This window comes from Globicephala melas, chromosome 4, assembly GCF_963455315.2.
Source record: "Globicephala melas chromosome 4, mGloMel1.2, whole genome shotgun sequence".
NCBI classification, from domain to species: Eukaryota; Metazoa; Chordata; class Mammalia; order Artiodactyla; family Delphinidae; genus Globicephala; species Globicephala melas.
The window spans coordinates 57,413,748-57,702,105 of NC_083317.1; the positions used below are offsets into that span (position 1 = coordinate 57,413,748).

At 38.3% G+C, this 288,358-nt stretch overlaps 1 protein-coding gene across 4 annotated transcripts; it reads left to right on the plus strand.

The window, feature by feature from the left end:
- The first annotated feature begins 63,489 nt into the window (after positions 1-63,489).
- Positions 63,490-208,929, plus strand: LOC115842124 (nectin-3). 4 transcript variants are annotated; one of them, XM_030836743.2, is made up of 9 exons: positions 63,490-63,664; positions 113,139-113,480; positions 122,467-122,763; positions 125,894-126,011; positions 130,067-130,218; positions 149,337-149,475; positions 151,631-151,715; positions 199,547-199,609; positions 200,399-208,929. In XM_030836743.2, exons 1-9 carry the CDS (start codon positions 63,505-63,507, stop codon positions 200,576-200,578), a joined length of 1,536 nt encoding a protein of 511 aa, XP_030692603.2. In that variant the 5' UTR covers positions 63,490-63,504; the 3' UTR covers positions 200,579-208,929. The 4 variants fall into 4 exon arrangements, with proteins under 4 accessions (XP_030692603.2, XP_069901551.1, XP_030692602.1 ...); XM_070045450.1 differs by lacking the exons at positions 151,631-151,715; positions 199,547-199,609; positions 200,399-208,929 and adding an exon at positions 143,102-143,180 and having other exon boundaries at positions 149,337-149,368; XM_030836742.2 differs by lacking the exons at positions 149,337-149,475; positions 151,631-151,715; positions 199,547-199,609; positions 200,399-208,929 and adding an exon at positions 137,246-138,340.
- The last annotated feature ends 79,429 nt before the right edge of the window (positions 208,930-288,358 follow it).

The window sequence follows — 288,358 nt, forward strand, 5'->3', positions numbered from 1 at the left end:
TTTTGTTTTTTTCAGATATACACCCACGAGTGAATTGCATGGATAGATTTAGAGGGTATTATGCTAAGTGAAATAAGACAGAGAAAGACGAATACTATATGATATCACTTATATGTGGAACCTAAAAAATACAACAAACTCGTGAATATAACAAAAAAGAAAGAGACTCACAGATATAGAGAACAAACTAGTGATTACCAATGGGGAGAAGGAAGGGGGTAGGGGCAATATAGCGGTTGGTGATTAAGAGGTACAAACTATTATTTATAAAATAAGCTACAAGGATATATTGTATAACACAGAGAATATAGCCAATATCTTAATAATAACTATAAATGGAGTATAACTTTTAAAAATTGTGACTCACTATATTGTGTGCCTGCAAGTTATATAATATTGTACATCAACTATACTTCAATAAAATAGAAAACTTTTAAGTATTCTGCAAATAGATATTGTATGGTTGCACAACCTGTGAAGATACTAAAACTCACTGAATTGCACACTTTTAAAGGATGAATTTTATGATATGGAAGTTATATATCAATTAAAGTTTTACCAAAAAAAAAAGAACAGCCAGTACCCGAGATAGCCAGAACCAATATGATAAAGGAGTCAAGGAAAGAAGCTGGCAGCTTGAGTGATGGGGGAACTATTGAACCATGGAAATGGTGGGGAATGACAGGAGGGAAGACTTAAAATGTAGGATGATGGTACTTAAAGGATTAGAAGATTACGCTGTATGTGGTATAGAGTCCATAAAAGAGTTCAGGTGACTTGATTTCATAACCATAATCACAAGGATAAATAATAAAATTTAATAAAACACTACAGCATGTTGGAAAGTAATATAAAGGAAATAACTTACATGTTCTCTGGCTTTAAAATTCTCCAATAACAACAAAGTTAAATTTGCAACCACAGTGAAAATTGAAAAAAAAAGGTTTTCTTTTCTTTTCAATGTAATAAAGCATAGAGAGATCAGTTGGTTCGTTGTTTGTAATGAACAATGTTTCATTGTTTCATGTTTTGGAACAAACTACCAAAAAAAAAGTCACACAAAACACATGGAACTCAAACTAGGCCTTCAAGGGTGAGTAGAATTTAGATAAACTGCGGAGAGGAATTATCAGAGGACAGGATATTAGAAGGTCAAGTCCATTTGTCAAGCCACAACAGATTTGGATACAGTTACGCACAAAGTCAATTTCTGGGAATCCATTATTAACTTTGTTTTTCACCATCTCTGGATATGTCCATGGGAATTGTCTCTTAAGTGCTAAACCTCCATCCTACCCCATTCAAAACTACAAGGTCACCAGAGTTATATTACTAAAACATCATTACCATAGCTTTGATGGTTCTTTCTTATCTCCATTATAATGCTCACATACCTGATAAGAAATCATAGCTCCTTAAAGATGGTCATCATTTCAACGCCCACTTTGCACTTTCTTTCCACTTTCTTCTCCCAACTCCTGTCAGCAAATCTTGCTCCTATCCCTACCCCAACCAACCCTCCTTCCAGGAACACTCAACTAGTCATCAGTCTCCAAATCTGATTTTCTTTCACATGCCTCAGTCACTGCCATTGTGCTCACTTTTACCCGTCTAAAATAATCTGCTCATCGATGTGTTACTTATTCTTTAATGCCAAGTTCAGTTACTAACCATCCATCTTTAAACCTTCCTAAGCCTCTCTCTTTCTCTGTACACACGCCCAGATGGTAAAGGGCCTCTATTGGTTGCTTCCACAACACTTCCTACAAACTGCTTTGCTGTTTCTTCTTCATCTCCCTTCACTTCATCTCCAACACTTACTACTAGAGTGTCCCAAGGTTCAGTCCTTTGACCTCTTCTTTATCTCACTCCCTTAGTAACATAAATAGCGTGTTTAAAGATGATGAAAATATGATTTGTCACCTCAATTTCCTCCAGGCGTTTACTCAAATGACGCACTATTTTAAAACTGCGAGTCTCATCCCCAACCTCAACACTCAATATTCACTTTTCCTATTTTATTTTTTTCTCCATTAACACTCGTTGCCTTCTAACATACTATATATTTTACATATTTAGGGTTCATTATCTATCTTGCCCATTAGAAAGTAATCTCATTTGTTAATAATACCTCAGTAAAGCTAGAAAAAAAAAGTAATCTCCACAAGGGTAGGGGTTTTTGTTTTGTGGACTACTGTATCCTTATCATTAAAACATTGCCTGGCACACCGAAGACACTCAATTAATTTTACGGTATAAATCATATTTGTTATATAAATCAATTTCCTTATGTGGGTTGAACTCATTCTCTTGGGATACAATGGGAAAGTATACGGCATTTTCATCAACTTTTCACTTTACTGAATCCTCATATTCCTAACTTCCATGTTTTCCCAGAAGAACAGTGTTACTTATCTCAACTGACAACTTTTATTTACATTTTCAATATGAGTAGCTTGCAAATAAAGATTTAATTTTATCTCTTCATTTTTCTCGTTATATAGTTGATTTATTACACAATGCAAGGAAGTATTTTATAAGGCCATTAAATTTAGTATTTATGTAAATGGTATTTATACACTGCCACCAGGTTGACCACAGAAAATTACACAGAACTGAGAAAACCAAAGGCACTGCAACCAGATATCTGATAGAGTTAATGTTGAATTAGACTCAGACCGATAAATAACTAAACTAAACAGGATAATTGGCTGATGGAACCAAAATATCCTCTTTACTACTACTGAAAGCTTGAGTAGAGGTACGGGACAACACAAGCTTCCTAATTGCGAATAGAATAACCCCACGCGGTTACTGGCAGCACTGAATAAACGGCCACACTTCCCATTCGGGAGCCTTCCGGGTGAAAGAGAGACTCTACCTGGCAGGTCAAGGAAGCGCTGGTCTCGATTTGCTCACATTTAGAGATGAACACTCCCAAGACGAGGGGAAGAAGCAGCCCAGACACGCCCTGTTCCTCCCCTCCGTCAAATCCACCAATAAGATGAAATCCTTCTCCTTGCTGAGGGCAGAGCTAGTGGAGGGGCGGGTAGAGAATAACGGAAGCATTAAGAGAAATGCCTTCCTCCTGGAAACTAGAGGAGCAGGAAATAAGGATTCCTCCCAACAGGGGTTCTCAGGCTTGCCTCTGGTAACATGAATGCTGCCTTTACAGAGAGTATTTGGAAGAAGAGAGGACCCTCTGGGCTGATCTTTGAGATCAAAGCATGCAGGTCCTATGGAAGCCTCTAGTTTTCACTCCAGGCAACATTTCGGTGTGAAAGGAGAAAAGGTGCACTCCTTTTTCTAAGGTCGGATCTTAACAAACGGCACCACGAAACAGAGGAAAGCTTCAAGTGAGCTTTATTAGGGAGCGCTCCCGGGCGAGGTTCACTGATCCGAGAGAAAGGGGCCAGAGAAGTCGCACCCGGGCGATGGTCGGGCAAGATTTTATAGGGGAAGAAGGGAAAGGGGTGTGGTGAATCTGGGAGGGCTCAGGGTATTCCTTATTTGGTGGTCTTTTCGGGTATCCTGGGGGACCGTTAGTCCCGCCCCTCGAAAGGCGGGAAGGCTGGGCTGGGTTCAAAGTCCCCAGGTCAGTTTCTGGAACTGGGTGGTCCGGAGAGTTTCGGTCTGATGCAACCTGTGAATCTGATTGTGTTCCCCTGCCTCGGGCCAGTTGGCCTTATACTTTTTTCGCCCTTCCTTTAGAGTAACAGACACCTTTGGACATTTTAAACACCAAGGTAAAACGGGTTGAACCTTCTCATTGGAAGTAAATTAAATCCCAGTATTCAAAAAGTAATTGTTAATTTTTGTATTTATCCTGGAAACATGCGGAATTGAAAGGCTTGTAACAGAAACAGCCCCCTGACTCCAACCTATCCTGCTACCAAAGATAGTCACATTCAACGTTGTGGCTCTTTTTTTCTGGCACTTAACTTCATATTGAAAAATATATCTAATCTGTTATGTCTTATCAATTTAAACATTAGTTTTTAACTTCCTCATAATTTAAGACATTAGCAGTTTTACTGTGCTTTCTCTTTTCCCAGCCCACAAAATTAAAAATACCAGACTGTTTATTCAGTATTTAGTACCTACATTAATGTTTTCTGCCAGATCACATCATATTACATTTTTTTAAAGAGTATGAACATTTTTTAAAATTAATTAATTATTTATTTATCTTTGGCTGCGCTGGGTCTTCCTTGCTGCACACGGGCTTTCTCTAGTTGCAGTGAGCGGGGGCTACTCTTCGTTGCGGTGTGCAGGCTTCTCATTGCAGTGGCTTCTCTTGTTGTAGAGCATGGGCTCTAGGTGCAGAGGCTTCAGTAGTTGTGGCTTGCAGGCTCTAGAGCACAGGCTCAGTAGTTGTGGCACACGGGCTTAGTTGCTCCGTGGCATGTGGGATCTTCCTGGACCAGGGCTGAGACCCATGTCCCCTGCATTGGCAGGTGGATTCTTAACCACTGTGCCACCAGGGAATTCCCTACATTTTTTCCTTGACTGAATTTTATTTTCCCCTATAGTTAATAATTTCTTAGCTTTTTTTCCAATTTGGAGTTGCTAATTTTTCACACAACTTCCAGAAGTCTCTTGTTTCACTTTTCCACACAGTCAACCCTCTTTTTAAAACATATCTATCAGTTCTTTGCTTTTCTGGAAGTCACTGTGACCCCTCTTACCTTGTTCCTTTTCTTTGTTTTGCTCTTTCATGTTGGAGCAATTCCCCAACTGGCAGGTGATCCTTGATGACATATTCAGATTTGAAAGTCATGTACTATAAGACTTATTGGAAACTCCATGTGTGCGAAATTCTTGTTGAGAGTAAGCACTTCACTGTGGGGGTTGGGTGGCCAACTAGCCTTTTTGCTAGGTCATACAAAAATGTCACTCTCACTGGTTATTTTCTCTGTGTCTCTTCAATTTCCTCAGAGAAGGAGCCTCCCAATTCTTGCTTCAGGAAGGAGGTGACTGCTGATTTTCTGGGATTTGAGCAGGGAAGGCAGGGAGGGCTGTGTTCTCATTCATTATATATGCTTTGAATTAGCCAGTTTACCCACATTCATCTTTGTGCCTGACAACCACAAGTCTAGAGTCCCTATGGCTAACTTTCTTCTGAACCCAAACCTTTTATTTCCTCTGGAGGTGACAGAAAGGTGGGCACTTGCTCACGGGGGAGGGGTGGGACCTAGATTACTGTCCAATCCTAATTTATATCTTAAACCCATGCATTTGTTTTCACTCCCCATTGTACCCCTTGTCATTCAGGCTGCTATAACAAAACACCATGGACTGGGTGGCCTATAAACAGCAGAAACTCACAGCTCTGGAGGCTGGGTGCCACCATGGTTGGGTTCTTGTGAAGATTTTTCATTGTACCCTCACATGGTAGAAGAGTCAAGGAAGCAGCCTAGGGTCTTTTTTATTAGGACACTAATGCCATTCATGAGGGCTTCACTCTCATGACCTTTCACCTCCCAAAGGCCCCACCTCCTGATACCATCACCTTGGGGGTTAGGATTTTAACAGATGAATTTGGTGAGGACAAATATACAGCACCCCTTCTTCTGATTAACTGGTACCTTTAATGTCTGAGCCTTTCTATGGCTTGACAGATGAATAAGTTTGTATTTTGTTATCTCCCTCTGCTTGCTTTTAAGAGTCGTCTTCCCCTGCCCTATTAAGTGTTCCATCCATCCACTTGTCATATTTCCCCCAATTTTTATCTTTCTTGTTCACTGCTATCTTCTCTCCCATTCTCATTGTCTTGTATAAATCAATACCTTTTTTTATTCCTTCCTGTAATTTTGCTGGAAATTTGGGAGGGAGCAAAGATGAATACTTTTGTTCAATCAGCCATGTTTACCTGACAGGTTTCAATGACTTTTAAAGTACCTACACTGTGCTAGGCAGATGGGGGCATACAAGCAGTAAAGGATTTGGTTTCTGCCCTGAAAATCTTAAGAATTAAATTGCACTTTGAGGTAATAGTTCAGAAATATCCACAAGGCAGTACAAATGAATGGTTTAGACAAGAAGTAATATGGCTGTTTAGATGAAAGCCATGATGATGTTGATGTTGAAGGATCAACAGGCTCTGGGTAGGAAGAAAGAAAACCGTGTTCCAGGCCTAGGGAAGTCAAAAACTAAGTGTCTGAAAGATTGCACCAAGTTGTGATGGAATAAAAACTCCAAATTCCAGTACATGCTTTATACTGATGGTTGAAGTCTATTTGATCTACTTGATCTATTGATTCATTAGCATGCATAACTCCTAAAATGCTTTAATTGACTTCCTGTAATACTGTAGTTTAAATTTTTCAGGCAGACATCTGAAATTATAATTTTTAGCTAGTCCCTGCCTAGTATTTATCTCTAAAATGTTTTGTTAAAACTTTCTCATCCAGGGGGCTTCCCTGGTGGCGCAGTGGTTGAGAGTCTGCCTGCTAATGCAGGGGACACGGGTTCGAGCCCTGGTCTGGGAAGATCCCACATGCCACGGAGCGACTGGGCCCGTGAGCCACAACTACTGAGCCTGCGCGTCTGGAGCCTGTGCTCCGCAACGGGAGAGGCCGTGATAGTGAGAGGCCCGCGCACCGCGATGAAGAGTGGCCCCCGCTTGCCATAACTAGAGAAAGCCCTCGCACAGAAACGAAGACGCAACACAGCAAAAATAAATAAATTAATAAACTCCTACCCCCAACATCTAAAAAAAAATAATAAATAAATAAATAAATAAGTAGTTGGGTAGGAAGATATCACTCTTCATTTAAAAAAAAAAAAAAACTTACTCATCCAGGCTTATAGTCTTAATTTTTTCCTTAATCTGACTAAAAAATATAATAGGTATATTTAATATAATAGGTATATTTCTGATAGCTTTCTCCCCATTCTCCCAAAGTGTCAATAAAAATCACATACACACATTGATTTCTTATGGGGTATGTATGTATAGATATGTTTCTCTAGACCAAGAAAGGGATACTTTCAGCTGTATTTGAGGAGATAAAAGAGCCAGAAGTTGCTGTTGTTTGATTTTACAAAACAAAAAATACAAGAACAAATCTTGTCATAGCTTCAAGTTTTAAAGTTTTAGGGCTTTACAGAAACTTTCAGAATTTCAATTTCAATCACAACTTTCTAATATTTTACAGCCCTGCCAAGTTAAACAGCAACAGTTGTGAGATTTATCTACAGAACAAATGGCTAAATGACCTTTAAGGCAACTTGCCTCGTATGTCAACTACGGAAAATAAATAAATAAATAAAAGAATAAAGAAAGAAAAAGAGCTGTAACTATTGAGATTAGTTGCTTTTCTTCTTTTTACCTGTAACTCAATATCTGGTATAATAGATGTAACATAAGAGCATAGAGGTGTTTTTAAGGAATTTTTCTCTAAAATGTGTCGTTTTAAAAATTTATTATTAAGACACTTGGAATTTTTAGGCATTTTGATCTAAACTATGTCAGTGTTTCTCAAAGTAATTGGGTTGAATTTTTCTACAAATGTGTGTATTGGCTTATGTTCAACTTGGCTGAACAAACTGTTACTGTGAGACTGCATTTAAAACAACTGGTGGGATTTGTGGAAAACACATTTCAATCACTAATAATTTGCTTTCATATTACACATCTCTTCAAGCAGCTCAAAGGAGTTTATAAGACATCTTTTAAATTATAAATATCTTGTAATATCTTACAAATACCAGACATTACTTTCATTACAAAGAATTTTATTCTTCCCATAAGGAATGATTATCAGTAAAATGTTACAGATAAGAAAAGTGGAATATTTGATGGAGGTTTTATTCACCAGTAAGACAGCTTTGTTCTAAAACAGGTAGCAACAATATTTACATTAGGTTCTGTGTTTATGATCCATGGTTATCACCATAATTAGGATAGGGTCTAGGTTAACAACCTTCTAGAGCATGAAAACAGGAAGGGTTCTGGTACTCCAGGGTGTTAATTGGGATACTTGCAAGCTTTAGCCACATAGGCCTGAAGTTAAATACTGGTCTACCATCTCTAAGCTATTTAACCTGAGGCAAATTGCTTCACTTCTCAGTTTGTTGATATAAGTAAAGGTGCCATATCATGGCAAATAACAAATGGAGACTATTATTAACTTGTACAAAAGAGGCAGCAGTTAATGGGTCAAGTCTTTCTGGTCCCTGGTCAAAAAAGCAGATATCTGCCTGTCTCAAAGGAGACACATTTAGATGAAGAGAGATTTTGACAGACCTCTTCAGGAGAAATCTGTTCTATTCCCTTCTGGTCTATATTTTAGACAGCAATTTGAAATTTTGCCTGACAACCTAAGTTTTTCTTTTCTTTTTTTTTTTTTTTATTCTGTACTTTAAAAATGGTTGCCTTCACTACTGCTAAAAGTGACAGGGCTAACAACAAATCATAGCAAACTATAACTTCTATTATTCTGGATAACAAGGTTTTCTGCATTTCTGAAGATATGAATCATGTTTAAAACATTAAGTATTTTAGACAGAAACACTTTTAAGTCATTTTATATATTTCCTGCCTTCTTAAATATAGTATATGAAATATAATTTTAAATCTTTTTAATGATCCATGATCTTAACTGTGAATAGCTATTGGACTGTGCTCTATTTAATCTCCCAGTAATCAATTCCTTTGATGAAAGGAAAGTTTTTTTGTTTTTTTTTTTTTTGCGGTACGCGGGCCTGTCACTGTTGTGGCCTCTCCCGTTGCAGAGCACAGGCTCCGGACGCGCAGGCTCAGCGGCCATGGCTCACGGGCCCAGCCGCTCCGCGGCATGTGGGATCTTCCCGGACCGGGGCACGAACCCATGTCCCCTGCATCGGCAGGCGGACTCTCAACCACTGCGCCACCAGGGAAGCCCGAAAGTTCCTTTTATTGATGAATTTATACGATAGTATGAGAGATAAACAAGAGAATAAAAGTTCTAGAGCAACTTTACAATAACTATGCTATAGATAACCACAAGGTACTGTAGGAGCTCAGAAGTGGAGCCGCACCTCATTTAAAGTAGGGGTGGGCACTTTGAGATAAGGGATAGGAGAAGTTTTCCAAAGACAGTTGAATTCCAAAGAATAAAGAGAAATTAGCCAGCTAGAGAAGAGGAAAGGGCACAAAGGAAACTGTGAACTCAAAGGAGATTAGTCTGGCACAATAATGGGGTGCAGGTGGCAGAACCGCAAGATATTTAATGATAGAGAAGTAAGCATAAACCGAATAATGAAGAATTATGAATGCCAGGATTCAGAGTTTAACATTGATCATGAAGGCTAGGGACTTCCCTGGTGGTCCAGTGGTAAAGAATCCACCTTCCAATACAGGGGACACGGGTTTGATACCTGGTCGGGGAACTAAGATCCCCCATGCCACGGGGCAACTAAGGCTGCACACCACAAGTACTGAGCTCGCAGGGCTCAACTAGAGAGCCTGCTTGCCACAAACCACACAACCCACGCGCTCTGGAGCCCCCGCACCACAACTAGATAGAGAAAACACGCATGCCACAACTAGAGAGAAGCCCGCGCGCCGCAGTGAAGAGCCCGCGCACCACAACGAAACGATCCCGCATGACTCAACCAAGATCCTGCGTGCCGCAACCAAGACCTGATGCAGCCAAAATAAATTAATTAATTATTTTAAAAAAACTGTATCACGAAGGCTATTAGAAGCCATTGGAGACTTTAAGAAGGAGACTTAGACTTATCAGACTCATATTTTGGAAGGACTATGCCAGCATAAGTGTGAAGAATACATAGCAGGAAAATGAGACCAGTGATAAAAAGATAAATTAGGAGCCAACTGCAAGATTCCTGGTGATGCAGGTTTTTATGACTCTGGAAGTGTGGTAGCGGCTGTGAGCATAAAAAAGAGGGGATAAACCCAGGAGTTAAGAATAGTACTGATTTCTTGGGCTTCCCTGGTGGTGCAGTGGTTAAGCATCCACCTGCCAATGCAGGAGACATGGGTTCGAGCCCTGGTCCAGGAAGATCACACATGCCGCAGAGCAAAAAAGCCCAGGCGCCACAACTACTGAGCCTGCACTCTAGAGCCTGTGAGCCACAACTACTGAGCCTGCGTGCCACAACTACTGAAGCCCATGCACCTAGAGCCCATGCTTCTCAACAAAGAGGAGCCACCGCACTGAGAAGTCTGCACACTGCAAGTAAGAGTAGCCCCCACTCACCACAACTAGAGAAAGCCCACGTGCAGCAATGATGACCCAATGCAGCCAAAAATTAATTAATTATTTATTTATTTAAATAAAAAGAAGTAATGAGACCTTACTAAACACTGTGGGCATTCTGAGGTCTCAGAAAGGCCATGCTTAGAAGTAGGGCTTTTCCAGTTCTAAAGTAAAGATTGCTCTAGATCCATCCTAATAAAACCTAAAATAAAAAATACTGTTTATCAAGCAAAGTTGCCAGTAAATTAATTCACCTCTCAAAGGGTCAACACTCTTTAAAGAAAGACAACATAATCCAGATTCTCCACATGTATCTTCCGCAACATCAAGTATACAATCAAAAATTATAATACATATGAGGCAGCAGGAAAATGTGACACATGACTCCCACTCCCCTAAGAAAAAGCAGTAGAAACAGAATAAGAGATTACAAAAATGTTAGAATGACCAAACAAGCATTTTAAAACAAGTATTATAAATATGTGTTCAAAGATTAAAAGGAAAATATGGACATAATGAGTGGAGAGATGGAAGATCTCAACTGATAAATGGAAACTCTAAAAAATACTGAAATTAATTTTGGACCACAAAATTACCATATTTCTAATAGGGCGAAAATTTGCCAGCTGGTCTTAACAGCAGATTGGACTCTGCAGAAAAAAAAACCCAGTAAGTTTGAACACAGTCACTAGAAACTGAAGCATACAGAGAGGAAAAAAAAAGTCTGTGACCTGTAGAAGATTATCAAGAAGTCTAGCACATAATCAGAATTCAGAAGAAGAAGAGATTGGGCAGAAAAATGTCCAAATGAATTATGACTAAAGTTTTTCCAAATTTAATTTAAAAAATCAACCCACAAAGCCAGGAAACTCAATAAGACATTGATATTCTAAATGCTGAAATGTTAGAGGCAATCAAGAAAAACAAGACCTATACAGAGGAATAGCAGTAAGAATGGTCATTGACATCTCCTTAGAACTAGTGCAAGCCAGAGACAATGGAGTGGAATCTGTAAAGCACTGAAAGAAAAAACTATCAATCTAGAATTTCATTTATGCTTTCCCAAAAAATTCTTCAGAAATGAAGGCAAAACAAATACATTTCAAATAAACAAAAGTTAAGGAACTTTTTTTTTATAAGCAAACCTGTACTGTAAGAAATCATAATGGAAGTTCCTTAAGCTGAAATGAAATGAGACAGAACAAAAACTCAAACTTATATCAAGGAATGAAAAGCACTAGAAATGGTAGATGTTTAGGCAAGTATATAACAGTTTTGTTCTTGTTTCTTAATATCTTCAAAAGATAATTTACCTTTTAAAAGAAAGAGTGATAATGAATGTGGAGAATCTCATAATGTAATATTTCTACGTGTTCATTATTAGATGGTACACAAGTGACACTCCATGTATTCCAGAAATATTTTCCTTGATGTGTTATGAAAACAATTCAATACATTAATCTTATTTTTCAGTAATTAGTAATTTTAGCTTGAACTGAAGATTATGCAGAAGGAACAAACTTATGACAAGGGACAGTCATCAGTATGAGCCACATCTGGTTCAAATACATGAAACTTCAAAGATAATTCATTCTTTGCTAATGTTAATGGCTCTACTGTTCCCTTTAAGGAAAAATTAAAAGTTGCATTCTAATAAATAAATAAATAAAACAGATAACTGCAATGGCACAATAATTTGGAAAGGATTAAGTGTAAGTATAATATCTAATATTCTTAAATTATACATCCTATGATATTATGTTAGTTCCAAGGAGACTGTTATAAGTTAAGGATGCATATAGTAAACCCTAAGGAAACCACACACACACAAAGAAAGAGTTATAAGTGAAAAGCCAAGAGAAGAGATACAATGGAATACTTATAAGTACTAAATTAATCCAGAAAAAGGAAAGGGGGAAAAATGAACAAAGAACAAACAAGACAAATAGAAAATGAAAAAGTGAGTGGTAGACAAGCACCAAAGTATCAATAATTATATTAAATATATTAGTACTGAGCATATAAATTAAAAGCAGAGATTGTCAAGCACAGTAAAAAAGTAAAATCAAAATATACTCTTTTTAAAGGAAATGTCAATGAAATAAGTAGGTACAGACATTAAAAGTAAAAGAATGGGAAAAATAATATTATGAAAACATATTAATGACTCTCCTTGAGTCATTAATAGAACAATCAGTTGGGGGGAAAAAAGTAACTACATGGAAGATTTGAACAATAGCAGCTACCAACTTAAACTAATTCGTTTAAGTTGGTTTAAACTAATTGTAGAACACTACATTCAACAATGGGAGAATATACATTCTTTACAAATAACTGTAAAGTATTCACCAAGATAGGGCATATAGACCTTATAGACCTTATAGACTGCCACAGTTTCAAGGATGCTGGCAGAAGACATAACAGTCCAGGGTCAGAGATAAAGGACTTTATTACTCATGGCAATAGCTAAAGCTAGAGTATCTCACAGGATATCACAAAAAGGGTCAGATGATAATTGTATACACGGTAGAGTGCATTTACAGGAGAGGAACCCTGAGTTTAGGGAACCCAAATCTTTTTATAATAGGCAGTAAGCCTGCCTGACCTTTCCCTAGGAGGGAGACATTACTTTTATTATATTTATTGTACTAGGCAATAAACAAGCCTGGCTTTTACTCTAGAGGGAGACACTATCTCTTATCCTTGAAAAGATATTCCAGAGAAAAGGCCATCAGTACTTCTGCTCACAAGACATACAGAAATGCAAGGGACCATACAGATGTCTTTTCTAACAGTGTATTGGCATAAATTTAGGCAAACAGATGAATGTAATAGAATAAAGCATCCATAAAGAGATACACACATTTGATCAACTGATTTTCCATACAGGTGCCAAAATAATTCAATAGGGACAGAAACGTCTTTTCAACAGATGATGGCAAAACAACTAGGTACATGGGAAAAAAGGACCTTTTGCCCTACTTCACACAATACACAATGATTAATTAGAGATGGATTTCTGATCTAAATGTAAAAGCTAAACTTCCAATGAAAATATATGAGAAATTCTTTGTTATTGATACTATGGAATAGGCAAAGATTTCTTAGGACACAGAAAGCACTAACCACATGCAAAAATAGAATGACTTCATAATTTTAAACTTCTGCTCATCAAAAGACACTATTTAAGAAAATGAATAGGCAGGACATAGATTGAGAGAAAATACTTGCAACAAGTATATGTGTTAAAGGACTTGTATGAACAGAAAACTAGTTTATACATAGATCAGGAGTTTTTTGAGTCAGTACACTAGAAGGACAACGGGCAAGACAGAAGAGAGTACTGCCTGAGTGTTTGAAGTCTTGAATCACCAGGTGTAGACTGGATAGGAAAAAAGTAAGAAAAAGAATTTGATATATTGGAAGACAATTAAGCAGTCATTTGACTAGAGATATTAATGCTTTCTGAAAGCAAATATAGACACAAGAAAAGAATGAGGATGGAGGAAAAGGAGGCAATAATCAGAAAGAGCATTACTTGGAATTTAAAATTTCAGACGTAGAGCAGACCTAGGAAATAGTGAAATAAAACGGATATTACTGATACCAAGGCACAAGTCAACACCTGACAACAGGATGCTGAAAATCAGTGAAGTAACAATGGCATGGGGTTATTGACGGGATGATGTCAAGCCCTGAGGAGGAAAGGAAGCCAGTGAGCCAGGTGCCAAAGCTTTCCATGATTATGGATTAATGAGAAAGTCAGCAGTTAAGAGTGACCAGAGGAGAGTGAGGGTAACTTGTTTATAATGGCATAATGGACACATATGCTATGCATGGTTAGACATTTTCATATTAAATTTTCACAGTACCCCTATAATATTATTACCTTATCCTCATTTCACAGATGATTAAACTGGAGTTCACAGATGTTAAGTAATTTGCTCCAGGTTATAGAGTTTGTGAATAACAGAACTTGATTCAAAACCATATCTGCTTGAATGAAAAGTTAGTATCCTTTCTACCATGTCATACTAACAGCAGATAACCTGGGCTATAAGTGAGAGGGTATGTGAAGGAACAATGGTGCTGGTCAGGGAGGGACTAGAGGGTCAAAAATGTGGACAATTTACTCTCAGCCTGAGTAGGACTAAAAGCGCCTACTACTGAGAGGGTTGAGAGAACTGGGAAGAGATCTTTTACCTTCAAAAAACAGCAAGGTAGCAGTTAATTTAATCTGGGTGATGAACTGTTCTACAAAGACCTTGGGTGTATAAGAGAGGTTTTTGTGATTCTTAGGGTCTACCATGGACCACTCAAGGACTTATTACTCCAAACCTAAATCGAAATTTTTTTAATAATTAGGTCTGTTATTTATAATTTTTTTTATTCTTTTTTCTTTTCTTCAAGCTCACAGTTCTTACTTCTTACAGTTGCCAATATCTTTGCATGTAGAAGCTCCTCTCTCCTCTCCTAACGTGTTTCTCCTAACCTAGGAAAGGATTATAAGCCAGATAGCCAAGCTTATTAAAATCATAGGCTATATAAAGCTTAGTAAAAATATGTGCTACATAAGAACAAATTGTTTCTGACAGAGGCCCTGAGAAAGCCTTCTATAAATGAGGAGCAAGAACTTTTGTTTAAGTGATCCATTTTTGTTTATTTTTAGTTTCAAGCTATGTTACGGGTGGGTGAGGTTGCTGGCTAACTAAATTCCAGTAGGTAAGGTCTTGCTATACAGAATCAGAATAATAAAATTATTAAATATAATTTGTTTAAATATTATTTAATTAACCTTTAGTAAATGTTAAATGAATTATACTAAAACTTTTTCAATTATAAGTCTTCTTTTTGGCCTATATATTTGTTCATCATTTGGAAGGTAAAGATATTTTTAATGAGCCAAGATCTAATTCAAACAAAATGAATTTGTTTTGGGCAACTGTTGACAGCATCTTTGGATCTTTGAGCTGAGCCTGGAGCTCACTGGATTGAAAATGGTGGTATCATAAAAACAAATATCGTATATTAATGCATATATGTGGAACCTAGAAAAATGGTACAGATGAACTGGTTTGCAGGGCAGAAATAGAGACACAAATGCAGAGAACAAATGTATGGACACCAAGGGGGGAAAGTGGCAGGGTGGTGGTGGTGTGATGAAGGAGATTGGGATTGACATGTATATACTAATATGTATAAAATGGATAACTAATAAGAACCTGCTGTATAAAAAAATAAATAAAATAAAATTCAAAAAAATACTTAATAAGTTTTCCTGAATATGCAAAACAAGCACTTTCACCTATTTCTGGAAAGCTTACAGCATTGCAGAAAGCAAAATCAGGAGACAATAAGCATACACTGGTGGTAAAAGAAAAAAAAAAGAAAGAAAATGGCGGTATCATAATTTATAATGTGAGAATAGACTCAGAATGAAGCATAAGAAGGATAGAAGAGATTTATTAAACTTTAGGTCCACATATCTTGTGGTAACTTCTGAGAAACCAGAAATTCTATTTGTCCATACGTATTATCTTTCTGCATAACACAGACTGTCATCAGACCATTTTAAGCTACACAGTAAAAGTCCACTGGCCTAAACTATTCATGTCTTTGGGAAAGCTTAAATGAGACATATTTCTGTAATGTTTGGGTTTTATATAATGAACATGTATTATTCCTGTGCTCAGAAAAAAACAAAGTATGATAAAAAAATTTTTAAAGTATGAAAAATTTATATAGAATTTGCTAGTTTTTCAAATTACACTGGAATAAAATTGAAGTTCTACTAAGCCAGAAGTGTTTAATAAACTAATTCTTGAAGCAAGTGGTCTTTATCACAAGAGCTAACTCTAAACTACTGTGTGGGCTCCAGCAAATCAATCTAAGTGCCTGCTATATTTTTCTACATATACCTTAAAAAGAGGATCCAGAAAAATTAAATCCCTCTCGACACGTGGGCGAGAAGTTGATCTGTGTACTTAGTTCCCGCTTCTCCATTCTGTGGCCACTGAATAAAGCTGTACTGTGAGGAGAAGGAGGAGGAGGAGGAGGAGGAGGGGGAGGAGGAGGAGGAGGAGGAGGAGAAGAAGATCCAAGGCTATTTTTAAAAGAAAAAATAAAATCGACATAAATAAAGACCATCCCTGCCCTGTCTGTGGAGGACATAAGAAAGGCAAGGTTTATAATCCCACCAACTTTTGTTTGGTAAAAGCTTGTATATGAAGGTAGGAGGACAGAGAGAATGGATGCCATGGGCTTTCTTTTTTTCCTCTCTTTTATCCTTCTGACTGTTCCCTGGCATACTGACAAATCATCAGATTCTTCCATCAAAGTTCTAATATAGACAGCATTTGCCTTTATTTTTAAGACCATCATCACCTACAAATGAAAGAACTGTTAACTTGCTTATGTTATCTTTTTTCCAGCTCCTCAAGAATATGGAGGAAATTGAGTTAAGACAGGCATTTTTTTCCCTACATTTCATAGAACAAGCCTATATAATTTATAAACAAACCAAACTGTCAGTTGCTTTTAACTCATTATTTAGGTAGAAAACAGTTGTTTGAGGTGGTTGCTGCTTTTAATTTTTTTAAATCGCATCTGTAACAAGTTCAAGGTAATTTTGAATTCCAGGTTTGATTCAGTAATCAGCTGAATGAATTTTCAGTTGAAATTCTAAAGAACTGTATGAATAAATGTTACTGTTTTTTTTCTCTTTTGAATATGTGTTATATTTAAATTTGAAATCTTGGGCACTTCATACATGAAGTTATAGAGATTATATGGTAATCAACATATTTAAGTTTGTATTTCCTAACTGTGCAGTTATGTTTACATGCAGAATATAAAGTAGAGGGCCTTCTAAGAAGGCGTTATAAGTAAATTTAACCTTGAAAAATGAATTGTCTCCTCAACTATGCTATATCCTCTCGTTAATGTTTACAGTATTCATAGAAGAATTGCTAGAGAATGTGCTGGAGAATCTAGGGAAATGTTTAAAAAAATAAGCTTAAAAAATATAAAATAAAATAAAAAAATAAAAATAAAAAAATAAGCTTAACATTTAACATTGCCTATGTTATATTGATCTTCTTAGTGGAAGTTTCATAAAGCCAAATTGCCTGTCCATGTTTTCCAGCATGTAGTATTTGAAAAAAATTGTCCCACTGGAAACAATAATAAATGAATTTTCCTATAATTACCCTGGCCACAACCACTTAGTCTAGCTGCACTAGCATGAATGTTGGTGCAAGGCCCAGGAGGTCGGTACAAAATCAAACCTCAATAACTACAGCAACAGGCAGGAGCAGGCATGGGAAAATTGGAATCCTAAAATTAGATTCTTTCTAATGGGCAGAACAAATGGGCAGAACAAATAACTGCTCACAAAGTTTGACTTAGAATCGTGGAATGTTACAGCTTATGGTAAATCTGAGGACCAAACAGATGAGTGCAGCGATTAATTATTAATTGCTCCCCCCACACTCTCTGTTTTCCTACTCACCATCTCGCCACTTGGGCCACTCTATGGAAGGGCCCTCACTGCTTTTTGATTACCAACAGTGGAGTAACCGAAACTCTCAAACGCTCATTTTGTTAAGATCAAAAGCCTTGAGCCAAGAGTAAGGCAAGAAAGATCAAAAAGGTATATCATAAGATATGTGCTTTCTCCACCCTTCTACAACCCATCTAAAAGGCCTGTTTGACCTTTATTGTTGCTATCGTTATCTCAGTGTACCACAGTCTTCATATCCCCCCAGTGGTGGTTTGTGCTGAGCGTGAGGCCTGGGGTGCTGCTGGAGGGCTTCTCTCAGTGTTCCCATTCCACCCTCAGATTTCATCAGTCCCTGCACACCTGCACCTCAGAGGGCATTTCTCTCCAAACACTGGCTCCCTGCCTCAGCAGGAGACTGCTGTTGCTTATTGGGGGTGGTTTTGATTCTTCTAGTCTAGCCCCCAAATTAGGCAGTCTGTGTACCTGGGCCTTGGGGATGGGGCCTTTTCAGCGCTCCTGCTTCTCTCCGCATGGCAACCAGACCTTCCCTTGTTTTTGAGGCTCCAAGAACAGCTCTCTCTGGTCTCCTGCCCTACCCTAATCTTTCTTGTGCGCATCCAGGGTAAGCCTATGGAGAAGAGTTTGGAAAAGACTGTGAATTCCCCTCATGAGCCGGGCTTCCAGTTATCCTAAACTGATATGCTAGCCCACACATGGCCTATAGGAATTTACTGGCGTTTTAGCTGAGTTCTTCTTAGCTGCTTCCCTGAAGGCCACCTCTTCCTCCTTTGCTCTGCTAAAAGTAAAAGAGTTTGTATGTCCCATCCCTCCTCAAAGGGGTTTATCACTCTTTGAGATTCAGTTGCCTTAGCTGCCTTGCAACTTGGTTCTCTGATAGGTTTAAGAAAAGATAGGCTCTTTTAGACTATCTGGATTATTCCTGTTGTTAGTATAGAGACAACATTTTTTTTTTTTTTTTTTTTTGGTACGCGGGCCTCTCACTGCTGTGGCCTCTCCCGTTGCAGAGCACAGGCTCCAGACGCGCAGGCTCAGCGGCCATGGCTCACGGGCCCAGCCACTCCGCAGCATGTGGGATCTTCCCGGACCAGGGCACGAACCCGTGTCCCCTGCATCGGCAGGCAGATTCTCAACCACTGCGCCACCAGGGAAGCCCAAGGCAACATTTTTTTGTGTGTGGCTTTCCCTGTTCTAAACAAAAGTAGAACCTGTAGTCTCTCATTAGTGTCCAAAAAACATCCTTTAAAATTCCTTAAACTTTTAAAAACTCAATAATCTCAGTGAAATGAAAGAAAATGAGAACCAACAGTGCTTTTGCCTACAGCAATTTCTCTGGCTTTCTCCACCAAGGGTTGGGAAAACAGATTGCCTTAGGCCCAATATCTGCCTGGTGAGCTCTGAAAGAATGGTATGGGATGTGTTCCCTAAAGCTTCTCACACATAGGGCTATAGAACTCAGGGTCCTGATCACTCAGTGTTACGGACTGAATGTTGATGTTGCCCTAAAATTTTTGAAGATGGGGGTTTTAGGTTGGTAATTAGGGTTAGATGAGGTCATGAGGGTAAGGCCTTCATGATGGAATTAGTGCCCTTACAGGAAGAGACACCAGAGAAGCTTGCTCCCCTATTTCAAGCACACAGAGAAGAGGTAATGTGAGCACACAGCAAGATGGCAACCACCTACAAGCCGAGAGAAGAGACTTCAGAATGAAGCCTACCTTGCCAGCACCTTGATCTTGGACTTCACAACACCCAGAACTGTGAAAAATACATGTCTGTATCAAAGCCACATAGTCTACAGTACTTTATTATAGCAGCCTGAGCACAGACACCTAGTATTGAACAGTGTAGAATTATCCGAGAGATATTTCTTAGACCAGTGAAAACTGTTATGGTTTGTCACTGGAGTGTGGCGATCTCTAATCCAGAGAGGTTTTAGTTATGGAGTGGCTTTTCTTATAGCCCCAGCATGGGCTTGTGTGGGTGAACCAAGCCATGTGAAGAGTTACAAAGGATGGACCTGTGTGATCTGAAGATCCAAAGTCACTCCTATAGGATGAACAAGAAAGAGGGCAGCAACATCTTCCAAAGGCTCTGAATAAAACACACGTTTTTCCAAATAGAGTACCCTAGTAGGGACTTCCCTTTTCTGTATCTTTCCTTTGCATACCCGAAGGTCTTCTTTTTAATTTAACTTATTCATCTAACAAATATTAGTGTTTACCGTGTGCCAGGCACTGCCCTGGAAGGTTGGAATATATCAGAACGCAGAACAAAGAGCCCTACATCTAGTATGCAGTTTTCATTCTAGCAATGGGAGACAGAATTAAACAATATATGAGATACATAAGTAGATGATATAAAATAAGGAAATTTATAGGTGCTACAGAAAAAAAGAAAAAGTAAAGGGAGTCAGAAGTGGTGTGGGTGATAAGTTACAGTTTTAAGTAGGGTAATCAGTATAGACTCCAGTGCAAAGGTGGCATAGGAGCAAATAATTCACTGAGGTAAGGGAGCTAGCCAGGCAGATAACTGGGGAAAGAATGTTCCCAGCAGAGGGAGCAGCCCACAGAACAGCCCTGGGTGAGAACATGCTCAGTGTGTTCCAAGAACAGTACAAAGACCAGCAAAGAGGAGAGTGGTGAGAGTGAATGTTAGAGAGGCAAGGGACGAGTTGGCAAGTTATAAAATTACAAGTAGCAGGGCTTATCTGTACATATTGTTTCTAAGCTCCATGCTGAATGCCCCTCCTATTGCTGAATGATCCCTCTCCTTTTGTATCTGGCTTCTTAAATAAAGAAGACTCTTATAATGTTCATGCTGGGCCTCACCAGACAGGGGTTGATTGGAGGGAGGCAATAGTTCAGTCTCAGATTAATAATACAGCAGTTAATAGAACAGTTGTTACCAGATCATTGAAACAGGTCTCAGTCTAGATGATCAATAAGTAAGATGATTTTAAAAATTCAGTATCATTAGTAATCACCAAGATATAATTTCCTACTATTAATATAGATTATTTCTATAAAATCTAGTTGGACATACTGTTATTTAGTATTATCAAAGATGGGGAAATAGAAACTCTCCAATCAGGTAATTGGAAGCATAAATAGGTTACAACTTTACTGAATGGCAATTTGGCAATACATTAGCAGCTCCCTTAACTGGCCTCTTTTTTTTTTTTTTTTGCTGTTCGCGGGCTTCTCACCGCTGTGGCCTCTCCCGTTGCGGAGCACAGGCCCCAGACGCGCAGGCTCAGCGGCCACCGCTCACGGGCCCAGCCGCTCCGCGGCACGCGGGATCCTCCCAGACCGGGGCACGAACCCGTGTCCCCTGCATCGGCAGGCAGACTCTCAACCACTGCACCACCAGGGAAGCCCTGGCCTCTTTTTAACCAGTTTTCTGAATTAACCAGAACCCACTGTTCTCTCTACAAAGCACACTGTCTAATACCATCTGCACACTGAATGCTTGAAGCTAAGGGGCTTCTCTCAAAACTACCTAAGTACTGCTGCTTTCTCAATGTTTAGTAACCAAAGGGGTTTATCAAGAGGATTATGTTTTCTCTAAACTTATCATTTCAGTTCTAGTCATTATCATAATTGTTATTTATTAAATATTATATAATCTGATGAAATGAAAATGATTTTTTTTTCAGTGGGAAACATGTGCTTTGAAATGACTCAATGAATATACATTTTTTAAAGAAAAAAATTGCTGTCAAATCAGATGTGGGTGAATCAAATGCAAAAGAAATTGTAAAAATTTTGAAAAGCTGCTTTTCAAGTGTTTTAAGTTCTCTCTCCATTTTAAGCAAAGTGAAACTAGAATCATAAATGATTTATTAATTATAGTTGTGATTTATGGAAAAAAAGGTGGTTCAGAGTTCCAATCAATAAAATGTGCTGTAAACAGAAAACAAAACAAACAGACAAAACTTTGGCCCAAAATTAAAATGCTGGCACATGGAAGAACATAAAGCAAATAAAATAAATAAGGTATGTATGTATCATTTTAATAGATTTCCTGCCTTCAACAACTTCTTTCAACTAGCCTATCACTCACAGGCAACAGGGCTTCAAATGTATAGGTCAAAACCTTAAAATCATATGGTCACATTAGCAGTCTAATAATGAGAAAACATCAGACAAATACAAACTGAGGGACATTCTAAAAAATAACTAACTTGTACAGTTCAAAAGTGTCAAGGTCATGGAAAACAATTTGAAAAAGATGAGACATAGTAACTAAATGCAACATAGTTATATGGATTGGAATCTGGAACAGAAAAAGAAAGATGTTAATCCTGAAGCTCAGTTTAATATTTACCAATGTTAATTGCTTAGTATTGGTAAATGTGCCATGGTTATGTAAGATGTACATTAGGGGAAGCTGGCTGAACAGTATATAGGAATTTTCTGTACTATCTTTGCAACTCCTGTGTAAATCTAAAATTATTCAAAGTAAAAATTTTTTAACTGTATGGGAAAAATCCACTTTACCCAGTTCCAGAAATTCTACTGCTGATGGCTTACTCTAAGGAAATAATTTAAGATGTATGCAAAGGTTTAGCCATAAGCTGTTAATTGAAAATAACTTAAATGTACAAAATAGGTGATTGATTAAATATAATTATGTATTACAATCAATAGCATATTTCCTAGCTATTAAAATACTACTTTAGAAGTATTTTTAATTATATGGAAAAAATATTTATTATATAATATTAAGTGAAAACAAAGGAGATTTGAAACTAGGCTGTAGAGTACGAACTCATTTGTATGTGTGATTATATATACACTCTCACAGAATGCACAAACACACACACACACACACACACACACACACACACACACACACACACAAGCATGCACAGAAAAAATCTTCGGAGGGCCAAAGATTTTAATAAGGGTTATTGCTAGATTTTGAGATCAATGTTGCTTTATTTTCCCCAAATTTAAAAATGTATTGCATTTTATGATTTAACTATGTCCAATGAACTTCAATTTTTTTTCTTTCTTCCTTTTTTTAAATGCCCAATGCAGAGGTAGAATTTTCTATTTTTTTCTTTCTCTTCTTCTTCCCTTTCTCTCTCTCTCCTTCCCTCCTTCCTCTCTTACCCTTCCTTCCTCTCTTACCCTTCCTTCCTTTCTCCCCTCCTTCCTTCTTAAGGTAAACTACTGATATTATCAGTATCTTTGAAACTGCCTGAGGGAACCACATTTGCATAAGATTAGTGGCTTCCTGGGATACAAGAGTACAGGAGCTCAAACCACTTTGCCCCAAGATTCAAGATTACTGAAATTTGTTAGAATAGATTAGGATAACCCCAACAGAAGCCCAGTGACAAGGAAAGGCAAAAAAAAAAAAAAAAGCCATGGAAATAAAGTCACCACAGAGGCAGGAAAAGATGGTACCAGATGACACCTCTGACAGAAGATAGGTTCTACATAGAGGAACCTATCCCAAATCAGTCTTGCCACAGGCAGGCTGTGTCTTCCTGAAGTAATTATGTGAATGGCTCTAAAACGCTAGAATATAAGGGCCCCAGGGTAATTTTACCATGAAACACCTTTGTCCTAGTGCAGCACTGAGGAAGGTGTTGGGGAGTAAGACGATCCTTCTTTGAAATCTTAAACAATCAGTGGACAATAAATAATCTGCACTGACTGATGCAGAAGCTGCTGGAGCATAAAGTCCATCCTAAACGTCATCTTCGCAGACACCAGCCGTTCTAAATGATTACTGGACTTCTGGTTGTCGCCAGCTTCAGCTGCAACATTATAAGGCAGCAGCACAGCGCTGGAGCAGGTAGTGGCTTTTTAACAAGCAACCAACATCTGTTGGCAGTTTTGAAGTCTGCCAGCTCAAGGGGTGGCATTGCCAGATTTAGCAAACTAAAATATGGGACTCTCAGTTAAATGTGAATTTCAGAGAAACAATAAATAGTATTTTAGTACAAGGTTTCCCAAATGTTGCTTGAGACCTACTTATAATAAAAAGATATATATATATATATATATATAATTGTTTATCTGAAACTTCATTTAATTGGAAATCCTGTATTTTATCTGACAACCCCACCAAAATGATGAGTCCAAATCCCCACTGTAACAAGGTAAGCATATATTACTTCTCATTTTTCTAACTTAAAATGTTACTAAATAAAATAATATAATGGGAAACATTTCTGTTAGATTTTGTTTGTAGTAGCTCTAATGCCTTAGCAGGCTGATATTATAAAGAAGAGAAAACAAGGGAGGAGGCAACTGACCTCAGGCACTCTTCTATTAAGGCATCCTATTACCCTTGAGCTAGAAGTCTCTACAGATTGGACTGAAGGAAGAATTTTCAGCCACAGGAATTATTTATTTATTTTTGGCTGTATTGGGTCTTCATTGCTACCCGTGCGCGCGCGGGCTTTCTCTAGTTGCAGTGAGCGGGGGCTACTCTTTGTTGCGGTGCACGAGCTTCTCATTGCAGTGGTTTCTCTTGTTGTGGAGCATGGGCTCTAGGCGCGTGGACTTCAGTAGTTGTGGCATGTGGGCTTCAGTAGTTGTGCACGCTTCGTTTCTCCACGACATGTGGGATCTTCCCCGACCAGGCTTGAACCCGTGTCCCCTGCATTGGCAGGCGGATTCTTAACCACTGCACCACCAGGGAAGCCTCTAGCCATAGGAATTATGTTAGGCATTGTTTGCAAGAAATATAAAAGCAATAAAGCTGGCAAGAAGACAGGAACAAGCAGGACTGGTCCTTGGAATATGAAAAGGAGTTTGGGAGGGAGATGAGTGTCAGGGAGAGAAATTGGATTTCTTGCTAACCTGCTATCTAAGTAGGTAAAGTCAAATATAACACTTGGAAACGTGGTTCACTGCTGGGAGAAGTTATTCACACCTCAACTGTAATTTGGGACACCCGGAACTGCATCTGCAAGAATCATTCGTCACTTCAGCAGTAAAGAATAATGATTATTAAGAAACAAAAGAAATAAGCCAAGCTTTTGAAGTCAGGAACTCAGGCAAGAAAAGTGACAGAAATCAGATAGGTTACTGATGTCAATCAAGGTAAGCAAATCTGGAATCTACAAAACTGTTATGATCAACACCCCTGCCATAAGGACATGGAAGAAGAGCCTAATTGCAAGGCCGGAAGTATTTGAGCTCTTAATATTACCTGCCAAAGGCGGAAGATGGTGGGCAAACTCAGGACTCCCTGGGGCTGCAGGGGACTGCAGGGACATTAGAATAGTTACCCTTGTGTTCCTACCGTCTAGGCCTTTCTTGCCATATAAATCATTCAAACTGTTTGGAAAGAACTGATATTACAACTAGAGTCCTAACATAAGATATAGGTTAAACAAAGTTATTAAGCTTTCTTCAGTAACAAAGGATACAGCCCTTTTGCACTAATCCTCCTTGCAACCATGATTCTATTTGCAATACGGTGAATAACTAAGTGCTTAATAAATGCTTTTTGATGGGAATGAGAATGTTTTGAATGGTAACAGAAGGGCCAGAAGGAGACTTGAAGGGAAAATTGACGGCCACCCATACAGAGACCAACTTGACAGAAAAAGTCAGCTGGGCAAATATTTGACTTACTGTACTTGTTTCTATCTATCTGTCTTTGTCCCAAAAAGTTTTAAGAGGGCTTAGCTGGGCAAATGTGTTCTTGCTTGGTAGCCTAGCAAAGGACACACATGATGGGAATGAGTTATCCCTTTCTAGTTATGCTGCGTTTTCTGCAGCAAGGGTGCAGTTCCTTCTGGGATGGGTAAATCCAATTAAACAATTACTAAGTCTCCACGTTACATTCCATCTATAAATATGTTCTTCATATTTGTTCCTTTGTTCCGTTATTTGCTAGGAAATATTAAAAGACTTTAAATCAACTGTTAAATTATAGAAATTAATTCGCTTAAGCATTTCTCAGGTCCTACTATGTACAAGGACCTTTGCTTTGTGTTAAAAAAATATTTTTTGGTGGAACCAAGCAGTCCATCTTCTAGGCAAATAATTAAGAAGTTCATGAACATTGTCAAAAGTGGCAAAAAATGGAAGCAACCCCAAACTTCATCAATAGTAAAATTGATAAATAAATTGTAGAATATTCATACAATGAAATATTATTCATCAATGAAATGAATAAATGCAACCTGTTCTCATCAACATGAGTGAATCTGAAAATCATTTGGCTGAAATCATGGACAAATTCATGCAGTATGACTCAATTGGTATAAAGTTTAAGATTTGGGGAAACTAAACAATATAATAATGTCAAAGGATAGATATCTAGGTGGCAAAATTATAAAGAAAATCAAGGGGAACAAAAATTTAGGATAGAGGCTACTTCTGTTTCAGAGGTAAAAGAGATACATTTGGCAAGGTGTCTCTGAAGGGCTGATACTGTCCTATTTCCTAAGGCTGGGTGGTGGGTACAGAGATATTTATTTTACTATTATTTAAACATTACATATAGGTTTTATACACTTCTTTGTATGTATGATATATTTCAAAGATTATTTTTAAAACAGAGGTTTAAAAAATAATTGAAGGGGAAGCCCCTAAGGGATATTTTTTTCTATTTGGATATCTCAGAAATACCAAGTCTATAAAACATATTTTAATTAACTACTATATGTAACATAGATAGCTAGTGGGCACATGCTGTATAGCGCAGGGAGCTCAGGTCTGTGCTCTGTGATGACCTAGATGGGTGGGATGGTGGGGGGGAGGGAGATCAAAGAGGGAGGGGATATATGTATACATATAGCTAATTCACATCACTGTATAGCAGAAACTAACACAACATTGTTAAAGCAATTATACTCCAATAAAAAATTTTTTTAATTAAAAAAAAGAGCTTTCTCTAGGTTTTTATGAGTATTCAGATATTGATGTACAATGGGCAATTTAGATGATCACTATTATGGAAGGGATGTGGAGCAATGAAGAATATCTCTAAGAATATATGTTCTCCATCTTTGGCTCTAAGATAGTCAAATCTTGTTAAATAAGAAACCGTACTTATGTTTAGGATAAATTTAAATAGAGACAATGAATTAACTGAGATGACATCATACTATACATGACTATGATATCTATTAGCTGAGAGTAATCAATTGAATGCCAAAATTAAGCCTCAAAACCAACTGGATGAGTCAACGATCCTATGATACAGATGGTGAGACTTTGATACAGAGCTAGCCAGTATTAAAAATATAATATTTGTGTTTTTTTTTTAATTTTTATTAGAGCACTTAATTCAGAGACCAGATTTTCTTTTGTAGTGAGAAAAAGAAAAAATAATTTTTAAATATATTTACCAAAGCAAAGGTAATGGAATTGGAATTGTTTTACCTGGAGAAAAAAACCCTAAAAATCAATTGATGGCTGGCCTCAGACCCATGAAGGGTTTATACAGGAGAACACTGAGCAGATGTTTCCTGTGTCTGGAGAAGAATAAACAAGAGACATTGTATTTAAGTTGAACAGGAGTAGATAGATACATACATACATACATACATACACAGACATATATACATGTCCGTTAATGTATGTTTGTTGTTTGTAAATACATAAATCTGGAAGGATACGTAACAATGGTTAACCGGAATTTACTTCTGAGGAATAGCATCAGGAGAGAGTCAGACTTGGGATACGAATCTTTAACTTTCTATACTTCTGTATTATATGATTTTTTTAAATTAACAAAGTATTACTTTTTACTTTTCTAATTTAAATTGTTAATAAAGAAAAAATTGGGATTGGGTTGGACAGCATGGTAGCTCTGATATTGAGTCTGTCATCCTTGTTACCCTATTATCCCTCCAACTGGAAATAAAGGACTCTTAACTATAAGCATTGTCTTAGTCAAGCATAATTTAGTTGTAGGAAATAGAAATTCACTTGAGCACGCTTAAGTAAAATGATTCCAGAGGACATGAGTATATCTGGGATGGTCAGGAAATGGAAAGCTGACAGGAACTCTCCAGCTCAAATGTTATCTTTTCCCTACTCCTCTGTGCTTATTTGCTTTACTCTTCTCTTTTTCTACATGTATAGAAATGGTGTCCTCCATCTCTGAATCTACATTATTTTCCAAGACTAGCTTCTACAACCAACTACCTAAAAATTCTAAATCATGTTTTCAAGTCCCAGATTGTCTCCTAAAAGTCAATCATCTGTACCAGAGTGTTAGATTTACATGTCCATTTTGCCAGTTCACAGGGATGGAGCGTGAGCTCTGAGAATGAGAAATGGGCAGGTTTTCTGAGATTGAATGTGGGACAGGAAGGGAAGAATAGCATCTTTTCTAAAGGGTCCTAAATCATTGTAATGGCCTGCTAAGGTTTAACTTTTGGGAATATGCTATCTACGCCATATAGTCCAAGGTTTCATACTATATATATTTATAATATCATACTTATATGTGATTTTTTTAGTAATATTATCTTTGAATTTTCATCAGACTACTTTATCCATGAAGCTTTATATCAAAATTATTCAGAAAAGATATACTTAAAAGGATATGGGCTGCTTTATAAATCAGAAGCATCTCTGCAAATTCCAAAGCCTGGGAGAAGCCTAATAAATATAAAATACTGTTCCAACAGGAAAGGTGCAAATAACAAAAGTCACCTTGGGACGATAGAGGAAGACGGCAGGTCATCAATTCCAAATAACTTTAATGGTGGTAGGTCCATGGAAATGATGTCAGTTTCCTCTAGACAAGACAGACCATCTCTGGTGTTTTGGTGAATGTCTGAGGTGGAGGAACAGGCTGAAAATAGAAGTCATAACATCAGTTATATTGGTGAAGATAATGTGTGCAAAATGAGCAAAAGAACATAAAATTGAAAAGTTCCTATATTAGGTATAGACAGACAATGGCAATCAGGTCAAATTAAGGAAAAAACTTTTTGAGGGGATAATTTTTACTGCTATGGCCCTGGAAGTGAATTTTCTACTCCTTTGTTTCTCATCTTTATTTCAATAGTACCTTCCTTCAAACTGGACATGTAACTGAACAAAAGATAGTTGAGATTGTGAGGAATTTATTTACAATGAGAATATATCCATTGAGAATCATATCTTAATAGCTTGGCATTGTACATTTGATCATGCAAATTTTTTTTCAGGCAAGAAAGATAAAAAGTACAGCCTAGATCAAGGACTCTTTCAAAGTAAGCTAGCTTCAATGTATTAATAAAGAGTTCCAGAAATTGGTTCAGTGTAAATAAAGTATTAGATAATGAATGAATATAATCTAAACTAGAAGATTTTTATTTAATATTATCTATTCTTAAGTCAATTCATTTGATTGGTATTAGGAGATGGAAGTAATGTACCAATAGTTTTCTAAATGTATGGATTCTTCGCTACAGCTAGAACTTTAAACGTTGCTTAGGTATGCGATCTTGAGGATGTGTGCTATTGGTAAGCTCCAAATAAGATTCATTAAGACACAGTAGAGAGCTCAGTGCATTTTAAAAATCATATCTGAACAATCTATTTTAAACATTTTTCCTTGCATGATAAAAACATCTTTCCAGTTAAAAAATAGACATAAATTCAAAGAAAATGATTTGTTGGGTAACCACTTCCCTTAATTTAAACTAGCAGTTCACTGTTCTCAGAGTATAATTCCCAGACCGTCAGCATAAGCTCCACCTAGAAACTTCTTGGAAATACAAAATGTTGAGCCCCACCCAGACCTACTGACTCAGAAACTCTGGAGGTAGGGCCCAGCAATTTTAAAAAGCCTTCCAGATGACTCACATGCACACTAAAGTTTGAGAATCATGGCTTTTTATTACCATTCTACTCTGATGACCTTTACTGAAAAAAGGGGAAAAAATCTAGGCCATTTATAGAAATGAATTCCCCATCAAAATGCCTGATTTATAGAAATGAATTTCCCATCAAAATGCCTGCAAATGTATTTTTGAGCCTTGATGGATTAATCATTCAGCCTGGGACATAAAGATTAACCAAAATAATTACAATTCAGCAGCCTTTAAGCATTACATTATTTTAGATAAAAGAAGGCAAGTTTCCATTTTTCAGGTAAAAAGTATTACAATAGTATTAAATAATTTTTCTTTTGCTATTGAAGATTCTAATTATGGCATTCTCTGTAATCATAGCACAGCAGAAATAATCTGGTAAGGACTGAGAATGTTTGTTTAATGAGGTTGTCTAATTCAGAACTTAAATTGAAATTTTTGGAGTAAGTTTTCCCCTGGCCTGAAGATTTTTATACTGGTATTTCATGTTCCAAAAGATCATTCTTTATTCATAGCTCATTTTTCTCACCTTCATATTTTTCCCAGGCATGAAACTTCTAAGTACTTCAAAGGATGTTGTAAATGCTAGTTAACATAGGAAAGTGATTACTATCTATTTTATGGCCTAATTACTCTGTTTCTTTTTCCTGCATCTCTCTCCATGCTTTGCAGATCACCCTTGTTGGTCTACAAGAGCCCTTAGAGGCTAGAAATATTGTCCAGAGATTAATGAAGCTAATTATAGGTTGGGAAGCTAATGTGAGTTACTGAAGATATTAACAAAAATTTTACAAGACTTTCAAAAAAATCTCTTTGGATAGATTTTTAGGCCTAATCAAGCTTTCCTGTAGACAAATGGCCCATTTTAAAATAGCCTTATTTAAATTACATTATTCTGAAGGAAGGTTTTAAATTCACTGTCATTTATACAGAAAATAAATTATCACTTTGATTAGAAAGGAGAAAGACATTGTAGACAAAAGCAGGAAAACAAATCCACACTTACATTTTTTTTTAAAAACTATGTAAGTTATGTAAAAAAAAAAAAATTAGTCCTGCTCATTCACAAATTTTTTTCCCTTTTGGATTTACAAATAGAATAAGAAATTTTCTTTTTTTAGATCTCTGTTTCTCTTGAGTATATATTATCAGTTATTTAACTTTGAAAGAAAATATATATAAAGTATAACTTGAGAAAAACCTTAGATATTATTGAATTAAAAGTTGATAACTAAAAATTGGGCTTCCCTGGTGGCGCAGTGGTTGAGAGTCTGCCTGCCAATGCAGGGGACACGGGTTCGTGCCCCTGTCCGGAGGATCCCACGTGCCGCGGAGCGGCTGGGCCCATGAGCCATAGCCGCTGAGCCTGCGCGTCAAAAAAAGTTGATAACTAAAAATTATCCTTTATATAAGTTTTATGATGAATATAATTTAGATATAACACATCTTAAGATATTCTTAAGCTACCCAGACTTGCAGCCAAACTTTCCCTAAAAGGTAGCCAAACATTTGAGGCCACTCATTCAGTACCCAACATACATTTCTTAATCACTGGTGGTAGTAGTATTATTGGATATAATAGCTTGGAGTTATAGCAGGATATAATGTTAGTACTATAATATTTAGTCAAAGATCCAGGAATACCAGAATTTTGTCCCAGTAGCACATCCACTTATTTAGTCGATACATATTTATTGAGCTCCTACTACTTGCCAGGTTCTAGGGATATAGTTATGAATAAAACACAGCACATTGCTACTTTCATGGAATTGATGTTCTATGTGGAGTGACAGACCATAAACAAATATATTGAATAAATATTTAATGTATCCGATGTCAAAAAGTGCTGAAATGAAAAAGTCAGTTAAGGGACAAGAAAGTAGGTGGGATATAAGTGGACAGGGAAAGCTATTCTTTTTTTAATAAGGGAGTCATATTAGGAAAGGCTTCTCTAAGAAGGTGACAGTTGCAGAGAGCAGAAATTAAGGAAGGGAAGAAGCTTTATGAACATATGAGTTAAGAGTGAGTGATGAGTTAGTGAGGGGGAGTTGAAGATGATGAAGTATTAGGTAGCAAGCCCAATATCACTAAGGGCTGTGTAATATAAGGTCCATCCTTTGGGTTTCATTCTGAGACGGAGAGAAAACATTGAAGTGTTCAGAGCAGAAGTGTGACATGGGTTTTTTAATAATCACTCTCGCTGCTGTATGAGTGGCAAAGCTGAAAGCAAGGGCATACATTGGAAACTATTATAATAGCCCAGGCAAGAGATGATAGAGACTTGGAGTAAGATGGTAGAGGTAGATGGAGTGAAAACTGGTCATATTTTGGCTATATTTAAAGGTAGAGCCAAGAGGGTTTACTTATGAACTGGTGTGGGATATGGAAAAAAAAAGAGAAGAATCAAGGATGATTCAGGGTTTGAGATTTGAGAAGCTCAGCAGAAAATATATGTATGGCTGGAGCAAGAGAAGTTTCTTTACTATTAGTGGAAATTTTGACTTCTTAGAAGACTTATCACATCAATTGAAGGAGAACCTAGTGGGAAAAGGAAATAATCTGACAAGAGAGAGCAATGTCCAGAAAAAATGAGGGCCATTCCCAGCAGAGCAGCCTGCGAGAGATGAGCAGGACATTTGTGGGAGACAGAGACACTTGTGGGCCATCCTCATGTGGCCTATAGACAACAGACCCCTCAGCATTGAGCATCCTCAGATTCAGGTCAGAGTTGGAGATAAGGAAAATGGATGACACCATATAATAATATGCAATGGAACTTAGGAATTATGATAAAACATCACCAGGGATCCTTCAGAAATAACTGTAGGAAACTTTGCAGGAGGCTGGAGGTTCTGCAATAGCAGATGTGAAGAAGAGCCATCAAACAAAGGTTAAATTTAGTTTAACATTTATTTCATTTGAATAGAGTATGGTTAATCTAGGATTTCTTATGTGTTTCTTTGCTTTTAGAGATTTTTATAAGCAAGAAATGAGAAATTGCTTTCATGCTGCCATTTTTCGCTAGTGGAATGTTTTGCAATTATTTTTCTATATTATATAGAAAACAAAAATTCTAAAGTGGCATAAAATGTCATTTAAAATGCCTAAAACCTTTCTTTCCATGTGATTTTATCAACAAAAGATATATACAACTATCAATACAATTTTCAACACTAAAAGAAACAAATCGGATTTATATGTGATGTTACTTATTTTGATATTTCTTATGTACGCTATTTCTGCTCTTCTAGAATCAGATGTATAAAGATAGTTTACCAACAGCTTCATTTGAGATAGGTATGTTCTAAGATGCATTACATCTTTATGTGGATGGGATACACGGTGCATGCTGCAACTGATATTTTAAATCACTACAAATATAGTGAAAGAGATATGAGGCTTTTCATATCATATCTAGGAATATAAACACCTCTTTTCTAAATATACAATAACAACTGTGAGTAAGAGCTGATCATTATTTATGTAATAGAAAAGATGCATTTGGCTTTTGTGATACACACAGCTATTTTTCTCAATTATTCTTGCCATTTCACTCACCATACCAAGAACTACCTCAGAGATAAGAAACAATGGCCATTTTCTTCCAGGAACAAAGTGAGAATTATTTTGTTTCATGATGCGATTTTTCTTTCACAGTTCTGAAAGCCTTGCTGGTGTTGAGGAGTTATTTCTTAAAATCTTCTTCACACCAAAGACAGAGTAAAAAAGAGAGAGAAACCATCAATATAGTGCTATTTTCATATTTTAATGGGGCACTGAAGAGAAATTAAGATCAAAATGTTTAGGAACAGTTTTAAGATCATAATTGATGGAGTCCCAAATAGAAGACTGAGTTTCTGGCTTAATTCACTTTGATGGAAAAAGTGAACCCTATGAGGTAGGTGGGGAGTACAGATCTATTACAAAGCTTTGCTTTTTAGAGCAACCTTATGATAATTAAGAACGATTAGGAACCAAAGTATATTAAAAACCACTGCTTATGTGTTTATCCTGGGTCATGGGCTGGTGATCTTGTCATTGTGAAAAGAAATATAAGGAACTATTTCTACAAAATCTCTAATTAACCCAGGGGACTTTCCACAGAATTTATAGCCTAACAAGGATTCTAAATGGATTTAAGACATAGGCAAATATAGCTGTTGCATTTTCATAAATAACTCTCAAGGGATACATTGACATGAAATAAGGATATCACTTCTCCTTTCTAAATATCAGCACCACTTCCAAGATGTGGGGAGAATTTCAGTGGGATACAAGAAGATTCCTTGAGTGCAACTTGGAACATAAACTCCATTATAGCAGGGAGTCTATTGGTCTTGTTCATCACTATATCTTTAGCAGCTGCCACAGTGTCTGGTCTATAATAGGAGCTCAATAAATATATTCAATACATGATTGAGCCTGTTCAGGAAACCATATATATTAGATGTATGATAACTATGAGTTGCTATGATGTATGTATTCCCTGACGCGTGGGAGTGAGCCAAAAGAAAAGATTATCTGCAAGTGTTGGAGTAACTCTCTTCAGGGCCAATTAAAGAACTTCCTATGGGCTTCCCTGGTGATGCAGTGGTTAAGAATCCGCCTGCCCATGCAGAGGACACAGGTTTGAGCCCTGGTCTGGGAAGATCCCACATGCCAGAGCAACTAAGCCCGTGAGCCACAACTACTGAGCTGGTGCTCTAGAGCCTGTGAGCCACAACTACTGAAGCCCACGAACCTAGAGCCTGTGCTCCACAACAACAGAAGCCACCGCAATGAGAAGCCTGTGCGCCGCAACGAAGAGTAGCCCCCACTCGCCACAACTAGAGAAAGCCTGCACACAGCAACAAAGACCCAGTGCAGCCAAAAATAAATAAATGAAGTTATTAAAAAAAAAAAAAACTTCCTATGATCTCATTTGAAAGGTTAAATTAATTATAGGAAAAGCTATCTACAGGTTAAATCTTTGAGCCTGTACCATGCACTGTTGGTGTCCCACCCATATCCCCTTGAGCTTTCACCAGTATAGTCCCCTCTACTCTCCAGCTACCAGCATCTTTATCTCTTTGCCAGAGGGCTCATCTGGCTGACCATATCAGGGCTAGCTTCTTGGGGGTATGGCCAATGCAGCCTTACAGGTTCCTGTACTCAGAAGGGGGCCTCATGCTTGGGGTTTAATTCTCTGCTGTTGCTATATTGAAATTCTTAGTAAGTTTAACTTTGTTCTATAAGTGAAGTCCAATGGGGCAGTAGAACATGCACAGGGGTTTGGAGGCTCCACTCATATGCACTCCCTCTTCTTGTTGCTTCCTGCCTCTCCCCTACCCTGACTCAGTGACTTCTGCCACCTTCTGCCTTTGGCCAAACGTCTGGACACAAGTTGGGTGAAAGTCAGGGTCAGGCATGTGCATACAGCACATTCCATGTGCCCAGTTGTAGGATGGATTGGGGGAGGGACCAGGCAACTGTGAGCCTCTGCATTTGCCCTGTGAGTAGCCCTGTGCCAGAGCGATATATTAAATAACTAGCAAGCACACACACAAACTCACTCATATACACACCTATGCATGCACACATGTACCATGTGGGGGTAGGGGGCCTTTTCTTGGCTTTTTGAGCAAGCAGCCCCACATTCTCATTTTGCTCTGGACCATGCAAGTCCAATAGTTGATTCAGTGGAGCTCTCTCTGCCCACAGACATGGCAGACCAGCAATGCCAGAGAATGAATTTCTATCCCACTCTTTTCACACCAGCCTTCACTAATGGCTGACTGCTGGAATTGGTGGGAGAATTATGTGTTCTACAGTGGCTCCAGAGGTCTCCAGCGGGATTCACCTCCTTTATTATATGGTAACTTGCTTAATAAAGTGCTGTTATTGGCCACCTTCCCTTCTCTATTGTCCTTCCTTACTTCCTCACTGGTGCTTCCTAAGATCATCTTCCAAATATACCACTTGGATTTAAATCCTTGATCATGTTTCTGGAGAAACCCAAAGTAAGAGATTCCCAAGCCAATATTTGAGACGTTTCTAATATCCTTGACTAATTGAAAAATAAATATCTCCAAAAGAGTGGGGTCCTTTCTCCCACAGATTTCTCTGTAATTCAGAGGCTTTGGGGTTTGTATTTTTATATACCTTTTACTACTCAGGATGCATAACCAAACTTAATCATTTCTCCTTTGTTTACTTTCTCCTTCTCTGGTTTGAATGCAAAGGGTTCAAGTTTCCTAAGGGTTCTTCCACATTCTATAATTCTATAAATCTCCTGTCTTCTTTCTGAAAGAAAAAGAAAAGTTGTTCTACACTTATTACCACAAGAGACAATAATTTTCTGTGGATTTCTGAATTCTGCTGTGGTGGTGTTTGATTTTGTTAAATATGACCCTCATATGACAAAAATTACACAATCTATTTCTGATCATTTGTTCTAGAAAACAAATATATTCAACTGAATCTGAAATTTCAACATTACTTTCCAGATTTGGGGGAGAAATTGGAAATGGTGGGAAGGTGTAGTAGGTATGGAATTTTTTTTAAGACCAAAATATATTTTATATTTAACTTATTTCTGTTTTAAGTCTTTAAAATTTTTATTTTCATACCATGAAACTTGGTTATTATTATTATTATGCATCTTCAGGCACTGCTGCTTTCTGCTGACATGAAAGCAAGAGAGTTTAGAGAAGGTGCTATCAGCATATTTGTCAAACTTCGCATTTTGGGAATGCCTTAGAGAAAAAAATATGACGCTGAAACTTAGTAGTTAATTTCCACCTGCACCCTCTTCCCTCCAATGACTCATGGATTCTTGGCTAAAACTAGCTGCAGTCATTGATTTTTTAAAAAGTTCCCCTCTTGCCATGTCTGGGACCTAACGGATGCAGAATGGATAAAACCAAACTAGGGCTGCTGAAGGAAATTCCAGATCATCTCCCAACATAAGTACCTTATGCATACCTCATCCTCTCTAGGAATAACACTGACTAACAAGCCCCTTGACTTTGAGCTATCTGCTCCACCTGTCTCCAGTGATTCTTCAGTTCTAACTATCCTCTATACCTAACCACTTCCTTTTCCCAATTCCTTGTCCTGGTGAAAAGTTCATTCATTCGTTCAAGTGTTCATTCTTTTAACAAAAATTAATTGGTAACATACAGTGAGATTCAATGATCTGTAACTCAAGTACAGCTGTGGTCTGCGGAATGCCAGCATCACTATCACCTACGAGTTTGTTAGAAATGCAAATTCCTCGTCCCTACCATAGACCAATTGAGTCAGAATTCCTGCATCTAGGATCCATGCCGTAACTACCTGTCCAGGTGATTCCTATGCACCCACAGTTTGAGAAGTATTGGTCTTTTTCTGGATTGGGACCCAATAATTGCAGTTCTAATAAGTTTTCAGGTGACATTGCTACCGCTAGTCCAGGGACCACATTTTCAGGAGCACTGATCTAGAAGTTCAAGTTATTATTCCTGCTACCTAACGAAAGCCTGAGTCTAAATCTCCTCAAATTATAGAGCTTTAACCTCTGCTTTGTCCAAACTAAATCCAATTTTACTGTGAATGTTTCAGCCCCAGCTTGCCAACTCATAGCTTTTTAAATTTGGTAGCAATTTGAGACAGCTGCCCCTGTACCCTGTTAATATTATTACTCTCATTATTTTTGTTTCACTTGCTTTATCTGAAAATCTCATGGTATGTTCAACTAGGCACAAACTTAAAATTAGACTCTCTGAGTTTAAACTATAGATTTACCATATTACCTGTCTAATTTTGAATGGTGACGTACCATTTCTGGAACCTATTTCTTTATCTGCACAATGGAGATGAAATGGATTGGAAGAGATTATGTAATTGAAAGAAGCTAGCAAAAGGTCTGGTATATACTAGGTGCTCAATAAATGTTATTTAAATTTTTATATCACAGTACTCTTCTCTAACACCATCTAACACCAGGTAATGACATGTGATATGTTAAAAATCATTCAACTTTTCAATCTTATTTATGTCTTCAGAGTGCATTTAGTTTCACTTAAAAATTGATTCAACTTTATTGTCTATATTTTATTCCTGGTGACCTCTAGGAAGTGTAAAAATGCTGATTTTCCTTTGATTTTTAAAATTACCTAGAGTTTTAAAAGTAAAGCAGACTATAATAGAATGTTATGTGTATAATAGAATGTGGTAGTTCTAATGTTCAGTTTCCTATATTTCCTTATCATTTGATGTCAGATAAAAGTCATAGCTAAATGTACCCTAAAATTTCTCATTAGAAAAAAATAGCTTCAGCATTGATGAAGTCTTTCATCCAAGCACCTGAAATCCCTTTATAGGCATTAGCTAATTAAGCTTTAAAACTCCTCCATCAGGAGAGTAAGAATTAGAACACATGGACTAGAACCACATAGGCTAGTTAAGAAATAGGGGCTCATACTAGATCTATGAGTAAACTGCAAAGATTACAGCACAGTCTGTTCACTTCCATCATTTTAATGACTGATGTGGAACTCCAACTTTAAAATGGTTTTTAAAATCCTATTTCCATAAAAGTAGTGCATGCATATGCTTACAAAAATCCAGTAGGATTGAAAGGGTTATAAGGAATATCAACAATTTCTTTCTCCGTTATCTCCCCAACCCTATTCCCTAGAGGCAACCTCTCTTTAACTACTAGTTTTTGTATTTATAAATAGTATGTTTATATTGCTATTCTTGATTTACCAATGTTAGATACTATTTATGCCCTTCTATGATAGATGAGGATTTACCTATCACAGCACAACCACCACCACCCCTCCTCCATTCCTCCCACTAGTTATGTCACTTTTAATTAAATAACCTAACCGTGTTGAGAGTATTTTGAGTATATATAAATGTTCACTGCAGAGTCAAGGAATTGTACTATCAGTCAAACAGTTGCACTACAGTTACATTTTCTGTCTTACTCACCTTTTAAGTTTTGTTCCTGGAATTCCTATTATTTTACTTTGTTCTTGCAGGTTCTTATAACCATTCTATTTTTTTTTTCTGAAGTCCCATCATATCAGGTGTTTATCAAATGAGTTTCCCCCCTCTCTCCCATCCTGACCACAGCAAGTTTCCATCTCAACTCTCTGCTTCCTTTGGGGCTGCTGCTCTCTAAACCTGCTGCATTGCTATCCTGGGATGATCCTTGACTACTCTCCTGGGTTGCAGCCCCTGGATTTCATACCTTCCTATTTCCTAGTTTATTCCCTATATTGCTGGAGGCAAATTTTCTGAGTCTTTGTTGACTGAAAATATTTTTCTGCTACTTTCTACCCCACACTTGATAGATTCTTTATCTAGGTATAGAATTCTAGGTAGAAAATCATTTTCCATCAGAATTTTGAAGGGATTTATTTGTTGTCTTATAAAGAAAATAAATGACTTGCTATGAGTAAATGCAAAGGTAATCGATTAAATATACCAAGGTCTAGGTTGGTATATATATAAGCATATTTTATATTTATATATATATATACACACACACACATATATATACACACACACACACATATATATATACACACACACGCACATATATATATATGAACAAAAGAAAAATATAGATTACATGGTAACAGCATTTGGGTTTAAGGCAGGACTGGTTACATAATTTGAGGAGCCCAGTGCAAAATGAAATTGTGAGGCCCTTTGTTAATAAATTAAAAATTTCAAAGCAACAAAAGTAGAGCATTAAACCAAGCATGAGGGCCTTCTAAATGCAGAGTCCTGTACAGTTGCATAGGTAGCACACCTGTGAACCTGGCCCCAGTTTAAGATCTGGCTTTATAGATCATTTTCTTAATCTCCAATCCCTCAGTTAACTTCGTGGAGCCTTATAGTGCCATTTATAAAACAGGAATAATAATATCTGTCCTTCCAACCATCCAGGGTTGTGGGGAAGTTATGCATAACATGGTAAAAACAATATGTGTGTAAGTACTATGTAAATCACAGCAGTGTAAAGAAGAGTAGGTATATGTGGAATATTTTCTTGTATCATTGATAAAAAGTGTTAGGTTGGTGTGTGCTTCACTGTGTCCTCATTTATGCATGGATAACTGATGTGCAGAAATTCACAGCTTCAAATATATATTTTAGAGCCAACCCAACACTAGAGTTTTGTACCAGAGAAGCTACAACTCATTGTTTATTATCACATCATTATCTGAAACTCTAAAATAATGGACTTTTAGTTGAAACTTTCTACTAATTTCACCTTACAGATAGCACTTTAGAGTCAGCACTTAAATCTGTCTTAAGTTGTGACCATGGGTGGTAACTGAGAGTGTGATTTATTATTATTCTGCCCTGTGATTTACCTGGTGTCCCTATTAAAACTATGGGCCTTTACCCAATTTCAAGCTGTATTCATTGGTAAGTGCGTACAGATGCTTGTTTGGGTGTTTAAATCCTAGATTAGTTACTAATCAGCATCCGTGGTTTTATCATAACCCAGCCACATCCATTCATTTACATATTGTCTGGGGCTGCCTTTACACTCCAACAGCCATTGAGTAGTTGCAACAGAGACCCTATGGCCTGCAAAGCCTAAAATATTTATTATATAGATCTGAAAAGTCTGTTGACCCCCCTTAGACCATCAGTCCTGACTTCTCAACGCATCACCACAACCCAATGAAACCGTCCTAGCACCCTCACATTGTTGCCCCTCTATCTGGAATCAGATCACCCTGCAGTACCGAGCACTCCACTAGTCAAACTATCCTGTCTCCCCAGCTCCTAATCCCTCCCCCATCTCCTGATACCTGCTGCCTCTCTGGTGGCTCTGACCTCAGCTTCTTGTTAAACCACAACTGACACTTAACCTCTGACATAACATCTGCTCCTGACAATCAGAAAGAAGAGACCTGCAGATCCCATTCAGGTGCAACACCCCACCTCAGCAGCTAATCTAGTAAGAATTTTCAAGTGTTTTCTGGATCAACTTTGGAAAATTTGGTGCATTTCTTCACAGTGTATATTTTTCACTCCTATCCCCTCTGGATATTAAACATCAACTTTATACCTAGCACTCTGCTGTCTAAGAGAGAAAGGGCTAGAAGATGGAGAGAAAGCTGATTTAGGGAAGAGGGAAGGGACAAAGGAGGGTGGATGAGAGAAAACAATCAAGAAAATGATCCAGTTTAGTGATAGGCTGTAAGACACAGGGTGATTGACTGACTGACTAAATATATTAATAGATAAATAAATGGGGGATTAACGAGAGTGATTGCAAAAGACTTTGCTGAGAAGATAAGATCTGAGCTAGCTAGGCCTTAAAGGATGGTGTGGATTTGGAGAGTGCATATAAGGAGAGAGTAGAAAAAATAAATAGGTAGGTGAAATGAGTTCTGTGTCTGAACACCCGCCACCAGGGGTCACAAATTGTGGAGCTGACTCCCTTCCCGTCTCACACCCTCTATCACCACTGACCCAGTCCCTGTAGCAATAAACTGCAAAAAGGTACTTCTAATGAGTAAACTAGAAAATGGTGACTCTCTGGCGGAACCAATTAGGTAAAGGCACTCTCCTCCAGCGAGGCAGGCAGGCCTGAAGGGCACAAACTTGGGCAGATAGGGATGACTTTGTCTCCGTTTGCACCCTCAGGACCAGACACTATCACGCACACAGTACTACTTGACCAATAATACATTGCAGACCAGAAAAGGGTGGATCCCTAGCTGCATCTTTTGTTTAGACATACTTTGTGGGAATCTTCCAGTGTGTTAAAACGACTTAAATTAATATCTGACAATATACTCTGTTTGTGAGACCATGGCTAAACAGTTATTCTCATACATTGCTGGTGAGACAGCAAAAATCACACAATCCCCACAGAGAGGAATTTGACTAATTCTAGTGCAGTTACTTATGCATTTACCCTGACACAGCAATTCCAATTCTAGGCATCTGTTGTAAAGATATACTGGCAAAAATACAAAATGACTTGTGTCTAAGGCTATACTTTAAGAATATACTTTAGAATAGCAGTAAACTGGAAAAAACAAAACTTCTATTAATAGTAGAGTGGCTGAATAAACAAGGGTTGGCAAACATATATAAGGCCAAATAGTAAATAGTTTAGGCTTTGTGGGCATATGGTCTCTATTGCAATACTCAACTCTGCCATCACAGTACAAAAGCAGCTACAGAAGATAAACGAATGAGTGTGTCTATGTTTCAATAAAACTTTATTTGTGGACACTGAAATTTGACTTTTGTATAACTTTTGTGCCACAAAATATTATTCTTCTTTTGATTTTGTTTTCAGCCACTTAAAAACATGAAACTCATTCTAGGCTTGAAGTCCATACAAAAACAGATGGCAGGGACTTCACTGGTGGCACAGTGGTTAAGAATCCGTGTGCCAATGCAGGGGACAGGGGTTCCATCCCTGGTCCGGGAAGATCCCACATGCCGCAGAGCAACTAAGCCCGTGCGCCACAACTACTGAGCATGCGCTCTAGAGCCCGCGAGCCACAGCTACTGAGCCCGTGTGCTACAACTACTGAAGCCCGTGCACCTAGAGCCCATGCTCTCGGCAACAAGAGAAGCCACTGCAATGAGAAGCCCGCAAACTGCAATGAAGAGTAGCCCCTGCTCGCCACAACTAGAGAAAGCCCACGCACAGCAACAAAGACCCAACGCAGCCAAAAAAAATCGGAGAAAAATAACAGATGGCAGGCTAGATTTGGCCCTCAGACTGTAGTTTGTCAATACCTGGAAAAACTATAGTATATAACAATGTTATCTAATATAGTTCGATAAAGAAATGAGGAAGATATCTATATACCGATATGAATCCAAACTGTGTTAAGTGAAAAAAACAAGGGGCAGACCAGTGTTTATAGTATGCTATTGTTTATGTAAGAAACTGAAAGAAATATGAGTACGTATGTATAATGTTTATGTTTTCAAAAAGAAATGATGGAAGGATAAACCAAACACTAAGCAGTTACAAGGGGAGGGACCGAACATGGTGATGTGAACAGAAATGGGAGCAAGACTCCTGTGAATATAACTTATATTGTTTCGACTTTGAAATATAGTTTCGACATAATTGACAAACAAAATGAAGTCACAAAGAAAAAAATTGATTTAGTTATCCACATTTTTAAATGGAGATATTTTACAAAGAATCTACATTTCCTTTCTCTTGAAATATTGAAAGATCTGTCTGGCATCACTGAGTCTGCCTTCCCACATGGCAGCCCTCCAGAGGAAGCCACGTTTTAGCAACTTCCTTTTCAGTAAGACATATATTCTGTGTAGGTATTTAAGTTTGCAACTTCTGCCCCAGGAGAAGCAAATGAATTAATACTTGATGCTTAGTATGGTGCTAATAGAAAACTATTCACTATTTTGAGCACAAGCATGAAATGATAGAAGTAGTATTTCAGGGAGATTATGTCGGTGTCATGTGTAATGATTAGGAGTGGGGAAGAGCCTGATTCCAGGCGACAAAGACAAGTTTCTGAAGGGACTGTCCACGAGGCCTGCCCCACTCTCAGACGTACTTAACGCTGCCCTGGGCATGGATCTCACGGGCCTGCGGCGTCAGATACGTCGCTACTATTCAGGTGAAGCTCGGCCTCAAATCCTGGACCCCGAGGGCCTGCTGAAGCCAGCCACTTGACCACCTCCTCCGCAGGAGCCCCGGGCGAGCTTGGGAAGGGGCCACTCTGATGGGACCGGGGAGCCCGCCATCCAGGCCATGCTTGTTAGGACTTGTGGGTGGCCACGTGGCTCCAGGCCAGGCAATGCGCTGTGGCCAAGTTGGGGCATTGGAGTGACCACCCTCAGGCGCCCAGGTGGTCAGGAGGGGGCCCTCACCCATGCCTCACCTTTCCCCATCCTGCACCCAGTGCTTTGCGGAGATGAGAGCTGGGGTGGGAGGCAGGGTCGGGGTGGGGGACTGAGCCTGTGGCTGTGAAGTTGCCAGGGCATCGCGGCACCCTTGCCTTCTGAGGCCACGCCCACTGCGCCGAAACCACAGCTCTAACACTGGAGGTGCCTGGGAGTCGGGCGTCCCTCCTCAGAGCCAGAAAACGGTCACTGTGCAGGGAGCAGCCTCAGAAAACCTCCACAAGGTGCTTCAAGCCTGATGGCCGCCCACAGCTCCTCTGCCAGGCTCGGGGTCAGATCTTGAACTCAGGCCACGGGGTGTGGATGGAATTTTATTTTAATGAAAAGACCAGTGGTGTGTCTCTAGCAGGTGGCGCGAGAGCAACACTAAGGTGAGATAAAAACCAGCTTTGCTTAAAAAAAAAAAAAAAAAAATTGCCCAAGCTCTCTAGGTATAGGTCCTGGACTTGAATCCATTTCTCCTATCCTGTACAGCATCCTTCCTCTCACAGCACGTTAACTTAGGCCAATTGATTCAGTTCTGCATCCAGCATCCTTGGCCTGTGTCAACAAAAAAGCAAATATGTTAAAATGGGATGATTTCTGTAGTCCCTTCCAGATCTAAGATTCTATTAGCCAGGGAACTTGAATCCATTTCTCCTATCCTGTACAGCATCCTTCCTCTCACAGCACGTTAACTTAGGCCAATTGATTCAGTTCTGCAGTCCAGCATCCTTGGCCTGTGTCAACAAAAAAGCAAATATGTTAAAATGGGATGATTTCTGTAGTCCCTTCCAGATCTAAGATTCTATTAGCCAGGGAACTGTGCTTCCATGTGTGGGAGTGGGTCTGGGGGAGAGGTAGTAGTATTTGGTTCCAATTCTCCCCACACCCCTTTCCTTTAACTGTAAAGCAAACAAGGAAGTAGAATACATTTGATCTGGCATGCCTATAGAAATTAGACTGTAGCTGGTCCCAAAAATGACTTCTAGGGTCACCTTGTATGTCACGGCAGACACTGGAAGGCTCTCACGATGTCTCATATTTTGCGAGTAGACTAGCCTACCACCTTTCACCTTACACCCAACTACTTCCTTAGGAGAAGGGTTTTTAGTTAACAAAATACATACACTGGCATAAATACCCAATCTTGAAGCTCTGCTTGTTTCCAGAGCATTCAAGCTGTTAGTAGCTGTTGGAGCCATCATTCCTACTTCATGTGAGTATAGTTTTAGATAACTCCCTTTGTACAAATTAAATAGCTTCTTTATGGGTGTCTTACTTCTCTCAATGGGGATAATTAGATCACATTTTCCTTTTAGCCTGGGAGAAAGATCCTGGAGAAGCTTTAGAAAAATTGGTAAGTCACTCTTTCTTTTGTATTTCCTCAACTCCATGGCTTATATTCCCCCTCATATAAGGAAGACTCCTTTTCAATATATTCTCCAATTTTGAGAAAGACAAACTGCCAGGAGCTGAACTGCTGTCCTGTGGCCAACAGGCAATTCCTGGCTTCTAACCTCTGGCTCTAACTTCTCTGTGTACCTCTTTGAATTGGGAAGATTAGTGACATAGTGGATCACTGTGGGCTGTCCTGCCTTATGAGAAGAACTTTGGGTACCTGTACTTTCCTCTTTATTCCCTGAGCCAGTGACTACATAGAGCAGGAATTTTTAAGATCAAAGACATGCCTCAAACATCAAGTATTATAATCTTTGTAGAGTGTAACAGGAAATCCAGTATCCCAGGGACAAAATAAAATGGGAGGTACAATCCTCGAATATCTAGAACTCATTTGTTAAACAGGATCCCAATAATGGTTAACATATCTGAGGTAGTTTATTTTAAACCTAGGAGAGTAACTCAGAGTATGGTTTATACAATTAGAAATCACATTTGCAAAAATATTACTAATTCTACTTACTCCACATGTTCAATATACATGTGCACACATGCATGCACTCTAAGAGAAAAAATATCAAAAAACTACTCCTTCAAATACACTTATTTTTTTATATTTCAAGGTAATAACCACAGCTATCAGGACAGGCTACTTGGGAACCTCAGAAGCATCAATCAGTTTCATAGTTAGCATCACCACCTTTCTCTGGGGACCACTTTGTATGAGGTAGAATGTGCCCCTGTTCTCACCAGGGCAGACAAAGGGAGCTGAATAGAGAGGATGAGAGCTAGCCAGCCTGTTCTCCATGGAAGAGCAGGGAGCGGAGAATTAGTCAGCACTCACTCTTCCACCTGCTTCCCAGATGCCTCTTAAGACTGTTTTTGCATTATGTGTCTTTTCCTTCTAAACTTGGACTGTTTGCATAGATCAGCAAAAAGATATCTCTAACCTTGCCACAAACACTGGATAATTAAGTTGGATTTTCAACAACTCCTTGACACCACTTTCTCTGGACCAGATTTTTAGGTTTGGGATCTGAAACTTCGCTTTTTAATTTTTTTTTTTTTTCCTAATCTTTTGGCCATGCAGCGCGGCATGTGGGATCTTAGTTCCCCCACCAGATATTGACATTGGAAGCACAGAGGCTTAACCACTGGACCACCAGGGAAGTCCCTGAAACTTTGCTTTTTAAATTGCTCTTTTCCTCTTCTCTTTTTCCCTTCTCTCTCTACCATTTTTCTACCTCCCAATTTATAGAAGAGGGAAATATGTGAATAAATATGGAATATATTCACTAAAAGCATTATCTATTCTTTGCTTTTATTCATTTGTTCATTTAACAAATATTATTTGAATGCATCTATATATTAGCTAAGTGCTGGGTATGTATGTAGTAGTCAACCAAATAGACAAGGTCATAATGAAGCTTATACTCTTATAACATTAAATCAGATAAATATTTGCTATGTAAAGAAATAACCAGGGGTAACTAATTTAGGATGGAGGGTCAGAGAAGGCTTCTCTGAGGGAGAAACACATATGAACATCATATGAACAGTAACATAATATGAAACATGAAAAATATTTGATGATTCTAGATATTCTGGACAAAATATTCTCCTAATTTTTATGATATTAAAAAATATCCCTGAGCATATCTACATATTTGCGAAATAAATGTCATGGAAAGTTGTGAATATTTATTTGTAAGTAGAGGTCTATTCATTTTTCTAGAATTTAAACCAGTTTTATCCAGCAAACTTGCATTTTTCTGGTATTATGAGAGAAGAGCCCAGATAAAAATAGTTCTTTATTTGATGTCAGTGGGGCTTACTAAATAGAGTAGTAAAGGTAAAAGCAGTGAACCAGATGTACTTAGATGTGTAAGGAAAGAATTTAAAATCTCAATATGAATGAGAGAGGAAATCTGCTTAATACTATAAACAGACTTAAACTCTTCTCTGATTACACCTTTGCAAGCAATTGCGATGGAAAGAACACACAAACATGAAGGAGGAGTTTTTCTAGACACTATCTTGGTTAAACTTTAGAACTTTGTTATAAATCCATGAAATACAGTCTGCCTCAAAGTAGGCCCACAATTGGACCCGCCTTCAATGAAATTACTGAATTAACAAGATAACGCATTTATAACTTGCTTTCTCATTTATAAAATGGTTAATTAACATACCACCTGATTCTCAAAACAGATCTTTGAAGAAAGTATTATTATCCCCATTTTAAAGAAGAAACAGAAGTTAGGTGATATGCATATAGTGAATTAGTGAGTGGGGAAAATGAGCTTCAAAACTTGATTTTTCTGACACCAAAGCCTGTGGCCTTGGTGCTGACTCACACGGCTAAGCCTTATTGTAAATCAGAGAGTCTCTGACTCTGTCCCGAGAGGAGTGACAGACAGATTTCATACAGTAAAATGGCAGTTGGACAATCATACTTTCTGCCATGTCACTTCATGGAGAGCAAGGTGTCACAACCTCATCTCATCCTAGCTTTCTTCAGAGACCCATTAAAGGACCTCGCATTCAAAAGCAAAGGGGCAGATATATCTTCACTGTTAACATGGTTCTGAGGCACTTGTGACTGGCGCCTGCAGAAGCAAACTCGGCTCAAATGAGATCCACACCTGAGACTCATAGATTCATTTCTGCCATGAGTGTCTTTTGGAAAGGAGGATGCAAAAGAAAGAGGACAGAGGTCTCTGAGCAGAGTGAGAACTTGCAAGCATGCTGAGAACTTTTCCTCCCAGAACAATATTTAGTGCAAAGTGTTCTTCACAAGCCTGATTTGCTCTTTAGAGACCTAAAATCCTAAAAAGAGGTAGGTGTGTCCCAATAATTTCAATATTTAAAGAAAACCAAGTTCCTGCCTTCAAGCAAGATGATAATAATTACAGTAATAGTAATATAATAATAGTGATGTGGAAAATAGGACACTTTTACTTATTTTGTCTCCACTCTGAAACAATTCAACTTTAGGCAACTTAAGCATCCTTGAATTATTTTTCATCCCAGAGTATTTACGTAGAATATAGCCAATTTCTAATTTTACAAAAAAATGATTTTCTAAAATCACAATAGCTATGCTTGACTGACGTTGTTGGTTGACCAACCCTACAATCATTTCTAAAAATGATGCTTACAGAAGGCTAAAAGGCCCATCCCAAGAGTAGATATTATACATGACGCAGTCCTAGCCAAAGAAACATGAGGAAGGTCTCTTGGAAGGGTTTTGGGAGGAGTTTCAGTATACTGTTGAAGAGATGTTGTTCACTTCCAATTCTCTCTTCTTCTTGCCTTTAATTTGGCTGTAATGCCTGGAGCTGTTGCAGCCTTTTTGTGACCACAAGCATTGAGGTTATGAGGATGAAAAGGCAGAAATCTATGTAGACCATGGAAGAAAGACTGAAAGAACCTAGGCCTTAGACGTTGTTAATTAGCTGAACTAACATCAGCAATTGGCTACTTCAGCCTTTCCATTATATGAGAAAGTAAATCCCTCTTTGTTTGAGCTACTGTACCTGAGATTATCTGTAATGTGCAGCTGAAAGTATTCAACTGATAACACTGTGTAGCTTTGAGCTAGTTGCTTAAAGGGTTTGAACCTAAGTTTCTTTGTGTATAAAACATAAGAAGGTTGAACACTTTTAGATCTAAGAATTCTCTGATTCAAAAAGTTCATTGGCCCTATTCAGAAACAAATTTTTATAAAAAGATACTGTACCCATTTCTCACTTTGTTTTCAATTTTATAAATAGCATTATCTTTGTAGTGCTATGGAGATATGAAACAGTACATATTTTAAACATATTTTGCTGTTGTTTAGTGTATAAATGGTTATATCATTTTAATGCAAAGTGTTTCGTGTTTTCATAATTCTTCACAAGTGTGGGTCCTAGTCGATGCAATGGGAATATTCCACTGGACTCATATGGAAGGCCAAAATGCATGATTTATACTTTCCCATACAGATACATAACTATTGGCCTATCACAGAAGAGTATCTATTTTAAGAGGACTAAGACTTAATTACAAAAGGCCTATCAATTAGGGTCTTACTCTGAGCCCAGCACAAGGAAAATACCTTTTCCAATGACAACTTCAAAGAAGTCTTTCTATTGTTGGTATTTAAAGATGACTGGGAGGTCACACTTGGTCTTTGAAAAGGAAAAATCTCCCTAGGCAAAAGAATGAAAGTAAGGGATTTTAAAAGCACTTTTGAAGTAGATTTGCAACAACACACTTGCAAGGAGTGAATGTTACCTTATTTTTAATAGGAGACTATATTATCATAACAAAAACTATTGTCTTCTCACACATAATTTTAAGAGTTTTAAATGATATGGGACTTCCCTGGTGGCTCAGTGGTTAAGAATCCGCCTGCCAATGCAGGGGACATGGGTTTGAGCCCTGGTCCGGGAAGATCCCACATGCTGCTGAGCAACTAAGCCCATGCGCCACAACTACTGAGGCTACGCTCTAGAGCCCGCGAGCCACAACTACTGAAGCCCGCATGTCTAGAGCCCATGCTCTGCAACAAGAGAAGCCACCGCAGTGAGAAGCCCGTGCACCACAATGAAGAGTAGCCCCCGCTCACCACAACTAGAGAAAGCCTGTGCACAGCAACAAGGACCCACCAAAGCCAAAATATTAATTAATTAATTTTTAAAAAAGAGTTTTAAATGATAGAAGGGTCTTAGCTCCATCTGAAGATTAAATTCCTGAGAAATTACATTTATTTTCAATCTTAAAAATTTGGATTTTAAAAAAACAATTCTAGTGAGCAGAATTTTTCAGAGTATAATATTTGGGCTGAAAAACTTAATGTGTTATTACTTTTGTGGGCTCAATTTTTTAACAGGTTAATATGTCAAAAATAGCTAATACACACAGTCTTTCTGCTCTTAACAGTTCAATAGTTACAAATCATCGTGATTCAGGATACAATTCTACTACTAATTTTGGCTTAAATGGTGGTAGAATAAAGATTCGGTTTAGTATACTACTCCTTTTTAAGTTCCTTTTAAAAAACCTCTCAAAACAGATGCATATTATACTGGATTTAACATGAGTAATAAATAAGTAAAAAAGAGTTTACACTAAGCTGACAACTTGTTTAGAGTTTTTTATAGATGGAGCTTAAAACAGTCAGAATCTCACAAAATTTCTGAGAACTGAAGAAAATCAAATAGAATTTGTGCTGCTTCTGTGTAAGCAAGTCCTTGTAAATTTGTTCTTGTCTCTGTTTGACAGATGATGGCAAATAGTAAAATGGTACTTATCCCTACTGGGGTGGCATTTCCAGGCAGCTTAATTACCCATTCTTTCTTTTTTTAAAAATATTTATTTATTTATTTATTTGCACTGGGTCTTAGTTGCAGCAGGCAGGCTCCTTAGTTGCAGCATGTGGGCTCCTTAGTTGCAGCATGCCTGTGGGATCTAGTTCCCTGGCCAGGGATGGAACCCAGGGCCCCTGCATTGGGAGCACAGAGTCTTATCCACTGCATCAGCAGGGAAATCTCCTAATTACCCATTCTTAGGGTATCCTCCAACTCACAGAGATCATCTCTTCCTATTGAAACAGGAGGGAAGGGGGCAGGGCACAACATTTAAAAGAATGACATAGCCTTTGAGGATCAGACATAAACTGGTTAGAACTGACTAGGCCCAAGATGGCAGAAGTTTCCAGTAGTCCTTGAGCCTCATTACATACTCAGTGTAATATATTAGCATCTAAATGACACACCCACCAGCGCTATGACAGTTCTGAGGCTGACCATAAAAGGACAAAAAGTAGGCAGTGGTCTAATTCCTGGAAATCCCTGCCCCTTCCCCAAAATAGCTGGAATAATCCTCCCACTCCTTAGCCTCTGAAATTACCCAGTCCATAAAAACTGTCTCTATAAGAATCTCTTTTACCTGGGCCCTTTCTATCTCTCTAACCCCTTATACCATTCTCCTATTCTGTATTAGTCAGTATATAGCCAGAAAAACAAAACCCAAGGATCATTATAGTGGTGAGATATTACCTGAAAATCAAGAAGCTGCTCTCTTCCCTGGTCTGGAGCCCACCAGTCTTCACTTCTCTTTGATACACTGGAGATATTAAACCTGTTTCTACTGTGGTTGGAACTAAACAGGCACTTGTCTTTCTGTAGATGCTGCTAAAACCTTTACTGACTACTAGGGCCCAGAGCCTACTACCACTTCTGTTGCTGCTACCAGAGGCTCCACCAGAAGCAGAAAAAATGGCTTCTTCATTTGCTACTCTAAATGTCCTACCAATGCTGCATGGTATCAGAAATGAACAGGAAATGTGCTGAAAAAGGAGTCTGCAAAATGTAGTTTTCTGGCTTCCAGCCCCTGTGATTTAGAGAACACAGAAGGTCAGGAATGGAGCCAAGAGCTACACACAAATAATTGGCACATGCGGGCTTTACACCGAACCCTTTCAAGACACACATACACATTCATATGGTTTTCATAAGGTTAATACCAATTTATTTTCTGGGTCTCAGCTTAAATAACAGTTCACCAATCAAGCTCTTTTTCACCACACATGTTGATTTGGGTCCCCTATTATATACTCTCAGGCACCTTGTACTTTTCCTCACATTAAGAAAATTGTCACCAAAAAATTGCATAATTTTTCATTTAATATCTATTAAACCAAACCAAAAAATCTCCTATTAAACCAAAAAATCCTTGGAAAAAAAGGACTTCTATGTCTTCTTTTTTGATACCTCTCCATTGCATGGAGTACAGATCATCTGAATAAATATTTACTGAATAACTGAAATATATCTTCTATCATAGCATTTGAAAGGGTAGTTCCTTCATTCATTGTCAATAATCGCTCTAGGATAAAATATTAAATAGTTCTGAAAGATTATTTTATCATTAGGCAAAGGGTCAGTTTCTCAGGGATTTCTCTCATGTTGTTATACATACAGAGTTTGGAAGAAATGACATTTTAGTTTCTCTAGGTGAGTTGAATAGACGTATGAATGCCTAGATCTTTTTCAATAATGTAGTATATATATCTTTTTAATGTAGTATATTTCACAGTAATTTAAGTACCATGGAGATAGTTATGGAATTAGATTAAAAAAAGACAAATTAAGGAATTAAATAGATGGAATTTCTATGAAATGTACAAAAGACAGAGTAAAAAATAAACAAAGAAAATTATAAAGCAGAAGAAGGGAGGGAAGAAAAAAAAAAAGAAAATTATAAAGATTCCCCCTCCAATCTTGAGGTTCTAGCCATCTAGTTATAGAATCACATATGAAAACAACATCAAAACATTTATTTACCCAAATATTCACATACATTTTATACCAAAATCATATTTTCAAACACCGAATGGGAACAGCTTAGAATTAAAAGTATTTGATCATGAAAGGGATAGAGCTGATTTTTCTTGACAAACTGGCTTGTAGCTTTCTAATTTAGTTCCACTCATTAGGTCAACACTTTTGTTTGGCGTTTTATTCCAATAACAGAAAGACTGTAGGGTACAAAAGGGTAGCAGAGTTATCAGCAGTCTGTTATCTTGAAAGCTGGATTCCTGTTTCTGAAACTGGATTTTAAGAATTCTAATACTCAAAGTGTTTGATCTTTTTCTAAGAGGTGAGTCGTATTTACACTCTTCCATCCTCAGCTGCTTACAGTATAACAATCCATAGGTTCCATTTGTGGGGGAGGGAGGAGATGAGGTTACTGTCAACAAACTTTTAAATTATTGCGGTGGAGAGGAAAGGGTCACAAAACAAGTTAAACTGGAAGGTGACTGATACAATTCATCTAGGAGAGCTTCAGTTTTTTTTTCAGGGAAATAAGCAACGTTATCCGATGACAATGCCTAGGCTAAGGAAAGGGATGGAGGCCTGAGGATAAAGGAAAAACATTGGAGCGATCACTGTAAAGGTTTCAATAAGGATGATTATAAGACTGTTGAACAGCTTTGAGAACTCAAGGGGAAGTTTGATACCATGAAATTTCAGGAATTGTATCTCGTGCCCTGTTGAGATTTTATCAAGCAACTCCTGATCTTTTGAAATGGAGCAGGACCCTCTGGGGCCCTCCTGACTACAAATCCTTTCCCTTTCCCCCATTTCTTGTTTGTAGGAAATAGGCTGCATTCAGCCTCCTTGACCTTCCCTGAGCTCCAAAGAGCAGATTCAAACAGTTGCTTATCAGGAAAGGGAGGGAATGCAGAAAGAAAGGAAGAGCAGTCAAGAAACAATAGTGCAGGAATGGGACAGAGTCCTGGTTCCTCCTCAAGGGATATACATAACATTTATCTTTGAGTTCTGCAGGAACTAAGGCCCCCACCAAGGTGGAGGACGGTAACTTCAGCCTGAGCACAAGATTCCTGGAACACCGCCCTGTTACCTCACCACCACCCAATCAGAAGGAAGTCTGCACACAGTGGAAGATAATGAAGACTGTGACCTCCTCCCCAAATGATTGTCCCTTCAAAAACTTTCACGGTCCAGCAGAATCTTCAGAGTTGGTTTTTGGACACAAGTCCACCTTCTCCCCAGGTTGCTAGGCTCCTCAATAAAGCAATCTTTCCTTTTCCAACCAACACTTGTCTCTTGAGTATTGGCTTTCGAGTGGTGAGCAGTACTTTGGTAACACGATGGCAAGAATGCTGAGTGTTGTTAGTGAGGGCTAGCGAAGCAAACAAAGGCTGGTGAGTGCATTATTGAGAAATTTACCATGGAGTCCAGTCTGGATAGGAAGGCAGAAAAGCCAGAATGAGAGTAATGGATTTGGAGATAAGTGTTAGAAAACAAAACTTGGAAGATGAAGAGTCAATTCAATAATGATGGTAAACTGGTAGGAAAACAGTAAGCTAGTTTAGAAAAAGCTCTTCAGTGAGAAATTCCCACTGAGACCAGAGGTCCACAGGAGGTTGGAAAGTATTGATGTTGTCAAGGTCCTCAAGTAGTAGAATGGAAAAAGTGTACACAGAAATTCAAAAGAAGACAGGTTGTTAAATGATGTCTATAGCACAATGATCTAGAAGTAGATACACCCAGCCCTGTTCCAGGTAGCACAGGTTGAAGAAGTAGAAAAAAAAAAGAGCTTTCTATAGAAGTGGATGCAAAGAATCTTAAACTTTAGAGAAAAAATTATGTTTTATTTAGTTCAAGAAGGTAGAAGTATTAAAAGTAAGGATATGGGGATGTTAGTTCATGATGGAACAGGGGTCCTAAAGAGTCTCATGAAGAAAACGAACAGACTGGTCAGGAATGGAGTGAGCCTAGGGTGGTGTTAGGGAAACTAGGTAAGGTGGTTAGAAGTAATGCTGAGTTTTATGTTAAGGTCTTTGAATGTTGGTCGAAAGAATTAAGGTAAGGTGATGGGGAATTGTATTAATAAAAGAAAACTCTTTTTCCTCTCTGCTCTACTCACACCAATTTCTGACATCAAGTGTGGTGGTGGAGAAGTGGGGGGTTCCCAGACAAAACAATTCTCCAACCTTCCAGAGTAACTCCTACAATTCAATTATGACACTAACTACCTGGTGTTAGCATAGGTCCTAAAGATTAAGGACCCAGCCCCACAAGACAGCCCCCATTTCAGATGCTCATCACAAGTTCCAGGTTGTCAACTGTACTTCTGACCAATCAGCTATAAATTGAGCATTTCCATGACCCTCTCCTGGGGTTCAATAATTTGCTAGAAGGGCTCTCAGAACTCAGAAGAAACACTTAATAGAATTTACTACTTTATTATTAAGGATACAACTCAGGAATAGCCAAATGGAAAAGCTGCATAGGGCAAGATCTGTGGGAAGGGGGACAGAACTTCCATGCTGTCTCTGAGTACATTACCCTCCCAGCACCTTCACATGGTCACCAACATGGAAGCTCTCAGAGTTTAGAGGGTTTATGTTTTTGTTTTTGTTTTTGTTTTCTTTCTGCGGTACGCGGGCCTCTCACTGTTGTGGTCTTTCCCGTTGCGGAGCACAGGCTCCGGACGCGCAGGCTCAGCAGCCATGGCTTACGGGCCTAGCCGCTCCACGGCATGTGGGATCTTCCCGGACCAGGGCACAAACCCGTGTCCCCTGCATCGGCAGGCGGACTCTCAACCACTGCGTCACCAGGGAAGCCTGAGTTTAGAGTTTTTAATAGAAGTTTCATTAAGTTTGTTACCGAGTCCAAGCTCGCTCTGCTTGCCGCACAACAGGCAAATAAATCAGGAGATAAGGTGTTGAGGCAAGGAATAGCGACTTTATTCAGAAAGGTAGTCGTCTGAGAAGATAGAGGACTAACGTCCTTGAGTACCATCTTATCGGGGCCTGGATGTCAGTTTCTTTTACAGAACAGAGATGGGGAGGAGGTGAGGAAGTAAAGTAAAAAGGCCATATGTCTTGCAAAACATCTCCTGGCTTGGCCAGCCTCAGGGAGGGGATGTGTTAATTTCTTCTTTCTTGCAGCCATTCACAGGTGGGCAGGGTCAGAATGTTTCCCTGTGAGCTAAAAGGGCACTTTCGTTTAACATTTAGGCACAGGGGCAGGGTTCCCCGAGGGAGGCCATTATGTACGCTTATAGCTATAGACAGCACCCATTTAGTGATTATAGTAACAAAAAGCAACTGAGAGCAAAGGTTAAAGTAAGAGAAACAGATCCAACATGGAGTCAGATTTTTTTCTTCCCTGTTACAAGTTGACATAATTGATTAAATCATTGGTCATTGATGACTAAGTCAGTCTCCAGCTTCTCTCCCCATCCTGGAGGTTGGGAGTGGGGTGGGACTGAAACTTCCAACCCTCTAATCACTGGGTTGGTTTCTCTGACAACCAGCCCAAATCCCCCAGTCACCTCATTAGCATAAGCACACTAATGGTTGAAAGGGGCTTATTATAAATAACAAAAAGCACTCCTCAAGAGGGAAGAGATATGGGAACATATGTATATGTATAACGGATTCACTTTGTTATAAAGCAGAAACTAACACACCATTGTAAAGCAATTATACCCCAATAAAGATGTTAAAAAAAAAAAAAAAAAGCACTCCTCTCACCCATGTCATTCAGGAAATTCCAAGCATTACAGGACCTCTGTGCCAGGAACTGGAGAGAAGAAGAACAAATGTGTATTTCTCATTATGTCACAATTAGTTTTCTACTATTGCTGTAACAAATTACCACAGACTCAATGGTTTACAACAACACAAATTCATTATCTTTCAGTTCTCTACATCAGGAGTAGAGCACAGGTCTGGCTAAAATCAAGGCATGAGCATTCCTTTCTGGAGGCTCTAGGGGAGAATCCATGTCTTTATCTTTTCCATCTTCCAAGCACTGCCAAATGCCTTGCCTTATTGTCCCTTTCCTCTATCTATAAAACCAGTAACTTTGTATCTCTCTGACCATTTTTGCCCACTATGCAGCAAAGCCAATCTACTAACACCAGGTTGTGGTGAAGGAAAGTACAGGCTTTACTGCAGGGCACCAAGTAAGAAGAATGGGCAACTCATACAACTCCACTCTTTTCCCTCCCTTCCATTCAATAATTATTTATTGATTAATGATAATATAAAAGAAATGGTACTGGATGTTTCAGCAACCTGAGACACATCCATAAGAATCAAAGGAATAATATAAAGTGGAAGTAAATTATAAAATTTGCCCAATAATTAAAAAAGTCAGTTATGTTATTTCAACCTTTGCCATTTGATCTTCGCCCACCCATTTTCTTCTCCATTTTCTGTCTTCTTTTAATATCCCTCTGCTTCTACCCATATTTTCATTACTTTTTTTGAGTGTTTCTCTTTCCATCCCTTTTCATCCTCTTACTCATGTGTCTTTTACCTCCTGTTTCCCTCGGTTTCCTATGTTACTATATTTTAGCACACATTCAAACCACCGGGGGAAGAAACTATTTTGTTCTAAAATACTAAAATTCCCCTGAATTCATTTTCTCCTTTCCATCCACTTTATCACTGCTCAAGTTCACACTTTCATTCTCTCTTCTCCCTACCACTTCCTTACTAAATTTCTGCTTCTACCTCTCCTAAATCCCCTGACAACCCATCCATCCTCACCTTTACACTGTTCTATGACTTTTCTAGCAAACCTAACCTTGTCATTCCCCTACTCGAAGTTCTTCAAGTGTTCACATGACATACCAGATAAAATCCAAACTTCTTTATAAGGTTTAAAAAAATTCCTTCCTACCTACCTAACTTCATTTTTACCTTTTCCCCTAACTTCCCTTTGCATGTTACCCTCTGGCAGCACAGAAATACTTGTGGTTTCATCATTCTCTGTCATGCCTCTGTAACCTTCCATCTGTCATTCTTATATCCCCTCAGCTGCTTTCATGCCTTCCATGTGGCAAACTCCTAGTTATTCTTTAAAACTGTTCAAATACTACTCAGCCATTAAGAAAGAATGAAATCTTGCCATTTGTGACAAACTGGAGGGACCTTGAGGGTATTACATTATGTGAAATAAATCAGATGGAGAAAGACAAATACCAAATGATTTCACTCATACATGGAATCTGAAAAAAAAAAAAGCATGGTGGTGGATGGTAATTAGATCTTTGGTGGTGATCAATTTATTGTGTATACAGATGTCAAATTATAATGTGGTACACCTGAAACTTATATAATGTTATACACCAATTTTACCTCAATTAAAAAAAAAACAAGGGGGGGCTTCCCTGGTGGCGCAGTGGTTAAGAATCTGCCTGCCAATGCAGGAGACATGGGTTCAAGCCCTCGTCCGGGAAAATCCCACATGCCGCAGAACAACTAAGCCCATGCGCCACAACTACTGAGCCTGAGCTCTAGAGCCTGTGAGCCACAACTACTGAAGCCTGCGTGCCTAGAGCTGGTGCTCTGCAGCAAGAGAAGCCACCACAGTGAGAAGCCCACACACCACAACGAAGAGTAGCTCCCGCTCTCCACAACTAGAGAAAGCCTGCGCACAGCAACAAAGACCCAGCACAGACAAAAAAATAAATGACTGTTCAAGTGTTACCTTTGCTGTTAGGGTTTCTCAGTCTCTTTTAGGCAGACCTGAGACTCATCTTCTGCTCTTTGCTATATTGTACATCCCTCCACTGTTTGCAAGAATACTATTATTGGTATTTGGGGTCAGGACTTGAGTTTTTCCATTCCCAACACCTTACGTAAACTTCAGCACATAAGAGCTCAATCATGTTTGCTCGATTGCCCTACCCTTTTATTTAACCTACCTGAATATCAGTGCCTAAAACTGTATTCTTTGGAACACTAGTGCCCCTACAAAGAGTTGTATATTATAAATAGAGTTAGCCTTTAGATAGCTATGTGATGTATGTTCTCATTGTAGGTTTAAGAGAGAAGTTCAATTCTTCTTTTCCCAAGTAATCCTCTTTTTTTTTTTTTTTTCCGGTACGCGGGCCTCTCACTGTTGTGGCCTCTCCTATTGCGGAGCACAGGCTCTGGACGGGCAGGCTCAGCGGCCATGGTTCACGGGCCCAGCCGCTCCGTGGCACGTGGGATCTTCCCGGACCAGGGCACGAACCCGTGTCCCCTGCATAGGCAGGCGGACTCTCAACCACTGCGCCACCAGGGAAGTCCCCAAGTAATCCTCTTATCTTTTAGTTTCATAATGATTCTCAAGGGCAATCAAGGTCTGTAAAATAAATCTAAACAACCTCATATTTCAAATTTCTATTTGTCTTTACCATGATCTAGATCAGGAACATCAACCAAAAAACACCCAAATCATACGCATATATGACTAACACACCAGCCTAATTACCTCCAAATTTACTTCTTTCAAACCCGCCTCTGCTTAACTTGGATTATTGTCAATGAAATAGAACAAATTTTGCTCATTTGCCTTATTGCTTTTATTTCTATTAATTGACAGATTGATGTGGGCTCTGTGATTTTAAACAGTTTGACTTACAGAAAAATAACTGTTATAAGGGAAAGTTTTGGGAAATAGTCACCGAAAAATACAGCATCAATCAAAGTTCAATCAGGAAAACAGAAACTATATTATGTCACCTAGGGAACTTAATAATAGGGCATTGTTACACAGGGCATGAAGGGGAGGCTCCATGCCAAAAAGGGGAACACTGAGGTGATTCAGAGATATGTAACGTAGGAAGCCGTTACCACCTTAAGGCTAGGGAAACAAAGGGAAAATTTTGGGTTATTAGAACTAAGAAACTCAGAGGACAGATCTCGCTGGCTAGGGCATGGGTCTTTGAGAAGTAGGCATAGCCTAGCTGGTGCTGGTGACTCTGATGTGTTGTGATGAGTCTGGTTCTTACAATGTAAAAGCGGGAGGCTGGAGCCAACTGCTGATGACAGGAAGAAGGGCTATTGCTACTGAGGTGATGCTGATGGCAGGAAGCAAACAGGATGGAACAAATGTCTTCTCCCCAACCCCTACCTACCACCCTCCCTCTAATGACTTCTGTTGATCGAACCTATCAATAACTGGCAAAGAAGACATATGTTTGCACAGCCCCAGCCCCAGTATTAAGAGTGAATATGGAGTGGAGAGATGATAGCTTAATAAGTAGCACTAAGAGCAATTAAATCAAGAGTGTTAAGCCATGGTCAGTTAGAGTAACCGTCTCGCAGCTTGAAAAATTCAACATGATCATATACTCAAGACCTTAAAAAATTAATATTCTTCTGTTAAGTCTGTCTTCCATTAGATATGCACTGGAGTATGCTATGTCACTACAGTTATCAGTTAATCATCCAATCTGGGAGCTATATGGCAGATACGGTTCTAGGTGGTTGGGTTTCAACAGTGGAAAAGTAAATAGGTCCCTGCCCATCTTTGGGGAACTGTCCTTCTAGTGAAGGGAAAACAGACAATATATAAAGATATAATGTGTCACATGGTGAGTGCGATGGAGATAATAAAGCAAGTTGTGTGTGTGGGAAATAGGGATTGGAGATGGGGACAGCTCTTTCATATGGGGTAGTCATAGATGATCTCAATGATAGAATGCAATTTGAGCAAAGACCCAAAGGAAATAAGACGGAGAAAGCAGTATGAATATATGGGGGAAGATCTTTTCAGTAGGAAATAGCTGTATTTGATTAAAGTGGGTGGACTTTTTTGTGGGTTTACAGTTTGTTTTTAACTATTTGCATAGTTCTGCTATAAAAGACTGTGATTCTAGCTGGGTAACATCAACTTACTGTCAAATATAGTGCCAATTCAAACATTCCACAAAGCATTGCTCATCTCTTCCACTGAGGGAAAAGCTATACTTCTTCACGTAGCAGGTTATAAAAAAAATTGCTGATGGTAAAAGGACTAGCTGAAGTACATACATAATAGTCCACCTCTACTAAAAAATACTTCTTTTAGAGTCAGCTATGAAATTCTAGTAGCCTCAAACCTTTAATTTGGATTATTTGAGTAAATGTAAAATGCCCAAAACTGTACATAATTATGTCTTTTTTGAGATGTCGACCTTCATTTTTTAGTTGAGCTAATGAAACTCAATAATTGGCCAACAGTCTTTAAGGCATAAAGTGGGACGGACACCATCAGTACTTTTAACCCAAAACAATGAAATCACTGTTGGCATTAGGATTATGTTGCTTTTTGTTCAGATAATTTTTTTTTCTTGGAAAATACGTGCATACTTTGGGTTCAATGGTGCCAGAAATATTAATGTTAGCTATGATTAAGTTTCCTTCAACCAATTTGTCACTCAAACAATAAAGGTGAACTTATCTGTAAGTCAGATGCCTGAAAATGGTATAACCCAGTTATACTCTCATGTTAAAGCCTTTTAAAAAAACAACAATAATTCTGGCCCTTGAAGAAAGTGAGTTGTACCACGTAATATAAAATCTTTTTCTGTAGCTAGTAATAATTTCCTACAGGAAAGCTTGAGGTGGGTATGTCTTCATTTGAGGAGAATGTAATTTGAGACTGGACACTTCCAAAGTAGAAGTTTGAGTTAACTCAGTCAACTTGTTTTTAACTTTTTAAAAGGAATCTTGAGAGGTCAGTGGTGTCTACTGGAAGGCAAGAACTTGCTTCTGGCGGCGAGACCACCACACATGGCTTGTAGTGTTTGCACTTAACTTCTGTACCTAGGTTCCTCTGGCTGTCAAGTAGGGATAATAGTAATTTCCTGCTTTGACTTCTCTGGCTGAAGATGATACATTAACACAAATTACTATTATTAAAACATAATGCATGCATGCACGTAAAACACCAGCGTGGTGTTCTTTTCATGCTCATATAACATGTATAAATACTGCTCTTCCATGCACTCTTCACTTTAGGTCAGAGGAGAATAGCATGCCACTAATCCAATTCTCAAAATATGGAGGAAATATATTCTTTAAAGCTCCATATCATCCTTTTGAGAAGCACTAAACCTGCTAATCCCTCATGGTCTCTGTAGCAATTGCATTATGGCCCCCATATTAAGCCTTTGGCACCTTTTCAAATGTTGGCTAAATTACTTTTTTCCTGGAGACTAGAACCATCAGGGAAAGGCTACGGTAATGAAATTTGCTAGGGACATTAAAATTTTGGTTGTTTAACATTTAACTGAGTATCAACAACGTGTTAAAGTGCTATCTAAACAGATAATTAGCTACTCGCTGCGCAGTGGGCTCTGTCTAAATTTAACTGTGAAATTAGGTTTAGGGAATGCGAAAATAGGAAAAGAAAGTTTCTCAAGGGAAACGGTGGTGTCAGCACAGCTGAGGAATGTCACAATAGCTACATTTCGTCAATTATGATCGTCATCAGGGCATCTCTAGGAGCAACGCAGGACAAGGTTTCTTCTTAAGTGCATCCTGAAACTAGGTGATGGAAAGGAGTGGTTGTAGGAGACAGGCTTACAGGGGACGACAGAGGCAACAGGCATAGACTGCGAGAGAGAAAAAAAAGGGGTGGAGGAAAAGAGGTATTTTAACCCAGCGCTGGAAGAGAGGTTGGGAGGCGGAAATTAAGAAAGAAAAAAGAGCGGCGGGCAGGGGGTAGAACTGTGTGTAGCCTTGGAGATGAGTAAAACATTGTAAGTCAGTGGATGGAGGTCGGGGAGACCCTAGTGACTGAAGGGGGAGGACAGCGTGATCTTGGCGGCAGACAAGCATTAGTTTAGCTGCGACAGGCGGCTAAATCCTTGTTTGACTTTCTTCCTATTGGAGCACATTTGTGGCTCTCTGGAGGCGACGGCAGGACCAACATAAAATTAATGGTGTCAGGACTGAGAACCTGTGTCCTCTGCCTCCAGCCCCCCTCAGGACAGTCGAAACTGTCCACCACCCCCGCAGAACCGCCGATGGCTGTGGCTCCAAGGTTAAGCCACCAGGGCTGTGCGTGGCGAGCAAATAAAGAGGTCAAGGCGAGCAGCTGCCGGGGTGAAGGAGGGTCGTGGTGGTTCACGGACGCTCCTCTCACGGGCACGTGTTTAGCACTTCCCGAGGTCGCTTTCCCGCGATCAGTTCATAGGAAAACAGGCAGTGAAAATAAAATTACACGTGCGAGCATGCAAATGAAACAAAACCAAAGGAGAACACCACGGCACTACAGGCACTCCGACCGGGGAAATCCAGGCCTCCTGTTGCCAGTCGCCGGGGGAGGATAGCGGACAGCCTGGCGGTCAAAGAAGCGAGAGAGAGAAAAGCAAACCTTCTGGGGCCCCTCTCCTTTCCCGGCTCCGTTGACCCTTTCACCAAACTGCCCACCAGAGAAAGGGGCAAGAAAAACGGCTGTGCAAACGTGCCTCGGCAGACTGGGGGGGAAGTGGGGCTGGGAAGAAAGGAGGGATTCGGAGAGCTCAGCTGTCCCGGGAAGCAGGAAGGAGGAGAAAGTCTCTCCTTTCAGCCCTCGGCGAGGAGGGAGATGACTAGTCCGGCACACTATGTCCAGCTTCCCAGACAGGAACCTTTCGCATGGGCAACGGAAAGACAGCCCCATCGTGCCTTCCCCTCCCCCGCCTCTCGTCCGGTCCCCGCCAGAGGGAGAGCGCCGCTCGGGGGAGCCTAGCTGCGAGCTGGACTGTCCCACCGCCCTCCGCCTCGGTCTGAGCAGGGGCCGCGGTGGACCAGCAAGGGGCGGAGTGGGCGAGACCATTGGAAACGCTGGGAAGGGGGACGAAGCAGGAACGCGAGGGGCGGGGCCTACTAACCTATTCCAGATTTTCCTGTCCTCTTTAAAGCCCTGCTTTCGGAGAAACCCCGTTATCAAAGAGGAGAAAAGAGATTTTGGGTTTTTTTGAAAGGGGAGGGGCGTGTGTAGGAGGGCGGGGTGGGAGGAGTCGGGCTTTCACTCCCGGATCAGACGTGAGCGCGAGTTGCGCGGGCGAGTCCCTGCGCTCTGAGGGTCGGCTTCCTCTCCCCCTCCCGTGCGGGCGGGGTGGTGCGTTCCGAGTTCCCAGGAGTTCGAGGCGGGCGGGTGCCGGTGGGGGGAGGGGAGTGGCGGTGGTGGTGCCGGCGGCGGCGGCGGGCGGCTCCCGCCTCAGCCTCTGCAGTGGCGTCGGCGACGGCGGAGTTGAAGCAGCCGCGAGTGCTCGGCAGAGTGTCAGCCGGCGGTGACGGCTCAAGAACTGGGAGTTAGGGACGCGCGCCCTTCCGCCGGACCTTCCGCCGCCGCCGCCCACAGCCAGAGGCGCCGGGGCCCGGGGAGCCGGGGGGCCGGAGAGCGAGCTGGCCGGGGGGAGGGTGGGGGATGGCGCGGACCCTGGGGCCGGCTCCGCTGTGTCCCGGAGGCGGCAAAGCACAACTTTCCTCCGCTTCTCCCCCCGGGGCCGGGCTCCTGCTGCCGCCCCCGACGCCACCGCCGCTGCTGCTGCTGCTCTTCCCGCTGCTGCTCTTCTCCCGGCTCTGTGGTAGGTGAACCTCGGCGGCCGGTGCGGGCTGAGGGAGGCGCGACCGAGGGTCCCGGGGCCGCGGCCGGGCCAGCGTGGGCCGCTCTCCCGGGCGGGAAGCGGTTGTGTTCGGCGGTTGGCTGCGCGAGCGGGTGCCGCGGACTTTGGCTGGAAACTTTTCGCCGCGCCTGGGGCGAGGCCGGGGAAGGGCCGGGGCCGGCGACTGCGGCGCCGGCCGCCCGCTCTCCTCGCTCGCGGCCGCGCCGCTCCCCACGCTGCGGGCTGGGGTTCGGCGACGGCGCTTTCCGCCCGGACGCCGAGTGCTTCGTGCGCGTGGCTCCTCCGTGTTTGCTCCGGGGACCGTTACTTCCTCGCCTATTCGCGGAGGAAGCCGAGAGCGCGGACTTATGTGCTGGGGCTAAGGTGACGAGATGCACGTTTGCCGCCTCCTTTTTTCCCGGGTGAAACTTGAGCTGTGAGCCAGGATACCTTTAGGGACCAGAGCTCGACGGAATGAAGCCTTCGGGTTCCCACACCTCATCGCCTTCCACCCTGGAGAAGCACCATGTTAGCCCACCCTGCAGCATCCCCTACAGTTTTCTTCGGTCCTCCGGCCACTTTCTGCCCTGGCAGCCTCTGGATCGCTTTGCATTGAGTCCGTCGCTGCCTTCCAGTTTGTGGGACGTCTGTCTCACTGTGTTTATTTTAGCAAACGCTATTTGTCCTCAGGACTTCGTTGTATGTGTAAAATACCTGATTGCATTGACCGTGCCCCAGCTGTTCCGATCAAAACAAGCCCCACGCCTCTTCCCTTTCTTCCCACGTTGTCTTATAGTTTTGTCATATTTGGGAGGTAGTCTCTTTGTAAGTTCACTTCCTAGGTATCAGAGACTAGAAGCCTACTTGTTAAGAATAGCTTTAAAAAACAGAAAAAGAAAGATCTCCGTTTCATGCAAGAGAGGTGGACTTAAGTGATCCTTAATGGAAGGCGGCGATGTGGGAAAGTAAGGCCACCGGTCTTTGGGGACTGGCTCTGTCTTTTGGTAATACCGGAACACTGCAGGACGTTATTCATTCGATGACTCTTACTTGGTGAGGAAAGTGCAGAAGGAAAACTTAGGCTTGCTCAAAGCGTGTTTTACCTGAGACATTTTTACTGGTACCTAAGTCTGCGTTGGATATCAGTGTTTAATGAAATCTTAAATGAAACCAGGAGTTTTACCAGTATTTACTACAAGGAGAGATGTGTGCGGATTTATTGGATGGTGTGATTTAGAAGAAAGAGAATCCTGTACCCCTGTACCGTGTAGGTGTGTCAGGCTAGCTGGTTATGAGGGAGGCAAAATTTTCAAAAGATTGAGTGCCTCTTATAGGCTGAGAATTTCCACTACCAAATCACCGTCACGTTTCAAGCACTGTAATGACACGTTCTGATTTACAGAGTATAGCATGATAGATGGCATGTTAACTAATCTACATTGTTTCTGTAGTCCCTCTCCCCAGATGTTTGGTTCCACTACATAAGTCTTAATGCTGTTACCGCTTTAGATTGATGCGAGATTCTAGATTGAATTTGTGTACCTTCTTTTCCATTCAGGAGGGTTGTGGATTACAGTTAGGTGGGAGGAAGGTGGGAGTGGATGTTAACAGTTTACTGTTCTGACTTAGATTGTGTTAAGGACTGAGAGAATATTTGTATCTCCAGTAAAGTTTTATCTAGCTAGGCAAAGCCCCGTAGAAGACTGAAGCAAGGTAATATGTACAGTTAATACAAGGAAATTGAACCCGGGTAATAATTTCATAGTGAATGTGCAAGTGAAATGTTGATTACTTTTTGAAGGAACACATTGGTTTTCACATGGAAGAAGAAAAGACTTAAAAAAAATCTCTTCAATAATATGCTGTTGGAGGGATTTGATATTTTAGAGTCCTAAAAATTCAAGTAGTGTAGGCAAATGGACTGTGATTTAGAGAGGTGTAAATTAAAGTTTTTAGAGTCAACTCAGCTTGTAGTTGTAGAGACAGACACTAGTTTTGTGTCACTGTGCACTGCTCATTTAAAGAGCTTCCTTTTTTTGGGCTTATAGTGTTATAACACCCTAATTTGTGAACCCTTAATGACAAGTTTTTAATATCAACCTGTATTTTAGAATTCAGTCTTTGAATATGGCACAGTTGTCCTGATTTATGGATACTTAGTAAGTATGGAAACGGAATTTTCTTGTAACCTGTTCGTTGGTCTGATATTCATAGTACTACTTAACAAGGTTTGGCACGTACTGATGTTTGAGTTGTTTATTTATTTATTTATTAAAATTTTATTGAGGTATAGTTGATTTACAATGTTGTGGGAGTTGTTAGTCTTAGAGTTGAGAAGATTTTTAGGCTTTAAAGAGATGACTATATGATTTGTTAATCAGAATGCTTTACTTTTTTTTTTTTTACCACATACAGATTTATTATTATTATTTTTTTGCTGCTGATATTTTTGATATTATGCTTACATTTAGCATGGCCTTAACTATGCTACACTTCTGCAATATCATCTATTAGCACAAGATAATTTTTATGTCATGTTAATTTTACTGCTGTAAAAACCCTCGCAGTCAAACTGGTAGACATGATATTCTGTAAGCTATAAAAAATTAATCAGATTTGCTGTTTTGAGGGTGTACATTATCTGTCTTATTTGAAGAACTGAAATTTTAAAATGAGAATTTTACAGGTTAACCAACTGTCAGGGTTGGTTGGTTTTTTGGGGTTTTTTTGTGTTTTTTTTTTTAAAGCCTAAGAAAGTCCTAGGTGTAAAGGTCAAGAGAACTAGATTTTTCAACACTATCTGACTTGATATAAACCTCATTTATTTAATTATGGAAGTCCATATTTCTTTATAATGGCAATAATCAGTTCATAGGTGATCAGATTTATCTTACTTTCCCTTCCAACATTTTTTCTTGAGGAGTAGAGAATATTAGGATACGGTATTGATGAAAGAGAAGGTAGACTATTTGACCTAAGTTCCAACTTTTTCCATTTTCAACAGGACTATATCTTAAATGGATATTTAGAAGGTGATGGAAAAAAGATCTAATATGATGATTGAACATTGAACAGCACTTTCAGAACTCCCTATGTTCATGGCGCTTGATAGGAACTTGAGGACAAAACATGAATGAGGCAGAGTCCTGGCTTCAGGGAGCTTACAGCAGTATGATAGACATAACGTAAACAGATGGATAGGACAGCTCAGTATTTATGATAGAGATCTGCATGAGGTGTACTGTGGGTTACCCAGAAGAAGGATACCTAACCCATTAGGTAGAGATGTTAGTGTAAACTGAGAAAAAAAATTGCTTAAAAAAATTCAGTTGAGTTAGATTTTCTTATTGAGATTAGACATTGTGGTAGGTGGAATAAGTTTGCTCTCTCTCTGCAGTTTATGATTTAGATGCTAAATAAACAGTTTTATTCTGAAAAATGACTGCCACTTACTAGCTGTGTGAATTGTTGGCAAGTTATTTAACCTCAGTAAACTTAAGGTTTCTCGTCTTTTCAAAAAAAGGTTAATATCAGTTTGCCTATAGAGTTCTTGTCCTCTTGCCTGTAGAGGATTAAATGAAAGAATAAAATAAAACACTTAGAATGCATGGAATGTACATTCAAATTTTAGCATTTATTTTATTGCACATTATAAACCAACCAACCTAATATTTGTCATTCTTAAATTCTACGCTGATGACTTGAATAATTGAGTTTTCAAGTTGATTGACTTGCCGTATTTGTACTTTATGTCTTTCAGTGTATAGCCTAGTCAGTGCTCTTTAAATATTTGTTAAATTTACCTCAGGTAAATAATCAGATGACCAACTTTCAGAATGTTAGGATATAGTGAAATTAACTCAATGGTGTAGTTGTATGGAACCTAGTTGAATCATCCCTTAATGATGTAGAATGCATTTTAGGACTGGGCAGTTCTATACGATCACCCAGAATGTTAGTGGTTATATTGAAAAATGTGGAGTTGAAGAGGGAGTCATGATTTCACTTCTACCCTATGAAGTTACTGGTAGTTTCAGGTTGGAGCCTGTAATACATATTGCCCATATGAATCTTTCTGTATTCAAAACAGATATAATTGGAAAGTGAACCAAATTTAAAAGGACGCAAAAAAGACCAAATTTTCCTTTTTGCATTTAGCTACAGAATCAGAAATAGGAATTGGAAAAAGCTGGGCAATTACATATTTGTGGGTGTGTGTGTATTTACCGTTTTACCTTGTTTAGTCACGCTTTTTTTATATATATATATATATATATATTACTGATTTCAGCAACTGATGCACATTTTGCATCTGTGTAGTTAAGGAATAGAACTTACGGCTTCTTGCCTATTATTTGAAAATTGTTGAAGAGAAGCTGGCTGTGATACCCTTGTTAAAAAATAGTATTTTGGCATTCTGTAATTTACCCCTTAAAAAATTAGTGAGTTAATAATATATTGCTATATATTCTGTAATCTATTAAAGTCCTCATAAAATTGACAGTACTGGCTGTATGGTTTGTGAAAGATGTGGCATTTGATTAATAATGGCTATTGTGTAAATGTCGGATAAAATCAAATAACCTTTAAGTAAGTAATGGAATTATTTTGTGTACCAGGAACTCAGATCTAAAAATCTAAGCACCATTAATGTCATACTTTTGATTACCTTTTATATTTTTATCTAAAATTGTCTTGCACCCATATGCTTTCCTAAACTTATGATTTTTCTGTAAGGCTCTGACATAGTTTAATTATTTACATAAATAAAGTTGTGTATTTAAAATTTAAAACTTTAGTGAGGGCTGCCCCCTATAAGTCTAGATACAGCCATATTGCAGGTACTATAGTTGTTTTGGAAAGGATATTGTATTGCATACTTATATTATGACTTTTACATGTTCTCTTTAATATAACATCCAAGGAGGTTATTTTTCTTGTAACCCTATTAATTGCCCAACATTCGTTCTGCTAATTAAGATCAGTAGGAAGGAAGTACCTTGTAGCGTTATGAGTAGATATTCATAAACTGGAATTTGAGGCATGTGTAAAAACATACCAGCTCATAACTGGTTTAAATGACTAAGAGTTGATAGTATGCTTTTCAGCGTTTCTGACGATTATTTTGTAGGTGTAAGGTAGTAAATTATACATGTGACTCTATAGATAGGAGAGGTTGTAATAGTTTCTTCTTTTTTTTTAACTTTACTTGTTTTCTTTTAACTTTAATAGTTAAAAAAAAAAAGAAAGGGACTTCCCTGGCTGTCCCCTGGTGGTTAAGACTCTGAGCTCCCAGTGCCGGGGGCATAGTTGCAATCCCTGGTGGGGGAGCCAAGATCCTGCGTGCCACAGGGTGCTGCCAGAAAAAGTACAAAAAAAATCAAACTTGCTCTTTTAGATAGGTTGGCTATTGTACCAGTAGAGGCTCTTTACTTTAAGCTCTCAGGTTTCTTCAGAAGAAGTAAAATTTTTAAAAGAGGGTTGTCTATAAATCACTATTCTCAGCTAGCCAAGGTCAGCAAATGTAGGGTACGTGGATAGGTTCAGATCCTAGTTTCTAGGAAATCTTTTTCAAAAGAACATTCCAGGCCCCGCTATGGACTTACTGGATCAACATTTTTTGCAAGTGGAGAGTGGGGAGTGGAGCCTGATGATTGGGGCATTTGTATTTTGAGTGACATCTTCAGATGATTGTTTCTTCCCTGGATGGGTGCTATTTTTACAGCATTTTTATATATGATTTGACCAGATATGGTCATTATTTTGTTCACTGTTGTACCCTCATGTGCTAGGCATGTAGTGGGCACTCAAATTTCTTTATTTCAAGTGCTTAGTAGAAAAATAAAATTTAGTCTAAACCAGCACTGTCCAATAGAAGTAATGTGAACTATATACATAATTTTAAGTTATGGTGCCACATTAAAAAAGTGATAAAAGAAACAGGTGAAACTAATCTTAATATACTTTATTTAACACAGTATAACCAAAATGTTATCATTTTAGCATGCAGTTGATATTAAAGAATTGAGGTATTTTACCTTTTTTATTTTTGTAGGAAGTCTGAAATCTGATGTGTTTTACACTTACAGATTGTTGTTTGGATAAGCTATATTTCATGTGCTCAGTAGTCAGGTATGGCTGGTGGCTACCATATTGGACAGTGCAGGTCTAAGTAGGTTATGCCCTTCTCTAGCTCTTACTCATAAGGCCTAAAATGTTATTACTCTTCCTACCTACTGCAATTCTGAAGCGCCCAGTTTAAAATTAATTTTCTCGGTAAAGCCTTGCCTTACCACTTCTTTCATACAGTGAGCTTTTCTTCTTTATAAAGTAGTTACTCTTTTTATTCATTATCTAGTAATTTAATTGTAAGTTGTTTTGTGGTGTGTGCTCTTTGCAGTAAAAACCTTGCCTCAGACTTCACTGTATGTCATCAGCATGCATCACAGAATAAACACAAGTTTTTTTGTAAACTATATAGGTTTTAACATGTCAGGGAGGAAGAAATTTTTCTCTACCCTTCTAGGTTCTTCTGGCTGGTCTAAGAGTTACATTGACATGAGACAGATTAACAGGAGAAAATCAAACAAAAGTTTAAGGGCATGTATACATGGAAGAGACCCAGGAAAACTGCCAGAAACCCTCACCTTAAATACCAACTTCCGCTGAAGACAAAAGAGGGTACTGGGGGTGGCGATTTGGGACTTCAAAGGGGAGAAAGGCAATTCATATGAAGATGGAAAAGCAAATGTTTGGTAAACAAATTTTTGCTGGGCCTTGCAGAGACTATGGGACACAGAGTGGACTCTGATCTCTAGGCCCTGCTGAGTTTCCCCACCACACTTAGCCTGTACTTTTTGCAGATATCTCTGGTGATAGCTCAATTCCAGGAATAGGCCCACTATCTAAATTTTTTTAAGCAGTTAGGGGGAAGGTCAAAGTTTCTTCCTGAGTCTTTTGGGCCTTGATTGTTTTCAGCTCAAAATAATCGTGTGCCAAAGAGACGTTGTGGGGTGGTAAGTTTTGCTCCCAAACATTTGCTTTTTTTTCCCTGTTAATAACTTTAAGGAATTGACCAAATTTGCTATACAACAAAATGGTATCAAGAGAATACTCGGTTTATGATTTCATCTTCCATGTTGAAATAAAATAATAATGCAGAATAATAGCTGTAATAAGTAACTACAAAAACTTTTCTGGATTTGACTTCATTTCCTATCTGATGCTAGCTATCTTTCAAATCCTTAGTCCCTCGAGCAAATTGTGTTCATTTTTTCATGCTTTTAAGTTTAGAGCAATGTTTGCCGAAGTGTTTAATAGAACACTAGTCTCAGAAGATATGTTTTTGGGAGAAAGAACTGTGGTTGAATACACTTGGGAATGGGAAAAACTAACCTTCATGGAAAGTCAGTATGTGCATTAGTTTATTAATGGTTTAAGAAATTCTTTAGTAAAATATTCTCTTTTGCAGTGTAATTAAACAACCTGTTATGCTGCAGAAGCTTTGTTGTACAGGACATGCTATAGGAAATACATCCTTAGAGAGCTTTGTATATTTGATATTATGTTGACGTTGCTTCTATCTGTACCTTCCAAGATAGGGGAGGAATGAATATATATATATATATATATATAAAATATACATATAACTCATTTATTTAATTAACTAGAAAAGGTTGATAGGCTTTAAAGACGTTACTTGGTGAGAAAATTCTTTGTTGGCTTTTCTTTTTTCCAGAAATTCCTTTTGCTTTCTTTATCTCTGTCTCTTTACTCGCCGTTGTGTTACCCATTTTGAATCTGAGGTATTTGCGAAATTGACCTAGGAGGAATACAATTCTTCCTCTTTGGTATGGCAAAATTAGCGGTGTATTATTTACCCCAGGATATATGTAGTTTAAGCAGCTTCTGTGGGATATACCTCACTTTATGTATAACACATCACACTCTGGGTCTGAGTTTTAGGAATAGAGTGGGTTTATTTAAGATAGCTATTCTCTTTTGTAATGGAAGTGTACCAGTGCTGTTATTGGGAAGGACATGAAAAAAATCAAGAGGCAGATATAAAAATAGGTGTACACAGCTAGGACTCCAACTTAGCATTTGAGAACATTATATATAATTAAGAGCGTGCTGGACTCTTCTAATTGCTTCATTTCAGAGGAAATACAAAAGTATTAATGAAATAAATGTTAGTACTGGGAAACTGTGGTAAGATGAATTTCATATAGTGACTCTTTCTATGAGTTATCCATGATGGACATGATTGTTATTACTAAAATATCTGAGGCCATGGGTTTCAAAACTTATTAATATGATATCTAATTTAGTCATAGCTACTGTGGGGTAGATTAAGATTTCATTTCACAAGTGTCCTTGTCATTATGAACTCCAAACTCCCTTCTAATTTGATTTAGATTAGAGATAATCATTCATGGTTATAAGTTCAATTTAATGTTAACTAAGTCAGACAATAGTCTATCTTTTATTTAAATCTGCTTAGTGATACCCTGGTTCCTTTATTTTAAATGCACAATTTTTAAAAAGGCTCTCTATTTATTTATTTTTTACTGAAGAGATTCAGATGGGAGAAGGTACATAGCTAACAGTTCTATCCTTCTCATTGAGGGCAGGGCTAAAACGTTATAGCATTTTTCACTAAACCATGAGTCTGCATATATTAATTGCTGTAGCAGCTACTGTAAATCCAAATCTCTGATTTCTGCTTGTTAAACTTAAAGGAGCTAAAACATTACCACCAACAAAAACTTTGAGGAGCATATGCAAATAGTGCAGATGTATTGAACATCAACTTTTATAGTAGCTTCCCTATTCCTATAAGCAATTCTGAGGTTATAAATATATGATTATTTTGATGACATAGTTTCATTTGCCTAGTCCACATTAAAACCAGAGTGAATTTTAACTTTGAAATAACAGTAAGAAACTCTTCTTAAATTGTTACCTTCTGTTTGTTGTACACTAGTACAGTGTCAAAGATTCGTTATTTTTCTTTTAAAGCTGGTATAGTCTTTTCAGTTGAATGACAAAAAGAAGGTATATCAGGACTAGAATTAGTAATACTAATGAAAACATCTTTCCTAGCAAGAAATAAGACTGTTTAGACTGTTGACACTCTTTTCTGTATTTAAGATAGATTTTTACATTTTTCAATGAAAAACATTGTCGACTTTTATTTAAAGATTTTTAAAAGAGGTAGCAATTATGGAGGCTATTTTGAAACCATGCATTGTTTATCAAACTTATTTTCCATATGTGTATAAAAGGATCTGGGCTTTCATATATTTTTGTTATGTTTATAACTGATAGTGAAAATGTTTAAATATATAAGTAGCTGGTGAAACTTTTATACAACATGTTAAAAAGTCTCTTGTAAAAGCTTTAACACTAACAGCATCTGTTAAAATATAAAAACAAATCTGAAGTTCCCTAAGAAAAATACATTATTTTTCTTTGAGGATACTACTGTTGCTTTGCTGCCCTCTACAGTCATCTAAAATAGTCACTCTTGACTTTTCTCCCATGAAATGATTAAAATACTTCCTTGACTTGTGTGCTTTAAATTTCAAGAGTGGGTTGAATAATATTTACTGTCAAAATATGACAACGTTTTAATTAATCACAACAGTTGATCTATACCTGTAATGCAAAAAATAAAAGGTTTACAGATTGAAGCAGGGGATGGATTGGGGACTATTGCACATCAATCAGGGAACAGATGATAGATAGAGCACCAACCAAGTGATAGGTAGTGTAGAGGATATCACAGTGGAATAAGATGTGATGGCTGCTCCCAAGCTTATAAATCCATTTGTAAGACTAACTGCGTGTTAGATATCTGTAATAGCATACCAAGTAGTATGATACAGCCTAAGAAGATCAGTAAGGCTTGGAAGAGTCAGGGAATGCTAATTAGAGGAATTGAAACTTTTGAGCTATATCTTAAAGAATGATTCGAGTTCAGACAGGTAAAACAGGGTTATTTCAAACAGGGGAGAGAATATTTATTAAAACATAAAGCACCTGTTACACAGAAAGGGCTATGCTAGGACCCTTGGGGTCTTTGCCCTTAAGAAATGTAACATTTAATTGTTAGCAGATGTGGAATTAGAAAATGGTGTGTGTGTGTGTGTGTGTGTGTGTGTGTGTGTGTGTGTGTGTGTGTGTGTGTGTGTGTGTGTGTGTGTGTGTGTGTGTGTGTGTGTGTGTTTTACACCCAGTTACTTAAGCTTTCTGCCTGTTTCAGTCCTTATACACTTAGCTAAATAATAGCTCCTTTATCGAGTTGCTGTGAAAATTAAATGAAATCCTTATTAAACTGCAGTAAAGTGCTTTACAAATACAGCTATCCATAACGCAAGGGAAAATGAATTGTCTCATGTTAGAAATATAAAGTGTTGTGAGATTGCAGAAGAAGGAGCAGTTTAACTGGGAATGGAGGAAGACTTAATAGAAGACCTAATTTTCTAGCTGAACCTTGAAGGAAGAGTTTTCCATTTCTGAGGGAAGTCAGTGGAAAAGAGAGCATTCCAGGCTGAAAAGATCACTGGACTGAGGACTCTGCGGAAGGAATTAATGTTTCCATGTGGTTCAAGTATGAGCTTTATGGAGGGAAGTCATAGATTTTAAATACTTTGCTGATACTGAGGAGATTAGACTTCGTGTGGGAGGCAGTGAGGAGCTTTTGAAGGCAGGTAACTATTGTCTGTCAGTGATTTGAGAATATTTTATAGCTCTGATAGCAAGGTAAAAGATACACGGGAGATATGAGAGACAAGTGAAAGGGAAAACCATTGCTGTTGTCCATAATGTCCATAGTGTTGTCCATCCAAACATGGTGTTTGGATATCATAGGTGAGGAGAGAAGAGTTGGATATGAACTTATGTTTCTCTCTTGAATGACTAGAAAAGTATAGTAGAAGGATTGATGAATCGATTTGGTAACTTTTTGGAGGCATTTTAATTGTGCCTCTGGGGCATATTTTAGAGCTGTAGTTGGAAATTTGTTCTGAGAGCGTAGTGGGGGAGGATGTGGAATTGGGAATTATCAGGATCCAGGTATTTGGATTAGATAAGTTGTTTAAAGGAGAGAGGAGGTGGGGGGGGGAGAAGAGAAGAGAGAAAGGAAGGAAGGGGAAGTAGGGAGCGGACTGGAAAAAATTTTAAATGTTGAGGTACTTTGGGGATTTCCCTGGTGGTCCAGTGGTTGAGACTCTGTGCTCCCAATGCAGGGGGCCCGGGTTCAATCCCTGGTCAGGGAACTAGATCCCACATGCCACAACTAAGAGCCCGCGTGCCGCAACTAAAAAAGATCCTGCATGCTGCAGCTAAGACCTGGCGCAGCCAAACAAAAAAAGGGTTGAGGTACTTTGATTAGATAAGAGGGAAGGAGGGAGGGGAGAAATAATCTGGGAACAAATTCTTACTTGATAAATAGACCAATACATTTAGTAGTTAAGGGAAGTGCATTGATGACTTAGTAATTTAGTACAAGTGGTTAGGAAAAGGGTCAAATTCCAAAAAATTAACTAATGAGGGGATAGTGAAGAAGTAGTAGGGTAGGGCCTGCTCTTGGGAAAGAGGAACATGAGCAAATAATTTGAGGGGGAAGAATAATGTATCAGTTATTGTGGGCTGAATGTGTTGTCCCAATATTCCTATGTTAGAGCCCTAACTACCAATCTGGTGGTGTTAGAAAGGGTTCTTTGGCAGGTGATTAGGTTTAGATGAGGTCATGAGGTTAGAGCCCCCATGATGGGATTGGTGCCCTTATAAGAAGAGAAAGACACCAGAGCTTCCTTCTTCCACCATTTTGAGGATACAGCAAGAAGGTAGCCATCTGCAAGCCAGGAAGAGAGTTCTCACCAGAACCCAAACCATGCTAACACGCTGATCTCGGATTTCCTATCCTCCAGAATTGTGAGAAATAAATGTGTGTTGTTTAAACCACCCAGTCTGTGGTATTTTGTTATAGCAGCCTGAGCTAAGACATCAGTGAAGGTTCTTAATTACGAACACTTCAAACTTAACTTTGATTAAAATAAAATTTATTGAAGGATATTGAGTGGTTCACGTATGGAAATGAAGAACCAAAGGAGGCTAGGCATCTAGAAACATATCCAGAACCATAGCCAAGATAATGTCTAGGGGCAGTCTGTCAAGGTCATTGCTTTCTGCCCCTTGAAACACTGGACAGTGTAGCTTTGCCTATTATACTGACATTGCTGCTCTTAGAAACTAGATACAGTTATTGCCATAGCCCAAGAGTATATATTTTCCATGGCTGTCCACTACAGAAAATTGAAGAAAAGCTTTTTAATTTTTATTATGAGACTTCTCTGTCTTTGGGAGGGGGATGGGAAAAGAACATTGATATGGCAAGGTCCAGGAACAGAAGGTAAGTGGAAACATTAAAAACACAGATGAGAGAGGCTAATCTTAGAAATGGTGAGGGGCTCTTCTTTCTACTAGGCAGAGAAAAAGAAAATGATAGGTGAAAATACAGAGAGATTTCCAGGTATAAGAGGGAAGTTCTGGAGAGGATTTCATCTTTATTGATTTACGTGATAAACTTTGAGAGTGCAGGGTGGTGTTGGGACTTAGTAGTAGAACCTGTGGGCAGAAATGGAATAAGTCATCAATTAAGAATGAATAAAATGAAGTTAGAAGTCAATTGTTATTACTAAGGAAGAGAGAAGGATTTGTGATTAGAAAGTAATGGGAAAGGGGCTTCTGGAGTGCTGGTAAAGATTTATTTCTTGACCAGGATGATGGTTTTGTGGATATGCTTACTTTGTAATAGTTCTTACAACTACATACTTACCATTTATACTTTTCTTTTTGTGTGTGTATGTATATATACTTTGTTGAGTCTTTTGGCTTTTCCATCTATACAGTCATGCAATCTATGCATAATTAAAGCCTTATTTCTCTCCAATCCTTATACTTTTTTTTCCTTTTCTGTTGCTTATTGCACTGGCTAGGACCTCCACTATTGATGTTGAATTAAAGTGGTGACCGCAGGCATCGTTGTCTCATTCCTTATCTCAGAGGTAAAAAAGTGTTCAACATTTCAAAATTAAGTATGATGTTTGCTGTAGTTTTTTTTTTAATAAAACTTTTTTTTATCAGTTTAGGAAAATTTCTATTCCTAGTTTGCTTAAGAATTTTTATCATGGAGTTTAATTTTATCAAGTGCTTTATCTTAATTTTGAGATGATCATATACTTTTTTAAATAATGTGAATTACATTAAAAAAATGTTAAGCCATCTTTGTGTTTCTGGAATAATACCAGTTTGGTTTTGATGAATGTATCCTTTATTATAGGATTCAACTGACTTTTTAAAAAAATTTTTCTTCACCATCTATGTTTATCAATTAAATTGGCCTGTAATTTTCTTTCCTTATGATGCTTTTGCCAAGTTTTTGTATCAAAGTCATGCTAGACTCATTAAAAAATATGAGAATTGCTGCATCTTTTTCTATCCTGTGTAAGAGTTTAAGATTGGTACTTTTTTTTTTTTTTTCGTAGAATTAGTTGGTAGAGCCATCCTAGCCTGAAATATTTTTTTTATGGGAAGGATTTTTAGTTACAGTTCATTAAATAATCATGGTACTGTCTAGATTTTCATTCTTCTTGTGTCAGTTCTGGCACATTGAGTTTTTGTAGGAATTTGTCAATTTCATGGTTTCAAATCTTTTGACATGAAGTTGTTCATAATGTTCTCTTACTACCTTTTTAGTGCCTGGAGGGTCTGTAGTAATGCCCCCCTTTCTCATTCCTCATGTTCGTATTTTGTTTTTTTGTTTTCTGGATCAGTCTTGCCAGGTGTTTATCAATTTTATTAGACTTTTCAAAGAACCCATCTATGACTCGTTCTTGATGCTCTTTACGTTTGTTTTCTGTTTCATTATTATCTGTTCTACATTTTCTGTTTTTGGAGGGTTTATTTCCTATTCTTCTATTTCTTGAAATGAATGGTTAGATTATTGATTTTTAGCATTTCTCTTTTTCTTATACATGCATTTGAGCCTATAAGTTTTCCAACTAAGGTCATATTCACAGGTTAACACCTCCTAATTGCTCTTTCTGCATCTGTATTTTTTTCACTGTAATATGTGAACTTCTGCTACATTAATTTTTCTAGATAATGTTTTTGGCTTCCTGTATTTTCACTCTTCAGTATTACCTATTTTTTCCCTCTTGCTTATTTACACTTTCCCTGACTTGACTTTAAGCTCCTGGAGGGCAAGGAATGTGCCTCCTCTTCGTCCTTTCTCAGCATAAAGCCTGGTCAACACAGGTAAGTGTTAAATAAGTGTTAGCAAGAAATACGGATGTGCAAACAAACTGAATTAAGAATTTGCCGGGCTTCCCTGGTGGCGCAGTTGTTGAGAGTCCGCTGGCTGATGCAGGGGACACGGGTTCGTGCCCCGGTCCGCGAGGATCCCACATGCTGCGGAGCGGCTGGGCCCGTGAGCCATGGCCGCTGGGCCTGCGCATCCAGAGCCTGTGCTGCGCAACGGGAGAGGCCACAGCGGTGAGAGCCCCGTGTACCGCAAAAAAAAAAGAATTTGCCTTTCTGACTTCATCTCTGTTATTTGTTACCAATACTTAGATTTTTCTTCTCCAAACTTCCCTTGCATTTTCTGTTTCTGTGAATCTGTTTACTTTTGTACTTCTTCCCATAGTGCCCATTCTCTGCTTGGAAAAACTCACCTTGCCTAAGATCCGGCTTAAATTCCACTATTTTCCCACAGATTACCAAACAAAATTAGGAATCACTAGTTTGGGCTTAGCTGAAGGAAAATTTCACTTTTTAGATGCAACTTTTCTCACCCTACATGCTTCTCTCATTCGTTCTCCCAATTTTCTGTTTTCACCCTTAACTATGGTGACTTTCATAAAGGTGATATAACCCGGTTTGCCTTGGAAAGTCTAGGCTTACAACTGTTTTTCTGGCATAATTATCAATAATACTCCTCCACTTCCTTTCACTCTAAAAAATGTTTTGGCTTAGATGACAAATTATATGATTGCTCTACCATACATCCATTGCCTTGCATGTCTTATTTTCTCTTCTAGATTCTCACATCTTGGAAGTCTCAGGCTATACTGTTTTCTACCTTATAATACATAGTACTTAATATTCAGTGAATGAAATGCAGTAAATATTTGAGCTCTTACTGTGTTTCATACATACTTGTATTTTTTCCATATTAGCTCACTTATTTTTTCAACCTAGCCTTGTAATATCTAATTCCTTGCCCCAGTGTTTTTCACTTAAAGTGAAACATCTTGCAAAATCTTCACTCTAAATCAGTTCAGCTGTACAAATTCTTATGCTTACTTCTCAGCTACTAGTGGGACTTGGGGAGAAAAAAAAAAATCATATAACCATGCAGATTCGTGCCCCTAAAGAATCAGGCTTTAGCTTCAACTGGACCTCAAACAGTTTTTCTAGCAATCCTCTTTTTGGTTTAGTCAGTGCATGCTCCCATGTTTGAATTTTTTCTTTTAAATTTTACTGAAACCTTGTTAATTAGGTGATAATAGTCCCATTTTATAGGTGATAAAACAGGCTCTCAAGTACCCAGGGTCACACTGGTAATAATTTAGAGGTCTGTGTGTTCTTAAATCTAGGTTAGTCTGGCTCCAAAGTTCTTGCTTTTTTATTCCATCCTGTTCTACCATTTGCAATTTTAATTCTTATTCTTAGGTCTGAAAAGTATTACACTACTTAGCCATAAGCTCCATGTACTTGTTTAGAGGTACCTCTTTTAAAATGGTAAGTTTGAGATTTTTTGATTATGTTGTGTAAATGTGTGTATAAATTTTTAGGTGTATCATTGTAGAAGGCTGTCATTTATGAGGATTGATAATACATCAGTGTCTTTAAAGCACCAGTTCTTTACAATGTCTGCTTTATCTGAGAATATTTACATGTTCACAGGCCTTCTGCTTTTTATGTATCATTTATAATTAGGTTAAAGTAAATTTAAGGATCAGAAGTAAATTCATCAGTATGGTTAAAAAACAGTTCCCTTGGTTGAAAATTGTTTACTGTTGATTATAAATTTTTACTGCTGTAATAACAGTAAGGCCTAAGATAATATAATTATTATAGTGTTTTGGGGAATACATTTTATAATGGTGATTGAAACTCATAATTTCATTAGTGTTTAAAAATTGCTAAAATTTCAGTTTGAAATGGGAATTGCAAGAGCAGATTCTTAGTAATTGTTATGAAAACCCATCTCCCATGCATTTTACCTCTAGTGGAAGTAGTGCTTACTTAAGAACTACAGCCCCCCTCTACTTTTTATTTTGAAAGTCACTGAGCTTTTGATTGTCTCCATTAATAGCCATTCTAGGTTTTCTTTCTGTGAAATGTTTAGGATTTATTCATAATGTGCTCAGCATGATGGAGTTGGAAAGATTACTTTTCAAAGCCAAGAGGCCTCTTGTCTGTGTTTTGCCACTAGCCATATGATAAGGGCAAATCACTTCACAGTCTCTGTAAAATGAGATTAGATCAGATGTCCTGTAAATTCTCTTCCTGATCTAAGATTTTGTGCTTCTGTTCTGAAAATATAAAGGAACTGTACTTAAAAGCATAAGGTGAATTCAACTAAAGGGAACCTTTATGTGGGTTGATTAAATCAAGGTATTTTCCTTATTTGAAATTAAAAGGTAGTGACTGAGAATAGATGATGGAAACAGCATTTTAGAAAGAGCATTTTATAAAGGCTGAAATTGCTACTTAAAGATTGGTAAAGATGTACAGTGGCATGAAATTTATCTTTAGTGTTAATGTATAGGAAATACTGTAGTAGAAGTTTGCTGTTTCTTGAACCTGTTACTTCCTGTGTTGGTTACATATAAATCATTTTTATAGAAATCTAAACCTTAAAAAAATTAACTCTTTGGGGCTGATTTTTTTTAGCTTTGTAGAAAACTCAGACCTGTAGTTAGAAGTTAACCTTTATTGAATTCCACTCTAAAACTGTGCCATCTAGAACTTTCTGCAACGAAGCAAATGTTGTATAGCTGTAGTCTTCAGTATTACAGTCACTAGCCACATGAGGCAGCTAAGCACTTGAAATATGGCTAGTGTAACCGAAATTTTAAATTTTATTTAATTTTAATTAATTTAAATAGCCACATGTGACTAGCTGCTGGGACAGAGTTGTTCTATGAAATGCTAAGCACTGTGCCATAGCATAATTAGAAGACTTCAGTTCTAGTTCTCTACTGTGTCATTTCTGATTACTGCCCTTTACCCACTTTGGACTTAGCCTTCCCTTCAGTCTTATTTTATTTATATTTTGGCCTCATACTGGATCTTTGCGTAGCCTGGAATCGTCTTCCTAGCCAATGAAAATCTTAGCCTCGAAGGCACAGCTTAAATGCCACCTCCTGCAAAGCTTTTCCTGATCCTCTGGACTATAGCAAAGGCATTCTTATTATTTACATGACCTGTGGTAAGTCTTTTAACCCTTTTGATTCTTAATCTGTCATATGAGGTACCTATGTACCTCACAGTGTGGTTTTTTTGTGTGTGGGAGGGGTGATGAGGTGTGGGGGTCAGATGAAATGGTGTATGTAAAAGCGCTTTGATAATTTTCAAGAATACACAACTGTAAGCTGATGATGTGGTGTGAAAACTGAGTCTCAGAAAGATTGACTTTCCCACCGTCTCCCATTTTCTGCCTCACTTTACTTAATACTTCAATCCCAGTAATTATTTAGCTACATTGGTTTTTGTAATCTCTAATCGTAATTTCCTTCTTGACTAGTTTCAAGTCTGTAGTCTACCACTGAAATCATTTCTTTGCCTGCACATCAACTGCTTGCTCATCTCTCTTCTAATTGTGCTAGCCTGGTGAAACTCTCAACCTAGCTGAAATCTTTACTCTCTGCCTTGTTAGTTTCTCCAGTCAGGCAGCTGAATGCTGATTGATGTCACTGTAATTCAAGATTAGTAAATACAAGTGGCTCTTGGTACTACTCTGAAATCATACATTTTCCTAGTTAGTGGTTCTCAAACTGTTTGGTCTTGGAACGTTTTTGTGCCCTTAAAAATTATTGAGGGGACTTCCCTGGTGGTCCAGTGGTTAAGAATCCATCTTGCAATGCAGGGGATGCTGGTTCGATCCCTGGTTGGGGAACTAAGATCCCACATGCCAGGGGCAACTAAGCCCACGCGCTGAAACTACAGAGCCCACGCTGTCTGGAGCCCGTGTGCCGCTACTAGAGAGAAGCCCATGTGCCGCAATGAAGAGCCCATGCGCTGCAACGAAAAATCCCACGTGCCTCAACTAAGACCTGATGCAGCCAAAAAATAAAATAAATCAATATTAAAAAAGATTGTTTTTTAATTATTGAGCACTACAGTGAGCTTTTCTTAATGTGGGTTTTATCTGTCAATATGTATTTGGTTAAAAATTAAAACTGAGAAATTTAAAAATGCTTTAATTCCTTCAAAAATAATAAACCTATTACATATTTTTATGAAAAATAGGTGTTTCCTATAAAAAATTTAGTGGTAAGAGTAGCATTGTGTCTTATTTTGTGAATGTCTTTAATGTCTACCTTAATTGACAACAACTGGATTTTCATACCTGCTTCTGCATTCAGCCTGCTGAGTATCATGTTTTATAGCCTCTGGAAAATCTACCATATACTCATGACAGAATGAGAATGAAAAAGACAAATAAGATCTTAGTATGACTGAAAATAGTTTTGACTTCATGAACAACCAGAAAAGGTCTTAGGTAATCTAAAGGGTCTCACTTTGGGTACTGTTACTTCAGTCTATCTACTCTTTCCCCACAATTGTTTTACACCTTATTTCTTTTTACGCTTCTAGGACCTCCTCTTATCTCATATGAAATCCTTTCTGTTTTAAAGAGAAAAGAGAAGTAGTCAGAAAAGAACTTTCACCACCATTATCTACCAACCTATCTGTCTGTACTGGTAGTCTCTGCCTGCTATAGCTGATGCACAATGAAGGGCCAACAGTATCTCTTCTAGTCCTGTCCCATACTGCCTCTTCTCAACAGTTGTCCCTTCTCTTGTCTCTTAAATTTTTTCAGTCATTTCAGTCAGCGTAAAAATATGCTATAACATCTCCCATTAAAAAAGTACTCTCCCTGACCCATCATCTTTCTTGAGCTGCTTGCTGTCTGATCTCTTTCTCTGCCCTTATGGTAAAGATTCTCACAAAAGTTACAGGTATAATAAATGTTTTCCAGTCCCTCTCCTATTCTCACTTTTTTATAAAAACAGCCTTACTGGGCATAAGTGGCATATAATAAGCTTCACATATTTAAGGTGTACAGTTTGTTAAGTTTTTTTTTTTTTTTTTTAACATCTTTATTGGAGTATAATTGCTTTACAATGGTGTGTTAGTTTCTGCTTTATAACAAAGTGAATCAGTCATACATAAACATATGTTCCCATTGTCTTCCCTGTTGCGTCTCCCTCCCTCCCACCCTCCCTACCCCACCCCTCCAGGCTGTCACAAAGCACCGAGCCAATATCCCTGTGCCATGCGGCTGCTTCCCACTAGCTATCTACCTTACTACGTTTGTTAGTGTGTATATGCCCATGACTCTCTCTCGCCCTGTCACAGCTCACCCTTCCCCCTCCCCATAACCTCAAGTCCGTTCTCTAGGAGGTCTGCGTCTTTATTCCTGCTTTACCCCTAGGTTCTTCATGACATTTTTTTTTCTTAAATTCCATATATATGTGTTAGCATACGGTATTTGTCTTTTTCTTTCTGACTTACTTCACTCTGTATGACAGACTCTAGGTCTATCCACCTCATTACAAATAGCTCAATTTCGTTTCTTTTTATGGCTGAGTAATATTCCATTGTATATATGTGCCACATCTTCTTTATCCATTCATCCGATGACGGGCACTTAGGTTGTTTCCATCTCCGGGCTATTGTAAATAGAGCTGCAATGAACATTTTGGTACATGACTCTTTTTGAATTTTGGTTTTCTCAGGGTATATGCCCAGTAGTGGGATTGCTGGGTCATATGGTAGTTCTATTTGTAGTTTTTTAAGGAACCTCCATACTGTTCTCCATAGTGGCTGAACCAATTCACATTCCCACCAGCAGTGCAAGAGTGTTCCCTTTTCTCCACACCCTCTCCAGCATTTATTGTTTCTAGATTTTTTGATGATGGCCATTCTGACTGGTGTGAGATGATATCTCATTGTAGTTTTGATTTGCATTTCTCTAATGATTAATGATGTTGAGCATTCTTTCATGTGTTTGTTGGCAGTCTGTATATCTTCTTTGGAGAAATGTCTATTTAGGTCTTCTGCCCATTTTTGGATTCGGTTGTTTGTTTTCTTGTTATTGAGCTGCATGAGCTGCTTGTAAATTTTGGAGATTAATCCTTTGTCGGTTGCTTCATTTGCAAATATTTTCTCCCATTCTGAGGGTTGTCTTTTGGTCTTGTTTATGGTTTCCTTTGCTGTGCAAAAGCTTTGAAGTTTCATTAGGTCCCATTTGTTTATTTTTGTTTTTATTTCCATTACTCTAGGAGGTGGGTCAGAAAGGATCTTGCTGTGATTTATGTCATAGAGTGTTCTGCCTATGTTTTCCTCTAAGAGTTTGATAGTTTCTGGCCTTACATTTAGGTCTTTAATCCATTTTGAGCTTATTTTTGTGTATGGTGTTAGGGAGTGATCTAATCTCATACTTTTACATGTACCTGTCCAGTTTTCCCAGCACCACTTATTGAAGAGGCTGTCCTTTCTCCATTGTACATTACTGCCACCTTTATCAAAGATAAGGTGTCCATATGTGCATGGGTTTATCTCTGGGCTTTCTATCCTGTTCCATTGATCTATCTTTCTGTTTTTGTGCCAGTACCATACCGTCTTGATAACTGTAGCTTTGTAGTATAGTCTGAAGTCAGGGAGCCTGATTCCTCCAGTTCCTTCTTTCGTTCTCAATATTGCTTTGGCTATTCGGGGTCTTTTGTGTTTCCATACAAATTGTGAAATTTTTTGTTCTAGTTCTGTGAAAAATGCCAGTGGTAGTTTGATAGGGATTGCATTGAATCTATAGATTGCTTTGGGTAGTAGAGTCATTTTCACAATGTTGATTCTTCCAATCCAAGAACATGGTATATCTCTCCATCTATTTGTATCATCTTTAATTTCTTTCATCAGTGTCTTATAATTTTCTGCATACAGGTCTTTTGTCTCCTTAGGTAGGTTTATTCCTAGATATTTCATTCTTTTTGTTGCAATGGTAAATGGGAGTGTTTTCTTGATTTCACTTTCAGATTTTTCATCATTAGTATATAGGAATGCCAGAGATTTCTGTGCATTAATTTTGTATCCTGTCACTTTACCAAATTCATTGATTAGCTCTAGTAGTTTTCTGGTAGCATCTTTAGGGTTCTCTCTGTATAGGATCATGTCATCTGCAAACAGTGACAGCTTTACTTCTTCTTTTCCGATTTGGATTCCTTTTATTTCCTTTTCTTCTCTGATTGCTGTGGCTAAAACTTCCAAAACTATGTTGAATAAGAGTGGTGAGAGTGGGCAACCTTGTCTTGTTCCTGATCTTAGTGGAAATGCTTTCAGTTTTTCACCATTGAGGATGATGTTTGCTGTGGGCTTGTCATATATGGCCTTTATTATGTTGAGGAAAGTTCCCTCTATGCCTACTTTCTGCAGGGTTTTTATCATAAATGGGTGTTGAATTTTGTCAAAAGCTTTGTCTGCATCTATCGAGATGATCATATGGTTTTTCTCCTTCAATTTGTTAATATGGTTTATCACATTGATAGATTTGCGTATATTGAAGAATCCTTGCATTCCTGGAATAAACCCCACTTGATCATGGTGTATGATCCTTTTAATGTGCTGTTGGATTCTGTTTGCTAGTATTTTGTTGAGGATTTTTGCATCTATGTTCATCAGTGATATTGGCCTGTAGTTTTCTTTCTTTGTGACATCCTTGTCTGGTTTTGGTATCAAGGTGATGGTGGCCTCGTAGAAGGAGTTTGGGAGTGGTCCTCCCTCTGCTATATTTTGGAAGAGTTTGAGAAGGATAGGTGTTAGCTCTTCTCTAAATGTTTGATAGAATTCGCCTGTGAAGCCATCTGGTCCTGGGCTTTTCTTTGTTGGAAGATTTTTAATCACAGTTTCAATTTCAGTGCGTGTGATTGGTCTGTTCATATTTTCTATTTCTTCCTGATTCAGTCTTGGCAGGTTGTGCATTTCTAAGAATTTGTCCATTTCTTCCAGATTGTCCATTTTATTGGCATAGAGTTGCTTGTAGTAATCTCTCATGATCTCTTTTATCTCTGCAGTGTCAGTTGTTACCTCTCCTTTTTCATTTCTAATTCTATTGATTTGAGTCTTCTCCCTTTTTTTCTTGATGAGTCTGGCTAGTGGTTTATCTATTTTGTTTATCTTCTCAAAGAACCAGCTTTTAGTTTTATTGATCTTTGCTATTGTTTCCTTCATTTCTTTTTCATTTATTTCTGATCTGATTTTTATGATTTCTTTCCTTCTGCTAGCTTTGGGGTTTTTTTGTTCTTCTTTCTCTAATTGCTTGAGGTGCAAGGTTAGGTTGTTTATTCGAGATGTTTCTTGCTTCTTAAGGTGGGCTTGTATTGCTATAAACTTCCCCCTTAGAACTGCTTTTGCTGCATCCCACAGGTTTTGGGTCGTTGTGTCTCCATTGTCATTTGTTTCTAGGTATTTTTTGATTTCCTCTTTGATTTCTTCAGTGATCTCTTCATTATTAAGTAGTGTATTGTTTAGCCTCCATGTGTTTGCATTTTTTACAGATCTTTTCCTGTAATTGATATCTAGTCTCATGGCATTGTGGTCAGAAAAGATACTTGATACAATTTCAATTTTCTGAAATTTACCAAGGCTTGATTTGTGACCCAAGATATGATCTATCCTGGAGAATGTTCCATGAGCACTTAAGAAAAATGTGTATTCTGTTGTTTTTGGATGGAGTGTCCTATAAATATCAATTAAGTCCATCTTGTTTAATGTATCATTTAAGGCTTGTGTTTCCTTATTTATTTTCATTTTGGATGATCTGTCCATGGGTGAAAGTGGGGTGTTTAAGTCCCCTACTATGAATGTGTTACTGTTGATTTCCCCTTTTATGGCTGTTAGTATTTGCCTTATGTATTGAGGTGCTCCTATGTTGGGTGCATAAATATTTACAATTGTTATATCTTCTTCTTGGATCGATCCCTTGATCATTATGTAGTGTCCTTCTTTGTCTCTTTTAATAGTCCTTATTTTAAAGTCTATTTTGTCTGATATGAGAATTGCTACTCCAGCTTTCTTTTGGCTTCCATTTGCATGGAATATCTTTTTCCATCCCCTCACTTTCAGTCTGTATGTGTCTCTAGGTCTGAAGTGGGTCTCTTGTAGACAGCATATATAAGGGTCTTGTTTTTGTATCCATTCAGCTAATCTGTGTCTTTTGGTGGGAGCATTTAGTCCATTTACATTTAAGGTAATTATCGATATGTATGTTCCTATTCCCATTTTCTAAATTGTTTTGGGTTTGTTATTATAGGTCTTTTCCTTCTCTTGTGTTTCTTGCCTAGAGAAGATCCTTTAGCATTTGTTGTAAAGCTGGTTTGGTGGTGCTGAACTCTCTCAGCTTTTGCTTGTCTGTAAAGGTTTTAATTTCTCCATCAAATCTGAATGAGATCCTTGCTGGGTAGAGTAGTCTTGGCTGCATGTTTTTCTCCTTCATCATTTTCAGTATGTCCTGCCACTCCCTTCTGGCTTGTAGGGTTTCTGCTGAGAGATCAGCTGTTAACCTTATGGGGATTCCCTTATGTGTTATTTGTTGTTTTTCCCTTGCTGCTTTTAATATGCTTTCTTTGTATTTAATTTTTGACAGTTTGATTAATATGTGTCTTGGCGTATTTCTCCTTGTATTTATCTTGTATGGGACTCTCTGTGCTTCCTGGACTTGATTAACTATTTCCTTTCCCATATTAGGGAAGTTTTCAACTATAATCTCTTCAAATATTTTCTCAGTCCCTTTCTTTTTCTCTTCTTCTTCTGGTACCCCTATAATTCGAATGTTGGTGTGTTTAATGTTGTCCCAGAGGTCTCTGAGTCTGTCCTCAGTTCTTTTCATTCTTTTTTCTTTATTCTGCTCTGCAGTAGTCATTTCCACTATTTTATCTTCCAGGTCACTTATCCGTTCTTCTGCCTCAGTAATTCTGCTATTGATCCCATCTAGAGTACTTTTAATTTCATTTATTGTGTTGTTCAACGTTGCTTGTTTCATTTTTAGTTCTTCTAGGTCCTTGTTAACTGATTCTTGCATTTTGTCCAATCTATTGTCCATTCTATCTCCAAGATTTCGGATCAACCTTACTATCATTATTCTGAATTCTCTTTCAGGTAGACTGCCTATTTCCTCTTCATTTGTTAGGTCTGGTGCATTTTTATCTTGCTCCTTTATCTGCTGTGTGTTTTTCTGTCTTCTCATTTTGCTTATCTTACTGTGTTTGGGGTCTCCTTTTTGCAGGCTGCAGGTTCGTAGTTCCTCCTGTTTTTGATGTCTGTCTCCAGTGGCTAAGTTTGGTTCAGTGGGTTGTGTAGGCTTCCTGGTGGAGGGGACTAGTGCCTGTGTTGTGGTGGATGAGGCTGGATCTTGTCTCTCTAGTGGGCAGGTTCACGTCTGGTGGTGTGTTTGGGGGTGTCTGTGGCCTTATTATGATTTTAGGCAGCCTCTCTGCTAATGGGTGGGGTTGTGTTCCTGTTTTGCTAGTTGTTTGGCATAGGTTTTCCAGCACTGTGGCTTGCTGGTCGTTGAGTGAAGCTGGGTGCTGGTGTTAAGATGGAGGTCTCTGGGAGATTTTCGCCGTTTGATATTATGTGGAGCTGGGAGGTCTCTTGTTGATCAGTGTCCTGAAGTTGGCTCTCCTACCTCAGAGGCAGAGCCCTGCCTCCTGGCTGGAGCACCAAAAGCTTTTCATCCACACGGCTCAGGATAAAAGGGAGAAAAAGTAGAGGGAATTAGTAGAAGTATGAGGAAGGAAGGAAGGAAGAAAGAAAGAAAGAAGCAAAGAAGGAAAGAAGGCAAGAAGGAAAGAAAGGGAGGGAGGGAGGGAGGAAGGAAGGAAGGAAGGAGGGAAAGAAGGAAAAAAGACAGAAAGAAAGAAGATACAGTAAAAATAAAATAAAGTATAATAAAGTTATTGAATTAAAAAATTCTTATTTAGAAAAAAAAAAGGGACGGAAAGAACCTTAGGACAAATGTTGGAAGCAAAGCTATACAGACAAAATCTTACACAGAAGCATACACATACACCCTCACTAAAAGAGGTAAATGGGGAAAAATCCTAAACCTTGCTGTCAGAGACCACCTCCTCAATTTGGGATGATTCGTTGTCTAAAGGAGGGAAGGAAGGACGGAAAGAAAGAAAGAAAGAAAGAACGAAGGTAAAGTATAATAACGTTATTAAAATTAATTATTAAGAAAAAAATTAAAAAAAAACATGGACGGATAGAACCCTAGGACAAATGGTGGAAGCAAGACTATACAGACAAGATCTCACACAGAAGCATACACATACACATTCACAAAAAGAGGAAAGGGGAAAAAATCATAGATCTTGCTCCTAAAGTCCACTTCCTTAATTTGGGATGATTGGTTGTCTATTCATGTATTCCACAGATGCAGGGTACATCAAGTTGATTGTGGAGCTTTAATCCGTTGCTTCTGAGGCTACTGGGAGAGATTTCCCTTTCTCTTCTTTGTTCTCACAGCTCCCAGGGCTCAGCTTTGGATTTGGCCCTGCCACTGCGTGTAGGTCGCTGGAGGGCGTCTGTTTTTTGCTCAGACAGGGCGGGGTTAAAAGAGCCGCTGATTGTGGGCTCTGGCGCACTCAGGCCGGCGGGGACGGAGGGGCACAGAGTGCGGGGCGGGCCTGCGGTGGCAAAGGCCGGCGTGACTTTGCACCAGCCTGAGGCGCGCTGTGCGCTCTCCCGGGGAAGTTGTCCCTGGATCCCGGGAACCTGGCAGTGGCGGGCTGCACAGGCTCCGCGGAAGAGGGGTGTGGAGAGTGACCTGTGCTCGCACACAGGCCCCTCGGTGGCGGCAGCAGCAGCCTTAACGTCTCCTGCCCGCCTCTGGGGTCCGCGCTTTTAGCCGCGGCTTGCGCCCGTCTCTGGATTCCGCGCTTTCAGCCGCGGCTCGCGCCCGTCTCTGGATTCCGCGCTTTCAGCCGCGGCTCGCGCCCGTCTCTGGATTCCGCGCTTTCAGCTGCGGCTCGCGCCCGTCTCTGGGGTCCGCGCTTTCAGCCGCGGCTCGCGCCCGTCTCTGGGGTCCGCGCTTTCAACCGCGGCTCGCGCCCGTCTCTGGGGTTCGCGCTTTTAGCCGCGGCTCGCGCCCGTCTCTGGAGTTCCTTTAAGCAGCGTTCTTAAACCCCTCTCCTCACGCCCCAGGAAACAAAGAGGGAAGGAAAAGTCTCCTGCCTCTTCGGCAGGTGCAGGCTTTTCCCCGGACTCCCTCCCGGCTAGCTGTGGTGCACTAACCCCTTCAGGCTATGTTCAAGCCGCCAACCCCAGTCCTCTCCCTGCGCTCCGGCCTCAGCTCGCAACCCCGCCCGCCCCGGCGGTTGAGCAGACAAGCCTCTCGGGCTGGTGAGTGCCGGTCGGCACCGATCCTCTGTGCGGGAATCTCCCCGCTTTGCCCTCCGCACCCCTGTTGCTGTGCACTCCTCCGCAGCTTCGAAGCTCCCCCCTCCGCCTCCCGCAGTCTCCGCCCGCGAAGGGGCTTCCTAGTGTGTGGAAACTTTTCCTCCTTCACAGCTCCCTCCCACTGGTGCAGGTGCCGTCCCTATTCTTTTGTCTCTGTTTTTTCTTTTGCCCTACCCAGGTACGTGGGGGGTTTCTTACCTTTTGGGAGGTCTGAGGTCTTCTGCCAGCCTTCAGTAGGTGTTCTGTAGCAGTTGTTCCACGTGTAGATGTATTTCTGGTGTGTCTCTGGGGAGGAGGGTGATCTCCGCGTCTTACTCTTCCGCCATCTTCCGCTTTCTCCCCTGTTAAGTTTTAACAAAGGTATATACACTGTTGAGTCATCACTGCAATGAAGATAGTGAATGTTATCCATCACTCCCAAAAGTTTCTTTGTGTCCCCTATAAACCATCCATTTCATCCCTTCCTAACCCTCTTCCCCCAAGTAAGCACGGATCTGCTTTCTGTCACTATAAAGTAGTTGGCAATTTCTAGAGTTTTATATAAATTGAAACATACTCTATGTATGTCTTTTTCTGTCTTCTTCCAACATAATTATTTTGAAATTCATCCAGATTGTTGCATATATCAGTTTATTTCCTTTTATTGCTGAGTAGTATTTGGTTGTATGAGTATTCCTTTTAAAATTTTTTAAAAGACTTTATTTTTTAATAGCAAAATTGAATAGGATGTACAGTTTCTGTATCCCCCTTGGTCCATGTGTGTCTCCCCTTCCTCCCTGCAACATCCCGTACCAGAGTGGTGTACTTGTTACAGTCAATGAACCTGCACTGACATAACCCAAAGGCTGTAGTTTATATTAGGGTTCACGCTTAGTAATGTACATTCTGTGGGTTTTGGTAATTGTATAATGACATGTATCTACCATGATAGTATGCCAGGATAGTTTCACTGCCCTAAAAATTCTGTGTTTCACCTGTTCATTTCTCTATCCCCTCTAACCCCAGGCAACCACTGATCTTTTTAGTGTCTTCATAGTTTTACCTTTTCCAGAATATCATACAGTTGGAATCATTTAATATGTATCCTTTGCAGATTGGCTTTTAAATTTAACAATATGCACTTAAGGTGTCTCCGTGTCTTTTTGTGGCTTGGTAGCTCATTTCATTTTAGCACTGAATAATACTTCATTGTCTGGATGTACCACAATTTAGTTATCCATTCTCCTACTAAAGGACAACTTGGTTGCTTGTGTGTTTTGGCAATTATGAATAAAGCTCTGTAAACACCCATGTGCAAGTTTCTGTGTGAGCGTAAGTTTTCTACTCATTTGGGTAAATACCAGGGAGCACAGTTTCTGGATTACATGGTAAGAGTATATTTCATTTTGTAAGAAACCACCAAACTGTCTTCCAAAGTGGCTGTACCATTTTTCATTCCAACCAGCAATGAATGGGAGTTCCTGTTGCTCCACAACTTTGTTAGCATTTGTTGTTGTCAGTGTTTGGATTTTGGCCATTCTCATAGGTGTGTAATGATATCTCATTATTGTAATTTGCAATTCCTTAATGATATGATGTTAAGCATCTTTTCATATACTTATTTGCCATCTGTATATCTTCCTTGGTAAGGTGTTTGTTAAGGTCTTTGGTCATTTTTGAATTGAGTTTTTTGTTTTCTTGCTGAGTTTTAAAAGTTCTTTGTGTATTTTGGTTAATAGTCCTTTATTACATATGTATTTTGCAAACATTTTCTCCTAGTCTGTGGCTTGTCTTCTCATTTTCTTGATTATGTCTTTTGCAGAGCAGAAGTTTTCAATGTTGATGATGGCCAGCTTATCGTTATTTCATTTATGGAACATGTCTTTGATGTTGTATCTAAAATGTCATCACCATACCCAAGGTCATCTAGATTTTTTCATATGTTATAGGCTAGGGGTTTTCTGTTTTGTGTTTTACATTGAGGTCTGCAATCCATTTTTAGTTAGTTTTTATGAAGGATGTAAATTCTGTGTCTTGATTTATATTTTTGCATGTGGATGTCCAGTTGTTCCAGCACTACTTGTTGAAAAGACTCTCTTTGCTCCATTACATTGCCTTTGTTTCTTTTAGAGATCAATTGACTATAGTAAAATTAATCTATTTCTGGGGTCTCTGTTCTATCAATCTGTTCTTTCACCAGTGTCACTGTCTTGATTACTATATCTTTATAGTCAGTCCTCAAGTCATATGTCACTGTCTTGATTACTATATCTTTATAGTCAGTCTTGAAGTCATATGGCATGTGTTCTGACCTTGTTCTTTTCTGTCAGTATTGTGTTGGCTATTCTGTATCTTCTGTTTTTCCGTATACGTTTAGAATCAGTTTGTCAATATCCACAAAGCAATTTGTTGGGAGCAAGGATCATGTTGAACCTATAGATCAAGATGGGAAGAACTGACATCTTGACAAAATTGATTCAGTATTTTGTGGAATATTCCATGGAATATTCCACGTTTATTTAGTTCTTTAGTTTTCCTTATATAGATCTGGTACATATTTTGTTAGATTTATACCAAAATATTTTATTTTTTGGGTGCTAATGTAAATGATACTGTGTTTTTAATTTCAAATTCTATTTGTTTATCATTAATATTATAGGAAAGCAGTTGTATCCTACAAGCTTGCTATAATTGCTTATTAGTTTGAGGAGTTATTTTGTTGATTCTTTCTGATTTTCTACATAGATGATCATGTGATTTGTGAACAATGTTTTATTTCTTCTTTTCTAATCAGTATATTATTTATTTCCTATTCTTATTGCACCAGTATGATGTTGAAAAGGTACAACAGTGGGAACATCCTTGACTTGTTCCCGATCTTATGGTGAAAGCTTCTAGTTTCTCACCATTAAGTATGGTGTTAGCTGCAGGTTTTTTAAATAAATGTTCTTTATCAAGTTGAAGAAGATTCCTTCCTACTTGAGTATTCCTTTTTATTGCTGAGTAGTATTTCATTGTACAGGTATACCACAATTTGTTTATTCATTCACCTGTTGATGGACATTTGGGTTGGTTCCAGTTTCTGGCTGCTAAGAATGAAGCTGCTATGAACATTTGTGTACAAGTCTTTGTATAGGCACAAGCTTTTTTTCCCCCTACTGAGTAAAGATAAAGGAGTGAAGTTGGTGGATGATATGGTACTTGTATGTTAAAGAAACTGCCAAATTATCTTCCAGTGAGGAGGTACCATTTTACAGTTCAACCAGCAATGTAGGAGAGTTCATTTTTCCACATTTTCTCCAACACTTGGTGGTGTCAATCTTTTTAAATTTTAGCTACTCTAATAGATATGTAGTGGTGTCTTATTGTGGCTTTAATTTGCATTTCCCAGATGATGTTGAACATCTTTTCACGTGCTATTTAGTGATGTGTCTGTTACAATCTTTTGCCCATTTTTATTGACCTGCTTTGTATTTATGGAGTTTTGATAATTCTTTATGTATTTTGAATTCAAGTGCTTTATCACCTATAAATCCTTTATCAGATTTGATTTGCAAAAGACATTTTCGCAGTAAGTGGCTTGTCTTAAGAAGTGTCTTTTGAAGAACAGAAAATTGTAAATTTTATGAAATCCACTGATTGTGCTTTTGATAACATATCTAAGAAAATATTTGCCAAGCTAAGGTCACAAAAATTTACATTTGTATTTCCATATTAATTTTAGCAGTAGCTTGTCAGTTTTTATAAAAAGGTTGATTGGATTTTGATTGGGATTGTGTTGAATCTATAGATCAATTTACAGAGAATTAATGTTTTAAATATACTGAGCACTCCCTCTTACAAGAGCAACGGAATCACCACTAACTGCTGAATAGTCATCGACAGGAAAACACTGGAACTCACCAAAAAATATACCCCACATCCAGAGACAAAGGAGAAGCTGCAATGAGATGGTAGGAAGGGTGCAATCACAATAAAATCAAATCCCAACTGCTGGGTGGATGACTTACAAACTAGAGAACACTTGTACCACAGATATCCAACCACTGGAGTGAAGGTTCTGAGCCCCACGTCAGGCTTCCCAACTAGTGGTCTGGCAACGGGAGGAGGAATTCCTAGAGAATCAGATTTTGAAGGCTAGCGTGATTTGATTGCACAACTTCGACAGGAGTGGGGGAAACAGAGACTCCACTCTTGGAGGGCACACACAAAGTAGTGTGTGCATCAGGACCCAGGGGAAGGAGCACTGGCCCCTTGGAAGACTGAACATGCTACTGTTGGCGGGTCTCTTGCAGAGGCAGGGGGTGGCCATGGCTCACCGTGGGGTCAGGGACACTGGCAGCAGAAGTTCTGGAAAGTACTCCTTGGTGTGAACCCTTCCAGAGTCCACCATTAGCCAAAGAGCTGGGTAGGCTCCAGTGCTGGGGTGCCTTCGTTAGGCACCCCAGCACTGGAGTGCCTACTTCAGGGAGTACTCCTTGGCATGAGCCGTCCCAGAGTCCACCATTAGCCCCACCAAAGAGCCCAGATAGGCTGTAGTGCTGGGGCGCCTCAGGCCAAACAACCAACAAGGAGGGAACCCAGCCCCACCCATCAGCAGACAAGTGGATTAAAGTTTTACTGAGCTCTGCCCACCAGAGCAACACCCAACTCTACCCACCACAAGTCCCTCCCATCAAGAAGCTTGCACAGGCCTCTTAGATACCCTCATCCACCAGAGGGCAGAAAGCAGAAGCAGGAAGAACTACAGTCCTGCATCCTGTGGAACAAAAACCACATTCACAGAAAGATAGACAAAATGAAAAGGTGGAGGACTATGTACCAGATGAAAGAACAAGATAAAACCTGAGAAAAACAACTAAACAAAGTGGAGGTAGGTAACCTTCCAGAAAAAGAATTCAGAATAATGATAGTGAAGATAATGATAGAGAAGATAAGATGATAATGAAGATAATGATAGTGAAAAGAATGGAGGAAAAGATGGAGAAGATGCAAGAAATGTTTAACAAAGACCTAGAAGAATTAAAAAACGAACACCTACAAAAATTAAAGAACAAACAAACAGGTGAACAGAACAATAACTGAAATGAAAACTACACTAGAAGGAATCAGTAGCAGAATAACTGAGGCAGAAGAACGGATAAGTGACTTGGAAGACAGAATGGTGAAATTCAGTGCCATGGAACAGAATAAAGCAAAAAAGAATGAAAAGAAATGAAGACAGCCTGAGAGACCTCTGGGACAAAATTAATTGCACCAACATTCACATTATGTACGGTTCCCAGAAGGAGAAGAGAGAGAGAGGACCTGAGAAAATATTTGAATACATTATAGTGGAAAGCTTCCCTAACATGGGAAAAGAAATAGCCACCCAGGTCCAGGAAGCACAGAGAGTCACAGGCAGGATAAACTCAAGGAGAAACACGCTGAGACACATAGTAATCAAATTGACAAAAATTAAAGACAAAGAAAAATTATTGAAAGCAACAAGGGAAAAATGACAAATATCATACAGGGTAACTCCCATAAGGTTAACAGCTGATTTCTCAGCAGAATCTCTACAAGCCAGAAGGGAGTGGCATGATATACTTACAGTGATGAAAGGGAAGAACGTACAACCAAGATTACTCTACCCGGCAAGGATCTCATTCAGATTTGATGGAGAAATCAAAAGCTTTACAGACAAGCAAAAGCTAAGAGAATTCAGCACCACCAAACCAGCTCTACAACAAATGCTAAAGGAACTTCTGTAACTGGGAAGCACAAGAGAAGAAAAGGACCTATAAAAACAAACCGAAAACAATTAAGAAAATGGTCATAGGAACATACATATCAATAATTACCTTAAACGTGAATGGATTAAATGCTCCAACCAAAAGATACAGGCTCGCTGAATGGATACAATAACAAGACCCATATATATGCTGTCTACAAGAGACCCACTTCAGACCTAGGAACACATACAGACTGAAAGTGAGGAGATGGAAAAAGATATTCCATGCAAATAGAAATCAAAAGAAAGCTGGAGTAGCTATACTCGTATCAGATAAAATAGACTTTAATGTTACAAGAGACAAGGAAGGACACTACATAATGATCAAGTGATCAATCCAAGAAGAAGATATAACAATTATAAATATATATGCACCCAACATAGGCGCACCTCAATACATAAGGCAACTGCTAGCAGCTATAAAAGAGGAAATCGACAGTAACACAATAATAGTGGGGGACTTTAACACTTCACTTACACCAACAGACAGATCATCCAAAATTTAAATAAAGAAACAGAAGCTTTAAATGACACAATAGGACAGATAGATTTAATTGATATTTATAGGACATTCCATCCAAAAACAGCATATTATACGTTCTTCTCAAGTGTGCACGGAACATTCTCCAGGATAGATCACATCTTGAATCACAAATCAAGCCTCAGTAAATTTAAGAAAATTGAAATCATATCAACCATCTTTTCTAACCACAATGCTATGAGATGAGAAATGTGCTTTGTGACCGCCTGGAGGGGTGGGATAGGGAGGGTGGGTGGGAGGGAGACACAAGAGGGAAGAGATATGGGAACATATGTATATGTATAATTGATTCACTTTGCTATAAAGCAGAAACTAACACACCATTGTAAAGCAATTATACTCCAATAAAGATGTAAAAAAAAAAAAAAGAGGTGCAAAAAAAAAGAGAAAGAAATGTATTATAGGGAAAAAACAAACGCATGGACGCTAAACAATACGTTACTAAATAACCAAGAGATCACTGAAGAAATCAAAGAGGAAATCAAAAAATACCTAGAGACAAATGACAATGAAAACACAACAATCCAAGACCTATGGGATGCAGCAGAAGCAGTTCTAAGAGGGAAGTTTATAGCTATACAAGCCTACCTCAAGAAACTAAGAAAAATCTCAAATAAACAATCTAGCCTTACACCTAAAGGAACTAGAGAAAGAAGAAAAAACCCCAAGGTTGGCAGAAGGAAAGAAATCATAACGATCAGAGCAGAAATAAATGAAATAGAAACAAAGAAAACAATAGCAAAGATAATAAAACTAAAAGCTGGTTCTTCGAGATGATGAACAAAATTGATAAACCATTAGCCAGACTCATCAAGAAAAAGAGGGAGAGGACTCAAATTAATAAAATTAGAAATGAAAAAGCAAAAGTTACTATAGATACCGCAGAAATACAAAGCAACCTAAGAGACTACTACAAGCAACTCTATGCCAATAAAATGGACAACCTGGAAGAAGTAGACAAATTCTTAGAAAGGTATAACCTTCCAAGACTGAACCAGGAAGAAACAGAAAGTATGAACAGACCAATCACAAGTAATGAAATTGAAACTGTGATTAAAAATCTTCCAACAAACAAAAGTCCAGGACCAGGTGGCTTCACAGGTGTATTCTATCAAACATTTGAGAAGAGCTAAATAAAACCCATCCTTCTCAAACTCTTCCAAAATATTGTACAGGAAGGAACACTCCCATACTCATTCTATGAGGCCACCATCACCCTGATACCAAAACCAGACAAAGATACTACAATAAAGAAAATTACATATCAGTATCACTGATGACTATAGATGCAAAAATCCTCAACAAAATACAGCAAACAGAATCCAACAACACATTAAAAGTATCATACACTATCATCAAGTGGGATTTATCCCAGAGATGCAAGGATTCTTCAATATACACAAATCAATCAATGTGATACACCATATTAACATAACAAATTGAAGAGTAAAAACCATATGATCATTTCAATAGATGCTGAAAAAGCTTTTGACAAAATTCAACACCCATTTATGATAAAAAGTCTCCAGAAACTGGGCATAGAGGGAACCTATGTCAAGATAATAAAGGACGTGTGACATACCCACAGCAAACATCATTCTCAATGGTGAAAAACTGAAAGCATTTCCTCTAAGATCAGTAACAAGACAAGGATATCCACTCTCGCCACTATTATTCAACATAGTTTTGGAAGTCCTAGCCACAGCAATCAGAGAAGAAAAAGAAATAAAAGGAATACAAAGAGGAAAAGAAGTAAAACTGTCAACTGTTTGCACATGACATGATACTATACATAGAGAATCCTAAAGATGCCACCAGAAAACAACTAGAGCTAATTAGTGAATTTGGAATGAAGTTGCAGGATACAAAATTAATGCACAGAAATGTCTTGCATTCCTAAACACTAACAACGAATGATCAGAAAGAGAAATTAAGGAAATAATCCCATTCACCATTGCAACTAAAAGAATAAAATACCTAGGAATAAACCTACCAATGGAGGTAAAAGACCTGTACTCAGAAAACTGTGACACTGATGAAAGAAATCAAAGATGACACAAACAGATGGAGACATATACCATGTTCTTGGAAGAATTAAAATTGTGAAAATGACTATACTACCCAAAGCAATCTACAGATACAATGCAATCCCTATGAAATTATCAGTGACATTTTTTTACAGAAATAGAACAAAAAATCTTAAAATTTGTATGGAGACACAGAAGACCCCGAATAGCCAAAGCAATCTTGTGGGGAAAAAAACGGAGCTGGAGGAATCAGACTCCCTGACTTCAGACTATACTACTAAGCTACAGTAATCAAGACAATATGGTACTGGCACAGAAACTGAAATACAGATCAATGGGACAAAATTGAAAGCCCAGAGTTAAACCCGCACACCTGTGGTCAACTAATCTATGACAAAGGAGGCAAGGATATACAATGGAGAAAAGACAGTCTCTTCAGTAAGTGGTGCTGGGAAAACTGGACAGCTACATGAAAAAGAAGGAAATTAGAACACTCCCTAACACCATACACAAAAATAAACTCAAAGTGGATTAAAACCTTAATGTAAGGCCAGATAATATAGAGCTCTTAGTGGAAAACATAGGAAAAACACTCTTTGACATAAATCACAGCAAGATCTTTTTTGATCCACCTCCTAGAGTAATGGAAATAACAAAAATAAACAAATGGGACCTAATGAAACTTAAAAGCTTTTGCATAGCAAAGGAAACTATAAACAAAATAAAAAGCCAACCCTCAGAATGGGAGAAAATATTTGGAAATGAATCAACGGACAAAGGATTAATCTCCAAAATATATAAACAGCTCATGCAGCTCAATATTAAAGGAAACAACCCAGTCAAGAAATGGGCAGAAGACCAAAATAGACCTCTCTCCAAAGAAGACATACAGATGGCCAAGAGGCACATGAAAAGCTGCTCAACATCACTAATTATTAGAGAAATGCAAATCAAAACTACAATGAGGTATCACCCCACAGCAGTTAGAATGGGCATCATCAGAAAATCTACAAACAACAAATGCTGTAGAGGGTGTGGAGAAAAGGGAACCCTCTTGCACTGTTGTTGGGAATGTAAATTGATACAGCCACTATGGAGAACAGTATGGAGGTTCCTTAGAAAACTAAAAATAGAATTACCATATGATCCAGCAATCCCACTACTGGGCATATACCCAGAGAAAACCATAATTCAAAAAGACACATGCACCCCAGTGTTCATTGCAGCACTATTTACAATAGACAGGTGGAGGCAACCTAAATGCCCGTCGACAGATGAATGGATAAAGAAGATGTGGTACATATACCATGGAATATTACTCAGCCATAAAAAGGAACAAAATTGGGTCATTTGTAGAGACGTGGATGGACCTAGAGACTGTTATACAGAGTAAAGTAAGTCCAAAAGAGAAAAACAAATATCATATATTAACGCATACATGTGGAATCTGGAAAAATGGTACAGATGAACCAGTTTGCGGGGCAGAAATAGAGAAACAGATATAGAGAACAAATGTATGGACACCAAGGGGGGAAATTGAGGGGGGGGGTGAATTGGAAGATTGGAATTGGCATGTGTACACTAATATGTTTGAAATGGATGACTAATAAGAGCCTGTTGTATAAAAAAATAAAATTAAAAAATATTGAATCTTCTAATCTATGAACAAGTATGCCTTTCCATTTATTTTATTTAGGTCTTTAACTTCTCTCAGCCAATTTTGCAGCTTTTAACTATACTAGTTTTTCATAGCTTTTGTCAGATCTCTCCTTAGCCTATCTTTTTTTTAATGCTAAACAACAGTGTTGAAAATTTCTTCCCAATTTTTCATTGCTAATTCATAGAAATATAATTGATATTTGTGTATTGATCTTAGGTCCTACATAAGACTACTACCATCCTTGCTAATCACCCTTGATATAGTAGCTTTTTTGTAGATTCCATCTGATAGTCTACACAGATGATTGTATTTTCTGCAAGTAAAGACAGTTTTATTCTTTCCTAATCTGGATGCCTTTTATTTTCCTTTCTTGGCTGCTTGTACTGGGTAGAATCTTCAATATGAGGTTGCATAGGACTCAGGGAGACTGCCTGGTTCTTTACGTTCTCTCTCCCTAGTTGTGGCTCTGGAATTCACTATGCGCGGTAAGCTGAGTCCAGTAATCTGGCTCATCTGTGTGTTTGCTGTCTCTCGGGGATCATTCTCTTTTGTTGCCTGCTGCTTATTGTCTTGATATGGTTGTTTCAAGCAGGTGGGTATATCCTGTTACTCTTCCTTGGCTAGAATCAGCGTGTCCATACTATCACACATCTAGTCCAATCAAGTTTTTATCCTCACCACTCACTAAAGACAGTTGCCAAATTCATTAGTTACTTATCAGTCCTCTTTTTTGGCTTATACAGCATTTGGAGTAATTGATCACTCTCTTTCTAGGTACTTGCTAACTTATTGTGCAGGATACTTCTTGGTCCTCTTCTTTCTTCCCTGGCCACCCTTTGCCGTCTTTCTTGAATTCTGTTTAACTTCCAAACCTTTAAATGTTTGAATGCTCCATGGGTTCTTAGTCTTTGTGTTGTTAATACTCTTTAGTGGTTTCATTCAACCTAATTACTTTATATACCTTTTTATAGGTTGATTATTCTAAATTTACATTCTCAGTCCATCACTCTCTCCAGAACAGCATACTTTTATGTATTCAGCCGCTTATAAATATATCCATTTGGTTGTGAAATAGGTATCACAAACTTAACAAGTTGAAAACTGCACTTCTGAACTCTACCCCTTAAAAATGCTCCACTTGCTAATTCTCATTTTGGTAAATGGCAACTCCACCATGCCACTTATTCAGGCCATAACTTTGGAGTAATTTTGGCTTCTCTGTTTATCTTTGACCCAATATTTGGTTCCATCACCAAAAATCCTATTTGGTGTGCTTTCAAAATACAGTATATCCAGAATCTGACCACTACTTAACACTGCCACTTTGATTAGGATGGTCCAGACCCCATCTTCTCTCTCCTCCTTTAACAAAATACATTCTTAACTGGAATCCTTGGTTTAGTCCTTTTAAAAGGTGAATTAGAATATGTCATGTTTCTGCTAAAAACTGTCTAGTTTTTCACTTTATCAGGATTAATAAAAGCCAAGTCCTACAAATGTATAGTCTGGTCCCCTGCTGCCACTGTGGCCTCATTTCCTGCCATTCTTCCTCTCACTTCACTATAGGGACACTGAAAGGTTCTTTTTTCCCACTTTTTCACTTTTTTCAAATCTCTGCTCCAGTGTTATTTTAAAAAGGCCTTCTTTTATCACTCTTTGATCAAAAAGTTACGGTTCTCTCGTAAAGTAATAACCGTCCCTTTTACCTTCCTTTATTTTCCTCCATAGTTCTTACTATCTGGTATCTTTTTATTTTCTTGTTAATTCTGTCTTTCCAATTAGAATGTAAACCCTGTAAGGACAGGGACATCTCTCTGTTCAGTACTATTCCCAGCCCCTAGAACAGTGTCTGGAAACAAAGTACATACTTAATACATACTGATAGATTAATGCCCTGGATTCTCTCAACCATTTTTGATATGTGATCCAAGCTTTTCCTTAGAGTATAGGATCTCCTATGATCCCAGAGTTAGAGATTCTTTCATACTCTAATAGTATTTGAGTTTTCAGCTTATAGTTTTCACATTTTATTAGTCACTTGGCTCTACTCTGTCTGCACTTATCTCTGTTTTGAGTGTTGTTTGGGGATATTGTTGAAAAGACTTTTGTTACATATTTGGAGTTGACGTGGCAAACATTTATCAGTTTAAAACAATTCAGACTAGTTACTGAATCAGTGTGCTGAAATTGTTGAGGATACCTAGATTCTCTGATTTTACTAGTCTCTTGAAAATGTATACGTATTTCAGTCGTTGCTTTAAAAAATTATTCTGAATTTTGAGGAGTCTGAAAGGATCCCTACTTTAGAGATGTTTGGAAGTATTGTTTGTAGTTGGACACAGCACAATCAATAAATGTTTCATTTGTATACTATTTGCATATACTTATTCTGTAGATCCTAACACTTGGAAGATCCTGGGACCTAAAATGTCCAAGATGCCTGTCATTTCTTGTAGGTTGAAAAGTAAAATGTAGTAAATGATAATATTAAAATATCAAAAAGGATAGTATTAGAGATAGATTTGTGATGACTTCTTTTAGTTCTTGGCTCATTTCTTGGACAATTGCCACTTTACTGATACTTCCGTTTCAATCAGTTTTCTTTAATGTGATCTCTAATATGAATCTCAAGTCTTTCTGTTTGTTTTTGTTTTGAAAAAATCCGTAGAAGTTACATCAGTCCTATATACATTTTTTTCCTGTTAGAAGCTTCTTGATCAATATATATATATTTCCTGATGACTTGAATCCTCTGGGTACTCTAAATACTCACTGAATGACTTTACAAATACACATGAAAATTCTGAACAGTTGTTTATTCTTGGTTCTTGTGTTTTCATGGGAGCCACAGGTAGGGGAAAAGCAATCCTTTCTCTCTTTCTCTTTGAAAGGATAATGAGTTCAGTTGATTAACTACAAAACTTTTTATTTGATTTATATCAAATAGACACACAGAGCAGAAACAGGACATCGTATCTTATCATGTTTTTCGTTGGCTTCTAGAGTGTGCAGTAGCCAGGATATTACAAAGTTAAAGTCTTGCCAGACATGATAGGTTCAATTCTTTGCTGTTCTTAGCCTCTTTATGTTGTAGGCTTTACATCACCATTAATGAAGAACATATTTCAAATAACTTAGATCTTTAGTAATAAACAGTTGTTTCTCCAGTACACTTTTGCTCTCCAGTCAAATGCTCCAGTGAATCTTCAGATGGGAAAGTGGGGGGAAGAAGAGGCTCAATGTTTGGGAGCTCTTGAGTAGTGAGGCATTCTAATATTGACCTTGGTCTAAGAACCACAAAGGAAAATGTTTCTCCACTTTTTTTTTTTTGCGGTACGTGGGCCTCTCACTGTTGTGGCCTCTCCCCCTGCGGAGCACAGGCTCCGGACGCGCAGGCCCAGCGGCCATGGCCCACGGGCCCAGCCGCTCCACGGCATGCGGGATCATCCTGGACCGGGGCACGAACCCGTGTCCCCTGCCTTGGCAGGTGGACTCCCAGCCACTGCGCCACCAGGGAAGCCCTCTCCACAGTTTTTAGATTCCATGGGGGAAAATCTTATTCAGAAGTGGCTTTTAACTTTTGGGTTTAGTCTAGGATTGGAAATGTAATAGACACTTTTGTTTGCAAGCAACAGAAACTAACTGTGGCTAACTGAAAAACAAGGAGATAGGTCATTAGCAGCTCATGGAATCTAAGGGAGAGCCAAATTATCAGTACTTAAAGGGTAGTATAAAGCCTTGAGTAAGGGTTGAAACAAAAAAGTTTTACACCAGAATTGACTTTTGCAACAAGCAAAAACTACTCAATGTTTCTGTAGAAAAATTAGAAAGTAAAAAACCACTCATAATCTCCTAGAAATTAAAACAAAAAAAAATCGAAAAGAAAAACCTGATAGTTACATTAATATTTGTTTATGAGTAAAATTGAACACGTTAAAAAAAGCCATTTATAGTTTTTTGGTAAATATCTGCTCAGGCTCTTCAATTATTAGAGGGTTAGTTTTTTTGGTCAAATCTATCAACTTCTTCCTTGGTGGTTTTTCTGTCTTTGTTGTTATGCTGAGAGTGGTTTTCCCCGTTTACGTATTGTAAAATATTTTAAATACATTTTTGATTCAGTGGATCCATTTTTTCTTTTTCCTATCTCCAAATATTCTCTTTAATAATGGTGGCCATTAACCATGGTTCTTCTTTCTTTATTTTTCAAAAATTTTTCTTTAATTAAAGTATAGTTGACTTACAATATTATATTAGTTTCAGGTGTACAACATAGTAATTTGATATAGAATATGCCGCAAAGTTATTATGCAATATTGATTATATTCCCTGTGCTGCACATTGTATCCTTGTAACTTTTTATTTTGTACCTAGTAGTTTGTACCTCTTGAACCCCTTCACCTGTTGTGCCCCTCTTCACATCTCTCTTCCCTTCTCTCCCCCCTTCATAACTCTCTCCCCTCCCCTCTCTCCCACTAGTTTATTCTATCTGTGAGGTGATATCTCATTGTGGTTTTGATTTGCATTTGTATATGATGATACAAATAAAGAGATTCTGTATATAAGAGAAAACATACAGTATAATATTTGTCTCTCTGTCTTTATTTCACTAAGCAAAATATCCTCCAGGTCTATTTTGTCGCAAATGACAAAGTTTTATTCTTTTTTATAACTAATAGTCCATTTTGTGTGTGTGTGTGTGTGTGTGTGTGTGTGTGTATTACATCTTCTTTATGGATATTTAAGTCATTTCTGTGTTTTGGCTGTTGTAAATAATACTGCTTGAACATTGGCGTGCATATATCTTTTCAAATTAGTGCTCTTGTTTTTTCAGGTAAATACCCAGGAGTGGAATTGCTAGATCATATGGTAGTTCTATTTTTAATATTTTGAGGAACCTTCATATTGCTTTTCATAGTGGCGGTACCAATTTACATTTCCACCAGCTGTGCATGAGGGTTCCTTTTTCTCCACATCCTCATCAATACTTGTTATTTTTTGTTTTTTTGGATGATAGCCATTCTCAGTTGTGAGGTAATATCTCATTGTGGTTTTGATTTGCATTTGTATTTGATGATAGTGATGTTGACCATCTTTTCTTGTACTTGTTGGCCATCTGTTTCTTCTTTGGAAAAATGCCTGTCCAGGTCCTCTGCCCATGTTTTAATTGGGTTGTTTAGTTTTTTGATATTGAGTTGTATGAGTTCTTGGTTTAGTTTGGATAGTAATCCCTTATTGGACATACCATTTTCAAATATCTTTCCCCATTCAGTAGGTTGTCTTTTCGTTTTATTAGTTTCTTTCACTGTGAAAAAGTGTTTAAGTTTGATTTGGTCCCATTTGTTTATTTTTGCTTTTGTTTCCCTTGCCTGAGGAGACAGATCCAAAAAAATATTGCTAAGACTAATTTCAAAGAATGTATTGCCTATGCTCTCTTATAGGAGTTTTATGTTTTCAGGTCTTGCATTTGGATCTTTAATCCATTTTGAGTTTTTGTGTGTGGGTTTGTTTCTGGGCTCTCTATTCTGTTCCATTGGTCATGTGTCTGTTTTTATACCAATACCATAGTGTTCTGATTATTGTGGCTTTGTAGTATAGTCGGAAGTCAAGGAGTGTGATACCTCCAGCTTTTTTTTTTAATTGCTTAGGCTGTTAGGGTTCTTTTGTGGTTCCATACGAATTTTAAGATTATTTATTCTAGTTCTGTGAAATATGCCACTGGAATTTTGATAGAAATTGTATTGAGCCTATAGGTTGCTTTGGGTAGTATGGGTATTTTAACAATCCATGAACATGGGATATCTTTCCATTTATTTGCGTCTTTTTAAATTTCTTTTATCAGTGTCTTATAGCTTTCAAAGTACAGGTCTTCACCTTCTTGGTTAAATTAATTTTTTAATTTTATGGCCACACCATGCAGCTTGTGGGATCTTAGTTCCCTGACCAGGGATCGAATCCGGGCCCTTGGTAGCTCTAACCACTGGACTGCCAGGGAATTCCTGTCCTTGGTTAAATTTATTCCTAGGTGTTTTATTCTTTTGTTTTTGAAAATTCTGAATCATTTTATTGGATAAAGATATAAAACTGCCTATACAATATTCTTTTTTTTAACATCTTTATTGGAGTATAATTGCTTTACAATGGTGTGTTAGTTTCTGCTTTATAACAAAGTGAATCAGTTATACATATACACATGTTCCCATATCTCTTCCCTCTTGCATCTCCCTCCCTCCCACCCTCCCTATCCCACCGCTCTAGGTGGTCACAAAGCACCGAGGTGATCTCCCTGTGCTATGCGGCTGCTTCCCACTAGCTATCTATTCTGTGTTTGGTAGTGTATATGCGTCCATGTCACTCTCTCACTTTGTCACAGCCTACCCTTCCCCCTCCCCACATCCTCAAGTCTATTTTCTAGTGGGTCTGCGTCTCCATTCCGGTCTTACCCCTAGGTTCTTCATGACCTTTTTTTTTTTTCTTAGATTCCATATATATGTGTTAGCATACAGTATTTGTTTTTCTCTTTCTGATTTACTTCACTCTGTATGACAGACTCTAGGTCCATCCACCTCACTACACATAACTCAATTTCATTTCTTTTTATGGCTGAGTAATATTCCATTGTATATATGTGCCACATCTTCTTTATCCATTCATCCGATGATGGACACTTAGGTTGCTTCCATCTCCTGGCTATTGTAAATAGAGCTGCACTGAACATTTTGGTACATGACTCTTTTTGAATTATGGTTTTCTCAGGGTATATGCCCAGTAGTGGGATTGCTGGGTCGTATGGTAGTTCTATTTGTAGTTTTATAAGGAACCTCCATACTGTTCTCCATAGTGGCTGTATCAATTATCACACCAGTCAGAATGGCCATCATCAAAAAATCTAGAAACAATAAATGCTGGAGAGGGTGTGGAGAAAAGGGAACACTCTTGCACTGCTGGTGTTTATTCTTTTTGGTGCAATTGTAAATGGAATTGTTTTCTTAATTTCTATTTCTGATAGTTTATCATTGTGTATAGAAATCTGCCAGTTTTTGTATATTGATTATGTAACGTGCAACTTCACTGAATCTATTATTTCTAATTTTTTTTGGTGGAGACTTTAGTGTTTTCTATATATAGTAGCATGTCATCTGCAATGACAGTTTTCCTTATCCCTTTCCAAATGGAATGCCTTTATTTCTTCTTCTTGTGTGATTGCTGTGGCTAGGACTTTCAATATTATGTTAAATAGAAGTGGCAAGAGTGTGCATGCTTGTTTTGTCCCTGATCTTAAAGGAAAAGCTTTTAGCTTTTTACCATTGAGTATGATATTAGCTGTGGGTTTGTCGTAAATGTCCTTTATTATGTTTAGGTATGTTCCCTCTTTACCAAATTTGTTGAGAGTTTATCGTAAATAGATGTTAAATGCTTTTTTTTTTTTTTTGCATCTGTTGAGATGATCATGTGCTTTTTTTACCCTTCACTTTGTTAATGTGGTGTATCACATTGATTGATTTGCAGATATTGGACCATCCTTGCATCCTGAAATACTGCTTGATCATGATGTATGGTCCTTTTTATGTGTTGTTGAATTCTGTTTGCTAATATTTTGTTGAGGATTTTTGCATCTGTGTTCATCAGAGATACTGGTCTGCAGTTTTCTTTTTTTGTCGTGTCTTTTTCTGATTTTGGTATGAGGGTAAAGCTGGCCTTGCAGAATGAGTTTCAGAGTGTTCTCTGCTCTTTAGCTTTTTGGAATAGTTTGAGAAGGATAGGTACTGACTCTTTAAATGTTTGGTAGAATTGCCCTGTGAAGCTGTCTGGTCCTGGGCTTTAGTTTTTTTGGAGTTTTTTGATTACTGATTCAATTTCATTACTCGTAATTGGTTTGTCCATATTTTCTATTTATTTGTTCCTGATTCGGTCTTAGAAGATTGCAATGTCTAGGAATTTATCCATTTTTGGGGGGTTGTTCAATTTGTTGGTGTATAACTGTGGTATTATGATTGTTTGTTGTACTTCTGTGATGTTGGCTGTAACTTTTCTTTTGTTTCTAATTTTATTTGGGCTGTCTTTTTCTGGAAGATTGTGACTAAAGGTTTATAAGTTTTGTTTCTCTGTTCAAAAACCCAGCTCTTGGTTTCATTGGTCTTTTCTGTTGGTGGGTTTTTTTTGGTTTTTTTTTTTTCGGTCTCTATTTTATTTATTTCTGCTCTGATCTTTATTATTTTCCTCCTTCTACTAGCTACCTTTGGGCTTTGTCTTCTTTTTTAATTCTGTTAGATGGAAAGTTAGGTTGTTTGAGATTTTTCTTGTTTCTTGAGGTTGGCTTGTATCTTCTCTTGGAACTGCTTTTACTGTGTCCCATAGATTTTGGAAAGTTTTGTTTCTGTTTTCACTTGTCTCAAGATATTTTTTGATTTCCTCTTTGATTTGTTCATGGACGCATTGTGGTGTTCTTTTTTGTGATTTGTTTCTGGTAGCATGTTCAGTCTCCACGTGTTTGTATTTTTTCCATTTTTCTTTTTGTAATTAATTTCTAGTTTCATACCATTGTGGTCAGAAAGGATGCTTGATATAATTTCAATCTGTTAAATTTACTGAGACCTTTTTGTGGCCTAGCATGTGATCTTTCCTGGAGAAAGTTCCATGTGCACTTGAAAAGAATGTGTATTCTGTATTGGGATGAGATATGTATTCTGTAGATATCTATTAAGTCCATCTGGTCTAATATGTCATTTAAGACCACTGTTTCCTTATTGGTTTTCTGTCTGGATGATCTATTCATTGATGTAAGTAGGGTATTATAATCCCATACTGTTACCATATTTTGTCAATTTTTTCCTTTGTGTCTGTTATTATTTGCTTTATATATTTAGGTGCTCCTATTAGGTGCTCCTATATTAGGTGCATATATGTTTACAAATGTTACCTCTGCTTCTTGGATTGATCCTTTTATCATTATATGATGTCCTCCTTTGTCTTTTGCTCTGGATTTTGTTTTAAAGTCTGTTCTGCCTGATAAAAGTATTGCTACCCCATAAGCTGTTATTCTTAAGGTTGTAAGGAGATATCATTAGCACTGTCCCTTCAAGTTAATTCTGATACTTAATGTCTTAGTAAGGTGGGATTGCTATAACAAAACACTATAGACTGGTTGGCTTAAACATCTGGCATTTATTTTTTATAGTTCTGTGAGTTTGAGAAATCCAAGATCAAGGTGCAAGCAGAGGGTGTTGAGGACCCTTTCCTGACTTGTAGACAGCCACCTTCTTGCTTTGTCCTCACAGAGAGGGAGAGAGAGCTTTACTCTCTCTTCCTTTTCTTATGAGGACACTAATGCCAGCCTGTGGGCCCTGCCCTCATATAACCTAATTACCACAAAAAGACCCCACCACCAGTTAGGTATTCAATATATACATTTTGGAGGAACACAAACATTCAGTCCATAATACTTCTTTTATCTTTTCTCTTTTCTGCTTCCACCTGAGGAAGATGATTCTGTATTTTTTATTTGCTTTTATTTTGAACATTATTTACTGTGATTCTGACATCAAAGAAGAACACAAAGTAAAAACTAAAAGTTCTTTCTTTAATCCTTAGTAGTGTCCCTCCTTAGAGTAACTAATGTTTATCTTCCAGAGTATATAAAAAATTATTGTCAGTATATATGGAATATGTGGCTCATTTTTTTACATTTATATCTTCAGTCCATCTGGATTTGTGTGTGTGTGTGTGTGTGCGTGTGTGTGTTTAGTAAAGCAGGGGTAGATCTATTTCCAAATATTAGCTCTTGTCCTTTCATCATGTCTTGACTAATTCATTATTTCCCCACTTGTACAACATATTACATATTGTATGCCATTCTATATGTTGATCTGTTTGTGTACTTTGAATTGTTTTAAGACATTAAGGTTTTTATTATTTTTACTTTAGTATTCTTTCTCCCCTTTACTGTGCTATTGTGGGTTTTTTTTTTAAACATAGTGTCCCTATTCTAGTTTCAATAAGTTTTGTCATGGTTTTTACTGAAGTTGCATTGAATTTGTGTGCTAACATGGAGAGATTTGCTGTCTAAGTAGTAGGTATTACGTCTTTCTTCTCAGGAACATATCTTCCATTTACTCAAGTTAATTTCTCAGGTTTCTAGATTCTTTACAACATTATTCATGGGTGTTTTAAATGTTAATATTTTGCAAATATTGACTTTTTCTACAGTAAGTTTGTAAAGGTTATCACTTGTTATGGCATGATGAATATACATTTTGTATACAGTTTGCATGGTTTGCAAGCAACCACATTATTTGTCCTAATAGCACTTTACTTGGCCTTCTTAGGTTTTTCTAGTAATAGGTTTTTCAAATAATAATTTTGTCTTTTCCTTTCTTATTCTTATTCTTCCTTCTTTCCTTTTCTTGTCTCATTGAACGGGAATTTCTAGTCTAAGTTGAATGATGATAATGACAGTGCACCATCTTGTCTTGGTCTTTCATTAATAACCATGCCCCCTTTTAAATTTTAGCGTTGTGATGGCCATTGATTTGAGAAAAATCTACTTTATTATTAAGACTCCTTTTCTCAGTTGTTAGTTATTTTTTAAAAATCAGATAATGAGGGCTTCCCTGGTGGCACAGTGGTTAAAAATCCACCTGCCAATGCAGGGGACACAAGTTCGAGTCCTGGTCTGGGAAGATCCCACATGCTGTGGAGCAACTAAGCCCGTGCGCCACAACTACTGAGCCTGCACTCTAGAGCCCGTGAGCCACAACTACTAAGTCTGTGTGCCACAACTACTGAAGCCCGTGTGCCTAGAGCCCGTGCTCCACAACAAGAGAAGCCACCACAATGAGAAGCCTGTGCAGCACAACAAAGCGTAGCCCCTGCTTGCCGCAACTAGAGAAAGCCTGCGTGCAGCAACAAAGATCCAACGCAGCCAAAAATTAAATTAATTAATTAAAAAATTAGATAATGAATATTGAATTCTATTAAATGTCTAAATTAAATTAATTAATTAAAAAATTAGATAATGAATATTGAATTCTATTAAATGTCTTTTTGGCATCAGATGAGAAAGTTACGTGACCTTTCAGTGTGATGAATAGTCTAAAAATATCCTTACATTCTTGAATATCCTACTTGGTCATTGTGTCTTTTTCTTTAAATAAAGAGCTGTGTGTTCTTTCATAATATTATATGAAATTTTCAATATTTGTAAATTGCCCTTTCATTTGCATAGTTTTGGGTATAGTACTAGGCTTATGATAGCTTGTTAAAATGCATTAGAATACTTTCATATTTTATATGTTTTAGGTTAAATTTTAAAAGCTTTGTAATTATGCTTGAAAGCATAAGAGCAATGATGGTACATTTTTTGGACTTGATACTTTTTTGGTGGAGTGGCTAAAAGAAAGCCTTTTTCTGCCATAGCTGTTAAGTATGGTCAGTGTGAATTGTCAGTCCTTTTTTGTAATATCCTCAATCATCTCTTGGGTGGTAAAGTTTGCCCTCTTATCTAGCTATCTAGCTATGTATGTATCCATGTATGTCTCTATCTAATATACTCATTTATGGTTTTTTTTCTTCCCAAGAAAGAAAAATTATTATTCATGGAAATAATATTGTGTAAAGGTTTTGTTGTTGTTTAGAACTGTTGAATATGTTTAAACACATTTTTCTTGGTTATCTTTTTAAGTGATACTTTTCTGCATTTTTGTATTTATTTAAAAATATTAACTAGACATAACTCTAAATTTTAAAAGTATTTATACAGTTTCTATATTCAAGTGCTTATATTGGTTTACTTCTTAGTTTGAGCATTTATTTTGCCAGGACATGTATGTGAGTTGTAAACTCTCCAAGGATTTGTTATATATGTTCTAATATACCTGTTAGTGAAGATCATCTTGCTTGAGTTTAGTATTCATGAGTATTAGTTCTATGTTCCTAAAAATGATTTATATTTCATCCATTGCTTTTAGGAAGGAAATCATTATTATAAAAGTGAAGTTTGGTATCATTTTATTTTAACTTTTGCTTGTAGAATAGTTTTTTTTCATCTGTGAAATAGAAAAACTTAATTTCACATTTATATGTGTTTTTTGAATTCATGTTTTCTGGCAATTGGTCTATCTTTAATGAAGTGTTTTATACAGATTTTTGGTAGAGGAACTCTCCAAAGGAAGAAACTTTGGTATTATATTTGGTTTGACAGATCCTAAATGTGTTAATTATCTGTTGCTGAGTAACAAAATACCCTAAAATTTAATAGTATTAAAACAGCATATATTTATCACCTCTCAGTTTCTTTGGGTCAGGAATCTAGGCATAGATCAGCTGGGTCCTTTGTTTCAGAGTCTCTCACAAGGCTGCAGTCAGGGTGTCAGCTAGGGCTGGGACCTTACCTGGTGGCTTGACTGGGGAAGGACCTGCTCTTAAGCTTACTCTTGGCCCAATCTAGTGCTTTTCCACTGGAACACATATTGGTGATTATTTGATTCACCTGAGAATCATTCTTTGGGTCTTAAATCCAGCCCTGGGAACATTTAGCTCTTTTCAGTCCTTCCTGTTACTCGGTCATTAGTGTCTCTGTGTGTGTGTGTGTGTGTGTGTGTGTGTGTGTGTGTACTTACACAAGGAGAAGAAGGAAGAGGAAAACAGGAAGGGAGGGAATTTGATAATATGTTAATGTAACTTTTTTTCATTTTTAAGAACTACGCTTTTTTGTTTTTCCTTAGGTGCCTTAGCTGGACCAGTTATTGTGGAGCCACATGTCACAGCAGTATGGGGAAAGAATGTTTCGCTGAAGTGTTTAATTGAAGGAAATGAAACTATAACACAAATTTTATGGGAGAAGATACATGGCAAAAGTGCACAGACTGTTGCAGTTCATCATCCTCAATATGGATTTTCTGTTCAAGGAGAATATCAGGGAAGAGTCTTGTTTAAAAACTATTCACTTAATGATGCAACAATTACTCTACATAACATAGGATTCTCTGATTCTGGACAATATATATGCAAAGCTGTTACCTTCCCACTTGGAAATGCTCAGTCCTCTACAACTGTAACTGTATTAGGTAGGTGTACTTAAATTGCATATTTTGGTGGTGTGGTGAGGATTATTGTAAAAGTATTTTCAAGAACTTAAAATAATTGAAATTATATATAAATGTAGGTTTAAAATAAAATAATTCAGATATGTTTTTTCAAGTTCTGTCATAAAATTCTATGATTCTAGACTCTCAGTTTAAACTAAATCTTGTCCCTATCTATCTGTGTATCTATATAAAGCTGTGTAATTTATAGCTCTTTTACTTTCTTCATGAAAGATTGTTTTTTATTTATAATACTAAGTGCTGAGATTCTTTGACATTTATTTTCATTATTTCCCCTCAAATTTTCAACCTTTAAATTGCCATCTTTAAATAAGCTTTTCCATTTTTTAAGTGACTGTGGTCTTAGAGCCATTGACATCTCATGTTTGTTTTTCAAATCAGATTTTATTTCTGCTGTTGCGGATTTGCATAGCTATTTGAATCTTGGTCTGTTGCTTGCATTGAAAGATCTTCTGCCTTTTCCTATCTGAAAACTATTAAAGTTTATAGCAGAATTTAGGAAGAGCTTATTAGCATTAAAATAGTCACCTGCAGTGAAAGGTAAACCAATTTGGAATAGCTGGTGAGTACTTTTATAATACTAGAAGGAGGATTAAGGAGTAAAAGCAACTGTAGCCATTTCCACGCAGAGTTGAACTCCTTTAATGGGTGGTCTTTGCTATGAATCTGCCTGTTTGCCTGTCAGGGACTTTGTAAGGTCTGCTGATAGCTTTCCCTACTCAATCCTTCTTCACTTTTCTCCCAGATGTTGTTCCCTAATAAGCCTTTTGTACTCCTCATTTGATCTCAGTGTCTGCTTCCAGAGAACCAAATAACTACACAGCCTCTAATATTTAATGGCATGATTTCAGGGTCACTGATGTGCAGGAAAGAAATTTTGTCCAAATATGTTATATATTTTTTCATGTTGAGAAATACTATTTAAAAATAGAAATAACATTAAATATTTGAAGACTTTAATGTTTAAGAGCCTGCCCTAGGAGCTGTGGGAAAAATATAACTTATGTTTACAAAATTGATACCTTTGAGACCTGTTTTGATTGGAAGGCAGGGCATAAATATCTGAAAAATCAAGTGCAAGCCATTGGGGTAAAAAAAGTCACAGAAAAATTCAGTGTCAAGAAAAAATAGATAAATAGTTCGCATGTAGAAGAGAGAACTCGTGAATAAGACTTTTTGCTTTAAATTTTAGTAATTCCCCTTAAATTAACACAATACTCAGTGGTTTAAAACTCGACTGTTGGTAGTATAAGACTAGTCACGCTTTTAGCTGGGTCTTCTCCTCTAACTTCATCTATTCCACTCCTTGCTCTACTTCTCCCAGCAACCCAAATTTTATAATCATAATTAACTATTTACACTTCATTAACACCTATATTTTTACATGTGTAGTTTTCTTATGCCTGGATTGCCACCTTTTTCCTCCTGTCTCTTTCTTCTAGATTCTTCTATTTAACTACTACTCATCAAACCACATCCTTTTTTTTTTTTTAAATAAATTTATTTTATTTATTTTTGGCTGCCTTGGGTCTTCGTTGCTGCACCCGGGCTTTCTCTAGTTGTGGCGAGCGGGGGCTACTCTTCGTTGTGGTACGCGGGCTTCTCATTGCGGTGGCTTCTCTTGTGGAGCATGGGCTCTAGGCATGCAGGCTCAGTAGTTGTGGCACGCGGGCTCTAGAGTGGAGGCTCAGTAGTTGTGGCGCACGGGCTTAGTTGCTTAGTGGCATGTGGGATCTTCCTGGGCCAGGGCTTGAACCCGTGTCCCCTGCATTGGCAGGTGGATTCTTAACCACTGTGCCACCAGGGAAGCCCCAAACCACATCCTTTTGGAAGCCATTCTTGAAATATCTACCCCTCTGCAATTTGATGGGGTTTTTTTGCTCTTTTGCCTTTGTATCTTGAGCTTATCTGTGTTGTAGCAATTAATATAATGCTTATTGTATGTCTTCTTCACTATAAATTTATGGTGGACTGCAACTGTGCACTTTAAAATTTAACTTTATATCCTTAAAGCCTGTAAGAGTTTCTGGTATGTAGCAGTAATACACTAAATGTTATTTAAGTAGGGTATAGGAATGGATAAATAAACTCTGTAGTTTAGAAATGTTATGTAGAAAAGTAGTTGAGCCAGTCCTTGAATGGTGGATAGGTTTTAGGTAGGCAAAAAGGAAAGAAGTATAGGGAGGAGAATGAGCCAACGCAGGGAGGCAGAAAACAGCATATATTAGGGCAGAGTTTCTTCAGAATTGGCATTGTTGAACTTTTGGGCTGGAATTCTTGTGATGAGCTGTCCTGTGCATTGTAGACTGTTCAGCAGTATCCATGACCTCTACCCACTAGATGCTAGTAGCAGTTCCTTAAGTTTCAACAAGTTAGAATGTCTCTCAACATTGCCAAGTGTCCTCTGCGGGACCACTGAGTAATTTGTTGATTGTTCAAAGGATTTATATAAAATACAAGAATTAAAGGCTAGAAAGGTAGAGCAGGACCACTTTAAAGTAATCTAAATATTAAGATGGGGAATTTGAGCTTTATATTGCTGGAAATGCAAACTTAGTGTACAGCATTGTACTTCTTCTCACCTCTCTTCTTTTATTCTCAGATTCTTACTGTTTATTATTTATTTATTTATTTTTGGCCACACTGCACGGCATACAGGATCTTAGTTCCCTGAGCAAGGATCAAACCTGTGCCCCCTGCAGTGGAAGCATGTAGCCCTAACCACTGGACAACCAGGGAAGTCCCAGATTCTCGCTGTTTAAAGCATGGTTCATGAACCAGCAGCAGTGGCATCACTTGGGAGCATGTTAGACATACAGAATTACAGACCCCTCCCAGACTTGTTGAATGATAAATCTACATTTTAGCAAGATCCGCAAGTACTTTTTACGCACAGTAGAGTTTGAGAAACACTGCTTTGACCATCTTCTCACCTTGCTTAGAGGGATACCTAACTCGTAGACCTGATTTAGAAGTAATGTGATGAAAGTTGTGATTTAAGATGATGAGTCTGGTGTTTTTGATGGATTGAAATGAAGAGTCCTGAAATCATAATGCCTCAGCCATGAGGCCATGAAAGCTTGAAGTTAATTTTCTAATTTCTTTTACTTGAGTGAGGAAGGGAACTACTACAAAGGAAAAATTAGCAGAACGTTGTAACTGACTATATATAATAAACTAGGGAGGTTTGAACAGTAACAGGTTTTGAACCTTAGTGATTGAGTAAATTATGTTACCATTAATTTAAATGGGCATATCTGAATGAAAAACATGTTGGGGATTGGGAGGATGAGACGATGAACTCAACATTTGGCTTATTGAGTTGGAGGATACATAGGCAAACAATTCCAGGTAGGTGGTTAGAAACTATAGAGTCAAGCTTTGTATCAAAAGCAAATAAAATCAGGGATCATCCAGGTAGTAGTGTTTATCAGATAAAAGTTTTTAAGAAACTTATAAAAAGTAACTGAAGGCCTAAGACTCAGTATTTATTAGGGCAGAGATTGGAAGAAATAGAGATGAGGCGTTCAAATAGATAGCTTTGAGAAAAACTGTCAAAGTAATATTATTCATATCAAGAGAAGAAAAAAGTTTTTAAGATTACTCTAGCAGCTTTTTCACACAGTGAGAATCAAGCCATACAGAAAGTGATTTCAGTGACCATTTTATCAGTTCTCCGAAGACTGGCACATAGCTACTATCATTCTAAATGCATAGCCCAGAAGTTAATTCATTACTTACAGCAGATACCTGAAGGCATTAGAACTTAATTCTTTTGGAACTGATTGGGAAGAACTGCACTAAGTATCAAATTTTACCAAATCAGTCAAAGAGAACAGGCAAAGAAAAGTATTGAGTGTATAGATTAGGCAGTGACATTAGAGTTTCAAAGGAGTAGTAGTAATAGAAAGTGAATTAAGGAAATGTAATATAGCAAAAAGCTTTGGGAACACTAAACAACAGATGCCCCATAGCAGAAGAGTTGTACAATTGGTTACTTCCTTTTGATATATGGGATATTATATAGTTGTTAAAATTATAGTTAAGAGAAGTATTGCTGCTTGAAAATAAAATGAGCCACAAAACTGTAGGTATGCCATGATTACATCTATATAGAAACTAGAAACAAATAAGAGAAGGAAATGGAAGAATATGATAATGACTGTATTAAGATATTACAGTTGTGCATAAGTTTTCTTTGTTTTTCCAATTTTTAGTAATATTACTTTTGTAATTAAAAAAAAAAAGATTTCCACTGCTGCACATGATGGAGTAACAGGGACTGGATTTACCCTTTCTCTCTCTAGCAACAAAAAAACTAGGCAACTTAATAGGCATGGTAGGATTATGATCCCTGAAAGAAGGAAAATAAACAAGATGAGTTCTACAATTGCTCCAGCCTCCTCCTTAGGCAGTTTCCAGTGACAGCTCAGTGACAAGGAATTCAGGTAGAGAATGCTAGTCTCACTGAGTTTAAGAGACAGATTGGACAGGTTATTAGAATTTGTGGAACAGAATACTGGAAAGAAGGGAACATGAGAGAGAAAGAGAGAATGTGTGTGCTTTAGAGACCTACAGAATGGCCCTCTGAAGTCTTTGGCTTAGTACTGATCTATGTGCATGTGAGAGGAAACTTTTGAGGTGGATGAAAGAACCAACAGAAAGAAGTAGGCTTAACAATCCTGGCATTAATGCAGGGCCGGGAAAACTTCATGTTCCCCCAAATCAGAGTATATAGGGCATTGGGTAGCATCTTAAGAGGAAGCAACAACAAAACCACTAGACAGGGAAGGGTGCAGAGAAGTTAACTTAAATGTTGGGGAATATGAGAAAAGTAACTTTAGAAAGCAACTGAAGTGTACAACCAGGAGATTGATTCCCTTCAGAAGAAATAGAAATAACAATTTAAAATTGACTTTAAGGTAATTTTTTAAGTTCCTCGAAGATAAAAGCCTCTATTGATGGCACAGGTTAGTCACATTAACTCTCCCATGGTGGGGGATGGGCAAGTGAAATGTTAAAAACCATTGAAAACTTCAAAGAAATAACAACATAGTGTGGAATATAACTAGACCAAATCTAAGAGAAGGTGGAAACAGAGAAATAAACCTAGTACCGAAAGCTGAAATCTGTATTCAACCTTGGGGACATTAGACAATTCAGAAGAGACACTTAAGATGATGAACTAAGATTTCGAGAACCTTGAGAAGTGAGAGAGACAAATATCTGAATGCAAGTCTGCTCAAGATGGGATGTCTAATAACCTTTCTTATATTCTCCTGGTACCCAAAGGCTTAACAGTTTTCAGAATAATAGTACACGTGTAGTAAACCAGTCTTCTTATAGACTTCTAGGCCTGGTTTATATCACCTGAGTAGTCTGAAATTAAGGAGATCCTGGACTGGATAGTGTTCTCAGGAGCTAGCTTAGCAGAAGAAAACACAGAAAGGTACTGCATTCTAAGCCTCAAATTATTTCTACCTTCATTATTCAAACTCAAGGATTCATCTGCTTGAATAACCAGGCATACAAGTAAAGAAGACTCCACAAGCAGCAGCCAGCGCAAACAAGACAACAGAAACAGACCTGCATTAGATGTTGGAATTATCGGACACAGACTGTTAAACAACAGTGCTTACCATTTGAAGGCATAAGTCAATCTCTTAAATTTCTGTAGAGAACAAGAAATTTGGTCTACTTCAAGGCCAAATTACTATGTGATATATATAGTAATTTGACCTCGAAGTAGACAGGTAACTCTTAGTACAAACATACCTTGGAGACATTGTGGGTTCAGTTCTAGACCACTGTAATAAAGCTAGTATTGCAATAAAGTGAATATCACCGTAAACCAGTCACATGAATTTTTGGTTTCCCAGTGTTATAAAAATTATGTTTAGGGCTTCCCTGGTGGCGCAGTGGTTGAGAGTCCGCCTGCTGATGCAGGGGGCGCGGGTTCGTGCCCCGGTCCGGGAGGATCCCACGTGCCGCGGAGCAGCTGGGCCCGTGAGCCATGGCCGCTGAGCCTGCGCGTCCGGAGCCTGTGCTCCGCAATGGGAGAGGCTGCGGCAGTGAGAGGCCCGCGTACTGCAAAAAAAAAAAATTATGTTTATACTATACTATAGTCTGTTAAGTGTGCAGTAGTATTATGTCTTCTTTTTTTTTTTTTTTACATCTTTATTGGAGTATAATTGCTTTACAATGGTGTGTTTCTGCTGTATAACAAAGTGAATCAGCTATGTGTATACACACATTCTCATATTCCCTCCCTCTTGTGTCTCCCTCCCACCCTCCCTATCCCACCCCTCTAGGTGGTCACAAAGCACAGAGCTGATTTCCCTGTGCTATGCGGCTGCTTCCCACTAGCTATCTATTTGACATTTGGTAGTGTATGTCCATGCCACTCTCTCACTTCGTCCCAGCTTACCCTTCCCCCTCCCCATGTCCTCAGGTCCATTCTTTACATCTGCATCTTTATTCCTGTCCTGCCCCTAGGTTCTTCAGAACCACTTTTTTTTTAGATTCCATTATATGTGTTAGCATACGGTATTTGTTTTTCTCTTTCTGTTACTTCAGTCTGTATGACAGACTCTAGGTCCATTCACCTCACTACAAATAGCTCAATTTTGTTTCTTTTTATGGCTGAGTAATATTCCATTGTATATATATGTGCCACATCTTCTTTATCCATTCATCTGTCACTGGACACTTAGGTTGCTTCCATGTCCTGGCTATTGTAAATGGTGCTGCAGTGAACATTCTGGTACAGACTCTTTTTGAATTATGGTTTTCTCAGGATATACGCCCAGTAGTGGGATTGCTGGGTCGTATGGTAGTTCTATTTGAGTTCTTTGAGGAACCTCCTACTGTTCTCCGTAGTGGCTGTATCAATTTATATTCCCACCAACAGTGCAAGAGGGTTCCCTTTTCTCCACACCCTCTCCAGCATTTATTGTTTGTAGATATTTTAATGATGGCTATTCTGACTGGTGTGAGGTGATACTTTATTGTAGTTTTGATACAATAGTATTATGTCTTAAAAAGCAATGTACATACCTTAATTTAAAAAACATTTTGTTGCTAAAAAGTGCTAACCATCATCTGAGTCTTCATCCAGTTGTAATCTTTTTACAGTAGTAACATCAAAGATCACAGATCCTCATAACACATACAATAATAAAGAAAAAGGTTGAAATATTGTGAGAATTACCAAAATGTGACAGAGACAGGAAGTGAGCAAATGCTGTTGGAAAAATGGTGCTGATAAACTTGATCAATGCAGGGTTGCCCCAAACTTTCTATTTGTGAACAATGCAATATTTATGAAGCACAATACAGCAAAGTGCAATCAAATGAGGTGTGCCTGTATATAAAAGCAGTTAACTGATAAATTTTATGCATTTGAATTAAAAACTTTTGCTCATCAAAACACACCATAGGGTAAAGAGACAAGCCCTAAACTGGTGGAAGATATTTTCACATATAATCAGAAAAGGACTCTCCCAAATCAGTAAGAAAAAAACAATTGGCTTTAATAAGTATTTTGCAGAAGAAGAAATTCCAAATGGCTCATAAACAAGAAAAGATCCTTAACATCATTCATAATCTGAGAAATTAGAAACAAAGTTTCAATGATATGCTGTTACATACTTACGAGGTTGGCAAACATTGAGAAGTCTGGTTATCAACTGTAGTGGGTATGTTGGACCAACCAGAGTGCTAAGATTGGGAGTAAATTGGTATTTGGAAAGCTTTTTGGTATTATCTGGTAAATAATGGAAATAAACATAGTACCAAGGGATAAACTACAGGAACTTTTATACAAATATACCAAGATACATGAATGAAAATGTTTCTTATAAAATTGTTTGTACCAAACAGGAAATAGCACCAATGTCCAAAAGTAAATGAACCATACAGTAGTTAAAACTAATAATTTATACAATTGCATGCAAATCTAAATGATCTAAAAGTAAAAACTAAAAAAAAGAAGAATTGCAAAATAATAATCTAAGGCGAAATGATCCCACATAAATAAATCTCAGGAGCAGAAAGTTGAGACAAAAAATATTTAAAAAATGAACAAATTAGAAATTTTGGAAATGAAAAAATGTCTTTTAGATTAAAAAGTTAATGCACACAGTAACCTATAGGCTTGAGCCAAAGAATTCATGACGGTGAGTACTCAGGAATTTACACAGAAAGGAGCATATAAAATTTGCTGGAAAATGTGAAGAGGTAGCTAGCATACATATGGAGGGTAGATTAAAGGGGTCTAACATTAAGGTTACTTCCTCTGCTGAGGAGCTTTCTTATACCAGTTAAAGGTAGGTGGCATGTACACTTCAATAAACTGTTAGTGACATTACATTTTAACAGTACCTATATTAAATGTGTTGTAAACATTTTTGCTGCAAATTGAAGCATTATACATTAAAACCGCTTTTTCTTTTCCCTGGTGGCGTAGTGGTTAAGAATACACCTGCCAATTCGGGGGACACGGGTTCGAGCCCTGGTCCAGGAAGATACCATGTGCCACAGAGCATCTAAGCCCATGTGCCACAGGCTTAGTAGTGTAATAGTAATAGTACCTTTAATCTCCTTTCAGAGTAGTAGTACCTTTAATCTCCTAATGGAAATTATGATCAAATTTGCAGGAATTTTTCTAATATACTAATTTTGGGGAAAACTCAAAAACTTGTCCCTGTAAAGAAAAGTGTATCTTTACCAGGGAGAGCCATCTTTGTGATGGTTATGTAAAGTCTTGCTTTTTGTTTGGTCTGGTTCATGATCTTCTCGTTCCAAGAATCCAACTGGTGTTGGCATTTAATGTGTGTGTATTTTATATGCAGTTGTCTCTAAGTTTATGAAATATGGCTAGTTGTGGCTTGGAAGGAGTAAATACGCTTTTGATTGAAATGTAACTAATTTTTTTAAATTTAAACAGTTGAACCCACTGTGAGCCTGATAAAAGGGCCAGATTCTTTAATTGATGGAGGAAATGAAACAGTAGCAGCCATTTGTATCGCAGCCACTGGAAAACCAGTTGCACATATTGATTGGGAAGGTGATCTTGGTGAAATGGAATCCACTACGACTTCTTTTCCAAATGAAACAGCAACAATTGTCAGCCAATACAAGCTTTTTCCTACCAGATTTGCTAGAGGAAGGCGGATTACTTGTGTTGTAAAACATCCAGCCTTGGAAAAGGACATCCGATATTCTTTCATATTAGACATACAGTGTAAGTAAAGAATAACATTTACCTTTTAAACATCATGCATTTTATTTTCTCCCTTTAACATAATTCTGTATCAAGCTGTCTTTAGTTTGAATATTTAATATTCAGATATTGTTACAGATTTTCCTTGTTGACATTTTTTCTTAATTAAAAAAGAATATTTTCATGGCAATTCCATTTAACCAGAACATATTTATGTTTGTAAAGACAGACAATGATTTTAAAGTTGCTGTCCAACTTAAAATTATTTAGCCTTGTCCTTTTTAGACCTTAAAAATAAGCTAGATTGGGTGAATTGTGGAAATTTATACCTCAGAATGTGCAATACTTGGCGAAAAACAGCTCCTCCTCCAATCCAATTAATTTAGCTGTTACTTATTTTTATTGATTCTACCCATGATGTTTTCAGCAAGGATCTTTTACTTCCTAGATGCATTTTAATTAGTTTGAAAATTTGTGTTTTTTCAGTATTATTTCTAGTCTGATTTTATTGATCATGTTGTAAGATCCTCATAAAGGTAAAACAGAGTCATCGTTGGGATAATAATAATCTTAGATAAGGTTCAAACCTGGCCCACCTTGTGCTTTTATTTTTTTGGTTAAGGGATACTCTCTTGTGTGTATGTTTGTGTGGATATGTACATGTGTGTATATACTTTCCCCTCTTCTATAAAGTTTCTCATTTTTGATACATTCTTTGTGTAGCATTTTAAAATTTTGAGCAAGAGAAAAAGTGATGGTGTAGATAGCATATAGCAAAGATAATGAAAATTAAGTAGGTTAAAGATAAAATTAGGAGAAGTGTTTAGGTTCTGGGGTCATTTCCATCCATGCACAGATCATAAATCTAGGTAGGTTTTTGAAGGAAATGTTCTGTTTTTTGTTGTTATTGTTTTGTTTTTTTTGATATGACATTCATGGAATTTTACACATATTCATTACACTTGGTATAATTAATGGTTTTTAAAACTAATTCTAAGGATCTTTTTAAACATTTACAGGGTTAAACTTGAGAAGCTGTGTTACATGGATGTTATTACCATTGTATTCTTGAGTGCAAATACAGTCCTAGTAGTAGTCCCTCGGTATCCATGAGGGATTGGTTCCAGGACTCCTTCAGTTACCAAAATCCGAGGATGCTCAAATCCTTTATATAAAATGGCATAGTATCAATATTTGTATGTAATCTACACACATCCTCCCATGTACTTTAAATAATCTCTAGATTACTTATAATACCTAATACAATGTAAATGTTATGTAAATAGCTATAAATTCAATGAAAATACTATGGAAATAGTTGCTGGTGTGCAGCAAATTCAAGTTTTGCTTTTTTGAACTTTGTAGAATTTCTTTTTTCCTGAATATTTTTCAACCACAGTTGGTTGAATCCACAGATGCTGAATTCATGGATACAGAGGGCTGACTGTACCTTCTTTTCGCCTCACTTATTTGGAGAATCCAAATAAAATTTTTCTTCTTTTTCTTTCTTGCTTTTACATACTTTTAACTTTTTCTTTTAAAATTTACATCCTGGTTGTAAGTACCATTAATATTTTTCTCATATATATTTTTTTCTTCCCTGTGTCTAATAATGACTGAAATTTTCTTCAGTATTTATACTATTATTTTTTTGTTTGCCTGAATAAAATTCTAAATGTGTAAAAATATTTCTCCTGATGTAAAACTTTATAATTATGGTTTAGATTTAGTGGCCTACTCCTAAAATGTTCTCAGAGTATTCTTTTCTCCTGTTAATTGGGCCCTCTGAAACATGTAAACAAAGCTTAAGGAGATAAAATCTTATATCCAGAATTCATATCTCAAAATTTGGAGGTATTCTTTGGGGATACTTTACTACCTATTTTCTCCTCCTTTGAAAATAACTTAAACTCACATACATCTGTACTGTTCTTTCAGTAACATTTTTTATTACCAATTTTAAGTTAGAAAAAATGTTTGTTAATTCTTTGTATTTATAAGAGGCAGACATTTTTTTAAATTATTAAGGTAATTGTACCTTAGTATAAAAAGTTTAATTTTTTTACTACTTTTTTTTGTAAACTTTGCTTGATTGACTTAAGGCTTCCCTGCAGAGTTAAAGACTGACCTGGTCTCTCTCTAACTTCCCATCTGGCCACGTACTCTTTATCTAGTTTACTTGTATAGCTCACAGAAGGGTGGAACGTCCCTGTACCATACATAAATAGCATTTCTTTATCTTTTCTCTTAGTATCGTATTCTTTTCCTTCTTGGCCCTCATAACGGATTTTAGTTAAAGTTTTTAAAATGTCATCTTTCCTGTTACCATTAGAATGTAAATTTTGTGAATACAGAGTCTACATGTATACTAAACATCTAAAACAGTGCCTGTCACTTAATAGGAGCTAAGCAATGGTGGTTGAATGAATGATTAGTATTGGATTTTACAGTTTGAAGGTATAAATTTATATTGATGGTAGATGTGGATAATTGCTCATTTAGCTAATTATATTGCACATATGCTGAAAGACCTTTGTGTACTTTTAGGCCATGAATAAAAATTTAATGTTTTAGAACAGTTGAGGCCTCAGATAATTTACTTTAGTTGTGATTATAGTCTTAGAAAGTTTGTCACATCTTTACATGCCCAAAGGATATTAATTAATTGTAATATAAGGAATCTTATTTTATTTTATTTTTTGTAATTGGTATCTCTTAGGGAATATTTCCTTTTGAATTAAACATTTCTTTAAAGACAGTTTTATGTAGTGACTTGGTACTTAAATGCCATGTCTCATCAAATTACCAACTATATTTTCTTTGTTCATATACCTCTGTGTATTTCATAACAGGGCTCTTACATTTTGCTTTTGGTGATTATAGGTTTGTGAATATTCTTACACTGTGTCCATAATAACTAGAATTGTACATGCTTATAGCTGCCTAGTGTTTGGTGCTCATTGTCCATTCATTCAATCATTCTTTTAGTCAACCAGTATTTACTGAGTACTGTATTCCTTATTTCTTATGTATATGAGAGAAGGAAAATACACCACTTCTAAAGTTGTGTATTATGTTAATGCTTTATCGTTGTGTATTGCATCTATCATTCACAAAAGATAATCTGTTGTATAATGCATTTATTTTATAGACGCTCCTGAGGTTTCAGTAACAGGCTATGATGGAAACTGGTTTGTAGGAAGAAAAGGTGTTAATCTCAAGTGTAATGCTGATGCAAATCCACCACCCTTCAAATCTGTGTGGAGCAGGTAATAATGTTAGATACTTCTAAAGAGAAATTATTTAAAAGTCAAAAGTATTCTTAAATGCATATTGGAAGTTTTTATCAGTGTAATATATGATTACACTAAGAGCTGGAAATTAAATTAAGTGTTTTTCTGCCCCACCTCTCCCCACCTTCCAGCCCCCACGATTCTGTTCCTCGGAGGCTACTTTGGCGATGTTAGCAATTCCTTCTGGTGTTTATCATCATTGGTCTTAAACTGCTGCTTCTTAATTTACTAATCTTTAACACTGTCTATTGACTTCTTATTATGAAAATGAAAATTTAATTTTATATCTACCCCTTCACACATAAACATACTCATATACATATTCCTGACCTTCATCGTCCCAATGAAATTAAGCTACTTTGAAATAAACTGTGTAATCGTTGCCTTCCTATGACAGGTAAATATTATTTACTGAGAGTTAAGTAGTATACTGGAATTTTGTTTTCTTTTGTTTCTAAAGCTGTTTGTTTTTCCTGAGGCTAATAATTGCTTCTCTTTACTTGTGTAGTTTACTATCTGAATATCCTTAATTCTCTTTATCTGTGGAATTTCAAACTGCTATACTGAGGTTTGCTTTCGTATTTCTCAGTGTTTGCACCCCTCCCCCCAGGCCTCACACCTTCTCAGTCTGGAGAATTGTATCTGTCAACTGTGGATTCTCTTCTCTTCTCTCCTTTCTTTTTCTTTTCTTCTTTTTTTTTTTCCCTTGGTCATTAACCCTGCTTTTTTTTTTTGTTTGTTTGCTTGTACTGGAATTCCTATTTATTGTATACTAAACATTCTTTCTTATTAGTTTTCAGTTTTTGTTATTCTCCCAAGATTTCCTCGATCCCTCTGCTCCACTGATTGAAAATTTTCTTTTGACATATTTTCAGTTTCTAAGAGTGTTTTCTTATTCTCTGTTCATTTTCATAGCATCCTTTTCGTATTTTATGGATGTAGTATCTTCTGGTTTCTTCCTAGAGATACTAGAATTATTTCCTCTGAAGAGTTTTTTCTGCTTCTTACATATTGTTTCTTTTTTCCTCCAGGTTCTTTTTTTTGTTTTTTTGGTCTTTCATTTTGTAGATATTTCTTAATTTTCTCAGTTGTCCAGTCATTTCACAGTGATGCATTAAAATAAAATGCTGAGTGGAAACTCTTCAGCATTTTATTTTAAAAGTTACTTAAATCTACTGGGTAGATTCCACTTCGAGTGATCAACTAGAGAGGAGTTTATTTCACTGGGGGAGCTTCAGATATCAGTTACTGAAGAGTAGAATTCTTTCTTTCATGGCCATTCAGTTTATTTATTGAATTAACCTTCATTATTTTGCCTAAAACATAAATGCCTGGTATCTGTACAGAGTTGAGAGGAGTCTGTTTTTTTGTTTTTTCAACTTTCAACTGATCTTATTTTTAGCCCTCTGCCTCACTCTGGCCTTCTGCAGTAGTGAGTCAAACTCCAGATCTTGGGTTCAGTGGACCACACTAGCTGCTTCCTCATTCATATGCCTCCTGCAAGCACTTCTTCAGCCAAAAGCAGAGGTTTTCAGTCTTGGCACTGTTGACATTTTGGGCTGGATAAATCTTTGTTGTTGGAGGCAGTCTTGTGAATTGTGGGATGTTTAGTGGCATCCCTGGCCTCTATTCTCTACAGCCAGCGGCACATACTCCCCCCACCCCAAGTTGTGACAACCAAAACTGTCTCAAGACATACCAGGTATGTCCCCTGGAGACAGAATTACTCCTGATTGGGAAACATTGGCCTAAAGCATATATTGTTTTCCCCATCTGTTTTCTGTCTTGTAAAAGTTTATTGAAACATCTGATGAATTCTACCTCCTGTTCTCTTTCTCCGCGTTGGTTTTTAATAGTTTTTTCATTCCTTTAATCTTACTTTAGGTGGTATTTTGTGGGTGCAAGGAAAGAGTATATTTGGTCAATCTATTGTCTTTTAGCAAAGATAAAGTTTTAAAAGTAGAGAAGGCCTTCCATTTACATTTTCTTCAATGTGGGAAGAAGGCATTGGTTAAGATGTGTGATAGGGTATTTCTAAAAGTCATACAATTCTGAGTTCTTATCCTGGTGTCTGTACTGGGAGATGTCTTTTTTTTTTTTGCGGTACGCGGGCCTCTCACTGTTGTGGCCTCTCCCATTGCGGAGCACAGGCTCCGGACGCGCAGGCTCAGAGGCCATGGCTCACGGGCCCAGCCGCTCCGCGGCATGTGGGATCTTCCCGGACCGGGGCACGAACCCGTATCCGCTGCATCGGCAGGTGGACTCTCAACCACTGCGCCATCAGGGAAGCCCGGAGATGTCTTTTTTAAATAAGTTATTTAACCTTTCTAATCCTTTGTTTCCTCATTGATAATGGTACCCCACAGAGTTTTTGTGAGGGTAGAGACAGTGAATATAAATCATGTAACATAGGTACAGGAGCATGGAAGGTGCTTAGCTTGTCATTTGTTGTGAGTTTAATATGATATTTAGATTTTTCTAGCTTATTTGAATAAACAACTTTAAAGGATTATAAGCCATTTTTACATTTCTCAGAATTAAAGGGGTTAGAATTTTGGGCCCAAAGTACAGAGCTAACTGATAAGATACATAGACTTCATATTCATTCTTATACTCCTAGAAAAAGGGTTTACCTTTTGAAAGCTGATGCTTGTAAAAATGTTCTTTCCAAAGTCCTCTTAAGAAGAAGATATGGGGTTTTTGTTTTTGTTCTTTAAACCATGTAAGAATATTACCTTTATCCTTCAATGCAAATTAACGTCATAGCAACTGTAAAAGATTTTACTGATTGTTCTTTTATGCACTTGAGATCACAGACCAAAATCCTTCTATCTGTTCTCCAGTGTTGATTTGCTTCTTTCTACCTTTTCATTGTTCTGTGTTCTTATTACCTTTGTAATTAGTTGTTGGTCTCCTACTAATGTGCTTAGATCATTGAAAGCAAGGACCTAATCTTATTTACCTGTGCATTTCAGCAACACCAGCAGAGCAGAGTATGGTAAATAGTAAGTTCTTAGTAATTAAATAATGGATGGCTGAGTGAACGAGTGAATGTACTTTTTGAAAATCTGCTTAGCTCAAACTGTAGTAGTAGTTGAGTGCCTGGGTTTACTTCACTTTTTATCCTCTTATCTTAAAAAATAATTTATGGGCTGTAAAAACACTTTCAAAATAGAGACCTATTGGTTTTTTCCCCCCCATGGGGTATACCCTAAGGTTGGAAAAATGAGGTATAACAGTATACTTAGTTCCATTGCAATGAATGGTTTTAGAGTTCTTGTAGTGGGATTTTATTCCTATTATGGTTTATAATAATGTGTACACCAGATAGGACCTTTTAACCCAATTAGTAGAGAAACCATTTAAAAAGAGTTATTATTGATACCAAAGGTGCATTGGTTTTTGTTGTCACAGATTTTGTTGTTCACCTTATGAGTGAAATTATTGTATAAGAAGACCCTTGTTGGTGCTTTAGAAATTAACCATCTTTGGATAGGGCACAGTATAGATTTATTTGTTCCGTATTAAATGTTGCTCTTTAAATATGTTACAGAAGGTGCTAAAACATTATCATGTACTAAAATCATGACTTTTCATTAAGCAAGTTGTAGATGTATCATGTATAGATTCATAATTCACTGAGAATTATTTTAATTCTTTGTATACTATGGGTATGTCTTCAAATAATGTATATTTCTAATTTTCCAGTTTTCCAAATGTAATTCTTTAAAAATCACATATTTTTTTCTCTCCTTCCCTCCTATTCCCTCTAATGTTAGCCTAGCTTCACTTATATTAATTGATATGAATTGATATTTTGAAAGAATGGGTATTCTTAATGGACTTTATCAATTAATTCATCTCTATTAAAATGAAAATTCATAACATATGCTTTTATTTCATAGTGACTTTTACCTAAAGGATACTGATTCTTTCACTGACAACTAGGAAGTATAATATCTTATTTAAATAGCTGTCAATGAATAGAATCTGAAGATATTTAAAGTAATTTTGTGCCTTTTAAAATATAGGTTGGATGGACAGTGGCCTGATGGTTTATTGGCTTCAGACAATACTCTTCATTTTGTCCATCCACTGACTTTCAATTATTCTGGTGTTTATGTCTGTAAAGTGACCAATTCCCTTGGTCAAAGAAGTGATCAAAAGGTCATCTATATTTCAGGTAAGTTACTGTTTACTCACAAAATGAGTTACTTAAATTATTTCTGTAACAACAATCATAGCAATAACACTATGATCTAGGCAGTAATTTATACTTGTGAAGATACATATTCCTCAGTGTGAGGTTTTCCAAATAATCTACCTGAAATACATAGGTAAAGTGGCATTCCATTACTTAAAAAATGTCAAAACGTCTCTGCAATAAGTTCATATACATTTTAAGACCTTATGCATATAGCTAATTTTTCAGTTAAATAGTATTAGATATTCTTTTTATTGGTAGTGTGTACCCTTCTAGGTTCTTTCGTATTTACACCAAGAATAAGTGTTGGATTTTTTTGTTTGTTTTTGGTAAGCTACTCTGCACATGTGTCTAATAAATAAAATGGGATATCAATTTTGATGAACCTCTTATTAAATATCATTGTCACTCAATATGAGGCTATACCATATAGAGTTACTGAGAGGTGAAGTAGGAACGCTACTGAAAATGTTCCAATGAAATAAAATTTAAGATGTGCTTTATGGTCAGTCCATAAGCCACTAAGAACTTAGAATTTATGCATTCCATTTGTTTCACTGTGAATGTTTTTATCAATTTGACTGAGTATATATTTGGGTATTTACAAAACATAGTTGGAGCCAAAAATATATTTTTCCTGGGTGTAGCTATAAATAATAAATTATCAATGGAATGCTTATTTATAAAAATTATATAAATATTTTAAACGTCTCCCTCCTGACTATAAGAATGTAGCAATCTTTGTGTCTAACAAATGGAAAGTTAGAGGAAAAAGGAAGAGAATCTTGAGAAATGGAGGTTTGTATGGTAATTAGATAATAGGTAGTTAAGATTTTTTTCTGTGTTCAGTCTAAAACTAAATTTTCTTAAATCGAAGTGTAGTTGATTTATAATGTTCCATGTGTACAACAAAGTGATTCAGTTTTATATATGTATAGATATATATTCTTTTTCAGCTTCTTTTTCATGATTTTAGAGAAATTTTAAGCTTGCATTAATGTTACATTCTTAGTCCTTCTGTGATCACTTAATCTAAGAACAGTTTCCTGTATTATTTTCTCATGATATTTACCACAGTTTGTAGTTGTATGATTATTTATTTACCTATTATCTATCCTCATATTTAAACAATTTGTGTGTTTGTTTTTTTTTTATTACTGTATACTCAGCACTTAGTGCCTGGCACGATACACAATTCTTTTTGGCATGTATCTCACAAGAAGATTAGAGCTTTGTACATCTCTAGCTAGTCCTTTCTGCCAACAGCAGTGCTTTGGTGTAAATCTATTAGTATATTAGTCTCTCTTTCTTCCCTTAGAGGTTTTTTTATTTAAAAAAAAAGAAAAGGAATCTTAAAGCCACAGGAAATCCATATTTAAAATGTGGTTACCTAAGGACCGATTACTTTTTATTTCTGTTGTACAAAATTTGGTGTGGGATATTACTTGTAAATCCTAGGCTTAATGTGTTCTAATTATGTAATCATTTAAATATCAAGCCTCAATTTTGGCGTCTTATCTATTGGTGATATGTTAAATTTATATCTTTGGTATTCTGGGTCCATTTCCCAGTACTCGTGACTTGTGCGTCCCACTGCGTCTTAGTGATCATTAACCTCCTATGTAGAAGTATAATATGCATTCAGAACTGAGTTCCTCATCTTTCTTCTGCCTCTTGCCACCGAATCTCTTTCTCCAGCAGTCTTTGTTTGCCTTTTCTGTTATTGGTAGCTCCATCCTTACATTTGCTCAGGGCATGAAATCCTTGATACTTACTCCTGATTTTAATTTTCCCCTCATACCCCACCCCATCCATCAACAAATTGATGTGAGCTCTCTCATTATGTTATATACAGAACCTTACCAATTCTCCACTGTTGTTGCCAGTATTCTGGCACAAACAATCAGGCAACCCTTACTTCACTATAGAACAGCCATTTAATTTTCCTACTTTTCAATCTGTCATCAAATGAGCAGGCAGAATAATCCTTTTAAAGGGCATGTTGGATCATGTTGGTCCTCTCCTCCAAACCTTCCATGGACTTCCCATTTTGCCCACAATGAAAACCAAATCTTTACAGTGATTTATAAGCTCTGTACACGTTATGGCCCTAGATTATCTCCCTGAGCTCATCTCTTATTATATACCTTGTACACCTGGCTTCAGCCACCCTGGCCACTTTGCTGTTCTCTGAACAGAACAGGCACATTCCTACCTCAGAGTCATTGCACTTTCTGTTTCCACTGCCTAGAATGTTCTTCAGATATCCTCATACCTCTTTCCTAGGAAAGAGGTATTTGTTCAAATATCACCTTCACAGCCATATTTAAAATTGAAACCTCAGGCTTCCCTGGTGGCGCAGTGGTTGAGAGTCCGCCTGCCGATGCAGGGGACACGGGTTCATGCCCTGGTCTGGGAAGATCCCACATGCCGCGGAGCGGCTGGGCCCGTGAGCCATGGCCTCTGAGCCTGTGCGTCCGGAGCCTGTGCTCCGCAACGGGAGAGGCCACAGCAGTGAGAGGCCCACGTACCGCAAAAAAAAAAAAATTGAAACCTCTCTCTTCTCACCCATTTACTACTGTCTGTCATTCTTCTCTGCCTTATTTTTTCTCTGCAGTACATATTACCATGTGACATACTACATATTTTATTTGTATGCTTGCCTGTTTTTACCCCCACTAGAAAATATGTCCTAAGAGGGCAGGAGTTTTGTGTGCTTTAATCAATACTGTATTCTCACCCTCTGCAGCAACCTTTAGCACATAGTAAGTGTTCAGTAAACTTTTGTCGCATGCATGAATACATTTGAGAAGAAAATAATCAGGAAAGAATAAAAAATTCAGTCTGCATTTATGTGAAATTTTTTTTTTGACAGAGGTACTAATATACCGCTGATGATAAACTTTACACATTTTAAAATCAACCTCTACTAAGTCTTATAAGAGTCGAAACAAAACTTTGAGTAAATATGAAAAATCACAGTTAATTACCACTGAGTACTTCAGAAAAAGATAGCATTATATGAGATGGTGTTCTTTAAGTAATCATCAAGAATTAGACTTAATTTTCTGTCCAGTCTTTAATACAGTATACTGTACTGAGTTTAGTTAGGTCCTCTACGAGCTTCTTAGTGTATATAATGTATCCTAGATATAAATTGCTTTCCCCAACAGACTATTAAAGCCTACTAGTAGGCTTTTATCACAATAACAGGCCATAACTTATACAGTAAATGATCAGAAAGTTAATCTTTTTCATTGTGAGTTATATGTACCCATTTTCCTCTAGGAAAACATTTTAATCTCAATAATAAAATTTATATTTTAAAATTTCATAAATGATATTTTAAAATATTTGTAAAAGGAAGGTATGCTATGACTGGAGGCTAAAAAGTTCTACCCACAACAGAATAGAATTAGCAACTCTGAGTTATTTGAAATTTTGTTATACGTTTTCCCACATTGGCATAAGTTACTGTGCAAGAGGTACAGTATTCAAGATTGCAATATTCAACTTCAGTTATTACTCATGGTGGTACAGTGGCTCTTTGTCCAGGACTAACCGACTGCTTGAAATTGTGTTTTTCTAGTTGCTTTTGGTGTGTGTGTTTTTTCCCTGATACCTCTTACATCATGCCTAAAAATCAAAGTATATTCCTATGCAAATCTTGAATTTCAAATCATATAATTTGAATGAATTTCAATCCAGACATAATGAGACGCACTTAATTTAGCAATCCTTCAACTTTAACATTTATAGGGCTTCCCTGGTGGTGCAGTGGTTGAGAGTCCGCCTGCCGATGCAGGGGATATGGGTTCATGCCCCGGTCCGGGAGGATCCCACATGCCGCGGAGCGGCTGGGCCCGTGAGCCATGGCCGCGGAGCCTGTGCGTCCGGAGCCTGTGCTCCGCAATGGGAGAGGCCACAACAGTGAGAGGCCCGTGTACCGGGAAAAAAAAAAAAAAAAAAAAAACTTTAACATTTATAGATTTTGTTTATTTAAACAATTTATATAGTCTAAAAGAAAAGGGAACCAATTCATTCATTTTTTAACACAGTAATTATTAGGCTAAAATATACTTCATAGCTACAGAGTTTTTACTGGACTGTTCATTTTTCTATTTGGCAGAACTCGTTAATTTGAAAAAGAAACTTAAGAAGTTGTGTGTGGAGAACTCAGAATCTACTAGTTTATTACATTTGTTATATATTTATCACATTTAGCAAAGAATATAAAAAAATAACAACTGAATAAATAAGGAATGCTTATTTATTTATGGGAACGATTTGTAAATCATGATAAATAAGTAGCTGTTAGTGATTACAAAATTGTCCTCCTGCCTCCTTACACAAAGAATGACTCTCACTGTAATTATCTTGGAGCAGAGCAAGAATTGGAAAGCATGAATAAATGTCTCATGTGAATCATGATATGTCCATTGCTTAAGATACAAAATATAACGTTTAGCAATAGTCCCTCTTATTAATAGTGAGGCTATGCTATTTTTTTTAATTAATTTATTTTATTTTTGGCTGTGTTGGGCCTTCATTGCTGTGCTCGGGCTTTCTCTAGTTGTGGCGAGTGGGGGCTACTCTTCGTTGCGGTGCGCGGGATTCTCACTGCAGTGGCATCTCCTATTGCGGAGCACGGGCTCTAGGTGCGTGGGCTTCAGTAGTTGCAGCATGCAGGCTCAGTAGTGGTGGCTCGCGGGCTCTAAAGTGCAGGCTCTGTAGTTGTGGCGCGCGGGCTTAGTTGCTCCCCGGCATGTGGGGTCTTCCCGGAGCAGGGCTTAAACCCGTGTCCCCTGCATTGGCAGGCGGATTCTTAACCACTGCGCCACCAGGGAAGCCCTATGCTGTTTTTTTTTACACTAGTTGAGGAGGGGCTGGTAGGTTTGAAAATTTCTAGAACTGCTGACAAAATAAGATTTTTAAATAGATTTTTTTTGGTTACTCTTTTTTTGTTGTTAGATTTTCTGAAAGTTGTATTTTGTTAAATCTCAGTTAAATACACAGTAGATGTCCATTTGTGTTCACATAAAGAACATTACAAGTAGAAATAAATGTCAGTGATTTTTTCTTTTTAAGAATACTTCGTTAAAATGTACAGTTATGTATCATATTTGGTGAGAGCTGATGTACATGTACTATTCTGAGAAAAATACCATTTCATCAAGAGCTATCAAAAACTTTAAAAATTTTATGTGCACAAAAATGTGTTAATTTTAAATCATTAATTAGGTGATTTGTGCTTTTGTTTAAACATGCTGATGCCCATTTATTATAATACTTTTTCCTTTGGGAATCATTGTGAAGATGACATTTAATATGTAAAACTTCCATTAGTCCTCCTCCTCAGAAAATACATGAGTTATCTTATAAATGATTAATTTTTAGTCTGTTTCTTTAATATCCTGGTTCTGTGAGGTTGGATTATATGAGGCTTTACTACTTTTATAATAGAAATGATCCTGCAATTTCACAATTTTTTTTTAAGATTGAATTTGTACAACTAGTGAATTTGTTCTCACAAATTAAAACTCTTCTTTGATTCATTTACTTACATATAATATGATAACTAATTCACTTCAAGGTACTTGACTGGATTGCCTGTTATATTGGTTTAAACTCATAGGAAATTACTTATAATGTACTTGTTACATTTTACACTGTACTTGCTAAAGTTTTACTACATTCTATACATATGGCATTCCGTGATGAAACCTGTTTCAGTAAGTATTTTTCTTTAGCTTGTAATTTTAGAATAACTTACCCCATGTAGATTTAGTATTTTTCTAACAATCACTTTTTAAAAGCTCTGTCAGTACCACTCATTTAAAAATTAATTATAAGAGATTACCATTTGGGTCATTTATTTTTTATCAATGAAGAAATTCAAGATTTTTGAAGTCATCCTTTCTTCAAACTCTAGAATTTTGTGTAACATGACCTACAAATACCACTTAATTGATAATTAACCAATCTTTAATTTTTACTATTTATGTTTAGCTGCTTTTTAATATTAATGGCTATTTACTCTGTAATCTAATGGCAATACACAGGATCATTTGCATCTAATATTTAAGTATCCTTAGAATGTTCTCTCTAAAATATTAGCTGCTCTTTCTGAGACTCCATCCTAAAGCAATGTGACATTGAATTTTGCAGACATGGTTGAAATTTCTCAGTTTCCTTAATGTTCATATCTTACCCATGGAGTATAGACATGATGATGACATTTTTATAATACTATATAGTTTATAACATGTTTTTACTTTGTCTATTGGTCTCATTTGTTAATAGCCCATCTGGCTAACATAAATATGTGCTTTTTATTTTTTAAATCACTAAATAATGGTATATACTACATATGTCCTTTCTAAAAATTAAAGAGTTTTCTTTATTTAAGGAAAATATTTTTGAGAGAATTATTAAGTCAACAGCTTATACTATGGCCACTTAACAAGAATCTATAGTTTTTCATTCTTTTAAAGATAAGTTCAGCTCTTACAAAAATAAACTATATTAGGTAAAGATGGATTTCAAGAAAACATATTTTAATTTTTTCATTCTTTTATTATTCTGTTATTTCCTTGTGCTACTGGCTAAGAAAATGTACATTTGAATGATTCGATTTAATTTTTTAGTAATGATAATTCTTAAGCCAGCTGTATATAGGACACTTAAATAATAGTCTTAATTTAAAAGAAAAAGTATTTCTTAGAATACAGTGTCACACTTAAACTTGGAATAGAATAATTTAGGATTTATGCCATACATAATTTTTCATTCTCTTTACATAATTGGTAACTGACTAAGTGTCAGATTTATTTTTTTTTACATGTAGAAGTATCACTACTTTCTAATCTTAAATTAAGAATGAAAAACTATTGTTACTATGAATATATTTTCATTAACTGTGCTGTCTTTTCAACTTGCTGCTGAATCAGCCTGCATTGACATTCTTTGCCTTTCTGTGTCTTGTCTATCTTTACGTTTCCATTAGATCCTCCTACTACTACCACCCTTCAGCCCACCATTCAATGGCATCCCTCAACTGCTGACTTCGAGGATCTAGCAACAGAACCAAAAAAATTGCCCTTCCCATTGTCAACTTTGGCAACAATTAAGGATGACACAATTGGCACAATCATTGCTAGTGTAGTGGGTGGGGCTCTCTTCGTAGTACTTGTAAGTGTTTTGGCTGGAATATTCTGCTATAGGAGAAGACGGACGTTTCGTGGAGACTACTTTGCCAAGAACTACATTCCACCATCAGATATGCAAAAAGAATCACAGATAGATGTTCTTCAACAAGATGAGCTTGATTCTTACCCAGACAGTGTAAAAAAAGAAAACAAAAATCCAGTGAACAATCTAATACGGAAAGACTATTTAGAAGAGCATGAAAAAACACAGTGGAACAATGTAGAAAATCTCAGTAGGTTTGAAAGACCAATGGATTATTATGAAGATCTAAAAATGGGAATGAAGTTCGTCAGCGATGAACAGTATGATGAAAATGAAGATGACTTAGTTTCACATGTAGATGGTTCCGTAATTTCCAGGAGGGAGTGGTATGTTTAGCAGCCACTAAATGTGACTTAACTATGTACAATGTTTCATTCATACTAGTTGATCATTTTCAGATTGTTCATACTTTTTCTCGAGGAATAATAAGCTTTTCAACTTGATTTTCAAGCTTTTTATATTCTAATTTGACAAACAGAAATGTAAAATCTGGGTTCAGTGTATCTGAGCTGCTTTACAGTTTTTTTTTCAATGCTGTACTACTGTCTCAAGATTTAAATTTTAATGCAGAGTACTTTACTGGTCTGAGGCACACAGGTAAGAAGAAATGTCAACATTAAATGAATGACTTTTTTGGTACAAAAGTTAAAAAAAAAAAGGAAACTACCTTGGCATTGTGTATTAAATGTTTACCTAAGACTATTATCTCAAGTAAAATGTTTGTTAAACATATACCTCTCAAAATTTATCACCACTAAATGATACTACATCAAAATTGACTATAAAACTAATTCAAGAAATGTTTATATATATTTTTAGTATACAAAAAAATTCAGCCTGATGAAAAATTCTTTTCAGACATTATTTTCTATGTTTCTATACAAATGGAATCTTTACCTCTGCATTTTAATGAGCCTTGCCATAATTACTGTAGAGTGGCTTTTCAAAGGTATTTTGTTGCACTAAAAACTGTGGTAGTACACTCAGTGAACATGATGTGTGGAAGAGCATAATTAGCTGATCAATATTTTTGTCCAGAATACATACAAGAGTAATAAAAACATGCCTTTTAAACATGATAATTACTACAATCTTTTCATCTCTGGAGGGCAGTGCTTATATTGTCATGTGAACATAGGTTTTGGTACATGAAGTGGTAGTTTTGTTTTAATGATTTATGTCCTAAATATAATAATAATAATGAAAAGATGGTACATAGTTTAATAGAGTACAGAGAGAGCATTTCAGTATATGGAAAACCATGGGTAAAACAAGCATTGGAGTACCATTTTTAGAAATGAGACAAACATTTCAGCCAAGAATCTGTGCAGAGAATTTTGTAGACCATCTTGTTTTAGTCATTTATTATTGATGTTGTTCAAATGGATAAATATATAGGAAAAAAGTAGAATAAACTTGGAAATTTGAGATTTAACAAGAAAAAATCTGAATTATAGAACCAATCACTAGCACTTGCTGATCGATATTGACAAACCATCCCCCTTTTCCTCCTAAATGTATGTATGTGTTTCAAGATTTTTGTTTTTCCAATTAAAACTGGAAACATCATGAGGTCTTTTTGTTTTGTTTTTTGTTTTTTACATAATTAAGTATATCCTTTCCAAAATCATGTATCTTTTGAAAAAGAAATCTTACCTAAATCTTCAAATGTGGATCTTCTTTGTTAGGTAATTAAATTGCTTCTACAGTGGAGTCCTATACAATTATAATGATGACAACTATTTTGAAGACCAAAGAATATGTTTTATCTGTTGATGATTCATTTGAAAAAAGGACTGTGTAGAATTGCCTTAGGAGTTTTTCCAGGGAGTTGAAATAGAAGTTAGCAGGAGAATCATAAATTAAATAACTTATTTTGTTAATAAAACGGCAAAGTAGGTACTTTTTTTTCACCTTCCCAACTGCTCCCTTCCCAATCCTCATCAAATCTAAAAAAATGTTTTTATAAGGCAAAGTTCTAACATGTTCATAGAATTTTGCAAGTAGTGAAGGCTTTATTCTCAGTGATTATAACCTAGTTTCCTTTATTTTAACATAGCAGTATTTTGTGGAAGTTTGAAATCTATTTTATTTCTCTCCCTCAAACACTTAGTATAACAGTAAAGTGTTGGTTAAGGATACAGTTAAGTTCATTGATGTCTTGTTAAAAATATTTGGTTTAAATATGGCTAACCACTGACCAATATTAAGACTCTTTGGTCCCAATCATTGGAAGAAAAACTTTCTTGATAATACCTTATGATCAAAGTGACTTTATTTTTTTATTTAAATGTTAGCAATGATATGGCCATAAGAAAGATGAGTCTAAAACTTTTTTCCATGGAAGATGTAAATTTGTGGCTTTTTTGAGCAAAACATCCTCTTTAGTGGTTTGAAGTGTCATATGAATCTGAGAAGAGTAATCCCATTTAGAATGTTGTACAAATCACAACTTGACTCTAATCCGAAGGAAATTAGCAATGTATTCCAAGAACTGTATTTTAAAGTATAAATATCTACTTAGTGATCATGAACTTTCTTTTAAATAGTGGCCATTGTGTGGTTAGGGTTTTTTGTTTAGTTTTTGTTGGTTTTTTTTGGGGGGTTTTTTTTTGGCAGTAGGGAGTGACATGGAACACTGCAAGTGAGTATTTGATATATTCTGCATCCTTTCTAAATCATTTGGCAAGCTACTAAAAGACTTCAGAATTTTAAGAATATGATATGATACTAGTGCTTAAGACTTTCTGAAGCATTGCACTATTGTTTATTAGAGCTTTATGTATGTTTACTGTACATAGAGACTTGTTTGTAAACATAGTCATATTAATAAACAATTTTTTAAATTACTTTTTGAGTATCAGTAATGTGCACAGCTAATTGATGTATTGAACTCCTACTCTCTTCTTGGAAAAGGTGGAAGAATAGTTTTACTTTATTTTGGCCGTGTTTATTGCCTTTATATTTGAACTGGTTTTTCATTTTTGTGTTCACTTTAGAGTTTTCTTTCACAGTAGTTAAAGTACTTCAGTGATACAGTGGAGATGAATTCAACTCTTTGTTTTTCCCTTTTTTGCATTTTTATTAAAATATGTTGAAACTTTAATAGGCTAGGGGTTGACTTTAAAAGTGGTATCTGAGAAGTACTTTATAGTTGAAAGATATAGTATTTTACCATGTGCCTGAAAGGTTTCTGTTTGATAAGTCCAACATTAAAGAAACCATTAGGGTTTTTCAGTAGTAGGTATTGCTTCTGATAGCCATATATAGGAAAGTTATAATGGTAAGCCTGGCTGAATGTTTGCATAAGGGGCTATAGGAAGTACAATGTATAAGTGCAAAAATTGAGAGAAATGTAGTAATATTAGATGCAAAAACATCTGACTTTAGTTTGATTTTGCTTTTGGTAAATACTGCTGAAACAAAGTATGAACAAGAAGTTGTTAATGTGTGGAAGTAATCAATGTAAAGTGTAAGAAAGGAAGAAATGGTACCCATATTGATTTTTTAATTCTAACAGGGGAATGATTTACAGATTGGATTGTTTTTCCTATTTACTTGTTAATGTATCATCCATAAAAAGCTCTTTTCTCAAATTTTTGTTATATTGGGATATATTTAGTTTTAATGTGTACCAGGGATTTTTTTTTTTAACCAAGTTACTTATCAGGTGGTAGCCCCAATAGCCGTTCAATAAATCTTTAAATAAAAGTTTTTTAAAAAAATTCTTAAGAGGCATATTTCTGTAACAAGCCTATGGCTCTGGATTACCTTCTTTGTCCGCATTTTGATTTTTGCTGGAGAGAGAGAGAGAGTGTGTGTGTGTAACCTAGTTTCCTTTAATTAATGATGTTTTGTGGAATTAGAAACCTATTTTATTTCTCTTTCCAAACAAGACTATATCAGGTTAAGGATACAGTTAAATAAAGTTTGAGGAAGCATCTAAGTTGGCATGTTAACCATTATAAAATTTACTTTTAATTAATCATATAATTCCTATCTCATATATACATATCATCAGTAACATTCTCCACAGTCATGAATTATCTTCTAGCTCTAGTCCTAGCAGTTAAAATAAATTTTAAATGTTTGCTGTGACTTTGACGTAAGTCAAATTTTTATATATTAGCTTTCAGTTTGGAATTAACACATTTCATAAAGTATTTTTTAAGTTGGCATTTAGTGTTTTTAACTTGTTGCTTGTGAGCTGCTTTGAGTAGGAATGACATTGTTTCTTATTGTTTGTAGTTACCTTCTCCCTGTTCCTCATTTCTGACATTTGAAATTATGATACAGGGACTTCCCTGGTGGTCTGTTGGTTAAGTCTCCATGCTTCCACTGCAGGGGGTGCAGGTTCCACCCCTGATCGGGGAACTAAGATCCCACACGCTGCGTGGCTCGGCCAAAAACAAAAATAAAATAAAAATAAAATAAACAAACAGTATTATAAAACCTAAAATATTTTAAGATAAAATAAATTAAAATTTGATACATTTTTTCCCCCTAAACTTTAAACTATTTTAGAGAAAGCAGCAGTTTTTTTCAAATAATGTACAATTTGACTGGATTAAGTTTGGTTTCATTCTTGTTATACCAATAAAAATTCATGCATGAAAGAATCTTTGGAATAGTGTACAGAGTATACCAACTTTTTGGTGTTTTTTTTAAAAATTGTTTCTGTTTATGCATTTCTGTTTTCTTCTATTCCAGTAAGCTACACTTTTTTTTTAAAGTACATGTCTACTTTGAGATGAGTAGTGATAGGTTTCCATCAAGAGCTTGAAACCAAACATTGCTTACAAAAGCTTTTGCTATATATACCTACCCTTAGGGGTCATTTCTTTTCTCGAGCCTTGATAATAGTTATTTTATCATGTTCATTTCAATTTTGAAGGGTAAAATATGATTCAATTTTGTGATGTTTTATTTCACTTGCCTTTTAGTTAATAGCTGCTGTTTGTTCTGGCTGGGCACTATGGATGAAGCCTAGTGAAAGTGAGTTTAGCAGAATAACTTTAAAGTATAAATCTCAAAACTTGAGAATAATTCAAGGCCTTATTTCCTTGCATGCATAATACTTCTACATAGATGTGATACCTGATTTCACAGTCTCAGTTATGAGAAATATCTCAGGGAAAACCAAGTCTTGAAGGGACAGTTTGATCTAAAAGCTAGAGGAAACAAGACCTAGAGGCTTTGACCTTCCTGTTTAAAAAACAGATTATTATTAAAAAATATTCAATAGTAAGACAGAATAATGAAATGAATATTCATGTACCTGCTTCAGTTATTGTCAGTTCATGGTCAGTCTTGTTTTATTTAAATTTCTGTCTATATAATCCCTCCTGCCATTAGTTCACCTGTAAATATATCAGTATGTAGCTCTAAAAGTTAAGGAACATTTAGAGAAAGTAACCACAGATTCATTACTACACCAGAAATGAATAATTCCTTAATATCAAGTATCCAGTGAGTGTTCAAATTTCTAATCATATATTTTTGCAGTTTTAGCTAGTAACCAAATGTGATCCATACATTGGTTGGTTGAGATGTCTTTTAATCTGTGTGTTCTCTGTGTGCTGTTCCCCACTCCCGCACTTTTCCCATGCAGTTTTTTTGGTGAAGAAACAGCTTCATCTGTCCTGCAGTTTTCCAGTTTGGATTGTGCCAGTTGCACCTCTGTATTTTCTGTAAGTTGACAGATCTAGAGCCTTGATAAGATTAAGGTTTAATTTGGGGGGCAAGGTTACTTCAGTGGTGGTATGTTCCTCTATCAGAAGGCGCGTAGTCTTTACCTCGTTTTCTTTCAATATTAGCAGCCATTTGATGCTCAAAGCCTAGATCTACTAACAGGGAACCTACATAATTTCTAGATCTATTAACTCTTTTTTTACCGCACCATGTGCTTTAATGTCTTAATAATTATGTTCATGCTGCTCCCTTTACCTGAAATACCCTTTCCTCCCTTTGCCATATTGGGAAACCAGTCCATATTCAAGGTCCAGCTCAAATTATAGTTTTATGAAACTTTTCCCTGTAGAATTAATACTTGCTGTTCATAATTCTTTTTTATCAACTTATATCTCCTCTATTGTAACCTCACACTTTATTCTAGTTATTATCTATCTTCTTTAGATCAGTGCTCTTCAATACTCTTGACTGTGCCTATCAATTAAAGATTAGTATGTACTCATAGTCCTAATATGTATGTTTATAAATTATATATGTGCTACCATAGAATTTTGCTATATGCATTTTAAAATATTCACAAAAAACAAATTTTTAATCTGCTGAAATAACATTTTAAAATACTAATTATTTTCACTAAAACAGTAATATTTGGGTAAACAATATAATTGTGCTTCATTTTAAAAGTTAACTTTTTTTCTTGCTAAAACATTTTTGAGAAAACCATATAATTGTGCTTCATTTTTTTTTAATCTTGGTTTTATACTTTTTGATTCAGTGTTTCAAAGTTTTAAGTCCATGTTGAGTATATTTTAACACTTGTTTTTAGGTATGAAAGCTAAGCCACCTCTCAAAAACAAGTAGATTCAAATGAAAGAAGTTCATTGTTGGGAACCGTAACAGTTTTCATCCCAGCTACTTTTTTTAGAGCTAGTCTTCATGTTCAAGGTGTTTGATTTTTCAGTATCATGCTAATCACCACTCACATTAGCTATTTCAGCACAGTATGGGTTTAGTGTGAGGTTTGTTGTTGATAAGAGTGAATATAAATTTGTTTTATTTGGTTTCTAAATGTATTTGATTGGGGGGGTTCATTTGTCACATCTGATTAGGTTGCCATGGTTTTATTTCATAATGTAACTGGTAAAGTTTATGTATTAGGAAGAAGTTATTTGCATTGCCATTTTTGTGGGGTTTTGTTGTTATTTGTGCGTACATTATTGGTGTTATCTTACATTCTGTCAGTTCTTTGCAGGTATGGCATTTACTTGGATTAAATGCCTACTAGTATATAACACGGATTAACACTGATACCCTCACTTGGTTTATGAGTCAGATGTTCACCTGTCGGAGCACGCATGTCATGCCTCCTTTACATTTTTGACTTCTAGTTAAATCTAGATAAGTTTTTAGTTCATTCAGCTGAGCTCCCATACATCACAATAATGTCTGTCACAGGATGCTATGTTGAGAGGGACAACCAAGTAAAGATGTAACTGTTTACTTACTTTCATTCTGGAACTGTCCCACTCCACACTTCCTATAGGAAATTTTGGGTGCCCTGTGTGGCAGGGAGCCATCTGACACATGGACCAACTAGGGCTACCAGTGCCAATCCATACTAGTACAATAGTAATTTTTATTAAATGCCCTCTCCCTCTCTTTTTTTAGAAAAGTGATGATTTCTTCCTATACTTCATTGGAAAATAAATATTTTTATGGATTCTCTGACCCTACCTTGAGGCTTTTGCTCTATTGTGAGGACAGGAACTGTGTAAAATTTATCCTTGGCATTCCTAGCACAAGGCTTGGCACATGTTTGGTTACTATTGGTAATTTGTTGGATGAGAAGCTGAGGAGACTGTCCTGACCCAAATAGAGGACTTCTATTAAAAAATAGTGAGATAAATATTTGGATGGATATAAAGGCTTAGATGTGTATTGAAAAGATAAGCATTAAAACGGCTATTGAAAAATAAAACAGTGGGGCATATGGGGAAAATTCGGTAATACAGTAACATGTATTATGGGGATATATGAATTTAATCCCAAATGAAAGTTGGGAAGATAAGTTCGTAGGGTTTTACATTAAGCTGTGAATCAGTCCATGGCATCACAGAAGTTTGGGTGGAGGAAATGAAGAAAAAGAGGGATGAAACTTAACATCTCAATTGTTGGGATTTGGTGTTTTAATGTAAGTGTAAAAAGGGGCTATGGATTTCTGTACTCACCCATTTTAAATGGTTTTAGGAAATTGCCAGAAACACGTATTTTAGTGTATAGAATAGTATTTAACTTTTAAAAACTTTATAATGCCTCAGTTTCAGGTGTGAATCAGGTGAGCACATGTTTGAATAGCCTTTACGTAGGCTTTATTCACTTGTATCAGAGTGAAAACAAAGACAAACTATAATTCAGTTTAATATCTATAATATTTATATTTTTTCAAAAAGTAATGAAAGTTATTTCTCCTGTCTGTATTAAATTTTTTGTATGATTTGTAACTGATTTTTAATAGCTTTCTCCATAAGATATATGCATGGTGTCTTTAATTATGGATAGTGTACTTTGGTTGTATTGAGGAATGCTGTTTTTCTGTTTTTGGAGGTGAGTTTCCAATGTATATGGGTTAATAAGCAGCTGTGATAACAGAAAGATGTTCTTCTGGGAGACATGCACGAATCCTTTAATACTAAATATTTTAATGCTTTTGTCTTTTTGTTTTCTGCTGCTTGTAAGCATACAATTAGATTTAGTAGAACATCTCCTTAGGTTATGGTAAGGTAATATTGCTTCATGTCAGTCACTCAGTAAACTAGCTTAATGTTGAAAAATGCCAAATTTTTATACATTTACTTAGTTAAATTTTTTTCTGCTTGTAGTGGTTTTGTTGGAATATAGGGTCTATGTAGATTATGAGGACAGGGATGTGGGGAGGCAGTGTTGGGGCTAAATTCTCAATGTTCATCAAAATTCTTTGACTTGAATGCAAGAAACTTGAGCTCTTCCTTTGCATTTCATACTAGTGTTCATCACCCATTAATACTTTTAAAATCTTAATACTCTTAAATATATTATTTCTTCTTTTCTCAGTAAGTTGAAGAATCAGAAAAGGAAATATATATATGTCATATATGTACTTAATCAGTTTACCTATGTAGAGCAGGATATCCAATTGGTAAATGGACTCTACCTAACTTTTCTTCCACTTCCTCATTTCAGCACTTACTAGCCTGTTGCAATACTGAGAAGAGGTGTGCAAAAAATGTTAGAGATGAATAAAGAATGAATGGAACCAAGTGAAGTAAATATGCTCAAATTAAAATAGAAGGAAGAGTTACAGTATACATACAGTCGCCTCTCAGTTATGGAATTCTAGAGCTAGAAATTAGAAGACTAATGGGACAGAATTGGATAAGTAGACCATAATTTAAATGTTTAAAGAATAGTATTTATATAGACTTGAGAATTACTTCAGGATATTAAAAATAGTATATATTCAGAGTTGGGAATTACATTAGGATATTAAAAGTCTGATTTTGATTTATTACTTACAAAACACTACCAAATTAAATATTATTGCTAAGATTAAATGAAAGGCTTGCTTGTAGGAGGTGTGAGGTTTGATGAAGAATTTATAATGATATGTTGGGATTGAGTGATATATATATATATATATATAATGTGTTAAGATTGTTAATCTTAATTTGGGCTAATTATATTCAAAGAGTAACCTGAGTTTTTGAAACATAATTTCAGAAGTATTACATAAATATGGTATCAACTTTGTCATTATCATCAAAATAAGAACACCCAAATTTAAATTCTCCACACTTGGGCAAAAGTGATAGGGCCACTTTATTCCTTAGCAAAAGAAAAAATTCCATTAAAAGGAAATCTTTAGACTAGTGTAGAATAGGTAGCACACTTGACACATTGGGATTTTTTATTTTTGCCACTGACAAGGTGTATGACCTTTGTCAAATAACCTTGGTCATGTAATCTTAATAGGTTTCAATTGGCCTATTGTTAAAAACCGAATACAAAACTACAACTTACATGGTGGGAAAAGTGATAGTGTAGAAGATAAGACTAGCCGTAAATCATCCCAAGTCTTTTTTCTACATTTATAAGAGCAGAGTAATACTTGACTGGCTTGGTTTTCAAACCTTTTTCTCATGTAGCACATATTCAAATGGAGTTAGTAGTGATTAGAGAAATGAGCAACAACAGGAAGATAAACCAGGTATGTATTAGCAGATGAGGGTAACATCCTGAACAATGAAGCTGGTTATATTGTTTAAAATAATTGTATATTTTTAGATTCTATTCAGTATTTGAAAGATCAGATTGGGTTCCTTGGCGCTCATTGGTATAAGATTTTTAGTCTAGAATGAGGCTAATGAACCATTAATAAACACAAGATCATTAGTTTGCTGAAGAGATTTTTATAATTGACAAGAAAGTAAAACGTTGTGGGTTTTTTTGTTTTTTTGTTTTTTTTTTGCGTTACGCAGGCCTCTCACTGTTGTGGCCTCTCCCGTTGCGGAGCACAGGCTCCGGACGCGCAGGCTCAGCGGCCATGGCTCACAGGCCCAGCCGCTCCGCGGCATGTGGGATCGTCCCGGACCGGGGCACAAACCCTCATCCCCTGCATCGGCAGGCGGACTCTCAACCACTGCTCCACCAGGGAAGCCCTAAAATGTTGTTTTTAGCAATCTAAAACACCACATGAACCACATTTTAATATGAACAGTTGGGAAATGCTTCTAAATACACTATGTATGTATTTGGAAATACCGTGATGGTAAGTAGGTAAAACATATTTCAAAACTGATAGTGCTTAATTCTATTTAAATTTGCCATGTCTGGATTCCAACAGTAATTGTAATTATTTAAGGGTGTATATGAACGTCAATTTAATTGAAGACTAAGAGCTCGGCGTTTCCAAATAGGGGACCCAAAAGGAGAGACTACGTTAGATGTTGCGAAAAACCATTTCCCAAAAAGGGCTTATGGGTGGAGGTTTCTATCCTGCCCTAACCTAGCTTTATTTCACCCTGTGTTCTCTCCTATTCATTGACTGAATGACCTTGGGCAGAATATTTAACTTTAGAATAGCAGTATCTTCATTTATAGAATGTTACCTTAAATATCTTTCTTACTGGTTAGAAAGATAAAATCATGTATATTGAAGGTTCTTTGTAACTGATGGGTTGCTTCACAAAATTCAGTTATTGGGTTTAATATGGCTGTAATTGTCAAAATAATACCCATAAGGATTGATGGTTTTGTCATATCCATAATACTTATATTTGAAAATAACTTTAGTAAATTCCTTTAATTGGGAGTTCATAAAGTAGGGTGACATTTTTTTTAGAATTGTGTGAAATGCTAACTATTAAGTATGTTTTTAACATCCTTTCTTATAAAATTTTGTGATGCAGGCTGGAAAAGAGAAATTGGTATTCAGAAATGATAGAGTGTGTCTATAGTCAGGAGACAGGGAAGAATTTACATAATTTTGTAGTATAGACACTGTCTTAAAGTGTAATTTGTATTAAATGTGTGTGAACTAAAGGAAGTTATCTGCAGCAAGTACTGTTTTAATAATACTTCTATTTTAAAAACTTAGATTTTGCAATGTCACTTTTTGACTATTTATTACGTCTGGGATATTTTCTGTTTTTTAGTGTTGTTTTCCCTTTCTTGAAGGTTTTTGGTTTCTTAGAATTTCTTTTAATGGAATGAAAGGTAAAAATTTATTCAATACATTGTTGGCTAACTCCATTAAAGAATACTGAATTTTTTTTTTTATCACCTTTTAGAGTAAGAACTTAGTTTTCATCCTTTTCTCTATCTTCTTTTCTCGTTCAGACATTCTTTGCCCGTTGACAGTAGATTCACTCATTGATACCTGACTGGGGCTATTCTTTTCATCACTTTAAAAAAGTAAAGTTGGAGTGCTAAGGTGACATCTTGCAAGGAATAAATGTGTTAGCATAATGCTCCAAAAAGTAACGAATCAAATTTGGGGTCTTCTAAACTTGTGGTTGGATAACATACTTAATCAGTCCTTGCACACTGTAGAAATCAGAGGACACAAACTCAAGAACTCTTAAAATTGTTTAAAAAACCTAATTTTTGTTACTTTACAGATGTTCCACTTAAGCAGACCTCTTCTATAGCTGTAGCTGGAGCTGTAATTGGAGCTGTCCTTGCCCTTTTCATCATTGCCATCTTTGTGACTGTGCTGTTGACTCCTCGAAAAAAGAGACCATCCTACCTTGACAAAGTGTAGGTAAATTTTTTGCTTGTGTTCAACTATGAATATTCAGTATGTGGCAGTCGTTATCTTTACAGCTACTCATATGAAAACTGTCTGAGGGATGGAAGTAAAGATACTGTTAGGTCTTTGTAAGATGACTGGTTTTGTCAGGAAGTCTGACTACATTTTGGTAAATAAACAGTTGCAAGGGGCTGCTAGAGACAAATATATTAGACACCTTTTTAACCTACAGTATATTACATACCTTTCCAAATGGTAACATAATGACTCTACGTTGTCCTGCCTTCTGAATAAAAATGCAGGTCTTCCATGAAGTGGTTGAAAGACAGATATAAAAAATCTTAGAAGTTTAAATTACTTCTTTAAATTGCTTATGCCGGTCTTATGTATAGATATAACTAACTCTAAACTGCCAGAAGTTATTAAATACATTGAGTTTTAAAGCTTTTATCTTAAAGAAATTTGGTTTTGGTGAATTACAAAATGTGCTTTTATTTAAAGAGAAAGCAATGTTTTGGACCTAATCATGAGATAGAATTACAAAACAGAAATTGCACTCTGTTGTATAATCAAAAGACCGAAGTCCCAGTTCCCTTAATTCCATCAGCAGCTTTTGTTGCTTCATCTGTGAAATGTGAATAATACTTTTCCTGCTTACCTCACATGGCTGTGATAAGAGTAGAATAAGATGATGTTTCTGAACTGTGAAGTTCTATACAAATGACATTATTTCTTGTGTGGTTATTAATGATTTTATATGAGGACATGAGGCTGGCTCTGAAGGAATGTATTTCTTCTCTCTTCATAAATGCTTTGTGTATGTCTCTGCCTCTCTAATCTGGCACAGTTAGAGCACTGATCTTTTTGGATTAAGGACACCTGGGTGTTAGCTCTATTACGATCAAATTAGTGGTATGATCATGAACGAGTCACATCACCTCCATGAACCTTGGTTTTCTCACCTAAATAACTTACGGCATCTTGCAGCTATACATTTGCTGTGATTTTTGTTACATTAAAGGAAATAATTACTTTAAATAAAAGGACTATAAAATACCCTTTCAGTCTAATACCTGTAAGACCGATTCCTCTAATATTTCAAGAGTATCTAGCTTGTGGTTAACTTCATCTTCGTTGCCAGATTATCTCAAACTTTTCTATAATTTCCAAAAGATAATTTACTAGTAGACTAGTAATTACATCCATGTAATCATTTTATTTATTATTTGAATTCTGTTCATTTAAAATATTATTTCATGCCCACATGGAGAAGTGAGAATTTGTAATTTCTTTGGCCTCTATAGCTTTCATCCTCTTTATCTTTTAATATAGGTAAAATTTTTATTTGATTTACTGATCTCAATTACTGAAAATTAGTTATCTGTGATCTTCAAAAGTAGGAGAATATATGAAAAATTATTTTCTAAAATGCAGAGAGCTACAAGGTATATTTAATTCTATTTTTGTTGTAATGCAACAATTTAAAAATATATGAAAATACTTTTTTTTTAGTAGATTAGGTCATTTTGGCAAAGATAAATGCATTCCCCAAGGATGTAATGGTCTCTTCATTTATTTCAGGTGCCAAGATTTATAATGGTTTGTAGATTGAAAATCTTAATTTACATGATGAATATTCTAAGAATGACCATGGCTTTTGAAAACTAATTATGGAAGTATTTCCAAAATATAGTATAAGCATATTTTTTCATTATCATTTTAAGATACAGTCTTTTAAATCACTATTATGACACTTTGGAGGAAAGTGTTTTCCATTACACATGTTTGACTATATTTAAAATGTTGGTAGGCATAGTCATATGTAAAAATGTGCAGTACTTAATTAGTCATATACTAGATTACTTGCCTAATAATAATGTTCAAAAAATACTTCTATTTGCTTTTTTAGATTTTTCAAAGAATTGTTTATTTCAGATTAGTCCTAAACATTAGAACCTTTAAAACCAGTTCACTTTTTTGTTCCAATTATGATTGATTAATGGAAATGTAAGAACTGAATTAAACATGTATGCTAATACAAATATTAGTATGAGGAAAATATTCTCAAAACTTAAGCGAATCTTGAATGTTTCCCCCACCCACCCTTTTTTTTTGTTTTTTTGCTAAAAGTGGCAATCACATTTTTTAAACTTTTTAATGCAGGATCGACCTTCCACCCACACATAAACCACCTCCTATGTATGAAGGACAGTCCCCCCCTTTGCCTCAGAAAGACCTTCTATATCAGGTAAGTGTTCCCGAGTACACGTAAAATAAAATGAAATAAAAAATATTAAGCAATGTATATTATTTGTTTCAAAATGTTATCTAGTCATTATACATTAAATATTACATAATAATATATAATCATTTCTCTGAAACATTCAAGGGATCAAATTTAGTCTACAGATTGGTAAGAAAAGAAGCTATGGCCAGTATAGGTAAGACAAATCAACACTGTATTAGGAGTACAAATTTTTACAAAAGCTTATGGCTGAAGACTTATTGTTAATAGAGTTTTATTGACGTAACGATCCATTGTAAAATATGCATTTTTATATAAAATAAAAGGTAGAAAAATTGAATGGTAGGGTCTAATTTATGATGGAGAGGTTTTTCTCCTTGGCATATGTATTTTATTTTTGTTTATTTTTCAGTATATGCAGAATTTTCAGTATATGCATCTAAGTCTTAGCATTCCTTTATTTAGCAACAAAAGGTTTATATTCCAATTTAAAATTCTGGGCATGAATATTGGGCCCCATTTTACACTTAACGATAATTGAAAATTTCTTTTGGAATCAGTTTACAGTAATTCGTGTGAAAGTATTGATTCAGTGCTTCTGTCTTAGATTCTATATCTAGATTAATATGCTCTACTTGGGAAGGTTTAAGCCATAATGCTTTTATTCTTAACTTTAATTGTTTTGTTTTTGCTTTTTTTCTCTATCACCCATGCAGCCTCCTGGGGCTCTAACCCTGTATTGGGGTTTTATTACCTGTGACACTATAATATTTTTCTCCTAAATTATGTCCTGTATCTTCAGCTTGAGTAAGGCAAAGGAATATTTCTGTTAAGATGTTCTCAGCTTCTGTTCCTAGGTTGACCATATAATCAGTCTCCTGCCTGAGCATGGGGCAGGGAGGAGCATTCCGTGGCATGTGCACTCACTGACAATGGGCACCACCTTTGTCATCTTGCACAAGTTTGGTGTCTTAGGGATGAAGATGCGTCATCTTTACAGAACTCTGTTTTCACATAAAGAATATAGCCTCACATCTTTTTTGGCAAATAAATTAACTTGACAAGTAGTGTGAAATGTCAACAAAATATTTAGCTAAAGGTGTTAACTGCTGCAGATGGATAGCTGTTTTTCTCCCTCCACAAAGCTAGTCACTAATTGGAGGATTTCTAGATTCAGGTGTGGGAATTTTTTAAGAATGTTGTTAGTAATTTTTTAGTACAACCCTAATTGCATACAATTTTATTCTTGTCCTTAAAATCAGTTTATTTACTTGTTATTTAATATTTTCAAATTAAATATTTATAAAAGCTTATGAATTGAAAAAAAATTATTCGGCTCAGATCATATGTCCTGGGTTTTAGTTAAGAAAATATAATTTCTATATATGTAAGTGCTGCTAAATAAACACAAAAGGAAGATTTTTCTTGGATGACTTGACAGTGGTACAAACTGCAGTTTTTATCCTTGGAGTCAGACAAGTCTTCCTGGATGGATCAATTTTGGAAGTAGGATTTTGATACATGTGATAAAATTACTCAGTTGTTGATTAGAGTAAATTGCATAATCACAAGCATAAATCTAGGTGGAAATGAACAGTTATGTGAAAGAGTAATAGAAATTTTAGAAAGGAAATTGGTGGGACAGCATCTGCAGTGGATAACAAACATTGGACTTTGGGAGTCAGAGACCATTTACATTTAGTACTATTGTGACTTTTTCCTCATCTGTTAAATTCAGCAGGTGAAAAACATGATTGTTTCCCTCTTCTAGCTATAAAACTGAGTCTATAAAATATTGCTAAGGGTCAGCTGGTTGCTGTCATTTTGCTTAGGAGAGTCAAAACTTGAGTTGGAGATGAAATAATTCTTAATTCTATAAAGATTTTGGGAATAATTGAGGTTAAAATCATTATCCATCAGTAAGATAATTTGTTATGATTCATGTGTTATAATGTCGTATGTTAATTATATGGCTGTCTGCGTTTTAATTAATGTTGTGATATCAAAATGCAAAATACATAGAACTGTTTCCTGGTTACCAAGAAATCTGTAAGTGTGTAATTACTATCTAATTAGTTTCATGCAATGATAGCCTGCTGTAATAGTAAATGCCTTCATAATGTTCCGCTTCAGTAGATAACTTGTCAACTTTAAACTCATGAGGTAATTCCTAATTGAAGTCATTAGTCCCTAGCCCTCACAGCCAGGCCATGCTCCCAAATATTACCATGGCTTTAAGGAAGAGAGTCCCACTTGTTCTACTCATCAGTGTTCTACCCTCGGGAAACCACAGAAAGAAAGAGTTCTTACTACTTAACTTTTGTTTCCCCTGCTTAACCATTACTTTTGTGATAATAGTGCCAAAACTCATACCTGAGAATTTTCCCTCTAAATATAAGTTAGGAGGATGAGGTCTGGTATTGTGAGGGGGTGATTTCCTTGAGTGGGAATGGAACTATTACCATACTGCAGAGAAGATGCATGGAGGCACACATAAGTATGAGGGAAATAAAAAGAAGAATGTCTTGCCTGAAGGCAAAGAATAATTAATACCACCAGCTTGTCATGTTATTAGTTGATAATCCTAGAAAAGTGAGTCTTCATTTAGGAAACAAATACTAACTCAGGACATTTTTTCTTAACATTATAGGTAATAAGTAGGTATATTTTTGGTACAAAAAAATCCAAATACTACAGAAATTTAGAGTTAACGGTTAAAGTTCTGTTTCATCCCCCTATCCCCCAATATATTATTTCTTTCCCTAGAGGTCACCATTGTTAGGAATTTAAATATCCTCCCAAACTTTTTCCACAAGTTTACTTTGAAGTATACATCATCCATATTTACATCTACAAGTAGTTTCTTTATAAACATAAATGTGGTCATAGAAATTGCTTTTTCCACTCTACTACCAATGTTTTTCAGAGTGACTAATGTTGCCACCTTTATCAAAATCCTCTGGGTTATTAAAAATGAAGATTCTTGAACACACATTCAGTTTCACTGAATCAGTATCCCAGGGGTTGGAGACAATGGGCATTTTACCTAGCTCACCAGGTGAATTTTAATGCACATTCAGGTTTGAGAACTATTGCTATTTCTCTGTCTCATTCTTAATGGCTGTAATAGTATTCCATTGTGTTGATATACCACAAATTACCTAATGATATTCCTAGGTTTTTTTTTCTATTACAGTAATTGCTGCATTGAGTGTACTTTTACATATTTTATTGTACACGTATATTTATAAAATATATGCAAAGAAATAGAATTACTGTGAATATTTTTTACATTTAAATAGGTGTCACATTGCTGGCCAGCCTAGCTGTATTAATTTATGTTCCCATAAACAGTATATTAAAACCCATTTCCCTCTCTAATACAGTTTAGTAGAACTTTTGTTGTTGTTGTTGCCAGTTTGATAAAACTGGAAAAACAGTTCATTTAAAAGCTTCATAGATTCCTGGAAGAAGTTTCATAATTGATTGCCTATTTGTAGTTCTGTAAACCACCTATTTGCATCTTTTTTCAAATTTTCAGTTACTTTTTGAACTTCCCTTGTTAATTTTTTAGCAGCTCTTTGATATGGACAGTAATCTTTTGTCTTATATTCGTCTCTTATTTTTTAACTTTATAGTGTCTTATACAGAACGTTTACGTTTTTATGTAGTTAAAATCTCTTTATCTTTTTCCTCATAGTTTCTGGAAGTTATATATTATCTAAAAAGACCATTTCCCCCTCTCTCCCTGATCTGAAATGTTAAAAAATCATACAAAACTCTTCACAGTTTTATGGGATTTTTTTTTTTTTTTAAATAATTTAAAACTTAGGTTTGCTTATTATATAAGGTAGTGACCTACGTTTTTTCCCCAATGGTATAACCAATTGTCCAAAAATTATTGAATTGGCTGTCCTTTTCTATGGTTTGAGGACACTCTTATCCTAAAATAATTTCCCATATATATTAGGTATATTTCTGAACTCTTAGTTTTGTTATGTTGTTCTGTGTTTCTCTTCTTAAAGCAAGACAACACTGTTTTTTTTTAATTTACTTTTATTGAAGTATAGTTGATTCCCAGGGTTGTGTTAGTTTCTGGTGTACAGCAAAGTGACTCAGTTATACGTACGTGTGTGTGTATATATATATACACACATACATACATACACATACATATGTGTGTGTGTATCTGTATAATACTTTTCCGTATTCTTTTCCATTATGGTTTGTTACAGGATATTGAATACAGTTCCCTGTGCTATACAGTAGGACTTTGTTGTTTATCTATTCTATATATAATAGTTTGCATCCGCTAGTATTTCAGCAGAATTTACTATCTGAAAAAATTATGATTTTTTTCCCCAGTAATTCATTATCATATATCATAGTCTTTAGTAAATTTTTGTAAATGTTCATCGCAGTCTTGTGGAGGAAGAGTGTTTCTACATTTTTTTTTGAGTGGCTAATACATGCAAAACAGTATAAAAGGGTATTTTCTAAAGTCTTAGTACCATTTTCCATTCCTACTTACCCTAACGCCACCACCTCCTACAGAAAACCATTTTTATCAATTTCTTGTTTGTCTTCATATGGTTTATGTAAAACATAGACAAGGAAACACACACACATTTTATCTTTTCTCGGATAAAAGGTAACATATATACACTGTTACATATCTTGCCATTTCCTCTTAAGATATACTGGAGCTCTTTCTTTTTGGGGTAAAAATCATTCTCATTCTTTCTTATGTCTACTAAGATTCTAATGTGTGTATATTACGTAGTTTGTAATGTCAAAGTATTTTAATAAACCAATAATGCTGCAGTGAATAGCTTTGTATATATGCTATTTTGTATCTATGCAAGTATAATCTGCAGGCTACATTTTTAGACTTGATCTTGCTACAGCAAGTAGTAAATGTGTTTATATTTTTTATAAGTACTGTCAAATTATCCTCTATAAATATTGTACTGTTTTTTACTCGTGTGAGTAATGTATGAAAGTGCCTGTTTCTCCACATTCTCACCAACAGTATATGTATTCCACTTGATTATTGGTAATCTGATAGGTGGAAAATAGTAAATATATAATTGCAATTTTTCAATCTCATTATTAGCAAGTTTCAGCATCTTTTCAAGTTTTAAACGATCATTTTTTTTTCCTGCAAGATGCCATTCTTTTGTGTGCTATTTAAAAATTTTATAAATAGATATGAAAATTTTTTGTTTTGATTCCAGCATGAATAATATGTACATTGTTCATTGGTATCTAAATTTGTGGTATACAGTGTTAAGTAAGATGACTCATATTCCCATAGATTTATGTGATAAAATAAGAAGATTGAAAAATTAAGAAACTATGTTATGACTAGAACCCTAATGTTATCAAATTGTGTGGCTTTAGAAACATGATGGTCCTACTTGTTATCAAGTTCTGGAGTTAGAGATATGTCCTCCAGGTATCTTAATTTCAGTTACTAATCATACCATATTTCATTTATGGCTTTCTTGAACCTGTTCACCCTACTACTCTTTATAGTTTTATTGATTCTCATTATTTCTCCTCAAAACTCATCTTTCCAACATATCACTGCCAGTTTCCAATAGTATTTTTAGATAAGCTGTTTATGCTCATTATTAATGGTCTGGTTTTCTCCCTGGATCTGAATATTTTAACGTGTTTCCAGATACCAGATATCAGTAGTTATGGTCTTTGGGGTCAGGGAGAAGGGAGAGAGGAAGATGATAAAAGAATTAACATTTTTCTTCCAAATTCAAGGAGACTAAATGACTGAGTGTAATATTTAAGTAAATGAGTCCTGAGTATTTCTAGGATGGTTTTGCCCTAGAGTAGCAAAAAGTTTTCATCTGCCCATTGCCTCCAGTTAATAGGTAGTGGTAATTATTGATAAAAGTAGTAAAAGAATTGTAGGGCCCTGTTCTGGTCTGAGGAGGGAGAAAGTTTTGTGAACAACAAAGCTTGGATGAAATATTGATTTATAAACAAATAATATCTAAATAATATATTCAAATAAAATATCAGTGCAACCTCTGAAGTATAAAGGATTGGTATTTTTACTAAGTCAGAGCTCTACTAATCAATCTTATAAATGAGAAAAGATAAACCTACTTGATATGGTTTCATAAAGATTAATAAATTACCATATGCTACATCCTTAGAACACTGCCTGGCACATAGTGAATACTATGTGTTTGCTGTTATTATCATTATTGTTAGTTAAAAAGAAGCTATGTAATTCTTAGAAAGTTACTAAAGAGACCAAGCAGTGAAATTATTTCAATAGCAGGATAAAATTGTTACTACTTTGGCTCATGTAAACTCGGCATATGTTGCTTTTCGAAATTATTGATACTTTTATTATAAGTTTAGTAGTGCTTGAAATGAAATTAAAATGGAGTTTGCATCTTTTCGTTCATAGTTCCGTTTTGTTTTTTTCTCTGTCATCCATTTATCAAACATATTTCTTAGGTACTAATATGTCAATATTGGGAATACATAGTCAATAAAACAGAGTTAAAAATTCTTGTCTTACTCTATGCCAATAAAATGGACAACCTGGAAGAAATGGACAAATTCTTAGAAATGCATAACCTGCCAAGACTGAATCAGGAAGAAATAGAAAACATAAACAGACCAATCACAAGCACTGAAATTGAAACTGTGATTAAAAATCTTCCAACAAACAAAAGCCCAGGACCAGATGGCTTCACAGGCAAATTCTATCAAACTTTTAGAGAAGAGCTAAGACCTATCCTTCTCAAACTCTTCCAAAATGTAGCAGGGGGAGGAACATTCCCAAACTCATTCTATGAGGCCACCATCACCTTGATACCAAAACCAGACAAGGATGTCACAAAGAAAGAAAACTACAAGCCAATATCACTGATGAACATAGATGCAAAACTCCTCAACAAAATACTAGCAGACAGAATCCAACAGCACATTAAAAGGATCATACACCATGATCAAGTGGGGTTTATTCCAGGAATGCAAGGATTCTTCAATATATGCAAATCAATCAATGTGATACACCATATTAACAAATAGAAGGAGAAAAACCATATGATCATCTCAATAGATGCAGAGAAAGCTTTTGACAAAATTCAACACCCATTTATGATAAAAACCCTGCAGAAAGTAGGTGTAGAGGGAACTTTCCTCAACATAATAAAGGCCATATATGACAAACCCACAGCCAACATTGTCCTTAAGGGTGAAAAACTGAAAGCATTTCCACTAAGATCAGGAACAAGACAAGGTTGCCCACTCTCACCACTCTTATTCAACATAGTTTTGGAAGTTTTAGCCACAGCAATCAGAGAAGAAAAGGAAATAAAAAGAATCCAAATCGGAAAAGAAGAAGTAAAGCTGTCACTGTTTGCAGATGACATGATACTATACATAGAGAATCCTAAAGATGCTACCAGAAAACTACTAGAGCTAATCAATGAATTTGGTAAAGTAGCAGGATGCAAAATTAATGCACAGAAATCTCTGGCATTCCTGTACACTAATGAAAAATCTGAAAGTGAAATCAAGAAAACACTCCCATTTACCATTGCAACAAAAAGAATAAAATATCTAGGAATAAACCTACCTAAGGAGACAAAAGACATGTATGCAGAAAATTATGAGACACTGATGAAAGAAATTAAAGATGATACAAATAGATGGAGAGATATACCATGTTCTTGAATTGGAAGAATCAACATTGTGAAAATGACTCTACTACCCAAAGCAATCTACAGATTCAATGCAATCCCTATCAAACTACCACTGGCATTTTTCACAGAACTAGAACAAAAAATTTCACAATTTGTATGGAAACAAAAGACCCCGAATAGCCAAAGCAATCTTGAGAACGAAAAACGGAGCTGGAGGAATCAGGCTCCCTGACTTCAGACTATAGTACAAAGCTACAGTAATCAAGACAGTATGGTACTGGCACAAAAACAGAAAGATAGATCAGTGGACCAGGATAGAAAGCCCAGAGATAAACCCACGCACACATGGTCACCTTATCTTTGATAAAGGAGGCAGGAATGTACAGTGGAGAAAGGACAGCCTCTTCAATAAGTGGTGCTGAGAAACCTGGAGAGGTACATGTAAAAGTATGAGATCACTCCCTAACACCATACACAAAAATAAGCTCAAAATGGATTAAAGATCTAAAGGTAAGGCCAGAAACTATCAAACTCTTAGAGGAAAACATAGGCAGAACACTCTATGCCATAAATCACAACAAGATCCTTTTTGACCTACCTCCTAGAGAAATGGAAATAAAAACAAAAATAAACAAATGGGACCTAATGAAACTTCAAAGCTTTTCCACAGCAAAGGAAACCATAAACAAGCTCAAAAGACAACCCTCAGAATGGGAGAAAATATTTGCAAATGAAGCAACTGACAAAGGATTAATCTCCAAAATTTATAAGCAGCTCATGCAGCTCAATAACAAAAAAACAAACCCAATCCAAAAATGGGCAGAAGAGCTAAATAGACATTTCTCCAAAGAAGATATACAGACTGCCAACAAACACATGAAAGAATGCTCAACATCATTAATCATTAGAGAAATGCAAATCAAAACTACAATGAGATATCATCTCACACCAGTCAGAATGGCCACCATCAAAAAATCTAGAAACAATAAATGCTGGAGAGGGTGTGGAGAAAAGGGCACACTCTTGCACTGCTGGTGCGAATGTGAATTGGTACAGCCACTATGGAGAATAGTATGGAGGTTCCTTAACAAACTACAAATAGAACTACCATATGACCCAGCAGTCCCACTACTGGGCATATACCCTAGAAAACCATAATTCAAAAAGAGTCATGTACCAAAATGTTCATTGCAGCTCTATTTACAATAACCAGGAGATGGAAACAACCTAAGTGCCCATCATGAGATGAATGGATAAAGAAGATGTCACACATATATACAATGGAATATTACTCAGCCATGAAAAGAAATGAAATTGAGCTATTTGTAATGAGGTGGATGGACCTAGAGTCTGTCATACAGAGTGAAGTAAGTCAGAAAGAGAAAGACAAATACCGTATGCTAACACATATATATATGGAATTTAAGAAAAATAAATGTCATGAAGAACCTAGGAGTAAGACAGGAATAAAGACACAGACCTACTGGAGAATGGACTTGAGGATATGGGGAGGGGGAAGGGTAAGCTGTGACAAAGTGAGAGAGTGGCATGGACATATATACACTACCAAATGTAAAATAGCTAGTGGGAAGCAGCCGCATAGCACAGGGAGATCAGCTCCGTGCTTTGTGACCGCCTGGAGGGGTGGGATATGGAGGGTGGGAGGGAGGGAGATGCAAGAGGGAAGAGATATGGGAACATATGTATAACTGATTCACTTTGTTATAAAGCAGAAACTTACACACCATTGTAAACCAATTATACTCCAATAGAGATTTAAAAAAAAAATTCTTTATGGAGCTTACATTTTAGTGACAAATAGGTAAATACCTATGTTTTTTCCCCCTTTTTTTGGAAAGAATTTTATTGAAGTATAATTGGCATACAGCAGATACACAAACACATACATACATAGATACCCTAGAAACACCACCACAATAAAGATAATGTATATATTCATCATTTTCAAAAGTTTCCTGGTACCCCTTTGTAATCTTCCTCTCTTGTCATTTCCCTGATCCCTTTCTACATCCCAGGGAACCAACTACTAATCTGCTTTCTATCTATATACATTAGTTTAAATGTTCTTGAATTTTATGTAACAATCATACAGTAGATTCTCTTTTCTGGTCTTGCTTCTTTCACTCCACATAATGATTTTGAGATTTCTTCATGTTGTTTTGGTCTTTCCTTTATTCCTTTTAGATAGGTGTACCTTGTAGAGATACTACATTTTGTTTATACATTTACCTATTGATGGATATTTGCATTATTTCCAGTTTGGGGTTATTATAAGCAATGCTGCTATGAACATTTATGTATGTCTTTGTGTGAACATATGCTTTCATTTGTCTTGGGTAAACCTGTACATGTGGAATGACTGGATCATATGGTAAATGTAACTTAAAAAGTGTAACTTTTTAAGAAAATGCCAAACTGTCATCCTAAGTGGTTTTACCATTTATGTTCCCACCAGCAATGTATGAGTTGCTCCATACCCTTGCTACCATTTATTATTATCAGACTTTAAAAATTTTAGGTACTAATAGGTGTGTGGTTAGTTCATTATTATTTTAGTTTTTTCCCTAATTACTAATACATGTAACTTTTTTTCCTTTGCTGATTTGGCTTCTTTAATGAAGTCTCTGTTCAAATATTTGCTCATTTTTATTGGATTTTTAAAAATTATTGGATTTTGAGAGTTCTTTATATGTTTTGTGTTATGGAATGCGTGTTTGTGCCCCTCCCACTCATTCATACATTGAAACCCTCATCACCAATGTGATAGTATTTGACAATGGGACCTTTGGGAGTGATTAGGTCAGCAAGCTGGAGCTCTTATAATGGGATTAGTGCCCTCAGTAAAAAGAGACAGGGGAGAGCTTATTTCTCTTTCTTTTCTCTGCCTTGTGAGATTACAACAAGAAGATAGCTGACTGCAAACTAGGAAGAGGGCCCTCACCAAGAACCGAAATCTTAGACACATAGGAGGTTTGGACTTCCATAGAACTGTGAGAAATAAGTGTTTATTCTTTGCTTAAAGAATGGCTTCATCTATATGTGTTAATATACGATATTTGTTTTTCTCCTTCTGGCTTACTTCACTTTGTATAATAGATTCTACCATGCATAAATTAGATAGCTAGTGGGAACATGCTATAAAGCGTAGGAAGCTCAGCGCCGTGCTCTGTGATGTCCTAGAATGGGTGGGAAGAGAGGGGGGTTGGGAGGGAGGTCCAAGAGGGAGGACATAGAGGTATACATATAGCTGATTCATTTCATTGTACAGCAGAAACTAACACAACACTGTAAAGCAATTATACTCCAATTTAAAAAAGAAATTAAGACAGATTAAAAAAAAACAAAACACAAAAAATGAAAAAAAAGAATGGCTTCACCTAATCCATGTTAATTTGTTATAGCAACCTGAGCAGAATAAGACATTTTGATACAAGTCCTTTGTTAGATAATATGATTTGGAAACATTTTCTCCCATTCTCTTGGTCGTCATTCTCTAAACTGATTTTTGAAGAGCAGTTCTTAATTCTGAGGAAGTCTGATTTATATGATGGCAACGTAATGCCATGCTTTCTTTCTGGAATGTGGGTGTGTTGTGGTAATACCGATTTTTATTAGTTTCTATTAATTTGGTTAATATATTTCTATGATATATCATTTTTATTTTTCCTGTATAAGCATCAGCAATTAGGAAATTTAATGAATTATTTCAAAGACAGTAGATTTTCTTTGTCACTAGTGTTCCTTCAGTATCTGGTATCCTCAGGAGACATAAATAGTGTAAGTAATTCTAATCTCACCTGAGAAATATAGAAATTAGGAAGATTTGGCCTCTGTATATAGTATTTTGTGGCCCGTGGTACTGAAGCAGCCATTATGTCTTTATATGTTCTGTTCATCTCTATATCAAAAACAGTAGTTGGCACAGAGAATAACTCTTGTTTTCAGTAGAATCAAATGGGACCTAACAGTTTTGTTATAATCATTAAGAAGATTCAGATTCACTTATTTTGACTTGCTGTAAGTTATGGAAATACTTTAAGAAACTTTATTTTAGATTTACTGTATACATGTAAACCAGAACAGATCTGGGGAACCTGGAGAGATGATTTCTAGGCAATAAAGATTTTGAGTTTAATTGCATTTTAGTATTTTTAAATGGTTTTGCCAGCATTAGTGCATTTGTTATGTGATTTTTCAGAAAGGAGTTGAAATCCTCTGACCCCGATTCTGATTGTTTCTGATTTGTAGCTGAACTAAGTGGGAAAGTTAGGTCTATCTTAAGAAAGAAAAAAAAATTAAGTAATGCAGTATTTCCCTCAGAACTATTTCTAATACAGATTGAATTATTTTATGTAGATTAAATGATAGAAAAGAGCTGGCTTCATCCTAGTCACCAATACTCATTACCAAAAAAAAAGCAGTAGATGATTAAAGTAAAAGAACTACATGTTGGCCTTTTAAGATGTTCTGAGCAATCCAGAGAGAATATTTAATTCACACCTTTTCGTAAGACTTTTTATAGTAAAATTCCACTTGGTTCTGTCTATGTTATAAACATCTCACCTTCTTTCTTCCTTTCAAATCCTATCTATGTTATAAACATCTCATCGTTTTTCTTCCTTTTAAATCCGTAAACGAGTTATAAGAACTGATTCATTATAAAAATTATATACTCACTATTTGTTCTTAATAGATGTGTATTTCTGAGTTTCCTGTTTTTCTGTTTTCTTAATTATAAATTATAAATTTCTATAAATAGAAACCATGATTTACTACTGCCTTTGTAACCTTTCTTGGTGTCTAATAAACTGCTCTGTACAAAGGCTACTCAGGAATTGTTGTTGAGTTGCTGTGATAGTGAAATTGTTTGCAAAGTCAGTTTCCCGAGCTAGCTGAGGGTTATTCCATGAGTTTGGGGGAACAAAGAAGACAGCAGAATCTATAATAGTGTCACCTCATCCTTCTGCCTGTGTAATACCTAGAAAGTTTATTTTAAACAACTTGGAAATTTTATAGCCAGTCCATCATTCATTTTGAGTAAGATGGTGTAACAAGGTGCCAATCTATAATATCTTATCATTTCCAAAGATTTAATCACCATATACTCCTAATAACTGGAAATGAACCTCAACTTTTTGACATTACCACCAGAATACTTTTAGAGCACCTCATAAACCATGTTAAAGTCTGAAATATTAACTCAGATTTAATACTAAACTTTAGGGAATAAAACTGTTTTAATGGCTCAATGCTACTTGGGAACTCCTGCAAAAAAGTATTATCCTAACCATTAATTTACTTAACTTGTGTTTTTTGCCTTGATTTTTGAAGAATTAAATTTAGGCTATTCATACCTGAGACGCAGTCAGAATATTCAATTTCGAGTGGTTTGAGATCTGTGTTAAATTCACACTGCCACCAGGGAACTATAATTCTTAATTAGAGGTGACTTTTGATTGACTCATGAGTAATGAGAAGTAAAAGAATTATTGAAGTTAAGTACAGTAAGCTAAGTACAATGAACTTTCCTCCCAAATTTTAGGGGACCTAATAGCATTCTTTATTTAAAAGCGCTCATGATATCCTTTATTGGGAGAGATTCCTTTTTAAGTACAGAGACAGAGAGCTGAGTTACTTTAAATGTTCAGAGCAACTAAATTTTTTTCAGAGAATAGACTTCTTATATGTGAATTAAATTTTACATAGACATTATCAAGCAAACTTTACTTTGAATTTGGATACTTAGTCGTAATTTTCGTCTTGGCAAATTGTTGTTTTGAAGTTATTTTGACGTGTTAAATATAAAAAATTAGTAAAGGCCACACATGAACTTTTGAGAGAATAATGTAAATAATATATTATTTTAGATAATTGTTACCCATATGGCTAAACTTATAATGTTCATTCATTCATTCAGTGAATTACAGTAAACTATGCTGAGTGATTTTTTTTTTTTTTTTAGACTCTTCCTAAGCAGATTCAGTTATGGAGTCCTTGGTTAAATTAAGCTGACCTAAATGGAGTGTTCCTTCAGGCAGCAGCTGTCATATCGTGATGTGTGCAGTGCTAGTGCGGCCTCCATGCCTGCCACAATGCCTGACTTACCATCAGAGAATAGTAATAGAGATAAACAGAGATTAATAAGAGAGATTAGTAGAGATTAATTTAGTGATATCTTTTACGACCTGTTAACATGAAATCACTATGGGAAGACTAACTCAGACTATTGACTATTATCAAAACATTCCTAACATATTGGGACAGCAATCTTGTATCCTAGAATTTCCAGGATTGTCCTAATTTCACATATTCATGCTTTAGTGTCAGTATGTATTTAAGTGCACCTATCCCAATTTTGAGACTTCTTGCACTTTCCCAAGCCTTTTCTCCAATTTCTTAATAGCTTCTTTCTCCATTTCTGATCATTCTAATTCAAAGTACTTTCTTCCTATATTTAAAATGACTCCTATATCTTAACATCTGAAAAATATTCCTAAGATAATTAGAAGAATATCTAATTTAGAATAAAATGTGCAATGTGAACTATAGGAAAAGAACTTGTCACAGTGATATTCACTTTCAAAAGTAATAGGAGACATTAATCTTACAGAACTTCAAGAGGTAGAGAGCAAGCTGGGTTCTAATTTTCTGATCTGCTACGTATTATATCATTTATTTAATATTTCATTTTTATTCCCTATTTCATAAAATGATAGAGTAACTAGAAAACACATAAGATACATTTAGGAAGAACCAGAAAATGGGGTAATTGACCCTTTCATTTAGTTGATTCAGATTTCTTAAATAAAATGGCATTAGAGTCAAGATTTTCATTAAAGTAAAATTTTAAGTTTGAAACCTCTTAAATTTGAAGAAAGCATGTTTGAATGAGCCAATTTAAACATTTCTAAATAGTCCGTTGGCTTTTTTCTTTTAATAAAAAACCTAAATGATAAAGCATAGGCCATATATATTTTTTTAATGCTACAAGTTAGAAATCAGAAATACTAAATAAAATTGTGTTACACTTCGTGTATTACACTTGTCTAACACTTGGAAATTAAATTCAAGATGCTTTTTGGTTTAGAAAGCTTTACAATGTCAAAAATTAAGAAAAATTAAAAAAATCTAATAGATGGAAAAACGTTCTAAAGGCTTTGTTTTGGATAAAGTAGTCAAGATCCCAGTTTATCCTTGGGTGAATTAACCTTAGTCATTTGACCTAGAGCCACTAAGTTATTCCATTTTTTTATGAGTATGGGACTCTGTCACCCAGTCTGCCTTTGCAATTTGTCAGATGAGTTTCCATAGTTACCAACCTACCATAGTACAAATTTCCTGTTCCTGGGCATGATAGTAGACATAGTTAGCACTCTCTTTCCCCAGAGACATGCTGTCGCCACTGGTTAAGTTTAGTTGTGGCATGATTCCAGATTTATTTTGTTGATTCTTTGGCACATGTTGTCAGACCAAGATGTTTGTCCCCTCAATTTTATGTACTCTGTTTGCTTTACTGATGTTTGCTTAATTAGGAATATGTGCAGGGCAAGCAATTAGCCTATTGTTGACTCATTGTTTTTTAATGTATTGCTTGCTATTTGGGAATCTGACTCTGAAAAGATATAAGCCCCAAAGTGATATACGTGTTTCCTTGGGCGTATAAATTAAGAAGTTAATCTTATAATTCAGACGAAACAGTATTTTATTACTGAGGAATTAGTAAGACTTGTTGGGGGAAAAGACTTACCAGAGTGGTACTTTGGTTTGAATCATTGGTGCTGCCTTACAAATATTTTTCAAAAATCATTAGGCTTGTTATCATTCCCATATTTATAAAAATGCACAACTCACTTTCTTTACCTTTGTGTGCTGATTACTAGCAAATATGTATGTAATATATTCAGGATCGCCTCTTATGATGACCTCCTGTATGTCTATTTTTTTTTTATTCTTCAATTTGTTAATATGGTGTATCACATTGATTGATTTGCATATATTGAAGAATCCTTGCATCCCTGGGATAAATCCCATTTGATCATGGTGTATGATACTTTTTTTTTTAATTCAAACAGAAAGTCACAAAAATTATAATCATCCTCATCAGTTCACTCAGTCCCGTGTAATTAATTTTTTTTTCTTGATCTTTTGTTAGCACTTTTATGAATTCATCAGTTTTCCATTAGAGTTCTGAAAATGCTTATTCATTCAGTTCAGCAGTATAGTCAGTTACCAGAAACCTGTACTTGTCAGAGCCTTTTCCATGAATTCTTTGAAGATGAAACCCTTTTATAGGAACATTTTTGCAAAAGCATCAGAGTACACCCAGAACTGTCTGTAAATGACAAAAGACGTAAAAATGACCACGGTTAAAGATTTGATGAAAGTTCATAGTAATGTAATTGACAAGGAAATTTAGTTAGTTCTGAGATATACATTTTATAGTAATAAGTAGAATTATGACTTATAACATTATACCAGAACATATAAGATTTTTAGAAATTTCATGTACTGTCTGAAACATTTATATTAACATATTTCCATACAAATAACCCAAAGAAAGATTAGTATTAGTTGGTTTTTTTGTTTGTTTGTTTGCTTTTTTATACTGCAGGGATTGCATTGAATCTGTAGATTGCTTTGGATAATATAGTCATTTTCACAATATTGATTCTTCCAATCCAAGAACATGGTATATCTCTCCATCTGTTGGTGTCATCTTTAATTTCTTTCATCAGTGTCTTATAGTTTTCTGCATAGAGGTCTTTTGTCTCCCTAGGTAGGTTTATTCCTAGGTATTTTATTCTTTTTGTTGCAGTGGTAAATGGGAGTGTTTCCATAATTTCTCTTACAGATTTTTCATCATTAGTGTATAGGGATGCAAGAGATTTCTGTGCAATAATTTTGTATCCTGCAACTTTACCAAATTCATTGATTAGTAGTTTTCTGGTGGCATTTTTAGGATTCTCTATGTATACTATCATGTCATCTGCAGCGACAGTTTTACTTCTTCTTTTCCAATTTGTATTCCTTTTATTTCTTTTCCTTCTCTGATTGCCATGGCTAGGACTTCCAAAACTATGTTGAATAATAGTGGTGAGAGTGGACATGCTTATCTCGTTCTTGATCTTAGAGGAAATGCTTTCAGTTTTTCACCATTGAGAATAATGTTTGCTGTGGCTTTGTCGTATATGGCCTTTATTATGTGGAGGTAGGTTCCCTCTATGCCCACTTGCTGCAGAGTTTTTATCATAAATCGTTGTTGAATTTTCTCAAAAGCTTTTTCTGCATCTATTGAGGTGATCATATGGTTTTTATTCTTCAATTTGTTAATATGGTGTATCACACTAATTGATTTGCATATATTGAAGAATCCTTGCATCCCTGGGATAAATCCCACTTGATCATGGTGTATGATCCTTTTAATGTGTTGTTGGATTCTTTTTTTTTTTTACATGTTTATTGGAGTATAATTGCTTTACAAGGGTGTGTTAGTTTCTGCTTTATAACAAAGTGAATCAGTTATACATATACATATGTTCGCATATCTCTTCCCTCTTGCATCTCCCTCCCTCCAACCCTCCCTATCCCACGACTCTAGGTGGTCACAAAGCAGCGAGCTGATCTCCTTGTGCTATGCGGCTGCTTCCCACTAGCTATCTATTTTACGTTTGGTAGTGTATATATGTCCATGCCACTCTCTCACTTTGTCACAGCTTACCCTTCCCCCTCCCCATATTGTTGTTGGATTCTGTTTGCTAGTATTTTGTTGAGGATTTTTGCATCTATATTCATCAGTGATATTGGTCTATAATTTTCTCTTTTTGTAGTATCTTTGTCTGGTTTTGGTATCAGGGTGATGGTGGCCTCATAGAATGAGTTTGGGAGTGTTCCTTCCTCTGCAATTTTTTGGAAGAGGTTGAGAAGGTTGGGTGTTAGCTCCTTTGTAAATGTTTGATAGAGTTCACCTGTGAAGCCATCTGGTCCTGGACTTCTGTTTGTTGGAAGATTTTTAATCACAGTTTCAATTGCATTACTTGTGACTGGTCTGTTCGTATTTTCTGTTTCTTCCTGGTTCAGTCTTGGAGGGTTATACCTTTGTAAGAATTTGTCCATTTCTTCCAGGTTATCCATTTTATTGGCATGATCTTTGCTATTGTTTTCTTTGTTTCTATTTCATTTATTTCTGCTCTGGTTTTTATGATTTCTTTCCTTCTGCTAACTTTGGGTTTTGTTTGTTCTTCTTTCTCTAGTTCCTTTAGGTGTAAGGTTAGATTGTTTACTTGAGATTTTTCTTGTTTCTTGAGGTAGGCTTGTATAGCTATAAACTTCTCTCTTAGAACTGCTTTTGCTGCATCTCATAGGTTTTGGATCATTGTGTTTTCATTGTCATTTGTCTCTAGGTATTTTTTGATTTCCTCTTTGCTTTCTTCAGTGATCTCTTGGTTATTTAGTAACGTATTGTTTAGCCTCCATGTGTTTGTGTTTTTTACGTTTTTTTCCCCTGTAATTCATTTCTAATCTCATAGCGTTGGTTAGAAAAGATGGTTGATATGATTTCAATTTTCTTAAATTTACTGAGGCTTGATTTGTGGCCCAAGACGTGATCTATCTTGGAGAATGTTCCGTGCGCACTTGAGAAGAAAGTGTAATCTGCTGTTTTTGGATGGAATGTCCTATAAATATCAATTAAATCTATCTGGTCTATTGTGTCATTTAAAGCTTCTGTTTCTTTATTTATTTTCATTTTGGATGATCTGTCCATTGATGTAAGTGAGGTGTTGAAGTCCCCCACTATTATTGTGTTATTGTCAATTTCCTCTTTTATAGCTATTAGCAGTTGCCTTATGTATTGAGGTGCTCCTATGTTGGGTGCATATATATTTGTAATTGTTATATCTTCTTCTTGGATTGATCCCTTGATCCTTACATAGTGTCCTTCCTTGTCTCTTGTAACATTCTTTATTTTAAAGTCTATTTTATCTGATATGATTATTGCTACTCCAGCTTTCTTTTGATTTACATTTGCATGGAATATCTTTTTCCATCCCCTCACTTTCAGTCTGTATGTGTCCGTAGGTCTGAAGTGGGTCTCTTGTAGACAGCATATATATGGGTCTTGTTTTTGTATCCATTCAGCGAGCCTGTGTCTTTTTCGTTCGAGCATTTAATCCATTCACGTTTAAGGTAATTATCAATATGCATGTTCCTATGACCATTTTCTTAATTGTTTTGGGTTTGTTTTTGTAGGTCCTTTTCTTCTCTTGTGTTTCCTACTTAGAGAAGTTCCTTTAGCATTTGTTGTAGAGCTGGTTTGGTGGTGCTGAATTCTCTTAGCTTTTGCTTGTCTGTAAAGCTTTTGATTTCTGCATCGAATCTGAATGAGATCCTTGCCGGGCAGAGTAATCTTGGTTGTAGGTTCTTCCCTTTCATCACTTTAAGTATATCATGCCACTCCCTTCTGGCTTGTAGAGTTTCTGCTGAGAAATCAGCTGCTAGCCTTATGGGAGTTCCGTTGTATGTTATTTGTCGTTTTTCCCTTGCTGCTTTCAATAATTTTTCTTTGTCTTTATTTTTTGCCAGTTTGATTACTATGTGTCTTGGCCTGTTTCTCCTTGTGTTTATCCTGTATGGGACTCTCTGCCCTTCCTGGACTTGGGTGGCTATTTCCTTTCCCATGTTAGGGAAGTTTTCGACTATAATCTCTTCAAATATTTTCTCTGGTCCTTTCTCTCTCTCTTCTTCTGGGACCCCTATAATACGAATGTTGTTGCGTTTAATGTTGTTCCAGAGGTCTCTTAGGCTGCCTTCATTTCTTTTCATTCTTTTTTCTTTATTCTGTTCCGTAGCAGTGAATTGCACCATTCTGTCTTCCAGGTCACTTGTCCGTTCTTCTGCCTCAGGTGTTCTGCTATTGATTTCTTCTAGTGTAGTTTTCATTTCAGTTATTGTATTGTTCATCTCTGTTTGTTCTTTAATTCTTTTAGGTCTTTGTTAAACATTTCTTGTACCTTCTCGATGTTTGCCTCCATTGTTTTTCCAAGGTCCTGGATCATCTTCACTGTCATTATTCTGAATTCTTTTTCTGGAAGATTGCCTATCTCCACTTCATTTAGTTGTTTTTCTGGGGTTTTATCTTGTTCCTTCATCTGGTACATAGCCCTCTTCCTTTTCATGTTGTCTATCTTTCTGTGAATGTGGTTTTTGTTCCCCAGGCTGTAGGATTGTAGTTCTTCTTGCTTCTGCTCTCTGCTCACTGGTGGATGAGGCTATCTAAGAGGCTTTATAGGAGGGACTCTGTCTATTTCTTGTTTTTCAGGAGACCCAGCTTTAGTTCATTTAGCATTTCTATGATTACATAGTTACTTATCTGTTTTTTCCACAGAGCTGAACAACTCTATGATTTCCTATTGTTCTTTTAATTTGGGGAGTATAATTTTTCTTTGTAGCTTTAGAAAACAGAGCTAGGACCAGAAGGTGAAGGACATAGAAACATAGATTTGAATACTCAGTGTAAAGAAGACCTTTCCATTAGTTAGGTCTGTCTGATAATGGGGTGATATAAGAACTAATAGTTCATATTTCCCGACTTGCCTTGTTTAAAGGACTTAGCTGATGTCTTTTGTTGTATGTGATAGGAGGCATTAATGAATTGGAAGTAAAATTGAATTTCAAGGCCCATTCTAGTCCTGTTGTTGCAGGAAGGGATACCCCTTCCAGGGCCCAAGAGTGGGCTCTTGTCTAACACTCTGAAATGAATTGTCGGAGGAGACACCCGTGCTGACAAAGCAAGAGACTTTATTGGGAAGGGGCACCTGGGTGGAGTGTAGGAGGGTAAGGGAACCCAGGAGGACTGCTCTGCCATGTGGCTTGCAGTCTCGGTTTTTACTGTGATGGGATTAGTTTCTGGGTTGTCTCTGGCCAATCATTCTGACTCAGGGTCCTTTCTGGTGGCGCACACAACTGCTCAGCCAAGTTAGATTCCAGCAAGGAGGATTCTGGGAGATTGGTAGGACATGTGGACTGGCATCTCCTCTCTCTCCTTTTGACCTTTCAAGTATTCTTCTTGTTGGTGGTGGCTTGTTACTTCCATGTTCCTTACAAACATCTCCTGTCATAAAATAACTCATGCAGATTGTTACTGTCTTTGCCTGGCCAGGACGGGCGGTTTCAGTCCGTGTTTCCCCTAACACTATCTCTTGATTTTTTTCTTTTTTTCCCTGAGTAAATAATATTGGTGGTAGATTGAAAAATAACATTGGTGTTACTTGGGACCAGTGTTCTGCATAAATATTTCAGTGTGATTCTGAGCGTAATATTTAACTATATAATTGATTAGTTAGTTAATGAGTTACTAAAAGCGGTCACATTAGAGGTAACCGACTGTATTCTATCCATGTTTTCATTGAGTGTAATTTCAAGACCTATTTCCATGTAGTATTATTGAGTCTTCATAAAAAGCAATTTGACATATGCAAAACTTACTTAACATTTTTTTCACCTTTTTTTACGGAAGAAAAAGATCTTCTTCTTAAAATGCAAATTATACCTTGTTTTATGGCTGTTTTATGACTGTTTGACTGCCCACATAGATACTAAAGCTTAAAATACACTTTGAATGAAATCTTTACGGTGGTTTTACTACAATGAATAGTAGATGAAATATAGAACTTGCCAACTGCAGAATATTTCATGTACATAAGTAACTTTGGAAGAAAGAGAATTGAAGGTCTTTGAAAGGAAATACTTAGCTTTATAATAATTCCTATTTTAAATTCATTGGCACTTTACAAAGGTAATATCAATTTCAGATGTTTGGTGGGCATTAATTATTTAGGCTATCAATCCTGTTTATTAAAAGAAATGCCATGTAAATGTATTTGTTTGAAACATTTTATATGCCTTAATACTAATGTATGTGTTCCCATGGAAACCACAAATATCCCTTTAGAAATATGATGTAAAAGAGTAGCTTTACTTAACTAGAACCTAAGAAATTGCAGGCTATATTCAAGAAAAGATAGCTATAAAGTTGAAAAATTTTGCTGTGGTTACTTCTTGCTGAGATATGAACTGCATGTAAAACTGTAAAACCATACGTGTGTGTACGTGCAATTTTCAAAACAAATTAATTGTACTAGAACACAAAAATACAGAATAGAAAATGAAAAAAGTGGTAAGTTAGACTTTGTTAAAGTTAAAAATGTTTGATCTTCGAAAGACACCAGTAAGAAAACAAAGGCAAACCATAGATTGGAAGAAAATATTTGCAACATATATATCGGACAAAGGAATTATATCCAAAATACATAAAGAAGTCTTGCAACTCAATAACAGGAAAACAACGAACAACCCAATTTTTAAAAAAGTGGACAGAAGATGTGTGCAGTCATCCCTCATTATGGGTTGGGGGTGGAGGGGATTGGTTTGAGGACACCCTGCAAACACGAAAATCTGCACATGCTCAAGTCATTTATATAATATCGCATAATATCGCATGAATCGTATGGTAGTTTTTTTTGGTTTTTTTTTAACAACTTTATTGGAGTATAATTGCTTTACAATGGTGTGTTAGTTTCTTCTTTATAACAAAGTGAATGAGTTATACATATACATTTGTCCCCATATCTCTTCCCTCTTGCGTCTCCCTCCCTCCTACCCTCCCAACCCCACCCCTCTAGGTGGTCACAAAGCAGCGAGCTGATCTCCCTGTGCTATGCGGCTGCTTCCCACTAGCTATCTATTTTACGTTTGGTAGTGTATATATGTCCATGCCACAAAAAAAAAAAATTAGAAAAAAAAGATAAAATACATACAAATATTGAATTATGTTGTAAACCTGAAACTAATATAATGTTATATATCAGTTATACTTCAATTTAAAAAATTAATTCGTTAAAGTAATACAAGCTTATCTTGGAAAAAAAAAGATGACAGCATTTGTATATAACCTATCCACATTCTTTCATATACTTTAAATCATCTCTCAATTACTTATAATTACATTGTACCTAGTACCTGTTAATGCTTTGTAAATGTTTGTAAATACAATGTAATGCTATGTAAATAGTTACCATTATGTGGGGAAATTCAAATTTTTCATTTTGGAACTTTCTGGAAAATGTTTTCAAATTGTTTTTCAATTTATGGTTGGTTGAATCCTCATGTGGGGAGCCCACAGTTATGAAGGGCTGACTGTATAGACTTTTCATCAAAGAAGATATGCTAATGGCCAATTGGAACTTTAAATTTTATAATTCTACTTTTGTATTTGTTTAGTTTATATAAAAGCAACTTATACTTAAATTTATTTTCCATTTTTGCTCTACTAGGTTAATTTTCATTATTATTTTCTGTCCTTATATCTCAAAGTACTGTATGTAATTAAAAGTCCAAATGCCACACTTGTTTCAGAGTGTATTCCCTCACCCTCATTACGATTCTTATGTACAAGGATTTATAATGAATAGGTAATGTGGTTCTGCAAGAAGTGACTCAAGTTTATATTTTTATTTTAAAGTTCTCTACAACTGAGTAATCCTGTTTTTGATGATAGTTTGTTCCCATAATGAACTAATTGCCTCTGATCCTCGTTTTTAAAAATGAGGAATGTGAAATTATGGGTTACCTAACTTGCCACACTTGCATTAATAATTTTACTAACTCCCGAGGCATTGTATTTTATTTTTGATGGCCAGCCTTGCTAGAAAATCAGAAATCTCTAGCCACCTTTCAACCTAATTAGTCCCGATTCTGACTTCTGTAATTCTCAAAATTCTTTTAAGCATTTTAAGCTGCAGCTATTAAGAACAGATTTATTTTACCCCAGATACTTTTCATACATACCTCAAATGCTTACAACAACCCTTCAGGAATTGTTTGATAGCTTTTTCCAATATTTAAAGTTCTCTGACTTGCTCTCACTGTTTTTAAAAACCAACTTGAGTGTTTACAGTGTTTTTAACCATTCCTTATATGATACAGTTTATCTTCCCTCTCTGGTCCCTCTCCTCTATGAAAATTCTAGTTTAATATTTCTCATGAAATATGTTTTCTGGAACAAATTGCAATAGTCCAGAATTGGTAAGTGCCAAATGAACTTGAACCTCCTCTTTTCTAACATCTGTACTTGTATTAAAATGGTCTGCTTTCGTGTGTGTGTGTGTGTGTGTGTGTGTTTGACAGCCAGTCCTGTCAATCCAAATGTCTTCCTTTCAGTTATATTGATTTTCTAACCTAATTGTGGTTTTCTCCATTACATTTAACTTTTATTTTAGATAAAATTCTAACCTATTGCAAATGTTTTAACTAATACAATAAAAATTAAGAAATTGTGATTTTTTTAATGCCCTGAGCTGGTGTGAGAAAAAATAGGTAGCCATAGTGATATGACTCAGAATGAGTGAATGAGATGTCAAGACCTAGTTGGATTATCAGAATCAATTATTGTAACATTCATGCCTCCTTACTTGAAGACAATCTTCTGCTTATTTTCCCCATGCTCTGCATCAACGCCTTTTTGTGTCACCTTTGTTTTTACTTTATATGCTTTACACTGTGTAGATTTTTCAAACGATGGGCACATATTCTAATTTTAAAACCTTTCTGATTAAGAAATTAGAACTATTAGGAGAAAAAAATTAGAATTGGGTATAGCAGGAAGCAATGTTGAGAACAGAAGTAGAGAAAGAATGAACTTGCATCTCTGGTAATCTTGAAAGTAAGAAAAACTGTGATGTTGTAGAGTAAAAGTGGAGTGGGGAAAAAATAAAATATGTATGGATTATAAAGCTTTCCAGATACAATCTGGTGGCATAGGATGTGTTATACCTATGAGGTAATTAGAGTTTCAAACAAAAATTGGTGCCCAAGGGTTGTTAGTCTGGGACTACACCCACCTTTTTCTGGTGGTTAAATGCTGCCACTTGGCTTCTGCCATCCCAGGATGCCATTTTCTCCATTTAGTGCAGAGAGCCAGTTCGTTGGCAGCACTACCCATTCATTCTTGGCTTACAGAGAATCGCTACCCCAGAGCTCTTCAGTAATGCTAGAGCTTACCTATTGAATGCATTTCATACAGAATTGATCAAGAGAATGTTCTCAGGACTCTACTGGAGGTGCACAGTTAAGGGATGGCTAAACAGGTCTTACATGATAAACCCACCCTTAACATTTGGTTTCCTTAAGTCTTTGGATACTTTCCACTATAATATATCAAGGAAATGCTAGAATTTCACCTTCATTTAGGGTAGTCCACGTTTGGGCCTGGATTTCAGTCATCTAACCTGACTGTTAGAGCTACTACCAGCTACTCAATATATTGAATCAAGAATCTTGATTTAGTACATCTTTATAAACATGTTTTGTTTGATTCAACATTACATTCCTTCTAGCTGATCCAAAACCCTTAGTATCTCTTCCCACCTAGGTTCTAAAGGTTTCTATCTCCATAAACTGGCAAAATCTTGCAATTGCAGGGTGTGGGGGCACACTTAGTAGTTTACCCTAGGGTATATTGATGTAGAAAATTAAGCAATTACTTAAAAAAAAAACCCACTATAAACAACTAAAAGAAAATAGTTGGCACTTACATCATGTTGCCTAGAAATCTCCTAAAGTAAATCTACCGTTTCATTATATAATTTTTCTCCACATCATCACAGGCAGCAGTGCTTCTAAACTTTATCCCACTGTATAGTAGGGTTCCCTTTCCTTCAGCTTCAATAGCATTTGCCTAACCTTCCTTTTAGTGCACAGCAAAAGTGTCCTTGAAAGCCATCAAGCTTCATTAGCTCTCTCTTCAGTATCCTTCTAACTGTTTCCTGTAGCTTTGTCCCAAAGCCACTGCCACATGTTGAAGATTTTGTTACAGTAGCACCCCACTTTCAAGGACCAAAGTCTGTTGGTTTTCTGTTGCTGCATAACCAGCCACCCAAATTTAATGGCTTACATAAACAATAGTCATTTAATTACTGGGATTGACTAGGTGCCACTAGGTGGTTATTGCTCAGGGTTTCTCACAAAGTTTCGGGCATATGGTGGCTGGCTATAGACACCTGAAGCCTCATTGATTTTAGATGGAGACATTTGAAGGCTCCGGTTCCTGCTCTGGGAAGGCTCAAACAGCCAGGGTCCCGAGCAATGTATACTCCTGCCCCCACCCACACCCGCCGAAGGTCTCTGTCTGTCTCTGTCTCTCTTCCTCTGTATTCTCTCTGCATGCTCTAGCTTGGCAGCTTCTGGGCACTGAGACTTACTACATGGCAGCTCAAGATTCAAGGATACAAGGCAAGGTGGTGATGCAGACTCTACTTCTTGTTGGGGGACTATATTCTGTAAGACCATGTGTGACTCAAAATAAACGTTGCAGCAATTTTTGGAAAATACAGTTTGCTGCTTCTTTGTGTTCTCTTGTATCCAGAGCCTGTTGAAGGGTGTAAATATAAAACTAAATGTTAGATAGCAATATAGGAATGTAAATCTTTGCAAGACTTGTAATGTCACTTTACAATCTATTTACCTTATATTTGCATTGTAGTTGTCATACATTGTTGGAAGGTCACACCATTTCGTGACCAATGAGAGACTGAAGGCAAAGATTTTAATGCTAATGAGAAGAAATTAAGTAGGAAAAGATATTTGAGTGGGAATTCATTAACTCATATTTCCATATCACAATGACTTTTTCTTCCCTTTGCAATGTCATGATTGTAGTTACTTGTATAAATAATATTTTGAGAAAGAGTATTTCCTATTTTTCATATATGGGTAAAACAAGTGGGATAACTCAAAATCAGGAAAAGATTGCCCAATGGAAGGAATAAAAACTAGGAATACTATCGAAGTAAATCTTTTTTTAAAGAGAAAAAGTCCAATAAGAATACAGAATTACTATCTGTGAAACAGAAAAGAAACTTAAGTACAAAAGTACAAAATGGGAAAGGAATTGTATTTCAGAAGTGACTGTGCTTGACATCAAAACATTAATAAAACTAGAATGAATATTAGACAATTAACAAAATACCATAGTTTCCAGAAAGACATCTGAAATCTAGTTTTCCTTGTATTTATTATTATTATTTTAATCTTAAACTTGTATCCATTTTTTGGTCATTTTAAAACTTCTGGTTACCATGACATTTTATTTATATAAAACTAAATAGTTAAGGGAATTCCCTGGCAGTCCAGTTGTTAGGACTCTGCACTTTCACTGCTGAGGGCCGGGGTTAGGTCCCTGGTCAGGGAACTAAGATACTGCAAGCTACGTGGCGTGGCCAAAAAAAAAAAAAAGTTTAAATATTTAATTTTATGAAATAAAATTATATTAACTAAACATTTAGATGCTATGTCTTAAACCTGTCTCCCATGTGGAGTCCTTTGGCTTTGTTTCTCTGAGCTGTAGACTGTCAGGTACTGCCCTGAGTTTTGCAGTTAGCCTCCAAAGGGGGTTTCTTACCCCATATTCCCACCACTAACAAAAGCTATGACTGAAGTATGTGTCCATGTATATTAGTTTCCTAGGGCTGCTTAACAAATTACCATAAACTGAGTGTCTTTAAACAACGGAAATTTATTCTCTCACAGTTCTGGACACACAAGTCCCAAATCAAGGTATGTGCAAAGTGCCTGAAGGCTATAAAGGAGCACCTCTTTCCACAACTCACTCCTAGCTTCTGTGGTTATCAGCAATTCTTGACATTCCTTGTCTTGTAGTTTTCTTCACATGACGTTCTCCCTCTCTGTGTCCAGATTCCCCTCTTATAAGGACACCAGTCATTGTATTAGGGCCCACCACAATCCCATATGACCTCATTCTAAGTTGATGACATCAGCAAAGACCCTATTTCTAAATACGGTCTCATTCAGAGGTACCAGGATTAGGACTTGACCATATCTTTTGGGGGGACAATTCAACCCACAACACCATGTAACTCAAGTACTGGACTTACACAAAGGAATATTTAAATGACAAGACATTTCATGCTTGTTTCATCTTTCATTATCAAAATTTTTACTATTAAAACAGCTTAGTTTAACTTTAATCAGGAAGCAGGTAATTCTTTTAAAGAATTATTCATTGGCAAAGATACCAGAGTATGGATATCCTGGTATCTTTGCCAATGAAGTTTTTCAAGCAAAATAGTTGTTCACATAATTCATTAGATCTTTCTTTTTTTTTTTATTTGGTTGTGCCGGGTCTTAGTTGCAGCAGGTGTGCTCCTTAGTTGCAGCTCACGGGCTCCTTTGTTGCAGTTTGCTGGCTCCTTAGTTGTGGCATGTGAACTCTTAGTTGTGGCATGCATGCGGGATCTAGTTCCCTGACCAGGGATCGAACCCGGGCCCCTGCACTGGGAGTGCGGAGTCTTAACCACTGAGCCACCAGGGAAGTTCCTGGTTAGATCTTTACTACTTAGAGAATGAGAGGGATTTCTTCAAAATGGTATTCCTAAAAGAACCAGAATGACATACAATGGAAAAAATGTTTGAACCTGACCCATATTGCCTGTTTGTTATGTAGAATTGACAGACTAGCCATTGGCAAAGCAGAGGAAGCCTTTGAAATTCTGGTTTTCCCAGAGGCTGATTTGGATGCTTCACACATGCTTGTAAAATGAAAAATAACATAAACAAATAATTAACTTGGCTACTTTGAATAGACATCACTACCTCATAATTAACTTGGCTACTTTGAATAGACATCACTACCTCATAAGCTTGTTAGCTGTACAATGGAAGATTACATTTATGGAATAATGAATTTGTAATGATTAATATACTCTGTATTTCAAGAACAATATTTAGGAAATTGCCTGGTCTGAGTTATAGACAAAGATGTTGAATAAAATAATTTTAAAAGCTCTTCTGATAAATTACATCTATATCTATATATGTAAGTATACATATCATATATAAATATACAATAAAAATATATATTTGTTTTTATCTTCAGGTAGGATTTTTTAGGGTGGTCTTTTTTTTTTTTTTTCCAATTTCATAGCTTTATTTTTTTCAACTTCATTGAGGTATAGATGACAAATAAAATTGTAATATATTGGGTTGGCCAAAAAGTTCGTTTTGGTTTTTCCATAACATCTTATGGAAAAACCCGAAGGAACTTTTCGGCCAACCCAATACTTAGAGTAAACAGCAAGACAATTTGATATACGTATAAATTGTAAAAGGATTTCCACCATCGAGTTAATTAATGCATTCATCACCTCACGTTTTATCCTTTTCATTTTTCTTGGTGTGAACACTTAAGTTCTGTTCTCTTAGCAAATGTCAGTTGTGCAAACAGTATTATCAACTATAGTCACCATATTATACATAAGATCCTCAGACCTGAAGTGAAAGTTTGTACTCTTTTACCAACCACTCATTGTTTTCCCCAGCCTCTGGCAACCACCATCATTCTTTTCTCTGCTTCTATGAATTTGACTATTTTAGATTCAACATATAAGTGAGATAATGCAGTATTTGTCTTTCTGTATCTGATTTATTTCACTTAGCATAATGTCTTCCAGGTCCAGTCATATTGTCACAAATGTCAGGATTGCCTTCTTTTTAAAGGCTGAGTAATATTCCATTGTATTTTCTTTATCTGTATATCCATCAGTGGACATTTAGATTATTTCCATATCTTGGCTATTGTGAATAATGGTGCAGTGAACATTGGAATGAGGGAGATATCTCTGAGATTCAGATTTCAATTTTTTTGAATATATACCCAGAAATGGGATTGCTGGATCATATGTACGGTAATTCTATTTTTAACTTTTTGAGGAACTTCCATACTGTTTTCCATAGTGCCTGTACCAGTTTACATTCCCATCAGCAGTGTACAAGAGTCCCCTTTACTCTACATCCTCACCAGTATTTGTTATCTCTTGTCTTTTTTATAATAGCCATCCTAACAGGTGATATTTGCTTTTTGCTGTTGAGTTATATGAGAACCTCTTCTATTTTAGATGTTAACCCCTTACTGGATATGGGTTTGTCAATATTTTCTTTCATTCCATAGGTTGCGTTTTCATTTTGTTGATGGTTTTCTTTGCTGTGCAGAAGCTTTTTAGTTTGATGTAGTCCTACTTATTTATTTTTGTTTTTGTGTCCTTTGCTTTTGGTGTCAAATCTAAAAAATCATTGTTAAGACTAATGATTTTTTCTAGGAGTTTTATTCAAGTCCTTAATTCATTTTGAGTTGAATTTTGTGTATGGTGTAAAATAGTGGTCCAGTTTCATTCTTTTGCACGTGACTGCCCAGTTTTCCTAACACCATTCTTTCCCTATTGTATATTTTTGGCTTCTCTGTCAAAATTAATTGACCATACATTCATGAATTTATTTCTGGGACTTCGAGTCTATTCCATTGATCTATATGTCTATTTTTATATCAGTACCATACTGTTTTTTGTTTGTTTGTTTGTTTTGTTTTTTTGCGGTCCGCAGGCCTCTCACTGTTGTGGCTTCTCACATTGCGGAGCACAGGCTCCGGACGCGCAGGCTCAGCAGCCATGGCTCACCGGCCTAGCCGCTCCGCGGCATGTGGGATCTTCCTGGACCAGGGCACAAACCCGTGTCCCCTGCATCAGCAGGTAGACTCTCAACCACTGCGCCACCAGGGAAGCCCTACCATACTGTTTTGATTACTATACCTTTGTAATATAGTTTGAAATCAGAAAGTGTGATGCTTCTTGCTTTATTGTTCTTTGGTTATTCATGGTCTTTTGTAGTTTCATACAAATTTTAGAATTTTTAAAAATTTTTGTGAAAAATGCCATTGGAATTTTGACAGAGATTGCATTGACTCTGTAGGTTACTTTGGGTAGTTTGAATGTTTTAATATTAATTCTGACTCATGAACATAGGATAACTTTCCATTTATGAGTCATCCTCAATTTCTTTCATCGGTGTCTTGTAGTTTTCAATGTATAGATCTTTCATTTCCTTGGGTAAGTTTATTCCTAAGTATCAATATTTTCTTTTTCTTTTGATGCTGTTGTAAATGGAATTTCCTGTATTTCTTTTTTCAGATAGTTTCTTGTTATTGTATAGAAATGCAACTGATTTTTGTATGTTGGGTTTGTATCCTGAAACTTGATTGAATTCATTTGTTAGTTATAACAGATTTTTGGTGGAATCTTTAGCATTTTCTATATAAAAGATCATGTCATCAGCAAACAGAGATAATTTTACTTCTCCTTTCCAATTTGGATGCCTTTCTTTTTTTCCTTGCATTGCTCTGGCTAGGACTTCCAGTACACTGTTATACAGGAGTGGTGAGAGTGGGCACCCTTGTCTTGTTCCAAATCTTGTGATTTTAATTGAAATATACTCCTTTTTTGTTGTGAATCCATTAAGAAATTATTGTAACTATTTTTAATACTTTTGTCCTTATCCTTTATACTAGAGTTAAGTGTTAACACACCACATTACAGTAGTACACTATTCTGAGTCTGACTTTATACTTACTGTTACATGTATATATTCATGTATCTTGCCTTCATTTCTGGTGGACAGCTTTGCTGGGTAAAGTATTCATGGTTGGTGAGGTTTTTTTGTTTTGTTTTGTTTTTTCTTTCAGCACTTTGAATATATCATCCCACTCTTTCCTGGCCTGTAGAGTTTCTTCTGAGAAATCCACTTGTAGCATTATAGGGGTTCCCTTGTATGAGAGAAATTTGTTTCTCTTGCTGCTTTTAAAAAATTCTCTTTTCAATTTTAGGTAGTTTTATTATAATGTGACTCACTCAGGGAAAGTTGTTTTAGATTGAAATTATGGGGTGAAATATTATCTTCATGAACCTGGATGTCCAGATTTCTCCCCAGGTTTGGGAAGTTCTCAGCCATTATTTCTTTAAATAAGTTTTCTGCCTCTTTTTCCTTCTCTTTTCCTTCTGGGACTCCAGTAGTGCACAGATTGTTTCCCTTAATGGTGTTCCACAAGTCCAGTAGGCTTTCTCAATTCCTGTTCGTTATTTTCAGCTCCTCTGAGTGAATAATTTCTGCCTTCAATTTCACTGATTTCAGGGTGTCAAGTGTGGGGGCATATTGTGGCCCTGATACAGGCCAGGCGCGATGTCTCTTTGGCTCAGATTGCTTGGGTCACAGCATCAACAACGGTGTGGTCCTTGGCAAGCCCTGTGGGGGGATCTGCAGTGTTGAGGTCTTCAGCGACACGTCTAGGTCCAGCAGCTAGGGACCAGGGCGGGCAGAAGTGGTGGCCAGAGAAAGTAGTGTGCATACACTAGGTTGCAGGGGGCCAGCTGCAGGTACCTGTGTAGCAGACACTGGTTGCAGACACGTACATAGTGACAGGGGCCAAGGCAGCCAGCAAGGATTGGGGCCAGCTGTGGGCACACTGACAGCTGTGGATACCTTGGCTGTCAGCATGTGCTACTGTGGCCACTGGGTCTTGCCATGGGCACATGTCAGTGGAGGCAGGTACTGGAGGTGTGCAGGTACACAACTAGAGGGCTAGCTGCAAGTGAGCCCAGTGGTACAGGCCAGTGACTAGAGAAGGCTGAATCTGGTCCCCCAAATAGCTGTGGGGCCCTTGGCTTCTATGACTGCAGGATCTTGCTACAGGTGCATCCAGGGCAGTGGAGGCGAGTGATGGGCATAGACTAGCAGCGTGCAAGTGCACAGCCAGAACAGCTGGCCCCAAGCATATGCATGTGGTGGGAATCAGCCAAGGGAGTCTAGCCTGATGTCTTGCACCCAAGCAGCCACAGAGGCCTGGGCTGACTGCTAGTGAGGATCCTGGGCTACAGAGGGGGCAGCGAGGGGAGGGAATAGGGCAGAACTCAGGTAGTTGGTGGTCTGCAAATGCAAACACCTTGAGGTGAAAAAAGGTAAAATCTGCAGGGATTTCATGGCAGCCATGTTGACAGTTGGTTTCATCAGCGACAAAAGATGCTGGATTCCTCTGCAGAGTGGTTTACAGGGAACCGTGGCTACTCCCACTGTGTGGCTCTTTTTGGCAGCCTCTGCTATTTTTCCTTGTTCCTAGACATCTCCATACATCTCAGCTGTGCTGGTCTCTGGATGGGGTGAAACCGAGGTGGATCCTTCACGTGGTGCCCCGAAAGACGGGTTGTTCACCCCACCCTGTTTTTCCCAGTCAGTGGAACTCTTCCTAGCTGGAAGTGCGCTCTTGGCCCTGAGCAGTGCCAGCCTGGGGGATGGGATGATGCAGGCAAAATGACATTATTCTTCCTTCCTTTTCCTGTAGTTATTTTTAGATTTCTTTGTTCCACTGTGTTGCTAAAGCTTCTTAAGTGGACTCCTGAGCTCTCTCAGAACTGTTTTTGTTTGTGATTATCTGTCTGATTGTTGATTTTTGTAGGGAGCTGGAGGCTGGGTTCTCCTACTCCAGCATCTTGGTGATATCACTCCCCAAAATGTTTGATGTTTTAAAATCAATATTTGGCAAATACAGCATGATATTGTGATATTATCAATGAGCATTTTCCCCCTAGCAAACTGCTGAAGGGTAAGTAAAATACACTATCATAGAAAATTAATAGATTATAAGCATGGTTACCAGAGCATATTTTAAAGTTGTTTGTGATTATTCCATTTACTTCACTTATAGGTCTAATGTGAAGGTATTACTTTTCCATTAAAACCCTCAATGTATAGGTACATATGACTAGGTACTGGAGAGATACCTAGAATCTTGAACTAAGAAGTAGGGAAATAGTTTCACATTCAGCTGCAGTGATTAACTTGTAAATATATTTTTATACGTCTAGAACATATCTATTAGCTGAATCCCTAAGAAATGGAAATTAATGGGTATATGGATTTTTATTTTGATGGTTATTGCCACAGATTTATACTTTATACCAAGGTACACTGCCACCAATAGTATATGAGAGGAAAACACGTCTTTTAGTTCATTTATTAGCTTGTTCTGTATTTAACAGAATTACTGCTCTACTTTGTTAAGGCCCTGAATGGTATGCTGGTGAGTTGAAAATGTTCTCACGCATACAGCTTTTCCTTTCTCCAAAGTGTCAGCTCTCATGCACTGATATATTGGAAAATTTGGCTGTTTCTATATTGGGCTGGCCAAAAAGTTCATTCGGGTTTTTCAAAACCCAAACTTCTTGACCAACCCAATAAAATGAATCATCCTTTTAAACTTTTTTTTCCCTTCTTTCCCTTATTTAATGTTGAAAAATAAATCCCCTACTCTTTTCTTCTATGTTGGGCATAGGGATGGAGAAAGTTGAAAGGTAGAAGGAGACAGTATTAAGTACGGAGGAAATAGGTTGGTGATAGAGAGTTATAAGTTTTCATTGAATTATTGTTTGTGAATAATATCTATTATTTGTTGAGTGCTACTCATGTGCCAGGCACTGTTGTAAATATTTCACATGAACCGTCTCATTTAATCCTTATAGTCACCTTCTCAGGTAGGAATTACTATTTTCCCCGTTCTATCAATGAGGAAACTAAGGCTTTGAGGGGTTAATTTCCCCAAGGTAATTTCTAGTGAAGGGCTTAGGTTTGGGCTCTGTTGTTCCTTGCTGCCTACCAACTGAGATTACACCTGTTAACACTAACTAATTAGAGCTCACATTTAGTTAGCACTTGTTAAATGCAAGACATTGTCCGAACTGCTTTATATGTATGAATTTATGTACCCCTTATAATAACAACCTTGTGAGGCACATGCCAGTGTGATCCTCATCTTTCATGTAAGCAAACTGAAGCTCAGAGCGTTAAATAACTTTGACAGTGTCCCCAGCTATGAGAGCCGAGATTAGAACCCAGGCAGTCTAGCTCGAGAGTTCACACAAATACTGGAAAAATCACTGGCATGGGACTCAAGAAATATGGATCTGGATTTGTGTCCCAGTTGTGTCATGAGTGAACCTGGGGGGAAATCCCTTTACGTCTCTGGAACCCTGTTCCCTCATATGTGAAAGGAGGGCATTTGTTCCTGGATAATTCCTGAGGACCTTTCTTGCACTAACATTTTAGAATTCCTCAGATAAAAGGGACTAAGCCAGTCTGCTGCTTCTGATTCATCAGTTATTAAGGACAATCTTAGACTTTAGCAGCTATGTTATCCCACAGCCTCTGAGACTGTACCTAGAAGATGCTCAGCTGCTGCAATTTAATACATCGTCCTTTCCCAGCACATCAGGTGCCTTTGCATCTGTACAGAACAGAGCTCCGTACTCCAGTGCATATTGCCATTTGAAAGCTATTTATAAGGAGGTGTCACATTACCCCACTGTACATATGGGTGGAACCTCATAAGGAGAAAAACTCTTAAATTAAAAACAGTTGAAATATATATATTTCATCTCCTGCTAAGTTAAGGAAAAAAGTTTAGCTATAATGTGAAGTGCATGCATTTTCTCAGAACAACTCACTTCGTCATCCAGCTTGCCCTGTTAAAGATCTGTTGCAGAGATTTGTAGCCAAGTTCTTTTTTTTTTAAACTTAAATTCTTTTTTTTTTGAATTTTTGAATTTTATTTTATTTATTTATTTATACACCAGGTTCTTATTAGTTATCCATTTTATATATATTAGTGTATATATGTCAATCCCAATCGCCCAATTCATCACACACACACACACACGCACACACCCCGCTTTCCCCCCTTGGTGTCCATACATTTGTTCTCTACATCTGTGTCTCAATTTCTGCCCTGCAAACCGGTTCATCTGTACCATTTTTCTAGGTTCCACATACATGCGTTAATATACGATATTTGCTTTTCTGTTTCTGACTTACTTCACTCTGTATGACAGTCTCTAGGTCCATCCACATCTCTACAAATGACCCAACTTCATTCCTTTTGTATGGCTGAGTAATATTCCATTGTATATATGTACCACATCTTCTTTATCCAGTCATCTGTCGATGGGCATCTAGGTTGCTTCCATGTCCTGGCTATTGTAAATAGTGCTGCAATTAACATTGGGGTGCATGTGTCTTTTTGAATTATGGTTTTCTCTGGGTATATGCCCAGTAGTGGGATTGCTGGATCATATGGTAATTCTATTTTTAGTTTTTCAAGGAACTTCCATACTGTTCTCCATAGTGGCTGTATCAATTTACATTCGCACCAAGTAGCCAAGTTCTCGAGGTAGATTTTTTTTTCAACATTTCACAAAATAGGGAAACATTCAGGCATTTGCTGGCATTAATCATCTAAATATTCTGAGTGATCTCTTCTTGTTTTGAACTGAATGCACATTCAACTAAACTGATATTTTAAAATAAATAAGTTGAGGACTTTGTACTGTTACATCTCCTTTTTCTTTTGGATACTTGCCGAAATCTAGATGAGGAAGGATGAATATAAAAACTAGATCCTTTTCATCTACTTCTGCACATTTAAAGGGTCTAAAGTTAGCCTGGATTTTATTTCTCAGAAAAGAAACTTGGATTACCTAGCTTCTTTATTTATTTATTTTTTAAAAGTTCATATTTCTCCAAACCATACTAAAAATAAGATGATATGGTATTCAAAATTGATTTTAGAAGGAGAAAATTAAAGTGGGTCTTCAGGTTCATAAGAAGTAAAACTTTCACCCTTAATGGTGCCATGGTATCTGTTAGAAAATTCTCCACCCACAAATTGTTGTCAGGAGGACATTATTCCTGTTGGCCTTTTCCTTTGATCTGCCAGGTACCATGCATATTGGTTGGAGGCCTCATTTGTTCTGTGAACACAATAAAGCACCTAGACTTACTGTGAAACCCTGCATAAGTCTCTCAGAGAACCTTTGTCTGTTCTAACCCTTACTGCTGAGTTTCCCCAAATCCTTTTGGAAGTAAAAATGAGATTCTAGCAAAGCACTCTGAGCTTCTTTGGGGGGAAAGTGATAGAAGATTTTTGGAGCTTTTGAATCTAGTTATATTGAGTATATTCTTTTCCTCCTCTCTTCCAAGCAACTTACATAGAAATGCAACATTAAAAAAAACACAACAACAACAGGCTACAATCAGAAGCAAACATTATGCCCTTTCCTTGAATACACAGATGGTGCTTACTCTGTTTGATCTGTTACCCATTCTGAGTCTGTTAGGAAAACACGACTCCTCTTCCAAGTGCATGCCACTCTTCTTTAATACAACATGCTTCATCTCTGTGAGCATGGAAGGTCTATTTCTGAACCTGCAGCTGCTGCTCATCTTCACACGAGCAGCAGTGTTTTCCTCCATGTGATAACGTTTAACCCCTCCCATTTTGTTGCATCTTGTCATTGTCAGGCCAGCGGCTTTCACCTCTTCTGCATCTTTCACCTGTAATCACACACGATGCTTTCGGTCAGAATTCTTTGATTCAACTCTGATTTGCCTTAATCTTCCATGGGGGCCCATAAAGTGTTACCCATCTTCTGGGGGCACAGCAGCCCTTTTCCTTCTACTCCTCCTCCCCAGCCTCACAACTGCTTCAATGTCTGTGACATGAGCAGCTCACTCCCCACCCAGGGATTTTACAGCCTTTGTGCTCTCTTTAAGAACTATCATTCTTAAATCTGTGATCTGTTTTTCTGGATAGAATGTGATTTTTCTCATGATTCGACTCAATCTGTAGTGATAATCTCTGCTATTATCTACACTGTTTCTCTTTTCATGGACAAATATACCTTCTGTCCCATAAACCTTTAATGAAGTACATGGCCTACGTTTATTCTTTTTCCCTCTTATTTTCTCTTTTTGTACATGCTTATAGCATCTGCAGACTTGGTGTATAGCTGTAGGTCTGTTGGTGTTTTCTGCCTTCTCTCACTTCCCCTTCTCTGCTCCCTGCTATTCGTGGTCAAATCCTGGATTTTCCTGTTCTCTAAAAAGCCACACTCACCATCATTGTGATCATCACCACTGGTTAGATGGTTATTTCTCAGGCCCTGCTTTCACTGTGTTGCTCGCATAGCCTAGAATCTGGGTGGCTCTGGAGGCTTGGGACTCTCAGCCTGGTGCTCTGTGGTCATACCCCCGCCCATACCCTCAGTGCGGTCAGATGAGTCCTCCCACCCCACCAATAGAGTCTGGGTTCTCACTAATACTGTTTCACCTTCACCTCTCCACAGCTTATCTTGATTGCTCTAGCCTCTGAATTGCCGTCATTCTCATGATGTGTGTTATAGGTCCACAATCTGTTATCTACATTTATAAAAATCTCTAGGCATCTGAAGTTTTTTTTTTAAAGTTATTTATTTATTTATTTATTTTGGTGGCATTGGGTCTTTATTGCTGGGCACAGGCTTTCTCTAGTTGCGGCAAGCGGGGCCTACTCTTCGTTGCAGTGTGCAGGCTTCTCATTGCAGTGGCTTCTCTTGTTGCGGAGCACGGGCTCTAGGCGTGCAGGCTCCAGTAGTTGCGATGCTTGGGCTCAGTAGTTGTGGCTTGCGGGCTCTAGAGCGGGAGGCTCAGTAGTTGTGGTGCACGGGCTTAGTTGCTCCGCGTCATGTGGGATCTTCCTGGACCAGGGATCTAACCCGTGTTGCCTGCATTGGCAGGCAGATTCTTAACCACTGTGCCACCAGGGAAGCCCCTGAAGTTTTTTTTTTAAACTCATTTTGCACCAAAATCTGACCTGAACTGTTGACTCTCATGAAGCTGTACATAGTCATTACTTTCTTTACTTAATATGAATGCTCATATTTCCATTGCAGAAATATTTATATGCTTGATTATGGGGTTCTGTATGGGGTTTATATTTATAAAACATCTCCAGATCCTTCTCCAGAAGGGTCTGGAGATGTTTTATAAATATATGGAATAAGTGCATATCACCTTTCTAAAAATCTGAAAAATTTCTGAATTCCAAAGTACGTCTGTTCCTAAAACTTTCAGATAAGAAATTGTGGATCTGTAGCGCTTTGAGGTTATAATCAGATTAGATCAGTAGGTGTTTATATACGGCATGGTAGGTACTGTGGTAGAAGAGAAAAAGTAGAAGCGTAAGACAGGTTTCCCGCTTTTGAGTGGTTTGCATTCAAACTGTGTTGCTTTGTTGTTTAACTGTTTGGAAGACAAGACACGTGAAGCAAGGTTGTAAATTCCTGGAGGGCAGGGGAACAGGTAAGTTCTTTGGCATTCCTGTTGGTACAGTATTACTAATGATGAGGTTATTTCAGAGGACAGACTATTGATTTCCAGCCCATTTAGAGAAGACTGAAGTTCACCTCTCTGGAGCTCAGCTCTCATAAACAGCAGCACCAAAATCCCCACCAGCTCTCAGACCAGGCATCCCAAACATGATGGCACCTCTCACGAACACTGTGTCTGAACTAACGACGCAGGACTAAGGAAGGAGCTGCTGCTGCTTCAGTGGCACCTGCTGGTGGCCCCCAAGGAGGCCCCTCTAGGTAAGATCCATTCCAGCCAGGCTCACCCACAGCCTAGGGCTATTCCAGCTTGGGCAGGGACTAGGTAACTATGTCACCTTAAATGCCATTAATATGGAATTAATTTAAATATCTTTTAAGTTGATATTTTAAAAATATGATTTACTCCTTCTGCTTTTTCCCCCAGAAGTTCACATTTAGTTCTTTGTTTTAAATAATGGAAATGATCATGTCCTAACAGACCGACTCCTTTCAGTATCCAGTGAAGGAATGTCAGTTGAAGTGGTATTTACAGATCCCAGACTTGGTGGATGACCTGTTATTTGTAGTTGTTAGCCTGTTCTAGGGGCTAATAGAAAATACCCAGGCTTTGTTTGGCCATTTAAACTATGTGGGTATGAAGACAAAATGCTATGTTAACTGTCATTTACTTTAGTAAGCAGTGTTTCTTGCCTGATAGAGGAGCGGCATCTAATAAGAGCATATATTGAACACTCAGTTCTGACTCTGTTGAGTAAACTGAAGGCAAACAAAAGATCCTTGACTCATTTTCTTATCTCCACTGGAAGGATTCCCCTCCTTTTGTGTCATCGACTTCATCCTCCTCCTTAAACCACTGGTGCTGTGAACTCTGTTCCAGTCACTGACGTGTTCTGGTCATGCTTAACCCAGGAGCTGGATTCCAGCCCAAGGTGCCTTTGTGCAGGTTGCTCAAGACGTTAGTGCCTGTGGGCAGGGAAATGCCAAACTGGGATTACAGCTACTTCTCTATTTCAAACAGAACTGCCTACTTTGGGCTTTATATTTACAAAGTTGCTGTCCCTGAAGGTTAATACTAGCTTTCCATAGCAGATGATTTCTCTTCTGTCTCGCCTTCTTTACTGTTATTAGGTTATCTTCCTTTAGAAGAGGAAATAGTGTTTGTTACCTAGATTTTCTTTTTTCTTTTCAGGAAAACGATGAAAAATGCCTTTCAATTAAATGTAAGACCCCAAGGGAAAAAATACATGTAATTATTAAATAAATATATTCAAAGATCCTTTAGATTGTTCATGGGTTAGTAATCATTAAGCAAACAGATAAAGACCTATTCATATTTTATTTTCTACCTTTTAATTACACTCTCAATAGAAGCAGTAGATTATTGGTAAGGGAAATGATTCCTGTATTATCTCACCTTTCAGTAGGAAGGAATATGAGTAGTGGTGCTCTACATTTATTATACTGCATCTTGTTTCACAATCTAAAATATGTTTAGTGTTAAAGATTTTAGGAGGCTCTTTTTACTTTTTTATCTTTTTGCTAAGAATAGCGTAACTTATTAAGCACAAAGAAGTTCTTATGAGAGTATCTTTTCCCAGTGCCATGAGTTCAGGAACGTTGGATCAAATATGAGATTTGGGAAGGCTCATATTAATAGTTTCTAGAGAGGAATTAGAATTTGGTTTATGAAGATAGTATTTCTGCACATAGTGGCTTGGAGTACAATACTGTGCCTGATATAGAAGAGGTAATTAACACCTTCTTTGAGGGCATCTGTGTGCATGGATGAAAATACATTAATGGCTCTGGATTGAAGGTTTACCTTGTGGGCAAATTTGGAGATAAAGTGATACGCGTGGGTAATTCGGTGCAGTGTTAAGGCAAGGGGTTGAAGAGCAAAGGTGCCCATTGTGACAAGGACAGCACAGCATTCTGATGTTAACATGTGCAGGTATTTGTTAGTTGTGGAAAGTAGCACATATGAATGCATAATCATTTGATTTGTGTCCTTTAAATGGGTAGGATTTATGATTGGGGGGACATCTTAGTATTGTATGTGGGTGTCTCATTCGCCTGCAGGTAATTTTCCATCATCTTTATCATCTGTCTGCCTTAATTAGGTACTTTGCTTTGCATACATATTACAATTTAGGTGAAGTATCATTTTCTTGTGTATTTTAAGGTAAGCATTAGTGAGACCATAGCCAAGATAAGAAATTTCATTAAAATGTGTCATACCAAATTTTACATTGAAAAATTAAAATCTAGAATGTATACTCAGTAGAAGTAATGAAATTTATTTACCAGTGATAAGAAGGAACACTGTCTTCCTTTTGGATAAGAAAACGGTTTCAACAACAACTAGGCAGTTATAATTCTGTGGTGACTTAAGAAAAACCCAATGCTGCCTTGTAGGATAAGATATCTAATATTCTTCTGTCTTATAATAAGCCTCATGATTAAGCATACATTTGAAAAGTTTGCCATGAGGACATTCTGTAGTCATTGCTGCTTGTAATTGCGTCATTGCAGTCTTTAACATTATAAATTAGGGGACTGGACATTGCTCTCAAGGTACCAACTATCAATATATCACTGAAAGGTATAGACAAACAATAAAACAGGAGAGGAAATGCCCTCTAAATTAATTTTATAAAGTATTATCCTACAGCAAATGACCATTATGTGTTCAGCCCTGAGAGTCCTAAACTGCTCAGGAAAAGCCCTGCCTTTGTTTTTCTTTAATTGAGGCTGGAGCCCGAGCAGGAGGGGAAGTAACTTAGGCCATAGCTTCTGTTTGACCAGTTCAGATGAAGAAAACTCGGAGCAGCTTGCAAAATTGTCGAGTACTGAGCATCGCAGTCTCTCCCCTCAGTTTTATGCCCTCTCCCCTTTCAAGTGCCCATTGTGTCCTTGCTTTTGAGTCCCCTTCTGCAGTCAAATTAGGAAGATAGTGGATATACTCAAGGTAGGAAGATAGGTAGCTTTGTGTGATGGTTTAAGACACAGACTTTGGAATTACTTAAATATAAATGTGAATCTTAGCTCTATGAACTGGGAACATTGCTTCAACTCTCTTGAGCCTCAGCTTCCTCATCTTTATTATAGGAACAATAATAAAATTACCTTTAGGACGTGGTATAAGAATATGAGGACATTTAAAGCATATTGTACAGCACCTACCTTAAGAGGCAAGGAGTAGGGGAAGAATCTTTTGTCAGTCCTTACAAGTTACAGTTGTTCTTTTGTCTACGCAGAGCCTAATGATGTCTATTTTAACCATGTTGACATTATTGAGCCAACTTCTTTGTTCCCCTTTTCTCTTCCTTTAACCTTAGATCCTCTCCTCCAGTCTTTATAAGATTTCTGAGTATTGAGGATCTAGAACCTATTTTCATGGTGTTCACACCCTTCTCTTGAACATGTTCAGACCTAACTCTGCCCTATTCTTTGCAGTTAGGAATTTAGACCCCAGGGTTTCTAGTCCAACTGACACAGCTTTCACAACATACTCTAGCACCCAAGACTTTTGTGGTGACCGCTGACTGAGAGTGGGAGTCACTGAACATCTACTCTGTGATAGCACCATGTGAGGTTTGGGGGAAACCTCCCAGTCTCCTTCTTGGAGTGTTAACAGGAAAGGATTTATAGGATGGAGTGCATGGACGGAACACAGAAATGAACCTTACTCTCTCAGAAATTGGGAAAGAGGAGTTATAAGCAAATAAAATCTCAAGTCTTGGGGAATAACATCCAGGTACACTTTATACATCGAATCTGTATAATGTGTAGTGGCAATCTGCATTGATCATGATTGATTCTAGATATTAGAAACCTAAGAATTGACTAAAAATCAGTAAAAAAAAAAATTCTCAATTTGAAAGGAAAAGGTTGATTAATAACAGCACCCCTTTGACATTCACAGAGGAAACTTCACAGGCTTTTGAGAAACCCTACATTCTTAAATACCCCTATCTTTTATAGAATTCATATATGAGTTGAGAATAACAGAGACACAGCTTAACAGTTTCTATGCTCATTAACGAGCTAAATGACTATTCCATGTCAGAAATCTCCTCAGTCTTCATTCAAATTTGTGTCTCAACAAAGTTACAAATTACAACCTGTCATAACCTTGTAAAATTCACTCATGAATGGTTAAAACCAGCAATGTTAAATCTGTGAATGCCAAGGGTCTACTGTAATAATAAGAGACATTCATGCGAGTAGCTTCGGTAATTATCGTGGAGAACAGTAACAATTATATATCTCATTAAACAAGTGCCTAATTAATGTTGTTGTAAATTTTGCTTGATTAGAACACAGTCTCTATAGTTGTTGCTCATACAACATGGCTGGCTGCCCTCACAACTATTAATAAAAGTGAAAGGGAAAATTGACTTTTGGTTCACAGTTTTAGTCATGGCTTAGAGAGGTACTTAATGGATAGGAATGTAATATCCTTTATGCCTTGAGGAATCCATACTTAGTGAATGATGTATGATAACCATTTATTCATGTGTTAATTCCTTTAGTGTGGTGAAATCATATATCTATGGATTAGGAACTCAGTCATTAGAACACAAGTAAGCAATTGAATATTGGAGTCGAGAAACTCCTGCATCAAGGACAATCTGTTATAAAGTATTTATTGAGAATTTACTGCGTCCTTGCATCACGCCAGATTCCAGACTATGTTGGTGAATTCCCATTTGAATTCACCTCCACGTGCATGCTCCTCCAAAACGGAATGACTGTGATAAAATGGAAAGGTATAGTTTTAAAAAAAAAAAAAACCCTCAACTTTATTGAGATATAATTGACATAACTCTATGACCCATTTTAAGTGTACAGTTTGATAAGCTTTGACAATTGTATACATTCATGCAACCACTACCTCAATCAAGGACATTTCTATCACCTGAAAAACTTCTCATACACACCCTCTACCACGACCACCCCTCCTTGACACCTCAGGCAACCACTAATGTGACTTCTATCACAACATACTAGTTATGCTTTTTAAAAAGAATTTCACATAGAGGGAATCACAGCATGCTTTTTTGTGTCCAATTTCTTTAGCATTATATTTTTGAGATCCATGTTGTTGCTTGAATTAATTTCCTTTCATTGCTGAGTAGTATTCCATTTTATGAATACACCATAATTTGTTTAGACATTCAACTGTTGAGGGCTGTTTTGGTTTAAGGTTTTGGGATACAAGGAATAAAAACTTTAGTTTTCTTTTTTTGTAATATCTTTGTCTGGTTTTGGTATCAGGGTGATGCTAATCTCATAAAAGTAGTTACAAAGTGTTCTCTTTTCTTCCATTTGCAGAAAGAATTTAAGCGTAGTATTAATCCTTTAAATGTTTGGTAGAATTTACTAGTGATTCCATCAGGGCCTGGAGTTTCCCTGTAGAAAGAACTTTGTGTCTTTCAAGACATTACAGGTAGAATCATAGTAGTTTACTAATAAATTCATTATTCATACATTCTTCATATAATCTCTACTCTGAGGTTCTCTGGTTTTATAAAAATAATGAACATTAAAATATTTGGCTATGTCTGGTGTGCTATAAGTGGCAGTGTAAAGTTACCCAAGGATGTGATGTGGATGCTTAGCAGATGCTTGAATTGGGAAGGTAGCAATGGAGGAGAGACCAATTACAAACGAGGTATGAGGTTGTGGGGTGCTTAGTTTACCTTCCCTTATTACAACCTTAGGAACTGAGGGAAGATGGATGGTCCTTCACCAGGTTATGAGTTTTAGGTATCTTGTTAAGTGGAGGTTTTAAGAGGTAAGTTAATAATGACCTTTTAGAATTTAAGACAAAGTTTTAATAGATATTTTCATTTATCTCTTAAGATGGCAGATTCTTGAATATGTTTGCATGCCAGGAGGTAGGAATCCATGGCAAAAAAAAAAAAAAAAAAGAGAGAGTTGAAAAATAAGAGAATGATATGGAAGTTCTTGTAGATGTGGGCGTGATTTGCACTAGTTAGAAGAAATCCTGTTTCCTCCAGGCTTAAGAAAATTCTTGAAGAGGCAGATGTCAGTTGGGGCTAGGAATTGGAGGGAACATTTTAGAGAAAAGTTTGGGAAGGTAGGAGAATGTGTTTAACAAGAACAACGTTTACGGTTTACAGATCACAACGAAAGAGTCTGAGCAAAAGGGAGACATGGAAGGAAGTACAGAGCATTTTGAGGGTGAAATTATGAAACAAGAGAGAAGACCAAAAGGACTCCAACTTGGTAGTGGGGATAATGGTTCCAAATGGAACTCTAGTTTGAAGTTCTTCTACTGCCAGAGCAAGCAGAGTATCAGGGTGATTGTAGACTTGTTGACAAAAGCAACTTGAAATCTTGGTTCTGTCGTCCCCGAAAATAAACCTTAGTAACTCTAAAAGCTCTGTTTATGGGGTTTTAAAATATTATCTACATGAAAACAGATTAAAATATAACACCTAGTAAAATGTAGAGGTTTTGGTTTATTTGTTGAGTCAGAGAAAGTAAAAATATTTATTAAGATAATATATAATAAAACTTGAAAAACTAGTGTCGTTAGCACCTTGGAAGACAGGAATGAAAGTCTACATGACTTTAGTAAATCAGGAAAGTGAATATGGGTTTGTAGCTCAATAGAAATTGTTACAGTACATGTTAAGTAGGGAAATCAAAATACGTATTAGACATTCAGAGTATCCCAAGGCTTTCTGGGAAAAAAACCACAAGAATAATAGAATAATATATATCATGTATCCATCAGTTAAAGTATTATAGGTAATTCAGTTTATATATACCAAGCACCAACCATATGAAAGGTATCATGCAAGACCCTTTTCTGTATACTGTGGTGATTAACTTTATTAAAAAGTCAGAATATGCAACGTTTAGGGTAGTTTATGGACTAGTGGAAAGAGAGCACAGGTACCCGGAATTTAGATTGAATTTAGTTCCTTAGGTATCTTGTCAGAAGCTAAATGGCCACATAATGCAGAGGCAAGCACAGCATGCTGTTGCATAGCCCTGGTCCCTAATGCAGGGCCATCCCTAGGATGTGTGGGGCTTCCATCTATATAAAGAATTTGATTAACTATTGCACTACAAAATTCATGGGCTCATGTGAGGTATAATGATTATTGATGAAGGGTTACAATATTGGGTAGAGAAGAAGAACTTAACATTTGCTAATTGTCCATTCAGTGTGAGTGAAGACTGTTCATGGTGTCCAGACACCATTTCTTTCTGCTCAGTCCTAGGAATTCTCTTTTCTTGTCCAGTATTTTCAAGTGTACCGCTTCGGGCTGAATTTATATCTCAGGCCATGAGAAAAGGTTAGCAATGCTGTTATTGCTCATAAAGCCATGGCTCATCTAAAATAGCCAAGAAACAAAAGAAAATGCTAATTTTAATTTTAGGTTATTTTTTTTCTGAGTCTGTTTTCCTTGGACCAGCACCATGTATGTAATTTGTGAGGCTCAGTGCAAAGCAAAAATGCAGGGCCCCTTGTTTAAAAATTAAGCATGTCAAGATGGCAATACAAGGTCCATGAAGCAGGCCCTGCCTTGGACTTTTACCAGTGTGTACTGTCAGTATCAATAGTCATGTGGGAAGCACCCTAGAATCATGCAAAATGTGACAGGGGGAATGAATTTGTCACAGATAACTTACAACTTGGATAACGTGGCATATGATATAGAATATCAAGAGTTGATAGTTCATATTTCAGTGAAGTTATTGGTTAAATGTTGAATTCTTGCTGTTGCAGAACCACAGGCTAGGGTGTGGGGACGGAGGAGGATGACCAAAAGAGGTTCACTGTTTACTAGGTTGAAAGATACAGACATTAGGAACCATAAAACTGACAGAGCATGATGTCTGCTTGTTTATACCTATAATGGAGGTATAAACAAGAACAATAGGAAAAGTAGGAGTAAATAAACTTTGGTGGGTAGTGTGGAAAAGCCTTTTAGGAAGAAAAAAAATGACTTTAGTCAGACCAAGATGGGTAGTATTTCAAGTGCCAGAGGTTAAGTGGCAGACCTTCCAGACAAAAAGGACAGCATGAGCAAAGACAGTGAAATGAAGAGCGTGTTGATAGATATGCCTACATGCTGGGACTTTCAGGCATTCTTTTGTTATATTTATTGAACATCTGTTTTCCAGGCACTGAGCCAGAAGCATGGGTATAAAAGTATAGGTTTAGGAATCAGACAAAGCATCTACCACTTACCAGCTGTGTGACTGGAGACACCTTACTTAACCACTCTGAGCCCCAGTTTTAGTCATCTGTAAAATGAAGACATTGGTTTTGCAGAATTAATATAAAAGTTAAATGAGGTAATGTCTATAAATACTCCAACCAGCACCCTCAATCCAGTGAAGGAGAAAGCAAATAAATAATTGTGATAACACATGCTGTGAAAGCACGGAAAGGAGAGTGGCTCTCTCTGTCTGAGGGTTTTGTGCCTCACTTCCTAAAAAGGGATGATATTTGAACTTGGGGCTGAAGGGTAAGTATGTGTTTATAAGCAAAAGGGAAGCCGAGAAAGATTCTCTTAGGCTGAGGTTTGAAAACGATGAACCCCTTTATGATCTGTATGGGGTTGGAAGACAGGGAGTAGCAACAGGAAACAAAAGCAGACCATGTATACGTCTATAAAATCTTTCATTGCCACTCCAAACCCTTTTTAGTCAATTCAAAATATCAGACTCTTCCCCTGAGAAAAGGCAAGAGACCTGTGCTGAATGTTACCTCAAGTAAGATGTAAACAAGTTTGCATGAGAGCTTCTGTAGCAGATATTCTGTGTATTTTCTTCCTTCTACAAGAAGTTTGGAGCCAGGAGAGAGAGACAACTCTCAGGAAATGTAGTTGCTTTTCCCATCCTCATGTGGAACATTTTGCTTAGTTGGCAGACATTTAACAACACATGATTGGCTCTTTTAAAAACAGGAGTCTTAGCGGTCTTGGTTGATACGTCTTATCATGTGCTTGGTGCTTTAAAGTGCATGTCTTTTTCTGTCTTCTCCCTCCAGACTGAACACTTGCCTCTGCAGACTCAGTTCAAAGGAAGAGAGGCTGGCAGTCTCCAGCACTCTGTAAGTAACATGGTCCTCTAGTAGAGTCAGCCCAGGCGGAGCCGGGGACCACCATGTTTATTAAAATACTGTTTTATTTCCATGAAATTTTGTTTTATTCACCTCTGCTATCTGACCATCTGTGGTGTGATTTTGTAAAGTCCTTGAGCTTGCTTATTCCTCTTAGAAGTAATCAAGTTTTACGAAACCAGTAACCTGACAGAGGCTCAGTACCAGACACACCATAGAGCATCAGGGAGGTTCATTTTATGGTGTCAGCTGTGACCCAGAGTCAAGCGAGGAAGAAAGGTCAAGACAAGAGGCTATTTTTTGACAGCATTTCTTAATCCTCAGCCACGTTGGGCGTACAGTCAAATACCAGTTCATTTCACTGTGTCTCTTCCCTAATTCCCCAGTGCTGAATCCTGAAGCTTCTTTTGGTTTTGTTTTGGTTGTTTTAGTTCTCTTTATTATCTCATGCATGGATTCCAAGCTTGAGCCTTGCTGAGAGACTCCTGCAGTTCACAACCTTGTTTTTCTCCAGTTTACCTTAATTGATACCAGTTCCAAATTTTGAAACCTGAAACTGACCACAGTCCTCATTAGTCACAATTTTCTATTTAGGAGATGCTACCACTCTTGTACAGGTATTGTAAGCAACAAGTGACTGGAAAATGATGACTTGTTGAACTTTACCTTGCCATTCAATAGCTTGTGTGTAATGAATTCTGTTCTTGCCTGTTTTTGCCCAAGAGCTAGAAAAAATACAAACAGCTGCTCTGATAATGTAAGCAATGTTTGAATTTTTAGAATGGACTGAATAGCAGAAGATTTGACTACGAAGATGAGAATCCAGTGGGGGAAGATGGGATTCAGCAGATGTACCCCCTCTACAATCAGATGGGCTACCAAGACGGGAGTCCTGGCAAATATCATCCAAGCCGTGACCTGGAGAGAATCTACATCAACCCACGGGAGCATTACGTGTGATTGTCCTCTTTCTCCAATGGTGTTCTAACAAATGTTTATTCTTAGATTGAGGGAGAGAAACTGAGGCCAATAGGTATGCTTTTATTCTGTCTCGTATAAAACAATCCCAGTCTAAGTATATCAGAAGTAGTGATGAATGACTTGGAGCCAATAGCACATTTCTTCCTTTCATTAAGAGTTTCTTAATCACCAGCTGTGTTTTTGAACTTGGCTCTAGCTTTGTGTGTTTCTGTGATGATGGTGTTTAACAACTAACATTTGGCCTACAACGGCATGTGCATTTAAAAGTAAAGCATCTGCCTGGGATGACAGCAGTGATTCTCCAGAACGAAAGGCCCCAGCTGGGAGTATTAACCTCACTGGGTCTCAGGCAGACCAGCCTGTTCATCTGTAACTCAAATGGGCAGGAAAAGGAGCTCAAAATCCATCTTACTAATTATTTAGTTGGGATTTGGCTTTTCCTGACATGCTTAATACAATTACAATACCTCCTTACAAACAGGAGGCCTGAGAAAAGAGGCAAAATTTGTTGTTTATCCCAGAAACAATAACAAAAGGCAGTTCGGACCTTCAAGTCTGTTGGTTTCGTTTAGACTCCTGTGATATTGTAATATGCATTCCTTCCTGATCACCAAGGTCCTGAGGGATGCGTATTTCTTGCTATTATCGGCCTGATCTTGATGAGCTGTGTGCTAACCAGGGTTCTTCTCTTACTCGGTCATTGTTCCCACAGTTCTGTTCTTTATAGTCCAGATTAGCCCATTTCCCACCTATTAAATTCTAGAAGCCCTGTCTAAATGGTGGACAACCTTGAGCCTTGAGCCCTCTTTTCTGTGGTATTGTATATGACAGACTCAGCTTTCACTACTGAAATTTCTTTCAAGCTAATCCTGTCCGCACAGGCTTTGGCTACCCTTTGCATTCTTCAGACTTTTTATTGTCTGTGTTTTATCTACCTCAGAAAAAAGCCTGCTGGAAAATCACCATGAAATAACCCCTACTCTTAAAACCCAGCTAGAGAATTTGAAAACCTAAAAAAACAAAAAGTGCCTTTAATATGGCATATATGCTAAACCCACATGTGGTCCTTCATCCCTCTTCCCCTACTTTAACTGGTCAATAATAAGAGTAAAGAGATACTAAAATGCAAATAATACAGTGACTGACTTACCAGTCTGGAGTTTTCTCACTTCCCTTTGCCAACTTTTCCTCGATGAGCTTGAAGATAGCAATTATAGTGGGGTGAGCAGAGGAAGAAACACAGGTACATGTGCAAGTGTCAATCATCTGCCCTCATATCTTAAGAAAAGCATTGCTTTACTATGTGTTCTGGAAGATTATGGGTCTGTCACAGATATAAAAAACACTGCAGACTTGTCATGTATTAGGAAAGAGTGACATAAGCACTAAAATAAAATAGTACACGTTTCCAACCTAAGCTTCAGGGAATAGGAGAATATTAACGTAGATTTCTAATGGGATACCAAAGATACATTATGATTCACGTTTTGCTGGCTGTAGTTCTTGCTTGTGTGTTTGTTTCCTTTCTTCAGTTGCCATGCTTTGTCAGACAAATTATCCAGGTTGTTCTACAGTAGTAATACACCACCCCCCTCCATTACCTGGGTGACCAGCAATTCCGTAAAAGATGATGGTTACGTGGAATCAAAGGGTAAATTCCAAGAACCATCATTGCTCTTTCACTATGTTACCTCAGAGTTAGTGTACTGCCCTTGCTAGCAAGCTGACACAGAAAGAAGATATCTGACTTTATTACTTGGAATCCCATCAGTGAGTTAATGTAAACTGAAGGTGTTGGGATCCTTGCAGTTGTTTTCCAACAGAAACATGACTCTAGTCAGAGCTCTCCTTGATAAGGAAGTGTTTTACACATACTAGATGTTACAGAGGAGGACACTGTGGTGCGTTGCCTCCTTTAGTGAGCTTTAAAAATGTCTTACACATTGGGGATGGTTTCTAGGTGCTGCTGGGAAGCAGGTTGTTGAATTAGTGTCACAAAAGTAGACCCTGGACCTAAAAAGGGGAGTTGAGATGTCTTCATTTGCACTAGGGAAAGAGAGTTGGAAGCACTGAGTTTCAGAGCCCTTTGACCTGTCTTCTACCCTCCCTACCATCAAGAAGCCACTATTGCAATTTTTAACATTCTCAGTGTAGTTATAGCAAAGAAATCTCAGGATGTAGACACTTCTCTCAACAGCCAGCTAGTTCAATACCGTCTTTGCCTCTCTGTCAGCTATGATATTTCTTTAACAGACTGGTAGATTTTATAGCTGTTGTTCCCTTACATGGGTCACAGAAGCTATATAATTGCTTATCCTGGTGCCTCCCATCTGTTCTAAATACTGAGTGGAATAGAGCTCAGTATTTTAAAGGAGCTTTAAAGGGGTTTGATCAGCCAGCCCCCTTGAGGAAAAAATGCCATCCAAAATTAGCCTGTTGATCTCTAAATTTGGAGGCTAGACCACTTGACGATGGCCATTTAAATTTGGAAGTTAGACTCCTAAAGGTCAGTGAGTGAGGCTTAAGGATATAAGCCACAGCTGATACTAGATACTCTTCCCATAACTGGTTTATTAAAACACACTGAAACAGAAATAAATCCCCAGAGTGTGTTTCCACTTACGGTTGCAGTTTTGCGTTGCAAGGGGGAGTGTGCATGCTCCATCTTAAACACACAGCCTTGAATGCCTATTTTGTAGGCGGCCCAAGCTCCAGGAGCGTGCATCATCGCTGCAGTAGGAGATCACCAGGTTCTCTGCACACCGCACTAAAATAAAGCATCTGTACCAGTTAGGATTGCTCTGACATAATGGGATAAGAATTTAGGTTAATTCTTAAATGGCAGTGATTTATTTTCTATGAGGACTCCCCTATCCCTGGCCGCCTTATATGTTCTAAAATTGAAGAAGTCCATGCTCTTTAGGACATGTAATATAAAATTCTTACCTGTGCTAGGCCTCCCTGTAACATGCACTTAGTAGATACTAAAGAAATGTGCTGTAAACTAAATGAACTGGTCCCCTCATTAATTTTTTATGGCCTTGTTTACTCACAGGGATAATATATTTTTTCATCCATCTTTTGAGAATGATTTTCTAATTCCTCTTTCACAGTAGTGTAAAATTTACTATTTTGTTTTTCGTTGTGCACTTTTCCCCTGCAGTGTGCTGGTCTCTCAGTGCTGTTCTTTATATCCAATAGAGCCTTTCTTCAAGCCTCTTTTTCCCTGGGGCATAGAGGATAGACCATTATACCAAGAATCAGAAGAATAGGTTCTACTCCCACTTAATCTGTCTAGGACATCAGTTGCCCCTATCTGTAAAGCAGAGATTGTAATTCTTTCCCTGTCAGCCTCTCAGAAATGTGGGGAGAGTTAAAGAAGATAATAATGGATGGGAAATTGTAAGTTCTCTTCAAATGAAAATACCCATGACTCTATTACTGTTGCATATTGAACCTGAACTCCCATCACCCTTGCCAGCATTTTGAGTACCATAGCGTCTCCCCAGGGAGAACCAAGTGGCAGATGAAAATTTCACTTCGAGCTAATTTGAGTATAGCCAAGTGCAAGTGGAAGACATCCCTTTTCTATAATAAGCACTTGTCATATGGAAAGCTTGATATCTGGATTTTAGCCTTTTAAGCTCTGTTGACCTGTGGTTGCTCTTGTTTAACAAATTACTGCTAATAATAGCTACCATTATTGAGTGTGTCGTATGGACTGGATTCCAGGGCAAGCACCTTACAAGAGTCATCTCACTGACTAGAACCAAACTCCTGTTTTGTCCCCTTCCAGGAGACCCTGTGGGAACAGAAAGGCTCCCACTCCTACGCTGCACACCCACAGACCACACTAATCATCAGTCAGCTGTTACTTCTTTTAGTCTGCTTTTGGGGAGTGCTGTTAGGGAAGAGGCTTTCTTGATTTTTTTGGAAAACAGAGGTGTAAGAGGGTACATGGAAGAAAACCATAAAAAAACGTTTACTGAGAAGAAAGCAATTGCATGTGCTCGTTTTTACTTACTTTTCGAACTTCTCAAAATGCTCGTGAAGAGTCTCATACCCATTAGATTAACCACCTCTGCAAAAATAACCAACCGAATAATTAAAGCCGCTCCATCCCAGTTGGTTCGGTCTCAGAGGGCACAAACTTCTAACATCTCTTCCTCAGCTCAGTAATTTGATATACTTACTGCCCCTTTGAGTTTGTCTCACCTTTATTGAACTCCCAGGGGATGGTGGCACTGTTACAGTGGACATCTGGAAAGAGAGCTGGCTCTGGTAGAAAGCCAGAAGAATAGGAGGAAGGGTGTCAAAGTAGAAATGTCTGTGGTTCAGCTCTATGCTTCTCTTGTTCCTGTGCTGAACTGGCAACACCCTTCATCCTTGGGCCATTTACAGACTACCTAGGAGGACCAGGGACTTCTGGTTCTTCTGTTATACTAGAAACTGCTCTTTGTAAGCCTACTTAACTGTGGACTATGCCTGGATGAATCTTATGGCCCCTGAAAGGTACTTGTGTTCCCTCCATTAAAGAAAATTGTTGTAAATTGGACTTTGCCAATTTGGTCACTTGCAATTATTAGGTGGTTTAGTGGCCTTCAGTAGGTAGGAGTTGGGTGAGGGCTATATGTCTCCTCCCCGCTAACCTTACCAGGTGGTATATTACACTGAAATCAGATTTTAAGCCAGTGTCTGCATCATTCATCTTTATAAACACTCAGGCACCAGAACAGACATCCTGTAATAGTCAACCTGTCATGTAAGCTTGAAAACGTCCCCACTCCATTCTTTTAGAGAACCCAATGATATCTTATATAAAAGGGTTATTAGAAATGAATCCAATAATATTACAGCAGATTCGGTGTCAGGCAGCCTGATTTCTGTTCAATTTCTAGACATAGAACAGGTTAGTAATCTAGGAATCTTAGGGCTAGTGGGCTTGCTAGAACTTTATGCCCTGTTCGTGAAAGGGATGGAGTGCCCTATGGTATTTGGGCCAATCCATATACATTTAACACCACTAACTTGACCACTGAAAAAAATCACTTATTAACAAAGTCTCTGGCGCTGAGTTCTTATGGTAGTAGCCTCTGAAGTGACTTGAGTTTTTCAAGTGCTAACTAACAACTTTTGGAGGGTGTATTCCCAACTAGGAAACTTTAAATGTTAACTAAACACTCCTAGGGTGTATATTAAGACCAATTAACATGTGCCAAAATAATTCAAATTACATTCAACATAACAGAATTTCTTAAGGATTCCTTGTGTTATCACACCTTCACACTGGGGTAAGGTATAGTCACTGCTCTAATGTCAACCACCTGCTGCCTGCTGGCATTTCTCCTTAGTAGTGACCTTGTTAGAGGTGTGTGTGTGTGCGTGTGTGTGTGTGTGTGTGTGTGTGTGTATGCATCAGAGAGAGAGAAAGACAGGCAGAGGGGAGAGAAGCCGACTTAAAATTCACAGTTGAAAAAAATTTTGGAGTTCACACATACAACAGAACCCTCACATCTACAAACATCTATTTCAGGCCCATTTTATTATCTTTACTTTAGCATTATCTCTGTAAAAAGGTTAGAGGTAGGAACAGAGGCCATATTTACCTTGACAGTGGAAATATATAAAATATTAGGTTTATTTCTACTGTATTTCCACTTATTAGGTTAGTTATTCTCTACTCACATTTGTATGACTGTGGAAGTTTGGAGCTGAGTAGACTAGAATGAAAGAGAATGTCAAAAATTCAGATGACACTAAACATCTTTTTATCAAACATTATCAGTTGAGAACATGATTTGGAAGTTCCTTCTATATCTCAGGGAGAAGGGAAACCACCACTGACAAATAAAAGGATTCTCCATTCCATTGGTTGGGAATAAATCACTTCCATTTGTCCATTCCCCAGAATAGTAAGTGTTTGGGGGCTAAAGTCATGATATATATCAAATTACATACCTACATACCTCCCTACACCAAAAAGTTCTAGTTATATGCAGTATCTGGTACCTCTAGCTGTGAGGTATAGGGATAAATGCCTGAGTTTGAGGGGAACAGATGTTGTGAATATTTATGGAAAAAAGCAGCATCTCCGTGAATTAAAGGTTGGCAGGGCCATGTCCTCTAAGTGCTTCCATTCTAGAGCTGTGTTGTTTACAGTTGCCACTTGCACGTGATTGACATGGCATGTCCTTTGGACCCAAGGAGATAGACTAATGGACTTGAAGTTATTATTAGATTACAACTGCCATCCCAAACAATCTTCAATAAACAAAAAACAGCTTCCTGAGATGTTTCAGTGTTTTACCCCATCTAGAGACAGGAGACTGAACAGTTCCCTTCTTGAGGTTTTTCCCAGCCTTACCATTTAAAGATTTTATGATCAGGTTCCCTGTAGCCCAGCAGGACACTTGGTATCATGGCCTAGACCGGTTGTATTTATTATCATGACACGGGACTGAACTGTAAAGTCGATTAGAGGAGGCCTTGAGGGAAAGCCCCCCTGGGAATCCAGAACATCAGATTGGCTACACTGGCTTAGAACTGTGGCTTATCCTGCTACAAATATGACTGACACTCATGAAGAGGTGTTTTATGTGTCTCCTCCAGAGGTTAGGAATGAACTTCAAACATTCGTAATGTGCCTTAATAACTCACAATGGGTCTATAAAGCCCAGGGTTCCACTGATTCCCAAATGCATGGGCACCACTATTTTGGTTTTCATTATTCTTGCCAATAATGACCAGCTTTTCTTTTTTTTTTTAAATCCACCCTAACACATTGATCAGGCTAAGTTAATTTCTTCTCATAAGTCATGTTGATGGCTCCATGTCCGTCATAGTTTAACTACAGGCAGCAGTATTTCGTCCTAAATGCATTGGTTTGCACTTACCCACACTGTGGCTCATTAATGCCTCTTTTTTTCACATGGTTTCATGAGAACTTATTGCTGTATTCCCTTCAACTGAGCATTTCAATACCCAGAAGAGCATTTGTCATCTTAGGTTTCACTGTGTACTTGAAGTTCCACGTCCTTTGTAAAAAAATGTTAAGTAGGTGGTGTTGCTACTGAATCCCTGGATTATTCCACTTGTCTATCCAGAAAAGTTCCTGTTTATCCTCTACCTTCTGTTTCTATTTCTAAGCCGAAGCTTAAGACATAACATCTGCTCCAGCCTATTCATTTTCCATGTGGTCTTAACCTCTTAACTTCCTTACTTCTCAGTTTCATCCCTGTAAGTTAGTACTCTCCACCTCACAGAGGTTTTATGGAGGGGGAAAAATAAGATGTTTAAGAGTCGTCTTCAAGAGAGCTCCTACTTTTAAAGTGATTTTATAAAAGCCCCTTGGCTTAGAAATGAGAAACTCTATAGCTATTAATTTTGCCTATCCTTGTTTTGCTGTTTTTATTTCTGAAAAGTGATCTCTGTCTGAATAGAGTCTGTACCCTGGTTTTAACTTTCTTCCCATTACCCCCCTTCACAATGAAATTGTCCTCTCTACCTTGTCCATCCTCTGAACTTTTTACTTACAGAGCCAAAAGTAGTTATCCCACAACAAATCCCACATGCTTTTACTTCCATGATTGAATAAATTAATGTCCTCCAGAAAGAGGCATCTGGCTCTGGACATAAGTCAGAAGGTAAATGAGGTCTCACTCTGGCACTGGCAAGATCTCACCGTGGTGCCTTGGTTCTCCCTGTATAAACTAAGGTTAATTCTGCTATTTCACAGCACCTGGGTGTTATGAGTCTTGACAAAAAAAAAGAAAAGAAAATGATGAAAAGTATTTTTCAGATGTCCTGTACTATATAAATGTGTAGTGAATAATCTGGAGAGTCTCGCGTAGAAATGTGTTCTTGTGTAGCTCAACTCAGATTACTAATCCACCCATTGTTTTCAAAAGAAATGTTTTACTAAACTGTTCTTTTTCTTTTTCAAGTGAAAATTAGTTTCTAATCATTTGAACTATTTTAATTTTTCCGTATGGGAAGAGATCAATAGTATACAGAAAATACCCAAATTGTATTTTAAGTGTTAAAACTGAAAGGGTTTCATAACAATGTAGTGGGATAAGGAGGAGGATTCTAGCTCAAATGTGGCAAGAAATAGAAGTTCTAAGATTAGCTTTGATTTTGAGATTGTATTATAAATAGTAGATGTTAATGTGGTTGTTTTTTTAGGTACTCTTTATTTTTAAGTTACCAGAAATTGTCTTTTATTTTTGAAGTTTTGAACTATGTGGTTCTTGACATGTTTTGAATAAAGCTTTTATCAACTAAACTTTTTCATTATCAATAAATCAAATATTAAAATACATTTAAAAATTAATAGCCTAATTATATGACTGTAAAATTCAAGATTTAAAGAACATCTTTTATAGAAATAGTAGATTTCTATACTGGAGTCCTTTTAAAAAATGATTTTAAAAATAGTAATAGTACTTTTATACTTCAAACAGTATTAGAAATATTTTTAAAACATGTGACAAGTACATATTATTGTAATTGCTTGGGGAAAACTTAATACTTTTTTAACGAAACTAAATTTATTCCACTTAAAGAATTGTTCGTCATTCCTGATTAGTCCTTAGGTGTTAAAATGTCCCTTCTTTTATGAAATGATATCGATGCTAGATGGTAACTTTTTAAATGTTGTTATTTTAAAAAGAGTTGGCATCTCTGATGGATCCCTGTATTTTGTTCTAGGGATGGGTGCTTTATTGGTCTGTGAAATCTCAAAATCTAGGAACCATTTTAAAACGAACATTTTATTGAGATACCATAATTTTCATCCTCTTAAATTGTAAAACTCAGTGCTTTTTAGTTATTCAGAGAGTTGTGTAATCGTCACCAAGGTCAATTTTAGAATATTTTCATCACCCCAGAAAGAAACCCACTCCCAGCTGCTCCTGCCTCCATTCCTCCATCCCCTTGCCAGTCCCTGGCAACACCAGTCTACTTTCTGTCTCTGTGAATTTGCCTGTTCTGGACATTATATGTAAATGGAATCCTGTAATGTGTAGGCTTCTTTCACTTAGCATAATGTTTTCAAGGTTCAACCATGGTGTAGCATTTATCATTCATTTCTTTTTATTGCCGAATAATATTCTATCTTATAGATATGCCACATTTTATCCATTCATCAGCTGAGGGACATTTGGGTTGTTTCCACTTTTTGGAAATAATTATGAATTATTCATGTACAAATCTTTGTGTGAACATACGTGTTTATTTTTCTTCCATATATACCTAGGAGTGGAATTGCTAAATCATATGGAAACTCTGGCTTAACGTTTTGAGGAACTGCCAGACTATTTGGCAAAGATGCTGCACCATTTTACATTCCCACCAACAGTGTATGAGGGTTCTAGGGTTCCAATTTCTCCACATCCTCACCAACACTTGTTGTTGTCTGTTCTTTTTGATTATAGCTATCCTAGTAGGTGTGAAGTGCTATCTCGTTGTGTTTTTTATTTTAATTTCCCTGACTGCCAATGATGTTTGTTTGTTTTCTACAACCCATTAAAAATGTGAAGCCACTCTTAGCTCATGGGTCATATTGAAGGCTGGATTTGACCTACAGGTAGCCAACCTCTGACCTAGAGGGTAGAATTAGTAAATAAATACATTAAAGCAGTATTATAAATACCCTCTGTATGTTCAAGAATGTAGAGGAGGGGCTTCCCTGGTGGCGCAGTGGTTGAGAGTCTGCTAATGCAGGGGACATGGGTTCGAGCCCTGGTCTGGGAAGATCCCACATGCTGCAGAGCAACTAGGCCCGTGAGCCACAACTACTGAGCCTGCGCATCTGGAGCCTGTGCTCCGCAACAAGAGAGCCCGCGATAGTGAGAGGCCCACGCACCGCGATGAAGAGTGGCACCCGCTCGCCACAACTAGAGAAAGCCCTCGCACAGAAACGAAGACCCAACACAGCCCTAAATAAATAAATTAATTAATTAATTAAGGAAAAAAAAGAGTAAATCCTATTTAAAAAAAAAAGAATGTAGAGGAAAGTGTGAGCCATTTAAAGGGAGATGTGGAATATTAAAAAGAATACATGTGGTAGGGCACTGATAAATCGGCTTACTGGATTTAAAAAAAAAAAAAAACTTGGTTTGCAACATTTGTTGATTTCCATGGTGTAAATACTCTGACCATGGCCAGCGTTAAGCTATGGACATGATACCAATGAACTTGAAGTTGGGAAGGGACATACACAATTGGCACCTGCAAGCTGGTGCCAGCTGACTGTAGCACACTGCTGATGTAAACCGTCTCTAACTGCACATATGACATAAAGTAATCAGGAACTAGAGCTACCATCTACCTGGCTGTCATCGGTCTTCTCCTCCACTCCTACAACCATTAGGAGGGAGACTATCTCCCTTCCTGTTATATTATTAGACTCCCAAATAGCCTTTGACTGTTTCTCAGCCTTCATTACTCTGGAATCATGGCCACATTTCCACAAGACAGCTAGGTGTGTACACATGCACACTCCCCAGAATGTCAAAAAAGTGCTGGAATGAAGTCAGAGCAACAAAGAGGAACATGTTATGATCCATCCAGAAAACTTACTGGAAAGTATATTTTAGTTGGGTGTTGAATGGATAGGAAATGGCTGGTAAACAAAAGAGCAGACATATTCCACACAAACAGATGGTTTGGGCAAGAATTCAAAAGTGGGAGTCAAAAAAGAGTCGGATGAGTCTTCACGTTTAGATACAGAATCATGAATTCTTGCGATCGGATATTTTGCCTCTGAATTTCTTCTCCCCAAAGGTTCTGGGAAAAGCCTCAACTTGAGATTTATGCTTTTACCAAAAAGCACCACATAAGGAAGAAAACATTCCTTCTACACCTGAAATTGCTGCAAGAAAGCTCTAGAGAAATTAGATGGCAAATCATCCAGAAATAAGTAGTTCATATCTCAGACTTTTAGCCCTTCGAAACTCTAGTCTAACATGTTTCCAAATTGGCATTAGTTCATGAACTGTGATTAAGAACAAACCAGCCTTCTTATCCACAATCTCCTGCCTCTCTGCTTCTAAACACTTCCCTTCCTACTGATGGTAAAGCCCCAAGTTACAGTGTGGGATTGATGCTGCTGACCAGTATTTGTCAGCTCAAATCAAAGCAAAGCAAAAAGATGCTTTGCTAGGCAGAAGTGGTCATTACGTTACCTCACCTGGCTGCTCATTAGGATAACTGCATCCACCTGCCTGGCTAGGCAGTTGCACACCTGCCCTTTATTATGTGGGATTCTATCACGTGGAGTACTGTCCTACCCCCATCTGTGGTGCTTTCCTCATTGCTGGACACCTTGGTGATGCCAAAGCTCCTCGCTGGCATATTCCTGATGGCCTTGGTACATGGTATGTCCTCCAGGGCTTTCTTGCATTGGTTTTCAGGCCTCACATAATATATAATATATCTACTGTGGTATGTCCACATCCTGAGCCCTTTAATTCTTTCCTCCTCAATCTGCCAAGACATTCTGGCATTCCAACTTCACTTAGTATATGGGCCATTGCTTTTTCCATGCTTCTAGGTACCATCCTAGACACCATGTCCTGGGGTTCTTACCAAACTGTAAATCCTGTATCTCTGGGGTGTGTTCCCAAATCGATAAACTCTCCCTCGTCCAGCCTTACATTCCAGCTCCTCTCAGTGAAGCAGCCTCAGAATCCAGTCCCACTGGTACCGCCCTGCGTCTGCCAGTGGGTGTTGGCTAGGCCTTGCAGCTTCTTTGGAGTCAAGTCCCTTTTCTCCCTTAACAGGCCCAACATGACCCTGGGTGATTATGTTGGAACTTAATCCTCCTTAGAGGCCTAATAGCCAGGAGGAGAGGTAGGGGTAGGTCTTGAGTAGGGCACTTGAAGGGGGGCAGTGGTGTCCGTATTGATTCCAAGCAAGAGGGAAGTGCTAAGAGGCTCAGAGAATTCAGAGGAATTAGAGAACAAACAACAGCCCCGATTTGCCCAGGACTGTCACACTTTTATCACAGAAAGTCCCACATCCCAGGAAACCCCTCAGTCACTGGAAATCAGGATAGTTGGTCACCCTACGATTCTGAGGATTCAAAATTTTCAGGGGAATCTTCCTAGATATTCCCATCCCGAGTGTCAGGACCTCCTTTCCCCCAGTGAGTAACAGGTCTGCTTGGTTAGGTATTTAACCGTCTCTGGAGATCAGCACTAGATTTACCCCTGAGCTTGGGCCTCAGCTGAAGGATATGAGAGCCTCTTTGTTAACTACCAGGGAGATCTTCTGACTTCCATATTTGACTCTCCATTGCCTATTAATTGCCTGCAGTTTTCCTTTATCTTTTTTGTATCAGTGGCTCTTAGCAAAACTCATGTAATCCCACTGTCCTTACAGTTACTATTTCTCCCTTAGGACTGTCACAATGGGCCAGAGGATGCCCGTGTTCCATCTGTCATCAGTTGGGTCCTCATTACCTGCCGGGTGGCTAGTGATTCGTCTCCCAAATCCCATATTATTGATAAACTTTCTAGGACCATTCCTGGATGCACTGTTGCAGGTTGGGTTCTCTGGAAGCAGATGCTGAGATGGATTTGGGTGTGCAGGGTATTTTCTTAGAGATGAGCACTTGTGGAAGGGAAGGGGCTGAAGCAGAATTGGGCAGAGAAACGTTAGGACTGTGATGCAGTTCTGCAAAACATCGCTCCACCCCACGGGGAGGTCTGAAGCATCATGTCCCGAGCTGAGCAGAAATGGCCCGTGTCCATGCTCAGCCTCCCTCAGTCAGTGGGTGTGGGCAGCCCGGAAAGGGCGTGTTCTTGGGTCAGGAGGCCCTTTGCAGCAGGTCAACCCTGGAGCTAAGGGCTGGGGTGAAAAGTCCTTCCCTGAAAGGGGATGTGGGTAGTGCTTTTCCGCTGCTCACACCAAGAGAGAAATTGGAGGAAGCTGATTACTTTCATTAGTTTGGTTACTATTCATTTATTTATGGACTAAGGAGGCTCTGTGAGTGGAAAGATAATGTTTAAGTTTTTATGCTTTCTGTCTATATTCTGCCCCTTTCTCCTTCCCCATTCAAGGGGATAGTTTCTTCATCTCAGGGCAGGTTTGTTTTTTTCTTTTCCGTTTTTTCCCCAGAAGCCTAAAACCATTGTTCTGAGAACAAAGTTTGAAGAGAAAGGCAATTTCTCTCAAACTAAAAAAAGATGCTCTAGGATGGTCGGTCTCAAAAGAGATACAGACATGCATGTTGTTTCTGGTATTTCTGTGTATGCAGCAGAGCCTCGGAGGAAATGGTTCCCCAGGAAATATGGGAGGTGAGACTGTTCTGTGTCCTAGTCCTGGCAAAGAAGGGCACAGTGCTGAGCCTGAAGAGACACTACCCGCACCTCACCACTGTGTCAGACCCCAGGACTTTGAAATAACCTTGAGACAGAAAAGGCAAGAGAAGAATGTTGCAAGAATAACCTCAAATTTCCAACTCACCTGTTGGGATGGAAGCAGGGTTTTAGAAAAAGTTGACTAGAGAAAAAGAAAGAGATGTGATATTTATTGTACTCTTATGTGCAGGGACTGATCCTTCCCTGCTTCGCACATGTGAAAAGCCATCACGTCAGTCTCCCCATCCCTCCCCAAACCCTGTTAATTGCTCAGGTCCTTTCAGCCTCCCAGTCCCTCCACACATGCTTTCTGTGCCCTTAGCCATCTGGACCACATGTTACCAGATGGATGTGGAGAGGATATGAGGCCCTTCGTGCAAAGCCTCCCTCCAGCTCCTCTCTTGTCCATCTCAGAGCGGGAGCAAGCCAACCCCCCATCACCAACCCCAAACCCACTGGCTTGTGCTTGCATTGATCTAACCTCAACTCTAGTCCTACCAGTATTTCTTTATAGCGGCACTTTAGAGAAAGCTTGACTCCACCCATTTCTTATTTTTATCCTCTTTTTTTTTTCACTCTCACATTCATGCTCCTTTCCTTCATATCACCATCTCATATCTTTTTTCTTCCTTATTTTCAATTTCCACATATCTGAGGTTCTTTGAGGCTTCTAATTGTAAAACAATGGATTATAATATTTGTCATAAGAAACCTCAAAATACTCTTTTAAAAATAAACTCTTGAATAAAACATACTAATGCTGATTTCTGACCAGTATTAAAGTGGATTTTTTTTTCAGTAATATCAAGCAGAATTAAAGATAGAGGGGGAAAAGTACATGTTTCCAAACCTCATTAGGAATATCCTGGAAAGAAAAGGTTGAGATTTTTTCATGTAGCAGGTCACTTAATGGGTCTCAATCAGATGTTCACTGTGCTTCGAAGATGATTCTCCTTTATGAAACTGGGCCTTATCAGGCCATGGTTCAGACACTCTGAGTAACAGCAGGGCTTCTGAGGAGAGGACATGCATTTCCTTATTTCCTCCTCTGGCACCTTCGTATAGCTCTCTATAGCTATCCCCCATTTCTCCAGAGCTCCCATCCACTTTACACCCTTAACACTTCTCAGCTTTCTGTGATGTTTATTTATGCATTCATCCATTCCTTTATTTGATATATGTGATTGGGTGCCTACTGAGTTCTGCTCCAGGTGCTGAGAATATGGCAATGAACAAAACAAAAAACTCTGCCTCTTGGGTGTAGAGGGTAAGAGAGACAGGAAACAGTTTAATTGAGAAAGTTGTATGTTAGAAAGTGATACTTATGAATGAAAAACAAAGCAGGGAAGGGAGTTAGAAAATGTTGGGGGCATAGGGTTTACAACTTTAGATAAGGTGGCCAGGGAAGGCCTCACTGAGAAGGTGATATTTAAGTAAAGGTGGGAAGGGGGTGGAGGGATGTGCATCTGGGGAAAGAACTATCCAGGCGGAGGGAGCAGCAGGTGCCAAGGCCCTGTGGCAGGAGTATGGCCACCATGTTTAAGGAATAGCAATGAGTAAGTAAAAAGTAGAAGATGAGGTCTGAGAAGGAATGGGAGGCAGGCGCTGGATCAGGTAATACTTTGTGGGATATTATGAGGACTGGGCTTCTCCTTGTGTGGTTTAGGAGTCATTGGAGGGTTCTCTACAGAGGAGTGATATACTCTGCTTATATGTTAACAGGATCACTCTGGCTGCCATGTTGGGACTGACCAAAGAGGGAAAGGACTCCAGTAGGGTGTCCAGTTCAGAGAACAGTTCAAACATTTAGCTGAGAGGCTGTGTGGCTTAGATCAGGGTGGGGGCAGTAAAAGTGATGTTTATAGTGAAGGCACACCCTCCTAACCGTCTGTCCATGCTCTAATCCTCCCCGAATTCTCCAAGGCTGGACCTCTTTCTGTAAGTTCACTCTTCTCATGTCACTCTCTCACTCAAAAACAGCAAAATAACTCCTTGCTGAGCAAATCGTGCTCTGTTCTTTTTTCGAGGACTCTAACCCTTTGTAAGTTGGCATTCTTCCTATCTATGGTACTTGAGCCCCTCCTACTTCCTAGCTGAGCTCTCTACTCCCATCAGCTTATTTACTATTCCCCCAACGCACAGGACCTGCTATTCTAACTTCTGCAAGGGGAGCCCACGCTCTTCTTTGCCTAGATCCTTCTTTCCCCTCCTTAAAGCCCATTTCAGGTGCCCTCTTCTTCATGTCTTCCCGTTCAGGAAGTCCACTTGAGCACCTCTGTCCCTGGGCCTGGCCCTCAGGTGCTGCACCTCACATGCTGACAGTTTAGCTGACACCATTTTGCACTATTTTCTCATTTGGTTTGGTTGCTTCCATGAGTTCATAAGCTTAGTGGGAAGCAGCCGCATAGCACAGGGAGATCAGCTTGGTGCTTTGTGACTGCCTGGAGGGGTGGGATAGGGAGGGTGGGAGGGAGAGGCAAGAGGGAAGAGATATGGGGATATATGTATATGTATAGCTGATTCACTTTGTTATACAGCAGAAACTAACACACCATTGTAAAGCAATTATACTCCAATAAAGACATGTTAAAAAAACAACAAAGAGTAGATATATTTTTGCCACCTTCATCCCCTCCAGCACAGGTGAGGCATGTAATATGTATTTGGCAAATTTTTACTGATTGAACAAAATATAACATATGAACTTCAAAACTAGGGTAGCTCTTCCAAAAAATGCCTTTCGTTGCATTTCGTGGCAAACTGTCTTGAACTTGTTAAAGACACGCAGGAAAACATGGTGATGTTGACCACCACGTACAACTCCTTCCCCGCGTCCCTAACTAATTTACCCTAAGGAGTGTTTCCTGGCGTGGTGACACGCTTTAATGCCTGCTTCCCAGGACTGTACTGAGGACATCTCACAGACCTCTTCTCTGATACCCATCTCCGCCAGCATGCTGCAGGGCACTCTTCTAACCAGCTGCCTTCCCTCCTTTTTTCCAGTCTCCCGGCTCCTCCCCACTTCGCCTACCCTTTCCCCACATTGTGTGCATTATTTGCAGGCATCACTTCAAGGATGAATCTCATCAGGATCTGCTGAGCTGCATATTTTATACAGTCTCCAGGTTTTTCTTACCAGCTGTGGACATTTTTGCAAACTCTACATTACCACCTAATTGAAACAGCGGCTTGGTTCCATTTCTCTTATTAAAGACAGATTAAGAAAATCAGTTCAATACCTTAGCCATTTTAAAGTCATCGTTAGTCTCATGCTCTTGATTTATAAGCTGGCTTTTTAAAAAAATGCTTCCCTGCAAATCCTTCTCCGTTTTTCAGCGCCCCCCGCTTGCTGGTGTCACAATACACTTCATTTTGGTTGCTCATTTCATTCCTTTTAGCCTACTTTAACAGTTAGGGGTTTTGTTAATTCCCCACTGGGCCTCTTCAAGTACTTTTTTTTTTCCCCTCACCCGTGAATCTCTTGCAATTTATCATTTGAAGCATCCAGTTGTTCATGAACTTGAATGGTGAGAACGAAATGCAATATTTTGAGTTTCATTGGGGGAGTTCTCAAGGGCTCTCTGCTTGTTTTCTCTGTTGCCATTCCCTGGCTCCTTGCCCCCTCCGCCTGCCAGTCCCCGTAGCTGAGACCTCTCAACCACATCTGGAGGCAGAGTCTGGGCTCAATCCCAGCTGTCACCACAAGAATGCGTGGAGTCCCAGCTCTTGCAGATCTCTTTGCCCAGCTTGCACCTTGCACGTGAGCTCTAGAAACTGGCCTCTTGTCTGGACGTCTAGGCCCAAGGATCTGACCTAACTTGTCCAGATTGTCAAATCATCCAGGGTCCCCCTTACCTTTGCTGGTCCTTCCCCGAACCACAGTTAAAAGCTGGGGGTCTGTCTTTGCTTGTTGCAACGCCTTGCTTAAGCCTCACGTTTGAGCTGACGGTGTATTCAGCTTTGCATCCCTGTCAAGGTCAGGGACGTCCACCAAGGATCACCCAAGGAACTCCCAATGCCAAGTGCCATCTGCTTGGGCAAGAGCTGCCACTTGGGATGGCACGCTCTGCCTTCCTAGCTGGATGTCCATCCACTGTGTGCTGCTTGACAGGAGGCTGCCCACCAGATGGGTAGGTCTGACCTCTTCCATTTCTAGCAAGCATCTGCATCTGACACCCATGGCTATAAGAGTGTTTAATGACTTCTGCCATTCCAGCATCCTCTCAAGGCTTTCCTCTCAGTAGGAACATCCTTACAAGACAAGTTATTAGACAGTGTTTGTCTCAATACCTTCATATCCTAAGATTCTTTTCTATCATCCAGCACCTCCTTTCCCAGTGTCCAAAGTCCTCCTGCTACAGCAGCTCTGACAGGGCTGCCCTTCCTGCTCGGCTCCAAGCTTGAAAACAGCCCCCTTCTCAGCCCTGTCCCTATTCCCTTTCCTTTCTGCAGCCGGTGCTCTGATGTGTTGATTCCATAAGGCACAGCCTCAGAGACTGGTGAGTTTAACTCTATATTGAGAATATCACTGTTACCACCAAATAGTTCCATTTGTGAGAGTTAAGGACGGCCCTATGGGTAGAACTGCTATAGATGTTGTGAAGAAAGTATGCCATACACAAAATCACGCTTCTTTTTTTCTTAGAAAAATAAAACCTCTTAAAAACTATGAGGTTTGGCTATTTTTCACTCCTTATAGCAATAAAGAACTTTTAAATCATACTATTCAGTATTGGAAACAGGATAATGAAATAATACTCTCATACACTGCTTCTAGGAAAATAAACATACATTTTTCTAAAAAGAAAGCCCATACTCTCTGACTCAATCATTTCCCATTTTGCAATCTACTCTATGGATATAGTAAAACAATCAGACAAAGATGCTTGTATCAAGATGTTTATTAAATTACTATTTGAAAGAGCAAATTGGAAAAAATACAAAAGCTCATTAATAAAGTTAATATATAATGGTACATTTATTCTGTGGAACATTATGCTGCCATTGAAATGTTTTCGAAGAATATTTTACAACATAGGACAATATTAATGATATATTATTGGGTGAAAACAGTAAGATTCAAAATACTATATCCTGTAATCTCAATTATGTCACAGGTGGTAAGGCGTGTAAATGTGTTTGTGTAGGTGCACATTGTATAAATAACGCTGGGATAAATACATTAAAACATTAACAGCACTCCTTTATGAGGTTAAAATAGATTTTTCTATTTGTTTTTGTGTTTTGTCAGATATTCTACATTTCAGTAAATATGTATTAGTTTTATAGTCTCAAAAACAGTATTGAAAACAGGTAGTTAGGGCTGATTTCAATGTAAACATTTCCAGCAACTGGAGGGGCTGCCGGGATCACCCTCGGCGTCGAGAGGAGGGTCATTCAAGCAGAACAGTGATGTGCATGTCAGTGAGTTTGCCTGTCATGTTGCTTGAGAAATTACATCCTTTCAGCTTCTTAGCTGACGTGTGGAATTCACATTTTCTCGTGTTCAAGAGGAACAATTGGGCTTCCCTGGTGGCGCAGTGGTTGAGGGTCCGCCTGCCGATGCGGGGACGCGGGTTCGTGCCCCGGTTTGGGGGGATCCCACGTGCCATGGAGCGGCTGGGCCCGTGAGCCATGGCCGCTGGGCTTGCGCGTCCGGAGCCTGTGCTCCGCAGCGGGAGAGGCCACAGCAGCGTAATGCAAAAGAAAAAAAAAAAAAAAAAGAAAAGAGGAACAATTAAGGGGTGGAGCATGACAATCATAATGGTATAAATTTGTGTTTGTTGAGATGAACCCCATGCGGCAAGAATGCAGGAACTTAAACTTACCGTCGTGTCCTGGTGATTCGTGCCGGAGTCACAGAAAGGAGAGTGCAGGTTTGGCCTACGTGCTGGGCCCTCCCCAGGTGCAAAATGTCTGGCACGCGCTCTGGAGACGTTCGCTAAAGGAAATGCCAATAAACTCAGAACATATACAGGAAGATTGAAAGCAATTTTGAACTCCTAGAACAATGGGTGTCTTCTATTTAAAAAAAAAAAAAATTTTTTTTTTTCTTTTTTCCCTGAAACAAACTTTGAGTAGCTTCCTAGAAAAACTGCCCCAAGTCTTTTGCTTGAGGAGGGAGAGGATGGATAGCCGGGTGGAGTCAGGCACACAGTGAGGAGGGACGCAAACCTCAGCCGCCTGCCTGGGCTGGTCCCACATGTGGCTGTGTCTTTTTAGGCCACAGAGCAGCTGTAGTGTAAAAGGCTGCTTCACCACCTTCCTCCCTGTTCCAGCAGACCTGATCTGGGTGGCAGGCCTTGCAGGCGGTCTTCGTGACTCCTTGTCTTGCCTTCCCAGGTTCCAGTGGGCGGGGCACGGCTCTGACCCCGCCGTCCTGCACTGCCTTGGCTTGGGCTCAGCCGTACTCCTTTTACCGTGTCACCAAGTCGCCCAGCTCTGGCTTATGCATTCCTTACTATCAAGGCTATATTTTCCTAACCTCAAACCAGAACATGTGGGATAAGGACACTTTTCCCCGATTTGTCTTGGAAAAGTCTTTTCAACATAAAAATTAGATCATATTTAGTTATCGTTAGCAAAATGCCTCTTTTGAGGAAAAAATGCATGAAATTGAGCTGTCCCAGCACATTTGGTTCTTATGGTCACTGTACTTCTGGCTGACCGTTCTGAAGACGCCCTGGAGAAGCAGCAGGGTCTTCCTCAGCCTCCCTTCCAGCCCAGGTCAGGCTACTCCAGCCTAAATGGGACGCAGTGCTTTCTTCTTGCTGACGCTCCTGTCCCATGAGAATTTTGTGCACAATTACTTGGCCGCCTATGAACTAAGAGGCTAGCAGTTTGCAGCCATCGCCAAACATTTCTAAAGGAGCTTTAGTATTTTCACTGCTAAGTTTTTAAAACAGTCTCTACATCTGATAAGCAATAAAAAAAATTAGATCTGTCCTCTCTTATTTTGCATAGTTTCATTTTTCCAAAGGTCAACGAGAGACAAACAATTTATCTCAAATTGCAAATTATTTGCCCCAAATCTGAATAATCAGTTCTGATGGGAGCGTAGCCAAGGAGGGAGGAACTTCAGGGGGCTTTTCACAGCCCCTAGAGCCACACTGGGTGGGTGAGCGCTCCTTCTGTATAAGGTCGGATTTACTGCCAAGATAGCTCTTTTTCACTGAAGTGGGAACTATCTCTCATAAGTTCTGGGAGGGTTCCAATGCCCCATGGATCTTGTGATGTGATTCAGGATCTGAATTGGGATGAGAGTGCAGGATTTTTTTCTTAGGGAAGAAAGAGAAAAATCTCAGGATGTTCTTTTAAGCATAGTCCCCTGTCTTGGCCCCCTTAGTTTAGAAGCTAGCCAAACTGAATGAGATGAAGTACCACTTCTGCCCTCTCTGGCTAATGCTGACTTTGAATCTTTGGCTGATCAGTAAAGAACAGAATTGTCACCACCATCTCAGGGCTTCAGGGTGCAGCCTGGCAGCTGCCTTTCGTGCCATGGCTGTGGAGAAAACCTGTGTTCCCAGCCTGGGGCGCCATCTTACCCTGGTCGAAGAGAAGCAGAGCGTAAGAGTATTCAGGAAGAGTGCAAATCCGTCACCCCAATGTCAATTCACCCAAAAGATCTGTCCTACCCTTGGAGAACAGCAGTGGCACCTTTCTCTCTGAAAAGGAGACCATTGCTATTATTCTGGTTTAAGGTTTTTATTTAATATAATTAAATATGCTGTTTTATAAAAATGGAAAGCAAAAAGGAAGGTTTTTTTTTCAAGCTATTGTGATAGAATTGCCTTGAAATATATTAATGGACTCATCATTGAAGAAGAGGAGGGAGTAAGGATGTCTTAGTTGCATTTGTATTATTCAGTTCTTTCCTATAGAGATTTAGATAAACTTGTTTCTTTCTCCCTAATCATCTCCATGAGTGGAAAAGGATTTCTTCATAGAATTTTAATGCAGGAAGGAACCCTAGAGAATGTCAAGCCTGAGGGTAGATTTACCAGAAGAAAAAAACCAAGAAACTTTTATTCAGATATTCAAAAGAAACTTCGAGCTGGCTTCCCCTCCTGGGAGAGACTTATAAAGGTCATTGATCCCAGATTTGAAGTATAATGTTACCCAGGAAGACTTGATGAGGCAGGAAGGAAGAGAGCCAGATTTACCCAGGTATTTTTTTTTAAGAAATTTATTTATTTTATTTTTGGCTGCACTGGGTATTCACTGCTGCACGCCAGCTTTCTCTAGTTGAGGCGAGCGGGGGCTACCCTTTGTTGCGGTGTGCAGGCTTCTCATTGCGGTGGCTTCCCTTGTTGCGGAGCACGGGCTCTAGGCATGCAGGCTTCATTAGTTGTGGCACGTGGGCTCATTTGTTGTGGCTCGTAGTCTCAGTTGTTGTGCAGCACGGGCTTAGTTGCTCCGCGGCATGTGGGATCTTCCTGGACCAGGGCTCGAACCCGTGTCCCCTGCATTGGCAGGCAGATTCTTAACCAGTGCGCCACCAGGGAAGTCCCTTACCCAGGTATTTTTATTTTATTTTATTTTACTTTTTCCTTTGCGGTACGTGGGCCTCTCACTGTTGTGGCCTCTCCCGTTGTGGAGCACAGTCTCCGGACACGCAGGCTCAGCGGCCATGGCTCACGGGCCCAGCCACTCCGCGGCACGTGGGATCCTCCCGGACCAGGGCACGAACCCGTGTCCCCTGCATCGGCAGGCGGACTCTCAACCACTGCGCCACCAGGGAAGCCCAACCCAGGTATTTTTAATATAAAACAATGGAAAATATTAGTTTTATTAAATAACCAAGAGAAAAAAATGGTCTTTGAAAGTAATAAATGCAAGCCATGAAATATGTTTTCAAGCAACCCATGGTAATAATAATACTGACAGTTAACCCTTATCTAGCCCTTGCCAGGTGCCAGATATTGTGCTGCGTGCTTTATGTTAACTCATTTAGTCCTTAGGACGTAGGTGTTCTATTACCATCCACACTTTACAGATGAGGACTCTGCAGAATAGAGAGATGAAATAACTTGTCCAAGGTTTTTTAAGTAGAAAGTGCTACAGCTGGTGCTCATAGCTTGGCAGTCTGGCTTCAGCATCTGCACTCTTCACCACTTAGACGCACTGCCTTGAATTGACGGGCACTCTGTTATGGAGAAAATCTCAGTAAAGGACTAGAACAAGCATTTATTGAGGCCCTACTCAATTATTGAGCCAATTCTCACAACAACTCAAGGCAATCTGTTACCCAAGAAAATCTCAATAAAAGACTTCAGTGAGAATTTATTCAGCACCTATTGTGTGCCAGTTATTGGGTCAATTCTCATAAAATTTGAGGGGTAGTTTTCCTTATTCCTGTTTTACAAATGAGGAAACAGACTTAGAGAGGTGAAATAACTTGCCCAAGTTACAGCTGGTCAAGAAAGAGTGGACATGTGAAAAGGTGTCTGTTTGATTTCAAATTTGTGTCCCTTCCACTAAGAAGTACAGGCAATATCTAAATTTGTTTTGTTCTCAGATTTTTAGTTTTAAAAATACATAATTGTGTACAAAAATGAAACAGACCCACAGACAAAGAAAACAAACTTATGGTTACCAAAGGGGAAAGGGGGGGTAGGGTTAAATTAGGAGTTTGGAATTAACACATACATATTACTATATATATAAAATAGGTAGCCAACAAGGACCTACTGTATTGTATAGGGAACTCTACTCAATATCATGTAATAACCTATAATGGAAAAGAATCTAAAAAAGAGCATAAAACTGAATCACTTTGCTGTACACCTGAAACTAACACAATATTGTAAATTAACTATACTTCAATAAAAAAAGACAAACTTTACAAAAGAAAACAAAAAAATACATAATTATTAAATTTACCAGACTGCCCTGGTGGTACAGTGGTTAAGAATCCACCTGCCCCTGGTGGTGGGAATGTAAATTGATACGGTCACTATGGAGAACAGTATGGAGGTTCCTTAAAAAACTAAAAGTAGAACTACCATATGACCCAGCAATCCCACTACTGGGCATATACCCTGAGAAAACCATAATTCAAAAACAGTCATGTACCACAATGTTCATTGCAGCTCTATTTACAATAGCCGGGACATGGAAGCAACCTAAGTGTCCAGCGACAGATGAATGGATAAAGAAGATGTGACACATATATACAATGGAATATTACTCAGCAATAAAAAGGAATGAAATTGAGTTATTTTTAGTGAGGTGGATGGACCTAGAGTCTCTCACACAGAGTGAAGTAAGTCAGAAAGAGGAAAACAAATACCATATGCTAACACATATATATGGAATCTAAAAAAAAAACCGTTCTGAAGAACCTAGGGGCAGGACAGGAATAAAGACGCAGACATAGAGAATGGACTTGAGGACACAGGGAGGGGGAAGGGTAAGCTGGGATGAAGTGAGAGAGTGGCATGGACATATATACACTACCAAATGTAAAATAGATAGCTAGTGGGAAGCAGCCGCATAGCACAGGGAGATCAGCTCAGTGCTTTGTGACCACCTAGAGGGGTGGGATAGGGAGGGTGGGAGGGAGGGAGATGCAAGAGGGAAGAGATATGGGGATGTATGTATCTGTATAGCTGATTCACTTTGTTATACAGCAGAAACTAACACACCACTGTAAAGCAATTATACTCCAATAAAGATGTTAAAAAAAAAAAAAAATCTGGGCTTCCCTGGTAGCGCAGTGGTTGAGAGTCCGCCTGCCGATGCAGGGGACGCTGGTTTGTGCCCTGGTCCGGGAAGATCCCACATGCCACGGAGTGGGTAGGCCTGTGAGCCATGGCCGCTGAGCCTGCGCGTCCGGAGCCTGTGCTCCACAACGGGAGAGGCCACAACAGTGAGAGGCCTGCGTACCGCAAAAAAAAAAAAAAAAAAAAGAATCTGCCTGCCAATTCAGGGGACACGGGTTCGAGCCCTGGTCCAGGAAGATCCCACATGCCGTGGAGCAACTAAGTCCATGTGCCACAACTACTGAGCCTGCGTGCCATAACTACAGAAGCCTGTGAGCCTAGAGCCCATGCTCTGCAACAAGAGAAGCCACTGCAATGAGAAGCCCATGCACTGCAAAGAAGAGTAGCCTCCGCTTGCTGCAACTAAAGTCCGCACACAGCAATGAAGACCCAATGCAGCCAATAAATAAATAAATAAATAAATTTACCAGATGAAATTTTTATTGAACAATATAACAACAGTCAGTTAACACTAACTACTCTGTTTCAACCTACGATCGTAAGCACCTCTGCTTTGAAAGCAATAGCATGAGAAACAGCTGAAAGGATAAACAGTGCAATTCACATTCCCAAGATAATACCTGGTCATATCATACAAGCACCAGAGACACACATATAATTGTCCACCCTAACCTGAAGGACCTTCTAGGAAGAGAGACTTTAAAAATAGAGCCCAGAGCCTGCTGTTTCAAATCAGCCCTTTGCCACTCTACTCTGATTAAGGCTTCTTGCTTGACCAGGGAGGAGCAGAAACTGAATTACAGACTTTAGCCTTCTCTGAAGGCCCCTCTTATGCCAAAAAGCAGCTGATTTATCCTTCAGATCTGTGTACTAAATGAATTCACCCAGATAAACAGATGGCCTGACCAGAGTGGCATTTCACAGCAACATGTGTTTGTTTGAATAACATGGTCATAAACCTTTCACTCTGGGTCTAAAATTAAATTGTGGCTTTTGGATGTTACCTGGGGTAACTCAGGAGAGAGCACTCAAATGTCAAATTTATGGTTTAGTTTCTTCAGTAAGTTCTAAATAATTTTTATATTCATTTATAAGAAGAACTTAAAGCATGTATACGTTTTGTGTACATGTGTGTGGTGGTGGGGTATTGTACATAAAGATCCAAACTCTGTGATTCTGCGTACAGCTAAACAGACAGATTCATGCACGGGTTTGTGCCTTATCAGATGAAAAATATACTTCACTGCCATTTTGGGCCTGAAGTTTTACTTTCCAACGTAACAGCAGGCCAAGACTCTGGGATCTGCTCTGCTGTAAAATTACTGATTGTCTCTGTATAATAAAAAATTAAGAGAAAGATAAAGAAAGAAACCTTCAGTTTGTACAGCAATTCTGCCCTAAATGACAATCTGATGTTACTTTTTTTTTTTTTTTTTGCTGTACGCGGGCCTCTCACTGTTGTGGCCTCTCCCGTTGCGGAGCACAGGCTCCGGACACGCAGGCTCAGCGGCCATGGCTCACGGGCCCAGCCGCTCCGCGGCATGTGGGATCTTCCCGGACCGGGGCACGAACCCGTGTCCCCTGCATCGGCAGGCGGACTCTCAACCACTGTGCCACCAGGGAAGCCCTGATGTTACTCTTAACATCCTCTCAGAAGAGCCAAGGATGGTGTAGGCAGGATGACATATTTATCAAAGGTGGAATAGGATGCATAAGAGAGGAACCTGAGTCTGCAATGCAGTTCTGTACTGTTTTCTTCTCATATTTCATATTAACAGAGAATAACTGACTGATATTTTTGTCATACTAGAGTTATGTACTATTAGTTGAGATACTCTAATAAACCCCATCCTATTCTGTGTGTTTATCCAACTACTACCCACGAGAATACAAGAAACGGCCATTATTGTTTTAATGGTGTGATGACATTATGGAGATTATTTTTTCATTTCTATTCACTATTACGTTATACTTTTTAAATAAAATTTTATTTTGAGATAATTATAGTTTCACATGTAGTCAGAAGAAACAATGCAGAGGGTTCCCTGTATATCTTTCACCTAGTTTCCCCTAATAATAAAATCTTGAAAACACTATAGTAAAATGTCACAAACAAGAAATTGACATTGATACAATTCATGAGCCGTATTCAGATTTCACCATTTTTACACGCACTCATTTTTGTGCGTGTGTGTGTGTGTGTATGTATTTAGCTCTACATCATTTTATTGCATATATAGATTCATATGACAACCACTATGGTCAAGATACAAAACAATTCCAGCATAAGGATCTCTCTACTATCCTTTTATAGCCACAGCCATCTCCCTCCCTTTTCCCACTCACTAACCCCTCATAATCACTGATCTATTCTCTATCTCTATAGTTTTGTCATTCCAAGAATGCTATATAAATGGAATTGAATCATATAGTATCTAACATTTTGAGATTGGCTTTTAAACGCAGCATAATTCCCTTGAGATCTCTTCAAGTTGTATTTCATGGTGTAGATGTACTACACTTTTTTAAGTCATTCATTCCATTGAAGGGAAAATGGTTAGGCAAACTGGGTTTTTGTTTTTGTTTTCTTCTAGTTTGGGGCTATTATGAATAAAGCTGCTATGAACATACATGTACAGTCTTTTGGGTGAACATAAGTTTTCATTTTTCTGGGATAAATGCCCAAGAGTGCAATTGCTGGGTTTTATGGTAAGCACATACTTAGTTTTGTAAGAGACCTCCATACTCTTTCCAGATTGGCTAGACCATTTTACATTCCAACCAGCAGTATGTTAGATTGTTCTTATCATAATAAAATGACATTCCACACATCTTTGATAGCCCAGATCAAGTTCTCAGTGACATCTTCCCTCCCTCATCATTTTTATCTATGCTTACCTCTCTCTATCTTACTGCTCATTAAGATTTGTAGTCTTCCAATTTTTAAATATTCCTCCTCTTTCCAACTACACTGAAAACTGAGTCCTAGGATTGCTGTTTTCCTTTGGCATTTCCCTTGCTGAGCTTGGTACAATAATTAGTAATCAGAAAATAGGTTTCTGAATGTTTAAAATCTTTTATTTTAAATTAATTAATTTTTGGCTGTGTTGGGTCTTCGTTGCTGCATGCGGGCTTTCTCTAGTTGCAGTGAGCTACCCTTCGCTGCGGTGTGCAGGCTTCTCATTGTGGTAGCTTCCCTTGTTGTGGAGCACGGGCTTTAGGCGTACGGGCTCTAGGCGTACGGGCTTCAGTAGCTGTGGCACGCGGGCTCAGTAATTGTGGCACATGGGCTTAGTTGCTCCACGGCATGTGGGATCTTCCCGGACCAGGGCTCAAACCTGTGTCCCCTGCATTGGCTGGCGGATTCTTAACCACTGAGCCACCAGGGAAGCCCTTAAGTCTTTCAAGTTGAATAGATAAAAAGTAATATGAATCAATGAAATGTGTTGTAGTTTTCAAAAAATGACCAACTTTGTTTTCAGAAGTGAAGTTATCACACTTAGGTAAATTCTAGAACCATTGTTATTAAGCAACTTACTACAGATACAGCAAATATATGCTTATTCTATTTTGTTCCCAAAATAACCTTGATACTTTCTCTATGAAGACGTTAAACTATTACAGAAATATCAAAATACTGTATCAGATTTTTAATTAGAATGGCTTAAATTACTGGTTTTCATTGCCTCTCTCTGGGTGTTTCTTGCCTAGCCATCCTGGCATTAGTTGACGTAAGAGCAATGATATGCTGGTAAATGTTTAACAGCAAGCTGTCTAGAAGGAAAAAAAAATGCCATGATGTATAGCCTTTGACAATTTCCATGATGTAAAGACTCTGACCATGGCCAATTTCAAGCTACCATTTTGACATCACCAAATGCAGATTCAGGAAGAGATGCTTACAATAGGCTCTAGTGAGCCAGTATGAGCTAGCTCCAGCACACCAGTGCTAGAGATATATTACATTTAATTCGGAAAATGTTTTACTGTATATCAAATTCAAATGAGTCATCTGCACATGGGAGTTTTTCGGTGACTTAAATCTCCAAAACCTATTTTCTCACCAGTAACCTCCAATGTTTAATGCTTTCCTGGATTTAGCCTACTCTTCCCCCAGCTAACATCTATGCATCCTTTTTTTTTTTTTTTTTTTTTTTTTTTGCAGTACGCGGACCACTCACTGTTGTGGCCTCTCCCGCTGCGGAGCACAGGCTCCGGACGCGCAGGCTCAGCGGCCATGGCTCACAGGCCTAGCTTCTCCGCAGCATGTGGGATCTTTCCCGACCGGGGCACGAACCCGTGTCCCCTGCACCGGCAGGCGGACTCTCAACCACTGCGGCACCAGGGAAGCCCTATGCATCCTTTTTGTCGTGCTCAGATGCCTCTTTCTTAGTTTCCATGGACCAGCAGCCTCCATCCCGCCACATCCAACTTATCACAGGACCACATGTTGTATTTTCTCACCACAGTCCTGACTTTCCCTTCAGAGTACGACATACAACTTATGAACATACGTTTCTTTTTGTTCCTCTTTGCCTGTTCTAGACTGGACACCATGTGAAGGCAGGGACTGGGTCTATTTTGCCCCCTCTAGCCCCAGCAGCCCGATGAATGAACGGGTAAATTCACCTCCTTCTGCACTGGGGTGGCCCTTCCTCTCTCACTTGGCCCATGAGCTTTTCAGTCTGTTAAGATATCACAGGGGAAAAGAAGCTATTGCCTTTCCAGCCATCCTCATCTGTTAGAGGAGGTCACGGAGAGGACGTGACTGTCGGCTGATCCACGAGCTGGACCAGGGCAGTCGGAGGCCGCTCACCCCCGCCCCTGTCCTTGGAATGTACATTCTGCCCACCTTTTTCCACAGCTGGAGCCGTTCTCAAGGATGCAGCTTTGAGAGAGCAAGGTGGCGTTGAGACCATCTGGATGGTGGGTGTGACTGAACCCAGGTAAGGCCTTTGTGTAAACGTTTAAGAGTCTGGCCAGGGATGCAGAGATCTCCTCCTCCGTGTACGAGCGCCAGTTTCAGATTTCACCGGGGGGAGACTTGCAAGGTTCCTAATCATCATCATCCCAAGTCGTACTCACATCAGCAAAACACTGTGCACTATCACCATTGGTTGGTGCAGAGGCTGTCACGGAGCAAAGCGCCCCTTGCCCAAAGCCACATGGAGGCCAGATACCGTGGAGGCCTTCCGCGAAAAGAAAAAGCTTTATTTCAGGGCGGTCAAGCAAGGAGACAGGAGGCAAGGCTCAACTCTGTCTCCCCATGGCAGAGTGACGTGGCTATTTAAGAGTCAGGGTTCTGGGACGAGGAAGAAAAAGGTTGAGAGAGGCTGGTTCCAAAGTTTATTGACTAGCTGAACTCTTAACGCGCAGGCGCAATCAGGTTCCCTTAACGCGCAGGCGCAATCACAGGAGACCTGTGATTCAGGTCTCCGTGAGCCGCGTGTGCGAGTTTTAGGCGAGCGGGTATGAAACAGGTGGGGAAAATTTGGATTGTGTTGTCAAAAAGGTTACCCACTGGACAAGCAAGCTTATTCTAAGTAGACTCTGATCGGCCACATAGGTTCAATCCAGTTTTAGCCAGTTTTGTTGCGTTGTAAGCGGAGAGGTTTTTTTTTTTTTTTTGCGGTACGCGGGCCTCTCACTGTTGTGGCCTCTCCCGTTGCGGAGTGCGCAGGCTCCGGACGCGCAGGCTCAGCGGCCATGGCTCACGGGCCCAGCCGCTCCGCGGCATGTGGGATCCTCCCGGACCGGGGCACAAACCCGTGTTCCCTGCATCGGCAGGCGGACTGACTCTCAGCCACTGCGCCACCAGGCAAGCCCCGGAGAGGTTTTTAACAAGCTGTTGCCTTATCTGCTGTTGTGTAAGACAAGCTCAAGAAATTCTGTTAGTCATCGGTTTCTGTTAACCCTGTGGGGCACGTCTCAAGGTAGGGGGAATTTATTTCTTTCATCAACATTTACCAACTTTTTTCTTTTCCTCTGTTTTTTTTTTTTTTTTTTTTTTTTGCGGTACGCGGGCCTCTCAGTGTTGTGGTGTTGCTTCTCCCCTTGCGGAGCACAGGCTCCGGACGCGCAGGCTCAGTAGCCATGGCTCTTCAACTGGTTCATTCGGCCGTGCAAATGTTCTCACCACCCCATTACCCCCTTGCACTCTCTCTCTCTCTCGTCTTTATTAACAATCATGTATGATTGTTTTATCATTATAGAGGTAAAGGGGCATTAAATGGTTCTGTTTCTTTCTTCGTTTTTGTATCACTTGCAGAAATTGCAAAGCTAGAAAGATTTTCTTTGCTCTGTTTTCTCTCTTCCCACACTAGCTCTCTGAAAGCATGTTTTTGTTTTTTATTGTATATTCTATCATCTGGGACCTAGAACAGTGCCTGCTACACAGTAGGCATTCAGAACACATATGTTGAATGAGTGAATTTATTTCTGAATCATTTAGATAAATTAGGAGAGTATGCAGTTCATTCTAGAAAGAAGCCTGAGGACAGATGTTTTATACAATAATGATATTTAAATATTTTAAAAAGTAAACCAATCTGTGAATAGATAACTATTAGTTAGTTATAATTAATTTAGCAACTAAATAAATACTTGAAATGAAATAACTGTAAAGTTACCAAAAAAATTCAGTATATTATGGGTTGATCTTTGTCTTGTCCTATAACACCTCTCAGGCTCTGGGTTTTGAAAGTACCAATTTCCTGAATTAACAGCTAGTTGATTTTTGTCTCAAAGATAATATTTTACATGTATGTGGCACTTTAGAGATTACAAAGCTGTTTCTTACATTGTCACACTTGATTATTATTCAAACTAAATGGAGAATTTCCCATGCTTTTAAGTCAGACTGTATGCTGTTGGATATAAAAGAAATAAATACTATGTCAGAATATGCTAGTTAACTTGGAAGATCTGTTTCTCTTTCCTTAGAAATAAGAACACTGCTTTTACACAGGGCACAGATCAGACATCTAAGAATCTATTTTTCTCAGCTCCCTTACAGCGCACTGTGAATATGTGGCTAAGTTTTTATCAATGAGATTTAAGTGACATTGTGAACAATTCCTCCCTTAAATGGAGAAGACATGCTCTTCTTCATCCTTTCCTACATCCAAATACCTGAAATGCATTTGTGATCGCTGGAGCTTTTTCAGTCATTTTAGACCAAGAGGGAAAAGGCCACAACCATGTCCATCTTATCCCCTGTTGTATTTTCAACACTTAGCACAAGACATAGCATATAGTAGCTATAAAATTTGATATTTACCAAATAAATGAATAAACATAATTTCCTTGATTATATTCTTTCCTGCCTTTATTTTCTTCTTGGAGAAGCTTTGGCTAGCTATATTCTAAGGAAGTAGTTATAATACTAGAGGTATTAAAGGTCCACGTTTGCACAGTCCTATGCCATGCCATAGATCATTTTTAGCCATTTACACAATTAACTAGGTTTTTTTTTAAAGCTATAGAATTATTTTGAAGTCCCCATTGTAGTTCTTGGGAGAGTTACTGCATATAAGGCTTTACCATGACATAAGGAGCTTGTGCAAGAGAATTTATATCAGCTAAGAGATCTATAAGGTTAGGACTAGATTCTCACAAATCTCCAACAGTTTCAATAAGATAAGTTGGGGAAAGTATGCAGGTGACCTAAGGAGACATTAAGTACAGTTGGAGCCAGAAGGTAAAGGAAGATTAATCTCTGGAGGGAACTGAGGTCTGCATTGGGGTGTGATTCAGGGTGGGCTTCTGTGTCCTGGGCTATTGCATATGCAGTAGCTTTTACCCTTAGAGTTCTTACAGGTGTCATTCCGTCACTGGTAATTCCTGTGATTCTATGACTAACTTTACTTAAAAACTACATTTTGATAGTAGCTGTCTCTGGTTGTCATTACATTATTGTTTTAAGATGTAAATTATATTAAAGCTTTTGGGAACAGATATCAATACATTATATGGTTATTATATTTCCAAATGATCATTTAGAATATCCTAAACTTACAAACTTCCAAAATTCCTTTAAAAATTGCTTGGTTAGTGTAGTATCAAAAAGATCTGAAGGCAATATTTATACAAAGTAATAGCATATCTTTCCTACCTTACTGGTTTGAAAGGTAGAGTTCAGCGACGTGCCGTAAATTGCTTAAAACATTATACATACCCAGTCTTACTGGATCCCAGGTGGACTCATTGCCTCATCTTATAAAGGATGGATTTTTTTTGACATGTGTTTAATGGTGGTATTTTTTGTAGTAGCTAATGCTGAGATTTCAGGAGAGAAATTTGGTGCTGGAAATATATTTACTATACTTCTGGCACATAAACCAAAAGCTATTAGACTTTAATGGTTTTTTTCCCTAAACTTTTTATAGCCTTTCATTTTTAATCGCTGCCAATCTGCTGATTTTATTTTAAGTAGATACTTCAAGACTGTGCTTTGTCAAAACAGACAGATGTATCATTAAATTCCCTCCCAGATTACACATTAGGCAATGTCTTTGTGTCTTTGTTCATGTGCTACTGAGGTATTTGAATTTGTTATAATCTGGAGAAGAAAGAAGGCCAGAGAGGTGATTGACAGAGCAAAGAGCTCTGTAATTTAAAATTGATTGTTCTGATTGCAGATGACTTTGTGAAATGCATATTAGCCAAAGTGGGGGTGATAACAGCTTTATGTGCTCATGTTGGCAGGTCACTGTGGCACTGTTTTGCTGCAAGAGGCTAGTGGAAGAGTCCACACCAGAAGTCTCTGGAGTTGCTTTCCTGTCTATTAATCATCTCTTGATAGAAACGGGTGAGGGATAATTTGGGTAACTCTCAAATGTGCCTTTTCAATTGGGTTATGTAGTAACTTCCTGTTAGTGCTGTAACAAATTACCATAAACAAAGAGGTTTAAAACAACACAAAATTTAGTTTCTTACAGTTCTGGAAGTCAGAGTCTGAAGTGGGTCTTACTGGGCTAAAAGTAAGGTGTCAGTAGAGCTGCACTCCCTATGGAGGCTTTAGGGAAGAATTTGTTTCCTTGCCTTTTCTGGTTTCTAAAGGCTGTTTGCCTTCCTTGGCTTGTGCCCCTTTCTCCATCTTCAAAGCCAGCAGTGTAACATCTTCAAACTTTCTCTTACTCTGACCTTCCTGCCTTGTGATCACATTGAACCCACAAGAAAACACAGAATAATCTCCCCATCACAAGGTCCTTAAGTTCATCACATCTGTAAAGTCCTTTTTGCTATGTAAGGAGACATTTTCACAAGTCCCAGGGATTAGAACATAGACATCTTTACAGAGGCCATTATTCTGCCTTCCACAGATTATTTAAATCTAATAATGCATATTAAGGGACTTCTGTATGTAAGCCCCTTTTCTAAAGCTGAGAGCCCATGATAGACTTCCATAGTTGTTCCTGAACCACACTGTCTGGAAAGCCATCTTTTTACCAAATGAGTCTAGTTAATGGTTTTAGTAAAGGAAAAGAAGTAGAGATTATCTTGAGAAGAGGGGCATACCTTCCAATAAGGGGAGCATCTAAGTAAATTGAAGCTCCATGAGAACGACATGCATATCGTTGCCCATTGCCCCCACCCCATGATACACAGGACAGCGATACCACATCCTTGTTTTCAGTGACCTTTTTTTTTCTCATCCCATGAAGAAAATTTGAATCCATAATCTCAGAATTGGGTGAGAAAATGTTCCGTGAAAGGATATCTGGTATACCATGGTTATCATGTTTACGGTTCACCTGCGTCAAAGATTGAGGTTAAAAAGACAATTTGGTGATCTTCAGATAAAGCATCTCTAGATGCGAAAATATGAAAACTAGCACTGGAAGCCCTCGTAATGGGGATGATGGAAAAATTCCATCAACTCTGGCAGCTGCTGTGTTCTGAGAATGTTGTGGTTTACCGAGTTGTGTGAAATGACTGTGCCTCTCAGAGTAAACAAAGCTACTGAGGAGAATCTAGCTGGTTCGAATGACAGAACGACAGAAGAAATGCAAGCCCTGCATTTTATGTGCAGCCTGTCATTGGAGAAGCCTTTGCATCGTTATTAGCAAGCTGTACTAAATCCTGAAAACGTGCTGTTTCTAAAACTGTCCCCACTTTTGGGACTAAATGTTCTTTCTGTTCCTTTTACTGCCTCCAGCTACATTTAAACGTCCCTTTAGTACCTGGAGTTTGTCATGTGTTGGCCACTTCGGTTTTTGCTGAGCTGAGCAATACTCTGTTGGGTTTTGGAGGCTCCTCGATCATTTGCTTACTGGAGCGCCCTTGTGGGCACTGAATGAGGTTTTCTCTTTACCCACCAGGAAAAGATAGACATTTTTACATTTCTTTCCAGTTTCTTGGGACCTTAAACCCAAAGATGGATCTGTGCGGGCCTCCCTGTGCGTTGCCATCACCAGAGTCATCTTAACTTTCTCTCTGGGGACAGATTCAGATACCTGATGCCAACATGGGGGGCAGACAGGAGTCGATGTTCTACTTTTAAGGTAGTTTTGTCTCTGCTTTTTCTTTTCTCATGTCAAGTTAAGAAAAGGAATTGATGTTTATTTTCAGAGCCTCCTTTTTCTCCATGTAAAGTCTTGATCATTAATGTTCAAAACTTTAAAAATTTATTCTTCTACTCTTCCAACCTTCATTTGTTGACGGTCTACTACATACAAAGTACTGTGCTTAGAATTCATGAGGATTCTATATCTGAGTCCAAAGGATAAGCAGAGAATGGAGAGAATACAGGTTCTCTCTGAGATTCTAGACCTGGGTTTGTTATGATGTCACCAACACGTTGTGACCTTGAGTAAATCCTTTCCTCTTGGGAATTCTGTCTCCTCCTCTGTGAAAGGGGTTGGTGCCGGTTGATCTCCAAGGCCGCACAGCTGTGTGTTCAGATGAGTGTAAGGCCAGGAGTGCAGCTCTCCTTACCTGCCCTGTTTCCACTAGTGAAGGGGAAATCTTAGGGAAAGGCAGGATGGCAAGATTCCTTCCAAAAGATGACACTTTAAGGGGAACACTCCCTTTCCCATTCCAGGACAAAAACTTTCCCCCTCTTAGTGTATATAATGCCAGGAATCATAGACAAAATCTGTTTAAAGTAAACCCAAGGCAAACAAACAAATAAAATGCTTAGTTATTGCAAAAACAGGATGGTAGCAATTTTTAGAGAATTAACCAACTTGTTTTTAAATTAAAAAGGTAGCCCATACTAAAAAATTTAGAAAATAATAAAAAGCACAGAGGGGAGGGATAACATTTAGCAATAATCCCACTGTTCAGAGATACTCATTGTTAGTGTTTTAGTGTGCTTCCTTAGAGCCTTACAGTTCTTTGTAGTCCTGACATAGACTGGATGTTTGTGTCCCCCCAAGATTATATGTTGACGCCTAACCCCAATGTGATGGTATTAGGAGGTAAGGCCTTTGGGAGGTGATTAGGTCATGAGGGCAGAGTTCTCATGAATGAGATTAGTATCCTTACAAAAGAAAACCCACAGAGCTTCCCCCACCCACTGTGTGAGGACACAGTAAGAGGATAGCCATTTATGAGCTGGGAAGCTGGCCCTCACTAAGCGCCAAGTCTGCCAGTGCCTTCATCTTGAACTTCCCAGTCTCCAGAATTGTGAGAAGTAAATTCCTATTGTTTTTAAGCCACCCAGTCTATGATTATCTGTTATAGCGACTCAAATGGACGAAGACGAGTCCCAATTAAAATTAAGAATGTGTTCCCTATAATACATCTTTTTTTTACATAACACTGTATTTTCAATAGCTATAAAATAATATACATCTATTGTTATAATTTTGGAAATTACTTAATAATTATTAAATTACTTAATAATATAAGGAAGAAAAAATGAACACCTTAAACTTCATCTTAATTCTTAGGTAGTGGTGATTTTTTGTCTCTCTCACTTTCTGCTTCATGCTTTATTTTTCTCAAAGATCTCATTTGAGACTCGGTACTATTCTCAGACAGCATTGTTTCTTTTTAAGCACAGGTAGAACAGTGTGTGATTCCTGCCCTGTGGACACTTCCCTTGGCTGGCACAGTGATTAACCTGGCGTCAATTACACTAAGTGCTATTTAAGGAGGGAGGACATGCAACCTGGAAGTTAAGCCATTAGCACTAAATTAAGGCCATTGTGAAACAGTCAAGACATCTTTTAGATACAGATATGCTTTGTTCTCTTTCTGCTGGACACAGAGATTTGGTGATTTCATCCAAGTTAAGCTGAGTTGGTCAGGTGGATATTTGAAAAAACATGGTTACTAGGACCACCTTTCCTTGCAGGAGAAGTGTCTTCTGCTTTGCACTAAGGCGGTGGGTGCCGTGCTGTTCAGGGTTCACAGAGAATTCACTCCCTCCCTGCAAAAACACACTTATGGTGCATATTATTTGTACTCTGTATTAAGCTTTGTGTGTGTGTATGTGTGTATGTATCTGTGTATGAATGTGTGCCCACAAACACAGGTGACAATTCATAGACACCTAGGCATTTTTAGGTGCAGAAACAAGTTATAAGTAGTATAGAAGGAATTTATAAAGGGATTTGAAGTCAGAATGCTTTTTTTTGGTAGTTTATATGTGCATTAATCTGGCTAATTGTGATTATTTTCTTATATGGAAGGTTTTAATATGTCACACAATTTACAGTAGCCATTTATTATTATTTTTTGAGGGCCTACCATGTGTCAGGCATCTACTAAGCATTGGAGCTGTAGGAGTGAACAAACAGACAAATTCTCTGCTCTCTCAGAATTTATGGTCCAGTGAATGGAGGCAAAGAAAAAAGCAAACAAATAAATTAAATAGATGTTAATAGCTGCTTGGAAGAGACAAAAAAGCAAGGAGAGACAATAAAGCAGGGGCATAGGGAGTATGTATGAATGTTGCTGGGTGTTGGTGCAGAAGGGTTAGAGGGTGGCTATTTTAAATAGTGTCAGGGGGCTTCCCTGGTGGTGCAGTGGTTAAGAATCCACCTGACAATGCAGGGGACAAAGGTTTGAGCCCTGGTCCAGGAAGATCCTACATGCAGCGGAGCAACTAAGCCAGTGTGCCACAACTACTGAGCCTGCTCTTTAGAGCCCGCTAGCCACAACTACTGAAGCCCGCACGCCTAGAGCCTGTGCTCCACAATGAGAAGCCACTGCAATGAGAAGCCCACACACCACAGCGAAGAGTAGCCCCCACTCGCCGCAACTAGAGAAAGCCTGCGTGCAGTAATGAAGACCCAACACAGCCAAAAATAAATAAATAAAATAAGTAGTGTCAGGGAGGGCCTGACCATATATGGGACGAATCATGCAGATCATAAATGTGAGTGATAAGGAGGCATGTGAGTGGAGACCTGCAGCACATGAGGAAGGGAGTCATGCAGCCATCTGGAGGAGAGTGATGTAGGCAGAAGGATCATCATGTGCAAAGGTCCTGAGGCAGATACACGCTTGACGTATTTGAGGAAGAGCAAAGAGGCCTATATGGCTAGAATAGGGGAAGTGAGGAAAATAATGGTAAGAGGTGAGATCAGAGAGGAATCACGATTCTCAGCTTTAGTAAGCATTTCTCTTAGATGCTGTGTGCATATCATTTCACTCATACTTTGACCCAGTGTGCTCTGATTCCTGGGGGAAATCATACAAGGTAGCGTCCAGCCACATGGACTGGTGGTAGTTTGCTCTCCTGTTTTGGTAATCTGAGAGGGTGTACTAGTGTATTCATTTTCCATTGCTGCAAAACAAATGACCACAAATTTGGTGGCTTAAAACAATGCCATTTATCACCTATAATTTCTGTGGGTCACAAGTCCAGGCATAGATTAACTGGATCCTCTGCTCATGGTCTCACAAGCCAAATTCAAGATGTTGACTGGTATAGGTTCTTATTTGGAGGCTCTGGGGAAGAATCCGATCACGAGCTCATTCAGGGGGCTGGCCACATTTTGTTCCTTGCAGTTGGAGGACTGAGGTCTTTATTTCCTTGCTGACTATCACCCAGTCTCAGTTTCTAGAGTCCGCTGCAGTTCCCTGCCACACGGCACCCTCTGTCTTCAAAGCCAGCAATGGAGAATCTTCCTCACATCAGATCCCTCTCATAGTTCTAATCTCTCACGTCAAGAAGGGCCCAGTCTCTTTTAAGGATTCATCTGATTAAATCAGGCCGGTCAAGGGTAATCTCCCTATCTTAGAGTCAACTGATTAGGGAATTAATTACATCTGCAAAATCCTTTCATAGCAGCACCTAGTTTAGCATTTGATTGAATTACTGGGAGAAGTTGTACGGGTGTACATACACCAAGGGGCAGGAATACTTTCTACCATCTTAGATTTCTGCCTACCATAGTGGGGAAACCTACAACTAGAATAGACTGTATGTAGGAGGGGAATGTTTGTGGCTAAATGTCCTTAGGCACACTCAGACCCAAGTCATCCACATTTATGTTGGAAATGGGTGCAGTGGGTGAGGTTGAGGACGAGGGGCATTTTACAGGTGCTGACTTGGAATCACCACTGCTGAAGGTGTGAGGAGTGGGGACAGGAAGCTGGCATTTGTTGAGTTTGATTGTGTGCCCCCTGCTGGAGGGTGTGAACACTGGCATAAATAGGGAAGGGCAAGAGGCAGTAAGGGGTAGGGGCTGCATAGGGAGACTGAAGATTAGGGATCAGAAACACAGAATTATGAGTAGCCTCGACAGTGAGTTTTATCTGCAGGGGCTATCTGGTTCGAGCATATGAGGAAAGTGAAGTTCAAAGAATAACATTTGAGGAGAGGTGTGGCCAGGATGCCAGGCCAAGCCTCCTATAGGTCTGCTAATGCTGGTCAAAGTGTGGTCCACGAATTGACAATGTCAGCATCACCTGGGAGCTTCTTAGACATGAAGAATCTTAGGTCCCACCTCAGACTTTCTGAATCAGAATCTGCGTTTTATCAAGATCCCCAGGCGACTCCGTGTGCGTTAAATTTTGAGAAGCGCTGCTCTACCCTGTTGGCCCGAGGAGGAGACCTTTTGTCTAGACTTCTCAGTAATCTGGCAAATGTTCTGCAGCCAAGGCAACCCCCGAGTCTCCAATAAACCAGGACAGTTGGTCCTCCAGCCTTCTGTCATCAAAGGCACAGTTAGTTATAACTATAAACACCTGCTAGATGTCACTGCTCTGGCCCTGTGCCACCCTCTCCGGTCCTCCCGCTGTCACCCAGGGATTATGTCACTCCTAGAAAGTAATTTGAGATCCTTTGGGCTGATAGAACTTCTTACAAATATCCAGCCAGAATAATGACCATGGCTGTCATAGACTCACTGAGTGCCTGTCGGGGATGAGAACTCGTGAGGCAGGACTCAGTCTGCCCAAGTCAATCTAGCAGAAAGGTTCTCCCTGGGAAGCCAAACTCTCTGAGGGTGGCCCCGTGGGAGCCGGCTGGACTGGCTGGAGCCATCAATCTTGTGAGCTGCTTCTCTAGCTCTTTAGAAATAATGAGTCTGTCCGGTGGAATGTGACTAAATGGCTTGAAGTTATCAAGCTGAGTGCCAGCTGAGGGCCTGTCCCTGCTCAACAAACCTGCCAGCAGCCTCCACTCAAAACCCCTCAAACAAGATGAATGGCCAGGCTACTTTGGAACTTCACCGAAGCTCCTCCCTCTTCCAGGATGACATGTCAGGCGTCTGCTATGCTGAGATAATGACAGAAACAGTTGTGGATTAATGGGGGTAGACTGTGGGCCAACTACAGTACTGAGTATTTGACTGTGTCTTCCCTTGGAAGCCTCACAACAGTTCTAGGCAATAGTTTATTTCACAGATGGGGAAACCAGAGTTCAAAAAGGAAAATAACTCAGAGAGCAGGTAGCAGGCCCAGCATTCTCACCTGGCTCTTTCTGACCCCCAGTACATGTTCTTAACATCGCTCTAATCTGAATTTGCCTTCGCGATCCTTTACCCACTGCAGAAACAGTCCACACAGGGGCACATGCTCCGGCAGAGGGGCATTTGTAAGCGTCGCATCAGAGCACAGCCCAGCCCACCGAACCTTAAAAGTTGCTCTCTCCTAGAGGAGGCAATGAATAGGAAATTTATTTCAAAATTGGAAAGATCTATAATCATCTGTGTTCCTAGTACCCGGTCCACAGCTGCGTGCGGGCATGCTACGTTTGGTAAATACAAGAACGACAATATCCAGCATTTTATGATATGTTATAGTTTACTCCCGCATACCATCTTCATTTGTGTTCACAATTATCTGTTGTATACATAGAAGAGATATTATTTCCACTGTTAAGGAAACTCAGGCTGAAAAGTGAAACTGGACTTGCCCGAAGTCATACAGCTAAGATACGGGTGAAAAACTCAACCCTGTGTGTCCTGACTCCTCGTTCTGTGCTCATTCCATGAGACCACAACTGTGGTGACAAATACAACTACACTTGGCAGTGTGTCCTGATCACAGCTCACCGTCTTGGAGGAAAGTACTACTGGGCGATAGAACCCGTGATAGTTGGCATAATACATGACAGACTCAAGTGGTCTTTGAACCTATGAGTTCTATCTGGATGACAGCATTTAGAGCTTATAAGGTGTGTTCACAGAAATTATCTAGTCATATGCACCCATCTTGTGAGGGACATAGGGCAACACTGAAGCCACTCACCACAGGTGGCTGTCAATCACTTGAAATGTGGCAGCCCAGATTGAGATGTAAATGTAAAATACACACTGAGTTTCAAGGACAGAGTAGGAAAGAAAATGTAGAACATCTCTTTGATAAGTTGTTATATTGACTACATGTTGACATAATTATATTTTGTCTATGTTGGGTTAAATGAAATATAGTGTTAAAATTATTTCCACCTGTTTCTTTTTACTTTTTAATGTGGCTACTAGAAAATGTACAATCACCTATGCAGCTTGCCTTTGCATCTCTTGGACTTGCCTAAAGTCCACAGTAAGGTGATATCACAGTGAAGAGTAAAAGACGTCCCACAGCCCTCTTTCCAGTTTGAACCCTTAAGAGAGCAGTACCTTTAGTGAGTGATTAACTCTGCACGGCTGAAAACGTGGGACCCTGTGGAGCAGCGCCTCTCAAATTTCATTTGCAGACAGAACACGCGCAGTTCTTGTTAAAATGCACATTCTGGTTCAGTAGGTCTGAGGGTGGGACCTGAGGTTCTTTATTCATAATGAGCTCGCAGGTGATGCTGATGCTGTGGTCCATGCTCCTGCTTTGAAAAGCAAGAACCTCTAGATGAGCAGAAACCACATTTCTGCACAGGGGGCTTTCATTGCTTCTCAAGTCATGCCATGAACACAATAACTGAGGCCAAGGCTACCCTGGTGCTGAACACACCCATTCAACCTGTGTCAGGCACTGAAGTAGCTGAGGGCAACAAGCTTGTGTATGGATTTCAAATATGTGATGCCCAGAGCCACGGGAGGAGTGAAAGGGGTGTGGTGTGCATTGTGCATGCGTGTGTAGTTGGGGGGTGGACAGGAGGAGCTTGACCAGGTGAGCTGTTAGAGCCAGGAGTGCCTTTTCAAAATTTGGGTTGTTTGTGTGTTAACAGCCCTTTGAATTCTGCTGTACAATTTTCATGTCTACATAGAGCTAGAAGTTTTTTTTTTTTTTTAAATGACTATATGATATTTTCCTAAATGAGGCTTTAGGTGAGAAGCTTATTGGGGAAAAGTTTTGGTTGAACCAGACAGCAAATAGAAGCTGTAATAACCTCTCTCATCCTTTTAGTTAAAAATGTTTCTAAAGTCAGGCTGGAATTCCTCTTGTGTTAGTCCTAGTTAAGTTCAGTTAATGAAACTCAGATATTTTCTCTCCTTTGTTTCCCAGTGTTTTGTTGGGAATTTTTCTTACTCACAGCCCCTGAGTATTACCTGAGACAGTCTAATTCTCCTTTCCCTTTCCTTTTTTTTCCCCTTTCCTCCCCCGTCCCCTCCTCTCCCTTTCTTATCATTTCCTTGCCATCTCCTTTGGCTTTCAGCTGCTTGTCTCAGGGGCTTGTTTTTGTGCTGGAGGCTTGGGCTTGGACGAGGCTGTCTTAGCGCAGTATCTGTGTGCAGCCCTTAAGACCTGAAGTGCGCTCCTTGGAGCAGAATGCCTCTGTCTTGATGTCTTCCTCAGGTGGTGGGTCTGGAGTGCAGCTGCGGGAGCTCTCGTGTTCTCGTTGTGCTGGAGCCCCCTCCATGAGACATTCTCCAGTATCAAGTGGGCATTCTTTCCGGGGAAACCATTTCAGCCAAATTACGTACAACTTTCTCTCTTAGCATTGTTATTGTTATTTTTTAGCCTCTTGCCTCTCCTTAAATCCAACATTATCGTGTAGCCATCTGGGGAACTAAGCCTTTATTTTGCAATTTGCAGAAAATTCTGGTAAGAGCTTGGTGTAGAGCTCATAATCACTTTATAACCCAGGTTGTTAGGATGGCAAAAACTGGTGTTTGCAAACCAAAGCCAAGAAGCCAGTAGATTGTATCTGAGGAGTAGTTGGCCAGTGGGAAGTATAGTGCAGGTGGCTTTCGAGAATAGAATGCTGTGCCTGTGTTTTCTCTTGCTTTATGTTTTAATAGACTTTATTTTTTAGAGCAGTTTTAGGTCCACAACAATATTGAACAGAAGGTTCTGAGATTTCCATTTACCGCCCTGTATTTACACATACAGAGCCTTCCCCATCATCAACATCCCCCACCAGAGTAGCACGTTTTTGCAATTGATGAACCTACATTGATACATATTTTACTATCCAAAGTCTGGAATTTATCTTAGGTTTCACTCTTGGTGCTGTGTATTCTATGGGTGTGAAAAAATATACACAGATGTGTATCCACCATTATAGTATCGTACAGAATATTTTCACTGCTCTAAAAATCTTCTCTGCTCCGCCTATTCACCCCTCCTTCCCCACAACCCCTGGCAATCCATTGATCTTTTGACCATCTCTGTAGTTTTGCTATTTCCAGATCTCATGTAGTTGGAATCATACAGATTATTATTTTCAGATTAGCATCTTTCGCTTAGTAATAGGCATTTAAGATTCCTTCGTGTCTTTTTCTGCCTCGATTGGCATTTCTTTTTAATGCCAAATAATATTTCATTGGCTGGATATGTCATAGTTTATCCTTTGACCTACTGTACAGCATCTTGGTGGTTTCCAAGTTTTGGCAATTATGAATAAACATCTGTGTGCAGATTTTGGTGTGGACGTAAGTTTTCAACTCCTTTGGGTAAGTACTAAAGAGTGTGATCACTGGATCGTGTATGTTTGGTTTTGTAAGAAATGACCAAACTGTCTTCCAAAGTGGCTGTACCGTTTTGCATTCCCATCAGCAGTGAAGGAGAGTTCCTGTCGCTCCACATTCTTGCCAGAATTTGGTCATTGTCAGGATTCTGGATTTCGTCCATTCGAATAGGTGTAGTAGTATCTTCTTATTGTTTTAATTTGAATTTCCCTGATGGCATATGATGTGAAGTTTTCTTTGTTTTCTCCTTAGTATGAAAGCAATACATGCTCGAAACTATCCAGCAGTTTCCCATCTCATTCTATGCTTTTATTACTCAGATGAGGATGTGGCTTGCCGGGGCTTAGTCTGGGTCAAGGACCCAGAGATGTCAATATTTGTGAACATTCTTTAATCAGAAGCATATAGATTGTGTATCAGTCAGGGTTTGGTCAGTAAAACAGAAGCTACCCCAGGTATCTGAAGGAGGAAAAGGTTGAATAAATGGTACTGGAGTCAGCATAATTGGAAGGCCTTAGGTTGGAAGGCTGGGGGTGGGGGGAGGGTAAAGGGAAGCAAGATTTCTGTCTAGAAACCAGGAAGACAGGCTTACAAGAAGCCCTCACTGTGGTTTTAGCTGACCTCCACATGGAAAAGTGGGTGGCTCTCGGGAGGATGCCTGATAGCCTCACGTAAAATCCTTGCCACGTCTGTCATCTGCTGATACACACCCACGTCCTGGTCTGCAGCTGCCACTTAGAGCACAACTGGCTCTTCTTCTCTTCTGCCTCAAAGTCTCAAGCAAATGCTTTTCACTGGCTGAATCTAACTGGGTCTACTGGCAAGGGAGCCTGGGAACCGTGGGTTTTGAGCTTCTCATCCCCACAGTACAGAGGAGAGCTTAGAAAGGTTGGAAAGGTGTGCTTTTCAGCAACAATAGCCAGTGTGGACTGTGCGTTCGTTGATTAGGGAATTCCTGCCAATCATAAGCCGCCTGACATATGGCAACAGCAAATTTTAAAATCTGAACCTAGGGTAGCTAGTGGGTGTCCTGGCTCATGTCACTAGAACCACCCTACAGGCTTCTTCTTTGTCCCACGTAGCATTTCCAAATGTGCCTCTGGAATGAGTGTCTGGGAGCGTGCCAGACAGGGGATTCCCTTCTCCTCAGAGTGCAGTGCGTTTGTTTTTCCTTCACTGGAAAACCCAAGAAACTCTTCCCTCCAACCTCTTACACTATCCCTTTCTCTCAGATGTACCCCCCACACACACACACACCTGACAGGTGCTCTGGGAATAACCTTGGCTCCACTTGCTTGCAGGTGTGCCTGCAGCCAATGGGCCAGTGGCCCCAAGCATCCAGGTCTCAGTGTTTCCCTGACCATCCAGACAGGCTGAGATGGGAGGGAAGCAAGGAGTGCTGAGCCGGAGGGAAGCCTTGATAATACTCCACGGAGGTCAGAGCAGGCAGAGTAAGTATTGTCCTGACTTCTGCATTAGAGCAGAAATGAGGCAGAACAGCTTGCCGGTGATGGCGTGGTTGCCGTGGTGCTTGTGACCTCTCCTGGTGAGTCAGCAGCAGCCCTGCCAGGAATAGATCTTTGGACAATGGCTCCTATTCCATTTTGCTCAGACAGCTTGGAGACTTTGGTCTCAGCTAGTTTGGGACACATCCTGCAAACCAGTGTTCAAAAACGGAACCAGCATCATCTATGAATTGCTCTCAGGCCTGTTTCATTGTCCTATTATATTATGTAATGTTGAAAGGCCTTCAGACAGATACAGTCATATAGTTGGCTGGAGATTGTGAAGGCAGGCCAGTGAAAGGAAGTCTCATGTCCTCCTGGGTCATAGGAACATGAAGATGGTGGCACTCCTGTTAGCCTAGAGTAGTCCAGTAACAGCTCAGAGCATCAGTGCGTCATACTTCTCTTCCAAGAGACAACGTGCTTCCCTTTTCTCCTAGTGACCCCATTAACTTGCACTTCCCCATTTGACATCATGATTGGTCACTGAGAAGTACCCTAAGATACCCAAAGCCATGGTCTTGAATTTTATGTAGGGTGTCAAATTCTTTCTCTCACCACAAAAACTGTAGAGCTCTTTGGATGCATCTCTTCGTTAGATGTTTGACTCTTCAGAATACTATTCACTGTAAGGAAAACAGAAATTTCACAGGCAAATATGTAATACTCTTTCACACCCCCATGATTGCTAGCAACACAATCTAAGGACTTCACCGAAAAAATGCTCCTTCCATCTGTGGCCTGTTGATTCAGGAACTGACTTCAGTTCCTTTATTATGTCCCCTTGGAGATTGCAGAATCAACTTATTTTATGCTCTGTGCTGTACACTGTTCTCTCTTGATGTCTGGGGACCCTTCCCTCCACATCGAGGCTGTCCTGCTCCACAAACACCAGCCTCCCTATCTCCTCCACCCGCACCCCACAGACTCCTTCCCTGTGCTTCCAAATAATGCACAAGCCACTTTGATTGGGATGTGGTCTTTGAATATCCTGCTAATAGTTATCCTCTATATTTTAACCTCAAGGCTTCTCAACTAAGTGATCTCTACTTATGAGTGCATTTCCTAACTCTTCCCACTGTTCTTTATTCCTTGAAATCTAGTTTTTGCACTTGTAATTTGCCTAAAACATCATCATTTATTTATTTATTTTTTGAGAGACACACATTTTCACTGTCTATCACAGGATATTCCTTTAGAGCCATTTCAGACCATATGCTCTTAAATAATAATTCTACATTTCTAAAGAATTCTGTACCGACAGCACTGATTCAGAAGCACAGACACATTTTATTCAAGATAGCTGATGAAAAAGGCTCTATCGTCAGGTAATCCAGCCTGCAACAACAATATGTGTTCAGCTAGCAATATGTTCAGAGTCCACCCCGATGGTATGTTTGAATTCCAACTCCCTGCCCCTCTTGAAAGCCTAGTCTTCATACACTGCCAGCCTGTATTCTCCTTACAGTCTAATGGGACTATGTTTCATTGTCAAACAAATACTACAAACTACATCAGCATTTATTCTTAAACATCTCTATGGGCTACCCTGTTTCCAAACTCAGTACTTTTTCTCTATATCATCTCTGACATATTTGCTCAAGTTAGCTATCCTGATGCTTAGCTGTAGCTGCGTAACAAACCAGCCCCAAACTCGATGTAAAACAACCATCAGACATTATTGCTTACCCATTTTGCAGGCTGTTAGGGCTTTGGCTGATAGAGGATGGATTTGGCTGGTGGCTCTTGCTTCAGGCTGTGGCTGCTGGGGTAGCTCTGCTGTACACTATGGTCAGCCAAGGAGGCTCTTCCCCACATTTCTCCCATCCTCTTCCCATGATCGGTGAGCAAGCTGGGGCATGTTCTTCTCATGGTAATGGCAGAGACACAAGAAGCTGAGTGGAAACATGGAAAACTTCTTAGAGCCTAGGCTTGGAGCTGCCACCTTGTCACATGTTCCCACACACCGTTGGTCAGAACAGGTCGTATGGGTAAACTCAAAGTCTGGGGCAGAAAGGTACATTCATCTCTGATGAGCCCATGGCAAAGGTTGGATGCAGGGAATTGAAGCCAACCATTCAGGGCATCACACCTGAGACCATCTCTTACTCTGGCTTCTGTGACTCTACACTCTTCTGAGACTCTTATAATGTTTCCAGGGACCTTTCACTGGATCCTCTAATTACGTAACTGTGGCATTTCAGCAGTACTCTTGTTTCTTGTACTATGCTCTTCTCTTCATTAATAATACCTTTAAATTCAATTATTACCTCAACGGTGAAGTACCCTTCAGATATGTATTTCAAGCCCAATTTTCTCACTAGTTTTAGTTTGTTTCCTCTACTGAGATTTTAGTTTGTGTAATTCACTGTCATCTTAGGTTCAACAATTCTAAAAAGAATTTATCATCTTTCACCTAAAAGCATCTTTTCCCGTTACTGTCTTGTTTTTCAAGTATTTATTTATTTGTGCTAGGTCTTAGTTGTGGCACATGGGCTCCTTAGTTGCAGCTCGTGGATTCCTTAGTTGCATCTCACGGGCTCCTCTGTTGTGGCATGCCAACTCTTAGTTGTGGCATGCATGTGGGATCTAGTTCCCTGACCAGGGATCGAACCCAGGCCCCCTGTATTGGGAGCGTGGGGTCTTAACCACTGCACCACCAGGGAAGTCTCCCCCTTACTTTCTTTTGACCCTTGTCAGTGGGACCACCATTACACTTTGGAGTTGTCATTTTTTCTTCTATGTTCTTCACACTCCATACCATGCACCACACTAGGTCTTAACGAATTTTCTTAAGAAATGGTTCTCCTATCTTCCTGCGATGGCTTCTGTTTTCCTTACCCTCTCCCCACGAGTCAAGTTCTATACCCATCTTGTAAGGGTCAGCACACGGTCAAGCTTTCTGTGCAGCCACCTTCTCTGACATCTCTAGATTTCTTTGGTTTTCTTTGCTTTTGAACTTCAAAACAATTTCTAATCTGTGCTACAAAAGTTATCAACTTTGTCAATGATCAGTTCAGCGATAGCTGGCATAATTTGATTTCTTCAGTTTGTATATATCTACTCTCTCCAAACAGACTGCAACCCAAGGAGGCAATGTGTTGCGTTGAGGGAGTACAGGATTTAGAGTCAGGCGGACCTGGTTCGAGTCGTATTTGGCTTCTTATGACCTATAAGCCTTGAGAAAATTACCTCTCTCATCTACAAAAAATGGGTTATTTACACTAAAGAATCTTGGGAAGGAATGTAAGAGATCATGTATGGAAAGCAGTTAGCACACAATAGGCTCTCAATAATGTTTTGGTTTCCTTCCCACTTTCCTTTTATTTTTTCCCCATGGCTTCTTGTTGCTGTTTAATATTACTGTGTTCTCTTTACATGTTTTCATTCACTCTCCTTAATTCTAAAGCAGGTTCCTCAAGTTAAGAAATCGGTGTCCTTTGTATCTAATAGTTATTTGCATTTGTGGAAGGTGTAAATCATGTGGTCTGAGAGTCTTCATCTACAAGATAAAAAAGCCTTTTCCTCCAAAGTGTCTAGGAAAGAAAGTCTGCTTTTATTAGGAGAGCTCACTGAACTGTGAATTAATTGAAGTTTCCATTGAATGCTTCCTCTTTTGGATAACTTTTTTCTACCCTGTTTAGGAATCCAGTCACTTTTCTCCAAAAAAAACCCATTTTCTCAGAGAGTATCTAATATTGGTCATTTCTTGTTCAGTGTGAATTTTAGCCTGGGTATTTCTTCTTCTGGGCCTCTCCTTAATGATCGATTGATTGATTTTTCTGTGATCAGCGGCTTTTGTCTCCTTGCAGAGATTGCGTCCCTCTGGGCCACACCATCCACGAGTATGTCCAAAAGATGCCCACTACCCTTGTTTTCTTACGCACTGAGATGGAGTAGTGCTACTCACTTACTAGCAGCAATTTAAGAAAATGCCCTTTTCCACATGACTTGGATGAAAGCTTCTTGTTGGTTTGTAGCTTTGTAGCTGACACAAAAGTGGGAAAAATAGAAAGAATTCAAAGTATTATTAATAGGATAGAACACGGGCATCTTACTCATAAGATAAAATCCAAGAGACAAAGACCTATATTTAGTACCGAATAAACTTGACCTTATAATATTACAACAAAACAAAAACGAAGAGACAAAAACCCCTAACACAATGTGATTCTGTCTTGGTAAAGGTACAGAGTTACTCTTTGTTAATAGAAATCTTAGTCCCATTTCACTAGCTACATCTGGAGCACTGAGTTAATTCTGCATGACACACTCCAGAAAGATCGCTGACAAACTGGGAGCAGTTAGAGGAGGTCATCCAGGGAATGGAGGGTCTGGAAACCCTTCATGACAGGAGGCACAGTGCAGAGCATGGCTCTAGCTGCCTCTGAGTATCAGGAGGTCTGCCTCTCTGGATAGAGTAGCCTTGCTTTATTCAGTCCCAGAAGACAGAACCAGTACTGTCAAATAGTGGAAGGTCTGCCTTGTAAGGGGCTGAGTTTCCTGAAGTTTCAAGCTAGAGCTCAATGGCCACTTGAAAATGACAGGGACCACTTACATTTACTGATTACCAGGCGTTAGTATAAATAGACACTGTTGATACATACGTATATTATATATATATATACATTATAATACAAGCTTTCTTTACAAAATTGAAAAGATAGAGGGTATAATGAAAAGCATGTGTCCCTTCCATCCCTAATGCCAAGCTGTTCTCCCCAGAAGGAACCAATGATACCAGTTTCTAATGAATCTTCCAGAGGTGTTCTATGTGTACATACATATGAGTGCACACAATAATTGCATTTTTTACGGTGAACAGGTTATACAAACTGTTTTGTACTTCATTTTTTCACTCTAGATACAGATATATTAATTCTCACAACAACCCTAAAAGTCAGGTCCTATAATTATTCCCATTTTAGAGATGAGGAGATGAGGCTCAGAGAGTTTGTTGCCCAAGGTCACACAGATAATTAGGGGCGGAGCTGGGATTGGAATCCAGGTATTCCAGTACCGTTCTGTCTCTAAAAGGTGGTCTGGTTGGGATTCCCACATGGAGTGTGCACTTAGCCTGCATGTGCTCTAAGTTCCCTTTCATCTCTAAATCTTTTCCATAGAGCTAGTTCTTGGTCTATAAGTAACAGTTAAACATTCATATAGGCTTCATCTGTGCTTTGGATAATTTCATAAATTTATTTGAATCCTGTGTATTTTAAGTATTATCTGGAAGTGGAGCAAAAATAATATAAAAATTAGGGCATACAAATGATTTCCTCTTTTTTTTTGGCGGTATGCGGGCCTCTCACCGCTCTGGCCTCTCCCGTTGTGGAGCACAGGCTCCGGACGCACAGACCCCGTGGCCATGGCTCACGGGCCCAGCCGCTCCGCGGCATGTGGGATCTTCCCAGACCGGGGCACGAACCCGCGTCCCCTGCATCAGCAGGCAGACTCTCAACCACTGCGCCACCAGGGAAGCCCGATTTCCTCTTTCTTGAGAAGTGATTGTACATTCAAAAAGGTTATAATATAACCTTTTTCTTGAATCATGCAATAAACCCTGGAGTTCTTTATACATCTCTGGGAGTTATTAGAGTTTCTCTGAATGATTCAGATGGGAGAACAGAAAGAGAGGACATCAGTATTTGGTGAGCATTTTCTAGATTCCAGGAACTGTGTTTGGAGATTTATGTATACTGTCTTACTTAAAATAAGCTAACGAGCTGGACATAATTCCCATTTTATAGATGAGTAAACCGAGGCTCATAGGAATTACTCACCTTACACCACTAGTAAGCTGCAGAGAATACATCTGCAGCTAGAGGGATCTGGTGGCAAAACATGCTTTTCCAACTCTACTATATTGCTTCTCAGTCACAAACACATGGAAGCTACTGTGGGTTTGGCCAAGTTTAAGAACACCATGGGGAGTAGATATTTTCCCCTTTCTACACTGACGTGCTCACACTCTCTCCTCTGTTTAGAGCTTCTGAGAAATTTGAGGAAGGAGGAGTGACTGAAAAGTCTGGGCATTCAGAGGGAAGAATTCTTACATAAGGTTTGGGTGCTTGATAAATACTTTTGCTTTTACTGTTTATACTTATTCTCCTATTGCCACCTTTCACAGCCAAATTTTATGAAACTCTACTAAATTTTAGGCATTCTATATTCATATACATCATATGTCTCATTCTGACAATAAGTCTGTGAAGTAAATATTAATAATCTCATTTTACAGACGAGAAACAAAGGCTCGGCGAGAGAAAATAGCTTTCACAAAGTCAGAAACTGTGGAGTGATGGGAAGAGAACTTAAACTCAGGTCTGTCTGACTCCAAAGTCCATGCTCTTTCTACTGTACAGTGCACCTCTCCCCAAAAGATAAGACCTGCACCCAATACCAATTACAAAATACCACAGGTAGGAGGCAACTTTTCTTTATCTGAGATTCAGTCCAAAGACATCTTCCACTAATCAGAGGAATCCACTGCCACTAATATATCATACTTGAACGTCATAGAAATGCAACTGATTTTTGCATGTTAATTTTGTATCCTAAAACCTTACTAAATTCATTTATTACTTCTAATACATTTGTGTGTGTGTGTATAGTCTAAAGTTATCTACATATAAGATCATGTCATCTGTAAATGGAGATAACTTTACTTCGTTTCCAATTTGAACCCTTTTTATTTCTTTTTCTTGACTGATTGCTGTGGCTAGGACTTCCTGTATTATGCTGAATAGAAGTAGTGAGAGTGGGCATCCTTATCTTGTTCCTGATCTTAATGGAAAAGCTTTCAGTTTTCAGCAAGATGTTAGTTGTGGGCTTTTCGTATGTGGCCTTTATTGTGTTGAGGTAAGTTCCTTCTATACCTAGTTTGTGAGAGTTTTATCATGAACTGGTGTTGAATTTTGTCAAATGCTTTTTCTGTATCTATCGAGATGATCATGTTTTTATCCCTTTTTCTGTTAATGTGGTGTATCACATTAATTAATTTGTATATGTTGAACAGTCCTTGCATCCTAGAGATAAATTGCATTTGGTCACAGTGAATGGTCCTAGACTGTTAGAAATAATCAACAAATTCAGTAAACCTGCAGGTTACAAAATCAACATTAAAAAGATCAGTTGCCTTTCTATACACTAATAATGAGCTCATTATTTCCAAAAAGGAAATTAAGGAAATAATACCATTTACAATTATCAAAAAGAATAAAATACTTAGGAATAAACTTAACCAAGGAGGTGAAGGACTCTGGTGGAAGCAGGAGGAGAGAGGTGAAAGCAAGGGTAGATGGGACAGTTTGAATGATGTTCTAGTATATAAGTCAGTAGTGGGTTCACAAGCATTCATTCTCTTATTATATTCTATAACATGTATGTTATATTCTTTAGTAAGTATCAAATATTGCATAATAAAAAAGTGAGTATTGAAAAAAAGACAGTCACATTGTTGGGTCTAAGGTTGGAGTAGGCCAGTGGTTGGTCAACCTGGCTGCACCCTGGAGCCACAGAAGGAAGAGTCAGTTCTCCTGAATCAAAATCTCTGATGTAAGCTTCATTCACACAGGAATATCTGATTCATTTACTTCTGTATCCTTGCACCTATACCAATGCCTGAAACCTTTTGACAACTATGTATTAAATGAATGAATGCATGAATAGGACTGAGCAATCCGCATTTTAGTAAATGCCCACGTGATTCTGCAAGTTAGTCCACTGAACAAGACTGCCACCTTCCTCTCTCACACGCCCCAGATCCTTTCTCCTAACAACTGGGCAATCATCACACGAAAGCTCATTTCATGCAAAAGGAACAAGATGTGTATCATCACCTCAAAGGAAACCTTGAAGAAAGGAGATACACACCTTGGCAGGGATCATGGGAGACAGGCAGGCTGGTGGAGAGCAGCATGTAGCCAGTCTGCAGCTGAGCCTGTACCCTTCAGGGACAGCTGGTTTGTGCTTACCTTGACCTCAGTCTCAGTATTGAAGGAACCCTCAGTCTGGCATCCAAAGTAACTGATGTCCCTTCCAGTCCTAGACCTCTTCCCTGGGTCCTGGCTCTGGCCCCAGTCATCTGCCATGAACCTCAGAGGGTCCTGGTTCATGTCCTGAGACGTGCTTTTCACCAGCCTCATGGTGGCTGAGGCCTGAGGAAGAGAGAAATGGTGGGACAGAGGAGGCTTCAAAGCCTAACCTGACGAGGGAGAAAACCTGGACTCCTGAGCAGTCACCTGTTTCCTTCTCCAGCACCTGCTGACTCTGCCCAGCAACACCCTCCTCTCGATCCCACCCTCCCCTCCCCATGTGACACTTTTCTCGAAGTGTCTGCTCTCTTCTTTTCTTCCTAGAAACACCCGGAAAATGGTGCTCAGCTCACTCAACTTCAGCAAGTCACCTCTGTGTGCTGCTCAGTAGGAAAAGTTTGGGAAAGATCCAGACTTTCTGTATCAGCTCTCTACTGCTGCATAACAAATTACCCCAAAATGTAGTGGCTTAAAGCAACAATATATTTATGTCAGTTTCTGTAGGTTAGGAATCTGGGAGCAACTTAACTGTGTGGTTCTAGATCAGCATCTCTCATGAAGTCACAGCCAAGCAATCAATAAAATATGCAGCCTCTGAGGCTTCACTGGGGCTGAAGGAACCACTTCCAAGCTTACTAACCGGACTCTTCACTTCCTCACTACGAAGGTCTCTCCATAGGGCTCCTACTCCGTGGTTTCCCCTACAGGAAAGTAATACAAGAGAGAGGAAACCTAAGATGGAAGGGTTTTTTTTAAATAACCGGCTCTTGGAAGTGACACAGTATTACTTCTGTTATATGATATTGATCACCCAGACCAGCCCTGGTAAAATGTGGGAGGGGATTACATACAGGTGTGCATACCAGGAGGCAGGCATCATTGGGGCTTTCTCCGAGGCTGGCCACCCCTTTCCATTGATGGGCTTTCAAGCCCTATGGGTCCTTCAGTTAAATGTAGGTGTTTCCAGAGATTAACATAGTAACAGGCCATTAACTAATTAACCAAATAGCTGCCACTCTGAAAAGCAGAAAATAGATGGGCAAGTTGTGTGTGGAAGGAATAGGAGCGATGAGAAAAATTCCTCTGTGGGGCTTTGGAGGAGGGTCAATGGGGAAGGATCTACTATTTGTGGGAGGAAGTCAGCCCAGTATGATAATAAAGACACTGAAAAGCAAGATCCCTGTCTAAGAGGAGGGGACAGAGTGGGGGATGGAGAGACATTCCATTTGCTGTCTTTGCAAACATCACCTACTGAGACCTTGGTATCTGTGCAGAGATGGGGAGAAAGCCGGTGATGTGCCTCACTGCTGGTTAATTAAATGTTCCTTCCAAGGCAGCTGGTGGAGTATGTGCCTATATACCATTCTCAGTTTGGTTTTTCCCCTTTTTCCTAAATCACACATTTTAATTAACCTTCAAGCCCTCGCTGAGGCTTTGAAAGAACTTAATTGGCCTGCAGGGATTGAAACACACAACAGCCAGAAAAAGGCTACATCTCGGTTGTTTTCACTCTGAGGACTTGTAACATTGAAGTTACTGTTTTATTTCAGCCTTTGAAGCCCAGAGCTATGTGTGCATTTTTGTTTGGAACTGGCAGAAGCATCTCTGAGTGCTTAACTGAAGATTGCGAAAAGGTATTGCAGCCACAGTGACATGTGAGTATTTAACACTTGAGTCGTTCATTCATCTTGTGTTTTTGGGTTGACAATAAGAGTTGTACTCCTACTGGCTTTTTTTTGTTGTTGTGTTTTTTTTTTTTGGCTTCCTCATTGTGGATGGGAAATATTTGGACTGGAATTTAATATGCAGACTTTCACAGTCAGGTGGGAAATCTCTTGAAATCAGAACCACGTAAGAGACTTTCAGATGTTTTCAGTTTTGTCCAACATAATTCTGAGATCCACAGTCCATGTGTGTATTTTATTTTCCATATGGGTCCATATGAAAAGCAACTGACAGGGGCTTATTGAAAATCAATGATGTGCAGAGATCAGGCAATAGATAAACACTTGTTTGACTTCAGAATAGAGTTAATTGTCAGGGGAAACCCACAGGAGTGAGTGAGCTCACCAAAGGAGTGAGACGGGGAGAGAATAGCAGAGAGTCAAGAACTGGGATGCTGAGAATCTAGAGGAAAAGAAGCTGGCAAAGGTGGTGGGGAAGGTGAGGTGAGGTCAGGGGTCGGGGGAGGAAAGTGGTGAAGAAAATCCAGGAGGCATCGCAAAATAAGGGTGATTAGTCATCTTAAAAGTGCAGAGGGCTTCCCTGGTGGCGCAGTGGTTGAGAGTCCGCCTGCCGATGCAGGGGACACGGGTTCGTGCCCCGGTCCGGAAGCATCCCACATGCCGCGGAGCGGCTGGGCCCGTGGGCCATGGCTGCTGGGCCTGCGCGTCCGGAGCCTGTGCTCCGCAGTGGGAGAGGCCGCAGCAGTGAGAGGCCCGCGTACCGCAAAAAAAAAAAAAGTTGCAGAACTACCAAGGGAAAAAAAAAAAAGAATGAAAAAAAAGGCAACTGGATGTAACAAAAATGGGAGGTGGGGGTGATTGGTTTCCTGTGCTTCACTTTTATTTTGAATCAAAAGTTTGCCACACTAGGTCCTTTCCCCTAGTGTGTCAGTTATCTATTACTGAGTAAAAAAACAAGCCAGAAATTAGTAGCTTAAAACTATAACTGTATGTGATCACAGTTCCATGCATTGGCGATTTGGGCTTATGATTCCACACCCATTTGCAATGTGTGGGTTTTTTCCCCACACCACCAAGCAATTCTCTGACGCCAGCTGGGTGTCCTACATGCCAACTCAATTCTGACACTGTCTACCTGGAGATAGGGTCACGTGCTGCATGGTAAGGGCTGAGTTCTATAAAGCTGCAGCCCCCCTTCAGACGCCAGGCACACATCCAGGTTGTCACCTGTGCTCCTGATGGGCCAGCTATAGGTTGAAGATTCCGATGACCCCTTCCTTGGGTTTGACTGATTTGCTAGAGTAGTTCACAGATTTCAGAGAAACATTTATTTACTAGATCACCAGTTTACTATAAAAGGGTATAGCTCAGGAACAGTCAGCTGGAAGAGATGCTCAGGGCAAGGTATGGGGAAGGGGCACGGAGCTTCCGTGCTCTCTCCAGTGGACCATTCTCCCTACATCTTCACACGTTCACCAACCGGGAAGCTCTCTAAACCCCATTCTTTTAGGTTTTTTATGGAGGCTTCATTACACAAGCAGATTTGATTAAATCATTGGCCATTGGCAGTTGATTCAACCTCCAGCCCTTCTTCCCTCCTGGGAAGTCAGGAGGTTGGGACTGAAAGTCCTAATCCTCTAACCAACATGGTTGGTTCTCCTGACAACCAGCCTCCATCCTTAGGTGCAGTTCCAGTGTAACTTCATTAACATAACAAAAGACACCTTTGTTACTCTCATCGCGTAGGAAATTCCAAGGGTTTTAGGAGCTCTACCAGAAACATGAGGCCAAGACCAAATTTCTTATTATAACTCATAGTGTCACAGGACTAGACTCAGCTGGGAAATCCTTTTGCTCCTCTAGTATTGGCTGGACTCATTCACATGTTCCCAGAGAGTTGGTTGATGAGCTTGGGGCCAGGCCATTCCTAGATGACCTCATTTGCTTGTCTGATGGTTGGTGTTGGCTCTCGACGGGGCCTCTCCACAAGCTGCAAGGCATCTTCCGGCTTAGCCTTGGAAGCCACACACTCACTTTACCACATTCTATTGGTCCAAAAAAGTCACAAGCCCAGCTGACATTCAAATGATGGGGACGTAGATTCTACTTGAGAGGAGGAGTGGCAAGCCACACTGCAAAGAGAAGCGGACACGGGAAAACGTCATTCATTAGGGCCATTATTGTAACAACGTATCATACATGCCAGGATGGATAACCAGAGACACACAAAAGGATCAGAGTTTTCTGACCGTGTACTAATTCATGCACATTATTATTAACATTTTTTCATGTCAGAATACATCCTACAATGGTACATTGCTTCTATTCAATTAGGAAAAAGTTAAGGCATAAGGAAGTGAAGGCATAATGGATAAGTAATCAAAGGAGATTTCAACCTTGGCTTAAACCCAGATTCCTGCTTCTTGGCCCATGAGAGACCCATCTAACTTCGCTCTTTCAAGGAGACAACCACTTTATCAATTTTCTGAATTTTTGGTCACTGAAACTGGGTTAGAGGCAGACCTTCAAGCTCCTCTGCATGAGTTCAGGGGCCTTCACTTGAGGTGATGGGAGAGACCACTCACTTTGCAAGATTATGGGAATGAACCCATGGATCTATAAAGTGCCTCCTGTCAGTGGAGTTGAGCTCTTCTCCAACCCCCATTCCCTTAATCTATTTCTCTCTCCTTTTTAATATTCCAAAGAATGAATGTTATGTGAACTTTATTTAGCATGTGTGGATTGCAATTGATTCAGAAGGATTTACTTGTCAGTAATAACCTGGAAATGGAATATCCAGACTTGACAGGCATCACATTTTCCTTCAGTGTTGCCATGAAAAGTCAGGGTTTGGTCCTTAAGGAATAGTTTCATAATCAGTAGTGGGGAGTAACTTGAACCCAACAATAAGCCACAATAACAAAAGAAACAGAAGATACAAGAGCAAAGAGAGAAGGGATCTAACATTATCCTCAGCTCCTGTTGTGAGCCAGGGACCAGAAGATACAAGAGCAAAGAGAGAAGGGATCTAACATTATCCTCAGCTCCTGTTGTGAGCCAGGGACTGAGGTGGGCGTGTCGTCCACGTGCTCTAACTTGGTTCCAGGGCCACCAGCAAGACAGCTACTTTAACCCCAGTTCTACAGATGAAAAACCTGCAGCTTGAAGAGGTTAGTATTGGGTTTGCCAAAAAGTTCATTCATCTTTACTGTAAAATCTTATGGAAAAAACCGAATGAAATTTTTGGCCAACCCAATAACTTGTCTAAAGTCACACAGCAAGTAATTGGTAGAGCTTGTTTTTTTTATTTTTATTTTTTAAGACGTCTTTATTGGAGTATAATTGCTTTGAAATGGTTTGTTAGTTTCTGCTTTATAACAAAGTGAATCAGTTATACATATACATATGTCCCCATATCTCTTCCCTCTCATGTCTCCCTCCCTCCCACCTTCCCTATCCCACCCCTCTAGGTGGTCACAAAGCACCGAGCTGATCTCCCTGTGCTATGCGGCTGCTTCCCACTACCTATCTATTTTACGTTTGGTAGTGTATATATGTCCATGCCACTCTCTCACTTTGTCCCAGCTTACCCTTCCCCCTCCCCATATCCTCAAGTCCATTCTCTAGTAGGTCTGTGTCTTTATTCCCGTCTTGCCCCTAGTTTCTTCATGACCATTTTTTTTTTTAGGTTCCATATATATGTGTTAGCATATGGTATTTGTTTTTCTCTTTCTGACTTACTTCACTCCGTATGACAGACTCTATGTCCATCCACCTCACTACAAATAACTCAATTTCGTTTCTTTTTATGGCTGAGTAATATTCCATTGTATATATGTGCCACATCTTCTTTATCCATTCATCTGTCGCTGGACACTTAAGTTGCTTCCATGCCCTGGCTATTGTAAATAGAGCTGCAATGAACATTTTGGTACATGACTCTTTTTGAATTGTGGTTTTCTCAGGGTATGTGCCCAGTAGTGGGATTGTTGGGTCATATAGTAGTTATATTTTTAGTTTTTTAAGGAACCTCCATACTGTTCTCCATAGTGGCTGTATCAATTTACATTCTCACCAACAGTGCAGGAGGGTTCCCTTTTCTCCACACCCTCTCCAGCATTTATTGTTTGTAGATTTTTTGATGATGGCCATTCTGACTGGTGTGAGATGATATCTCATTGTAGTTTTGATTTGCATTTCTCTAATGATGAATGATGTTGAGCATTCTTTCATGTGTTTGTTGGCAATCTGTATATCTTCTTTGGAGAAATGTCTGTTTAGGTCTTCCACCCATTTTTGGATTGGGTTGTTTGCTTTTTTGATATTGAGCTTCATGAGCTGCTTGTAAATTTTGGAGATTAATCCTTTGTCAGTTGCTTCATTTGCAAATATTTTCTCCCATTCTGAGGGTTGTCTTTTCATCTTGTTTATAGTTTCCTTTGCTGTGCAAAAGCTTTGAAGTTTCATCAGGTCCCATTTGTTTATTTTTGTTTTTATTTCCATTTCTCTACGAGGTGGGTCAAAAAGGATCTTGCTGTGATTTATGTCATAGAGTGTTCTGCCTGTATTTTCCTCTAAGAGTTTGACAGTGTCTGGCCTTACATTTAGGTCTTTAATCCATTTTGAGTTTATTTTTGTGTATGGTGTTAGGGAGGGTTCTAATTTCATTCTTTTAGATGTAGCTGTCTAGTTTTCCCAGCACCACTTATTGAAGAGGCTGTTTTTTCTCCACTGCATATTCTTGCCTCCTTTATCAAAGATAAGTCGACCATATGTGCATGGGTTTATCTCTGGGCTTTCTATCCTGTTCCATTGATCTATCTTTCTGTTTTTGTGCCAGTACCATACTGTCTTGATTACTGTAGCTTTGTAGTATAGTCTGAAGTCAGGGAGCCTGATTCCTCCAGCTCCATTTTTCTTTCTCAAGATTGCTTTGGCTATTCGAGAGCTTGGGTTTTGACTAAAGTTTGTCTGATTTCAATGTGCGTGTTCTGTTCATTTCACCAGGGTAATAGAGTCATCCTCACCAATAGTAAAACTTCATTAGGAAAATCATATTCTCCATGTTCTGCTGGGTTCTTTTGTTCTCTGTTTTAAAATTTAATTTTTGTCTCCTGTGAAGTCTTTTTTTAAAATAAATTTTATTTATTATTTATTTATTTATTTATTTTTGGCTGCATTGGGTCTTCTTCATTCCTGCCTCTGGGCTTTCTCTAGTTGTGGCGAGTGGGGCTGCTCTTTGTTGCAGTGCACAGGCTTCTCATTGTAGTGGCTTCTTCTGTTGCGGAGCATGGGCTCTAGGCACACGGGCTTCAGTAGTTTCAGCACGTAGGCTCAGTAGTTGCGGCACATGGGCCCTAGAGCATGTGGGCTTCAGTAGTTGTGGCTTGCAGGCTCTAGAACGCAGGCTCAGTAGTTGTGGTGCACAGGCTTAGTTGCTCTGTGCCATGTGGGATCTTCCTGGACCAGGGATTGAACCCGTGTCCCCTGCATTGGCAGGCAGATTCTTAACCGCTGTGCCACCAGGGAAGTCCCTATGATGTCTTGAATCCATGATGATTTAAAATGCAAAGGATGCATGGTATCCTCAACTCTACAGACTGTTTAAATTTTATCCTGACCTAGAGTGTTTCTTTTCCTCCCTTTTTAGCAATTGGTGATCAGGTCAGAATAAACATGCAAATGCTGTTCAGTCCATGTGTTTGATGGTTAGCTGCTTGTTAGGGAAGAAGATAAAAATAGTTGCTAAGACAAATTTACATTTTTTTCAAGGGACTTCAATTGCCTTTGTTATCTCCATCCACCACTGTTCTGTAAAAGAGAGGGTTCACATGCTCTTACAGCCTCTCCTGATTTTGAAAAGAATACTCCTTGGAGGACGAAAGCACAAAAACTTGGGCAATTGAATTCATAAAAGTGTGAACATCACAGAAATTTTTTTCCAAGGAAAAGTTCATCTTAGGAAAACTTTAATTGATTTTAGTTATTATTGTTAGCGATTTGGGGAACTAGCAAGGAATTATCTTTATCACTTTTGTGCCTCTATTTAATGCTAATTCAAACTTCTACTCAGGCTGTTTAATTGGTTCTCTGTTTCATAAAAAAAGAAAAAGGAGATGCATAAACCTGGGCAGTGACTTTGTTTCTAGTTAATAAAATAGCTTAGTTTAATTATAACTGCGTTTGTGTCTCATTGTAATTTACGAATTTGAGATGTTCACACTAAGTCTTTGCTCAGCTTCAATGTAAAAAAAAAAAGTCTTCCTATTTTTATATCTTGTTATTTCTCCTGTGTTCCTAAAATGATACTCACCAATTGTGGACTGTATTGAGAGAGAGAAAATGTGAAGTAATAATTAGGAACGGCATCTGTGGAGTTACCATGTGCCTGGCTTGGGGATAAGACTTTCTATACCTTAATTCATTGAATCCTTGCATATCCCTATGGGGTAGGTGCTATTACTAACCCATTCAAAAGACGAGGGATTTCTGGTTCAGGGAGGTTAAGACAAAATCAAACAACTACTAATGATGGAATTGGGACTGGAAACTTGTTCTGTGTGACAACAAACTCTGTATTCTATACTTGACTCTCAACTCAAATGCTATACTTGCCTCTCTAGAGATTTTTTAAATTAAACCTTTAATTTTGAAATAATGGTAGATTCACATGCAATTGTAAGACATAAAACAGAGAAGATCCTGTATACCATTTCCTCAATTTCCCCAATGACATCTTGCAAACTATAGTACAGTACAATAACCAGGATATTGATATTGATACAATCAAGATACAAAGCAGTTCCATTACAAGGAACCCTCCTGTTACCCTCTTACAGGCACACTCACTTCCTTCTCACCCCCATCTCTCACTCCTGGCAACTACTAATCTGTTCTCCATTTGTATAATTTTGTCATTTCAAGAATGCTATATAAATAGAATCATGAAGTATATAGCTTTTGGGGACTGGCTTTTAAAAGTCATAATACGTCATACCAAGTATTTTTTCTGACCACAGTAGAATGAAACTAGAATTCAATAGAAGAAGAAAAACTGGAAAATTCACAATTTTGTGGGAATTAAACCGCATACTCTTAAACAACCAATTGGTCAAAGAAGAAATCACAAGGAAAGTTTGAAAATATCTTGAGACAAATGAAAATGAAAACACACATCAAAACTTATGGGATAAAGTGAAAGCAGTAAAAAGAGATCAGTTGATAGTGGAAAGTACATCCATTAAAAAAGAAGAAATTTCTCAAATAAACAACCTAATTTTATACCTCAAGGAATTAGAAGAAGAGCTAAACCTAAAGTTAGTAGAAGGAGGGACATAATAAAGATTAGAGTGTAAATAAATCAAATAGTAGAAAAACAATAGAAAAACTTAACAAACCTAAAAGTTGGTTTTGTGAAAAGATCAATAAAATTGACAAACTCATAGCTAGAGTATGTAAAAAAGAGAGAAGACTGAATAACTAAAATCAGAAATGAAAGAGTAGACATTATAATTGATGTCATAGTGGGAAACTAGAACAATGATATGCCAATAAAGTAGATAACTTAGAAGAAATGGATAAATTCCCAGAAATTTATAACCTTCCAGAATGATTCACAAAGAAATAAAAATTATGAACAGAACTATAACCAGTAAGGATTATGAGTTAAGTAATCAAAAACCTCCCAACAAAGAAAAGCCCAGCATCAGATAGCTTCACTGGAGAATTCTACCAAACATTTAAAGAAAAATTAATATGAATCCTCCTTAAATTCTTCAAAAAATTAGAAGAGAGGGACCATTTCCAAACTCATTTTATGAAGCCAGCATTACCCTGACCCTGATACCAAAGCCAAACAAAGACACTACAAGAAAATGAAGATACAGACCAATATCCTTGATGAATATTAATGCAAAAATCCTCAACAAACAAATAGCAAACCAAATTCAACAGCACATTAAAAAGATTATACACCATGGGACTTCCCTGGTGGTCCAGTGGCTAAGACTCCATGCTCCCAATGCAGGGGGCCCGGGTTCGAGCCCTGGTCAGGGAACTAGATTCCCACATGCCACAACTAAGAGTCATATGGTGCAACTAAAGATCTCGCATGCCACAATGAATATCTCGCACGCAGCAATGAAGATCCTGCATGCTGCAACTAAGACGTGGCGCAGCCAAATAAATATTTTTAAAAAAAGATTATACACCATGAAAAGGGGGATTTATTCCTGGAATGCAAGAATGCTTCAACATACAAAAATCTATCAGTGTGATATACCACATTAGCAGAATGAAGGATAAGACCCACATGATCGTTTCAATGGATGCAGGAAAAGCATGTGACAAAATTCAATACCCTTTCATGATAAAAACACTTAACTAGGACTAGAAGGAAACTACCGCAGTATAATAAAGGCCATATATGATGATCCCACAGTTAACATCATATCCAGTGGGGAAAAACTGAAAGCTTTTCCTCTAAGATGAGGAGCAAGGCAAGAATGCTCACTCTCACTACTTTATTTAATATAGTACAGGCAGTCCTAACCAGAGCAATTAGACTAGAAAAATAAATAAAAGGCATCCAAATTGGAAAGGAAGAAGTTAAATTATCTCTGTTTGCAGATGACATACTCTTGTACATAGAAAACCCTAAAAATTCCACCAAAAAACTGTTAGAGTTAATAAACAAATTCAGCAAAGTTGCAGGATACAAAACCAACATACAAGAATCAGGTGCATTTCTATATACTAACAATGAGCAAAAGAAAAGAAATTAAGAAAACAGTCACATTTACAATAACATTTTAAAAAGGCTTATGAATAAATTTAACTAAGGTAAAAGACTTGTACATTAAAAAGTGTAACATATTTTGAAAGAAATTAAAGACACAAATAAATGGAAGGGCATCCCATGCTCATGGATTAGAAGACATGATATTGTTAAAAAGTCTGTACTACCCAAAGCAGTCTATAGATTCAATGCAATCCCTATCAAAATTTCAATGGTATTTTTTGCAGAAATTTATATGGCATCTCAAGGGACCCCAAATAGCCAAAACAATCTTGAAACAGAACAAAGTTGGAGGTCTCACAGATCCTGATTTTAAAACATATTACAAAGCTATAGTAATCAAAACAGTATGGTGCTGGCATAGAGACATACATATAGACAAATGAAACAGAACAGAGAGCCCAGAAATAACCGCCCCCCCCCCACATGCATGGTCTTCAACAACGGTTCTTAGACTGCACAATGGGGAAAGGAACAAATGGTTCTGGAAAAACTGGATAGCCATGTGAAAAAAGAAGGAAATTGGACACTTTATGCTACATAAGGAAATTAACTCAAAATGAATTAAAGACCTACATGTAAGACCTAAAGCTATGAAATACCTAGGACAAAACAGAGGGAAGCTTCATGACATTGGCTTTGACAATAATTTTTTTTAGCTTTATTGAGGTATAATTGACAAAATTATTAGTTCTAATGTTCTGGTTGAATCACTTATTTGAGCTTTAATGCCTAAAGAGGCTTTCTTAATTTTCTTCATCTCATCTTGAGGACCTTTGTAATAGGAATATTGGAATGTTTTAGAGACTGATTTTTTGTTTTCCTTTTTTTCAGCTTCATTGAGGTATAATTGATAAATAAAATTATAAGATATTTAAAGTGTACAACACAATTATTTGACATACATATATACTGTGAAGGGATTCCCACTATTGACTTAATTCACATATCCATCACCTCACATATTTACCTTTTTTTTCTTTTTAGGTGGGAACATTCAATAGTGTTATCAACTGTAGTTAACCATGTTATACATTAGATCCTCAGACTATTCATTCTATAACTGAAAGTTTGTATCCTTTTACCACCCTCTCTCTACTTCCCTCCCTCCCCAGTCCCTGGAAACCACTTTTCTACTCTGTTTCTATGAGTTAGACTTTTTTTTAAGATTCTACATCTAAGTGATGCCAAGTAGTAGTTGTCTTTCTGCATCAATTGATATCCTTAGAAAATTCTACATAGTTCTGTGCAAGATAAGGATATTTGGAAGTCCACATAGAAATGAAAATTTGATTTTGACAAATTTCTTCTGATGGCAACTTTTAAAATCATTTACCCAAGTCTTCCTCCCTTCAACTCAGATCACATTGTCCTAAGTTTCCCTGCCTGTTAGCTTCATTGTCTCCCTTTTATCTCCCCAATAACTTTCTAGCACTGCTCCAAACCAGGCTGATAGACACATCCCTGTGCTTGGGAAAAATAAGTAGTTTAACAGTAACTTGCTAGAAATTACATATCCACCATCATCATCTTCCTGAAGGTGTCTCAGCAATGGGAGCCTGTCCAGGTGGTGGGCCTGCCACACCTCCTCTCAGCAGAATCTGTCCTTCCCTCCACTGCTAAGGCAAGCCTCACCTTTGTCTTCATGAATTCGGTGCAATTCTGTTTGAAGGGAGAAGCTAGGTTAAACAACTTCTTAGCATCTATTCTAGGTCTATAAATCCATGATACTTTTACTTATCAGATAGAAACTTACTACGGTTAAAAAAATGTTTTCCTACAATGACACTTAGTATGTCTTAGCAACTTAGCACTTAGCGTTTCAGTAATTACCAGGCAGTGATCATTAGCTTCCCCCTTCACAAAGAGAGGTACTATAACTGACATCATTTGCTTTAAGAAATAAAGTGAATACCAACCATCCTTCCCTCTCTACTTTTCCTTCTTTCCTCTTTTTCTGCCTTCAGCTAACATTGAATAAACACTAGATATTGGAGTGACAGAGAGGTAGGCTTGGGCAGTAAAATGGTGTTAATACTTATTTGTGTCTTTAAAGATTCACATTCTTTGACAAGACATGTTCTCAAAGTAAGAGGATAAAAAGCAAAACAGGAACCTGAAGTAATATGATCATAATCACAAACTAATAATTGAAAGAGCTGGGGTTTGAAACTAGATATGTCTGATTCCAAAGCCTGAAGCATTTCCACTACGCTGTGCCACCTTGATACTGAGTTTAGAGAAGGGAGAAATACCCATTTGTTGGGACAATGGTGGAAGGGTTCACAGAAGAGGCAACCTATAACCTGCACGTGGAAGGATGGCCAGGATTCTCAGTAGACGGAAGGAGCTGGAGACCCTAAGAGTGTGTTTCAGCAATAGCAAAACAGATTCTGGATGTGGCGTGCAAATTTGTCTTCAGGTTGAAGCACATGGTTGTTTTTGCTACTGTAACATTTCTGTTGGACAACAAAAAGGTGATTTGGGATAAGAATATGTAGAAATGCCAGGCTAAGTAGTTTGTACTTTATTCTTAAACCTTGAGGTTTATGCTCAACCTCAAATATGAGTTTTAGTGTACTGTTACATTACTAGCCCTGTGAATATTGACGTCTGGAATTTCAGAGTTTTGTGTGATTTCTCTCCCACAGTGGTTCTGGGTTTGGCTCTGTGACTTGCCATGTGATTTTGGCCAACAGAACATCAATAAAAATGATGCAGACAGAGTCTTAATATGTACTTGAGTATTGGGGTTGCTGTTTTGGAAGGCTGCTGCCTCCATGTAAGAAACACGGAAAGGTCATGTGGAAGAGAACTGAGGAACTGCAGGTCTAGTTAATAAACAAGGCCATTTTGTATCATCCACCCCTGGTCAGGCCACCATGAGTAATCTCAGGAAGATGAGCCAAAGAACTGCCCAGCTGAGCCCAGCCCAAATTGCAGAATCATAAGCCAGTAAGTTGTTTTCGGTCCTTAAATTTTGAAATAGTTTGTTAAATAGTGATAAATAATTTATTGACAGATATGTAAACTCATTGAAGGTAGGGCTTATATCCTGGTTACCTAGATAAGTAACTTCATGGCTGACCCAGGCACTCTGCAGCAACGAGGCAGAGCTACAGTTACCTGGAAAAGGTAAGAATAGCGAGTGTCTATGAGGGAAGGATATACAGAGATACCCTAACAAGCCCTTGAATTATAATGATGGGTCGTCACTTAGACAAAAACTCACTTTGCCCCAAACAGTAGATTGTTGGCTAATTCAAAATCCCTCTCAGTGATTCTGTGGTCACTCAGATGTTGTTGAGATTTCATCTTGCATATTATATCTTCATTTGAAAATACATTTTCATTGAGAGATTGTAGCATTAAAATGAGCAACTTTATGATCCATTTCATTTTGCTCCTTGCAGTCTGGGTAGCCATCCATTTTAATAAGCAAATGTCTGTGGAACTCCTGTCCACACATGTAAATGAGAAGGTACACTTATCTTTATTCTTCACTGTGATTACCTTCTATTTATTTCTGAAAGCTTCCTGGATTTCAGCTCATTGTTCAATTGGGAATCGTATCTGTTTTATTCAGAGTAGTATTTTAATTTTCAGATTCTGAGCAGACATTTGTGTGATTCATTTCACTCTGCCTTTTTGCTTTGGCTTTGCTGAATGTAACTTCTGTCATTTAAAAAAATACCCTGTGCCTGTTAGAAATCACTTTAACTGTGAAGTCTTTGTCTTTTTCTCTCCCCTTTCTCGCTTCCCACTCTAATTCCCAAGAGAAAACTTCCCTTGGGCATAGAGAAAATGGGAATTTTGTGAGGTAGATTTTTGCTTTCGAATGTTTTTATTTTCATGTGTGATTACCTCGGGGCTTCAGTGAATGGTATATTTTATGAACCAAAAAAAGAAGTATTACAAACCAAATGAAATTATCAATAGCTCCTAGGGATATGAAGTAACGAGAGAGCATTTTATTCTGTACTGTTTCTCAAAATAACTGGTGTCCAGAACAATACAACATGTGTCAAGAATGACTCATTGAAAGTCTGAAATAGAGTGGAGAAGGAGGGGAAAATGAATACATATTGCGTGGTGTAAAATCGTGCGCTACGAGGTATGAACTCCCGTTTTGGAAAATACTATGAATCATGTTCCAAACCAGTGGTTCTCAAATGTCATCTATATCTTCCCCTCCCAGCAGTCATAACCAGTTCTGTCCCTCATTTGACCCACTGTCCCTCAATCAGATGCAATCTATCCTCCTGGAATTCCAGCACATCCACAGATGAGAGGTGTGCGAGGAGGATTCCCCGAGTATGTTTTCATACGCTCTGTGATCTGCTCTATTCATGTGAAGTGGGGCTTTCCAACATCAGTCTGAACTCCTGCTTATCAGGAGTGTGGCACTGGGACAAGTTGCATGCTGAACCAGCATCTTACTGTGAAACAGACCAAGTTCCTGGGGATGATCTATGGTGCAAAGTACACTTAATTTTTTATATGCAGATACTTGCAGTCTGAGCCACATAGGCTGACTGGAGTCATGGTTAATCTGTTTTAATCTGATTTCTGCCTTTTTTATGCATAAAAGCATATAAAACAATCTCTGTCATTGAAATTAGCTCATATAAAATGGAGTTTAGATGGGAGGATTTCAGTTGTCAGTGCTGCATATAGCTGTCCATGTTCTTAACTCACATCTCATTCTGTAACTTAGATCCTCCATCTGTACACTTGGGATGTCTGAATTTCTTCCTCTTCAGTCAGGGCTATCTCATTTTTAAGGAACAAAGACCCAGTCAGATCAGATCCAGTAAAGGTGGGAGGACATTATAAGAATACAGAGCTCACATAGGGATCTGAAGATTGGAACCACTGTAACTAGGCCTTGTGGAAACAGAAGGCACCAGGTATCAAAACTTCTTCTCTATTACTCAGGCCCTGATAAAATACCAGCAGTCCTCCCCTGCACATACACTCTTTTCTCCTTTCTTTAAATACTTACCTTATCTTATTAATCAGCTTCTCTGTGACCGCTTAAATTGTAAGATATCCTCCAATATTCATGATCTTACTACTCTAACATTCACCATTGACTAACAACATATTTTGCATTTAAGAGAGAATCTTTAAAGAATTAATTAATGTTTTCTAGTTTTATCAAGAGGTAATTGATATACATAACTGTAAGTTTAAGGCATATAGCATATATTGTGAAATGATTACCACAATAGGTTAACATCTGTCTTCAGAGAGAGAGAATCTTATGAGACCATTTCCTTTTAGTAATACAAAGCACTCTGGTCATGAATTGGTGGCCTTTGGTTGGGATATTATCTGTATCCCAGCCAGTCATGGTCTAGGTTGGGGTGGAAGCGCATATTGAATACCATGGAACTGTAGGAAGGGCAGGCCCGCAAAACATTTGGATTAAGTTCTCACCACAGGGAGACGAAGAGAAGTGTTAAGTCAATAGAGAAGAATTACATATGCTGTTAACACCACAAAAAGCAATTGTGCTCTGAGCTTTCTGTGTTGAAATGATATACGTGCACTACACATCACTATGGGCAAAGATGAACTTTTGACCCATGGCGTAATTAAAATGTATATTTTTGTTTTTATTTCCATTTCTCTAGGAGGTGGGTCAAAAAGGATCTTGCTGTGATTTATGTCATAGAGTGTTCTGCCTATGTTTTCCTCTAACAGTTTGATAGTTTCTGGCCTTACATTTAGGTCTTTAATCCATTTTGAGCTTATTTTTGTGTTTGCAAATGAAGCAACTGACAAAGGATTAATCTCCAAAATTTACAAGCAGCTCATGCAGCCCAATAACAAAAAAACAAACAACCCAATCCAAAAATAGGCAGAAGACCTAAATAGACATTTCTCCAAAGAAGATATACAGATTGCCAACAAACACATGAAAGAATGCTCAACATCATTAATCATTAGAGAAATGCAAATCAAAACTACAATGAGATATCATCTCACACGGATCAGAATGGCCATCATCAAAAACTCTAGAAACAATAAATGCTGGAGAGGGTGTGGAGAAAAGGGAACACTCTTGCACTGCTGGTGGGAATGTGAATTGGTACAGCCACTATGGAGAACAGTATGGAGGTTCCTTAAAAAACTACAAATAGAACTACCATATGACCCAGCAATCCCACTGCTGGGCATATACCCTGAGAAAACCATAATTCAAAAAGAGTCATGTACCAAAATGTTCATTGCAGCTCTATTTACAATAGCCAGGAGATGGAAGCAACCTAAGTGTCCATCATCAGATGAATGGATAAAGAAGATGTGGCACATATATACAGTGGAATATTACTCAGCCATAAAAAGAAACGAAATTGAGTTATTTGTAGTGAGGTGGATGGACATAGAGTCTGTCATACAGAGTGAAGTAAGTCCGAAAGAGAAAGCCAAATACCGTATGCTAACACATATATATGGAATCTAAGAAAAAAAAAATGTCATGAAGAACCTAGGGGTAAGATGGGAATAAAGACACAGACCTACTAGAGAATGGACTTGAGGATATGGGGAGGGGGAAGGGTAAGCTGTGACAAAGTGAGAGAGTGGCATGGACATATATACACTACCAAACGTAAAATAGATAGCTAGTGGGAAGCAGCCGCATAGCACGGGGAGATCAGCTTGGTGCTTTGTGTCCACCTAGAGGGGTGGGATAGGAAGGGTGGGAGGGAGGGAGATGCAAGAGGGAAGAGGTATGGGAACATATGTATATGTATAACTGATTCACTTTGTTATAAAGCAGAAACTAACACACCATTGTAAAGCAATTATACTCCAGTAAAGATATAAAAACACACACACACACAAAATGTATAGCAGTGATTTGAAATGGATATTTTCTATTTATCATGCATATCCTGCATGCATCAGAGGGCAGAAGAAAAGACTGAAGGTAGAAGTTAGGCAGAAGTAAATTTTATAAAACAGCATTATGTAAAAGTACATTCTCACATTTAGAGTGTTTTAAAAGCTAGACGAGCTGTCTCATTTAGTGGTGAGTTACTTGTCACCGGATGTGTTCACATTCCACTGTTGAAGGAGTATCTTACAATTTTAAGATTCCAATTCTCTGACTGTAACTTTGAGCTAATTGGTCTTTCAAGAAACAAATGAATTATTGACAAAGACTGGATGCTTGATACATACTGTGTTAAGACAAAAATTGTAAATTTTTTTTTTCTTGGTGGTATTCAGTGAAGTCAGTAAGCTAAATCACTCTCTTGAACAGGGATAGCTCATTCTGATTGTGGTACCAGAGGAGCAGGGGGTGTCAAAGTTAGTATCTTATAATAAACATTAGGGAACCTCATCTATATTTTACTTAGCAAAAATCCATCTCATGGTCACAGCACTGTTATCAGTCAACAGCACAAAAAAATCAGCAGTTTAGACACCTTTAAAAGATCTCAGTCTTGAAGTGGCCCCTATAAAACATCCACTCAAAGTATAACTGACAAATTGTGGTTAAAGGAGACGGGCTGAGCAGTACCTTATCTAGGTTCTTCAGACTCTATCCTTGTAAAAAATGAGATCATCAGGATGTTATATACCAGGACTGCTATCTTAACTTCCCACAAAGTTATATTCATGTCAAACTTTTCTCTGTGTTGTTGGGTTTTTATTACATTTTGATACAGGGAAGAACTAGTTGAAGACTATTTCAGTATCACCTCCAAAATTATTATTTTTCATTGTACTTACTCTATTGCTTACTGTTTCATATCTGATGAGAATGGGAAACCATTGTCCAGGAATTTAGTGCCATGAAAATGCCTCCCCAGGTAAAATTATGGGCTTCCTTTTAATGTAGCTGTATAATGTTACATTTAATGTTAGCCTTGACTATTAAGAAGCTGGTGGATAAAATACGTGTTTAATTACAGTAGTGATCTCATTTTAGGTATGGATAAAATTATTATCCTTTCTCCCCTAAATTGGTTCTTTAACCTTCATTTTAAGTATGTGTATTTAAATCATATAATATTCTTTTTAGAAGTAGATAAAATTTAAGTGAGTAAAAGTGGGAGAATAAAGGAGACAGCTATGGAACCACATAGGCTATTGTGTCAGTTAATATAAGATTCCAGAGAATCCTTGGTGTTTGAAATATGGGTGCTTTGTGAGTCTGACCTAATCCAAGCTTCCCTTGCTCTGCTAAATATGCTGCAATAAATTACCAGCAATAAACTTCAAAGGCACTGTAACTTGGAAGAAAATGTTCTAATAATCCATAGGGCTATTACTGATAACAGATCAATGTATTTATTTACCATTCAGAAAAAAAAATCTCCTATTGAAGAAATGAAAACTTTAAAGTACAATCTGTGGTGCACTGCCAGGAGGGCTGAAGCTGCCAACAGATATAAATACCTGCTTTATTACAGTCTAAGATTTTATTCCACATCATATATCTTATTTATGTACTTATAATTAGGGTTCCTGTATGTTTAATTGTGCCAGATTCTGCACTTTAATCTAAGCATTGACTCCTCTTCTTGGGGGGTGAAAGGCAGGGAAGTGTTTATAGTGGCACCTTGGACAGAGTCACCATATCCATTCTTTTATTGCCCTGCAGCATAGCCATTTGCAGATGGATTTTTATAAAAGGGTGGGGAGAGGGAGGCGATCACCATGGTGAAGTAGGAAGACTCCAAGCTCACTTCCTTCCAAGGGCATACCAAAGTTACAACTACTCACAAAGCAACTATCTATAATAACAACCTGAAGACAAGCAGAAAAGACTGTCCACAACTGAAGATATAAAGAAGGAGCCACATGAGACAGGTAGGGGAGTAGAGACACAGTCTAGTCAAGAACCACACACTTGGGTTGGTGACCGACAAATGGGAGGGATATTGCAACTGCAGAGATCCTCCCTTATGTGGATCCTCCCCAGCTCCACATCTGGCTTCCCAGCCTGGGGATCCTGCACCAGGAAGATAAGCCCCCAGAAAGATGGGCTTTGAAAACAAATGGAGCTTGTGTTCAAGAGAGCTGAAGGGCTATAGGGAACAGAGATCCATTCTTTTTTTTTTTTTTTTTTGCAGTACGCGGGCCTCTCACTGCTGTGGCCTCTCCCGTTGCGGAGCACAGGCTCCAGACGCGCAGGCTCAGCGGCCATGGCTCACGGGCCCAGCCGCTCCGCGGCATGTGGGATCCTCCCGGACCGGGGCACGAACCCGCGTTCTCTGCATCGGCAGGCGGACTCTCAACCACTGCGCCACCAGAGAAGCCCCAGAGATCCATTCTTAAAGAACACACACAAAATCTCAATTCTCTGAGTCCCTGCACAGAGACAGTAGTTTGAAAGGCATTGGGGTCAGACCCACTTCCTGATCTTGAAGAGCCTCTCAGAGAGACAGGAGGCAACTGGACTCCCCCTGGGTATGGAGACACTGGCAGCAGTCATTTTTGAAATCTTGTTCTACCACACTGACACCTGCACTGGCAAGTGCCACTTTGGAATTCTTCCTCTAGCCTGTTAACACCAGGGGCCTGTCCCATCCACCAATGAGCCAGCAGCAGTCGGGCTTCACCAGGCTACACAGCCAGGTGCCTGGGGAGCCATCCTTGCTCGCCAGTGGGTCTGCAGCAACCACATGAGGCAGAGCCTCACAATCAGCCAGGCCAGGGGCCAGCCCCACATACCACTTCACCCACAATTAGCAGCACTAAAAAAAGCATGCAGTCCATGTAGGGGACACTCCTGGAGCATCTAGTACTGGTGGTCAGAGGGAGTGTGCTGCTGGTCCCCACAGGTCTACTCTCTAAGATTAGAACATGTAACAAACCTACCTTATGTATAGAAATAAACACAGGGAATTAGACAAAATGAGGAGACAGAGGAATATGTTCCAAATGAAGGAATGAAACAAAACCTCAGAGAAAGAACTAAACAAAATGAAGATAAGCAATCTATCCATAAAGAGTTCAAGGTAATGATCATAAAGATGCTCACTGATATCAGGAGAAGAATGGATGAACACAGAACTTCAACAAAAATTAGAAAATATAAAATATATATATATCAGAACTGAAGAATACAATACCTGGAATGAAAAATACATTAGAAGGAATCCACAGTAGATTAGCTGATACAGAAGAACAGATCAGCAGTCTGAAGACAGAGTAGTGGAAATCACCCAAGCTGAACAGAAAAAAGAAAAAAAGTTTTTAAAATGGGGATAGCTTAAGGGACTTCTGGGACAACATTAAGCATACTAACATTTGCATTATAAGGTCCAAGAAGAGGAGAGAGAGGAAGCAGCAGTCACATATATGAAAAAATAATAGCTGAAAACTTTCCTAACCTAGGAAAGGAAACCAACATCCAGGTCCAGGAAGCACAGTCCAGAGTAAGGCATATTATAATTAAAATGGCAAGAATTAAAGATAGAGAGAGAATCTTAAAAGCAGCAAGAGAAAAGCAACTAGTTACATACAAGGGCACTCCCATAAGACTATCAGCTGACTTTTCAGCAGAAACTTTGCAGGCCAGAAAGGAGTGGCACAAATAAATATATTCAAAGTAATGAAAGGAAAAAACCTACAACCAACAATGCTCCACCCAGAAAGGTTATCAATCGGAATTGAAGGAGAGATAAAGAATGTTATAGACAAGCAAAAGCTAAGAGAGTTCGTCACCAATAAACTGGCATTACAAGAAATGTTAAAGGGACTTTTCTGAGTGGCAAAGAAAAGGCCACAGCTAGAAATATTAAAATTATGAAAGGAATAATCTCACTGGTAAAGGCAAACATATAGTAAATGTAGTAGATCAGTCACTTATAAAACTAGTAGGAAGGTTATTAAACGAAAGTAGTAAAATCATCTATATCCACAATAAGTAATTAAAGGATATGCAAAATAAAAGATGTAAAATATGACATCAAAAACATAAAACAGGGCAGGGGAGATAAAAATATAAGGCTGTTAGAATGTGTTTGAGCATAAGAGATGATTAACTTAAAATAGATACCAATAGATATAGATTTTTTATATGTGAACCTCATGATAACCACAAACTAAAAACCTATAATAGATACACAAAAAAAGAAGAGGAAGGAATCCAAACATAACACTAAAGATAGTCATAAAATAACAAGTGAAGATCAAGAGCATAAAAAAGGAGTAGAGAACTATAAAACATAAAACAATTAATAAACTGGCAATAAATATACACCTATTTATAATTACTTTAAATGTAAATGGATTAATTCTCCAGTCAAAGAACATAGAGTGGCTGAATGGATAAAAAAATGAGACCCATATATATGCTGCCTAGAAGAACTCACTTCATATCTAAAGACACACACAGACTGAAAGTGAGGGGAGTGAAAAAGATATTCCATATAAATGGATATGAAAAGAAAGCTGGGGTGGCAATATTTATATCTCACAAAATAGGCTTTAAAGCAAAGACTGTAACAGGAGACAAAGAAGGGTATTACATAATGATAAAGGGATCAATCCAAGAAGATATAACAATTGTAAGTATATATGCGTCCAACAAAGGAGCACCTAAATACATAAAGCAAACATTAACAGACATAAAAGGAGATATTGACAGTAACATGGTAATAGTAGGGAATGTTAACCCTCCACTGATATCAATGGACAGATCATCCAGACAGAAAATCAGTAAGGAAACATTGGCCTTAAACAACACTTCATATGGACTTAATAGCTATATGTAGAACGTTCCATCCCCAAACAGCAGAACATACATTCCTTTCAAGTGCATATGGAACATTCTCCAAGATAGATATCACATGCTGGGCCACAAAACAAATGTCAGTAAATTTAAGAAGATAGAAATGATATCCAGCATCTTTTCTAACCACAATGGTATGAGACTAGAAATCAACTATAAAAAAAAACCCTAAAAAGACATAAACGTGTGGAATCTAAACAGTATGTTCCTAACAATATGGGTCATTGAAGAAATCAAAGAGGAAATTTAAAAATACCTGGAGACAAATGAAAATGTAAACACAGCATTCCAAAATCTATGGGACACAACAAAAGAAGTTCTGAGAGGAAAGTTTATAGCAATACAGGCCTACCTTAGGAGACAAGAAAACTCTCAAATAAACTATCTAACCTTACATCCAAAAAAAAAAAAAAAAAAGCTAGAGAAAGAAGTCAAACAAAACCCAGTTAGTAGAAGGAAAGAAATAATAAAGATGAAAGTGAAAAAAATGAAATAGGGAATTAAAAAATAGAAAAGATCAATAAAAGCAAGAACTGATTGTTTGAAAGAACTGATTGTTTGAAAAGATAAACAAAATTGATAAACCTTTAGTCACACTAATCAAGAAAAAAAGACAGTGGGACCAAATAAAATTGGAAATGAAAGAGAAGTTACCACTGGCAACACAGAAATACAAAGGATCATAAGAGAATACTATGAACAATTACATGTCAGTAAACTGGACAACCTAGAAGAAATGGATAAACTCCTAGAAATGTACAATTTCCCAAGACTGAACCAGGAAAACATAGAAAATATGGACAGACCAATTATCAGTAATGAAATTGAATCAGGAATTCAAAAACTCCCAATAAACGAAAGTCCAGGGCCAGATAGATTCACAGGTGAATTCTACAAAACATTTAAAGAAGAGTTAACACCTATTCGCCTCAAACTATTCCAAAAAATTGAAGAGAAAGGAATGCTTCCAAATTCATTCTCTGAGGTGAGTATCACCTTGATACCAAAACCAAAGACACCCCCCCACACACACACATACAAACTACAGACCAATATCACTGATAAACATAGATGCAAAAATCCTCAACAAAATATTAGCAAGCCAAATTCAACAATACATTAAGAGTCACACAACATGATCAAGTGGGATTTATTCCAAAGATGCAAGTATGGTCCAGTATCTGCAAATCAATCAATGTGATACACCACATTAACAAACTGAAGAATGAAAATCATATGATCATCTCAATAGATGCAGAAAAAGCTTTTGATAAAATTCAACATTCATTTATGATAAAAACTCAATAAAGTGGGTAAAGAGGAAGCATACCTCAACGTAATAAAGGTTGTGTATGACAAAACCACAGTGAACATCATACTCAACAGTGAGAAGCTGAAAGCATTTTCTCTAAGATCAGGAATAAGACAAGGATTCCCAGTGTCACCACTTTTATTTAATATAGCATTAGAAGTACTAGTTACAGCAATCGAACAAGAAAAAGAATAAAGGGAATATAAATTGGAAAGGAAGAGGTAAAACTCTCATTGTTTGCAGATGACATGATACTATCCTCAGAAAATCCAGGAGACATTACCAGAAACCTATAGAACTAAATTATGAATTCAGTAAAGTTGCAGGGTAGAAAATTAATATATGGAAATCTGTTGCATTTCTATAAACTAATAATGAGCTGTCAGTAAGAAAAGTATCCCATTTACAGTTGCATCAGTGAGAAAATATATAGGTATAAATCTAACCAAAGGGGAAAAAGACTTTTACTCTGACATCTGTAGGATATTGATGAAAGAAATTGAAGATGACAGAAACAGATGGAAAAATATACCATGCTCATGAATTGGAAGAATTAATATTGTTAAAATGTCCATACTACCCAGAGCAATCTACAGATTCAGGGTAATTCCTAACCAAATTCCAGTGTCATATTTCACAGAACTAGAACAAATAATTCTAAAATTTGTATGAAACTACAGAAGACCCCAAATAGCTAAAGCAATCTTGAGAAAGTAGAACAAAGCTGGAGGTATCACTGCCTTGATTTCAAACTATACTACAAAGCTACAGTAATTAAATAATATAGTACTGGTATAAAAATAGACATATAGATCAATGGAACAGAGTAGAGAGCTCAGAAGTAAACTCAAGCTTATATGGTCAATTAATCTAAGACAAAGGAGGCAAGAATATACAGTGGGGAAAAGACAGCCTCTTTAATAAATGGTGTTGGGAGAACTAGACAGCTACATGCAAATGAATCAAACTGAACTACTTTCTCATACCGCATCAAAAATAAACTCAAAATGTATTAAAGGCTTAAATGTAAGACCTGAAACCATAAAACTCCTAGAAGAAAAACATAGGCATTACACTCTTTGACATGGGTCTTAGCAATATTTTTGGGGGATATATGTCCTAAGGCAAGGGAAACAAAAGCAAAAATAAACAAATGAGACTACATCAAACTAAAAAGCTTTGCACAGCAAAGGAAACTATCAACTAAACGAAAAGGCCGCCTACTGAATGGGATAAGATATTTGCAAATGATATATTTGATAAGGATTTAATATAAAAAATATACAAAGAACTCATACAACTCAATATCAAAAAAGCATACAACCCAGTTAAAAATGGGCAAAGGACATTTTCCAAGGAAGACATACAGATAGCCAACAGACTCATGAAAATATTCTCAACATTGCTACTCATCAGGGAAAGGCAAATTAAAACCACAATGAGATACAACCCCATACTTGTCAAAATGGCTATTTTCAAAAAAACAACAAATAACAAGTGTTGATGAGGATGTGGAGAAATGGGAACCTTCATACACTGTTGGTGGGAATGTAAATTGGTGCAACCACTATGGCAAACAGTATGGAGGTTCCTCAAAAAATTAAAAATTGAACTGCCATATGGTTCGGTAATTTCAGTTCTGGATATTTACATGAAGAAAATAAAAACATTAATTTGAAAAGATAAATGCAGATATATGCACACCAATGTTCAATGTAGCATTATTTACAAGTGCCCATTGACAGATGAATGGATAAAGGTGATATGGTATGTTCAGACAATAGAATATTACTCAGCCGTAAAGAGAAAGAAATCTTGCGTTTTTGACAACATGGATGGATCCAGAGGGTATCATGCTAAATGAAATAAGTCAGACAAAGACAGATATTGTATGCTCTTACTTATATGTGGAAGCTAAAAAACAAAAGAAACAAAATTAAAACAGGTTCCTAGATACAGAGAACAAAGGGTGGTTGCTAGAGGGGAGGTGGAAGAAGGGGTGAAATAGGTGAAGGAGATTAAAAGGGATAAACTTCCAGTTGTAAAATAAATAAGCCACAGGGATATAATAATATACAACATAAGGAATATGGTCAATAACACAATTTTGTATGGAGACAGATGGTTACTAGATTTACTGTGGTGATCATTTTATAATGTATGCAAATATCAAATCACTAAGTGGTACACCTGGAATGAACAATGTTATATGTCAACTATATTTCAATACAAAATAAAATGGTTAGATTTAAATCAGCCATTTTGCTGTTTAAAAAAACAGGTGTAATCCGTAGGAATGATTACTTTTGATGCTTTGATCATTTTTGTACGCTTGGTACCTAACATGGTATATTCTCAATAAATATTGTAGTAGGTGTGCTGACTGAAGTACTGATGAAAAGGCATATTTCAGTTTGCAACAGCAGAAGTAGAATAATATGAGTCTGGTTTCAGATGGCTGGGCAGAAAGCTAAGTAATGGTGAGGGGGTTTGCTTAGGTGAGTAGGAAGAAGTGCTAACTAGGGGTAGGCTCTTTCTTGCAGAGAACTATCAATTATCTGATTTTCATAGGTCATAGGAATAGGGATATAAAAAGCTATAATTGCTTTCTTCCCCATTTATCAAGCATAAACACACAATCATCTTTAATTACGATGAGCATGACTTAGAAAATGCTAATATATTGTCCATAGCCTTAAGGTAATTTCAGCCACTAAAACGTGCACTGACTCACTTCATTTGGGAGACTAGGAGATCTGTCATAACTCCTTTTTTCATCCCATTAATTTAAAAACAAGGACACCAAGATTTTCTTTTGCATAAGTAGAGATTCTGCTGCTAATATTTCCCAACCCCCAGTTCTTGTTTTGTCTTATTACCTAGGGCCAGGAGATTTATCTTCAGCTACATTTCCTACTTTTGTAAATTAAAACTTATTTGTTTATTCATTTATTTATTTACTTAGGCCCACTGTCCAACCCCAAATGGTGTTTTCAGAGCAGCTAGGTGGGTCTAGTTCTTCTATCATGTGAGAAACCTGGATTCCTGGCCCAGAATCCCTTCTTACTAGGCATGCAGTCTTGAGCAAACCACTTATCTCTGAGGCTTTCTTCACCTAGAGAAAGCAGAATGGTTAGAAGACCAAGTAAACTAATATGTGTGAATGTACTTTGAAAACCGAAAGGAGCTGTTACAGAGAAGATTGTAGCTGTTGAGGGGTGCAAGGCATGACCTGGTCACCTTGGAGATTCCACAGAGGATACGGAGGGGAGAGCTTGTCCACTCAAGGTTCTGCGAGGATGCAGAGTTGCCTTCCCCTTGAGGAAGGAGACAGCGTGTAATGGGGTTTGGTGCACCATTTCTTGAGTTGCTCACCTGCCAGTGAGAAGGGCAATTGTATTATTGCTTCTTCCCCAGTCCTGTGAGTGTGAAAATATTCCGTATTACTATGGACTAACCAGTATTGATCACCTGATTATTCCTGCCATTCATTGTGGACCGACTAACAGCCTGGGACAAAAAGAAATTAAGGGGAAGATGGATCAATGTTTCTCAAAAGAAAAGGATGGCAGCAGCCTATGAGAAGATTTGAGTTTCTAGGAGTGATAGACCGTTTTTTTCTATTAGAGACATCTATGGTTTATAAATACTTCTCATTCTGAGTTCCACAGAATGACTCAGAGGAGCAGTGATCACATCCCACCACGTCATTGTTTCATGTCCTCTGCCTCCACTAAATTTGAGTTGTGCCTTCCCACACTGCAGTGTTTTCTGTGCACTTACTTTTCAACTTAAATAATGAATGATGCATGATTTAAGAGGACAATTATTCTTTGAGTGCAAATCTTAAGAATAAGGGTGATAATTATCCAGAGGAACAGGGCACAGCAGAGCATACCGAGAGAGCAATATTCTTCCATGTCGTTTTCCCTCTTGGTTAGAAGGAAATCTACTATACATCCTCATACTGCTTTTCCATAAACAGACAAATACAGGTATGCTGTTTCTAAAAGAACTTCACCCCCTCACAGACCATCTTCTTGCCCAACGTCCTCTCCCAGTTTTCATTCTCTTTCTTTCCCTGTGCTTTTCTGTTCCTTCCTTCCTCTCTCTCCCTTTTGCTGCCTGCTCCCTCTCTCCCCCCTTTAGGCACCATCATATATTTCCTTTTATCAATATGGAGTATCCTGAAAACTACGGTGAAACCAAAATCTGGCTCAGAGCCCAGACATCACTTTCTGAAGTGACAGGCTCTGGTAATAGGGGAGGGTTTGCAATTATACAGATCATTGCTTCGACCTGGTGCAAAGTCAACCAGGCCACAATACAAGAACAGAAAAGCTTAATTTCTGCAGCTTCCAGAAGGGCTGTGAGCAGTGCCTCTGTGTTCACTGACCTGCCTACTGTGCTGGGCAACCGCCTGTGCTCTTCTTCCACTGAAGCCCTTTGATAAACAGCTCAGCTCATTTGCTGCTCCCCTTGTGAGCTTCTGCCTTATAAAGTAAAAATTAATGTTCTTATTACATATGTTCTTTTCCCTCACCATCTACTCAAAAATGATTTGCACAAGTGAAAAGTATACCCTCTTAATGATGCAAGGCTCTATATTCTAAATATCTGATTAGCTGTACCTTTCACATCTCAGCATCAGCTTTGATAGCATTTGACAAGGCACTTTCTAATCTTTCTTTGAAATAAAATTTCTTCTTGCAGGCTAGCTTATTAGCATGTGGTCTGTGAAGAATATAAGGGCGAGGGAGATAGTTTCTTTCAAAATATATTAAGACCTTCTAATCACTTTCAAAGTAAAATGAGGGCAGGAACTCAAATTACTTGAGTGTGTTTGTCACCCAGGTAAGTGGAGTGCGTGGTCTGTAGTTGAACCCCTTTTTCCTATTCGCTTTGACTTTCTGAGTTCACCTTGTCTTGAGGCATCCATGTTTTTAGGCCTTGGGGAATTAGAAATTTAAATGAGATGTGGGAGAGAGAAGGGGCGCTCTCTGGTGAGAATGCAGCACATCTCTGGACTCAGCAGTCTCCAGGTGGGGAGAGAGCGGCATCAGAGTGAGGAGGAAGGAATGAAAGCATCTCTCAAGGCAAGAAGGAGCGGACAGCCTTTGGCAGCTTGCAGAGTCTTCAGAAGTCAAAACGTGAACAGTTGAATCATTTGCAGTTTTAGCATTTTCTTATAGATTATTCATGCCCCGTTACATTACTGTTTTTTTAAATTTCTTGTTTTTTCCAGCTTCTCAGACAAAAAAAAAATTTTAAGCATCTGAATTGATTTGGCTTCATCATTCTACCTAGTCCACCCTTTCTTTATTCCATGTCTCGAGAACGTAGATACTTGTCCTTCAGCCTTGCAGTTGTGCCGTGCTGGGCGTCTCTTCTCAAGGAGTAGCATCTACCGTGGAGACGACTTACGTGTTTCCCTGTCCTCCCTGCCTCGCTCCCTGGAGCCTGCGTTAGAGCACGTGTGTGTCTACCACCCACTAGGACTTCTCCTCAGCCTCAGCCTCCCTTTATGCCCCTGCCCGAGGTCAACAACAACGACAGAGCAATTCGGAGGTGACCTGGGTGCACTATGGCTTTAGATGACGAGCATGTCCCCCAGCGTCTCTGTCCTTTCCACTCATGTCTTGTTGCCGTGTGCATAGAGTCACTGGGGAGCAGGTCTGGGGTGTGGAATAGGGAGGAGCCTTTACCTGTGATAACTGAGGTTTGATTTCGGAAAGGAAGAGATGGAAGAAGCCAGTTGTGTTCATTTCCTAGCGCTGTTATAATAAATTACCCAGGCTTGGTGGCTTTAAACAACATAGATCGATTCTCAGAGTTCTGGAGGCAAGCGGTCTGAAATTGGGGTGTCCGCAGGGCCTAGCCTCTTCGGAAGGCTCTGAGGGGGACACCTGCCTTGCTTCTTTCAGTTTCTGGTGTCTCCAGGGATTTCTTGGCTTGTGGGAGCCTAACTCTAATCTCTGCTTTTGTCTTCACATGGCCTTCTTCTCTGTGTCCTTTCTTCTTATAAGGACAGCTGTCATTGTATTCAGGGCCCATCCTAAATCTAAGATGATTTAATCTTTTGATTCTTAACTAACTACATTTACAAAGACACTGTTGCCCCAAAAAGGTCACGTACTGAGGTTCCAGGTGTATATGAATTTGTGGATAACACTATGAAATTCAACCCATTACAATAGTAGAAGCATGTAAAGTAAAAACTGGAAGGGAGAAAACTAAAGGTCATCAAGTCTAACCCCTCTAGTATGCCGTTGAGGTAACAAAATATGCGTTACCAAAGCTTTATGCAGATGAATTAACAAAAGATACATTACCCAAAACTTACAGAGATTGTAAGAGAAATGTTTATTAGCCTTTATTAGTGGTAGATACACTAGGCTGCGTGGAGAGAGGAGCATATTTAAGAGGAAAGGAGAGTGTAGCGTTTTAAAAAATTGGCTGCAAATTTTTTGACACTCCTCCCATCGAGAGCTGAGGTCTGTCGCGTCCCCTGAGCGTGGACGGCCTGCTTTGACTATTGAGTGCAGTGGTGATGCTGCTGTGTGACTGCTGAGCTGGACTCATAAGAGGTGAGGCAGCTCTGCCTTGTTCACTGTAACAAGCGTGTTCACTGTAACGCTCTCTTTTGGAGCCCTGGACCACCGACTGAGGAGTCTGACTACCCTGAGGCCACCATGCTCTGAGGGAGTCAAGTCACATGGACAGACCACATGTCAGTACAGTCCAGGCACCAGATATGTGAGTGAAGGAGCCTCCAGATGATTCCAGCCCCAGCCGTCAAGTCACCCCCGGTCTTTAAGTCTTCTCAGATAAGGTGCCAGACTTCACGGAGGAGAGACAAACCACCCCTTCTGTGCTGGCTGCCACTGTACTTGTTAATCCATGCATGTCACAAAATGGTTGTGGTTTGAAGCCATACATTTTGGGATAGTTACACAGCAATAAGTAGTAACTGTGTGGTAATAGGGGAATAAATATATATGCCTCTTTATTCTACAAGGCAAAGAAATAACCGCCAAGATTCAGACCAGTTTAATTCCAACAAGGATAGAATCTCCAGCGGTGCACGCTGATGAAAGCTGACCCCATTGAGAAAATGAGCCCAGCACACTGACTCTGGGAGAGGCAGGGTGGTTTGTTCATTGTCATTTGTAAATTTAGCTGGGGGTGTTTCGAGGTCCTAGGAATGGCCACATAATTGTTGTTGCTGTGATCACTCAGCTGGAGAGAGCACAGATTGAAAGGACAGAGTTCACAGTTCAAGAGCATTTGAACCCGAAAACTTATAAACTCCTCTCTCTGGGTTTTCAGTGCTGAAAATAAATGAAATCTGGAGTCTGGTGTGACATGACCATCCTGAATTCTTAGGCAGAGATGAAAGTAAGCCAGAGGTCACTGGCTTTTACAGAGAGACCAAAAAAAGTTATAATTTCTAATTTGTCTCAAGCAAAGGATAGACCTGTCTTCATTCATCTTTTCAGGCAAGATACCATTAATTTGCTAAATGTGAAGAGTACCCCTGGTCCAGGTACTCTTCTAGGTCCTAAGGATACAAGTACCCATATATAAGAGTAATGTGGATGTGTGACAAAGACATTCCTTTATTATGTAACCTACATTCTGGAAGAAAGAGAGACAGTGACTATCTGAATAAATACTATTTGGGTAATGTGAAGTACTTTGAAGGCAATTAAATAGGGGAATGTGAAAGACAACGTGTGTGTACATAGGGGTTATTTAAAAGGAGTGCTCAGGGATGTCCCTGGAAGTCCAGTGACTGGGGCTTCACCTTCCAATGTGGGGAGTGCAGGTTCTATCCCTGGTTGGGGAGCTGGGATCCCACATGCCTCCCGGCCAAAAGGCCAAGACATGGAACAGAGGCAGTATTGTAACAAATTCAGTAAAGACTCTGAAAAAGAAAAAGGTCCACATCCAAAGAAAGAATCTTCAAAAGGAGCGCTCAGGAAGGCCTCTCTTACAAGGTGAGTTGAGCGAATCCTTAGTGATCTGAGCAAAGAGCACGACCCACAGCATCAGCTAGCATGACTCAGCATCTTCAGGTGGCTGACCTATTTGAAGGTCACGTGGATGGCAGATTTTCCAATTCAGTGATTACCTGTTGAGCACAAGTTGTGAAACTGTCCTGGTTAGGAATTGCTGCTGACCCTAATACTCCTTAGTGGTAAGTACTCCAGTAGACTAGAATTTCCCAATTCTATTATAGGCAGTTAAATTCTGAGTAGGTTAAATGCCAGTGCTGGGATTGTACCTTGGTGTTAAATTGCCTCCAGGATCTATTTTAAACAAAGTATAAAATTAAGCCCTAAATATCATGCTCTATAAAAGGGATGGCATTTACAATGCATGTAGGAAAAAAAACAAAAGGAACTACCACCAATCACCTTCTGTAAAGAAAGAAGAAAGAAGGCAGGAGGTAAAAAAATAGATGAGTGAACAAACAAAATGTTCAGAAGTATGACTGGGTAGAGACTCCCAGATGAACTTAGGCAAATGTGATAAAAACATATTTTAAACTCTGTGTCTCATAATTTGGGTATCTACGTTCTTGGTAGGTCAGATTCTCTAATTAGTTATTTCTGTTATCACCCACACTATCTTATTCCTTGAATGTTAGTGACTGCCTTTTTAAAAAAAATTGTGAACTTTTATTCCTTAGAACATTATCTGTGGAATTCCTTTAGGTTTGTGTATAAAGTTTGCTTACCAGAGAGCATTAGTGTTTGCTCTTGCCAACCTGAGATCACTTTAAACCAGCGGTCGGCAAACTTTTGCTGTAAAGGGCCAGAGAGTAAATATTTTAGGCTTTGGGCTATACAGGCTTTGTCACAATGACTCAACTCTGCCATTGTAGAGTGAAAGGACCTATAGACAGTGTGTAAACAGATGAGCATGACTGTGCACCAGTGAAACTTGGTTGGAGACTGAAATTCAAATTTCATGTAACATTCCTGTGTCATGATAATATTTTCTGATTTTGATTTTCTTTCAATCATATAAACCTGTAAAAACTGTTTTAGCTCGTGGACTGTACAAAAGCAGATGACAGGCTGGATTTGGCCATGGACCATACCAATGCCTGATTTAAACTAAATTTTTAGCATGTGGTTTTTTTGAGTCTTACAATCGATGTGAATTTTAGCCCTAAATTTGTGTGAGGGCAGAGATGTGGTTAGGATTTCAGAGGAATCATTTTCTTTTTTCCCCTTTTCGCAGAGCCAAGGCCCAAACAGATAAATATCCTACCAGCTCTCAGTGTGAGGCAGTTCTTTTCTTAGTTGACCCACGGAAACTTCCTGTGGCCCTTGTTTGATACAAACATCCCTGATCTGCACTCCCATGATGCCTGTACCTCAGTGGTCTCCCCATCGTCTGCCAAAGCCAAGTTAGAGTCCATCAGGACTGGCAGAGGACACAGGCTAATGTTTCATTTCTGGGTGACAAATTCTGATAGTTCATGTCTGGATTTGAAACTTCGTTTTTATTCTGACCTCTAAGGGCATTTCTTACTTTCCAGCCAGGTTAGCCATGCATTTATTTTTTTTTTAAAGGCTTTTACATATTGCCCAGAAATTTTAGGTGTTCTGTGTACCTAACAATATTGCTGAAAACACAAGTGTCTTTGGGATCTCTCTCTTGTAGTTTTTTCCAGGATTGCACTCTGGTTTATGTTTCATGCTACTCCAGAAGGTTGGTTGTGGTTAGGAACAAAGCTATGGGAGAAAGGAAACTTTTGCAGAACACGTGCCTTCTAGAGAGGAAGCAGAGGTAGAGCCGCCAAGAGATGGAGTGGTAAAGAAGTGAAAAACCTTCAGAGAGGAAAACATTCCTGAAAAGTAGCTGAAAGTAAAGATGAAGTGGTGAATATCGAAGTGGCTGAAGTTACTTTCCCACTGAAGGAGGCTCCAGAAGTGAAGTGTAATATTCAGATTAAAGAAGAGGAACGATAATATTGCATCAGAAAACAGAGCAACAAATAGCCTGGAGGTAAGAAGGCAGGAGGCAAATTCAAGACACGGTGAAATGAATGTGCAGTGGGAATGGAGCTGTGTGTATTCAGAGGTGGAGGGATATGAATACCTGCATGAAATAAGAACGATTGTGTGTTTGCAAATGGATAAGATGTGATGAAAACTATGACTTATGAAAGATTAATCCTCTAGCACAACACAAGCTAGTTTGGGTCATAAAGAAATTGGTTGCAAAGAAGGCCAACAAAGAGACTGTTGAAATATTTGAGATGTGAATGTTGAAGAATTTTACCTGTGATGGAAGTGAAAGGAACAGGCAGATCTGAGAAAAGTGGAAGAAGGGCAGCAGAACGCAATGACCAACTAGAAAAGGGAGCAGATGTGAGAGAAATCTAAAGTGGGAGAGAGCGCGTGGATTCCAGTGTGGCTTCTAAAGTTCCCTTTGTTTTGAATCAACCTCCAAAAGTATAACATTCAAGCTCATTCCTGGGGAATCAGGTAGATTCCAAGAAACAAGGGTCTCACAGGTTCAGTTTGAGTTTCATGTTATTGTTTTTCCTTCCAAATTGACCAAGTTGGGAGTACGGTGTTCTCAGATCACTTTTATCTTTATATCTGAGCGTTGACAGTGGTATGAGCCAGCTCCCTCAGTGTTTTCCATAGTAACACAGTGGATGAGCTTCCCTGAAAGCCTCCGTGGCAGCTGAGCCAACTGTTGTCCGTGCACTGCCTTGCCCCAGCACACTGATCAGTGAGTCAGAGGCGGCAGTTACTCACAGCGATGCAGATCAGAGGAGGAAAACTCATTTTGTACGAACCAGAGTCGAAAATTGAAAACGTTCCACCTTAACTGCTTTTCATGCTTGACACACTTCAGAAGCTATTCTTTCTGACAGCATAATGAAGGTTAGTGGTGGGCTTAGTGTTTTGTTTTGCCTTCTTTATCATGAAGATGTTGGTGCAGTTTCTAAATGAATGATCCCGAGAATCACCCTTTGGAATGGCGATGTCATTTTTAGGAAGCGGGCAGAGTGGTCTTCCCGCTTCCTGCTGGGGCAGCTCTCTACACCCTAGGTGTCTATTGCCTTCTCAGAGAGCATAATTCATTTATGAAATAGATGCTCTTGGAGACAGAGGTACAAACTGTGGCCAGCTGTGTGGTTAGGAGGAAAATAGGCAAGAAGCTAGATGGGGAAGTAACACCAACGTGGCATTACTGAAGTGCAGCTGGAAATAACACGAGTGGTTTTTTTCTCCTCTGGGGCAATGACCCCACCCTTCATTTTGCTTCTGCTGAGACATTTTGGAAGAGCCACCT

Bases quoted from the DNA above. Each gene is read 5' to 3' on its own strand.
- LOC115842124 (XM_030836742.2), top strand. From the start codon at position 63,505: ATGGCGCGGACCCTGGGGCCGGCTCCGCTGTGTCCCGGAGGCGGCAAA. The intron at 113,481-122,466 runs GTAGGTGTACTT...AAATTTAAACAG, and splicing joins TACAACTGTAACTGTATTAG to TTGAACCCACTGTGAGCCTG. The intron at 130,219-137,245 runs GTAAGTTACTGT...CGTTTCCATTAG, and splicing joins AAAGGTCATCTATATTTCAG to ATCCTCCTACTACTACCACC.